Source organism: Molossus molossus, unplaced genomic scaffold (assembly GCF_014108415.1).
Source record: "Molossus molossus isolate mMolMol1 unplaced genomic scaffold, mMolMol1.p scaffold_m16_p_9, whole genome shotgun sequence".
NCBI classification, from domain to species: domain Eukaryota; kingdom Metazoa; phylum Chordata; class Mammalia; order Chiroptera; family Molossidae; genus Molossus; species Molossus molossus.
Genome location: NW_023425403.1, coordinates 100,844,610 through 101,052,651, shown reverse-complemented (window position 1 = coordinate 101,052,651; position 208,042 = coordinate 100,844,610). Strand labels below are relative to the sequence as shown.

Here is a 208,042-nt window from a genome sequence, read left to right as displayed (position 1 = left end):
TTTACCTTTCTCTTGCCAAACACTGACTCTTAAAGCCACAAGTTCTACTGTGTGCATATGTTGAATGCTGGCATTAGCCTATGATGTCAGGTTTTATGAGATGAACATTAATATGGGTGAGAAATTGTACTAGTTTTCTAAGATCCTGGGTAATGAATTCAAACAAGTAAATACAGGACTGGAACTAAATTTTTATTCCCAAAAGTAATCCATAATTGAGATGGTTGGCACTGGATAAATTTCCACAGAAATGCACAAATGTTGAGAACTTGGATACATCACTTAGAAGCTAAATGAGGCAAACCCCACTGATGACTCTGAAATGTTATCTTATTACTAAATGGATGCGTGAAATGCCAGTTTTAAGATAAATCCTTTTTTTGCAAAGGAGTCTAACGCTTTTTTCTTTTTATAGTAAATATTGTCTGAAAGAAAAGTTATAGATCTTCATTGATACCCCAAAATCTTTATTAATCCTTCTTAACTAGTTATTCTGCAAGAACTCCCTAACAATCACAAACTTTCATAAGGAGCTGGATTACAAAGAAGGTTCACATGAAAAGGCACTAATGTTTTCCATATAGAACCTATAGTCCCAAAGAAATAAATTACTATATATAAAAATTTTAATGGTTTTTAAAGAGAAATTGAAAGATCATTGTATGCTTATCAACTCAGAATTTAGAGCTACTCTTTTATAAGGAATACTACCCTAAACAAAACTCTTTTCAATCACTTCATTATAGCAGGAAGAAGAACAGACATGAAACATAACAGGAAGGTGTATTGCTCCAAAAACATTGCAGGATTGGATGACGTGGTAACCTTCACCAAACTTGGGACCCTGACACCATTCACATCTGGATGTGCTGCAATGGAAGAAACATTAAATCAATATTTAATACATTTGTTTAAAGAAAAGACATTTTGTTGATGCTGTGTAAGACTCAATGTAGCAGGAAATATGACTTTTATCATCACTGATCTTACCATCTAATTGAAAGCTAAGACATACACACATGAACAATTAAATGTTGGTAGATATGTATAAGACAGTTTTGTTTTTAAAATAAAAAAGTATAGATTCATAGTGAAAGAAAAACACTCTAAATATAAATCTCGCCCTGGCCGGTTTGGCTCAGCGGTTAGAGCGTCGGCCTGCGGTCCTGAGAGACCCGGGTTCGGTTCCCTCTAAGGCCACATACCTCGGTTGCAGTTTGTCCCCGGCCCCGGTCGGTCGTGCGGGTGGCAGCCACTCGATGTGTTCCTTTCACATCGATGTTTCTCTCTCTCCCTCTGTTCCTCTCTCTCCCTCCCACTCTATCTGAACAAAAAATGGAAAAATGTCCTCGGGTGAGGATAAAAATATATATATATATAAATCTCAATTGGGAAACAGCAATTATCCTTGGACTGTGTAATTACTGGCAATTCTAATTTTTTTACAATGTGTTTCTGTATTTTCAAAAATTTCTATAATAAATGTGTTATTTTATAATTCAAAATAAATATATTATTTTTAAAATGAAGGGTTTAACATAAGCTAGTGTAAAATTAGTGTCCATATATATTTTTAAATGTTCACAAATCATTTTTTTAAAAAAGACATCAACCCGTTAGTACATTAGCATTGGCACATTAACAGACTATTCACAGAAGAAGAAATCTGAATATCCAGAGACCACTGACAAGTAAAGCTTCTCAATTAAATTAGTAATTAGAGAATACAAAACAAAATAGCAAAGAAATATCATTTCATAATCATCAGATGGGCAAAATGCAAAATCCAGACAGTACAAAATTTGGTCAGGATGAGACAATCAGGGACTCTCACACTTTCTTGGTAGCATATAAATTGTTATGATCACTTTGGAGAGCAATTTGGCAATTTCTACACAAGTTGATGATACACATACTCCATAACCTAGAGACACTTGCAAATTTGCATAAGGAGATATGCTTTAAAATTATTATTGCTGACTTCTTAGTAATAATAAAATTGGAACCAATTCAAGTGTTCACCAGCAGGAGATATAATGAATAGATTAGAGTATTCATTCTGAGGAAAACTATACAGGAATTCATGAACTAAAGCTATATAAAATCAAAATGGATAAATGCACAAAAATGTTGAGAATAAAATACAAGTTGAAGAATGACATGTTTTGTGATATTTACATGACATTTAAAACATGAAAACTATATATTTGTGGAAGGTTTCTTCTGACAGCAACCAATTTTTAATTATTTGAAAACACCAACTGCATGTCCTAAAAGTCAATTTAATTAAATTCTGACACTAATTACCTGGAGTAAGTTCCCAACTCCACAGGGTTTTTTTGTTTTTGTTTTTGTTTTTTCTTTATCCTCACCCAAGGATATTTTTCCAGTTTTTGTTCAGATAGAGTGGGAGGGAGAGAGAGGAAGAGAGAGAGAGAGAGAAACATCGACGTGAAAGGGAAACATCGAGTGGCTGCCACCCACATGACCAACCAGGACCAGGGACAAACTGCAACTGAGGTACGGGTCCCTCGCAGAAACCAAACCCGGGTTTCTCTGGACCACAGGCCAACGTTCTAACCACTGAGCCAAACTGGCCAGGGCCCAACTCCACACATTTAAGGGATCAGTCCTACAATATTGCCTTCACTTCAGATTCAGTCTCAAGTACGGGGTCCTCAGGTTATCCACACTTGTCTCCACTTGACTACAAATTTATGGGTTCCAATGATGCCACTTCACTAAGTTTGATAATTTGTTAAAAAAATTCAGAATTCTGGAAAAGGCTGTACTTACTATTACAGTTTATTATAAAGCATACAAATGAATAGCCCAAGGAAGTGAAGGTAGAAAAGGGTTCTGAGTGTGGGAGCTGCTGTTCCAACGGCGGTACGGTGCACCAGATGTTATTGGCCAAAGTGTAAGATCTCTGAACCCTGTTGCTCAGGGTTGTTGTTTTGTTTTGTTTTTTTCCACATGATTTTTATTCTTCATTGTGTGTGTGTGTGTGTGTGTGTGTGTGTGTGTGTGTGTGTGTTGCTGACCTGCTCATGAGTCTTTTCTTTCCCCAATTTTTATTAATTTATTTTTGTTACAGATGTTTCCCCTTTTTCCCTCCTAGATACCTTCCTTCCAATCTTGGTCCCCCCCCCCCCCCCAGCATTGTTGTTTATGTCCATTGGCTACACATAAATGCATATAAGTTCTTTGGTTTATCTCATCCCTTCCCACTGCCCCCCAGCTCTGAGGTTTGTCAGTCTGAATCACACTCCTTTCTATGTCTCTGGGTCTACTTTGGTCATCAGCTTACTTTGTTCATTATATTCTACAGATAAGTGAGATCATGTGGTATTTGTCTTTCTCTGAATGGCTTGTTTTGCTTAGCATAAGGCTGTCCAGGTCCCTCCATGTCATCTCAAAGGATAAGAGATCTTTCTTTCTTAAGGCTACATAGTGCTCCACTGTATATATGGTAACACAGCTTTTTTATCCACTCATCTATTGATGAACACTTGGGCTGTTTCCAGATCTTAGCTATTGTAAATAGTGCTGCTATGAACACAGGGGTACATATATTCTTTCTGATTGGTGTTTCAGGCTTCTTAAGATATATTCCTAGAAGTGGGATCACTGGGTCAAATGGCAGTTCCATTTTTAATTTTTTGAAGAAATACCATATTGTTTTCCATAATGGCTATATCAGTCTGCATTCCACCAGCAGTGTACTAGAGTCCCCTTTTCTCCACACCCTCACCAGCACTTGTTGTTTGCTGATTTGTTGATGGCGGCCATTCTGACAGGTTTGAGGTGATACCTCATAGTCACCTTAATTTGCATCTCTCTGATGATTAGTGACGTTGAGCATTTTTTCATGCCTCTTGGCCATTTGTATGTCTTGTATTGTTGGAAACTATACTCTCCCATTACAGTGGATTTCCTTTCCATTTTGATGGTTGTATCTTTTGCTGTGCAGAAGCTTTTTAGTCTGATGTAGTCCATGTATTAAATTTTTCCTTTGTTTCTCTTGCCTTCTGCTGTGTGTCATGTCTGAAATTTTGTTTCCTACAATTTCTTCTAGGATTTTTATGGATTCACAAGTCACATTTAAGTGTTTTATCCAAATGTAAAGAGAACCCACTGTATGGGAGAACATAATTGTCAATGATACATCAGATAAGGGGTTAATTTTCAAAATATATAGAGTACTCATACAACTCAACAAAAGTACACAAAGAACCCAATTATAAAATGGGCAGAGGACCTAAGTAGACACCTCTCCAAACAGGACATACAAATGGCCAAGAGAATATGAAAAAACGCTCAATGTCACTAATTATCAGAGAGATGCAAATTAAAACAACTATGAGGTATCACCTCAAACCTGCCAGAATGGCTGCCATCAACAAATCCTCAAACCACAAGTGTTGGCGAGGGTGTGGAGAAAAGGGAACTCTAGTACACTGCTGGTGGGAATGCAGACTGGTGCAGCCACTATGGAAAACACTATGGTATAACCTCAAAAAATTAAAAATTTAACTGCCATATAATCCCACTTCTAGGAATATATCCTAAGAAGCCTGAAACACCAATCAGAAAGAATATATGTACCCCTATGCTCATAGCAGCACTATTTACAATAGCTAAGATCTGGAAACAGCCCAAGTGTTCATCAGTAGATGAGTGGATAACAAAGCTGTGATACATATACACAATGGAACACTGTGCAACTGTAAGAAAGAAAGATCTCTTATTTTTTGAGATGACATGGAGGGACCTAGAGAGTATTTTGCTAAGCAAAACAAGCCTATCTGAGAAAGACAAATACCACATAATCTCATTTATTTGTGGAATATAATGAACTAAAAAAACTGATGAACAAAATAGACCTGGAGACATAGATGTAGGATACAGACTGACAAACCTCAGAAGAGGGGCTGGGTGTGTGTGTGTGAGGAGATAAACCACAGAACTTACATGTATGTATGCATGCATAATCAGTGGACATAGACAACAAAGCTGGGGATGGGGCGAGGTGGGGAAGGAGGTAGTCAATGGGGGAAAAAGGAGAAACATCTGTAACAAAAATAAATTAATAAAAATAATTTTTAAAAAATCAATAAAAACATTTAAAAAATAAAAATAAATTTTAAAAAATGTTTTGAAATATTCAAAGTCTAAATTGAAAATGTTCTCTCAAAAAACATTTGTGGTGAATTCAAATCTCTTGGTTTCATATCTAGTTACCACACTCACTAGTTAGGTTTTAATTTTTTTGAAATTGAAATTTTTCTTTCTTATGTGCATTCAAATCAATAGCACTAACATCTCAATGCATTTAAACTGGAAACTTTGGCCCCAGCCAGCCACGTAGCTCAGTTGGTTAGAGCATTGTTCCATACACCAGTTTCAATTTCGGGTCAGGGCACATACCTAGGTTGCAGGTTTGGTCCCTGTTGGGGCATGTACAGAGGAAACCAATCGATATGTCTCTCTCATGTCAATGTCTCTCTCTCTCTCTCTCTTCCAAATCAATAAATATATCCTAGGGTGAAGATTTAAAAAATAATAATAATAAAATTGGGCACTTTGGGGTCTTGTTAGTTTTTATTGGTACATTTTTAATCACTTTTTTCCTCAAAGTTTTTTTTTTTCTTTCTTTATTGATGTTAGAGAGAGAAAGAGGAAGATAAAAACATCGATGAGAGAGAACATCAATTGGCTGCCTCCTGTATGCCCCCCAACTAAGGATTTAGCCCACAACCTGGACATGTGCCCTAACTGGAAATCGAACCAGTGTCCTCTTGGTACATGGGTCCATGCTCAACCACTGAGCCGCACTGGCCGGGTGGCTTAATCCCTTTTATATTTTCTTCAATGGTACCTGATCAGTTCAGGTTTTCTGCTTTTATTGAGTCAATATTGGTAATTTATATACTTTTGAGAAACTATTTCACCTAGGCATACAACAAATATTTATTAAATCAATAATACAAGCACTAATGATCAGTACGGCAGTAAAAATAGTTTTAGATCATTTGAAGGAAATGAGATAAATCTGAGTAGACTGAAAATGTGTGGGGTTTAAGAATCCTAGTCCTGAAATTAGGCAATGATTCTCACAATGGCCATTAATCTTGGAGTAAAAGAAGTTGCTCTATATACATCTTCTCTGTTCCTGGTCTCTAAGAAGTTAGAATAGAGTAAAGCAGGGAGGACGGGAAATGGCAGTGGAGTGAATGGAAGCTACAGAGACAATCTCCCAGGACCAAACAGAAATTACAACTAAAATAAAGACAAATCATGGAAAAAAGCAACAGAAAAGCAGCAGGAAAGGACCATATAATTATGGGACACTGAATCAATACTGGTAGGATTGTGGAAGTGAGAGAGGGTGGCAGACTGGAAGCCCACAAACAGTAGCTGTCTTAGCTGTGAGCAGAGCTGTTGGGTTCAAAGTCCCAAGCCTACTACACAGTACAGAGGGCCAGAACAGAGCACTGAATTGGCTACAGCCATTAACCGTGAGCTCCAGCAGAGGGAGGGCAGATTGGACTGGAACTGTGTGGGGACACCCGGGATTTGGAGGGCGCTCAGAGTTTTCGCAGAGTCACAGCCACAAAGGTCAGTGGCCAGCATGCTCCTTCCCAGAGCTGTAGGGAAAACCAGTAGCCCAGCCCTCAGAGGTTCAACCCCTTTTAGGTGAGGCAAAGAAATACAAATTGAGGTTCATTAACAACCAGCATCTGTACTACCCTCTGGAAATTCTCTTAAGCAGAATCCCAGTAGGCTACATTCCAAGGCCCTGAGAAACTGAGACTAATAGCCTCCAGGCAAAAAGGCTAGAGGAATAACTGAACCTTTTCTGGGCTTGCAAATCTACCCAGGAAAGTAAGACTTGACAGTGGTGTTTAACGTGGGCCCTCCCATGCTCATCCAAACCCAGTAGAGGGAGCCACAAATAGCAGAACACCAACATCCACAGGGAAAATTTGGCAGGTTCCAAAACCCTTGGAGACAATGAAAATGGTGAAACAAAGAAAAAAATCCCAAATGAAAGACCAAGAAAACTCTACTGAAGATGAGATAAATGAAATGTAGTTAAACAAGTTATCAGAGATAGAGTTCAGAGCCATGATCTTGAGGAAGTTCAACAGCATGAGTAAGGACATCAACACCATTAGTAAAGATATAAAAACATTGAAAATAAACCAATTGGAAATGAAAAGCCACCAAGAAGAAATGAAGAATGACATAGAAGAAATAAAGAACACATTGGAAGAAAAAACCAGCAAAGCAGAGGAAGCTGAGGACCGAATCAGTGAATTAGAAGACAAGATAAAAAAAAAAAAAATTAACCAATCAGAAAACAAACAAACAAACAAACAAAAACAATTAAAAAACAGGAACACAGCTTAAGAAAACAGTGGGACAACTGGAAACATAATAACATTGCATCACAGGAGTCCCCAACAAAGACGAAAATGAGCAAGGGTTAGAGAATATATTTGAAGAAATAGTGACAGAAAACTCCTAACTTGGTGAAAGAAGAAGGCATTCAAGTTGAAGAAGCACAGAGAGCCCCAAGGAAGAAGAACCCAAATAGGCCCACACCAAGACATATAATAATTAAAATGCCAAAAATTAAAGACAAAGAGAGAATCCTAAAGGAAGCAAGAGATAACCAAAAGGTGCCTACAAAGGAACCCTCATAAGGGTATCACTGACTTCTCAACAGAAACACTACAGGCCAGAAGGGAATGGCATGATGTAATCAAGGTCATGAAAAACAAGGATCTGAATCCAAGACTACTCTATCCAGCAAGGCGAGCATTCAAATTAGAAGGTCAAATAAAAAGCTTCTTAGGCAAAAAAAAAAAAAAAAAAAAAGACAAAGGAAATACATTACAACCAAACCAGCACTTCAAGAAATGTTAAAAGACTATTGTAATTAGTAGAAGAAATAGGAAGAAAAATAGAACCATATGAAACAAAAATGGCAAGAAATAAGTACATATTAATAATCACTTTAAAGGTAAATGGTTTGAATGCTCCAATAAAAGGACACAGAGTAGCTGACTGGATAAGAAAGCATGACTCACACATATGTTCTTTACGAGAGACCCACCTCTCAACAAAAGACACATATAAGTTGAAAGTGAAGGGACAGAAAAGAATCTTCCAAGCAAACAGAAAGGACAAAAAAGCTGGGGTAGCAATACTCATATCTGATAAATTAAATTTCAAAATGAAGGCCATAACTAGACACAAAGAAAGTGACTACATAATATTGAAAGGATCTATCCAACAGGAAGATATAATCTTGGTAAACATATGTGCACCCAATAGAGGAGCACCAAAATACATTAAAAATTTTCTGAAGGACTTCAAAGGAGAAATCAACAGCAATACAATCATAGCAGGGGACTTCAACACCCCGCTGACATCACTGGATAGATCATCTAGACAAAAAATTAGCAAGGAAACACAAACACTAAATGAAGCACTAGAGCAAATAGATTTAATATATATCTACAGAGAATTACATCGCCAAACTGCAGAATTCACATTCTTCTCAAGTGCACATGGGACATTCTCAAAAATAGGCCAAATGCTAGGGCACAAACTAAGTCCCTAAAAGTTCAAGAAGATTGAAATCATATCAAGCATCTTCTCAGATCACAATGGCATGTACCTAGAAATCAATTGCAAGAAGAACATGCAAAGACATTTGAACATATGGAGGCTAAAGAGCATGTTATTGAACAATGAATGGGTTACTATGGAGATAAAGGAAGAAATTAAAAACTTCCTGGAAACCAATGAAAATGAAGACACAACAACACAAAATCTATGGGATGCAGTGAAAGCAGTTCTGAGAGGGAAGTTCATAGCACTACAGGCCTAACTCAAGAAACAAGAAAAATTTCTGATTGACTACCTAACCACACAACTTAAAGAACTTGACAGCAAACAAAAAGAAAACCCCAGAGCAAGTAGAAAGATGGAAATAGTAAATATCAGAGCAGAAATAAGTGACATGGAGAACAAAAACAATTAAAAAGACCAATGAAACAAAGAGCTGGTTATTTGAAAAGATAAAGAAGATTGATGGACCCTTAGCTAGACTCACCAAGCAACAAAGAGAGAAACCCAAATACACAAAATTAGAAATGAAAGAGGAGAAAGAATAACTGACAAAACACAGAAATACAAAGAATTGTTAACAAATATTGTGAACAATTATATGGCCAAAAAATGGACAATCTAAGCGAAATGGACAAATTTCTAGAAACACATAGTCTCCCAAAACTAAACCAGAAAGACATAGAAAACTTGAACAGACCAATAACAACTAAGGAAATTGAAGATGTAATCAAGACTCTCCCACCAAAATAAAAGCCCAGGCCCAGAAAACTTCACTGGGGAGTTTTACCGAGCGTTCAAAGAAGAACTAACACTTATTCTCCTCATACTAGTCCTAAAAATTCAAGAAGGAGGAAGACTTTCAAACTAGTTTTATGAGGCCAGCATAATTCTAATTTCAAAACCAGAAAAAGACACTACAAAGAAGAAAAACTACAGGCCAATATACTTGATGAACATAGATGCCGAAAACCTGAACAAAATACTAGCAAATCGGGTCAAGCAATACATCAATGAAATCATTCATTATGACCAAGTGGGATTCATCCCAGGGATGCAAGTCTGGTTCAATATTTAAAAATCAATAAATGTAATATACCACATAAACAAAATGAAAGATAAAAATCATATGATCGTATCAATAGAGGCTGAAAAAGCATTAGACAAAATCCAGCACCCATTTCTGGTAAACACGCTCAGCAATTTGGGAATAGAAAGATCATATCTTGACATAATGAAGGCCATATATGAAAAGCCTATAACCAACATCATACTCAATGAACAAAAACTAAAAGCATTTCCCTTAAGGACAAGAAAAAGACAAGGATGCCCACATTCGCCACTCTTATTTAACATAGTACTGGAAGTCTTAGCCACAGCAATCAGACAGGAAGAAAAAATAAAAGGGATCCAAACTGGAAAGGAGGAAGTGAAACTGTCATTATTAGCAGATGACATGATACTATACATAGAAAATCCTAAAGACTCCATCAAAAATCTACTAAACTTAATAAATGAATTTGGCAAAGTAGCAGGATACAAAATTAACGTCAAGAAATTGATGGCATTCTTATACACCAATGATGAATTCACAGAAAGGAAAAGTAAAAAAAGAAAAAAAAAAACAATTCCATTTACCACTCCAGCAAAAAAAATTGAGATATCTAGGAATAAACTTAACCAAAGAAGTAAAGTACCTATTTGCAGAAAACCACAGGTCATTGAAAACAGAAACAGAGGAAGATATATAAAAATGAAAGCACATATCTTGTTCATGGATTGGAAGAATTAACATCATTAAAATGTCCATACTACCCAAAGCAATCTATAGATTCAATGCAATCCCTATCAAAATACCAACGACATATTTTACAGAAGTAGAACAAATACTTCAAAAGGTCATATGGAACCAAAAAAGACCCCCAATAGCCACAGCAATCTTGAAAAAGAAGAATGAAGTAGGCAGGATCACAGGACCAGATATAAGGTTATACTACAAAGCCACTGTAATCAAAACAGCCTGGTAATGGCAGAAGAACAGGCACATAGATCAATGAAATAGAACAGAGAATCCAGAAATTGACCCAAAACACTGCTCATTTAATATTAGACAAAGGTGGCAAGAGCATACAGTGGAGTAAGGACAGCCTCTTTAATAAATGGTGTTGGGAAAATTGGACAGCTACATGTAAAAAATGAAACTAGACCATCAACTTATACCATACACAAGAATAAACTCAAAACAGATAAAAGACTTAAATGTGACTCGTGAATTCATAAAAATCCTAGAAGAAAATGTAGGCAACAAAATTTCAGATATCATATGCAGCAGAATTTTCACTGATACATCACCTAAGGCAACAGAAACAAAGGAAAAAATGAACACATGGGACTACATGAAACTCAAAGCTTCTGCACAGCAAAAGAAACAACCATCAAAATGGAAAGGGAACCCACAGTATGGGGGAGCATAATTGCCAGTGATACGTCAGATAAGGGGTTAATTTCCAAAATATATAGAGTGCTTATACAACTCAACAAAAGGAGGATAAAGAACCCAATTCAAAAATGGGCAGAGGAACTAAATAAACACCTCTCCAAAAAGAACATGGAAATGGCCAAGAGACATATAAAGAAATGCTCAATGTCATTAATCAACAGATGCAAATTAAATCAATAATGAGGTATTGCCTCACACCTGTCAGAATGGCAGCCATCAACAAATCATCAAAAAACAAATGTTGGCAAGAGTGTGGAGAGAAGGGGACTCTAGTACACTGCTAGTGGGAATGTAGTCTCGTGCAGCCTCTATGGAAAATAATATGGTGTTACCTCAAAAAATTAAGAATTGAACTGCCATTTGACCCAGTGATCCCACTTCCAGGAATATACCCTAAGAAGCCTGAAACACTGATCAGAAAGAATATATGTACCCCTATATTCATAACAGCACTATTTGCAACAGCTAAAATCTGGAAACAGCTCGAGTGTCCACCAGTAGACAAGTGGATAACAAAGCTGTGTACATATACACAATAGTATACTATGTAGGTGTAAGAAAGAAAGATCTCGCCCTGGCCAGTTTGGTTCAGCGGTTAGAGCGTCGGCCTGTGGTCCTGAGAGACCCGGGTTCGGTTCCCGCTAAGGGCACGTACCTCGGTTGCAGTTTGTCCCCAGCCCTGGTCGGTTGTGCGGGTGGCAGCCACTCAATGTGTTCCTTTCACATCGATGTTTCTCTCTCTCTCTTTGTTCCTCTCTCACCCTCCCACTCTACCTGAACAAAAAATGGAAAAATGTCCTCGGGTGAGGATAAAAAAAAAAAAGAAAGAAAGATCTCTTATTTTTTGAGACAACATGGAGGGACCTGGAGTAGTATCATAAGTGAAACAAGCCAAGCAGAGAAAGGCAAATATCACATGACCTCACTTATTTGTAGAATATAATGAACACAACAGTCTGAAGAACAGGGTAGTCCCAGATATGTAGAAGTGGGGTACAGACTGACAATCCCCAGGAGAGTGGGTCAGGGGGGAGAGATAAACTACAGAACTTATATGCATGTATGCATAACCAATGGACATGGATAACAAAGCTGGGGACAGGGCGAGAAGGGAGGGGGAGAAGGGTGTCAATGGGGGAAAAAGGAGAAACATCTGTAACAAAAATAAATAATTAAATTTAAAAAAATGAATAGAGTAAAGCATTTTCTTGGATAGTGCATAGTGTGCCTGAGAGTAATTAATCTTTTTTTTAAGAATACACTTTATGTCTGTAGTGATTCATAGAAAAGATTTATACTACAACTGTGTAGTTATTGCCAGCTACACCTTAGCAATCTGTATCTCACATTAGATTTAAGTTATAACTTTGGACTGTTAGGAGATGGGCTGAATTCAGACTATTTTATTATGCTGAAGAGCCAGAAGGAGCAATTTAAAGAATTGTGTGTAGTCCGGCCGGTGTGGCTTGGTACATGGAGCATCCTCCCATGGACTATTCCCAGTCAGGGCACATGCTGGGCTAGATCCCCAGTAGGATGTGTGCAGGAGGCAGCCGATTGATGTTTGTCTCTCACATTGATGTTTCTCTCTCTCTCTCCCTTCCTCTCTCTCTAAAATAATCAATAAAAACATATTTTAAAAATACTGGTCTTTCAAAAAGAAAAAGAATCGTGTGCATGTTTTGATATGTGGTATGTGATGTGAAGTGTGTGTGTGTGTGTGTTCATAGTAAAATTATTATGTGAGCCTGTAATAAAGAACATTTTGAATGCTTAAAAGTGCATTTTGGTTAAATGAGTTTCAGAATTTTCTTACCAGTTTAGTAACATTTGAATTTCCACTGGGATCACATCATAATATGTATGTAGATTATTTTTTAAAAAGAACAAAGAAGTAAGTTGAACAAGACGCTGTGGACTATTCAAAGAATTCTCTTTCCAAAGACAAGGATGAGTGAAAGTATTTTCAAATAGGATTTTTTTCAGGTTAAGCTTCAAAATTCCAGATGGAAAAGATGTCAGGTCATTCCCATCAACAACCAATTTTTTAAGTGATCTGCAAATAGAAAAAAATATTCTTTAAAAGGCTCTTATGCAATTTATAATACTGAAGTAAAATTCTGTCCAAATTTTCCTTAAAATTAGTATAAAACTTTATAATGATAAAATGTAGGTGTTTTAAGTACTTCCTTAGAATCAAGAAAGTTATCTTAAAAAGCAATTGAACCAATATATTATGCTGCAAAAAAAAATCCATTTGTGTGAATAGTAGAATTACGCTTGTATTTTGGGTCTTTGCAATATGCAACATACTACACAAAAAGAATTAATAATCACAAACAAAGTAAGATGAATGAATGTTGTATTACATAAAATATAATTTATGATACAAAGAATTTATTTTCATAGACAAATTGAACTTCAACACATATTTTTCACTTAAACGCAATCAAAAAAGTGAAATTAACATTATCAAAATGTATTGTGTGCTACGTTGTGTTTTGACTTTTTATCACCTCTTGGTTTTTACTGTATCAATTGCTTCAGAAAACCCTTCATCTTTTATCCAAAGGGACCGAACATCACTGATTTTCTCATTTTTTAGCTACTTACAAATGATTTCTACAGTGACTTATCTCCTTTCTAACTAGTGCTGGAAACTGTCAGAAAAGTATCTGTTCATGAAGGATATATAAAAATCAAAGCAAAAGCTGGTCCAACTTCTGAAATGTATTAGGAGTGAAGACATTAATATAACCAGTTTAGATTAAAAAAAAAAAAGACTTTAGGTGATAAGCAGCTAGAGGCCTATCATTCTCATTTGCAGTCTAGTTTCACATCTCTTATACACACAATTTAAGTTCTTTAATTATGATTCCTGCTGATAATGGTCAAAGACATTATTTAAGACAATGAGGCTAAGAAGATGGTACCTCAGCTAGCTTCATCCCTCCATCACAGTTTGACTACTGTACTTCTCACTGTCTAGACAGGGTGAGTCAGACCCTAGCTCTGTTTTGGTCCCAGAGGAGGGACTGGCATGGTCATTTTTCCTCTATAGCAAACACAACCTTGGGGTCAAAAGCAGAGTCCTATGGACAATCAGAATAAGTATGGTACGCTCTAAGGAAATGCCACCGAGAATCCCCAGAACAACCATGAGTGAGGCTGTCTTTCCTGTGTTGGTTTATCTTAGAGGTTCCACCAATATGGGTACACCATTTCTCTCGATGAGTTTTGGGGATGTTCAGTAGGCTAACTAGTTTTAAGGTTAACCTGGGTAGCATAGAAAACTCCTCCTGCTCTACCACTAACACTCAGTGCTCTGAATGGTCCTCTGAGACTGCTATCAACCTAAGCAGAAGACAGAGCAACCAGAAGAGGAAAACAAAACAAAACACACAAAATCATTTACCTAAGGCAAGCACTTCTATATTTATCTCTCTGTGGAGACAGATAAGAAGTTGGGGCAGGAGAAACAATAAGATTGAAATATACATACACATACATATATCTACACACATACAGATATTCTTGAATCAAAATACATTATTTTTAAAACTAAAAAAATTAGGTGGACAAACTGAAGAAGAAAATGGTATTCATAGAGATCTGAGTTAGAGGCAAAGAAAAAGTAGAAAAAAATAACTGAAACATAGCAAAAACATTTTAAAAAATAATAATGAAAAAAATGTAGGTATCATGGAAGATAGAGCCAGGTGATCTAAAATAAAATAGATGTTTCAAGAAAAGAAAATAAAACAGATGGAAGAGGAGAAGCAATAATTAAACATATTTCCTAACAAAAAAAATGTTTGACCTGGCTCATTAGAAGAGTTTACTGAATTCCAAGAAAAACAGACCTGATACCATGATTTATAGAAACATATATATAAAATACTTAGAATGGTTAGTAAGAAAGATAAAGGATTTATATGAAATGAGTCATAAATTCTTATTAAGAACATAAGACCTGAACAAATAAAAAAAATATACTATGTTTTAGGACAAAAATATTTATTATCACTATAAATGTGAATTCTTCAAAAGGTATACGTACATTCAAGGCAATTTGAATTAAAATCCCAATGTTGTATTTATGTGTTTGGGGTAAGGAGGGCCTTGGCATTATATAAAATATCTTCAAGATCATGATCTAAAGAGAATAGTTATGAGACAATTCTTGAAATCTAATCTTCCTAATAGTTATTAAAATTTATTCGAAAGTCATACTCAAAATAGTATGGTACTGACTGAGAAGGACATAGACAAAAAATTAGAGCTTAACATTAAAATTACATCGTGTATTATTAACATTTGGTGTATATCTATCTCCTTACAAAAAATCAAATAAAACTGATAAGAACTACAGGGGCACATATGAAAAAATGGACAAAAGTAGCTTGTCAGTCTATTAAGTGATCATCAGTATTATCCTTTAAATGCTTACTGAAAATGTTATGTTCCAAAAATACTGTACACAAGTCATTCAAATTATGTTTTGGTAAACTTTATGCTTCACATACATTTGATAGTTATTAAATAAATGAATTAACTAATTTTTTAAAATCAAATCATCACCAAATATACCCTTTATGGGGATATGATTTTGTGTGTTCTTACTACGTCCAAAATACCTGAGTTTCTGGATTTCTTGTGGAATAGAAGCAATACTATTGTAGGAAATATCAAGTTCCTCAAGGTGGGACAAAGAAAATAACCTTAAAAAGAAAGAGAAAATAAATTGTAAAAATTATTATTTATTTGTTATGACTAGGCATAAATAAGAATTAAATACTTGAGTAAGTAGGTAGAAGTAGAGGGAAACTAATATTTTCTAAGATCTTGCAATTTATACAGACTTTTTTATATTATAGATAGTATAATTATAAGATTATTTCCTAAAACTTACTCATCCATCCATCAACACTGGTTTGAAATATTTGGAATAAAGTACCATCTAAAAAAAGTCACCTGAGAAATTCCTAACAACATTTAGATATACATATTTTTTGGGTTGCTGTATCTATTTACTAGGGCTGAAATAACAAATTACCACAATCTGAGTGGTTTAAAACAATAGAAATGTATTCTCTCTCAGTTCATGAGGCCAGAAGTTTGAAATCAAGTTGTTGGAAGGGTTAGTTCCTTCTGGAGGCAAGAGAAAACTGTCCCTTTCTTCTCTCCTCATTTCTGGTGGCTGCCAGCAATCATTGGTGTTCCTTGGTTTGTGACAGCATAACTCCAATCTCTGCCTTTGTCTGCATATTTTCTTCTTGTAATGATTCAATTAATTTTATTTGGAGCCCACCCTAATCAATAACCTCATATTAACTTAGTTTATTACATCTGCAAAGATCCCTATTTCCTAATAAGGTCACATTCTGAGGTTCCGCATTGACATGAATTTTTGAGAGACACTATGCAACCCAGTGCAGTTGCATTACAATTTTCATAGTGAAATATCTTTGGTCTTCATTTCCATTAAGCTAAGCATGTTACAAAAAGAAGAACCAGAAAACACAAAAACTGTAATACAGAGAACCCTGTCTCTTGAGGTTTGGGAATGGCACTTGCTTCTTGAAGACTGCAATTTAAGGGCTAATTACAACATTTATCAAAATCCCTAGTAAATATTCCTGCTTTGTATATGCTGTTCTCAAATACCTTCCCATTTTCCACATAAATAAAAGATGAAAATTTACTTGCATAAATATTAACTAAAGCAATATTAGCATAATACGTCATTAACTTCCTGCTGTCTTGGTGTGACATATAATGGTCCACATGACCTGGCCCCAGACTACTTGTCCCACTCCACCACATTCACCTATGATCCAGCCTTTATTTGCTAAAATTCCCTGAATTATCCAGTTCTCACATATTTCCAAATATTAAATGCAATTGCCCCAAACCTGACTCTTCAATCAATGTCTTCATTTTTAAAGTCTTAGCTCAGATATCACCTTCTCCAAGTAACTTCCCAAATCTTCAGTCTGCATGAGCAGCCTCTTCTGTTTCTCTCTTTATGTCAGTCATAGAACTTAACACAGTGGATAATGAATGTCTCTCTTCTAAACTAGAAAGTTCTGAAGGCCAATGATTCAATTTTGCATTTTAGTATCACCAAGGTCTTGCACAGCACGTAGTACATCATAAGTGCTTAGTAAACTACCATTGAATAAAAGGAATTGTGACCCTAGTTAATTTAAAATTATTTGCTCTGAGAAATTAATGAGATTGAATAGAAAAGCAAAAGAAATGCCTCTTCAACTTAGTGGTCATCTCAGATTTCTTATCACCTCTATAAAGAAAATATTGACACCACCTGCTTTATTTTTCAATTCAAAATTATGTTATTTTATTTCCTTGCCTCAGGAAGTTTTAAAAACCATTTTGTCTTCCCTTATCACTTCAGGACTGGCAAACTAGTGTGTCCAGGGTTTCACCACTGATGATAATTCCTGTTAACTGTGATAGAAATTATAGGCAGCATTGAGAAGCTTATTAAGAAACCACATGCCCTGGCCAGTTTGGCTCAGTGGTTAGAGCATCGGCCTGCGGTCCAGAGAGACCCGGATTCAGTTCCCGCTGGGGGCGCATGCCTCGGTTGCAGTTTGTCCCCGGCCCTGGTTGGTCTTGTGGGTGGCAGCCGCTCGATGTGTCCCTTTCACGTCGATGTTTCTCTCTCTCTTTTCCTCTTTCTCCCTTCCACTGTATCTGAACAAAAAATGGAAAAATGTCCTCGGGTGAGGATTAAAAAAAAAAAAGAAACCACATAAATCTACCTGCCTATTCTTGTGCAGATAGATCAATGGAACAGAACAGAGAACCCAGAAATTGACCCAAGACAATATGCTCAATTAATATTTAACAAAGGTAGCAAGAGCATACAGTCTCTTCAATAAATGGTGTTGGGAAAACTGAACAGCTGCTTGCAAAAGAATGAAACTTGAACACCAATTTACACCATACATGAGAATAAACTCAAAATGGATAAAAGACTTAAATGCAACTCCTGAATCCATAAAAATCCTAGAAGAAAATGTAGGCAGCAAAATTTCAGACATCATACCCTGCAGAATTTTCACTGATACAACACATAAGGCAGCAGAAACAAAGGAGAAAATGAACACATTAGACTACATCAAACTCAAAAGCTTCTGCACAGCAAAAGAAACAACCATCAAAATGAAAAGGGATCCCACTATATGGGAGACCATAATCGCCAATGATGCATCAGATAAGAAGTTAATTTCCAAAATATATAGAGTGCTCATACAACTCAACTAAAGGAAAACAAAGAACCCAATTTAAAAATGGGCAGAGGACCTAAATAGACACCTCTTCAAAAAGGACATGCAAATAGCCAAGAGACATATGAAGAAATGCTCAACATCACTAATCATCAGAGAGGTGCAAATTAAACCAACTATGAGGTATCACCTCACACCTGTCAGAATGGTCACCATCAAGAAATCATCAAACAACAAGTGTTAGTGAGGGTGTGAAGAGAAGGGGACTCTAGCACACTGCTGTTAAGAATGCAGCCACTATGGAAAACACTATGGTGTTACCTCAAAAAGTTAAAAATTGAAATGCCAGGACTTCCGGTCAAGATGGCGGCGTAGGTAAACGCGGTATCGCGTCCTCCCACAACCACATCAAAGTTACAACTAAACTACAGAACAACCATCATTCAAAACCGCCTGAAATCAAGCTGAATGGAAGTCCTACAACTATTAAATTAAAGCCGCAGCCACATCCAGACTGGTAGGAGGGGCGGCGATGCAAGGGGCGGCGGCGAGACGGCTGGTCCCACACCCACGTGTGGCGGATAAAAATCAGGAGGCTCCCTCAGCTGGGAAGGTCCTTCCTGAGGACTGAGGGGTCCCCGTCCCACACCAGGTGCCCCGCTCAGGGTTCCAGTGCCAGGAAGAGAAGTCCCCATAACTCTGGCTGGAAAAACCAGCGGGAACTGAGGCTCAGGGAAGCTGAAGCAGCTGGAGCCCCAGGCAGCTGCCTAAAGGGCCCGCGCACGGACTTATCGGACTCTCTCCCTCTAAGCTTGGAGGGGAGGCAGCTCGAGGGGCGCCAGAGACATACAGGGAAGAACGGAGCTGTTTGGCACTGGAGTGAGGGCTGGAGAGGGGGCTTTCTCGGGGACAAACGTGCTGTAAGAGGCCTTTGTTCCTTTGGTGAGCCCTTCCCGGGGGCGGAAGACAGTCACCATATCTGGGACTCCAGCAACCTGGCTCACACTGGTGACTCCCTGCCCTGGTGACTCCCTGAGGCCCCGCCCCGCCCCACCCAACTTTCAGGCCCACCCAAGCTGTTGCCACTTGCTTAACCATAGGATTGGCCTGTCTTGGATCCTGATTCAGGTTTTTCCTAAATTCTTTCAAACGAGCAGCATCTGGTCTCAGTGAGCCCCTTACCTCTCATTAAGTAATACACAGAAACAAACACAGGGAGGCAGCCAAAATGAGGAGACAAAGAAACAGGTCCCAAATGAAAGAACAGAACAAAACCCCAAGAAAAGAACTAAGCAAAATGGAGACAAGCAACCTAACAGATACTGAGTTCAAAATACTGCTTATAAGGATGCTCAATGAACTTAGTGAGAACCTCAGTGAACTTAGGGAGGGCCTCAAGAGCATAAAAAAGGACCAGTTAGAAATCATGGATACACAGTTAGAATTGAAGGAGGCATTAACTGAAATAAAGAATAATTTACACAGCTTCAATAATAGAGTACGTAAATCCAAGGAGCAAACCATTGATTTGGAATATAAGGAAGCAAAAAATGCCCAATCAGAACAGCAAAAAGAAAAAAGAATCCAAAAAAATGAGGATAGTGTAAGGCGCCTCTGGGACAACTTCAAGCGTGCCAACATTTGCATCTTGGGGGTGCCCGAAGGAGAAGAGCGAGAACAAGAAATAGAAAGCCTGTTTGAAACAATAATGGCAAAAAACTTTCCTAACTTGGTGAAGGAAACAGACATACAAGTCCAGGAAGCACAGAGAGTCCCAAACAAGATGAACCCCAAGAGGCCCATACCAAGACACATCATCATCAAAATGCAAAAGGTTCAAGACAAAGAGAGAATCTTAAAAGCAGCAAAAGAAAGGCAGCTAGTTACCTACAAGGGAGTTCCTATAAGGCTGTCAGCTGATTTCTCAAAAGAAACTTTGCAGGCCAGAAGGGAGTGGCAAGAAATATTCAGAGTGATGAAAAGCAAGAACCTACAACCAAGATTACTCTATCCTGCAAAGCTGTCATTTAGAATTTTTTTTTTTTTTTTTTTATCCTCACCGAGGACAGTTTTTGTTCAGGCAGAGTGGGAGGGAGAGCGAGGAAGAGAGAGAGAGAGAGAAACATCGACGTGAAAGGGACACATCGAGTGGCTGCCACCCGCACAACCAACCAGGGCCAGGGACAAACTGCAACCAAGGCACATGCCCTTAGCGGGAATCGAACCCGGGTCTCTCGGGACCGCAGGCTGATGCTCTAACCGCTGAGCCAAACCGGCCAGGGCTGTCATTTAGAACTGATGGACATATAAAAACTTTCCCAGACCAGAAAAAGTTAAAGGAGTTCATCACTACCAAACCGTTATTATATGAAATGATGAAGGGTCTTTTTGAAGAAAAAGATAAAATGTATGAACAAACAAAATGGCAATGAATGCATATCTATCAACAATGGAATCTACAAACAAAATGAACAGGAAGAACAGAAACATTCTCATAGATACAGAGAACATTTTGTTGGTTGCCAGTTGTGAGGGGGGTTAGGGGAATGGGTGAAAAAGGTCAAGGGATTAAGAAGAACAAATTCATTGCTAGACTGACAAACCTCAAAGGGAAAGGGGTTGGGGGGTGGGGGAATAAACCAAAGAACTTATATGCATAACCAATGGACACAGACAATAGTGTGGGAAAAGGTGGAAGGGGGGCGGGAGTGGGGAGGAGGGGGTCAATTGGGGAAAAATGTGGAACATCTGTAATACATTTTACATCCAACAATAAAGATTTTAAAAATAATAATAATAATAAAAAATAAAAATACACCCTTTTCCAAGGAAAAAAAAATTGAAATGCCATTTGACCCAGTGATTCCACTTCTAGGAATATACCCTAAGAAGCCTGAAACACCAATCAAAGAATATATTTACCTCTATGTTCATAGCAGCACTATTTACAATAGTTAAGATCTGGAAACAACTCAAGTGTCCATCAGTAGACGAGTGGATAAAATGCTGTGGTACATATACACAATGGAATACTATGCAGCTGTAAGAAAAAAAGATCTCTTATCCTTTGAGATGACATGGAGGGACCTGGAGAGTATTATGCCAAGTGAAACAAGCCAAGCAGAGAAAGACAAATGTCACATGATCTCACTTATTTGTGGATTATAATTTGTGGAACTAAACCAACTGCTGAACAAAATTGACCCAGAGACACAGAGGTAGGCTATGCACTGACAAACCTCAGAAGAGGGGGTGTTGCAGTGGGAGAGATAAACCACAGAACTTATATGCATGTATGCATGAACAATGGACATAGAGAACAAAGCTGGCAATGGGGTGGATGGATGGGAAGAAGGGTGTCAATGGGGGAAAAAGAAGAAACATCTGTAGCAAAAACAAATTAATAAAAATAATTTAAGTCCTGGCTGGTTTGGCTCACTGGTTGGAGCGTCGGCCTGTGGACCAGAGAGACCTGGGTTCAGTTCCTGCTAGGAACATGTACCAAAAACTAAATAAATAAAACAAAATTAAAAAATGATAAAAAAGCCCTGGCCGGTTTGGTTCAGCGGTTAGAGTGTCGGCCTGCGGTCCTGAGAGACCAGGGTTCGGTTCCCGCTAAGGGCGCGTACCTCGGTTGCAGTTTGTCCCCGGCCCTGGTTGGTTGTGCGGGTGGCAGCCACTCGATGTGTTCCTTTCACATCGATGTTTCTCTCTCTCTCTCTGTTCCTCTCTCTCCCTCCCACTCTACCTGAACAAAAAATGGAAAAATGTCCTCGGGTGAGGATAAAAAAAAAAAAAAAAGATAAAAAAAAGAAACTACATAGGTTCTTGAGTTGAAATTTATGTCATATACATATGATTTTAGAGTAAATATCTGTTAGATATTCAAATCTATGTCAATGTTTAGGATGTGCAGACTATTTTACATTTATTTTATTGCTTTGTTCATCAGCATATCACTAAGCAATGAGCTATTTAAACTAGAACCCTACTGATGACTTGGAAGATTAGGCCAGCATTAATAATTGCATTAACATTAATCTCTACCACAGCACTCTATCATTTATTAAGAGCTTACTATATGTTTATAGTAGTTTAAATTATCATTCACTGCATCACTGAAAGATTGTTATTATTTTTAACAGATAAAAAAATGGAAGCTGCAAGAGGTCAAGTCACTTACCAAGTTAGTATGAAATTAAATGTAACTATCTTTTCAGATATATGAATACAAAGTAATTAATCTCTCTTCAATCAGTAGCAATATAAAAAAATACATGTATGCATTAGCAGAATTAGCTAATACTACAGGGTTTTCATGTGTGTTGTTAGAGTCTTTGTTCTTAATAGCTTGTCCTTTCTAGAATGCTTGCTAATTTTATCAAATAAAATAAGGCAAAGATTTGATTTTGTTAAAGTAGCTATTTTCTATGTCATTTTTATCCTGCCATACACTGACAAAAAGATAAAGATACATTTTTTTTTAAACCTTTGTGACAGTATGTTTTTATAACCTCAGGAATTGAGTCTAAAAAATTGTTTTTGCAGCAAATAGCATTTGTTCAAGAAATATGTGCTTTGCTCTGGTCACTAAAGGGGTGATGACATCACCAAAAAGTGTGTCTTATCTTTCTACTAATTTTTTCTTTCCTTCCTTTTTTTTTTCTTTCCATCTCAAAATTTTTCAGGGAAAAAAGAAAGGTTTTGGGTTTTTAAATGATTTATCTTTATTTTACAAAATAATTCAGAGGCAAATTAAAGAGTTTTTTATGTTTATAAAATTCCAAACATAACATGGAAGAGTTGACTCTACCTTTACAGAGGTATCATAAAGGGCATAACTGCAAGGGGCTAGCTAGACGAGAACCCAGTTCTTCTGCCTCTGGACCCTGGCCTTTCCCATCTCGTGCTGTTTCACACTGTATGCCCTAAACAGGTCAAAGCAAAATATCAGAAGAAAAAATTTAGCCTTCAGGCAATTTTTGCTTTAACCAAATAGATTTTCTCTCCTATTTACCTTTATTTGGCCTATGTTGAAACAATCAACTGTTACATAATTTCAAACATAGTGGATATTTTATTTTAGAAATTTAGATCAAGGGGGGAAATCCGTGAAAATAACTAAAATAATTTATAAGATTATATTTGATTTTTCAATACTCTTGCAAACAGGTGCAGTTTTTCTAAACTTTCAGATAGAAATGGAAGTTCAGAGTGGGTCAGTAATTATGCTAAGTAAAATAAGCCAATCAGAAAAAGACAAATATCACATAATCTCACTTATTTGCAGAATATAATGAACAAAATAAGCTGATGAACAAAATAGACCCAAAGACATGGAAGTTGGTAACAGATTGACAAACCTCAGAGGGAAGGAGGTTGTGAGGGTCCGGGGGAGAAAAGAGATAAACCAAAGAACTTATATGCATATATGCATAATCAATGGACATAGACAACAGTACGGTGAAGGGGATAGGGTGGAGGGGGTCAATGGGGGAAAAAGTAGAAACATGTGTAAAAATAAAATTAATTTTTAAAAAAATGTATCAGTAACTTGCCAAAATTTGTAACATCTAAGATGTAGAGTTTGCCTCAGAAAGTACCTTACTTTTTCTACTAGGTCATTTTGCATATCACAAAACTAAAAAGATCTAGTCAGAAATGGAAACAGTGAAAGAAATCCATCATATTTTTAGAAAAACTTTGAGAAGTTTCCAAAATAATATATCTTGAGAGAACATATATATTTTAAATATGAACACCATAGAAAAACTTTCAACTAAGAATGAGAAAAATAAGAAAAGACTATCTTTAAAATACAATGCTTAACCAATAAAATAAGAAACCATTTTTTTCTGTTGGATAAATCTTGAAAAAAGTATATATCCTTAATTAACACAACAGTCTGAGGAACGGGTTAGTCCCAGAGACGTGGAAGTGGGGTACAGACTGACAATCCCCTGAAGGGGGGGGGGAGAGATAAACCACAAAATTTATATGCATGTATGTATGAACAATGGACATGGACAGCAAAGCTGGGGACAGGATGGGGAGGGTGGGGAAGGGGGGAATCAGTGGGGAGAAAAGGAGAAACATCTGTAACAAAAATAAATAAATAAATTTTTTAAAAATTAGTTTAAATTCTAACACTATGATTTCAAACAAACGAGGTAAACAATTATTTTATTTTAAAAAATACTGCTGAATTTTTATTTATTTATTTTATACATATGCATATATATATATATATATATATATATATATATATGCTACATTTATATACTGCTAACCTCCTTTTGTTCAAATGTCCCTTTTTCAATAAGGTCCACCCTAACTACTTCTTTAAAATTGCACTCTCATACCTCTTTTCTCTTTTAATTTTTACTTTTTGTATTATTTATTACAATCTAACATACTATGTAATTTATTTATTTTATATATATGTATATATTATTTATTGACTATCTCCCTTATAAGAATCCCCCAAACAGTAGAAATCTTTGACTGATTTTGTATTAGTTCTCTGTTGCTGCCACAACAAATTGCAACACAAACTTAGTGGTTTAAAATGACACACTGATATCTTAAAGTTCTGTAGGTTGGAGGTCTGGTGTGGGTCTCACCTACTAAAATTAAGGCATCAGCAGGGCTGCATTCCCTCTGTTGACTCTAGGGATTATCTGTTTCCTTGATCATTCAGGTTGTTGGCAGGAATTCAGCTTCTTCTGGCTGTAGAACTGATGGCCCTGATTTCTTGCTGGCTGTAGCTGAAGGCCATTCTTAGGTTCTACAAACTGCCACACTCCTTGACTCATAGACATGTTCCTCCATTTAAAAATCAGCAGTAGCAAGTCACATCCTCATGTTGCATCTCTCTGATTCATGCTTCTGCTTTGTCTTCCATTTTTTAAGAACTCATCTAATTAGGTTGGGCCCACCCAGATACTAGGGCAATCTCCCTACTTTACGTCCACTTTACTGGAAAACTTAATTTCATCTCCAACCCTAATTACTTTTGCCATGTAATGTAACATATTCATATGTTCCAGAGATCTTTAGGAGCCATTATTCTGCCTATGACAGTCCCCTCTCTGGCTACTAACAATTTACATCCCTCCCACATGAAAAATACACTAACCCATCCCAAGTTCCCCAAAGGTCCCATCCCATTACAGCATCAATTCAAAGTCCAGCATCTCATCTAAATCTGAACAGTTCCAAATCTTGTCATCTAAATCACTATTGGTAATGCTCCAGGTATAACTCATCTATCGGCACAGACTTTCTTCACTTAGAGGTCTGTGAAACTCACAAAAAAGCTATCTGCTCCTAAAATATAATGGTGAGGTTAGGGTAAAAGTTACAGACGTTTAGTTTCAAAAGGGATAAAATGAGAGGTAAAAAGGAGTATCAATCCTAAAGCAATTTGAAATCTAGCTGGATAAACTGCATTAGCTCCAGGCTGGGAGTAATCATCTGCAGTTCACACTTCTGCTCTCTGGTTTCAAGTTTCTGCCCTCCTAGCTCTTGGCTCTGCCCTCTGGGATTACAGGTGCACCTTCCGAATAGGTGGCCTCATATTCATAGGTTTCTGACTTTACCTTCTCAGTCAGGCCCCCCAAACACACTTTTTCATGAAAGTTAGCACATATTTGGTTAAAGTTAGCACACATTTGTTTTACCAGCCTGATTTCTGCCCATAAAAGTTTGAGAGTCTGTCAGTCTTTTTTAATTTTCTATACTCTTTGTCCTTTTGAATCAAAGCTTGCAGTGTTTCTGTTGGTATAAAAATGTCAAGAACCTTGTGAGTCTTCCATATATGTCATGCAAATGCATTCATTAAGATATAAGGCTTGTCCCAGATAACCCCATCTCTATTTTTGGCTTTTGCTGAAATAGGTTAGGCCATAGGATACTAGTCATGATTTAAAAAATGATGGAATACTGATACATACAACATGGATAAATCTCAAAAAAATTATATTGAGTTAAAGATGGCAGATGCACAAAAAAACTGTTTGTTGTATGAATGAATGTATATGCTTTTAAAGAATAGGCAAAACAAGTTTATAGTATTAGAAGTCTGGAGACTGACTGGAAATGTCTCTGAGGGAACTCTCTGTGTAATACCTTGTTTTGGGTGACGGTTACCTGTGTGTATACATTTGTTATGTCCGATAGCGCCAGGCAAAGTGCTCGACCATTGTCTCGCTTGCTCAGCCTTGCCTCCCACCCTGAACGGCCTGCCTCCAGCTTGTAGATTAACTCCCATCTTGCTCTTATCGATTCACATTCCAGAGGCTCCATGCATAGCCCCCGCAGGGCCAAACCCTAAGGGACAAATTCCAGCTACAACAGGCAGATATAAAAGACACAAGCCCCTACATTGAGCGCGGCTTCTCGGACTCCTGTCCCCTGAGTCGGTGAACCCGCCCGGAGTGCACCCAATAAGGCCTGATCCCTGTTTATTCGGCTGATTGGCTCTCCAGTCTCTTCTCTGTTTTATTCAGCGGCACCCCTGATTCCTTACATCTGGTGCCGAAACCCGGGAGAAGGGTTTTGTGACCCGGCCCAGCCTTTTTGGTCGGGATGAGAGTCCCCCTCCTCTCCCTGCGCCGCCACCCGTCTTCTGGATTTGGAATCTCCCTGGACCCAGCACCGACTTCGGAGCCAGGCTCCTAAACCATAAGTCGTTTCACTCTTTCTCTGGGGTTTTTGGAGCCAGTCTCCAAAACCGTTTTGCTTTTTTCTGGGGTTTTGATCTGCCGTCCGGGGCTCGGGTCTCCCGTCCAAACCTTTGCCAAGTCGGGACGCCCCTGCCTCTCCGCCCGAGTTCCAGGAACTCCCGGTCTGAAGCTGCTTCTAGGGACGCCTGAGGCTTCTTCACAACCACCCTGTCCATCCAGGACAGACATCTGTCCGGGGACGAGCATTCAAAAGGGACGCCTTTCAGATGTCCGCTCTCCCGACACTCAAAGCCCCTCTAATCTGTCACCATGGGCAATTCCGAATCCAGACTCAACCATAAGACCCCCCTCGGGTGTCTCCTCGAAAATTTTTTCAAATTGGGATATTCTGAGTCTACACAAGGCACCGGAAAAGATTCTGAAGTCCCTTATATTCAGGCTTTGTTGGGTACACTACCCCCCCCAGATAATCCCCTCAGTTCCCCTGTCACTGCCCACACCCGGTCCCACACACCCACGGGGCCACTGTCCTTGCCTCCCACTTCATCTCCCAGTCCGCCCCTGATATCAGAAAGAAGCTCAAGAAGGTTGAGGAGGGCCCTGAAACTCCCATCCAAGACCTGGTAAAAATGGCCTTTAAGGTTTTTAATGCCCCAGAGGAGACGGCTGAAGCAGCCCGCCAGGCGAGGCTCCAGCAGAAGGTAACCCTCCAAACCCAGGCTCTGGTAGCTGCCCTACGGCCGGCAGGGGACCCGAAAAGACACCAGGCCCCAAAAGGGGGACCTCGCTCGCCTCCAGGCGCCTGTTTCAAATGCGGCAAGGAAGGCCACTGGGCCAAAGCCTGCCCACAGCCCAGGCCACCTACCAAGCCCTGCCCCCAATGCAAACAAATGGGACACTGGAAGTCAGACTGCCCGACCCTGGCTCAATCCTCAGCACCTCAATGCGGGGGAAATGAGACCCAGGATTTCCCAGCATTGGAGCTACTAGGGCTCATGGACGACTGAGGCGGCCCTGGTTCTGTGACTCCAGTCACCCTCGCCGAGCCCAGGGTCAAGCTCCAGGTAGCGGGTAAGTCTATTTCCTTCTTAATAGACATGGGGCTACCTACTCTGTCCTCCCCTCCCATTCGGGCCTCACTTTTCCTTCCCAGGTCTCGGTTATGGGAATTGATGGGCTCCCTACAACCTCCAAACGAACGGCTCTACTTAACTGCATCTTCGAAGGCCACCCGTTCTCCCATTCCTTTTTAGTAATGCCTGCCTGCCCAGTTCCACTCTTGGGGAGAGATATCTTATCTAAACTTCATACTACCATCTCTTTCCTCCCCCAGCAGCCTCATCTAATAGCTTTACTCCCTGGCCCTACCCAGGCTACGGCCTCAGCTTCCGCGGTCCAGCTCTTACCGGCAGTCTACCCTGGGGTCTGGGACATAAACACCCCCTCAGTTGCCTCACATCACGCCCCCATCCTTATCAAATTAAAAAAAACCATCATCTTACCCCAATCGTCCCCAATTTCCCATCTCTCAGGCCTCATTCCTACCAACTCCCCCTGTATTTCCCCATTCTGCCTGTTAAGAAACCCTCAGGGCAGTACCACCTTGCCCAAGACCTTCACATAATTAATTCAGCGGTCATACCCATCTCCCCTGTAGTCCCAAACCCCTACACCCTCCTTTCTCATATTCCACCCCCATACTACTCATTTCTTGGTTCTTGACCTAAAGGATGCTTTCTTTACCATCCCGCTACATCCTGATTCCTATTTTCTCTTTACTTTCACCTGGGAAGATCTGGTCTCTAATATTTCCCAACAGTTAACATGGACTGTCCTCCCTCAAGGATTCCGAGACAGTCCGCACCTCTTTGGTCAGGCTCTTGCTCAGGACTTAAGGGAATGTGATCTGTCCCCATCCACTCTTCTCCAATATGTAGACGATCTTCTCATCTGCTCCCCCTCTGAAGGAGATAATATTTCAGCCACCACCGCTCTCCTCAATTTTCTTTACACCAAGGGTTACCGGGTGTCTGCACAGAAAGCCCAGATTGCGACTCCCTCCGTGACCTATCTAGGGCTCCTTGTCACTCCGACACACTGGGCAATCACCTCCGACAGGTTGCAGGCCCTTAGGGACTTACAACCCCCAACCTCGGCAATGGAAATTCAGTCCTTTCTTGGGCTTATGGGGGTCTTCAGGCACTGGATCCCCAATTTTTGCCCTCCTAGCCAGACCACTCTACCAGGCAGCCAGAGACACCCCCGAGGGAGCCCTGACCTCCCCTAAGGAGGTCTGCCGGGCTTTCCAGACCTTCCTTGAGGCTTTGTGCTCTGCCTCAGCTCTTGCTCTCTCCAATCCCCAACAACCTTTTCTCCTCTATACAGATAAAAAACATCACTTAGCCATAGGGGTCCTGGTTCAGCCACTCGGCCCCACCCTGGTCCCTGTTGCTTACCTCTCAAAGCAGCTGGACCCCACTGTTTGTGGATGGCAGCCTTGCCTCCGGGCCCTTGCAGCAGCGGCAGAACTCACCACGGAGGCTCTGAAGATCAACCTACAACAGCCTCTCCAGGTTTTCTACCCCCACCGCCTTACCGACCTCCTCTCGCATCAGGCCCTGGCCCACCTTGGGCCCTCTAGACTTCAATTATACCATCTCCTCTTTATAGAAAACCCTTCAATCTCTCTTTCAAGCTGTGGCTCCCTCAACCCAGCAACCCTTCTGCCTGCCTCAGACCAGCAAGTCCCCACACACTCCTGCTTAGAAATCCTGGAACATCATCAGTCTCCGCGGCCTGACCTGGCTGACCATCCCTTGCCTAACGCCCACCACACTCTCTATATTGATGGCAGCTCCATCCTGGACCCCTCTAGGACCAGACAGGCAGCCTATGCTGTAGTTACTGACTCTAATGTCATTGAAGCCCGACAGCTCCCCACGGGGACCACCTCACAACAGGCTGAACTGATTTCTTAAACCCGTGCTCTCATATGGGCTAAAGATAAAATAGTCAACATCTACACTGATTCCAAATATTCCTTTCTGATCGCACATTCCCACTGTATGGTCTGGAAAGAACGAGGCTTTCTCACCACCAAAGGCACCCTGGTCCTAAGTGGAAAACTCATCGAAAAACTCATCCGAGCCATCCAGCTCCCCCTGCAGGTAGCTGTTATTCACTGCCGGGGCCACCAGACTTCTAACTCTCCTGTAGCTAAGGGAAATGCTTTCGCTAATAAAACGGCCGGATCCACCCATCGTCTGCGGCAGGTTCCTGCTATCTGTTTTCTTTCAGGCTCCTATACTCCCCAATACTCAGCCACAGAATTAAAGTCTCTCCAGTTTTCTCCTGGGGTCCACTTCAAGGATGGATGGGCCTTTCAAGACAACCTCCTAATTCTTCCAGACACCCAAAGACTGAAAATACTGTCGGAGATCCACAAGTCTCTCCACATAGGCCCCGACGCCCTTCACCGATTCTTATCCCCAATCCTCCACCCTGACAAACTCCGGCCGGCTATTCAGGCCGCACATGCCTCATGTTCTGTCTGTTCCAGGTCCAACAGCCAAGGAGCTTGCCATGTGCGCAGGCCCCTACACCAAATACGGGGTCACCTGCCAAGACAAGACTGGCAGATAGACTTCACTCATATGCCTAAACACAAACAACTAAAATATCTTTTAACCATGGTTGATACTTTTTCAGGTTGGATCGAGGCCCTCCCAACCGCCTCAGAGACTGCAGAAACCGTAGCCACTCACCTACTGAAAGACATCATCCCTCGCTTTGGGCTGCCAATCTCCATATAATCAGACAACGGGCCAGCTTTCATCTCCAAGGTCACTGAAGCAGTCTCGGTCTCTCTTGGCATCAAATGCAAATCGATCGGCCTATTCCCCCAGTCCTCGGGTAAGGTTGAGCGGGCCAACGGCCTCATCAAGGAACATCTGACCAAACTCAGCCTGGAACTTCGACAGTCCTGGCCTGACCTGCTACCCCTGGCCCTTACCTGTCTTCGAGCCACGCCTCAGGGACCCTCTCACCGCATTCCTTTTGAACTTCTATATGGAAGACCTTTCCTCCTTCCTACTCCGTCTATAGACTCCCCACCCCCTCTGGCCTCATACCTGCCCTACCTCTCCTTCCTTCATTCCCTCCTCTGAAAACATGCTAACCGTACCCTTCCTAAACCTGGACCTGACCTGGGATCAGAGCTCTCCCAACCCCTTTCACCCAGAGACCGGGTACTAATCAAGACCCTCTCTCCCCGACCCCTACACCCTAAATGGGAGGGATCATACACCGTGGTTCTGACTACTCCCTCTGCAGTTAAGGGGTTGGGGATCTCCGCCTGGATCTCCATCTCTCTAGGATAAAGAAAGCCCCGATACCAGAAGAGCAACCAGTCCCGGAGCCTCGCTTCACCTGCACTCCATTAGGGCCGACCAAAATCAAAACATACAAGACGCCCTAATTGGATCATCCAATAAGTCATTATGATTCTGCTATACATCTTTCTGACTCTGGCCTCACCCCTGGTTGCCCACTCATTCTTGCCGCCTTCTCTCTTTCGCTTCTGGAATCCTCCCATCTGTTCCGTACCCTGAATTTGACCCAACACCTCCTCTATAAGGCCAACTCCACATTTGCGCCTGACTGTTGGGTCTGCCTGTCCCTGTCCTCCTCAGCCTACTCTGCCATATGTGTGGGTCCACCACCTATATGTGTCTCCCCACTAACTGGACCGGCACCTGCACCTTGGTATATCTCACCCCCAACATCAATATAGTCCCCCAGGATGCCTCCCTGCCTGTTCCCAACGTCACCCTGATTAAGAGCACAACACATTCGGGAAAGGTGAGATCAATCTTGGAGTACCTGGTTCGAATCCAACTGGGCACACTGGGTTTTGCCGCTTATGGGTCCCCTAACTCTCCTTTTTCTAGCCCTAGCCTTCGGACCCTGTCTCCTGCGACTGCTCTCCTTTCTACTACAAAACCGACTGAAGGCCTTCACCAGCCAGACGGTGCACGAGATCATGATGCTAAGCCATTATCAACCTCTCGCCAGATCCTCAGGCCCGGATCATGCCGACATCGGCCCCCCTCCCCTAATGCCGCCCCTGTCCAGCATGAAGTAGCCAGAAAGACACCTGTGCCCCTTTGTCATTATCACAGAGTCGGGAATGTCCAATAGCCTGGGGACTGGCGCCAGGCAAAGTGCTCGACCATTGTCTCGCTTGCTCAGCCTTGCCTCCCACCCTGAATGGCCTGCCTCGAGCTTGTAGATTAACTCCCATCTTGCTGTTATCGATTCACATTCCAGAGGCTCCATGCATAGCCCCTGCAGGGCCAAACCCTAAGGGACAAATTCCAGCTACAACAGGCAGATATAAAAGACACAAGCCCCTACATTGCGCGCGGCTTCTCGGACTCCTGTCCCCTGAGTCGGTGAACCCGCCCGGAGTGTACCCAATAAGGCCTGATCCCTATTTATTCGGCTGATTGGCTCTCCAGTCTCTTCTCTGTTTTTTTCAGCGGTGCCTCCGATTCCTTACAGAATACTGATACATACAACATGGATAAATCTCAAAAATATTATATTGAGTTAAAGATGGCAGATGCACAAAAAAACTGTTTGTTGTATGAATAAATGTATATGCTTTTAAAGAATAGGCAAAACAAGTTTATAGTATTAGAAGTCTGGAGACTGACTGGAAATGTCTCTGAGGGAACTCTCTGTAATACCTTGTTTTGGATGACGGTTACCTGTGTGTATACATTTGTTAAACTCTTTGAATCAACTAACTAAGATTGGGGCATTTTATTTTATGTAAGTTATACCTCAGACATTTTTTTAGAAAGAAGAAATATAGGAGGAAAGAGGGGGAAAAAACAAAAACCCAGGTGCTAGTAACTATGTTTTAAAAATTAAATTGTGGGAGAAAAAAAAATGGTGGCAGAGTGAATGGAGCTACATACACCATCTCCCAGGACCAAACTGGATTTACAATGAAAATAAAGACAAATCATCAGGAAGGAGCAACCCAAAGCAGCCTGGAGGACCACATAACCAGGGACACTGACTCAATCTTGATAGGCTTGCGAGGACGCGAGAGGGGGCTGGGAGCCCACGGTCCAAAGCGGCCTGGGCTGGGACCAGCGAAATTGGCTGGGACCAGGGGGCTCAGCAGGAAGCTGCTGCCACCTTGGCTGGTGCTAAGCCCTTGGCTGGTGCCGGACAGACTCGGCCGGGATGAGGGGACTCAGCGGGAAGCTGCTGCCACCTCAGCTGTGACCGCGGCTAAGTCCTGTGAACTCAGCTGAGTGCTACCCCTCGGCTAGTGCTGTGGACTCAGCCGCCCTTAGCTGGGAGCAGCGCCATCAGGTTAAAAGTCCCAGGTGGCTCCACGACGCAGAGTCTGGATAGAGGCTAAATTGGCAGCAGCCACTCACCTTGGGCTCCAGCAGAGGGAAGGCAGACTGGGCTGGAACTGTGTGGGGACACTCGGGATTTGGAGGGTGCTCAGAGCTTTAGCAGAGTGCAGACATGCAGGACTGTGGTCATCTTACTCAGTCCCAGGGCCCTAGGGAGAGGCAGCGGCCCCTCCCTCGGAGATTCAACCCCACCTGCCATCCATTGAAATGCTAATTGAGGCCCATTAACAACCAGTATCTGCCCTACCCTTGGGAAATCCTCTTACACTGAGAACCTGAGGGAGTTTTTCAGGCAACTCAGAAACAAAGGTTCTTCAGGTGACCTCTAATAATAGACTCCAGGCAAAAAAAAAAAAAAAAAAAAAAAAGCTAGAGGAAAGTTAAGACTTGACAGTGGTGGTTAAAGTGGGTCCTCCCTGCCTTATCCAAACCCAGGAGAGGGAGCCACAAACAGCAGAACACAAATGCCCACAGGGAAAATTTGGCAGACTCCAAAGCCCAGTGTAATAGCCAAAATGGTAAAAAGCAGAAACAAAAACCAAATGAAAGAACAAGAGACCTCTACCACAGATGAGATAAATGAGGTGCAGTTAAGCAAGTTAACAGAACTAGAATTCAAAGCCATGATGTTGAGGAAGCTCAACAGCATGTGTAAGGACATGAGCACCATGAGTAAAGACATAGAAATGTTGAAAATCAACCAGGTGGAAATTAAAAATGACATATCAGAGATGAAAAACACATTGGAAGGTCTAAAAAGCCGAGTCGAGGAAGCTGAGGACCAGATCAGTGAATTAGAAGACAGGGTAGAAAAAATCAACCAATCAGAACACCAAAAGGAAAAAATGATTGAAAAACAGGAAGACAGATAAGAAGAACTGTGGGACAACTGGAAACGTAATAATATTCGCATCATAGGAATCCCTGAAGAAAAAGAAAATAAGCAACGGTTAGAGAATATATTCAAAGAAATAGTGACAGAAAACTTTCCTAATTTGGTGAGAGAAGGAGGCATTCAAGTTCAAGAAGCACAGAGAGCCCCAAGTAAGAAGAACCCAAACAGGCCCACACCAAGACACATAGTAATCAAACTGCCAAAAATTAAAAACAAAGAGAAAATCCTAAAAGCAGCAAGAGATAAGCAACAGGTTACCTCCAAAGAAAACCCCATAAGGCTCTCAGCTGACTTCTCAAAAGAAATACTACAGGCCAGAAGGGAATGGCATGAAGTAATCAAGGTCATGAAAAAAAGGATCTGAATCCAAGACTACTCTACACAGCAAGCCTATTATTCAAAATGAAAGGTCAAATAAAGAGCTTTCCAGACAAAAAAAAAAAAAAAAAAAAGGCTAAGGGAATACATTAACACCAAACCAGCACTGCAAGAAATGTTAAAAGGACTGCTGTAATTACCAGGAGAAATGGGAAGAAAAATAGAACCACACTAAACAAAAATGGCAATAAATAAGTACATATCAATAATGACCTTAAATGTAAATGGATTGAATGCTCCCATGAAAAGACACAGAGTAGCTGATTGGATAAGAAAGCAGGACTCATCTATATGTTACTTACAAGAGACACACCTCACAACAAAAGACTCATAGATTGAAAGTGAAGGGATAGAAACAAATCTTCCAAGCAAACGGAAAAGAAAGAAAAGCTGGGGTAGCAATACTCATATCTGATAAAATAGACTTCAAAATGAAGGCCATAACTAGAGATAAAGAAGACCACTACATAATATTGAAAGAATCTATCCAACAGGAAGATATAACATTGATAAACATATATGCACCCAATATAGGAGGACCAAAATATATTTAAAAACTTCTGGAGGACTTCAAAGGAAAAATCGATAGCAATACAATCATAGCAGGGGACTTCAACACCCCGCTGACAACACTGGATAGATCCTCTAGACAAAAAATTACCAAGGAAATAGAGATTCTAAATGAAACACTAGACCAAATGGATTTAATAGATATCTACAGAGAATTACACCCCAAAACTACAGAATTCACATTCTTCTCAAGTGCACATGGGACATTCTCAAAGATAGACCACATGTTAGGACACAAACTAAGTCTCTACAAGTTCAAGAAGACTGAAATCATATCAAGCATCTTCTCAGATCACAATGGCATGAAATTAGAAATCAATTGCAAGAAGAACATACAAAATCATTTGAACACATGAAAGCTAAATAGCATGTTATTAAACAATGAATGGGTCACCGAGGAGATCAAGAAAGAAATCGAAAACTTCCTGGAAACCAATAAAAATGAAGACACAACAACACAAAATCTATGGGATGCAGCGAAAGCAGTTCTGAGAGGGAAGTTCATAGCACTACAGGCCTACCTCAAAAAACAAGAAAAATCTCTAATAGACTATCTAACCTCACAAATTAAAGAACTAGAGAACACACAAAAAGAAAACCCCAGAGCAAGTAGAAGGAAGGAAATAGTAAAGATCAGAGCAGAAATAAACGACATAGAGACCAAAAAAAAAAAAACAAAAAACAAATCAAAGGATCAATGAAACAAAGAGCTGGCTTTTCGCAAAGATAAACAAGATTGATGGACACTTAGCTAGACTCACCAAGAAACAGAGAGAGAGAACCCAAATACACAAAATCAAAAATGAAAGAGGAGAAGTAACAACTGACATCACAGAAATACAAATGATCGTTAACAACTGCTATGAACAATTATATGGCAACAAATTCGACAATCTAAGCAAATGGACAAATTTCTAGAAACACACAGTCTCCGAAAAATGGACCAGGAAGAGATAGAAAACGTGAACAGACCAATAACAACAGAAAACATTGAAGATGTAATCAAGACTCTCCCCGCAAACAAAAACCCAGGCCAAGACGGCTTCACGGGGGAGTTTTACCGAACATTCAAAGAAGAATTAACACCCATTCTCCTCAAACTATTTCAAAAAATTCAAAAGAAGAAAGACTTCCAAATTCCTTTTATGAAACCAGCATAATTCTAATTCCAAAACCAGAAAAAGACACTACAAAGAAAGAAAACTACAGGCCAATATCCCTGATGAACATAGACACCAAAATCCTGAACAAAATACTAGCAAATCGGCTCCAGCAATACTCCAAAAAAAAATTATCCACCATGACCAAGTGGGATTCATCCTAGGGATGCAAGGCTGGTACAATATTCGCAAATCCATAAATGTGATACACCACATAAATAAAATGAAGAATAAAAACCACATGATCATATCAATAGATGCTGAAAAAGCCTTCGACAAAATCCAGCATCCATTTCTGATAAAAACGCTCAGCAGTGTGGGAATAGAGGGATCATATCTAGACATAATAAAGGCCATATATGAAAGACCTACAGCCAACATCATACTCAATGGGCAAAAACTAAAAGCATTTCCCTTAAGAACAGGTACAAGGCAAGGATGCCCACTTTCACCACTCTTATTTAACATAGTACTGGAAGTCTTCGCCACAGCAAACAGACAGGAAGAAAAAATAAAAAGGATCCAAACTGGAAAGGAGGAAGTGAAACTGTCATTATTCGCAGATGACATGATACTATACATAGAAAACCTCAAAGACTCCATCAAAAATTTGCTAGACTTAATAAATGAATTTGGCAAAGTAGCAGTATACAAAATTAACGTCAAAAAATTGATGGCATTCTTATACACCAGGGATGAACTCACAGAAAGAGAAACTAAGAAAACAGTCCCATTTACCATTGCGGCAAAAAAATTAAGTTACCTAGGAATAAACTTAACCAAAGAAACAAAGGACCTATTCGCAGAATAGGTCATTGGAAAAAGAAATAGAGGAAGATATGAAAAAGTGGAAGCACATACCCTGTTCATGGATTGGGAGTATTAACATCATTAAAATGTCCATATTACCCAAAGCAATCTATAGATTCAATGCAATCCCCATCAAAATATCAATGGCATACTTCACAGAATTAGAACAAGTACTTCAAAATTTCATATGGAACCAAAAAAGACCTCAAATAGCCACAGCAATCTTGAAAAGGATGAACAAAGTTGGAGGGATAACATTACCAGATTTCAGGTTATACTACAAAGCCACCGTAATCAAAACAGCCTGGTACTGGCACAGGATCAGGCATATAGACCAGTGGAACAGAACAGAGAACCCAGAAATGGATCAAAGGCAATATGCTCAATTAATATTTGACAAAGGAGGCAAGAGCATACAGTGGAGTAAGGACAGCCTCTTTAATAAATGGTGCTGGGAAAAATTGGATATCTACATGCAGAAAAGTGAAACTAGACATAAACTTACACCCTACACAAGAATAAACTCAATATGGATAAAAGTCTTAAATGTGACTCATGAATCCATAAAAATCCTAGAAGACACTGTAAGCAACAAAATTTCAGACATCATACGCAGCAGAATTTTCACTGATACATCACCTAAGGCAATAGAAACAAAGGAGAAAATGAACACATGGGACTACATCAAATTCAAAAGCTTCTCCACAGCGAAAGATACAATCATCAAAACGGAAAGGCTACCGTTTTCGGAGAGCATAATTGCCAAAGATATATCAGATAAGGGGTTAATTTCCAATATATATAGAGTGTTCATACAACTCCACAAAAGGAAGACAAAGAACCCAATTAAAAAAATGGGCAGAGGAATTAAATAGACACCTCTCCAAACAGGACATTCAAATGGCTAAGAGACATATGAAGAAATGCTCAATGTCACTAATCATCAGAGAGATGCAAATTAAAACAACAATGAGGTATCACCTCATACCTGTCAAAATGGCTGCCATCAACAAATCATCAAATGACAAGTGTTGGCAAGGGTGTGGAGAAAAGGGGACTCTAGTACACTGCTGGTGGGAATGCAGACTGGTGCAGCCACTATGGAAAACAATATGGTGTTACCTCAAAAAATTAAAAATTGGAGTTCCATTTGACCCAGTGATCCCACTTCTAGGAATATACCCTAAGAAGCCTGAAAATCAATCAGAAAGAATATATGTACCCCCATGTTTGTAGCAGCACTATTTATAATAGCTAAGATCTGGAAACAGCCCAAGTTTCCATCAGTAGATGAATGAATAAAAAAGCTGTGGTACATATACAGAATAGATTTCTATGCAGCTGTAAGAAAGAAAGATCTCTTGTCCTTTGAGACTACATGGAGCGACCTGGAGAATATCATCCTGAGTGAGGCAAGCCAAATAGAGAAGGACAAGTATCATATGATCTCACTTATTTGTGGAATATAATGAGCATAACAGTCTGAGGAATGGGGTAGTCCCAGAGACATGGAGGTGGGGTATAGACTGACAATCCCCAGAAGAGGGGATGATGGGGGAGAGATAAACCACAGAACTTATATGCATCTATGCATGAACAGTGGACATGGACAACAAACTGGGGACAGGGCGGGGAGGGAGAGAAGGGAGGAATCAGTAGGGGAAAAAGGAGAAACATCTGTAACAAAAATTAATTAATAAAAAAAATTAAAATTAAATTGTGGTAAAATATATACAACATAAAATTTGTCATTGTAATCATTTCTAAGTGCACCACTTAATGGCATTACTTATAATAACAATATTATGCAACCACTATTCATTTCTAGAAATTTTCCATAATTCCAGACAGGAATTCTTTACTCATTAAACAGTGACTCCCCAGTTTCTACTCTCTCCCCTATCTAAACTCCTAGTAACCTCTATTCAATTTTTTGTCTCTGTGAATTTGCCTATTCTAGGTACTTCATATAAATGGGATTATACAGTATTTGTCCTTTTGTGTCTGAATTATTCTACTTAGCATAAAGTTTTCAAAGATCATTTATGTTGTAGTATGTACCAAAATTTAATTCCTTTTTAAAAATGAAGAATAATCTATTGTATGTATGGATCACATTTTGTTTATACATTAATCTGTTAATGTACATTGGGATTGTTACTACCTTTTGTGAACAAAACAATAAGTTTTTCCATTTTTCTATTAATGAACATTTGAATTGTTTCCTGTTTCAAGTTGTTGGGATAAAACTACTATTGACATTCTCACAGAAGGTTTTTTACTGAGGCTAACATCTAAAATCTACCTTCTCTCTCTTATACATGAGTGACTGAGGGTTGCTAAAGAAAATCACACATTAACACAGAGTGGAACCACTATAAACTCATGCTTTTTTAGTCTCAACTAAGCCCACATCACTGTCTATCAAACTTTCATTTGTTGTGTGCTTTATTTTCTTTGGCATTCCTTTCAATATCAATACCGAATCATCATACTGTCTTAAAGCCTTTGTCAATCTTCACTTTTCTTATTCTCAGAGATTATTTTAAGTCATTTCAGAGTAATCTCTCTAAAATAACACATAGCAGGAGCTAAGTGAATCTTTGTTGACTTAATAAATTTTTTATTTTCTTACCCATATATATTCATATTTTCCACTTTTAGGAGATGAGGATTAATCTTCCTGTTCTAGGCCAACATCTCCTTCTGTGCCCATGACCCTTTTCTCTCTTAACTCCCATAAAATTGTGCACCATCAGGCAAACTCTATTCCCTGCTGTTTCCTTTCCATCATCTTGTAAATATACCCTAATATTAATAAACATTTTTCCATAAAAAACAAATAACAGCCACAATTTTTTTTCTAAGATTCTATGTTATTTTTAGCTTTCCTCTCATCTCTCTCTCCCCTATTACATTTAGTTTTCTCCAAAGAGTGTTCTTCACACTCTGTTACCAATTTCACTTCTCCCATTCCATCTCAACCCACCTTAATCTGGCTTTTGTTCCTACCATTTCACTGAAACTGCTCTCAGCTTTAATATTCTGGAGATTTTCCATTGTATTTGACACTGCTGGTTATCCTTAGTTTTTGAAATAATTCACTTTCTTGGCTTGTATGATGCATCTGGTTCACTTTATGCAATTCGAACATTTTTTCCATACCTTTTATAATTTCTCTTTCTCTTTCCATACCTGAAACATTGGCGTTTCTCCACAAATATCTCCTCAGAAGATTGCTCTACACATTGTCCATTTTCAAGTATTATATGCTGATAGCTCAAAATCTTTATCTCCAGCAGAAAACTCAACTATGAGTTTAATATGCCTAAGTCTAGCTTTGTGATCAGCACCACAACTCAAAACCATCATGTTAATTTAAGACTGATTTTATTATTTCTCTTTCTTCAAACCTTCTCAGCTTTAATCTTGTCACTCTCCGGCTTAAAACTTAGCAATGGCTTCTCATTTTACTTTCACCTGTGGCCACACTCTAATCTCATTATATCCTACCAGTGGTTCTCAACCTGTGGGTCGCAACCACTTTGGGGGTGGAACAATCCTTTCACAGGGGTCTCCTAAGACATAACGATAGCAAAATTACAGTTATGAAGTAGTAACAAAAATAATTTTATGGTTAGGGGTCACCACAACATGAGGAACTGTATTAAAGTGTCACGGCATCAGGAAGGTTGAGAACCACTGTGCCATGATGGCTTTCTGTCAGCCTTTGAAGAGACTAGCCTCTTACTTGCTTCACGTAATTATTCCCACTGCATGAAATATTCATTATCCTTGGCCTGGACTTGCAAGTTTCTGTTTAAAGACCATTTCTTCAAACGAGTCTTTCTTAGTGACTCAATTTATTTATGTCAATCCAGACATTATTTATTTATTTATAAATTATTGAATTTATTGGGGTGACATTGGTTAATTAAATTATATAGGTTTCAGCTGTACAATTCTATAATACATCATCTATATATTGTATTGTGTTCACCATCCCAAGTCAAGTCTCCTTCTATCAGCATTTCTGCCCCTTTTACCTCTTTTACTTACTTCCTTTCTGGTAATCACCATACTGTTGTCTGTGGCTATAAGTTTTATTTGTTTGTTTGTTTTTGGCTTAGTCCCTTCACCTTTTTCACCCAGCTGTCAGTCTGTTCTCTGTATCTATGAATCTGTTTTTATTTTGTTTATTAGTTTATTTCATTCATTAGATTCCACATATAAATAAAATAATATGGTATTTGTCTTTCTCTGACTGTTTTATTTCACTTAGCCTAATACTCTTCAAGTCCACTCATATAGTTGCAAAAGGTAAGATCTCCTTCTTTATTACAGCCAAGTAGTATTACATTGTGTAAATGTACACAGCTTTTTTATCCATTCATCCACTGAAGAACCCTTTGGCTGCTTCCAAATCTTGGCTCATATAAATAGCACTGCAATAAACATAGTGGTGCATATGTTCTTTCAAAGTAGTGTTTTGGGCTTCATCGAATATATTCCCAGAAGTGGAAATGCTGGGTCATTAGGCAGTTACATTTTTAATTTTTTTGAGACAACTTTGTACTGCTTTCCTGAATGGCCATGCCACTCTGCATTCCTACCAACAGTATATGAGGGCTCCCTTTTCTCCACAACCTTGCCAATACTTATTATTTGTTGATTTATTGATGGTAGCCATTCTGAGAAATGTAAGGTGATACCTCACAGTGGTCTTCATTCTCATTTCTCTGATAATTAGTGATGTTCTTTTTATGTCTCTTTGGAGAGTGTCTATTCAGATCCTTTGCCCAATTTTTAATTAGATTATTTTCTTTAACTATGTGTGTTGAGTTTTATAAATTTTGGATATTAACCCCTTATCAGATGTATCATTGGTGAATATGTTCTCCCATTCAGTGGGTTGTCTTTCATTATTTTTTCTTTATTGATTTTTAGAGAGAGGAAGGGAAAGGGAGAGGAAGATAGAAAAATCAATGAGAGAGAACATGGATTGGCCACCTCCTGCATGCTCCCCACTGGAGATAGGGCTCACAACCTGGGCATATGCCTTGACTGGGAATCAAACCAGCGAACTCTTGGATCAACACTCAACTACTAAGCCACACCAATTGGGCAGTGGGTTGTCTTTTTATTTTGTTGATGGTTTCTTTTGCTATTGAATCTTTTTAGTTTGATGTAGTCTCATTTTTTTATTTACTTTTTATTTCCTTGCCCAATGAGATATATCAGAAAAAATATTGCTATGAGAAATGTCCAAATCTTTTCTGCCTGTGCTCTTCTAAGACTTTTTTATGGTTTCAAGTCTAACATTTAAGTATTTCATCCATTTTGACTTTACTTTTGTGTATGTAATAAGTAGGTGGTCTAGTTTCATTTCCTTGCACATATCAGTTCAACTTTTCCAACACCATTTATTGAAGAAACTGTCTTTCCCCACTGTATGTTCTTGCCTCTTTTGTCAAATATCAATTGACCCTACTGATGTGGTTTATTTGTGGGCTCTCTATCCTGTTTCATTAATCTCTATGTCTGTTTTTATGCCAGTACTATGTTGTTTTGATTACTATGACCTTGTAGTATAGTTTGATATCAGGTAGTATGATTTCTCCCACTTTGTTCTTCATTCTCAAGTTGTTGTATCTCTTCAGGGTCTTTGGTGGTTTTATATAAATTTTTTAAATATTTGTGCTAGTTCTGTGAAATGTGCCATTGGTATCTTGAAAAGAACTGAGTTGAATCTACAGATTGCTTTGGGTAGTGTGGACATTTTTTCTTTAATCCTCACCTGAGGATATTTTTCCATTTATCATCAGACAGAGTGGGGCGGGGGGAGAGAAGAGAGAGAAACATCGATGTGAAAAAGACACATTGACTGATTGACTCTTGTATGACCTGACCAGGGCCTGGGATGAACCCCAACAAAGGTACATGCCCTTGAACCCATGACTCATTGGTCACAGGCCAATGCTCTAACCATTGATCCAAACCAGCTAGGGTTATATGGACATTTTAATGATATTTATTCCTCCTATCCATGAACAAGAATATGTTTCCATTTATTTGTATCTTCTTCGATTTCTTTTTTTAGTGCAGCGGTTCTCAACCTGTGGGTTGCGGCCCCTAGCAAAATTAAAGTTATGAAGTAGTAACAAAAATAATTTTATGGTTAGGGGTCACCACAACATGAGTAACTGTATTAAAGGGTCGCAGCTTTAGGAAGGTTGAAAACCACTGTTTTTAGTGTCTTATAATATTATGAGTATGAATCTTTTACATCCTTAGTCAAATTTATTCCTGAGTATTTTATTTATCTATTTTTTTGATGCAATGGTAAATGAGATTATTTTCTTAGTTTTCTTTTCTTGGTATGCTATTTTTATTTTCTTTTTTTAAAATTAATTAATTAATTTATTTTTGTTACAGATGTTTCTCGTTTTCCCCCCACTGATTCACCCCTCCTCCTCCCTCCCTGCCCTGTCCCCAGCTTTGTTGTCCATGTCCATTGTTCATGCATACATGCATATAAGTTCTGTGGTTTATCTCTCCCCCACCACCCCCTCTCCTGGAGATTCTCAGTCTGTACCCCACTTCCATGTCTCTGGAACTAGCCCATTCCTCAGATAGTTATGTTCATTATATTCCACAAATAAGTGAGATCATATGAAACTTGTCTTTCTCTGTTTGGCTTGTTTCACTTAGGATGATACTTTCCAGGTCCCTCCATGTTGTCTCAAAGGAAAAAAGATCATTCTTTCTTACAGCTGCATAGTACTCCATTGTGTATATGTACCACTGCTTTTTTATCCACTCATCTACTGTGCATATTTGGGCTGTTTCCAGATCTTAGCTATTGTAAATAGAGCTGCTACAGACATGGGGGTACATATATTCTTTCTGATTGATGTTTCAGGCTTCTTAGGGTATATTCCTAGAAGTGGGATCACTGGGTCAAATGGAACTTCAATTTTTAATTTTTTGAGGTAACATCATATTGTTTTCCATAGTGGCTGCACCAGTGTGCATTCCCACCAGCAGTGTACTAGAGTCCCCTTTTCTCCACACCCTCGCCAACACTAGTTGTTTGATGATTTGTTGATGGTGGCCACTCTGACAGGTGTGAGGTGATACCTCATTGTTGTTTTAATTTGCATCTCTCTGATGATTAGTGACATTGAACATTTCTTCATATGTCTCTTAGCCATTTGTATGTCCTGTTTGGAGAGGTGTCTATTTAGTTCCTCTGCCCATTTTTTAATTGGGTTCTTTGTCTTCCTTTTGTTGAGTTGCATGAGTAGTCTATATATATATTGGAAATTAACCCCTTATCTGATATATCTTTGGCAATTATGCTCTCCCATTCAGTGGGTTGCCTTTCCATTTTGATGATTGTATCTTTCGCTGTGCAGAAGCTTTTGAGTTTGATGTAATCCCATGTGTTCATTTTCTCCTTTGTTTCTGTTGCCTTAGGTAATGTATCAATGAAAATTCTACTGAAATTTTGTTGCCTACAATTTCTTCTAGGCTTTTTATGGATTCATGAATCACATTTCAGCCTTTTATCCATTTTGAGTTTATTCTTGTGTATGGTGCAAGTTGAACGTCTAGTTTCATTTTTTTTTTTTTTTTTTGCATGTAGCTGTCCAATTTTTCCAACACCATTTATTAAAGAGGCTGTCTTTACTCCACTGTATGCTCTTGCCACCTTTGTTAAATGTTAATTAAGCATAATGTCTTGGGTCCATTTCTGGGTTCTCTGTTTTGTTCCATTGGTCTATATGCCTGTTCTTGTGCCATACCAGGCTGTTTTGATTACAGTCGTTTTGTAGTATAACCTGAAATCTGGTAATGGGATCCCTCCAACTTTGTTCTTCTTTTTCAAGATAACTGTGGCTATTCGAGGTCTTTTTCAGTTCCATATGAACTTTTGAAATATTTGTTCTAGTTCTGTGACATATGTTGTTGGTATTTTGATGGGGATTGCATTGAATCTATATATTGCTTTGGGTGATATGAACATTTTAATGATGTTGATTCTTCCAATCCATGAACAAGGTATGTTCTTCCACTTTTTTTATATCTTCCTCTATTAGTTTTCCTTTCTGATAGCTTGTTATTGGTGTATAAAAATGTAACTGATTCTGGATTTTTATTTGGTAACCTGCTACTTTACTGAATTCATTTATTAGTTCTCATAGTATTTTGGTAGAATCTGTAGGGTTCCCTATTTTTAGTATCATATCATCTGAAAATAATGACAATTTTTCTTCTTCCTTTCCAGTTTGGATGCTTTTTATTTTATATTCTTGTCTGATTGCTGTGGATAGGACTTCCACTACTATGCTGAATAAGAGTTATGAAAATGGACATCCCTATGCTGATCCTGATTGTAAGAAAAAGAATTGTAGCTTTTGCCCATTGAGTATGATGTTGGCTGTGGGTTTGTCATATATGGCCTTTATTATGTTGAAGTTTGCTCCCTTTATTCCCAGTTCTGACTTTTTTTTTTATCATATATTGGTGCTGTATTTTATCAAATGCTTTTTCTTCATCTATTGATATGATTATGTGGTTTTTATCCTTCATTTTGTTTATATGGTGTATCACATTTATTGATTTGCATATATTGTACCAACCTTGCATCTCTGTAATAAATCCCACTTTATCATAATGTATGCTCTTTTTAATGTATTGCTGGATTCAGTTTATTAATATTTTGTTGAGGATTTTAGCATCTTTGTTCATCAGGGATATTGATCTATAATTTTCTTTCTTTGTCCTGTCTTTATCTGGTTTTGGAATCAGGATAATGCTGGCCTTGTAAAATAAGTCTGGGAGTCTTCCCTCTTCTTGTATTTTTTTGAATAGTTTGAGAAGGATAGGTGTTAGTTCTTCTTTAAATGTTTGGTAAAATTCACCAATTATTACTGCTTCAATTTCATAAATTATAATTTGTCTATTCAGACTCTCTGATCTTTCCTGATTTAGTTTTGGAAGATTGTATGTTTCTAAAAATTTATCCATTTTGTCCAGATTGTCCAATTTGTTGGCATACAGTTGTTTATAATGCTTTCTTACAATTATTTATATTTCTGTGGTGTCAGTTGTCACTTCTCCTCTTTTATTTCTGATTTTATTTATTTGGGTCCTGTGTCTTTTTTTCTTGAGTCTGGTTAAAAGATTGTCAATTTTGTTTATCTTTTCAAAGAACTAGCACTTGGTTTCACTGATCTTTTGTATTTTTTCCCCCAGACTTATTTATTTATTTATTTCTGCTCTTATATTTAATACTTCCATTCTTCTACTCATCTTTTTGTTTTGTTTGTTGTTGTTTTTCCTAGTACCTCCAAGTGTCAAGTTAGATTTTTTGATATTTTTCTTGAGATAGGCCTATAGTACTATGAATTTGCTTTTAGGACTGTTCCTGCTTGTGTCTCATAGTTTTGAATTGTTGTGTTCTTATGTTCATTTGTGTCAAGGTATCTTTGATTTCTTCCTTGATCTCATGTTAACCCCTACACTGTTTAGTACCATGTTGTTTAACCTCCATGTTTCTGTGTTTTTGTATTTTATTTTTTAAATGATTGATTTCATACAGTTATTTTCAGAGATTTCAATCTTCTTAAAAATTGAGGTGATGTGATTGTTTGATGTGATTTCAATCTTCTTAGATTTATTGAGAGTTGTTTTGTGTCTAAACATGTCATCTATTCTAGAAAATGTTCCATGTGCACTTGAAAAGAATGTGTGTTCTGTTGCTTTGGGGTCAAATGCTCTGAAAATATCAATTAAATCCATCTGACATCATGTGTTATTTAAGGTTGCTGTTTCCTTGTTTAATTCCTATTCAAAAGATCTATCCATTGATGTCAATGGGGTATTCAAAGCCCCTACTATGACTGTACTGCTGTCGATCTCTCTGGTTATGTCTGTCAAGGGATGCTGTACATATTTAGGTACTTTTATGTTGGGTGAATAAATATTTATAAGGGTTATATCCTCTTGTTGGATTGCTTCCTTTATCAATATATAGTATCCTTCTTTGTTTCTTTGTATGGCCTTTGTTTTAAAGTTTATTTTGTCAGATATGTCTATTGCTACCCTATATTTTTAAAAAGTATTTTCTTTTGCATGAAATATCTTTTTTACTTTCTACTTTCTTTTAGTCTGTGTGTATCTTTTGTTCTAAGGTAGGTCTCTTATAGACAGCATATATATGGGTCTTGTTTTTCTTTATTGTGTGTGTGTGTGTGTGTGTGTATGTATGTATATATATACTTATATATATTTAAGCCATTTACATTAAAGATTCCCAGTGTGGCTCATTTGGTTTAGTATCATCCCATACATCAAAAGGTCATCAGTTTGATCCTAGTCAGAGCACATACCAGAGTTTCGGGTTTCGCCCCAGTAGGAGGAGTGCAGGAGGCAGCCAGTTAATGTTTTACTCTCTCATTGATGTTTCTATCTTCCTCTTTCTTCCTGTTTCTAAAATCAATAAAAATTTAAAAAAAATGATAAAATAAATAAACAAAATTCATTTTTGGTAGATACTTATTTATTGCCATCCTATTCTTTTAACTATGTTTCTCTCTCCTCCTCCTCCTCCTCCTTCTCCTCCTTCTTTTTCTTCTTCTAAGGCCCTTTAACATTTCTTGTAAAACTTGTTTTAACAAACTCCTTTGGCTTTTTCTTGTCTTGGAAGCTTTTTATTTCTCCTTCAACTTTAAATGACAGCTTTGCTAGGTAAAGTCATCTTGGTTGTGGGTTCTTGCTTTTCATCACTTTGAATATTTCATGCAATCTCTCTGTCCTGAAATGTTTTCATTGAGAAAACAGCTGTCAGTCTTATGAGAGCTCTTTTGTAGGTAAATGTCATTCTCTTGCTGCATCTAAGATTCTCTCTTTGTCTTTAATTTTTGCCATTTTAATTACAATGTGTCTTAGTATAAGCCTCATTGGGTTCATCTTGTTTGGGACTCTGTGTTTTCTGGACTTATGTGTCTTTTACCTTCACAGGGTCAGGAAAGTTTTTGGTCATTGTTTTTTCAAATAGGTTCTCAATCCCTTGCTCCCTGTCTTCTCCTTCAAGTACCCCTATGATGCGGATGTTGTTATGCTTTGTTTTGTTCCAAAGGTCCCAGAGACAATCCTCATTTTTTAAAATTTCCTTTTCTTTTTGTTGCTCTGATTGTTTTTTCTACATTATCTCCCAAATCACTGATTTAATTTTCTGCTTTATTCAAACTGCTTATTTCTTCTAGTGTATTCTTCATTTCTGTTTTTTTTTTAAACTTATTTTTATTGTTGAACTTATTACCGATGCCTTTTCTTTTTTTCTCGCTTGATTTCTCCTCTTCACCCTCAACCTACTCGAGCCTTCTTCACACTATTGTCAGTATGTATTGGTTATACATATATGCATATAAGTTCTTTGGTTTTATCTTCCGGTCCAACCTACCCACTTCCCTTTGAGGTTCGTCAGTCTGACAACCAATTTGTAGTTTTTAATCCCTTAATCTTTTTCACCCAACTCTCCTCCCATTTGGCAACCAACAAAAAGTTCTCTGTATCTATGGGTTTCTTTTTCTTCTGTATGCTCATTTTGTTTGTATGTTTAATTGTTGATAGATATGTATTTATTGCAATTTTATTGTTCATTTTTTTAAACTTCTTCTTCAAGAAGACCCTTCAACATTTCATATAATACTGGTTTGGTGGTGATGAACTCCTTCAGTTTTTTCTTGTCTGGGAAACTCTTTATATGGTCATCAATTCTAAATGATAGCTTTGCAGGATAGAGTAATCTTGGTAGTAAGTCCTTGCTTTTCATCACTTTCAATATTTCTCACCACTCCCTCTGGCCTGCAGTTTCTTTTGAGAATCAGCTGACAGCCTTATGGGAACTCCTTTGTAGGTAACTAACTGCTTTTCTCTTGCTACTTTTAATATTCTTTCTTTTCTTTAGCCTATTTCATTTTTTTTTTTTTTTTTTTTTTTTTTTTGGTGTAGACCTCTTTGGGTTCATCTTGCTTGGAACTTTCTGTGATTCCTGGACTTGTATGTCTATTTTCTTTACCAAGTTAGGGAACTTTTTTGTCATTATTTTTTTTTAAATAGGTTTTCAATTTCTTGTTCTCTCTCTTCTCCTTCTGGCACTCCCATGATGTGAATGTTGGTATGTTTAAAGTTGTCTCACAGGCTCCTTATACTATCCTCATTTTTTTTTAAATTATTTTTTCTTTCTGTTCTTCTGATTGGGTGGTGTTTGCATCCTTATATTCCAAATCAATGGCTTGCTTCTTGGCTTCATCTAATCTAGTATTAATTCCCTGTAAATTATTCTTTATTTCAGTTAGTGCATCTTTTATTTCTGACTTGTCCTTTATTATACTCTTGAGGTCCTCACTAAGTTCCTTGACATTCTTATAAAATTCCTTGAAATTCTCACTAAGTTCACTGAGTGTCCTTATAAGCAGTGTTTTGGACTCTGCATCTGTTAGATTGCTTATCTCATATTGTTTAGTTCTTTTCCTGAAGTTTTGTTCTATTGTTTCACTTGGGACATGTTTCTTTGTCTCCTCATTTGGTTGCCTCCCTGTGTTTGTTTCTATGTATTAGGTAGAGTTTCTATGTCTCTTAGGCTTTTTAGGAAGGCTTGTTGTAGTAGGAGTCTTATAGGGTTCAGTGGCACATCCTCCCTGCTCAACCACTTGGGCCCTCAAAGTGTACCCCTCATGTGGATTTTACATCCTTCTGTTGTAATTGAATCTTGATTGCTGTTGGCACATCAATGGGAGGGTTTTACTCAGGCTGATCAGCTACAAGGACTGGCTGTGCCCACTAACCTCTGACCATTGACTACCCTGAATAATTAGCTATGCAGGGACCCACCACACAGAGGAAGATTTACTTCAGTAGGACTCTGGTACCCACTGAGTTGATTCCTTGAGTGTGTCACTTGTGGAGGTGGTTGGGTGGTGGTGCTTCACAGTGTTCTGAAGCTGTCCTCTGGGTGTGCTGGCTCTGGGGCAAGGTCAGCCACTGGCTGTATTCTACCCAGGGCCACCAGGCATAAGCTACAAAGCAATTTGCTGATAGCTGATTCTTGTGCTGGGCTAGAAGGTGCCCAGGCAATGCCAAGCTGTGAACCAAGGCTGGCTGCTTCTTATGCCAGGCCTGGGACCACTTAGTGAGAGGTATGGGGTGTGCTGTGGCCAGATGCTTCTTGTTTGAGAGACTTTAGGAAAATCTGAAGCAGGAGCAAAAAAGGCCAATTTTATGGTAAAGCCACTGGAAACATCTTGGGGGGCCCAAAATTTGGGTGGAGCAGGGCCTCAAGGAATCACCAGGGTGGGGCAAACAGTGTGAGCCAGGTTTCTGGAGCCCTAGGTATGATTCCCATCTGGTGGCCTTGTGGAGAAAGGGCTTACCAAGGGAACAAAGGCCTCCACCAGCACATCTGTCCAAGAGAAAACTGCCTCTCCAGCTCTTGCCTTGATGCCAAACAAGTCAGTTCTTTCCTGTATGTCTTTGGCACCTTTCAGGTTGCCTCTCCTCTGCACTAGAGCTCAGAGGGAGCAGGTCTGAATAAGCCCTTTTAGAGGAACTGCCTGGGGCTCCAGAAACCTCTGCCTTCCTCAGCCTCAATTACCTCTGGTTTTTACAGGCAGAAGTTATGGGGACTTCTCTTCCTGGCACTGGAACCCTAAGCTGGGTACCTGGTGTGGGATGGGGATCCCTCGCTCACAGGGAGGACCTTCACAGCCAAGGTATCTCTCCTGATTTTTATCCACCGTGCGTGTGTGTAGAACCATCCTGTCCACATCTCTGCCCCTACTACCAGTCTCGATGTGACTTCTTCTTTAATTTTGTGGTTGTAGGACTTCTTTTTAGCTCGATTTCAGGCAGTTCTGAAGAATGTTTGCTCTGTAGTTTAGTGGTAATTTTGATGTCCTGGCCTGGTCTTTTTCACGGTTTCTATGTCCTTTTTTATGCTGTGTGGTTCTCACTAAGTTCCTTGAGCATCCTTATAACCATAGTTTTGAACTCTATATCTGATAATTTGCTTGCCTTTATTTCATTTTGCATTTTTTCTAGAGATTTCTCCTGTTCTGTCATTTGGGGAGAGTCTTTTTTAAATATATTTTTAAGATAGAGAGGAAGGGAGCAGGAGAGAGAGATAGAAATATCAATGAGAAGGAAAAGCATTGTTTGACTGCCTCCTGCATGCCTCATATTGGGGACTGAGCCCTAAATCCAGGCATGTGACCTGACTGGGAATTGAGTCAGTGACCTCTTGGTGCATGAGATGACACTCAATCCACTGAGACATACCAGCCAGGCATTTGGGGCATGTTTTATTGTCTCCCCATTTTGGCTGCCTCTTTGTGTTTATTTCTATGTATTAGGTAGATTTGCTGTGACTTTCTGTCTCAGAAGGGTGGCCTTATGTAGTAGATGTCCTGTAGGACCCAGTGGCATAGTCTCCTTGATCACCTAAGCTGGGTGCTACAGACATGTTCCTTGTGTAAGTTATGTGGGCCCTCCTGTTGTAATTGAGACTTGATTGCTATTGGTCTATTCATGCATGGGCTCAACATCCAGGCTGACTGACTGTGAGAATCAACCCTGACTATAGTGCATGAGCTGCTATGCAGGTGTTGACCACATATAGTGGAATTTTCCTCAGCAGGGGCAGGTGCCTGCTGAGGTCTCCCTTTGTATATGGCCCTTATGAAAGTAAATGGATCCTGCTTTGATAATGTCTGAAGATGGCCTCTACGTGTTTTGGTTTTGGGGTCTCTCAGGAGGTCCTCTGGGGCAGGTCAATGTCAGACACTGCCTGTGACAAGTCCTGGACAACCTGTTTAAAGCTACAAAGCAATTCATAGTTTGTGGCTGCCTCTGCTGGACCTGGGTGTGCACAAGAAGGATCAAGCTGTGCACCAAAGCCAGCTTTTTACAAGCTTGGGTCCTGGGAAAGGTCAGCAAAAGTCCTAAGTTTCCTCCAGGATCTACCTCCACCTGCCTCTGTCTGCTGGCTGACTGTTAGGCTCAGTCACTGAAAAAACCTTTGGCAATACTCGAGTTGCATTATGTAGGTTCTCAGTGAGTCAAAATGTAGGGGTGGGTGGTGTTCACCAGATTGATATAGGTTCAATCTTGATGCCAGTGCTGAGTCTAGGGCCGTTCAGCAAATATCTAAGGGTATACCAAGTCTAGCTGCCACCACTGGTTATTCACACATTTTTATTGTGGGAAGGGTGTCAGGAAGTTGTCAGAGTGAGGTTAGCAGAGTTTATCAGGCCCAAACAGACCAAGATTTGGCTGTATGAAGGGAAGACTCTGCCCCGGTTGGGCGTGCGAGGGCAAAAATGACCCCTGTCCTAGGGTTAAAAGACTCAGTTTGCCCTAGATTCAGCCCAGAGGCCAATGGCAGCAGGACTGGGCTGCCAGGAGTGGGATGGTGGGGATACTGGATCGCCAGTGATGGGGAGGTGCTTGCTGGTCAGGCTTAGGGGAAGGTAGGGAGAGTGGCCCCTGTCCGGGAGCCACACCACTCTCTCTGTCCTGAAATCTGCCTAGACCTCAGCAGAGTGGAGCTATCAGGAATCAGGAGGGTGGGGCTGCCAGGACCCTAACAACTGGGGTTAGTGGAACTCCCATGAAGGGGAGGTGCCAGTCAGGTTCATGGGAAAGTGAGGGGAAAGGCTCATCCTCCAAAGCCACACAACTCAGTCACTGACTTCTCCTACATCTGCCTAGATCTCTACACTTCAGCCCAGGCAGCTGACTCTTCAGCAGGGTACAAGCTTCACAGGGTGAGGTGGCAGGGAGTCCAGAGAGTGCAGCTATTGCATTTCCTTGGGCTGATGCCACATGGAGGGAGTGTTTCACCTAAGAAAGATAAAATCAGTGGTGTGGGAGAAGAACTAAGCTGAAGGATCCTGGTGGCTGTCCCTTTAGCTCTCTCTCCAGAGCCACAATCTCCAGTCTCTCCTCACACAACTCTAGTCTGTTCTTCCCTCTATCCAGAACCCAGTATGAGAAGCTGCTAATGATATTTTGTGCATTGGCCTTTTAAGAGAGTGCCTGTGCCTCTAGTAGACTACCACCTCTCCCTGGTGGACAGAATTCCTGCTGATTTTCATAGCCAGATGCTATATGGGCTCTTCTTCCCAGCTCTGTTCTGGGCTGAGAACTTTGACTTGAGGTTGAGACCCCACGTTTCTCAGTGGGAACCCTTGTAATTGAGATATCTCTCCAGAATCTCAACTATTTCCCATGGGAGCAGGGCCAGCCCTTTTTGCACCTCTGCCTTCCTACCAGCCTCAATATGATTTCTTCTGTAAATCCTTGGTTATAAGACTTCTGTCCAGCTAGTCTTCAGCTGGTTATTCATGTTGATTTTTCTAATTTAGTTGTAATTTTTGTTTGCTCCAGGGACTCCTCCATCTACTCCCTGCCATCTTGGATCCACTTCTGACATCTTTCTTGTTGATCTCTTCATTCATAGCTCTTAAGATGTTTTATATTTATATATTTATTGTGGTGTTTTTTAAACATTCTCATGTCTTTTCCTGGAGTCTAAGTTCCATAAGAGAAAGAATAATGCCCCTTTCATTTATCAATTTAAACCCAAATCTTAGCACAAAACCTAGTATTACGTAACTGCTCAATGAAAATATATGCACATGATTAAATCATTTCACCGTAATAAAAATCGTGGAGTAACCTTGACTTATTTTTTTTACTTTGTTCCATTCCCAACACCCCGAGGGGTGGGAAATGTTTGATCCATGGTCTCAGGTCTGGTTCATATAAAGCCCACAAACTCAGTATCAGCTAACATCACACACCTCACCAAATTAGCCTGACCAAATATAGCAGGCTAATTTTTAAGTTGATAATTTTGTATGGCCTGCAAATATCCAAATGGCCCTTGGCAGCTCTATGTCTATTGATTAGACACTCTATGTTTATGTCTAATCAATACCAGATCTTGCAAATTTTACCTCGATTTGTTAACAATTTATTCCTTATTCTCCTTGTTATCATTGCCCTAGAAGTGCTTTTTACCTCTTGCTTGGATTATTGTGATAGTCTTCCAGTGGGATACCTTCTATTCTGCTTCATCACTTCACATGTATCCTCTACATTGCCACCAGCATGAGCTAAAATGTGGATCTGAATCTACCACTCCTCTTTGAGAAACCCCTTAACAGATCCTATCTGCCTAGAAGCATAAAATACAAATTCTTTGCCTTAGCTCACAAGGCCCCCAGACAACCTAGTCCCTACCTACTTCATGACTCTCATTTTTTACCACTTGGCCTCGCTTTCTAAGCTTCCAAACCAGCAAATGGCTTCTAATCCCCACCCCATGTTATATATGCTGATTCACATCTCTTTTATTTGTACTTGTTACTTTTATTTAAAAAGAAATGCTCAACATCACTAATCATCAGAGAGATGCAAATTAAAACAACAATGAGGTATCACCTCACACCTGTCAGAATGACCGCCATCAACAAATCATCAAACAACAAGTATTGGCGAGGGTGTGGAGAAAAGGGGACTCTAGTACACTGCTGGTGGGAATGCACACTGGTGCAGCCACTATGGAAAACACTGTGGTGTTACCTCAAAATATTAAAAATTGAACTTCCATTTGACCCAGTGATCCCACTTCTAGGAATATACCTTAAGAAGCTTGAAACACCAACCAGAAAGATTATATGTACCTTCATTTTTATAGCAGCACTATTTATAATAGCTGAAATCTGGAAACAGTCCAAGTGTCCATCAGTAGATGAATGGATAAAAAGCAGTGGTACATATACACAATGGAGTACTATGCAGCTGTAAGAAAGAAAGCTCTCTTATCCTTTGAGATGACATGGAGGGACCTGGAAAGTATCATCCTAAGTGAAACAAGCCAAACAGAGAAATACAAGTACCATATGATCTCACTTATTTGTGGAATATAATGAACATAACAGTCTGAGGAATGGGGTAGTCCCAGAGACGTGGAAGTGGGGTAGAGACTGACAATCCCCAGAAGAGGAGGCGGTGGGGGAGAGATAAACCACAGAACCTATATGCATGTATGCATGAACAATGGACATGGACAACAAAGCTAGAGACAGGGCAGGGAGGGAAGGGAAAGGGGGAATCAGTGGGGAGAAAAGGAGAGATATCTGTAACAAAAATAAATTAATTAATTAAAAAAAACAAAAAACTATCCACCCCATAATCAGTCATACTATCTCTGCTCTTTATCATATTACCTTGGCTAAGTCATACTCAGTTACATTTGATCAAATATCATCTCTTCCAGGGAGCCATTTCTGACTCTCCAATTAGGGTTACATACAACTGTTTGAAATTTTATAATGTGTATCGGCATTATTTTACTTTACATAATACTCTCTAGGTCCTTCAATGCTGTCACAAATGGTAAGATTTCATTCTTTTTTATGGCTGAGTAATATTCCATTGTATATATGTAGCACAACTTTTTATTCACTTGTCTGTTGATGAGTACTTGGGTTGCTTCTATAGCTTGGTTATTGTAAATAACACTGCATTGAACATAGAAGTGCATATGTTCTTCTGAATTACTGTTTTGGGTTTCTTAGGATAAATTCCCAGAAGTGGAATCACTGGATCATAAGGCAGATTCATTTTTTTATTTTTTGAGGAAACTACATACTGTTTTCCATAGTGACTGCACCAATGTGCATTCCCACCAACAGTGCACAATGCTTCCCTTTTCTCCATATCATTACCAATACTGGTCATTTGTGAATTTATTGATGATAGTCATTCTGACAGGTGTGAGGGCTCCTTAAAACTTTTGTTTATTACTAATAATTCAAACTAATTTGTTTAATCTTTAAACAATGAACAATGTTGACTATGTAGTAATGATCAAGTTTTAGTTGTTTTAGGCATTTTTACATTTTGTTTAAATGAGTTATGGTTATTTAAAATATGTAATTATGATTATAGATTATCCTGTATTAATCTGTTTAGATGCATATACGTACATATGTATATATGTGTGTGTGTGTATGTACATATGTAGGTGTGTGTATAAATAAATACACACACAGAAACATAGTCGTCTCTCGCCACTTTGCACTCCGACTTTTGCCGGTTCACTCTATCGTGTTTTTTTTTCAAATATAATAGAAGTGTGAAGTAGCGAGGGATGACTGTATATAAATGAATCCTACTCCATGGAAATTTATTTATTGCGGTAGAGTCTGTAGCTGATTAACTGTGGTAAACGAGGGCTGACTGTAATTTATAGATAGGTGTACACACAGATTAGTATACACATATATTTCTTAGCTCTGTACACTGAGAGTGTCTATAAACTATGTCATCCCAATAGCAGTGGGTCCATTCAATACTTAGATACTGGTTTTCAAATACGATTATTCAGTAATGGCCATGTGGTACAGTTGATTAGAATATCCAAAAGATTGTGTGCCAAAAGATTTCAGGTTTGATTCCTGGACAGGGCACATACCCAGGTTGTGGGTTTGATCCCCTGCTGTGTGCATGCCGGAGGCAACCAATCAATGTTTCTCTCTTACATTGATGTTTCTCTCTGCCTTCCTCAAAATCAATGAAAACATATTCTTGGGTGTGGATTACAAAGAAAGGGAAGAAAACAGCATTTCCTTAGAAAAATTGCTGATTCTAGTATCAAGGCAGGGAAGATACAATTTATGTTACTGTGGAAAAATATAAATGACTCAAACAGAAATAAAATTCCCATAATGCAATTATCTTACTTCCTTTGTGTTTATTCTTTCTTTTTAAATGTATTATTTATAATGCGTGACTTGTATATGTACATTTTTATACAGAACTATTATAATATTTTACCTACCATTTTATTCTTCTAAATAATTATATAGTTTTAAGTATTATGAATGTAGAACTTGTTAGATTGTTACTTATAAACATTGCTGAATGAAGAAATTTATTAATAAATTTTGATGCACTTCCTTAATTACTATAGAAATCTTTTTTTAAGAAATGTTGTTCAACTATTTAAGAGTCCAATCCCTTTGTCTTTAACCCACATTCAATTTGTTAAACATTTACTGGAGGAGGTATCTTGCTTTGGCATTTGGTAAAGGTTTTGATTAAAATTTTTATTAGTAATTAAATAATTACCAGTTCATATGGGGGAGGTGGAAAGCCATCTCTTTTAAACCCAAATATCAACATTCCTGTTAGAGTTTAAAGGATCTTAGATATCATAAAGACTAATTTCTTAGTTTCATAGATTAGGAAATTGAGGCCATGAATGGATAATTGCTATCTGTATGAATTATTTTTAACACAATAATGAAAAATAAGTCTGCTTATTTAAAAAAAAATAAAAATTATTAAATAGCTTAAAAGTTGCTAGCTACTTTCAAAAGGGGAGTTCATTCTTTTCTAAATCCTAAATTCTTTATTGTCTATGTTTATAATCTTAAATTATCAACCTTACCCAGGAGGAAGAGTCATAATCAAATTAAAGGAAATGTTGAAAACTCGAAGGAACTTAAGTTGTTGAATTTCAGAAGGGATTTCATTGATAGGATTATTTCTCAGGATCAGTATTTCTAAATATTTAAGACAAAATATCTGAGGAACAGAAAAGAGAAACAAACATGACTAGAATAATATAGTATGCAAATTCCTGTTTGTTACATTCTATAATCCTATATAAATCTGTATAGTAACATTGCTTGTCTGTATTACATATATCAAATAACTTTGGAAAACCTTCAAAATAACTGACCAGCAAAATATGCATGATATGTAAAATAGTGATATACACATATCCCTTGTTGCAGCAATGGTTCTTTTCTAAATGGGAAAGTAATCCTGTTTAATCAATCCATGGTTTTAAAGAGGAAATTATGCAAAGAAGAAGAGAAAAAAAAGCTACCTGCAGAACCAGAAATATAAATGGAATTAACCTTAGTAATCAATGAGGTGTCAGATATCATAACCAGATTGTTTCATTCTCATATCATAGTAATTTCATATGTACTGATTTTTCATATGAAATTTAAAAATAGAATAAACTATTTAAATATATGATCTTTGCTTGACTAATATATTTCTTGCTCTCTGGTGAATCATAATAAGGTCTTTTTATCTTCTCTCTCTTTAATGCCTTTTCCTTTTTTTATTCTTAAAGTATTACAGATGTTCCCTTTCCTCCTGCATTGACCCCCTCCTTTCCATTCCCACCCGTCCTGCTGTCCTGCTTTCCCCAACCTAATGTACATGTCCATTGACTGTGTATACATGCACGTAAGTTCCTTGATTTATCTCTTCCCACCACTCCTACACCCCATCCATCTGTTCCCTACTTGCACAATTCTGGATTTCTTCTGGTCAACATCTTATTTTGTTCATTATATTCCACAAATAAGTGAGATCTTGTCTTTCTTTGACTGGATTACTTTACTTAGCACAATACTCTCCAGGTCCCTCTATGTTGTCTAAAAGGGTAAGAAATCTCTCTTTCTTACATCTGCATAGTATTCCCTTGTGTAAATGTACCACTACATTTTTATCCACTCATCTACTGATGGACACTTGGGCTGTTTCCAGATCTTAGCTATTGTAAATAGGGCTGCTATGAGCATAGGGGTGCATATATTATTCCTGATTGATGTTTCAGTCTTCTTAGGATATATCCCAAGAAGTGGGATCACTGGACCAAATGGCAGTACCATTTTTAATTTTTTGAGGAAACGCTATATTGTTTTCCATAGTGCCTGCCAGTCTGCATTCTGCCAGCAGTGTACTACAGTACTCTTTTTTTCCACATCCTCACCAGCACTTGTTGTTTGAGGATTTATTGATGACCACCATTCTAGCAGATATGAGGTGATATCTTCTAGTTCTTTTAATTTGCATCTCTCATGATAAGAGATATTGAGCATTGTTTCATATGTCTCTGGGCCATTTCTATGTCCAGTTTGGAGAAGTGTTTATTCAGGCCCTCTGCCTATTTATAATTGGATTGTTTAATCTTCCTTTTTTTGAGTTGTTTGAGTGCTCTATATATTTTGGATATTAACCCCTGATCTGATGTATCATTGGCAAATGTGTTCCCCCAGAGAGTAGGTTCCCTCTTCAATTTGATGCTGCTTTCTTTTGCCATGCAGAAGCTTGTTAGCTTGATGTAGTTCATGTATTAATTTTTTTTTCTTTGCTTCTCTTGCCCTAGGCGATGTATCGGTGAAAATTCCACTATTTAGGATGTGTGAGATTTTTCTGCCTGCACTTTCTTCTAGGATTTAAAAAAAACATTTTTTTTTTTTTTTTTTTTATCCTCACTTGAGGACATTTTTGCTTTCATCTTGAAATAGAGAGGAAGGGAGACAGAGAGAAACATCCATATGAGAGAGACATACCGAGTGATTGATTCCCACACAACCCCAACTGGGGCCGAGGACAAAAAAAAAAAAGTCCTCTGGTGAGGATGAAAAAAAATATATTACTACTGAAGTATTTCCTTTTTTTTTAGAACCATTCAAATTTTCTATTTTTTCAAGAGTTCATTCTTGTGTCTTTCTTAAGTGTGTGTTCATTTTATCAAAGTGATCCATTTGGTTGGTTTACAGTTATCTGTAGTATTCTCTTTAATTTTTTTTTATTTCTATGAATTTGGTAGTAATGTCCCCTTGATCAGTCCATTTAAGATTAGTCAATTTTGTTGATGTTTTCAAGTATCAACTCTTGGTTGTGTTGATTTTTTTCTCTATTGTTTTTCTATTCTTAATTTCACTAATTTTTGTACTAATTTTAGTATTCACTTTTTATTTTTTTAAGGTTTAGTTTGCTCTTTTTTTATGCTGGTTTAAGAGGGAAGATTAGGTTATTGATTTTTCTTTTTAAATAGAGGTATTTATAGATAAGAGGTTAATTTCCAATATATAGAGAGTGCTCATACAACTAACAAAAGGAAGACAAAGAACCCAATTAAAAAATGGGCAGAGGAACTAAATAGACACCTCTCCAAACAGGACATACAAATGGCTAAGAAACATATGAAGAAATGCTCAATGTCACTAATCATCAGAGAGATGCAAATTAAAACAACAATGAGGTATCACCTCATACCTGTCAGAATGGCCGCCATCAACAAATCATCAAACAAGTGTTGGCGAGGGTGTGGAGAAAAGGGGACTCTAGTGCACTGCTGGGGGGAATGAAGAAGGTGCAGCCACTATGGAAAATACTATGGTGTTATCTCCAAAAATTAAAAATTGAAGTTCCATTTGACCCAGTGATCCCACTTCTAGGAATATACCCTAAGAAGCCTGAAACACCAATCAGAAAGAATATATGTACCCCATGTTCATAGCAGCACTATTTACAATAGTTAAGATCTGGAAACAGCCCAAATGTCCATCAGTAGATGAATGGATAAAAAGCAGTGGTACATATACACAATGGAGTACTATGCAGCTGTAAGAAAGAAAGCTCTCTTATCCTTTGAGATGACATGGAGGGACCAGGAAAGTATTATCCTAAGTGAAACAAGCCAAACAGAGAAAGACAAGTATCATATGATCTCACTTATTTGTAGAATATAATGAACATAACATTCTGAGGAATGGGGTAGTCCCAGAGACATGGAAGTGGGGTAGAGACTGACAATCCCCAGAAGAGGGAGTGGTGGGGGAGAGATAAACCACAGAACTTATACGCATGTATGCATGAACAATGGACATGGACAACAAAGCTGGGACAGGGCAGTGAGGGAGGAAGAGGGGGGAATCAGTGAGGAAAAAGGAGAGATATCTGTAACAAAAATAAATAAAATAATTTTAAATAAATATAGGTATTTATAGCTATATATTTCCCTCTGAGCACTGGTGTAAAGTCATCTTATAAATTTTGGCATGTTGTCTTTTCCTTTTCATTCATCTTAAAGTATTTTCTAATTTCTCTTTTGATGTTTTTTTTATTGAATTACTGGTTATTTAAGAATGTGTTACTTGATCTTCATATATTTTCAAATTTCTTTCAGTTATTGATTTTTAATTACATTCAACTGTGGCCAAAAATATACTTTCTGTGATTTTCAATTGTTTTAAGTGTGTTGAGACTTACTTTGCAGCCTAACATATGGTCTACCCTAGAAAATATTTTATGTAAATTTGTGAATTATGCATTCTGCTTCTGTTGGTTGAAGTGTCCAATAGATGTGTATTAGGTCCAAATGATTTTCTATTTCTTTGTTGATCTTCTGCTTATTTGTTCTATGTATTATTGAATGTGTGGTATTAAAGTTTATAACTATTAATGTTGAAATTCTATTTTTTCCCTTTAATACTTTTAGTTTTTATATTCTGAGGACATATATATGTATATGTGTAAGTATGTATGTATGTATGTATGTATGTATGTGTGTATATATGCATATATAATTATATTATCCTTATAGATTGACAAAATATCCCTCTGCATCTCTAGTAACTTTTTTTTTATGGGTAATATGTCTATTTATTCCAATTCTGCTTTACAATTGGTATTTCTTTCTGTTTTTTAAATTAATTTATTTATTTTTGTTACAGATATTTCTCCTTTTTCCCCCACTGATCCCCCCTCCTTATCCCTCCCCACCCTGTCCCCACCTTTGTTGTACATGTCCATTGTTCATACATACATGATATAAGTTTGGTGGTTTATCTCTACCCCCCACCCTTTCTTCTGCGGATTATCAGTCTGTACCCCACTTCCATGTCTCTGGGACTACCCCATTCCTCAGAATGTTATGTTCATTATATTTCACAAATAAGTGAGATCATATACTTGTCTTTCTCTGTTTGGCTTGTTTCACTTAGGATAATACTTTCCAGGCCCCTCCATGTCATCTCATAGGATAAGAGATCTTCCTTTCTTACAGCTGCATAGTACTCCATTGTGTATATGTACCACTGCTTTCTATCCATTCATCTAGTGATGGACATTTGGGCTGTTTCCAGATCTTAACTATTGTAAATAGTGCTGCTATGAACGTGGGGGTACATATATTCTTTCTGATTGGTGTTTCAGGCTTCTTAGGGTATATTCCTAGAAGTGAGATCACTGGGTCAAATGCAAGTCCAATTTTTAATTTTTTGAGGTAACACCATATGGTTTCCCATAGTGGCTGTACCAGTCTGCATTCCCACCAGCAGTGTACTAGAGTCCCTTTATCTCCACACCCTTGCCAACACTTGTTGTTTGATGATTTGTTGATGGTGGCCATTCTAACAAGTGTGAGGTGATACCTTATAGTTGTTTTAATTTGCATCTCTCTGATGATTAGTGATGTTGAGCATTTCTTCATATGTCTCTTAGCCATTTGTATGTCCTGTTTGGAGAGATGTCTATTTTGCTCCTCTGCCCATTTTTTAATTGGGTTCTTTGTCCTCCTTTTGTTGAGTTCTATGAGCACTCTATATATTAACTGCTTATCTGATATATCATTGGCAATTAGGCTGTCCCATACAGTGGGTTGCCTTTCCATTTTGATGATTGTATCTTTCGCTGTGCAGAAGTTTTTTGTTTGATGTACTCCCATGTGTTTATTTTCTTCTTTGTTTCTGTTGCCTTAGGTGATGTATCAGTGAAAATTCTGCTCCGTATAATGTCTGAAATTTTGTTGCCTACATTTTGTTCTAGGATTTTTATGGATTCCCAAGTCACATGTTAGTCTTTTATCCATTTTGAGTTTATTCTTGTGTATGGTGTAAGTTGATGGTCTAGTTTCATTTTTTTTTTGCATGTAGCTGTCCAATTTTCCCAACACCATTTATTACAAAGGCTGTCTTTACTCCACTGTATGCTCTTGCTTCCTTTGTCAAATATTAATTGAGCATATTGTCTTGGGTCTATTTCCAGGTTCCCTGTTCTGTTCCACTGGTTTATATGTTTGTTCCTGTGCCAGTACCAGGCTGTTTTGATTACAGTGGTTTTGTAGTATAACCTGAAATCTGGTAATGTGATCCCTCCACCTTTGTTCTTCTTTTTCAAGATTGCTGTGGCTATTCGAGATCTTTTTTGGTTTCATATGAACTTTTGAAGTATTTGTTCTAGTTCTGTGAAGTATGTCACTGGTATTTTGATAGGGATTGCATTGAAGCTATAGATTGCTTTGTGTAGTATGGACATTTTAATGATGTTGATTCTTCCAACCCATGAACAAGGTATGTGCTTCCATTTATTTATTTATTTATTTATTTATTTATTTATTTATTTATTGAATTTTTATTTATTTTTTTGTTACAGATATTTTACCTTTTTACCCCATTGGCACCCCCCACCCGACCCCCCCTTCACCCTGTCCCCAGCTTAGTTGTCCATGTCCATTGGTCATGCATACATGCATATGAATTCTGTGGTTTATCTCTTCCCACCCCCCCACCCTGCATCCCCTCTTCTGAGGGATGTCAGTCTGTGCCCTACTTCCATGTGTTTGGGTCTACTGTATTCCTCAGACTGTTATGTTCATCATATTCCGTATATAAGTGAGATCATGTGGTATTTGTCTTTTTCTGCTTGGCTTCTTTCACTTAGGATAATACTTTTCAGGTCCCTCCATGTCGTCTCAAAGGATAAGAGATCTTTCTTTCTTACTGCTGCATAGTACTCCATTGTGTATATGTACCACAGCTTTTTTATCCATTCGTCTACTGGTGGACACTTGGGCTGTTTCCAGATCTTAGCTATTGTAAAAAGTGCTGCTATGAATATGGGGGTACATATATTCTTCCTGATTGGTGTTTCAGGCTTCTTAGGATATATTCGCAGCAGTGGGATCACTGGGTCAAATGGAAGTTCAATTTTTAATTGTTTGAGGTAGCACCATATTGTTTTCCATAGCGACTGCACCAGTCTGCATTCCCACCAGCAGTGTATTAGAGTCCCCTTTTCTCCACACCCTCGCCAACACTTGTTGTTTGATGATTTGTTGATGGCGGCCATTCTGACAAGTGTGAGGTGATACCTCATTGTTGTTTTAATTTGCATCTCTCTGATGATTAGTGATGTTGAGCATTTCTTCATATGTCTCTTGGCCATTTGTATGCCCTGTTTGGAGAGGTGTCTATTCAGGTCCTCTGCCCATTTTTTAATTGGGTTCTTTGTCTTCCTTTTGTGGAGTTGTATGAGCACTCTATATATATTGGAAATTAACCCCTTATCTGATACATCATTGGCAATGATGTTCTCCCATACAGTGGGTTGCCTTTCCATTTTGATGATTGTTTCTTTTGCTGTGCAGAAGCTTTTTAGTTTGATGTAGTCCCATGTGTTCATTTTCTCCTTTATTTCTGTTGCCTTAGGTGATGTATCAGTGAAAATTCTGCTCCGTATGATGTCCGAAATTTTGTTGCCTACATTTTCTTCTAGAATTTTTATGGATTCACGGGTCACATTTAATTCTTTTATCCATTTTGAGTTTATTTTTGTGTATGGTGTAAGTTAATGGTCTAGTTTCATTTTTTTGCATGTGGCTGTCCAATTTTCCCAACACCATTTATTAAAGAGGCTGTCTTTACTCCACTGTATGCTCTTGCCACCTTTGTCAAATATTAATTGAGCGTATTGCCTTGGGTCCATTTCTGGGTTTTCAGTTCTGTTCCACTGGTCTATATGCCTGTTCTTGTGCCAGTACCAGGCTGTTTTGGTTACGGTTGCTTTATAGTATAACCTGATATCTGGTATTGTGATCCCACCTACTTTGTTCTTCTTTTTCAAGATTGCTGTGGCTATTCGGGGTCTTTTTTGGTTCCATATGAACTTTTGAAGTATTTGTTCTAGCTCTGTGAAATATGTCGTTGGTATTTTGATGGGGATTGCATTGAATCTATAGATTGCTCTGGGTAGTATGGACATTTTAATTATGTTAATTCTTCCAATCCATGAACAGGGTATGTGCTTCCCCTTTTTTATATCTTCCTCTATTTCTTTTTTCAATGACTTGTGGTTTTCTGCAAATAGGTCCTTTACTTCTTTGGTTAAGTTTATTCCTAGGTATCGTAATTTTTTTGGCGCGATGGTAAATGGGATTGTTTTTTCAGTTTCTCTTTCTGTGAGTTCATCATTGATGTACAAGAATGCTGTCGATTTCTTCACGTTAATTTTGTATCCTGCTACTTTGCCAAATTCATTTATTAAGTCTAATAGATTTTTGATGGAGTCTTTAGGGTTTTCTATATACAATATCATGTCATCTGCAAATAATGACAGTTTCACTTCCTCCTTTCCAATTTGGATCCCTTTTATTTTTTCTTCATGTCTGATTGCTGTGGCTAAGACTTCCAGTACAATGTTAAAGAAGAGTGGCGAAAGTGGACATCCCTGTCTTGTTCCTGTTCTTAATGGAAATTTTTTTAGTTTCTGTCCATTGAGTATGATGTTGGCTGTAGGTCTTTCATATATGGCCTTTATTATGTCGAGATATGATCCCTCTATTCCTACATTGCTGAGCGTTTTTATCAGAAATGGATGCTGGATTTTGTCGAATGCTTTTTCAGCATCTATTGATATGATCATGTGGTTTTTATTCTTCATTTTGTTTATGTGGTGTATCACGTTTATTGATTTGCGAATATTGTACCAGCCTTGCATCCCTGGAATGAATCCCACTTGGTCATGGTGAATAATTTTTTTGATGTATTTCTGGATCCGATTTGCTAATATTTTGTTCAGGATTTTGGCGTCTATGTTCATCAGGGATGCTTCCACTTTTTTATATCTTCCTCTATTTCTTTTTTCAATGACCTGTAGTTTTCTGCAAATAGGTCCTTTATATTTATGGTCAAGTTTATTCCTAGTTATCTTAATTTTTTGCTATGATAATAAATGGGATTGTTTTTTTAGTTTCCCTCTCTGTGAGTTCATCATTGGTTTAAAGAATGCCATCGAGCCCTGGCCGGTTTGGCTCAGCGGTTAGAGCGTCGGCCTGCGGTCCTGAGAGACCTGGGTTCGGTTCCCGCTAAGGGCATGTGCCTCGGTTGCAGTTTGTCCCCGGCTCTGGTCAGTCTTGAGGGTGGCAGCCACTCGATGTGTCCCTTCACGTCGATGTTTCTCTCTCTCTCTCTGTTCCTCTCTCTCCCTCCTACTCTACCTGAACAAAAAATGGAAAAATGTCCTCGGGTGAGGATAAAAAAAAAAAAAAAAAAAAGAATGCCATCGATTTCTTGAACATTAATTTTGTATCCTGCTACTTGGCCACATTCATTTATTAAGTCTAGTAAATTTTTGATGGAGTCTTTGGGGTTTTCTACATATATTATCATGTCATCTGAAAATAATGTCCTTTTTACTTCTTCCTTTACATTTGGAACCATTTCATTTTTTTCTCCTGTCTGATTGCTGTGGCTAAGACTTCCAATACTATGTTAAATAAGAGTGGTGAAAGTGGGCATTCTTGCTGTATTCCTGTTTTAGGGGAAATGCTTTTAATTTCTCCCCATTGAGTATGATGTTGGCTGTAGGTCTTTTATATATCACCTTTATTATGTTGAGATATGATACCTCTATTCCCACATTGCTGAGCATTTTTAACAGAAATGGATGCTGGATTTTGTCAAATACTTTTTCATCATCTATTGATATGATCATGTGATTTTTATCTTTCATTTGGTTTATGTGGTGTATCATGTTTATTGATTTGAGAATATTGTACCAGCCTTGCATTCCTGGGATGAATCCCACTTGGTCATGGTGAATAATTTTTTTGATGTATTGCTGGATTCAATTTGCTAGTATTTTGTTCAGGATTTTGGCATCTAAGTTCATCAAGGATATTAGCATGCAGTTTTCTTTGTTTGTAATGTCTTTTTCTGGTTTTGGAATTAGAGTTATGCTGGCCTCATAAAACAAGTTTGGAAATCTTCCTTCTTCTTAAATTTCTGAAAAAGTTTGAGAATGGGTATTAGTTCTTCTTCGAATGTTCGGTAAAATTTCCCGGTGAAGCCATCTGGGCCTGGGCTTTTGTTTGCTGTAAGAGTCTTGATTACATCTTCAATTTCTTTTGTTGTTATTGGTCTGTTCAAGTTTTCTATCTCTTTCTGGTTTAGTTTTGGAAGAGTGTTGTTTGTAGAAATTGGTCCATTTCACTTAGATTATGGAATTTGTTGCCGTATAATTGTTTATAATATTTGTTAACAATTCGTTGTATTTCTGTGGTGTCAGTTATTATGTCTCCTCTTTCATTTCTGATTTTCTGTACTTGTGTTCTCTCTCTTTGTTTCTTGGTGAGTCTAGCTAAGGGTCCATCAATCTTGTTTATCCCTTCAAATAACCAGCTCTTTGTTTTATTGGTCCTTTGAATTGTTTTTGTTCTCCATGTCATTTATGTCTGCTCTGATCGTTACTATTTTCTTTCTTCTACTTGCTCTGGGGTGTTCTTTATGTGTGCTTTAGTTCTTTTAAGTTGTGAGGTTAAATAGTCTATTATAAATCTTTCTTGTTTCTTGAGGTAGGCCTGTAGTGCTATGAACCTCCCTCTCAGAATTGCTTCTGCTGCATCCCATAGATTTTGTTTTGTTGTGTGTTCATTTTCATTGGTTTCCAGATAGTTTTTTATTTTTTTCCTTGATCTCCATGGTAACCAATTCACTGTCAATGACATACTATTTAGCCTCCATGTTTTCAAATTTCTTTGCATGTTTTTGTTGCAGTTGATTTCTAGTTGCATGCCATTGTGATCTGAGAAGATACTTGATATGATTTCAATCTTTGTGAACTTGTAGAGACTTAGTTTGTGCCCTAACATGTGGTCTATCTTTGAGAATGTTCCACGTGCACTTGAGAAGAATGTGAATTCTGAAGTTTTGGGATGTAATTTCCTGTAAATATCTATTAAATTCATTTGATCTAGCGCTTCATTTAGAGTATGTGTTTCCTTGTTAATTTTTTGTCTAGAAGATCTATCCAGTGATGTCAGCGGGGTGTTGAAGTCCCCGGTTATGATTGTATTACTGTCTATTTCCTCTTTGAAGTCCTCCAAAAGATTTTTAATATATGTTGGTGTTCTTATATTGGGTGCATATATGTTTATTAAGGTTATATCTTCCTGTTGGATAGATCTTTTCAATATTTTGTAGTGACCTTCTTTGTCTCTTGTTATGGTCTTCATTTTGAAATTTACTTTATCAGATATGAGTATTGCTACCCCAGCTTTTTTTTTTTTTTTCTTTTCTGTTTGATTGAAAGATTTTTTCCATCCCTTCACTTTCAACCTATGTGAGTCTTTTATTGTGAGGCGGGTCTTTGTAAACAACATATCTGTGAGTCATGCTTTCTTATCCAGTAAGCTACTTTGTGTCTTTTTATCAGAGCATTCAAACCACTCACATTTAAGGTGTTAATTGATATGTATTTATTTATTTCTGTTTTTGTTTAGTGTAGTTATATTTTTCTTCCTATTTCTTCTACTAAATGCAGCAGTCTTTTTAGTATATCTTGCAGTGCTGGTTTGTTGTTAATATTTTCCCTTAGCCTTCTTTTTGTGTGTCTGGGAAGCTTTTTATTTGACCTTCTATTTTGAATGATAGCCTTGCTGAATAGAGTAGTCTTGGATTCAGATCCTTGTTTTTCATGACCTTTATTACCTCATGCCACTCCCTTCTGGCTTGTAGTGTTTCTGTTGAGAAGTCAGCTGAGAGCCTTATGGGGTTTCCTTTGTAGGTAATGTGTTGTTTATTACTTGCTGCCTTTAGGATTCTCTCTTTGTCTTTAATTTTTGACATTTTAATTACTATGTGGGTTGCTGTGGGCCTGTTTGAGTCCTTCTTACTTGGGGCTCTCTGTACTTCTTAAACTTTACTGCCTTCTTCCTTCACCAAGTTAGGAAAGTTTTATGTCACTATTTGTTCAAATATATTTTCTAACCATTGCTGATTTTCTTCCTCTTTGGGGATTTCTATGAAGCAAATGTTATTACGTTTCCAGGTGTCCCACAGTTCTCTTAAGCTATCTTCCTGATTTTTAATCTTTTTGTTTTGTTTTGTTTTGGTTTTCTGATTGGTTGTTTTTTTCTACCCTGTCTTCGAATTCACTGATCCAGTCCTCAGCTTCCTCTTCTCTGCTGGTGGTTAGTCCTTCCAATGTGTTCTTTTTGCTGCTCTGTCATTCTTCATTTCCACTTAGTTGGTTTTCAATGTCCCTATATCCATACTCATGGTGCTGATGTCCTTACTCATGCTATTGAGCTTCCTCAAGATCATGGCTCTGAACTGTACCTCTGATTATTTGCTTAGCTGCATTTCACTGATCTCCTCTTTGATAGAGTTCTCTTGTTCTTTCATTTGGGATATGTTTCTGCGTTTCACCATTTTGGCTATCTCAGTGTGTTTTGGAGCCTGCCAAATTTCCCTGTGGGAGTTGGTGTTCTGCTGCTTGTGTCTCCCTCTACTGGGTTCGGATGAGCCTGGTGCGGCCCACGTTAAACGCCACTGTCAAGTCTTACTTTTCTGGGTAGATTTGCAAGCCCAGGAAAGGTTTAGTTATTCTCTAGCTTTTTCCTGGTGGCTATTAGTTTCCGTTACTCAGTGCCTTGGAATGTAGCTCTGGTGTTCTGCATAAGTGGATTTTCAGAGGTTAGGATAGATACTGGTTGTTTATGAGCCTTATTTTGCATTTATTTGCCTCACCTGGGAAAGGCTGAATCTCTGAATAGGGGGGCTGCTGCTTTTCCTCACAGCTCTGAGAAGGAGCACACTGGCTACTATCCTTTTTGGCTGCAACTCAGCAAAAGCTCTGAGTGCCCTTCATATCCTGGGTTTCCCCACAGAGTTCTAGCCCAGTCTGCACTCCCTCTGCCATAGCCTCTAAGTGAGTGGCTGTGGCCATTTTAGTCCTCTGTTCTGGCTCTCTGGGCTGTGGAGTGGGCTTGGTCTTCATTCCCCAAGGGTGCTGTTCACAGCTAAGACTGCTGTTGTCCCTGGGCTCCCAGCCTGCCACCCTCTTGTGCCTCTGCATATCCTACCAGTGTCCCTGGTTATATGGTCCTGTCCTGCTGCTTTTCTGTTACTTTTTTTCTGAGGATTTGTCTTTATTTTCGTTGTAATTCCCATTTGGTCCTGGGAGGTTGTCTGCATGGCTTCTATTCACTCTGCCTTCTTTTTCACATCCTCTAAGCCTATCTTTTGTGCAGCTGGGTCACATAGTCCTTTCTGGTGCCCCCACACCATGAAGGTCCTGCAGGTAACTGGATCACACAATCCCTCTAGGGACCTGGCTCTATGCCTATGTTATGGGTTGCTGGGTCACACAGGCCTCTCTGGTGCTTCAGCACCCAGCACGTCCTGTGGGAAACTGGATGGCACAGTCCCTGCTGGGTTTTCAGGGCTCTCTGGTGCTTCAGCACCCCATGTGTAGCTAGATCACGCAGTCCCTGCTGGATCACACAAGCTTCTCTGGTGGTTCATCACCCCGTAGGTCCTGAGGAAACTGCAGTCCCTGCTGGGTCACATGGGTATCTTTGGTGCTTCAGCACTTCTCAGGTCCCGTGTGTAATTGGATGGCACAGTCCCTGCTGGGTTGCACAGGCCTCTCTGGTGCTTCAGCACTTCACAGGTCCCGTGTGTAATTGGATGGCACAGTCCCTGCTGGTTCACAAGTGTAATTGGATGGCACAGTTCCTGCTGGGTCGCAGGGGCCTCTCTGGTGTTTCAGCACCCTGCAGGACCCACAGGTACCTGGATTGCACAGTCCCTGCTTGGTGGCACAGTCCTCTCTGGTGCCCCTGCACCCTGCAGTTCTTGTGGGCGAGCAGCTGGATTGTACCAGTTTCTCTTGGCCTAGGGCTTCCCAATGCACTTGTGAGCTACTGGACTGCACAGGCCTCTGTGGAGCCCCAGGTACCACTGCTGGTGGCTGAGGAGTGCTGCTGCCCTATGGGGCTCAACTCCTGCTCAGCTTTTGGTGTAGTTTTTGGGGATGGATCTCATCTGCTGGTCTGTGCTTCTGTTGCCTGGGAATGGTTGTCTGCTCCCCAGCCTCAGTTGCTGGGGGTATTTCTAGACTCTGATTGGGTTGCTACTATGAGGGATGGTGCTGGGCTTCGGGCTGTCTGCGGCTTCCATGATTGGTACCTTGGGAGCTCCACTACTGTGCACCTGTTTGTGTTGACACAGAGTGTCCACTGGTCTGATGGTGCCAGGTGCGCTGGTGGGCTCAGGTTGCTGGGCCCTAGCTTCTCCCACTGCCTCCTCCCAGGGAAGACCTGGGATCTTCCAAAATGGTGGGACCTCCCCACGGTGCAGGGAGAAGTGCCCTGAAGGGCTGCTTACTGTGGTAGTCGGCTGGTCCCGTCCACAGCACAGGAACCTTCTGCTCCGTGTCTCTGCACTGCTCAGGTTTGGTCATCCACCTTCATGTCCACTCACACTCTCTCACATACTCGCTCACTCTCTCACACACTCACCCTCCCTCTGGTCCTGCCCGCCCCCATCTTCTAAGATAGCACTTTTTTTTTTGTTTTAAAATCTATTTTGTCTGATATTAGTGTAATCACTCCAGCTTTCTCATGGTTGCTGTTTGCCTTTTTACCTTTGCACTCTTTGTACTTTTTGGTCTTAAATGTATTTTCTATAGACAGCATGTCATTAAAGCTTGAGTTTATATTCATCCTGACATTCTGTATCTTTGGATTGTTTGATATATTCACATTTAATGTTTTTATTGACATGCTGGATTTACATCACCTAACTTGAGTACATATAGTTTTCTATATGTTATATTCTATTTGTTCTTTCTTTACTGCCTTCATTTGCATCAACTGAATGTTTGCTATTATAATATTTTAATTACTTAAATTATTTTTTATTTCTTGTTAATCCTCACCCAAGGATATTTTTCCATTGATTTTTATTTTTTTGAGAGAGTGGAAGGGAGAAAGGGAGAGAGAGAAACATCAATGTTGGGGACACACATTGATTGGTTGCCTTCCACACAACCTAAACCAGGGTTGTGAGTTGAACCTGCAACCCAGGTATGTGTCCTTGACAGGAATCAAACCCATGACCCTTTCGTCTGTGGGCCGATGCTCTAACCACTTAGCAAAACTGGCCAGAGCACTTTAATGATTTTTTTCACCATACTCTTTTGAGTTATTTTCTTAGCAACTGTTTTAGGGTTTGTAATATACATTTTAACTTATCAGAATCTACTTCAGATTTATACTAACTTAATTCCACTAATATATGGAAATGTTACTAAATAGTTCTATTCTCTATTCCTTTTCTAGTTGTTATACGTACTATATCCATTTATGTTACAGACTTCAAAATACATTATTTTTTTTTTCTTAATTGATTTTAGAGAGAGAGAAGAAGGAAGAGGAAGAGAGAGAGATAGAAACATTGATGAGAGAGAATATTGATTGGCACTGCCTGCATGCCCCCACTGGGGATTTGGCCCACAACCTGGGCATGTGCCCTGACTGGGAGTTAAACCAGCAACCTCTTGGTGCATGGGTCGAAGCTCAACCACTGAGCTACAGTGGCCGGGCACATTATTATTTTATAAATGCTCAGTTATTCTTTTTTTTTTTATCCTCACCTGAGGACATTTTTTGTTCAGGTAGAGTGGAGAGTGGGAGGGAGAGAGAGGAACAGAGAGAGACAGAGAAACATCGACGTGAAAGGGACACATCGAGTGGCTGCCACCCACACGACCAACCAGGGCCGGGGACAAACCGCAACCAAGGTATGTGCTCCTAGTGGGAACCAAACCTGGGTTTCTTGGGACTGCAGGCCGATGCTCTAACTGTTGAGATAAACTGGACAGGGCTCAGTTATTCTTAAATACTTATGCAGAACTGATTTCAGAGTTTAGGAATGCACCAGAATCGTGAAATAATGGTCTCATCTTGGAGGGCTTAAATAACAAAACCTCAAGAAAGATTACTATCTTTTAAAAGAGCTATAGAAAATAATAAGAACCAGATAGTAGATAAAGTGTGATCAGAGACAATAACATGAGAAAACACCCAAGTGCATTTATATAGAGGTAGAGGGAGAACAGTCTGGAACCATTACTATTATCAACATAGAGGACAGACACTGTCCTTAAAAGGTTAGTTTAGTTAATGAGACATAGAAACAACTATTAAGTGATGAAAGTGAGCCAAATTACCTATACAGAAGGGAGGAAAAAACAAAAACAAAACTTATTAATTGGTCTGCAGAAAGATCCAAGAAAAATGCCCTAAGTTTAGATGTTAGACATTGCATACTCAAAAATAAAAAAGGAACATTTAGAAAACTGTTTAAAAAATGTTTAAATTGCTGAATGCTTCTTTGGCTTGTATTTGTCAAATCCTCACCCAAGAACATTTGTTTTTCCATTTATCTCCAGACAGTGGGAGGGAGGGAGGGAGGGAGGGAGAGAAACATCAATGTCACATCGACTGGTTGTCTCCCACACAACCCTGACCAGGGCTGGGAACTGAACTACAACCGAGGTACGTGCCCTTGAATGGGAATCAAACCTGGGACTCTTTGGTCTGTGGGCTGATGCCCACAGAACAAAACTGGCCAAGGCTTCTTTGGCTAATATTTGAGGATCATTATTTAGTCCTACAACTGATGCATTTTCCATATTCTCATCTTTTTGTTTGCAATTCTGAACCACCTGAAATTCTTTTTTTGTTTGTTGAACATTGTTCTCTTTGACACATTATCAAAACAAACCCTTTGGTTTAATCATACAGGATAATGTTGGAAAATATAAATAATTTAGAGATTTTTATGAAATGTATTATTTTTTCTTTTGTTACAAAATTATCCCTAACAGTTTCTAAAGACATGGTCACAGCTGCCTGAAGCATGTCTTCCTCACTCATATCATCATCGAGATCACTGTCAAGTGCTTCTGGATCTGTGTTTGGTGTTTCATATGGGTGTGAAAGTTGTCCTGGTGGATCCTGCTGCTGAGGCTGCTGCTGCTGTTTTCAAAGTAAGCATCTCTTCTCTTCTATAGCTGTTCTGATGTGAAATGGGTACTTGATGTCCATGGAATATCTTGAAGTAGTGCTTGAATTACCTTGCATACTGAGCTGAATAGATAACCCTGTGGAGATCTTCATCATCCATGTCAATCTGTTGGCAACTTAGTGCCAGAGCCCACTGCAAACCACTCTCATTTTCATCAAACATTCCTGACTCATCATTCGCTTCTAAGACTCATTTCAGATCGGTTTTCTGGATTCTGTCCTTTTAGTTGTACTAATTCTTCTCCAGCAAATTTTGGTCATTGTATCTGTTGGACCCTGATCATCTGCAGGAGTTGGTCAATTTCACCATCTGGCATATCACCCTTTACAACAAATATAGAATAACCTCCTGTTGTAATTGAGCCAAGAAAAGTGCAAGGTATGTATCTGACATTAATTCTGGACCCGACAAGAGAGACTTCAAGTTGAACCACTGTTTTTCTAACTTTCTAAACTGTAAACAAATCTTTTATAATTGCATATAAATGATCTTTTATTTATGGGATTGATCGTGAGCCTCTGATATGCTGGACTGTTAAACAGGATTAGTTGTAAACCCCAAACTTTCAAGGCATTCTCATAACTTGAATAGAGGAAAAACTGCTATCATCCATTTTTCCAGAAGGCTGCTGTAAAAATGTGCATTAGTTTTCACTAATAACTCTTACTTCTGCCATTGTCCCCTCTTCTTCATCTAGCTGACATGCAATAGAAGATAATTCAATAGGGCTAAAATATTCTCCTTGCAATAGATTATTCAAGCAACGTTGAAGACAATGTGAGCCTTCTTGTTTCTCATGAAAGATCAATGACACATTATTATAATTAATTATTTCTGTTTATGTGTTTTAGAGAATCTGAGATTTAAAAAAGAGACCAAGTATATATTTATAGGGTTTGTTATATTAACCTCCTTGTTTACCATGTCTGCTTCTACCTTTTTTGTCTAAAACTATTTTAATAGACTCTGTCTTCTGTGTGAGTCTACAATCTTGGGTTTTCCATGAAACTTGTAACAATATCAGTCACTACATTTATGCCAGCCTCTGGTCTTTTATTGATTGCATTTACACTATACTGATAACTAAGTATCACTAGCCAATTCCCAGCACAGCCTTTCCAAGCCTGGATATTACCATCTTGTTTGTAATATTTTATCTATAGCTACATAACAGATCTGTATGACAAGTTCTATTGATTTGTATCATTTTAAAAAGTGGGCACTTTAACATAAAAAAAAAGACCCCTATATTTCTTGGAAATTCTTGCCTATTTGTCCTAATCAAATTTATAAAACAGTTGTTATGTATTAGGAAAAAAAGTAATTCTCCTAGTGAAAATAAAAATATAATACTACAGAGAAATTATGAAAAATATGTTTCTAATACTATATATTTGAAATAGAAAAGAAGTCAATTTGCTACAAATCAATTCACTAAAAGTCAATATTCTGGAAGTCAATTCACAGAACAACAAATCATCCAGTGACCAATGAAGAATTGGACAAAAACACAGAAAACAATCTGTCTTAATTACTCATAATGACCCATTTATTTAAAATGACAAAGAATTAGCTCATTCCCATATGTGAATTATTCTACATATGTTTTGTTATGCAGAGTATCCTATCTTATTACCTGATCACTAAACTTTGTTTTTAAAAGATCTGATTACAAGGTTGCAGGTTTGATCCCCAGTCAGGGCACATACAAGAATCAACCAATGAATGCATAAGTAAGCGGAACAACAAATTGATTTCTCTCTCTCTCTCTCTCTCTCTCTCTCTCTCTCTGTGTGTGTGTGTGTCTCTCCCTTTCTATCAAAAATCAATCAATAAATAATTTTAAAAGTAAAAAATAAAAGGTCTAATTAACACATGAATAGCTTTAATTTAAGTTTTATTCAAACTTAGAAGAACTAAATTATTTTATATACATTGTACAATTATGAGAACATATTTGAGAGCCTGACTATAGTATAGTCTTTGTGGATTATATCATGGGACTTCTTAAGAAAGATGTACTGTGCTTTTCATACTTCTGAAAATAAGCATTTTGGAATGCAACCCAAAATATATTTACTTTATAGTAACTCCAAGGTATCATGTGTCTATTTTTTATTATAATTATTATTTATAACACAAATTATTTCAGTATATACATAATAAACATAGACTTACTTCTGTGGGAAAGGAACTGATATCATTAAATGATAAGTTAAGATATATCAATTGGGAAGCCAAAGATGTTAGGTCTGGACAATTCAGGATAAAAAAGCCCTAAAAGAAAGTGACAAGAGATAAGAGGTTAATCATTAAAATGCACAAAATGTTTTATACAAGATATTTTAAGATTCACATATTCTGAGTCACACTGATGGACACAATGCACTAATGAATCTAGACTCATCTTCCATTCATTCATTTAGACTGTCATGACCCCCTACCATAGCACCGACCAATCAGTAGAGACCATGACCCTGAAAGGACACACCTGGAAAGCTAATGAATATTCTGTTGAGACTCTCCCCTGGGATCTCCCCTAAAATTCTTGCCTTTAGAAAACAGATAAAACCTCTTAAGGCAAAGGACCCAGCTCGCTGGAGCTCTCTCTCTCTCTCTCTCCTTCTCTCTCTCTCTCTCTCTCTCTCTCTCTCTCTCTCTCTCTCTCTCTCATCTCTCATTTCCATGTCTTTCCCCACTTCTTTTCTCAGGCACATAGATTTGCTTTCCTTTCTCCTAAGCTCTAAAGGTTCCCAGGAGAGTTAAAACCAAAGGGAGCAGCTCATCCTGGGCTAAGCCCCTGAACTGTTTCTCTTTTTTTTTAAATCCTCACCCAAGGACACTTTTGCATTCATCTTCAGATAGAGTGAGAGGGAGAGAGGGAGGGAGGGGGAGAGAGAGAGAGAGAGAGAGAGAGAGAGAGAGAGAGAGAGAGAGAAACGTTGATGTCACAGAGACATATCCACTGGCTGCCACCCATATGACCCCAACCAGGCAGGCGGGGGACAAACAACAACTGAGGTATGTGCCCTTAGTGAGAACCGAACCCGGGTCTCTCTGGACCAAGGACCGACGCTCTGTTGAGCCAAACTGGCCAGGGCCCCTGAACTGTCTTTAGTGGCCTTTCTTTTGCCTCTGTAACTTGTTTCCTGATTCCACATAGTCTAGTAGGCTCACTTTTTTCTGCCTCTGTAACTTTCTTTCAAAAGGGCCAAGACAATCACACCTAGGCTCAACTCTTCCTCATGTTTCCAAAGAGCCAAGGCAGCTCCAACTAGGTTCTCTCTTGTGGCTATGATCTTGTCTCTTGTATCTTAAGTCATTCTTTTGTTTCATTGTCTTTAGCTTTAATAAATGTAATCTCAAAATCACCTGGACTCCTCCATATTGTGAAATCTTTCCTGCACGAAACCAAGAACTGAGAGTTCACATCACTGCCAACACTTATATTTCTGTTATTTTTGTATTAATCTGACATCTATATAAGATTTCTTGCTTAAATATACAAATTTCTTAAAGAGGAAATCTTATGTCTTATTATAGCCTAAATGTTCTGTCCCCCCAGATTCATACATTGAAATACTTATTCCCAGTGTGATGTTTCATAGAGGTGAGGCCTTTGGGAGATAAACTAGGGTTAGATGAGGTCTTAATGGTGGATCCCTGATGAAGGGTGGAGCCCTTGTAGGAATAGAAGGGGACCAGAGCTCTGTCTCTCTCCCTCAGTTGTATACTCATAATTCATTTATTTGATCAAAGAGTCCTTTTCTGACTAACCTATCATAAATAACAACCTCTCAAACAACTGTTCCATTGATGCCTCCTTGACCCTCCACTTGCTTTATTTTTTATAGTTCTTATTACCATGGGACAGGCTGTGTATAATTATGTACTGTATGATCTCACCCTACTAAAGTATAAGCTCCATGAAATAGACTTTTTTGTTAAAATTTTTTTTCTTTATTGATTTTAGAGAGAGAGGAAGGGGGAGAAAGAGAATGAGAGAGAAAGAGAGAGAGAGAACATTGATTGGCTACCTCCTGCATGCCCCCCACAACCTGGACATGTGCCCTGACTGGAAATTGAACTGGCAACCTCTTGGTGCATGGATTGGTGCTCATCCACCAAGCCACACTGGCCGGGCATGAAATAAACTTTTGTTTTGTTTTATTTTGCACACTGGTACATAGTGAGATACATAGTTTACTCTGACATTGTGGGTTCCTAATAAATATTAGCTGAATGAGTGAATGTCTAGGAACTTCATTTTGCCTCATGGAATCCCAGGGACCTTGAGCATGGATATAATATTAGGGCTGCCTACCCCAGATACCCTGGATTTCTCTTTTACTATTTCATCATAAAATCTGTTTGCTGTGGTTATCATAGGAGGGATGTGAAGAACTAAATAATAACATAAAGACTTTTTAAGTAAATACTTTTGAAATAGTAAAATATAGTGATTAATAAGGAGTTGGAAATATTTATTGAAGGCACTATTATAATAGAGCTGACTTTTATGACCAACATTTTACTTGATCTATGAGGGGAAACTTCTCAGAAGAAAAAAAGAGGTGCAGATGGGGTGAGAAGCAGCCTGGTACATTACGGGCAGGTATGGGGGGCTTCAATTATTGGTTTGAAAATGAGGAGGCTAGAAGAGAGGCTGAGGTGGAAGTCAAGGTTTTTATCCAGAGGACAGAAGATAACAAAAAAAAATACTTTAATCTTCAAGTTCAAATCATCTTCAGATTAAATTAAGTTTGGGTTTACTGGTATGTATAAAAGATAATAGGTGAAAATAAGAGATCCATTCATTCTTTTGCACAATTTAATAGAAAGGATGTGAAAGAAGAAGTGCATATCATGGTGATTTATTAATAGAGTGAGGGTTTGTGAAGAAACTGGCTCAGCCTGGAGGCAGGGACCCTCATCCTGTCATGCTGACTGCTAAGAGGACATCTTAAGATTCAACTCCCATTCATATTTGCCCAAATCAGGGGGTTATAGGGAAGGTAACAAGACTAGAGGTGAGGGATATGAGACTAAAATAGCTTTATTTGTTTTTGAACTTCAATGCTGTGGTAATCATAAAAAGGATGTGAAGAACTAAATAGTAATGGGAAAGCTTTCTCAATTTTTTGAATTGCTCTAGTCACCTTTAAGCACTTATGTACTTAGTCTGCATTATATTAATCAGTACAATTGTTTTGTGTAAATTTTTATTTATATAAAATCTGATTCTTTAATAAGCCCCTGAGGTAGGTTAGAAATTATGACCTTTGATTCTTTTACATCACCCTACAGACTCCAGGATCCTACTCTGGAGTTTAATATTTTTTTTTAAATTATTTTTATTAACTTATTTTTATTACAGATGTTTCTCCTTTTCCCCTATTGACACCCTTTATTCCCTGCCCCCTACCCCATCTCCCACTTTGTTGTCTATGTCCATTGGTTATTCATACATGCAAATAAATTCTGTGGTTCATCTCTCTCCACACCCACCCGCTTTTCTGAGTTATGTCAGTCTATACCCTACTTCTATGTCTCTGGGTCTATTTTGTTCAGTTTGTTTTGTTCATTATATTCCAAAAATAAGTGAGATTATATGATATTTGTCTCTCTGCTTGGCTTGTTTCACTTAGCATAATACTCTCCAGGTCTCTCCATGTCATTTCAAAGGATAAGAGATTTTTCTTTCTTACAGCTGCATAGTATTTCATTGTGTACATGTACCACAGCTTTTTTTCCCCCACTTATCTACTGATAGACACTTGGGCTGTTTCCAGATCTTAGCAATTGTAAATAGTGCTGCTATGAACATAGGGGTACATATATTCTTTCTGATTGGTGTTTCAGGCTTCTTAGGGTATATTCCTAGAAGTGGGATCACTGGATCAAATAGTAATTCAACTTTTAATTTTTTGAGGTAACACCATATTGTTTGCCATACTGGCTGCACCAGTCTGCATTCCCACCAGCAGTATACTAGAGTCCCCTTTTCTCCATAACCTCCCAGAACTTGTTTGATGATTTGTTGATGGCAGCCATACTGACAGGTTGTTTTAATTTGCACCTCTCTGATGATTAGTGACATTGAGTATTTTTTCAGGTCTCTTGGCCATTTGTACATCCTGTTTGGAGAGGTGTTTACTTAGGTCCTCTGCCCATTTTTTAATTGGGTTCTTTGTATTTTTTTTTTTGTTGTTGAGTTGTATGAGTACTCTATATATTTTGGAAATTAACCCCTTATCTTATGCATCATTGGCAATTATGATGTCCCATATAGTGAGTTCTCTTTCCATTTTGATGGTTGTTTCTTTAGCTGTGCAGAAGCTTTTTAGTTTGATGTAGTCCATGTGTTCATTTTTTCCTTTGTTTCTCTTGCCTTAGGCATTGTATCAGTGAAAATTTTGCTGCGTATGTCTGAAATCTTGTTGCCTACATTTTCTTCTAGGATTTTTATAGATTCACCGGTCACATTTAAGTCTTTTATTTGTTTTGAGTTTATTCTTGTGTAGAATTTAAGTCGCTGGTCTAGCTTTTTTTTTTTTTTTTGGCATGTAGCTGTCTAATTTTCCCATCATTTATTGAAGAAGCTGCCTTGACTCCACTGTATGGTCTTGCCACCTTTGTCAAATAGTAATTGAGCATAATGACTTGGGTCCATTTCTTGGTTCTCTGTTCTGTTCCATTGATTTATCTGCCTTTTCTTGTGCCAGTACCAGGCTGTTTTTATTAGAGTGGCTTTGTAGTATAACCTGATATCTGGTATTCTGATCCCTCCTATTTTGTTCTTCTTTTTCAAGATTGCTGTGGCTATTCAGGGTCTTTTTTGGTTCCATATGAACTTTTGGAGTATTTGTTCTAGTTCTGTGAAGTATGTCATTGGTATTTTGATGGGGATTGCATTGAATCTATAGATTGCTTTGGGTAGTATGGACAATGTTAATTCTTCCAATCCATGAACATGCTATATGCTTCCACTTTTTTATATCTTCCTCTATTTCTCTTTTCAATGACCTGTAGTTTTCTGTGAAGAGGTCCTTTACTTCTTTGGTTAAGTTTATTTCTAGGTATATTAATTTGTTTGCTATGATAATAAATGGGATTGTTTTTTTAGTTTCTCTTTCTGTGAGTTCATTGTTGGTGTATAAGAATGCTGTCAATTTCTTGATGTTAATTTTGTATCCTCCTAGCTTGCCAAATTCATTTATTAAGTCCAGTAGATTTTTGATGGAGTCTTTAGGGTTTTCTATGTATAATATCATGTCATCTGCAAATAATGACAGTTTCACTTTCCCCTTTTCCATTTGGATCCCTTTTATTTTTTCTTCCTATCTAATTGCTGTGGCTAAGACTTTCAGTACTATGTTAAATAAGAGTGGTTATAGTGGGCATCCCTGTCTTATTCCTATTTTTAAGGGAAATGCTTTTAGTATTTTCCCCATTGAGTATGATGTTGGCTTTAGGTTTTTCATATATGTCCTTTATTATGTTGAGATATAATCCCTCTATTCCCACATTGCTGAGCATTTTTATCAGAAATGGGTGCTGGATTTTGTTGAATGCATTTTCAGCATCGATTGATAAGATCATATGGTTTTTATCTTTCATTTTGTTTATGTGGTGTATCACAGTTATTGATTTGCAAATATTGTACCAGCCTTGCATCCCTGGGATGAATCCCACTTGATCATGATGAATAATTTTTTGTGTGTATTGCTGGATCAAATTGCTAATATATTATGAAGGATTTTGGCATCTGTGTTCATCAAGGATATTGGACTGTAGTTTTCTTTCTTGTAGTGTCTTTATCCAGTTTTGGAATTAGGATTATGCTGGCCTCATAAAATGAGTTTGGATGTCTTCCATATTCACGGATTTTTTGAAATAGTTTGAGGAGAATCGGTATTACATCTTCTTTGAATGTTTGGCATAACTCCCTTGGTAAGCCATATGGGCGTGGGCTTTTGTTTGCTGGGAGTTTCTTAATTACATATTAAATTTCCTTTGCTGTTATTGGTCTGTTCAAGTTTTATATCTCTTTCTGGTTCAGTTTTGGGAGATTGTGTGTTTCACAAATAGACAAATTTGTCTATTTCTCCTGGATTGTCCACTTTGTTGGAGTATAATTGTTCACAGTATGTTTCGATGATCCTTTGTATTTCTTTGGTGTCAGTTGTTACTTCTCTTCTGTTTCTGAATTTGTTTATTTCTTGGTGAGTCTTGCTAAAGGTTTATCAATCTTGTTATCTTCTCAAAGAACCAGCTCTTCATTTCATTGATGTTTTAAATTGGTTTTGTTTTAGTCTCTATGTTGTTTATTTCTGCTCTGATCTTCACTATTTATTCCCTTCTACTTGCTCTGGGTTTTTATTTTTGTTTACTTTCTAGTTATTTAAGTTGCAGGGTTAGGAAGTCAATTAGAAATTTTTCTTGTTTCTTGAGGTAGGACTGTAGTGCTATGAACTTCCCTTTCAGGATTGCTCTCACTGTGTACCATAGATTTTGTGGTGTTGTGAGTTTGTTTTCATTGGTTTCTAGGAAGTTTTTAATTTCTTCCTTGATCTTGTTGGTAACCCATTTGCTGTTTAATAACATGCTATTTAGTCTTTAAGTGTTTGAATGTTATTGTGTGTTTTTGTTGTAGTTGAGTTCTAGTTTCATGCCATTGTGATTTAAGAAGATGCTTGATATAATTTCAATCTTCTTGAATTTGTAGAGATGTACTTTGTGTCCTAACATGTGGTTTATCTTTGAGAATGTCCCGTGTGCACTTGAGAAGAATGTATATTCTGCAGCTTTGGGGTAAAATGTTCAGTAAATATCAATTAAATCCAGCTGATCTAGTTAGTCACTTAAGGACTCTATGTCCTTGTTGATTTTTTGTTTAGAAGATCTATCCAGTATGTCAGTGGGATGTTAATGTCACCCACTATGATTGTCTTGCTATTAATCTCTCCATTGAAGTCCTCCAGAAGTATTTAAATATATTTTGGTGCTCCCATATTTGGTGCATATGTTTACCAGAGCTATATTTTCTTGTTGGATTGATTCTTTGAATATTATGTAGTGACCTTCTTTGTCTCTTATTACGGCCATCATTTTGAAGTCTATCTTGTCAGATATGAGTATTGCTACCCCAGCTTTTTTTTTCATTTCCATTTGCTTGGAAAAGTTTTTTTCATCCCTTCACTTTCATCCTGTGTGAGTCTTTTGTTGTGAGGTGGGTCTCTTGTAGAGAGCATATCAATGGGTCATGTTTTCTTATCTAATCAGCTACTCTGTATTTTGGTTGGAGCATTTAAGTCCTTTACATTTAAGGTAATTATTTTTTTAATTAATTAATTTATTTTTGTTACAGATGTTTCTCCTTTCCCTCCACTGATTTCCTCCTCTCCCTCCCTCCCTGCCCTGTCCCCAGCTTTGTTGTCCATGTCCATTGTTCGTGCATACATGCATATAAGTTCTGATAGTTATTAGTTGCCATTTTTGTTTTATGCCTGTGTTCCTCTCTGTTTCTTCTTCTTCTTACAACAGTCCCTTCAGCATTTCTTGCAGTGCTAGTTTGGTGGTGGTGAATTCCTTTGTTTTGTTTTTGTTTTTTGTTTTTTGTTTTTTTTTTAATGTGTAAAAGTCTTTATTTCTTCTTCAATTTTGAATAATAGCCTTGCTAGATAGAGTAGTCTTGGATTCAGACCCTTGCCTTTCATTACTTTGTTAACTTCATGCCTCTCCCTTCTGGCCTACAGTGTTTTCATTGAGAAATCAGTTGACAGTCTAATGGGAGTTCCCTTGTATGTAACTTTCTGTCTCTCTTCTGCTTCCTTTTAGATTCTTTCTTTGTCTTTAATGTTTGCCATTTTAATTGTGATGTGTCTAGCTGTGGGTTTTTTTGGGTTCATCTTGCTTGGGACTCTCTGTGTAACTTTTTCCTTCACCAGTTTAGAGAAGTTTTCCGTTATTATGTCTTCAAACAGGTTCTCTATCTTTTTTTCTGATTCTCCTCCTTCTGGTACCCCTATGATATGAATGTTGTTACACTTTGTATTGTCCCAAAGCTCCCTTAAACTCTCCACCTGTTTTTAAATTTTTTTCCCCATTTGCTGCTCTATTTGGGTGTTTTTTTATACTTTGTCTTATAACTCACTGATTTGGTCTTCAGCTTCTTCTAATCTACTATTGAATAATTGTAAGGTATTTTTAATATCAACAATGTCATTCTTTATTTCCTCTTGATTTCTATTCATAGCTTCTACCTCCTTTTTAAAACTGATGTAGTTCCCACTGAGCTCTCTATAATTCTCATTAAGTTGTTTGTAGTTCTAACTGAATTGTTTGAGCACCCTTAAAATCATTGTTTTGAATTCTTTATCTGACAAATTGCTTTCTTCCATTTATGTAGTTCCTTTTCTGGTGATTCCTCCTTTTCTTTAATTGGGGTGTCTTTGTTTCCCCATTTTAGCTATCTGGTAGGTTTAGACCTTGTGAGGGATGCTGAGATGCGTAGCTTGGTTAGTGTGTATCAAATAAGGCTGCTGTGCCTCCCAGACTGTTCTGGTATATGGCATCTCTTGTCTGCTGTTACTGATCTGTCCTGGTAGGTGCTGCTGCTGGATTGCATGGGCCCCACTAGAGTCATGGGCCTCACCAGTGCCACAGGCAGCTGTATTATATAGGCCCCACTGGAGCCACACTCCTTGCCAGTGCTGCAGGCTGCTGTATTGTACAGGCCCTACTGGAGCCCTGGTCCCCATTGGTACAACAGAAAACTGTATTGCACAAGACCCCCTGAAGTCATGGGTCCCACTGGTGCCACAGTCAGCTGTATAGTGCAGGCCACACTGGAGCGCTGGGTCCCGCCATTCACAGCTGGGGAGCGCTGGGGCTCAGCTCCTGCTCAGCCTCTGCTGATGCTTTTGGGGATGGGTCTCAGCTGCTGATTTGTGCTGCTGCCACCTGGGGATGGACGTCTGCTCCAGAGCCTCTGTTGCTGGGGGTGTGACTTGGCTCTGATCAGGTTGCTGCTGTGGGGGATGGTGCTGGGCCCCCAGTCACTTGCCACTTCTGCAGGAGGCACCTTGACAATGCTGCTACTGTGCACTGGTCTGTGTTGACACAACAGGGTTCACTGGTGCGATGGTGCCAGGCACACTGGTGAGATGGTGCCAGGTGCACTGGTGAGCTCAGATCGCTGGGCCCTAGCTGCTCCCACTGCTTCCTTCCAAAAAAGACCAGGGATCTTCCAAAATGGCAAGGCCTCCTGGCTATGCAGGGAGAAGCACCCTGATGAGCCAGCCACTTACTGTGGTAGCTGGCTGCTCCCTGTCCAGAGCACAAGAATCTTCTGACCCTCATTTCTACACTGCTCGAGGTTGCTCGTCCACACTCATGTCAACTCACACTCACTCACTCTCTTGCATACTCATCCTTCCTCTGGTTCTGCCCACCGCCATCTTCTATCTCCTTAATTAGATTTTTTTTAGATGCAAGACTGTCTGATATTTTATTTTTTGTCCTTGTTTCAGCAAGTTGTGTTTTTCAGAGTGTTTCCATTTTGTTGGAGTTGTTGCATTTATCAGAAAAAAAGTTCTTGATATTTTATTGTTTTCCATTTTAATGTCTGTAGGAAATGCATTGACTTTCCCTTTTTTAAAATTGAATTTGGTATCTAGAGTTTTCATTCTTTTTTCATTAATCAATTATATTCTAGATTTAACAATTTTTTAAATCTTTTTAAAGAACCAAGTTTTGACTTCATTGATTCTTTTCTGTTGTTCGTACATTTTCTAGTTTTTCGATTTTCATTCTTATTTCCATTTCCCTACTTATTTCTTTTTTTAATTTAATTTGTTTCTTTTTTTCTGCCATTGTTTTTTATGTTTAATAAAAGTTTTTGAACCAAACTGGTGATGTGCTGGGAAGGAAGATCTCAAATTCTCTTTTTTTCTGCCTTCTTAAGATGTAAGTATAGATTACTGATGTTTATATCCATTTAAATATATAAATTTTATCTGTTTCTTACAAATTCTGATATCTTGTATCTTTTCTCAGTTTAAAATATTTCTAATTTCCTTTGTATTTTTTTTTATTTTATTATTAGTGTGTTGTTTAATTTCCAAATAGTTAATGCCTTCCTAGGTATCTTGCTGTTTTGGGCTTCTATTTTAATTCTGTTGTGGACAATGAACTAATTCTTTAATATGTTAAACTTTTGAAATTTTCTGATACATGTCTTATAGCCCAAAATATATTCCATTTTCAGACTGTTCCATGTGCACCTAACACAGGCAATTCTGCAGTTGTTGGGTGTAGTGTTTCTTAAATATTAACTAGGTCAGATTTGTTGACTGAGTTATTTCGGATTTCTATGTTTTTATTGAGTTCTTTTTAAATACTTACGCATTAATTCTGTGTCTCTAATCTCCAGCTATGATTGTGAATTGGTCTATTTCTTACTTATTTCTCTCAATTTTTACTATATGAAATTTGAGGTATTTTTTAAAGATAATTAATTTATTTTTGTTACAGATGTTTCTCCTTTTCACCCACTGATACCTGCACCCCCTCTCTCCCTGCCCTGTCCCCAGCTTTGTTGTCCATGTCCATTGTTCAAACATACAAGCATATAAGTTCTGTGGTTTATCTATCCTACCACCCCCTCTTCTGGGGGTTATCAGCTGTGCCCCACTTCCACATCTCTGGGACTACCCCATTCCTCAGACAGTTATGTTCACTATATTCCACAAATAAGTGAGATCATGTGATATTTGTCTTTCTGTGCTTGGCTTGTTTAACTTAGGATAATACTCTCCAGATCCCTCCATGTCATTTCAAAGGAAAAGAGATCTTTCTTTCTTACAGGTGCATAGTACTCCATTGTGTACATGTACCACAGCTTTCTTACCCATTCATCTACTGATGTACATTTGGGCTGTTTCCAGATCGTAGCTATTGTAAATAGTGCTGCTACAAACATGGGGGTACACATATTCTTTCTGATTGGTGTTTCAGGCTTCTTAGGGTATATCCCTAGAAGTGAGATCACTGGGTCAAATGGAAGTTCAATTTTTAATTTTTGAAGTAACAGCATATTGTTTTCCATAGTGGCCGCACCAGTCTGCATTCCCACCAGCACTGTACTAGTGTCCCCTTTTCTACACACCCTCACCAACACTTGTTGTTTGATGATTTGTTGATGGTGGCCATTCTGACAGGTGTGAGGTGATACCTCATTGTTGTTTTAATTTACATCTCTCTGATAATTAGTGATGTTGAGCATTTCTTCATATGTCTCTTAGCCATTTGTATGTCCTTTTTGAAGAGGTGTCTATTTAGTTTCTCTGCCCACTTTTTTAATTGGGTTCTTAGTCCTCCTTTTATTGAGTTGTACGAGCACTCTCTATATATTGGAAATTAACCCCTTATCTGATATATCATTGGCAATGATGCTCTCACATACAGTGGGTTGCCTTTCCATTTTGATGATTGTATCACTTGCTCTGCAGAAGCTTTTGAGTTTTATGTAGTCCCATGTTTTATTTTTTCCTTTGTTTCTGTTGCCTTAGGTTAGGTATCAGTGAAAATTCTGCTGCGTATGATATCTGAAATAGTGTTGCATACATTTCCTTCTAGAATTTTTATGGATTCATGAATCACATTTAAGTCTTTTATCCATTTTGAGTTTATTCTTTTATATGGTATAAGTTGATAACCTAGTTTCATTTTTTTTGCATGTAGCTGTCCAATATTCCCAACACCATTTATGAAAGAGGCTGTCTTTACTCCACTGCATGCTCTTGCCACCTTTGTAAAATATTAATTGAGCATATTCCCTTGGGTCCATTTATGGGTTCTCTGTTCTGGTCCATTGGTCTATATGCCTGTTCTTGTGACAGTACCAGGTCGTTTTGATTACAGTGACTTGTAGTATAACCTGACATCTGGTAATGTGATCCCTCCTACTTTGTTCTTCTTCTGCAAAATTGCTGTGGTTATTTGAGGTCTTTTTTGGTTTTATATTAACTTTTAAGTATTTGTTCTAGTTCTGTGAAATATGTCATTGGTATTTGGATGGGGATTGCATTGAATCTATAGATTGCTTGGGTAGAATGGACATTTTAGTTATGTTGATTCTTCCAGTCCATAAACAAGGTATGTGCTTCCACATTTTTATATCTTTCTCTATTAGTTTTTTCAATGACCTGTGGTTTTCAGCGAATAGGTCCATTATTTCTTTGGTTAATTTTATTCCTAGGTATCTTAATTTTTTTGCTATGATATAAATGGGATTGTTTTTATAGTTTCTCTTTCTGTGAGTTCATCATTGGTGATAAGAATGCCATCTATTTTTTTATGTTAATTTTGTATCCTGCTACTTTGCCAAATTCATTTATTAAGTCTAGTAAATTGTTTATGGCATCTTTGGGGATTTCTACATATAGTATTAAGTCATCTGCAAATAATGACAGTTTTGCTTCCTCCTTTCCAATTTGGATCCTTTTATTTTTTTCTTCCTTTCTGATTGCTGTGCTTAAGACTTAGAATACTATGTTAAATAAGAGTGGTGAAAATGGGCTTTCTTCTCTTGTTTCTGTTCTTAAGAGAAAAGCTTTTAATTTTTGCCCATTGAGTATGATGTTGGCTGTAGGTCTTTCATATATGGTCTTTATTATGTCGAGATATGATCCCTCTATTCCCACATTGCTGAGTGTTTCTATCAGAAATGGGTGCTGGATTTTGTTGAATGCTTTTTCAGCATCTATTGATATGATCATATGATTTTTATCTTTCATTTTGTTTATGCGGTGTGTTACAGTTATTGATTTGCGTATATGTACCAGCTTTGCATCCCTGAGATGAATCCCACTTATCATGGTGAATAATTTTTTTAATGAATTGCTGGATCCAATTTACTAGCATTTTGTTCAGGATTTTGGCATCTAAGTTCATCAGGGATACTGGCTTGTAGTTTTCTTTCTTTGTAGTGTCTTTTTCTGGTTTTGGAATTAGAATTATGCTGGCCTCATAAAACAAGCTTGGGGTTTGGAAAATGGCATCGGAGTGAATGGAAGCTACACAGACCATCTCCCAGGACCAAACTGGAATTACAATGAAAATAAAGACAAATCATCAGGAAAGACAACTGAAAAGCAGCTTGTAGGACCATATAATCAGGGACACTGATTCAATCCTGGTAGGCTTGCGAAGACGCGAGAGGGGACCGGGAACCCATGGTCCTCAGCGGCCTGGGCTGGGACCTGCGGCGGCCTCGGCCGGGACCTGTGCCCTCGGCTGGGACCTCTGGCCCCACCTGGGACTTGTGGCAGCCTTGGCTGGACCTGGGGCCTTGGCTGGAACCTGCGGCAGCCTCAGCTGGGACCTGTGGCCTCATTTGGGACCTGCGGCAGCCTTGGCTGGGACCTGCGGCCTCAGCTAGGGCCTGAACCCTCGGATGGGAGCTGCGCCCTCTCCTGGGACTTGCGGAGGCCCCAGCTGGGACCTGTGGCGGCCTTGACTGGGACCTGCACGCTCATCTGGGACCTGCGCCCTGGCTGGGACCTGTGGCGGCCTCGGCTGGGACCTGTGACCTCGGCTGGGACCTGCAACCTCAGCTGGGAGCGGCGCCCTCGGGTTAAAGTCCCTAATGGCTCCACAGCACAGAGCCAGGACAGGGGCTAAATTAGCAGCAGCCACTCACCTTGGGCTCCAGCTGAGGGAGGGCAGACTGGACTGAAACTGTGTGGGGACACTCGGGATTTGGAGGACACTCAGAGCCTTTGCTGAGTTGCAGCCATGAAGGATGGTGGTCATCTTACTCCCTTCCAGGCCCCTGGGGAGAGGCGGTAGCCCCTCCCTCAGAGATTCAACCCCACCCAGTAGCCATTGAAATGTTAATTGAGGCCCATTAACAACCAGCATCTGCCCCACCCTTGGGAAATCCTCTTACACTTAGCACCTGAGGGACATTTTCATTCAACTCAGAAACCAAAGTTCATCAGGTGACCGCTACTGATAGCATCCAGGCAAAAAAGCTAGAAGATAACTACCATTCCCTGGGCTAGCAACACTAACCAGGAAAGTAGGAATTGACAGTGGTGTTTAAAGTGGATCCCCCCTGCCTCATCCAAACCTAGGAAAGGGAGTCAGAAACAGCAGAACACCAACACCCACAGGGAAAATTTGGCAGGCTCCAAAGCCCACTCTGATAGCCAAAAGGGTGAAAAACAGAAAGAAAAGCCAAATCAAAAAACAAGAGATATCTACCAAAGATGAGATAAATGAGATGCAGTTAAGCAAGTTAACAGACTAGAATCAGAGCCATGATCTTGAGGAAGCTCAACAGGAAGTGTAAGAACATGAGCACCATGAGTAAAGACATAGAAATGTTGAAAATCGACGAATTGGAAATTAAAAACCACCAAGAAGAAATAAAGAATGACATATCAGAAATAAAAAAACACATTGGAAAGTCTAAATAGCAGAGTAGAGGAAGCTGAGGACCAGATAAGTGAATAAGAAGATAGGGTAAAAAAAATCAACCAATCAGAAAACCAAAATGAAAAAATAATTACAAAACAAGAAAACAGCTTAAGAGTACTGTGGGACAACTGGAAACATAATAACATTTGCATCATAGGAGTCCCCAAAGAAGAAGAAAATGAGCAAGGGTTAGAAAACATATCTGAAAAAATTGTGACAGAAAACTCCCCTAATTTGGTGAAGGAGGAAGGCGTTCAAGTTCAAGAACCACAGAGAGCCACAAGTAAGAAGAAATCAAACAAGCCCATACCAAGACACATAGTAATCAAAGTGCCAAAAATTAAAAACAAAGAGAGAATCCTAACAGCAGCAAGAGATAAGCAACAGGTTACCTACAAAGGAAACCCCATAAGGCTCTCAACAGAAACACTACAGGCCAGAAGGGAATGGCATAAGGTAATCAAGGTCGTGAAAAACAAGGATCTGAATCCAAGACTGCTATACCCAGCAAAGCTATCATTCAAAATAGAAGGTCAAATAAAGAGCTTCCCAGAGGGGAAAAAAAAAAAAAAAGGCTAAGGGAATACATTAGCACCAACCCAGCACTGCAAGAAATGTTAAAAGGACTGCTGTAATTAACAGGAGAAATAGGAATAAAAATAGAACCACACTAAACAAAAATGGCAATAAATAAGTGCATATCAATAATCACCTTAAATGTAAATGGATTGAATGCTCCCATAAGAAGACACAGAGTAGCTGATTGGATAAGAAAGCAGGACTCATGTATATGTTGTTTACAAGAGACCCACCTCACAACAAAAGACTCACATAGATTGAAAGTGAAGGGATGGAAAAAAATCTTCCAAGCAAAGGGAAAGGAAAAAAAAAAAAACCTGGGGTAGCAATACTCATACCTGATAAAATAGATGTTAAAATGAAGGCCATAACTAGAGACAAAGAAGGCCACTACATAATATTGAAAGAATCTATCCAACAGAAAGATATAACCTTGATAAACATATATGCACCCAATATAGGAGGACCAAAATATATTAAGAATTTTCTGGAGGACTTCAAAGGAGAAAAGGATAGCAATACCATCATAGCAGGGGACTTCAACACCCCGCTCACATCACTGGATAGATCCTATAGACAAAGAATTAGCAAGGAAACAGAGACTCTAAATGAAGCACTAGACTAAATGAATTTAATTGATATCTACAGAGAATTACACCCCAAAACTACAGAATTCCATTCTTCTCAGTGCACATGGGACAGTCTCAAAGATAGACCACATGTTAGGGCACAAACTAAGTCTCTACAAGATCAAGATGACTGAAGTCACATCAAGCATCTTCTCAGATCACAATGGCATGAAACTAGAAATTAATAGCAAGAAGAACATACAAAGACATTTAAACACATGGAGCTAAATAGCATTAAACAATGAATGGGTCACCGAGGAGATCAAGGAAGAAATCAAAAACTTCCTGGAAACCAATAAAAATGAAGACACAATGACACAAAATCTATGTGATGCAGCGAAAGCAGTTCTGAGAGGGAAGTTCATAGCACTACAGGCCTACCTCAAAAAACAAGAAAAATCTCTAATAGACTATCTAACCTCACAACTTAAAGAACTAGAGAGCAAACAAAAAGAAAACCCCTGAGCAAGTAGAAGGAAGGAAATAGAAAAGATCAGAGCAGAAATAAATGACATAGAGACCAAAAAAAACAATTCAGAGGATCAATAAAACAAAGAGCTGGTTTTTCAAAAATATAAACAAGATTGATAGACAAAGAAACAAAGAGAGAGAACCCAAATACACAAAATCAGAAATGAAACAGAAGAACAACTGACACCACAGAAATACAAAAGATCATTGAACAATTATATGGCAACAAATTTGACAATCTAAGTGAAATGGACAAATTTCTAGAAACACATAGTCTCCCAAAACTGGACCAGGAAGAGATAGAAAACATGAACAGACCAATAACAACAGAAGAAATTGAAGATGTAACCAAGACTCTCCCAGCAAACAAAAGCCCAGGCCTGGATGGCTTCACGGAGGAGTTTTACCAAACATTCAAAGAAGAACTAATACCCATTCTCCTCAAACTATTTCAAAAAATTCAAGAAGAAGGAAGACTTCCAAACGCGTTTTATGAAGCCAGCATAATTCTAATTCCAAAACCAGAAAAAGACACTATAAGGAAAGAAAACTACAGGCCAATGTCCCTGATGAACATAGATGCCAAAATCCTAAACAAAATATAGCAAATTGGATCCAGCAATACACCAAAAAAATTATCCACCATGACCAACTGGGATTCATCCCAGGGATGCAAGGCTGGTACAATATTTGCAAATCCATAAATGTGATACGCCACATAAATAAAATGAAGAATAAAAACCACATGATCATATCAATAGATGCTGAAAAAGCCTTTGACAAAATCCAGCATCCATTTCTGATAAAAACTCTCAGCAATGTGGGAATAGGGGGATCATATCTAGACATAATAAAGACCATATATGAAAGACCTATAGCCAACATCATACTCAATGGGAAAAAACTAATAGCATTTGCCTTAAGAACAGGAACAAGGCAAGGATGCCCACTTTCACCACTCTTATTTAACATAGTACTGGAAGTCTTAGCCACAGCAATCAGACAGGAAAAATAAAATAAAAGGGATCCAAATTGGAAAGGAGGAAGTGAAAGTGTCATTATTTGCACATGACAAGATAGTATACATAGAAAACCCCAAAAGGAGTCTTTGGGGTTTTCTATGTATACTATCTTGTCATGTGCAAAGACTCCTTCAAAAATATACAAAACATAATAAATGAATTTGGCCAAGTACCAGTATACAAAATTAATGTCAAGAAATCGACAGCAGTCTTATACACCAATGATGAACTCACAGTAAGAGAAACTAAGAAAACAATCCCATTTACCATTGTTGCAAAAAAATTGAGATACCTAGGAATAAATGTAATTAAAGAAAGAACCTATTTTCAAAAAACTACAGGTCACTGAAAAAAGAAATAGAGGAAGATATAAAAAAGTGGAGGCACATACCTTGTTAATGGATTGGAAGAATTAACATTAAAATGTCCATACTACCCAAAGCAATCTATAGATCCAATGCAATCCCCATCAAAATACTAATGATATAATTCACAGAACTGAAATCTGGTAATGTGATTCCACCTACTTTGTCCTTCTTTTTCAAGATTGTTGTGGCTATTCGGGGTCTTTTTTGGTTCCATATTAACTTTTGAAGTATTTATTCTACTTCTGTGAAATATGTCGTGGGTATTTTGATGAGGATTGCATTGAATCTATAGATTGTTTTGGGTAATATGAACATTTTAATGATTTTAATTCCTCAATTCATGAACAAGGTATGTGCTTCCACTTTTTTATATCTTCCTCTATTTCTTTTTTCAATGACCTGTAGTTTTCTGCAAATAGGTCCTTTACTTCTTTGGTTAAGTTCATTACTAGGTATCTTAATTTTTTTTTGCTGTGATGGTAAATGGAATTGTTTTTTCACTTTCTCTTTCTGTGAGTTCATCATTGGAACAGAATAAAGAACCCAGAAATTGACCCAAGATACTATTCTCAATTAATATTTGACAAAGTTGGCAAGAACATACAATGGAGAAAAGACAGCCCCTTTAATAAATGGTGTTGGGAAAATTAAACAGGTACATGCAAAAAATGAATCTTAGACCATTAACTTACATCATACACAAAAATCAACTCAAAATGGATAAAAGACTTAAATGTGGCCCATGAATCCATAAAAATTCTAGAAGAAAATGTAGGCAACAAAATTTCGGACATCATATGCAGCAGAATTTTCACTGATATGTTACCTAAGGCAACAGAAACAAAGGAGAAAATGAACACATGGGAGTACATCAAACTCAAAGGCTTCCCACAGCAAAAGAAACAACCATTAAAATGGAAAGATAACCATTTTATGGAGAGAACATCATTGGGAGAACATCATTGCCAATGATATATCAGATAAGGGGTTAATTTCCAAAATATATAGAGTACTCATACAACTCAACAAAAGGAAGACAAAGAACCCAATTAAAATTAGGCAGAAGAGCTGAATAGACACCTCTCCAAACAGGAAATACAAATGGCCAAGAGACATATGAAGAAATGCTCAACATCACTAATCATCAGAGAGATGCAAATTAAAACAACAATGAGGTATCTCCTCACACCTGTCAGAGTGGCCACCATCAACAAATCATCAAACAACAAGTGTTGGCGAAGGTGTGGAGAAAAGAGGACTCTAGTACACTGCTGGTGGGAATGCAGACCGGTGCAGCCACTATGGAAAACAATATGGTGTTACCTCAAAAATTTAAAAATTGAACTTCCATTTGACCCAGTATTCCCACTTCTAGGAATATACCCTAAAGAGCCTGAAACACCAGTCAGAAAGAATATATGTACCCCCATGAATTTATTTTTGGTTCCTTTTTGTAATTTATATCTCTTTATTAATAATGTCTGGTCACACATTAGTCTTCTGGTTCTCTCTAGTTTCTGTTCATGATTTTCTCTATTTATTTCAGCATATTTTAAAAATTTATTTTTAGAGAGAGATATAGTCATTTTAGAGCAAAACACTGATCGGCCATCTCCTACATGCCTTCCTACCAGGGACTGAGCCTGAAAACCAGAGCAGCAGCCTTTTCGTGCATAGGGTTATACCCAACCAACTGAGCCACCCTGGCCGAGGCTCTTTATTAGCATATTTAAGACAGTTGATTTAAAATGTTTTTCTAGTAAATTCAGTGTCTGTGCTTCCTTGGAGACAGTTTTTGTTCACTTGTTCTGTGAATGAGCCATATTTATTTATTTTTGCATGTTCTACAATTTTTTTTGAAACTGGACACTTTGAATATTATAATATAGCAATTATAAAAATCAGGTTCTTCCCTCTTTTCGGGGTTTGTTTTTGTTGCTTGTTGTGGTCTGTAGCTGTTGGCTTGTCTAGTGATTTTTCTAAACTTTTTTTTTTTTAAGTCTAAATCCTTTTATATGTGTTCTCTTTGAAATACTTCTCCTTTAGCTTGTGGTAAGTTAGTGTTTTGACAGAGATTTCTTTGTACACAAAGGGAGAAAACAACACTCTATCAGATTATTTCAGATTAGCTCTATGCAAGGACATCCCTTCAGTGCTTACAGAGGCCATTTACAACTCTGCCTTAGCCTTTACATCCCAGTTATGCTGCACCTAGAGATCAACAAAGCTAAAAGTTTAGGATATTCTCAGGTCTTTTTTAAGTATGCATCCTCCCCTGGGCATATCCATGATTTTCAAAATTTACCAGTATATATAGGCACTTTTGAATGTTCTGATTTTCAAAAAAAAAACAAAAAAAAACCTCTCCTTGCTACTTTTCCTATTTTCGCCATTTTTAACAAGTTTGAACTCATTTCAAAATAAAATTCAGCATAGAAGATAATAGATTTTGAGGCCAAAGAGTTCTAGGTTCAACCCCAAGCTTTGCCATTAGCTTGCTGTGTGGTATTGTGCAGGTTACTTTCACTGAGCTTCAGGGCTCTCTTCTGTAAAATGAATATTGTTACCTACTTTGCTAAATTGTAAGGTTGTTGTTTTTGGTTGAATTATAAGTTTTAGGAATAATATTTGCTTTGCACATATTGATTGCTTAATAAATGGTAACTATTATTACTGTTATTCCTTATACTGAACTTGCGTTCAGTGAAAAGCTACCCTTAATGCTAGAGTTGGCCAAAGGGCAAAGATTGTTGATAACTTAAAAATATGATAATTCTGAATCTCACATTTTGAAACCAGTTTTTTTTTTTTATTTTAAAGCACTATAATTGTTTTGGATGTGAGTATTTTTAAAAACTGGAATGAAGGCAAACTGGGACAGACAGGTTTAGAGATGCGATTTTAATGTGCTCCTGGAAAATCTCTATTGCAATAAGAAAGATACTTTTAATATTATGAAAACTAACCTAAGTTAGGAAACCTAAAGCAAATATAATTGATGATACAATAAAAACTTGCCATTAAAATATCAAGCATACCTTAAGATTAAGAGCATTTCTTCCATGTATTTGACAGTTTACCACAGCCAGGTTGGCCATGGCTGCTATTGTTTCATATTTTGTTACATCAATAATATTAAAACCTTCACCACGTATAACGTTTGTCATTGCTTCATCTTGTTTTCTAGATTTAATATGACCTAAAAAAAAAAACAATACATGAAACAAATGTGTTACCACTTACAGCGAAATTTGAAAGAACTTACACTGGTGAATGGAGATAAAATGAAATCTGAACAAAAGAGACTATTGAATACATGAAACTTTCTTTTGCATAAACTTAATGATAACCATACACACAAAAATATCTATAACTGAAACACCTGACATGAGAAAAAAGGAAATGGAGTAAAACATTATAGAAGACCATCAAACTAAAACAGAAGGAAACACAAGGGAAAAGAAACAATGGAGACACAGCAATACCAGAGGACAAAGATAAAATGAAAGTACTCATATATCAGTAATCACCCTCAATGGATTGAATTTACTAGTTAAAATACACAAAGTAGAATCAAAAACTAAAACCCAGCTATATGCTGCCTTCATGAGATACATCTTAGCTACAAAGACAAATAAATAACAAAGTGAAAGGGTAGAAAATGATACTCCATTAAAATGGCATCCAGGGAAAAGCAGGTGTGGCCATACTTATATCTGATAAAATATATTTCAAGATAAAATGGTAATAAGAGACAAAGATAGACATTTTATAATGATAAAGAGGATAATATATCAAGATGAAGTAAAACTACTCAATATATATGCAACCAACCTGGGAACACTAAACTATATAAAGCAACTACTAATAGAACGAAAAGGAGAAACTAACAAAAGTACAATTATTGTAGGGGACCTACATACCCCATTTACAGCTATACATAGATCATACAAACATAAAATCAATAAGGAAATATCAATCTTAAATAATACATTAGACCTAGTGAACATAATTGATATTACAGAGCTCTTTATCTCAGAACACCAAAAAGATATTCTTTTCTAGTGCACATGGAACATTCTCAAGGTCAGAGTATATGTTAGGACACAAAGCTAGCCTCAACAAATTTCAGAAGATTGAAGTCATACTAAGCATATACTCTGACAAGAATGCTTTGAAATTGGAAATCAACTGCAAAACAAAAGTGGAAAAACACACAAATAGATGGAGAATAAACAACGTGCTACTAAATGGTGGTTGGGTCAAAAAAGAAATGAAGGAAGCAATAACAAGATACCTAGAGACAGATTAGAATGATAATATGACATATCAAAATTTGGGAGATATCATTACAGGCCTACCTAAAAAAAAATAAAATAAAAATACTATAAATAACCTGTGGAAAGTAGTATGAAGTTACCTCAAAAAATTAAAAATGGAACTTCCTTATGATTCAGAGATTCTAATTCTGGGAATTTATCCAATGAAACCCAAAACACTAATTCAAAAGAATATATGCACCTTGATGTTCATTGCAGCATTATTTTCAAAAGCCAACATGTGGAAGCAGTCGAGGAATGGGCAAGACAGCAATGGAACATTTACACACAGGAATACTTCTTGGCCATAAAAAAGGAAGAAAATTTTACCCTTTGTGACAACATGAATGGACCTGGAGAATGTTATGAAATAAGCCATCAGAGAAAGACAAGTACCATATAATTTCACTCATATGTGGAATTTAATGAACAAACTAGACTAACAAATAGAGACAGATTCATAGATAGAGACCAGGCAGACATGTCTGATGGGGGTGGAGATTTGGGGGGTGGAGGGATTGAGCAAAAAAGAAAAAAAAGAGAGAAACATCTCATTGACACAGACAATGGTGTGGTGATTGCGGCAGGAGGAAGGAGGTGGAAGAGGTTATGGGGGGGGGTAAATGGTGATGGAAAATAAAATAATAATAAAAATTTAAATAAATCACCAAACATTTTAACTTAAATACCTAGAAAAAGAAGATTGCAAACTCAAAAGTCTGCAGAATGAAAGAAATAATAAAATTAGAGCATAATTAAATGACAAAAGAGAACAAAAAGACAATAGAAAAAAATTAATGGAATAAATAGTTGGTCCTTTGAACAAATTATTGAAATTGACAAGCCTCTGGATAGACCCACTAAGGACAAAAAAGATTCAAACAAAATCATAAATGAAAGAGAAGTTACAATGGATCCCACAGAAATACAAAGGACTATACAAGAATACTATGTAAGTCTATATACCACCAAATCAAGAGCCTAAAAGAAATGGACAAGTTCTTAGAAATGTATAACCATCCTAGACTGAATCATGAAGAACTGGAAAAACTAAATAGACCAATCAACAGTGAAAAAATTGAACAGTAATCAAAAACCTCCCAAAAAGTAAAAGTCCGGGGCCTGATGGCTTCATTAGTGAATTCTACCAAACATTCAAAGGAGATTTGATACTTATTATTCTCAAACTCTTCCAAAAAAATTGAAAAGATGCAACACTTTCCAACTTATTTAATGTGGCCAACATTATCCCGATACCAAAACCTGGCAGACAACACACAAAAAAGAAAATTACAGACAAATATCTCTAATAACTATAGATATAACAATCCCAAACAAAATACTAGCAAATCAAATACAACAATATATTAAAAAGATAATGTATCATGGTCAAAGGGGAGGGGCAGGGTCCATTCCAAGGACACAAGAAAGGCTCAACATATGCAAATCAATCAATGTGCTATACAACATTAATAAAATAGAGGATAAAATCATATGACCAATGGATACAAAAATAAGCATTTGACAAGATACAACATCCATTTATGATTAAAGTGCTAAATAGAGTGGGTATAGAAGGAATGTACCTCAATATAATATAGGCCATATTTGATAAACCTTCAACTAATATCATATTCAATGTGAATAACTGAAAGCTTTTTCTCTAAGATAAGGTAGAAGTAAAAGTGTCACTTTTTGTTGATGGCATGATTCTTTATACAGAAAACCCTAAAGACTTGACCCAAAGCTACTAGAAACAAATAAACAAAGACAGTAAAGTTGCAGGATACAAAAATCAATGCATTCCTATGTAGTAACAACAAAATTTCAAAAAAAGAAATAAAAAAAAATTCCTTTTGCAATTGCAACAAAAAGATTAAAATACACCTAGCAATGAACTTAAAAGGTTGTGAAGGATCTCTATCCTGAAAACTACAAGTCATTACTGAAAGAAAATGAGGAATAAACAAAGAAATATAAAGACATTTGAGTGCATGAATTGGAAGAATCAACATAGTTATACTGGCCATATTACCCAAAGCAATATGCAGATTTAATGTAATCCCCATGAAAATCCCATGGACATTTCTCAAAGAAATAGAATTTAAAAATCATCAGATTTCAATGGAATCACAAAAGACCCCAAATAGCCAAAGCAATCATGAGGGGGAAAAAAAGAGAAATATAGAATTATCACACTCCCTAACTTCAAATTATACTACAAATTTACAATAATCAAAACAGTATGTTATTGTCAGGAAAACAGGTACACACAGACCAGCTGAACAGAACTGAGAGCCCAGAAATAAACCCACATGTATGTAGACTACTGATTGTTGCCAAAAAGCCAAAAACATACAATGGAGAAACAAAAGTTTATTAAATGAATGGTGCTGAGACAATTGGAAATTCATATGCAAAAGGATGAACCTAGATTGCTGTTTGACCCCATACACCAAAATTAACTCAAAAATGGATCAAAGATCTAAATTCAAGACCTGAAACAATTATATACATAGAAAACACAAGTATTAAACTTACAGATCTTGGTCTCAGAGAAGATTTTATGAATTTGACCCCAAAAGCAAGGGAAGTAAAAACAAAAATAAATGAATGGGACTATATCAAATTTAAAAATTCTACACAGCACAAATAAAAAATCCATAAACAACAACAAAAAAATCAACAAGACAGACAGCCAACAGAATGTGAGAACATAATTGTAAACAATACATCCAGTAAGGGGCTAATATCCAAAATATATAGTGAACTTATTCAACTAAACAGCAAAAAATAAGTAATTCAATTAAAAATGGGCAGAGGACCTGAACACAAAAATGGTCAAGAGATATATAAAAAGATGTTTAGAATTCAGATTCCAACATGGGCAGGCAGAATCAGAATGAGGGTGAGAGTGTAAGTGGGTGAGCATGTATGTGAGAAAGCGTGTGTGAGAAAGTGTGTGTGGGTGAGCAGTTGCTGTTTGGTGGGGGAACTCAGGGTGAGCTGCTTGGGCATTCCAGTGGAGGGAGCTGCCAGCAGAAGTGCACTCCCTGGCTGGGTGCTTCTTCCCTCTCAGGATCAGAGAGAGCACCATTTTGGAGGGTCCTACACATGAGAAGGTGGCAGGGAATAGTAGAGACCCAGCACCCTGAGGCCACAGATAGACATGTCCAGTCCCACCTCCTCTCTCCAGCAGCAGAGGGTCCTGCCACCCTCATGGGACCCACCAGCAGCAGCAAGCTACCAGTCCCATTGCATCCATGAGCTGCCGACACCACAAAGCCCCACCACAGCAGACAGCCACTGTTTCACTGCCCCCATTACAGTAAAGAGGTGACAACCCCGCTGCCATCACTGAGAGCCACTAGTGCCCCCAGACAACTGTATGGAATCTGAGCATGCGTGACCTGCCACAAACTAATTCCCCTGGACAAAACAACCTGCTCTCATGACCTGGTCCACCCTACCTGGCCCTGAACCACAGGATTGATAAAATGTTGAGACAAAAAAGACCCCCAAATGATAGAAAAGGAGGAATCACCAGAAAAGGAACTAAATAAAATGAAGGCAAGCAATTTATCAGACAAAGAATTCAAATTAATGGTTATAAGGGTATTCAAACAACTTAGTGAGAATTATAAACAGCTCAATGAGAATTATAAAGAACCCAGTAGAAACTACATTAGCAGGGAACAAAAAAAGAGGTAGAAATCATGAATAAAAATCAAATAGAAATCGCCCAGCAGGTGTGGCTCAGTGGTTGAGTGTCAACCCATGCACTAAGAGGTTGCCAGTTTGATTCCTGGTCAGGGCACATGCCCAGGTTGTGAGCCTGATCCCCAGTAGGGGGCATGCAGGAGGTGGCCAATCAGTGTTCTCTCCCATCAATGTTTTAATCACTCCCTCTCCCTTCCTCTGTCTCTAATAGAGCAATAAAGAAAAAAAAATTTAAGTCAAGTAGAAATGAAGAATGACAGCTGATTAAAAAAAAATACCTTGGAAGAATTCAATAGTAGATCAGAAGAAACTAAAGATCAAATTAGTGAGTTAGAACACAAGGTAGAAAAAAAACATGCAATTAGAAAAGCAAATGGAAAAAAATATATTTAAAAATCATAAGGAAAGTTTAAGAGAGCTTTGGAACAATACAAAACATAACAAAATTCACATCATAGGGGTATCAGAAGGAAAAGAAGTGGACAAAGGAATAGAGAACCTGTTTTAAGAAGTAACTACAGAGAGACATCTATCCCCAGGCAACAGAAGCATAAACCAGCAGCTGAGACCTATCCCCAAAAACTACAACAAACGCTGAGCAGGAGCTGAGCCCCATGGGGCAGCAGCACTCGCCAGCCTTCAGCAGCGAGACCTGGGGCTCCACGGAGGCCTGTGCGGTCCAGTAGCTCACAAGAGCAGTGGGAAGCCGGAGCCTGAGAGAGACTGGTGCAATCCAGCAGCCCTCCCGTGGGACCAGCAGGGTGCAGGGGCACCAGAGAGGCTTGTGCAACCCAGCATGGACTGTACCATCCAATTACCTGTGGGACCTACCCCTGTAGGTCCTGCAGTACCAGAAAGGCCTCTGTGACCCAGCAGGGACTGCTCAATCTAGTTACCCACAGGGCCTGCGGGGTGCTGAAGCACCAGAGATGCCTGTGCAACCCAGCAGCCCATAACATAGGCATAGAGCCTGGTCCCCAAAGGGACTGTGCTATCCAGTTACCCCTGGACCTGCAGGGTTTTGGGGCACCAGGAAGGCCTTTGCAACTCAGCTGCAACAAGATAGGCATAGAGGATGTGAAAAATGGAGGCACAGTTAATAGAAGCTACACAGAATATATCCCAGGACCAAATGGGAATTACAATTAAAATAAAGACACATCCTTGAAAAAAAGCAGGATATGACCATATAACCAGGGACACTGGTAGGATATCCAGAGGTGCAGAAGGGTGGTGGGCTGGGAGCCCAGAGACAATAGTAGTCTTAGCTGTGAGCAGCACCCTTGGGGAATAAAGACCAAGCCCACTCCACAGAGCAGAGGGCCAGGACCGAGCGCTAAAATAGCTACAGCCACTCACCTGGGGGCTATGGCTGAAGGAGGGCAAACTAGCCTGGAACTCTGTGGGGACACCAGGTATTTGGAGAGCACTCAGAGTTTTTGCTGAGTTGCGGCCACAAAGGATGGTGGACAGTGTGCTCCTTCCCAGAGCTGTGGGGGAAAGCAGCAGCCCCCCCCCCCCCTTCGGATATTGAGCCTTTCCCAGGAGAGGCAAAGAAATAAAAATTGAAGCTCATCAATAACTGGCATCTATCCCACCCTCTGGAAATCCTCTTCTGCAGAACACCAGGGGCTACATTCCAAGGCACTGAGTAACTGAGGCTAATAGCCACCAGGAAAAAGCTAGCGGATAACTGAACTATTCCTGGGCTTGCAAATCTACCCAGGAAAGTAAGACTTGACAGTGGTGTTTAACATGCAACCACCCAGGCTCATCCAAACATGAAGGAGCCACAAACAGCAGAACACCAACACCCACAGGGAAAATTTGGCAAGCCCCAAAACCTACTGAGATAGCCAAAATGGTGAAACAAAGAAACAAATCCCTAATGAAAGACCAAGAAAACACTATTGAAGAGGAGTTAAATGAAATGCAGCTAAGCAAATTATCAGAGGTAGAGTTTAGAGCCATGATCTTGAGGAAGCTCAACAGCATGAGTAAGGGCATCAGCACCATGGGTAAAGATATAGAAACATTGAAAACCAACTAAGTGGAAATGAAGAATGACATAGCAGAAATTAAGAACACATTGGAAGAACTAACCAGCAGAGTAGAGGAAGCTAAGGATTGGATAAATGAATTAGAAGACAGAGTAGAAAAAATCAACCAATCAGAAAACCAAAAGGAAAAACCCCCTCAAAAACAGGAATAAAGCATAAGAGAACTGAGGGACACCAGGAAATGTAATAGCATTTGCATCATAGGAGACCCAAAAATGAAGACAATGGGCAAGGGTTAGAGAATATATTTAAGAAACAGTGACAGAAAACTTCCTAACTTGGTAAAGGAAGAATATATTCAAGTTCAAGAAGCACAGAGAGCACCAAGTGAGAAGAACCCAAACAAGCCCACACCAAGACACATAGTAATTAAAATGCCAAAAATTAAAGACAAAGAGAGAATCCTAAAGGCAGCAAGAGATAAGCATCAGGTTACCCACAAAGGAAACCCCAAAAGACTCTCAGCTGACTTCTCAACAGAAACACGACATGCCCAAAGGGAGTGGCATGAGGTCATCAAGGTCAGGAAAAATGAGGATCTGAATCCAAGACTACTCTATCCAGCAAGGCTATCATTCAAAATGGAAGGTCAAATAAAAAGCTTCATAGACAAAAAAAAAAGGCTAAGGGAATATATTAACACCAAATCAGCACTGCAAGATATGCTAAAAGGACTGCTGTAATTAGTAGAAGAAATAGGAAGAAAAATAGAACCACACTAAACAAAAATGGCAATAAATAAGTACATATCAATTATCACCTTAAATGTGAATGGTTTGAATGCTCGGATAAAAAGACACAGAGTAGCTGACTGGATAAGAAATCCTGACTCATCTATGTTGTTTACAAGAGACCCACCTCACAACAAAAGGTGTACATAGGTTGAAAGTGAAAGGATGGAAAAAATCTTTCAAGCAAGTGGAAAGAAAAAAAAAAGCTGGGGTGGCAATACTCATATCTGATAAAGTAGATTTCAAAATGAAGACCGTAACTAGAGACAAAGAAGGCCACTACATAATATCAAAAGCATCTATCCAACAGGAAGATATAATACATGAACTCAATATAGGAACAATAAAATATATTAAAAATCTTCTAGAGGACTTTAAAGGAGAAATCAACAGAAATACAACTGTAGCAGGGGACTTCAACACCCAGCTGGCATCACTGGATTGATCATCTAGACAAACATTTAACAAGGAAACACAGATTCTAAATGAAGTGTTAGATCAAATGGATTTAATAGATATCTACAGAGAATTACACCCCAAAACTGCAGAATTCACATTCTTCTCATGTGCACATGGAACATTCTCAAAGAAAGACCGCATATTAGGGCACAAACTAAGTCTCTACAAGTTTAAGAAGATTGAAATCATATCAAGCATGTTCTCAGATCACAATGGCATGCAACTAGAAATCAACTGCAACAAGAACATGCAAAGACATTTGAAAACATGGAGGTTACATAGCATGTTATTGAATAATGAATGAGTTACCATGGAGATCAAGAAAGATATAAAAAAAAACTTCCTGGAAACCAATAAAAATGAACACACAGCAACACAAAATGGATGGGATGCAGCAAAAGTAGTTCTGAGAGGGAAGTTCATAGCACTACAAGCCTACCTGAAGAAGCAAGACAAATTTCCAATAGACTATCTAACCTCACAACTTAAAGAACTAGAGAGCAAACAAAAAGAAAACCACAGAGCAAGTAGAAGGAAGGAAATAGTAAAGATCAGAGCAGAAATAAATGACTTCAAGACCTAAAAAAGCAATTCAAAGGATCAATAACACAAAGAGCTAGTTCTTTGAAAAGATAAAAAGATTAATGGACCCTTAGGTAGACTCACTAAGAAACAAAGAGAGAGAACCCAAAGACACAAAGTCAGAAATGAAAGAGGAGAAATAATAACTGGCACCACAGAAATACAAAGGATCATTAACATATATTATGAACAATTATATGGCAACAAATTCGACAATGTAAGCGAAATGGACAAATCTCTAGAAACACAGTCTCCCAAAACTGAACCAAGAAGAGACTGGAGCAGACCAATAACATCAAAAGATATTGAAGATGTAATCAAGACTCTCCCAGTAAACAAAAGCCCAGGCATGGACGACTTCATGGGGGAATTTTACCGAACATTCAAAGAAGAACTAATACCCATTCTCCTCAAATTATTCCAAAAAATTCAAGAAGAAGGAAGTCTTCCAAACTCGTTTTATGAGGCCAGCATAATTCTAATTCCAAAACCAGAAAAAGACACTACAAAGAAAGAAAACTACAGACCCATATCCCTGATGAACATAGATGCCAAAAATCCTGAACAAAATACTAGCAAATCGAATCCAGCAATACATCAAAAAATTATTCACCATGACCAAGTGGGATTCATACCAGGGATGCAAGTCTGGTACAATATTCACAAATCAATAGCTGTGATATACCACATAAACAAAATGAAAGATAAAAATCATATGATCATATCAATAGATGCTGAAAAAGCAGTCGACAATATCCAGCACCCATTTCTGATAAAAACGCTCAGCAATGTGGGAATAGAAGGATCATATTTCGACATAATAAAGGCCATATATGAAAAGCCTACAGCCAACATCATACTCTATGGGCAAAAATTAAAAGCATTTCCCTTACCAACAATAACAAGACAAGGTTGCCCACTTACGCCACTCTTATTTAACATAGCAGTGAAAGTCTTAGACACAGCAACCAGACAGGAAGAAATAATAAAAGGGATCCAAATTGGAAAGGAGAAAGTGAAACTGTCATTATTCGCAGATGGCATGATACTATACGTAGAAAACCCCAGACTCCATTAACAATTTACTAGACTTAATAAATGAATTTGGCAAAGTAGCAAGATACAAAATTAACATAAAAAAATCCACGGCATTCTTATACATCAACGATGAACTCACAGAAAGAGAAACTATAAAAAAAAACCCCATTTATATCCTAGCAAAAAAATTTAGATACCTAGGATAAAGATAGTCTCTGTAATAAATGGTGTTGGAAAAATTGGACAGCTACATGCAAAAAAAATGAAACCAGACCATCAACTTACACCATACACAAGAAGAAACTCAAAATGGATAAAAGACTTTAATTTGACTTATGAATCCATAAAATTCTAAAAGAAAATATAGGCAACAAAATTTCAGACATCATATGCAGCTGAATTTTCACTGATACATCACCGAAGGCAACAAATACAAAGGAGAAAATAAACACATGGGAGTCATCAAACTCAAAAGCTTCTTCACAGCAAAAGAAACAATAATCAAAATGGAAAGGCAACCCACAGTATAGGAGAGCATAATTGCCAATGATATATCTGATAAGGGGTTGATTTCCAATATATATAGAGTGCTCACACAACTCAGAGGGAAAACAAAGAACTCAATTAAAAAATGGGGAGAGGAACTAAATAGACACCTCTTCAAACTAGACATACAAATGGCTAAGAGACATATGAAGAAATGCTCAACATCACTAATCATCAGAGAGATGCAAATTAAAAGAACAATGAGGTATCACCTCACACCTGTCAGAATGGCCACCATCAACAAGTCATCAAACAACAAGCGTTGGCAAGGGTGTGGAGAAAAGGGGATCTAGTACACTGCTGGTGGGAATGCAGACTGGTGCAGCCACTATAGAAAACCATATGGTGTTACCTCAAAAATTAAAAATTGGACTTCCATTTGACCCAGTGATCCCACTTCTAGGAATATACACTAAGAAGCCTGAAACACCAATCTGAAAGTATATATGTACCCCCATGTTTATAACAGCACTATTTACAATAACTAAGATCTGGAAACAACCCAAATGTCCATCCGTAGATGAATGGATAAAAAAGCAGTGGTACATATGCACAATGGAGTACTATGCAGCTGTCAGAAAGAAAGATCTCTTATCCTTTGAGACAACATGGAGGGACCTGGAAAGTATCATCCTAAGTGAAATAAGCCAAACAGAGAAAGACAAGTATCATATGTTCTCACTTATTTGTGGAATATAATGAACATAACAGTCTGAGGAATGGGGTAGTCCCAGAGACGTGGAAGTGGGGTACCGACTGACAATCCTCTGAAGAGGGAGTGGTGGGGGAGAGATAAACCACAGAACCTATATGCATGTATGCATGAACAATGGACATGGACAAGAAAGCTGGGGTCAGGGAGGGGTGAATCAGTTCAGGAAAAGGAGAAACTTCACCCTGGCCGGTTTGGCTCAGTGTTTAGAGTGTTGGCCTGAGGTCCAAAGAGACTGGGTTCCATTCCCGCTAAGGGCATGTACCTCAGTTGCAGTTTGTCCCTGGCCCTGGTTGGTCGTTTCAGTGCAGCCACTCGATGTGTCCCTTTCATGTCGATGTTTCTCTCTCTCTCTCTCTCTCTCTCTCTCTCTCTCTCTCTCTCCCACTCTATCTGAGCAAAAAAATGGAAAAATGTACTCAGGTGAGGAAAAAAAGAAAAGGAGAATCATCTGTAACAAAAATAAATTAATTAATTAATATTTTTTAAAAAAGTATCAACAGATAACTTCCCTAACCTGCAAGGAAAAAGTTACATAAGTCTTGGAAACACAGAGAGTCCCTAGCAAGATGAACCCAAAAAGACCCACACCAAAACATATCATATTTAAAATGGCAAACATTAAAAACAAAGAAAGATTCTTAAAGGTAGCAAGAGAGAGACAGAAAGTTACCTACAAAGAAGTACTCATTAGAATGTCTGCTGATTTCTCAATAGAAAAACTGTAGACCAGAAGTGAGTAGCATGAAGTATACAAAGTAATGAAAAGCAATGGACTGCATCCAAGACTATTCTATCCAGCAAGGCTATCATTCACAATTGAAGGTGTAATAAAGAGCTTCATAGACCAAAAAAGGCTAAAGGACTTTATTATCACCAAACCACCAATACAAGAAATGCTAAAAGAACTGCTTTAATACAAAGAAGAAATCTATAGAGAGAAGAACACAGGCATAAAGAATAAAAATGGCAACAAATAAGTACCTATCAATAATAACCTTAAATATAAATGCATTAAATGATCCAATCAAAAGATATATAGTAGCTGAATGGATAAGACAACATGACCCATATATATGCTGTCTACAAGAGACCCACCTCAGAACAAAAAAGTCACACAGAATGAAAGTCAAGGGGCAGAAAAAAATGTCCATGCAAATGGAAATAAAAAGGAGGCTGGGGTAGCAATACTTATATCTGACAAAATAGATTTCAAAATGGAGGCCATAACAAGAGATGATAAAGACCACTTTGTAATACTAAATGGATTGATACAACAAGAGGTTATAACCCTCGTAAACATACATGCACCCAATATAGGAGCATCAAAATATATATATTTATCCTCACCCGAGCACATTTTTCCATTTTTTGTTCAGGTAGAGTGGGAGGGAGAGAGAGGAACAGAGAGAGAGAGAGAGAGAAACATCGATGTGAAAGGAACACATCGAGTGGCTTCCACCCGCACGACCGACCAGGGCCGGGGACAAACTGCAACCGAGGTATGTGCCCTTAGCGGGAACAGAACCTGGGTCTCTCTAGACCGCAGGCCAATGCTCTAACCGCTGAGCCAAACCGGCCAGGGCACCAAAATATATTTTAAAAATCTTCTGGAGGACTTTAAGGGAGATATTGACAGCAATACAATCAGAGTAGGGGACTTTAGAACCCCACTGACATCACTGGACAGATCTTCTAGACAAAAAATTAACAAGAAAACAAGAAAGCTCTAAATGAAACACTAGATCAAATTTATTTAATTGACATTTACAGGACATTTCACTCCAAAACTGCAGAATATACATTTTTCTAAAGTGCACATGGGACATTCTCAAAGATAGGACACAAACTAAGTCTCTATAAGTTCTCTACGTGTTCAGACAAAAACTAAGACTCTACAAGTTCAAGAAGACTAAAATTATTCTAAGCATCTTCTCAGATCACAATGGCATAAAACTAGAAATCAACAACATTAAAAACACTCAAAAATATTCAAATACATAAAAATCAAATAGCATGTTATTAAACTATAAATGGGTTACCAAGGAAGAAATGAAAAGTTTTTAAAAAATAAGTGAAGATGAACATACAACCCAAAATCTTTGGGACACAGGAAAAGCAGTCCAGATAAGGATGTTCACAGCACTACAGACCTACAAGAAAAATCTCTAATAAACAATCTAGCCCTATTACTTGAGGAATTAAAAAGAGAAAAACAAGAAAAGCCCAGAGTAAACAGAAGGAAGGAAATAAAGATCAGAGCAGAAATAAATGAGTTAAAGACCAAAATAAATACAAAAGATCAATGAAACCAAGAGTTGATTTTTTGAAAAGATAAACAAGGTTGATGGGACTTCAGCCAAACTCCCCAAGAAATAAAATGAGAGGACCCAAAATAATAAAATCAGAAACAAAACAGGTGAAGTAACAACTGATAGCACCGAATACAGAGGATTTAAGAAAATGCTAAGAACAACTATATGCCAATGAGCAGGACAACCTAGGCTAAATGGACAAATGCCTAGAATCATACAATCCTCCAAAACTCAACCAGGAAGATTTAGAAAACCTGAACAGACCAATAATAACTTATAAAATTAAAGCAGTTAAAAAAACAAAAAACCTCCCAGCAAACAAAAGCCCTGGTCTGGGTGGCTTTACAGGAGATTTTTACCAAACATTTAAAGAAGAGCTAATACCTATTCTCTTGAAACTATTCCAAAAACTCTAAGAGGAAGAAACATTTCCAAGGTCTTTTTACAAGGCCGGCATTATCCTAATTCCAAAGCCAGGTAAAGATATTATAAAGAAAGAGAATTACAGGCCAATATCCCTGATGTACATAGATGCCAAAATCCTCAACAAAATATTAGCAAATAAAACCCAGAAATATATTAAAAAGATCATAAACCATGACCAAGTGAAATTAATTCCAGGGATGCAAGGCTGGTACAATATTCACAAATCAATAAATGAGATACATCACATAAACTGAAAGATAAAATTACATGATTATATCAATAAATACAGAAAAAGCATTCAACAAAACCCAGCACCCATTTTTTATTATAAACTGTCAGCAAAGTGGGAATAGAGGAATCAGAACTCAACATAATAAAGGTCATATATGAAAAACTTACAGGCAACATCATACTCAATGGGCAAAAACTAAAAGTGTTTTCCTTCAAAACAGAAACAAGACAGATGTCTGCTTTCACCACTCTTATTCAACATAGTACTGGAAGTCCTAGCCATAGCAGTCAGACAAGAAGAACTAAAAGGCATCCAAATTTGAAAGGAAGAAGTAAAACTGTCATTATTTGCAGATGACATGATACTGTATATAGAGAACCCTAAAGAGTCCACCAAGCCCTGGCCAGTTTGGCTTAGCGGTTAGAGTGTCGGCCTGCGGTCCTGAGAGACCTGGGTTTGGTTCCTGCTAAGGGCATGTACCTTGGTTGCAGTTTTTCCCCGGCCCTGGTTGGGTCATGCTGAGGGCAGCCACTCGATGTGTCCCTGGTTGGGTCATGCTGAGGGCAGCCACTCGATGTGTCCCTTTCATGTCGATGTTTCTCTCTCTTCCTCTCTCTCCCTCCCACTCTATCTGAACAAAAAACGGAAAAATGTCCTCAGGTGAGGATAAAAAAATTTTTTTTAAAAAAGAGTCCACCAAAAAACTAATAGGACTGATAAATAAATTTACTAAAGTAGTAGAATACAAAATATATATCCAGAAATTGGTTGCATTATATATAGCAATAATGAGGTATCAAAAGGAGAAACTAAGAAAACAACCACATTCACAATTGCTTTAAAAAAATACCTAGGTATAAATTTAACCAAGAATGTAAAAACCCTGTACTCAAAAATTATAAGACACTAAAGAAAGAAATTGAAGATTGAGAATAAGTGGAAACATATACCATATTTATGGATAGGAAAATTAACATCATTAAAACATTAATACTACCCAAAGCAATCTATAGATTCAATACAATTCCTATCAGGATATCAATGGCATATTTCACAGAACTAGAACAAATATTCCAAAAGTTTATATCAAACCACAAAAGACCCTGAATAGCATCAGTGATCTTGAGAAAAAATAACAAAGTTCAAGTAATCACACTACCTGATATCAAACAATGCTATAAGGGCCATACTAATTAAACCTGCATAGTAGTGGCATAAAAACAGACATATAGGTCAATGGAACAGAATAGAGGACCAGATATAAACCATGCCTTTAGAGTCAATTATATTTGCCAAAGGAGGCAAGAACATACAGTGGGGTAAAGAGAGTCTATTCAATAAATGGTATTGCGAATATGGCACAGATACATGCAAAAAATATAACCAGGATGCCTTCTTACACCATGCACAAGAGTCAAATTAAAATGGATGAACGAGTTAAATGTTAGACTCAAAACCATAAAAATCCTAGAAGAAAACAGAAAGTAGAATCTTGATTTCTCATAGTGATATTTTTATCTGGAATATCTCCTCTAGTAAGGAAAACAAAAAAATAAACTAATGGTACTACCCCAAACTAAAATTTTTGCACAGCAAAATCAAAAGTCAACCCACTGGATGGGTGAACATATTCACCAATGATACATATGATAACATACAAAATTTATAAAGAACGTATGAAACTGAACATCAGAAAAACAAACAATCAAGTTTAAAAAATGGGCAAAGGTCTTGAACGGATACTTCTCTAAAGAGTACATACAGAAAGCCCATAAATATTTGAAAAGATGCTCAAGGTCACTAATCATCAGAGAAATGAAAATTAAAATCACAATGAGATATCACCTCACACCTATTAAAATGGCTATCATCAGCCCTGGCCAGAGATTCCCGGGTTCGGTTCCTGCTCAGGGCATGTACCTTGGTTGCAGTTTGTCCCTGGCCCTGGTTGGGGTCGTGTGGGTGGCAACCACTTGATGTGTCTCTCTCACGTCAATGTTTCTCTCTCTCTCTCCCTCCCGCTCTATCTGAGGATAAATGCAAAAATGTCCTTGGGTGAGGATTAAAAAGAAATGACTATCATCAATAAATCAACAAAAACAAGTGTTGGCAAGGATGTAGAGAAATGGAACCCTCGTGTACTGTTGGTGGGAATGCAGATTGATGCAGCCAGTGTGGAAAATAGTATGGAGTTTTCTCAAAAAATTAAAAATGGCACTGCCTTAAGACCCAGTGATTCTACTTCTGGGAATATATCCACAAAACCCAAAGCACTGATTCAAAAGACTATATGTACCCCTATGTTCATTGCAGTGTTAACTACAATAGTCAAGTGCCCATCAATATATGAGTGTATTAAAAAGCAGTGGTACATTTACACAATGGAATACTACTCAGCTGTAAAAAAGAAGAAAATCTTATTCTTTGTGATGGCATGGATAGACCTGGAGAGCATTATACTAAGTGAAATAAACCAGTCAAAAAAAGAAAAGTACTCCCCTGGCTGGTTTTCTCAGCGGTTAGAGCATTGGCCTGCAGTCTAGAGAGATCCGGGTTCAGTTCCCACTAAGGGCACGTTCCTCGGTTGCAATTTGTCCTCAGCCCTGCTTGGGTCTTGCGGGTGGCAGCCACTCGATGTGTTCCTTTCACGTCGATGTTTCTCTCTCTCTTTCTTCCTCTCTCCCTCCTGCTCTATATTAACAAAAAATGAAAAAAAATGTCCTCAGGTGAGGATAAAAAAAGAAAGAAAGAAAAGTACCATATAATTTCACTCATATGTGGCATCTAATGAACAAAATGAACTAACAAGCAAAATATGACAGACTCATAGATAGAGAGCAGGCTGACAGCTGTGGGGGGAGGAGTCTGAGTGTGGTGGGGTAAGGGATTGAGCAAAAAAGAAAAGAGAGAGAGAAAAAGCTCATGAAGGAGGACAACAGTGTGTTAATTGCCAGGGGTGGGACATAAGGGGAGGTGGATTAGGGTATAGGGGGATAAAAGGTGATGGATGAAGACCTGTCTTGAGGTGCTAAACACACAATACAGTGCACAGATGATGTGTTGTAGAATGAAGTATAGATTATATCTACTCATATTTACTGTACTAGAAAATTAAAACAAAATTTTAAAATATTAATTCACTAAAAATACTATGCAACTGGAAGAAAGATCTTTTACCCTTTGAGATGACATGGAAGGACCTGAAGAGTATTATGCTAAGCGAAAGAAGCCAATCAGAGAAAGACACGTATCACATGACCTCATCTATATGTGGAATATCATGAACAAAATAACCTGATTAGCAAAATAGATCCAGAGACATGGAAGTAGGGAACAGACTGACAAACCTCAGAGGGAAGGGAGTTGGGGGGAGAGAGATAATTAAATGTATATGTATAACCAATGGACACAGACAACAGTGTGATGAAGGAGTTGGGGGGGGGCAAGAACAGGGAGGAAGGTGTCAATGGGGAAAAAAGAAGGGACATCTATAACACTAACAATAAAGGGAAACTTAAAAAGAAAAGGGAAGATGCTTAACTTATTAGCTATAAAGTAAATTCAAATCTAAACCACAATGAGGTACCACCACACACGTATTATAATAGCTACTATCAACACTAGAGATAACAAGTGTTGCAGATAACAAGATGTGGAGAAGAAAGAACCCTCATACATTGCTGGTGAGAATGTACAGGTGCGATGAAAAACAGTGTAAAGGTTCTTCAAAGAAATTAAGGTTTGAGCTACCATATGACCTAGCAACCCTCTTTCTGGATACCCACCCCACAAATTGAAAACATTGTGTGATGATACATGGACCCCTTTGTTCAGTGCAGCATTATTCATGGTAACAAATATGTGGGAACAACCTAAATGTGCTTAGATGGATTATTAGATAAAGAAGATTTGGTACATATAAATCATGAAATACTATCAGCCATAAGATGAAATATTGCCATTTGAGACAACATAAATGAATACTGAGAGTATCATGCTAAGTGAAATAAGTCAGATAAAAAAGGCCAAAAATCATGTGATTTAACTCATATGTGATATATATAACATAAAGCAACAAATAAAACAAATAACTGGGGAAAAAAAGTCACTGACACAAAAAATATTTTGGTGGTTACTAGATGGAAAGGGGGTAGAGGGAAGTTAAAGGGGGTGAAGGAGGACAAACATATGGTGATGGGAGGAGACTACACTTTGGGTTATGTGCACACAGTGCAATATACAGATAATGTATTATAGCAGCGGTTCTCAACCTGTGGGTCGCGACCCCCTTTCACAGGGGTCACCTAAGACATAACAGTAGCAAAATTATAGTTATAAAGTAGCAACAAAAATAATTTTATGGTTGGGGGTCACCACAACATGAGAAACTGTATTAAAGGGTCATGGCATTAGGAAGGTTAATTATAGTATTATACACTTGAAACTTACATAATCATATTAATCACTGTCACTTCAATAAATGTAATAAATAAATAAACAAACCAACAGACAAATGTTCTGTTTTCTAAAACAGAAAAAAAAAGGCCTGTCCAAGTATACACCCAAGTGTGGCAAGAAAATATTTTGAAATTGTATTAAATACTTTTTACATTCCCAGCCATTCTTGCTGCATTACTTGTAGCAACATATTTTAAAATCTTGGTAATTTTTATACTATTACTTCAATGAGAGGTAATAATGTATACTAGGAAAAAAAATGTTCAGTATTTAATTTCTAAAATAGGCCCATGTGCCTTTTTTAGATCAATAGGTGTGAAAGTTAACCACAGAATAAAGAAGGATGCTGTATGACATGACATCGAGGTTCCTTGTTTTAGGATAGGAAATGGAGCAAGAATTAAAGAAGAATGAGTTAAGATATAATTCTGTGGTGTGCTCCCAGATCACCTACCCTCATGGTCTAAGCTCAAGCATTTTTTAACCCTCTCCTGAAGATATTTTTCCATTTATCTTCAGATAGAGTGTGAGGGAGAGACAGAGAGAAACATCGATGTGAGAGAGACACACCAACTGGTTGCCTCCCACATGACCCCGACTAGGGTGGGAACTGAACCATAACTGAGGCATGTGCCCTTAACCTAAATCAAACCTGCAACTCCTTGGTCTGCGGGCCAACAGTCTAAACCACTAAGCCAAACCAGCCAGGGCTCAAGCATTTTGAATGCAAAGGAGTAAGATTAGGTGAGGAGGTGGTTAGACATTTCCTGATAGATCTCTGGAGAATCTGAGGGCCCTTAAATTCACTGAAACTTTTCAAAGAGGGGACTACTGGAGTGGAATAAACTTAATACATCAGAGATGGCAGCATGACTGATTTAGACTTTTGACATGGAACAGACTAGCAGTTAATTTATGTCACAGATGGTGCTAACCAGAAACAGTGAGCCCGGAAATGTACATTATTGCTATATTTGAAAGTTGCTAAGAGAATAAATCTTAAAAGTTCTCATCACAAGAAAAAAATTAAAACTATGTGAAGTGATGGGTGTTAACTAAACTGATTGTGGTCATTACAAAGGGTGGGGAAAAAGTAGGTTTATAGTTGTGAGCACATGAAACAGAGTTTATTCTTGTATTTTTAGTTATTAATTATTGTATTATTTTTTCATAGGAACTGTAAACCAATTTTTGCCCCAGCCTCTGTGTGTGTGTGTATAAATGAATTTTTGCCCCAGCTTGGGTGTATGTATAAAAACTATGTTGTACACCTTAAATTTATAGTGTTATATGTCAATTTATACCTCAGTAAAACTGGAGGAAAAACAAAAGTTCTATGATTTAAGTGTTCCATATATAATCTATTAAACACATCCATTGAGTCATTTTATTATTTCTTTGTTCTAGAATTTTATATGACTTATTTTTAAAACAAAATTCTAGTTCTTTGGGAAAATTCTCCAACTTAAAAAAAATTTTCTTGAATATAGTAATCATAGTTATTTTTAAATCCTTGTTTGAAAAATTCAATATTTGAATCTATGGCCTGTTTCTATTGCTTGGTTTTTCTATTGGTTTTTCAGATACTTTATCCTGTTTCTAAGGTGCCTTGTGAATTTTTAATTTAATGTTGACATTGCAGATAAAAATTTAAAGGGACTGGATAATGCTCTCTCTCTATACCAAGTGTTAGGTTTTCTTTGATTAGGCAGAATGTATCACTTTGATTTATCAATAATTGGTTTTGAACTTTATTAGGAGTAATCTATTTTCATTTTGTCCTTTCTCCTAGAATATCATTCTTAATCCTGAGACATGGGTTCTCTCAGTCTTCAGATGAATGCCCAGGGTGTTTACAAAGGCCCCTTCACTTTGGCAGAGCTTGAACATCAATAACTGTCTCCTGTGCAACTTTGAAAATCTATGCTCAGTTTTTTAGCATCTCAGCTGATGTTTTCAGCTGTGTTTCTTTTATTGACCTGCACGTGCACAACTTAAACATCAGCCAACACCCTTAAAGGAGTTTGTACGTAGATATTTGCATTCAATTGTCTCCTCTCTGAGGTTTTGCCCCTCAAGTCCCAGCTATTTTAGCAATCCTAAAGTCTGATTGCTTATCTCCTCAATCCGGTAATACTGCCACTTTCTACTTGTGCTCTTTTCTCCAAACTGATAAATGTCCTTCTGCAAAAAGCCAAGGTAAATGTACAATTAACTCATATGCTTCCCTTATTTCAAGGATCATAGTCACTCTAGCCTTCTCTGTAATGGTTAATCTCCAGTACCTTCAAAAGATACACGTATATTTGGGGAAGTTTCAAGATGTGATTTTGGTGACAGGGCTTGTCTAATACAAGCTATTCAATCTTGTACTGAACCAGAAGTCACTGGATTATTTAAAATATGTATCTGTTAATTTTAGTACCTGGAACTCCTGTAGGTATGTTTCTACTGCTTGCTGTTTGTTCCTGTTAGTTTTCATTTATTTTCTCTTTCTCTTTGTGTAATTGTTAATTGTTTACTTAACACATTATCTGTGTAAAGAATTTATAGTTCTATAATGAAGTTAAAACAGTAACTAGCACATGGCAAGTAGCTAACTCTCATTATTGCTTGTCTATCTGCCCCACCCAGATTAAGAATACTTCAGCTTTTATGTTCCCAACATCAGTAGAAAGTTTGGTTTATAGTCAATACTTAAAAAATTGTTGCTGAATAAACAGCTTAAGGAACTAAACATGAGGTGAAACATATGTATGTATCATACATATATACACAAACACAAAATCATCAATACTTTTATAGAGAGATAATATGACCTACAGTATATAAAAGAATGACATCAACTCAGCATTTACCTTCAGATGGGGTTGGCATGCCTTGCTTTGGAACACTTTCTGAATTTTCATTTTCTGTTATCTGAGTTTCTAGAAAAAAAGAAAAAAGGTGGAACAACCTTTGGATATTTGTAAAAATTCATGTTGAGGTTGTAATGATTTCATTATAATTGTTCATCTTTTAATTAATTGTAATTATTCATGATAATCTGCCTAGTAGCATTGACAGTCTACTTCTAGAGTTCATCTAGATTACCTTCTGAATAATTGTTCATTCTCACTGTTCATTTATATTATATTTTCTGAACTCCCTTACCTGGTTCCTACCACCACCATTTGGGTGGAGCACCAAGTTTGAGCTTAGCAGACCTGCAAGGTTAGACTTCTGGAACTGCATTCTGGCCCATACATTAAATGCATAGGTAAAGAGCAATCATCACACTCTACAAATGGGAGAGCACCATTTGCTTGCATGACTTTCTCTTCCCTTTTCTCTACTTGACCCCAATATTATGGACCATGTTCAGAATGGATGTACCTATTACAGACTGTCTTTGGGGTTTTCTTGGTAAAACTGGTGCTGGTAGTAAAGCAGTACCAGAAAAATGACTAATACTTAGCAGCGTCATCATATTTTGTTGTAAGTGGTCAGACTTTTTTTTTGCTGGAACAGGCATAATTCTTGGAATAGCACTTGGCGTTGTTGTACTTAAATCTATCAGAGGATGCTTAAAAGTATAGGCCGTGCAACACTCAGGGCTAACTTCTTTGAGTTTGGGACTGATAACTGGGGAAGGGGCATGTGAAGGTTTGGAGAACTCTGAGGAGAGAATCAGAATGCCTTTCAGTGGGTCATCAACAGAAATTGTTTTTATTTCCAATGGCTCTTCCTTTGGTTTTCTTGATCTTTCCATTTGTTTTCTTTCTTTCCCAAAAATTCGCCTGGAAGCTGAAGGCCAACTGGGAAAAATTATGGAACCAGCAGCAGTCTCTGGAATGCTCCAATAAACATTCTTAGAAGATCTGTAAGGTGTTAACATAGCAGCCACTCTTCTTTGTACTTGATAATGGAGAGATATATTCTGGATGTTGACAGAGGTTTGCAATTGCTTTCTTGAAACAACATCAGGAAAACTCGTTTTATTTCCTCCAATTAAAGTGATTTCATCTTGAGCAAACTTCTCATGTGGTGGCTCAATTTTATCAGTCTTGGCTAAAACTGAAAAAGAAAAATAGCACCATTAGATTATATTCATTTAAGTGTCAGGGACAAACCTATAATATCTTAGTAGTGAAAACTTTTATTTACTCACCCCTCTCTCAGTTTCTAAAATTATTTCTGTAGTATATATTCACTTAGCTATAAGGACTTTTGTTTAACTAAGATAAAGTTTGAACAAATAATTGGAGAAGTGAAGAGGATAAACTGTATTAGATTTATGAGGATAGGAAGCTTAATCTTGAAAAAAATAGAATTGACAAAGAAAAGAGTAGATTATAAAAGAGATGTTTAAGCAGTTGCCAATAAAACTTTGGCAATATGAATGAATAAAATAATTTTGATGAATGTTTACTCTTCATCATCATCTCTTCCTTATTTGAAACTCTTTGAGCAAAGATTACATTTCTTTTCAGTGCCAGATGTCATACCAATGTGTCTTTTGAACATGATAACATTCTGATATAGGGTACACAGTACCATAAGTTCATATAGGTTACACAGAAAGTATTCTTTTCTCTCTTAGGTCCAGAAATACACTGAGCCCACATTTTTAGGAATCTCACTACATCAAATATGTTTTTTCTTTCCTATGTGACAGAATGTTAAATGACATTTGTTTTCTATTTTCTCAGTTGAATATAATAAATGATGAGGACCTCTACATTCTAAATGGGGAGATAATAGATTCATAAGGTATTACTTGCCAAGAGATGGCCCAAGCAAGTCTAGTTCTCACCTACCTGTTGAATATACATAAGAGATGGCTAGAGCTTGATCTGGGTTCAGAGAAAGGATTTCTTCTGATTAGTGCTATTGGATTGCTGTGTGTTTCCTTGATCTCTCTCTCCCCGTGGTGGGTGGAGGAAGAAAATTCCCTCCCACCACTGTAATCCACGTGAGGGGGAATTATCAGAAAACCATTTATAGAAAACAGGAGTATGTGCCACAAGGAGAGAATAACATCTCACCATTCTCCTACCCACCTCTCCTACTGATATCTATAGATATCTACAGAATGACAAAAATGTATAGGCTCACTCAGTGTTGTGTCCAAACTGGAATAAGGCAAGGTGATCTTTGAAATTACTTGGCCTGTATTTCCTGGCATTTCAGGAGTGTGCAGAGATTGGTATGTGATTCTCACCTTAATTCTTAACTCCTTAACTCTTTGTGTTTCCTAGTCCCACCTATTGAGGATCCAGAAACTATGACTTGGGAAGTAAAAGAACAAGGTAGAAGAACTTCATGCTTCTATTTGCCTTGGCTTTGTCTAACAACAAAAGTATATTATTTTTTTGACTTGTATATATCCCATCCATCAAGGCAGACCTAATCTGAACTGGGAGAATGAGCAGGTTGCATTACATACTAGATGAAAGTATTGATTTAGATTGGACTAATTGCTTATTATCTGAAAATGAGAAAAGGCAAATAGATGAAAGTGAACAGGAAAGCCCTGGGAGAGGGCTGTGTGCTATGTGAGTTCCAAAGGCAGCAACAGGAGAAGAATATTTGCTTTCTGCTTATATAGAACTAATCAAAGTGAGCTCATTAAATGAAATGATTTCACCACTATCTTCAAATTTATTTTTTCTCCCTCCAATATTAAAAACACAATACTTAGCAAAAACCTCAATAGACTCTAGAACTTCTTCCAACCACCACAATTCCACCACATTTGTCCTCTTCAATGGCAAACGGAAGTAGTTTACACTCATTAGTTTGACTTCCTCTCCTCTCATCTCTGTTGTTTGTTGTTTCACTTTATTTATTACGTAAATTTTTACTAAGTGAGTAGACTTTATTTTTAAAAAGTTTTATATATATATAAAAGCTGATCAAGGTAGTATAGTTATCATACATCCCCTTTTATTGCACATGTTTCATCAATTAACATCTGTCATCAATGTGGTACACTTATTACAGTTAATGAATCAATGTTGATGCATGATTAAAGTCCATATTTTACATAAAGTGTTCACTCTTTTTGTTGTACAGCTCTATAGGTCTTGAGAAATACATAATGTTATGCCTCCACCATTACAATATAAGACAAAATAATTTCACCACCTTAAAAGTCCTCAGTGCTTTATCTAGTCATCCTTATCCTGTCCCCTCTCCCCAAATCTCTGGCAACCACTGATTTTTATTGTCTCCATAGTTTTGCCCTACCAGAATTCCATTTGGTTGGAATCCTACAGTATGTAACCTTTTCAACTGGTTTCTTTTAATTTGCAATATAAAATTAAATTTCCTCTGTGTCTGTATATGGCATGATAGCTCATTTTCTCTTATCTCTAAATAAAATTACATTATGTGAATGTATCTAAAGATATGGCAAAACAAGGCCAACTCTCATGGACAGTTTGTTTATCCATTTAGCTATTGAATTGCTTCCAGTTTGGAGCTTTTTGTGTGGACATAAGCTTTCATCTTAATTGAGTAAAGATCTATGAGTTCAATTGCTGGACTGTATGGTAAGAGTATGTTTGGCTTTGTACAAAACTACCAAACTGCCTTCAAAAGTGATTGTACCACTTTGCATTTCTCCCCAGCAATGAATGAAAGTTCTTCTTGCTCCTCTCAAGTATCTGGTGTGGTCAGTGTTTTGGATTTTACCTATTCTATTTGGTCTGCAGTGGTATCTTATTGCTGTTTTAATGTACAATTTCCTAATGACATATGATGTTGAGCATTATTTCATTTGCTTATTTGGCCTCTGTATATCTTTTTTGGTAAGGTGTTTGTTCAGATCTTTAGCCCACTTTTTGATTGGGTTGTTTTCTTATTGTTGAATTTAAGTTTCTTTATTTGAATACAAGTCCTTTATCAGATATTTATTCTTCAAATACATTCTCTTAGAACATTGTTTGTCTTCTTATTGTTTTAACAATATCTTTCTCAGAAAAATTTTAATAAAGTCTAACATCAATTTTTTCTTTCATGGACTGTTTTTCTGGTATCATATCTAAAAGTCATTGTCAAACCCAGTGTCACTCTAGATTTTTCCTATGTTATATTCTAGAAGTTTTGTAATTTTGCATAGTACATTTAGGTTTATGATTCCTTTGTGTTAATTTTTGTGAAAGTGTAAGGTCTGGTCTAGGTTTGTTTTTGTTTTTTTGAAGATGAATGCCCACTTAACTTGTTTCAGTATCATTCATTGAAAAAAACTATACTTTATCCATTTAATTGTCTTCGATCTTTTTCAAAGATCAGTTGTCTATATTTGTATGTGTCTATTTTTTGGCTTTGTATTCTCATCCACTGATCCATTTGTCTGTTCTTTTTCCAATATAATACTGCCTTGATTTCTGTAGTTGTATTACTATAAAGTCTTCCCACTTCCTTTATTTACTTCAGTGTTGTATTGGCTATTCTAGGTCTTATGCTCCTATATGTAAACTTTGGAATATTTTTGTCAAAGTACACAAAGTAACTTTCTGTTATTTTCACCAGGATTGTATTGAATCTATAAATCAAGTTTAGAAAAACACCTTAATATTGAGTCTACCTTTTCATGAACATGGAATATCTTTTCATTACTTTTATATCTTCTTTTATTTATTTTTTATCACAGTGTTTAAGATTTTCTCATATAAATCCTGCACATATACAGAGTGGAAGTAGGTTTACAGTTGTGAGTTTGCAAAACACAGAGATTATTCTTGTATTATTATTTATTATTATATTAGTTTCCATATGAACAATTGTAAACTTACTTTTGTTCCATCTTGTATTGTTAGATTCATGCCTAAATAAATTGTAGTGTGTTTAATACTAATGTAAATTGTAGTGTTCTAAATTTCAAATTCTTGTTGTTGGTATATAGGAAAGCAATTTTTATATATTAATCTTATACCCTATAACATTGTTTGAATTGCTTATTATTTTCAGGAGTTCTTTTGCTGATTCTTTGAGATTATCTACATAGAACAAAAAACAACAGTCTATTTCTTTCTTTTTAACCTGTACACCTTTTATTTTATTTTCTTCTCTCATTGAATTAGCTAGTACTTTCTAGTACAGTTGTTGAATAGCATTGGTAAGAGAAGACATCCTTTCCATAATCCTGATTTTAGGGGAAAAGCACCTGGTTTCTGTAGGATTTGGGGGAGATGTTCCTTACTAAATTGAGAAAGTTCTCCTCCATTCCTAGTTTGCTGAATTTCTTCATGAATACATATTAGATTTTAACAGATGCTTTCTCTGCATCTATTGATAATGTGATTTTTCTTTTCTAGCCTATCAATGTGATGAATTACATTAATTAATTTTTGAATACTGAACCAGTTTTGCATATCTAGAATAAATCCCACTTGGTTGTAGTGTATAGTTATTTTTATGCATTGTTGGATTCAAAAGGCTAATATTTTGTGGAAGATTTTTGCATCTATGTTAATGAGAGATATGGGTCTATAGTTGTTTTCTTCTTGTAATGTTTTTGTTTGCTTCTGGTATCAGGATATGCTATCCTCATAGAATTGTTTAGAAAGTATTCCCTCTACTTCTATCTTCTGGAAGACATTGTAAAGAATTTATATAATTTCTTCTTTAAATGTTTGGTAAAATTCATCAGTGATTCTATCTGAACTTGTTAATTTCTATTTTGGAAGGTTATTAATTACTAATTTTCTTTCTTTAAAAGATATAAGCCTAGCTATTATAATAGATAATTTATAAAAATAAAAATTATTTATACTAGATTATCTATTTCTCCTTGTGTGAGCTTTGGTAGTTTATGTCTTTCAAAGAATTTGTCCATGTCATCTAAATTGCCAAATGTATGGACCTAGAGTTGTTCATAGTATTCTTTCATTTTCTTTTTAATGTCCATGGAATCAGAAGTTGTGAACCCTATTTCATTTCTGGTATTAGTAATTTGTTTTCTCTCTCTCTCTGTTTTCTTGACTAGCTGGATTAGAGTTTTATTATTTTACTAATCTTTTTATAGAACTAGCTTTTAGTTTTATTGATTTTCTTTTCAATTGATTTTTCTGTTTTTTTTCCTTTAATTTTCATTGAACTCTCCTCTAATTTTTATTATTTCTTTTCTTCTGCTTGCTCTAGGTTTATGTTGTTCTTCTTTTTAGAGTATTTCATTTAGATCAATCTTCTTTTCCTAATATATGCATTCAATGCTATACATAACCTTTAAGCCCTGTTTTTGCTGCATGTCATAAATTTTAGGTTGTTTTATTTTCATTCAGTTCAAAACATTAAAAAATATTCTTGTGACTTCTTGGACTCATTTGTTATTTAAGTGAGTTGTTTAATCTCCAAATATTTTTGCCTTTCCAGACATCTTGTTAATGATTTTTAGTTTAATTCCATTGTGTTCTGAGAGCAAATATTATATGATTTCTGCTCTTTTATAACTCAGATTGTGGTCTGTCTTGGTGAGTATCCCATGTGAGTTTGAGAAGAATGCATTTTCTTCTGCTAAATGAAGTATTCTATAAATGGCAAATGGACCCAGTTGATTGATGGTGCTCTTCAGTTCAACTATATCCTTACTGGTTTTCTGTCTGCTGGATCTCTCAATTACTGAGAGAGGGTGTGGATGTCTACAACTATAATAATGGAATTCTCTATTCACCTTACAGTTCTAGCAGCGTTGGTTTTTTTTGGGGGGGGGTTGCATTTATCTTCAGATAGAGTGGGAAGGAGAGAGGGAGGAAGAGAGAGAGAGAAATATCAATGTGAGAGAAACACATGGAGTGGTCGCTACCCACACGACCCCAACCAGGGTGGGGACAAACCGCAACTGAGGTATGTGCCTTAGCAGGAACCAAATGGTCGGCGGGCCAACGCTCTAACCGCTGAGCCAAACTGGCCAGAGCAGTTCAAGCAATTTTTGACTCAAATATTTTCACTCTCTCTTTTAGGTGCATATAAATTAAGGATTGTTATGTCTTCTTGGATAATTGATCCGTTTATCATTAAGTATTGCCCCTGTTTATTCCTAATAATTTTTCTTGTTTTCAAGTATCAACTCTAGTTTTCTTTTGATAAGTGTTAGTATGGTATATCTTTCTCTATCCTTTTACTTTTAATCTATCAGTGTTTTTATATTTATTGTAAGTTTCTTGTAGACAACATATAAGTGGGTCTTGTTTTTGTATCTATTCTGACCATTTTTGTCTTTTAACTGGTGGACTTAGACCATTCACATTTTAATGAATTGTTGACATTCTTGGCTTAATAGCTGCTACATTTGTAAAGATTTCATTCATTGTAGTTGTTTTGCTTCTTCTTTTTTTTAATCTTCCTTATTTTTTTTGCCTTTTCTGGTTTTGATTGAACATTTTATGATTCAGTTTTCTCCTTCAGTTCCTCAGATTTTCTCCTCTCTTAGCATATCAATTATACTTCTTTTAAAATATTCTAACATTGTGCTATTATTTCAGAACTTATTTTCTGAATCAAAAAATTCAGTAATATTTTAAAACTTCAATTTTGTCTTAAAATACTACAGAATTATCATGGATTGGTAATCATTCTCTTGAGCTTTTTTTATACATTTTTTTTAACATTCTTAAGTGGTTGCCCTAGAGTTTATTGGTGATGAATTTTTTTGTTTGTTTTGTTTTGTTACCACAAGATTCCTTTTGCAATATACATTTATAACAAATCCAAGTCCACTTTCAAATAACACTATCCTACTTAATGAGTATTGCAGATATTTTTTAACAGATTATTCTCAATTGCTCTCTCCCAATTCTTAAAACATTGTTATAATTCATTTCATATATTCTTATGTTAAAATCACCCAATACATTGTTGCTCTTATTGCTTAGAACCAACAGTTAACAATGAGATCAAGTAAGAATTTTAAAAAGTAAAAGTTTTTATTTTCCTTTACTTAGTCCTTATCTGAAGTGCTGCCTTTTTTTTAGGTAGATGTGAGTTTCTGACCTATGTTATTTTCTGTCTCAATGTGAGTGTGTGTGTGTGTGTGTGTGTGCGCGCTGAAACTTGGGATGGAACTTACTTTCTTTTAATATAAAAAGAATTTATTTTAAACATTTTTTTGCAAGATAGGTCTACTGGCAACAAAGTCTCACAGCTTTTGTTTGTCTAAGAAGGTCTTCATTTCTCCTTAATTTTTCAAGGATTATTTCACTGTTTACAGATTCCAGTTTGGAGGAGTTTTTTCTTTCAACACTAAATATTTCACTCTATTCTTTTCCTGCTTGCATAGTTTCTGACAAGGAATCCAATGTAATTCTTATCCTTTTTTCTCTGTAGGTAGGTATTCACCACTGCCACCCCCAGCTTCTTTTAAGATTTTTTTCTTTGTGCCCTGGTCGGTTTTGCTCAGCAGTTAGAGCGTCGGCCTGTGGTCCAGAGAGATCTGGGTTTGGTTCCCGCTAAGGGCGTGTACCTCAGTTGCAGTTTGTTCCCGGCCCTGGTTGGTTGTGCGAGTGGCAGCCACTCGATGTGTCCCTTTCACGTCGATGTTTCTCTCTCTCTGTTCCTCTCTCTCCCTCCCACTCTATCTGAACAAAAAATGGAAAAATGTCCTCAGGTAAGGATAAAAAAAAAAAAAAAGATTTTTTTCTTTGTCTTTAGTTTTCTGTGGTTTGAATGTAATATACATAAGTGTCCATTGTTTTGTTTTGTTATTTATCCTGGTAGTTGTTCCCTGAGCTTTCTAAATCTGGAGTTTGGTCTGTCATTAATTTTGGAATATTCTCAGCCATTATTACTTAGAATATTTCTTTTGTTCTCTTCACTTTTTTATCTCCTCTGGTATTGTCATTATACATATGTTATACCTTTTGTAACTTTCCTATAGGCCTTGAGTATTCTGCTTTTTTCTGTTTGTTTTTTCATTCTTTTTATTTTTTGCATTTCAAAACATTTGAGAATTTTTAATTGGTCTATCTGCAAGCTCACAGATTTTTTCCTCAGTCACATCCAAGCTACAGATGAGCCCATCAAAGGCATGCCTCTTTTGTTTTCCACCATGAGAATCACTGAAGAAGTAAGCTATTGTTCTGACAGCTTTGTGTACTATCATCATTTGGTTTAGAGCAGAGACAGCATTGAAAATCAGTGATCTAATTAAGTTCTGCTGTTTCAGAATAGAAAGATGAGATCCATTGATTAAATGGCTTCCTAAAGCCATACATCACAATAGTTTTGGAACTAAGATCAAGATTCATATCCCTGGACACCCATTCTAGGGCATTTTATATCATTCCAGGTTACTGCCAGTCAGTAAATAATTGTGGGCCAAGTGAGAAGTATTACAAGTACTATAACATTTAGAACTATAGAGTGGTTTTATAAAGTATATTCACACAGGTTACTGCACTTTATCCTTCTTTCATAGTTGTGATTAAAAAAAAAAACAAACAGATTTTCCTTTCTGGTTTTCACTGCCATCATCCCAGTCTACATCAACCTAAATTTCCCCTTGATTTTTTGACATAGCATCATAGTGTTTCCAGCAAATTAATGACAATTAAGATTTCTTAGTTTGGTTAAAAAAAAATCTGTATGAACTAGATCCATTTGTTCTAACCTTGCTATGTGATGACTTATTACTTTCCCCTGAGAACCCTTAGGTACTCCAATTATTACTGACAATTACAAAGGCCACACTGCCCATTTATAACTTTATTTATTATGATGATCAAATTATATAGTATATCTTCTCTTACAAACCAATTTAAATATTTTTCTTCTTTCAAAATTTACTTTAAACTTTATGAAATCCATCATTTGTTTGTATTAATACAACCCAAACTTACTGTTATTGTTAATTCAACAAACATTTAACACCTACCATGTGCCATGGTGCTAATGGTATAATCACACAGAACTAATCTTAATACAATCAAAGATTTCACAATTTAGTATAGAAGCCAGGCAGGTAAACAGTTATACTAGAGAATGATAAGTGCTCAATAGAGGTAACTATGGGATACTGTGGAAGCAAAAATGAAGGCACTCTGACGAGGTAAAGAAGAAAGTGGTACTTAGAAAAATCTTCCCAGTGAAAATCATGTCTTCTCAATTTCATACTTCCTTATCTTTTCATACATTTCCCCATACTTGTTTTTTATTTCTGGTATGTTAAATTTCTACATTCCCAATGGATTCTTCTTGGCTACCAACAACTACATAGTTCTCCTCTATAAACATATTTCATTCTACTTTTACTAATTCCTCAAGTCTTAGTTCAAGTTCCATTCCTGCACCAGTGCTTTCTCACATCTATGAACTACTACTATCTGTACTATTAATTGGACATTAATTCTATGCTGCTTTGTACTGATATTTAAGGTTCTTATTTCATGTGCATCTCATCTTTAATACTTAATTAATGGTCTTGAAAGGTCCTGAAAGGCATGGACTAGATTAATTCCCTATGATATTCAGCATTGTATGCAAATTATAGATATTTATTTCAAAGTCTTATTTGTGTTTGAATATTCATTTTTATAAATTACATTTTGGTTATTTTATATATTAATTCACTGATACAAAAAATATTGTGCAAGAGCATTCTGCCAAGATCTTTTGGAGACATAGGATTAATAATAGTCAAGATCATAGAATCTTCAAGGTTCCAAAAACAGAAGAGCCACTCCACACTGAAAACAGTTATTCTGTCCAAGATGTCAATAGTGTGGAACTCCATACTAGAGCATAAATTTCAATAAAAACATGCACGGAAAAACTACAACAATAGAACTGGTGGTGTTACTATTACAGAACATTTTGTAAATGTGGAAAATTATAGAAATGTAGAAATAACAATGTAGAAATGATATAACAAAAGTTGGTAGGAAAGTGAGAGAGGAAATTGGTGTTTGTATAGATGTGTTGACTTAAACATCTTTAATAGCCATGGATCAAAAGGTAATAATTGAACATTGTAATCAAGTTATAGACTAAGCATATTTTAAAAGTATAAATTGACGATGGTGGCAGGCAGGAACAGAGTGAGGGGGAGTGTGTGAGAGCGTGAGCGAGTGTGAGAGAGAGGGTGAGTGGACCTAAGTGTGGACAAGCAACCTCGAGCAGAGCAGAAACGTGGGGCAGAGGGTTTCAGTACTGTGGACAGGGAACAGCCGGCTACTGTGTAAGCAGCTTGTCAGAGTGCTTCTCCCTGTGCACCAAAAGGCCCCACCATTTTGGAAGATCCCTGATCTCTGGGAGGAGGCAGCAGGGAGTGGCTGAGGCAGAGCGACCTAAGTCCACCAGTGCACCTTGCACCATTGGACCAGTGGACCACACTGTTGACACTGCGTCCACACAGATCAGCGCACAGGAGCAGTGCTATTAAGGTACCTGCTCAAGAAAGCAGCAACCAGCAAGAGCCAAACACCAACCCCCACAACAGCAGCATGATCAAAGCAAAGCAACATGCCCAGTAGCAGTAGTGCCAGCTTGGGAGACCAGCACCTTCCCCCACAGTAGCAGTGACTGAGCAGGAGTGGAGCCCCACCCCCAACAGCAGCTAAAGCTCAGGAGCCAAGACACACCGCCAGCAGCAGAGTCTGGGGAGCAAACATCCATCCCCAGGCAGCAGCAGCACAGATTAGCAGCTGAGGCCCATCCCCAGAAGCGTCAACAAAGGCTGTTCAGGAGCAGTGCACCAGCCCAAGCAGCAGCAAGCCTTGGGCAGCTGAGACACGCCCCTGACACTGCAACAGTAGATTTGGAGTGGAGCTCCTCCTGCAGCAGAAGCAAAGTCCCGGAAGCTGAGCATCCTCAGCCTCCAACAGCAGCAGAGGATTGGGAGCTGAGAGCACCCCCTGGTAATAGCAGCAGCAGTAGCAGCACAAACCAGGAACTGACACTCACTCGCAGCAGCATTCAACAGTGACTGATAAGAAGCTGAGCCCCACCAGATAGCAGTGCACCCCGCAGCACACCAGATGGACCCACACACTCCAGTAGGGCACCAGTGGTTCTCACACACCCCTTCAGTGCCTACCATGACAGACTAATTCCAGCCACTAGTTGTCAATCTTCTAGGACCCACAACAGATAAGAGGTGCCAGACACTAAAACAGTCTGGAAGACACAGCAGCCTTATTTGATCCACACTGACCAGCCTACACATCCCAAAATCCCTCACCAGGTTTAGAACTACCAGATTGCTAAAATGGTGAGACAAATAAACAACACCCAAATGGAAGAAAAGGAGGAATCACCAGAACAAAAACTACATGAAATAAAAACAAGCAATTTGTCAGATAAAGAATTCAAAGAAATTATTTTAAGGGTGTTTAAACAATTTAGTGAGAACCAAAAGCAACTTAATAAAAACTATAAAGAGCTCAGTGGAAACTACATCAGCATAAAGAGGTAGAAACTATGAATAAATATCAAATGGAAATAAACAATGACATAGTTGATAAGAAGAATACTTCAGAAGATCCCAATAGTAGATTAGAAGAAGTTGAAGATCGAATCACTGAGTTAGGAGACAAGGTAGAAAAAAAAACACCCAAATAGAGCAGCAAATGGGGGGGGGGGATATAAAAGAGGAGGAAAGTTTAAGGGAGCTTTGGGATAATACAAAACATAAAAACATTAGAATTATAGGGGTATGAGAAGGAGAAGAATCAGAGAGAGGAACAGAGAACCTGTTTGAAGAAATAATGACAGAAAACTTCCCTAATTTGCTGAGGGAAAAACTCACACAAGTCCAGGAAACACAGAGTCCCAAACAAGATGAACCCAAAAATACCTACAACTAGAAACATCACAATCAAAATGGCAAACATTAAAGACAAAGAAAGAATCTTAAAGGAAGCAAGAGAGAGACAGAAAGTTACCTACAAGGGAGCTCCTATTAGAGTGTCAGCTGATTTCTCAATAGAAATGCTGCAGGCCAGAAGGGAGTGGCATGAAGTATACAAAGTAATGAATGCAAGGCAAGGGTCTGAATCCAAGACTAGTCTATCCAGTAAGGCTATCATTCAAAATTGAAGGAGAAATAAAGAGCTTCACAGATAAAAAAAAAAAAAAAAAAAAAAAAAGCTGTAGGAATTTACCACCACCAAACCAGCACTGCAAGAAATGCTGAGAAGACTATTATAAGAAGAAGAAAGAGAGAGAGACACACACACAGAAAGAGAGAGAGAGAGAGAGAAGAAGAAGAAGAAGAAGAAGAAGAAGAACAACAACAACAACAACAACAACAACACAGGCATAAAATTTAAATGGCAACTAATAACTATCTATCAATAATTACCTTAAATGTAAATGGCTTAAAAGCTCTAATCAAAAGACATAGGGTAGCTGATTAGATAAGAGAACATGACCCTTATATATGCTGACTACAAGAGACCTACCTCATAACAAAAGACTCACACAGGGTAAAAAGTGAAGGGATGAAAAAAATTATTCCAAGCAAATGGAAATGGAAAAAAAAGCTGGTATAGAAAAATTCATATCTGACAAGATAGACTTCAAAACGAGGGCCATAATAAGAGACAGAGAAGGTCACTACATAATATTAAAAGGATCAATCCAACAAGAGGATATAACCCTGGTAAACATATATGCACCTAATACAGGAGCACCAAAATATACTTTAAAACTTCTGGAGGACTTCAAGGAAGAGATAAATAGCAATACAATCATAGTAGGTGACTTTAACATGCCACTGACACCACATGATAGATCTTCTAGACAAAAAAAATTAACATGGACATAGAGTCCTTATAAGATGAACTAGATCAGTTGGACTTCATTGATATTTACAGAACATTTCACCCCAAAGCTGCAGAATATACATTCCTCTCAAGTGCACATGGGACATTCTTAAAGATAGACTACATGTTAGGACACAAAGCAAGTCTCTACAAATTCAAGAAGACTGAAATCATATCAAGCATCTTCTCAGATCACAATGGCATGAATCTTACACACAATAACATTCAACCACTTGGAGGCTAAGTAGTATGTTATTAAACAACAAATGGGTTACTAAGGAGATCAAGAAAGAAATTAAAAACTTCCTGGAAACCAATGAAAATGAACACACAACACCACAGAATCTATGGGACACAAAGAAAGCAGTCCTGAGAGGAAAGTTCATTGCACTACAGGCCTACTCAAGACACAACAAAAATTCCTAATTGACTTTCAAACCCTACAACCTAAAGAACTAGAAAGCAAACAAAAAAGAAAAAACAGAGCTAGTAGGAGGAAGAATATAGTAAAGGTGAGAGCAGAAATAAATGACATAGAGACCAAGAAAACAATTCAAAACATCAATGAAATAAAAGTTGGTTTTCGGAAAAGATAAACAAGTTTGATGGACCTTTAGACCTTTAGCCAGACACACCAAAAAACAAAAAGAAAAAAACCAAATAAACAAAATCAGAAATAAAAGAGGAAAAGTAACAACTGACACTACAGAAATACAAAGGATCATCAAATCATACTATGAACAATTATACACCAAAAAGTTGGACAATCTAGGAGAAATGGACAAATTTCTAGAAACACACATCCTCCCAAAACTGAACCAGGAAGAAATAAAAAACTTGAACAGACCAGTAACAACAAAGAAAATTGAAGATGTAATTTAAAAACTCCCAGCAAACAAAAGCCCAGGCCCGGATGACTTTATGAGGGAGTTTTACCGAACATTCAAAGATCTAATACCCATTCTCCTCAAACTATTCCAAGAATCCTAGAAGACAAAACACTTCCGATCTCATTTTATGAGGCCAGCATAATCCTAATTCCAAAACCGAATAAAGACACTACAAAGAAAGAAAACTACAGGCCAATATCCTTGATGAACACAGATGCCAAAATCTTTAACAAAATATTAGCAAATTGGATCTAGCAACACATCAAAAAAAAATTATTTATCATGATCAAGTGGGATTCATCCCAGAGATGCAAGGATGGTACAATATTAGCAAATCAATAAATGTAATGCACAACATAAACAAAAGGAAAGATAAAAACCATAAGATCTTATCAATAGATGCTGAAAAAGCATTCGACAAAACCCAACACCCATTTCTGATAAAAATGCTCAGCAATCTGGGAATAGAGGGATCATATCTCAACATAATAAAAGCCATATATGAAAAACCTAAAGCCAACATCATACTCAATGGGCAAAAACTAAAAGCATTCCCCTTAAGAACAAGAACAAGACAGGAATGCCCACTTTCACCACTCTTATTCAACATAGTACTGAAAGTCTTAGCCACAGTAATTAGATATGAATAAAAAATAAAAGGAGTCCAAATTGGAAAGGAGGAAGTGAAACTGTCATTATTTGCAGATGGCATGATATTGTACACCGAAAACCCTAAGGACTCTATCAAAATTCTACTAGAGTTAATAAATGAATTTGGCAAAGTAAAGGATACAAAATTAACATAAAGAAATTGATGGCATTCTTCTACACCAATGATGAACTCACAGAAAAAGAAACTTAAAAAACAATCACAGCAAAAAATTTAAGATATCTAGGAGTAAACTTAACCAAAGAAGTAAAGGACCTCTTCAGAGAAAACTACAGGTCATTCAAAAAAAGAAATAGAGGAAGATATAAAAAAAGTGGAAGCACATACCTTGTTCATAAATTGGAAGAATTAACATCATTAAAGTGTCCATACTACCCAAGGAATCTGTTGATTCAATGCAATCCCCACCAAAATAAGAATGACATAGTTCACAGAACCAGAACAAACACTCCAAAAGTTTATATGGAACCAAGAAAAGACCACGCATAACCACAGCAATCTTGAAAAAGAAGAACAAAGTAGGAGGAATCACATTACCAGATATCAGGTTATACTACAAAGCCACTGTAATCAAAACAGCCTGGTAGTGGTACAAGAACAGGCATATAGATCAATGGAACAGAACAGAAAACCCAGATATTGACCCAAGAATATATGCCCAATTAATATTTGACAAAGGTGGTAAGAGCATACAGTGAAGTCAAGACAGTCTCTTCAATAAATGGTGTTGGGAAAATTGGACAGCTACTTGCAAAAAAATGAAGCTAGACCACCAATTTACACCATACACAAGAATAAACTCAAAATGAATAGACTTAAATGTAACTTGTGAATCCATAAAAATTCTAGAAGAAACTGTAGGCAACAAAATTTCGCACAACATAAGCACCAGAATTTTCAATGATACCACACCTAAAGCGAAAGAAACAAAAGCAAATATAAACACATGGAACTACATCAAACTCAAAAGCTTCTTCACAGCAAAAGAAACAATCATCAAAATGGAAAGGGAACCCATCATATGGAAGAGCATAATCTCCAATGATACATCAGGTAAGTGGTTAATTTCCAAAACATATAGAGTGTCCATACAACTCAACAAAAGGAAGACAAAGAACCCAATTAAAAAATGGGCAGAGAAGCTAAATAGACACCTCTCCAAATAGGACATACACATGGCCAAGAGACATATAAATAAATGCTCAACATCATTAATCATCAGAGAGATGCAAATTAAAATAACAATGAGGTATCACTTGTCAGAATGGCTGTCATCAACAAATCATCATACAAGAAGTGTTGGTGAGGGTGTGGAGAAAAGGGGACTTTAGGACACTACTGGTGGGAGTGCAGACTGATGTAGCCACTATGGAAAACATTATGGTGTTACCTCAAAAAATTAAAAATGAAATTGCCTTTTGACCCAGTGATCCCACTTCTAGGAATATACCCTAAGAAGCCTGAAACACTCATCTGAAAGAATATATGTACTCTACTGTTCATAGCAGCACTATTTACAATAGCTAATATCTGGAAACAACCCAAGTGTCCATCAGTAGATGAGTGGATAATAAAGCTTTGGTACATGTACACAATGGAATACTATGCAGCTGTAAGAAAGAAAGATGTCTCATCATTTGAGATGACATGGAGGGACCTGAAGAGTATTATGCTAAGCAAAACAAGCCACACAGAGAAAGACAAATATCACATGGTCTCACTTATTTGTGGAATATAATAAACTAAACAAACTGATGAACAAAACTGATCCAGAGACATAGAGGTAGGCTACAGACTGACACACCCCAGAATAAGGGGATTTAGGAGGGAAGAGATAAACCACAGAACTTATATGCATGTATGCATGAACAATGGACATAGACAACAAAGCTGGGGAAGAGGCCAGGGAGATGGGGATAAAAGGAGAAAGATCTGTAACAAAAACAAATTAATAAAAATAATTTAAGAAATAATAATAATAACCTTAAATGTAAATAAATGGTTTAAATGTTTCAATCAAAGGCATAGAGTAGCTGATTGGATAAGAAAACATGACCCATACATATGCTGCCTACAAGAGACCAACCTCAGAACAAAAGACTCACATAGGATAAAAGTGAATAGATGAAAAAAAATTTTTCCAGGCAAATAGACATGAAAAAAAAAAAAGTGGTGTTGCGATACTCATATCTGATAAGATACACTCTAAAACGAGGAACATAATGAGAGATAAAGAAGGTCACTAAATACTACATAATATGAAAACAACAACAACAACAACAATACAACAAGAGGATATAACCCCGGTGAGCACCAAAATAAATTTAAAAACTTCTGGAGGACTTCAAGGGAGAGATCAATAGCAATACAATCATAGTGGGTAACTTTAACTCCCACTGACACCACTGGAAAGATCCTCCAGACAAAAAATTAACAAGGAAACAGAGTTCTTAAATGATGAGCTAGATCAGCTAGACTTAATTGCTATTTACAGAACATTTCACCTCAAATCTGCAGAATATACATTCCTCTCAAGTGCACATGGGACATTCTTGAAGATTCACCACAGGTTAGGACACAAAGTAAATCTCTACAAATTCAAGAAGATTGAAATCATATCAAGCATGTTTTCAGATCACTATGGCATGAAACTAGAAATCAATTACAATAAAAACACTCAAAGACATTCAAACATATGGAGGCTAAATAGCCTGAATGGGTTACCAATGAAATCAAAAAAGAAATAAAAAACTTCCTGGAAACTAATGATAGTGAACACATAACAATACAAAATCTATGAGATAGAGCAAAAGCAGTCCTGAGAGAGAAGTTCATAGCAATACAGGTCTACAGCAAGAAAGAAGAAAATTTTCTAATAAATTATCTAATTCAACAACTTAAAGATTTAGAAAGAGAACAAAAAGAAAAACCCAGAGTTAGTAGAAGGAAGGAAATAATAAAAAATCATAGCAGAAATAAATGACATAGAGACTAAAAAAATATATATATAAAGGATCAGCAAAACCAAGAGCTGGTTCTTTGAAAAGACAAACAAGATTGATCAACCTTTAGCCAAACTCACCAAGAAACAAAGAGAGAGAACCCAAATTAATAAAATCAGAAATGAAATAGGTCAAGTAACATCAGACACCACAGAAATACAAAGGATTTTAAGAAAATACTATGAATAATTATATGCCAACAAATTTGACAACTTAGGCAAAATGAAACAATTCTTAGAATCATATATTATTCCAAAACTTAATTAGGAAGAGTCAGAAAACCTAAATAGACCAATAATAATTAAGGAAATAGAAAAAATAATCAATAAAATCCCAGCAAACAAAAGCCCTGGTCCAGACGACAGCACAGGGGATTTTTACCAAACATTGAAAGAAGAACTATAACCTATTCTCAAACTATTCCAAAAAATTCAAGAGGAAGGAAAACTTCCAGGCTCTTTTTATGAGGCCAGCATAATTTGAATCCCAAAACCAGATAAAGATACTTTAAAGAAAGAAAATCTCAGGCCAATATCACAGATAAATATAGGTGCCAAAATCCTCAACAAAATCTTAGCAAATTGAACCCAGCAATATATTTTAAAAATTACATACCATGACCAAGTGGGATTTATCCCAGGGATTCAAGGCTGGTACGATATTTATAAATCAAAAATGTGATATACCACATAAACAAAATGAAAGATAAAATTCATGTGATCATATAAATAAACACTGAAAAAGCACTTGACAAAATCCAGCATCCATTTTTGATAAAAACTCTCAGCAAAATTTGAATAGAAGGATCATATCTTAACATAATAAAGGCCATATATGTAAAACCTAAAGCCAACATCATACTCAATGGGAGAAAACTAAAAGCATTTCCCTTGAGAAATAAAACAAGACAGGAATGTCCACTTTTACCAGTCTTATTTAACATAGTACTGGAAGTCTTAGCCACAGCAATCAGACAAGAATAAAAAATAAAAGGCATCCAAATGGAAAGGAGAAAGTGAGACTGTCATTACTTGCAGATGACATGATATTGTACATAGAAAACCCTAAAGACTCTATACTAGATTTAATAAATGAATTCAGCAAGATACAAATTTAACATCTGAAATCATTGGTATTTTTATACACCAATAATGAACATTCAGAACACTCAGAAAGAGAAACTCAAAAAACAATCCCACTTACCACTGCAAGAAAAAAATTAAGATTCCTAGGAATAAACTTAACCAAAAAAGTAAAGGACCTATTCACAAAAAACTAAGGACATTGACAAAACAAATAGACGAAGATATAAAAAAGTGGAAGCATATACCATGTTCATGGATTGGAAAAAATAACATCATTAAAATGTCTGTACTACCCAAAGCAATCTATAGATTTAATGCAATCCCCACTAAAATACCAATGACATATTTCATGGAACTAGAACAAACACTCCAAAAGTTTATATGGAGCCAAAAAGACCCCAAATAGCCATAGCAATCTTGAAAAAGAAGAATAAAGTAGGAGGAACCACAATACTGGATATCAGATTATATACAAAGCCACTGTAATCAAAACAGCCTGGTACTGGCACAGGAACAGGCATATAGATCAATGGAACAGAACAGAGAACCCAGAAATTGACCCAAGACATTATGCTCAATCAATGTTTGACAAAGGTGGCAAGAGCATACAATGGAGTAAAGACAGCCTCTTTAACAAATGGTGTTGAAAAAATTGGACAGCTACATGCAAAAAAAATGAAACTAGACCACAAACTTATACCATACACAAGAATAAACTCAAAATGGATAAAAGACTTAAATGTAAGCCATGAAACAATAAAAATCCAAGAAAGAAATGGTGGGCAGCAAAATCTCAGACATCATTCATAGCAGAATGTTTACTGAAACATTGCCTAGGGCAAGAGAAACAAAGGAAAAAATTTTAAAATGGGACTATATCAAACTAAAAAGCTTCAGCATGGCAAAAGAAACCAGCATCAAAATGAAAAGGGAACCCACTCTTTGGGAGAACATATTTGTAGACGATACATAGGATAAGGGATTAATATCCAAAATATATAAAGTACTCATACAGCTCAACAAAAGGAAGACATAAAATCCCATTAGAAATGAGCAGAGCCCTGGCCAGTTTGGCTCAGCGGTAGAGCGTCGGCCTGCGGTCCAGAGAGACCCGGGTTCGGTTCCCGCTAAGGGCATGTACCTCGGTTGCAGTTTGTCCCCGGCCCTGGTTGGTCGTGCGGGTGGCAGCCACTCGATGTGTCCCTTTCACGTCGATGTTTCTCTCTCTCTCTTCCTCTCTCTCTCTCTCCCTCCCCACTCTATCTGAACAAAAAATGGAAAAATGTCCTCGGGTGAGGATTTAAAAAAAAAAAAAAAAAAAAAAAAAAAGAAATGAGCAGAGCACCCTGGCTACTTTAACTCAGTGGTTAGAGTATCGACCCATGGACCATCAAAGGGTAGCGCGTTTGATTCTGATCAAGGGCATGTACCTCAGTTGCAGTTTGGTCCCCAACCCTGGTCAAAGTCATGTGGGAGGCAACCAATTAATGTGTCTCTCTCATGTCAATGTTTCTCTCTCCCTCTCTGGCTCTCGCAACCTCCCCCATCCCACTCTATCTGAAGAAAAAATATTTGGGCTTACAAAAAAAAAGGAGCAGAGGACCTGAATAGACACTACTCCAAGCAGAATATACAAATGGCCCAGAGACATATGAAAAAATGCTCAACTTTACTAATCATCAGAGAGATTCAAATTAAAATGACTATGAGATATCACCTCACACTTGCCAGATTGGTGACTATCAACAAATGTTCAAACAAGTGCTGGTGAAGATATCGAGAAAAGGGTACTCTAGCACACTGCTGGTGGGAATGCAGACTGGTGCAGCCACTATGGAAAACAATATGATGTTCCTCAAAAAATTAAAAATGGAATTGCCATTTGACTCAGTGATCCCACTTCTTGGGATATATCCTAAGAAGGCTGAAACACCAATCAGGAAGATTTTATTCACCACTATGTTCAGAGCAGTGTTATTTACAATAGCTAAGATGTGGAAACAGCTCAAGTGCCCATTAGTAGATGAGTGGATAAAAAAGCTGTGGTACATTTACACAATGGAATACTAAGCAGCTATAAGAAGAAAGATCTCTTCTCCTTTGAGAGGACATGGAGGTACCTGGAGAGTATTATGCTTAGTGAAATAAGCCAATCAGAGAAAGACAAATATCACATGATCTCACTTATTTATGGAACATCATGAACAAATCAAGTTGATGATCAAAATAGATCCAGAGACATGAAAGTAGGGAACAGACTGACAAAACTCAGAGGGATGGGGGGTGAGAGGGGTGGGAAGAGATAAACCAAATAACTTATTTCCATATATGCATAACCAATGGACACAGATATATGGGGAAGGCAGGAGGGGGTGGAGTTTGGAGGAGGGGTGTCAATGGGGGAAAAATCGGGGAACATCTGTAATACTCTCAACAATAAAGAAAAAAATAAATAAACAAAATAAAAGTATAAATTGACACTAAAATAATGCAATCAACTAAAATCAGGTAGTAGAACAGAGGTGAGGAACGTCTGGCCCGCGAGCCATATGAGGCCCGCAAAATCAATACCAGCTAACATCACACGCCTCACCAAATTAACCTGACCAAATAGAGCAGGATATGTTTTAAGTTGATAATTTTGTATAGTCTGAGAATTATATTATAAATATCCAAACGGCCCTTGGCAGAAAAAAGTTTCCCCACCCCTGTGTAGTGGAAACCAAAATATGGGAAAGACAAGGACATATGCTAATTTTATCAAGTCAATATATACCATATACAGAAAAAGTGGAATAAGGGTATTATATAAAGTTGTAGTCATAAAAGTGGTTCATATTTACTTTATAGCATTTATCACAGGGCAACTTTACATTTATATATAGAATTATTTGATCCCACCACAGAGTAACTAATGAAGAGGACTGGCAGGGCCTATTCTGTTCACTATAACCCCATTTCCTAGTCCTGTGCTCATAAATGGTCAAGTCATGTTATTTGTGGCCAATCTGTTCTATAAAGTGTCAGCAAACACTGAATTATCCAACACTGAGCCATGGCTTCTAGGGAAAACAGGGTTGGACTTCTGCAAGCCTCTGGTTTCAGCATTAACAACAACTAATCAATAACTAACCTTGTTTTATATGTTTCTACTTTAAAGACACCTTATTTAACATATATTGTTTATTCATTAACATTGAACTCATGGCTAACAACACTGTAACTCATGCCTGAAGCAAGCTCATCTAACATATTTTTTCTCTGTAAGGCACACCACAGCCTTTTTGTGCTAAAGAAGACTTAGCACTTCAGCATTGTGCTTGTGGGACATTTTAGATAGCAAAATCAATGAAAAGCACAAATATTTTAAAAGATGGCACTAAATAGATGGGGAAAGGATAGTTGTTTACAGTATGAGAGCTGAAATAAGAAGGCAGAATATATTCTGTTCAACCTCAGCTGGGAACATATGTGTTTTCACTGCCCTGAGCATATCCAGAATGACTGAGTGTTCCCATATATATACCATATATATCCCTCTCCTGCACACAGTTTCACCTATTATAAAAGGAGTGAGAAGGAGCTCTAAATGCTACTCTGCAGCATTCTTCAGGATATAGTGTTGAGTTAAAAAAGACCAACCCTGGCCGGTTTGGCTCTGCGGTTGGAGCATCGGCCTGCGGATCAGAGAGTCCCGGGTTCAGTTCCCCTCTGGTCCTGGGTTCAGTTCCCTTGGAGCACGTACCAAAAAAAGAACAAATACAGAAAAGTACTGATTCAAAAATTACAAACAAATTTTTAGCAGTTAGGTAAATTCATACCCACAGAATCCACAAAAAATGAGAATCAACTGTAGTTGTAGAATTAAATTGGATGCTATCATCTTACAACAAACATCTGTCAGTTACTGGTTATTAGTGTCTTTTAATTATTGTGATTCTGAGCTGTGCAGGTTGATAATTTTCTATGAAAAATAGTTAATAACATATCTGATTAATATACACACCTGTATGGACTTTCTTCTTATATAAAGGCAGCTTAGGGAACTTTGGAGGTAAAGGTCTTCGAAGAAGTTTTGGGTGGTTTTGCATTTCAATTAATAATAAGCACTGTTTTCACAGTTATTAGTTGAGAATTGAAAAGCTCAGGATATGTTTGAATTGTTGAAAAATAGTTCATTCAAATCTAGATTACATCTTAATGAAAATTATTCTGTGTGAATACTATACTGAATCCAAGCAGAATTCCTATAAAAGAAAAAGAGGGTAAGAAAATAATTCTTTAAAACATCTATTGAGAATCTAGGTAAAATTTAGGTTTATAATTAATACAGAATTTTATAACACACATGCTATTACCAAACATTATAAAATTTCCCATGTTAGCAGAAAGTTCAATCTGCCAGTGCTCTTTCAGCTAGTAAATACAGAACAGTACAAATTATACCCATTTTTTTCTCTACCTCCAAAACTTCTCACTTTATAAATTTGGAAAAAGGTTTTGGTTAAAAGATGAGAAAGTCACCCCTCCATGATAGCCTCTGAAAATCCACATATCTGAGTTGTTTTCTTTTTGTAATAATGACTTATTTTAAATTTCAACTACTAATATTGAGCCACAACTATTTAATCCGAAAATAAAATGGTCTTCGGTGTAATGAGATTTTCCAGGATTTCTGTCCCAATTAGTAGTATTTAGAAATGATGCCAGTAGACCCAAAAAATGTGCTCTTAGTTTTCAGGGCAACATCAAGGTGCCTAGTACATCACTATTCTGTTGACAGTCTAGGAAACGCTTTGGAGCTGCAAAAATGGGCCGTTTTATCCCCAGTAGATAACTGTGAAGCGCTCAAGACAGGATCCCTGGTAGTATTTCCCTCTTGATGACGGTTATTTTCCCTCCGTATTATCCGAAGAGGTGCTCGGAAACACTGGACTCCTACTATCCTTTAGCCGCGCAATCTGCCGCTTCTCAAAACAACCGAATTTTCCTCTTTTTAACTATCTTCTTTTCCTCGGAATTTAGGCAGCAAGATATTGGCCAAGTGAGGTGGCGGGTCCTCCGGCCGGATGCAGTCGGAAAAGAGAGCACCCTGGCCACCCTCACCGACCCGGTGCAGTCAGAAGCCGGGGAGACTGGCCCTAGCAACCGGAAGCCCATACACCCACCCTGCCGCGCAGGCGCTGAGAGCAGGCAGGTCCGGACGGGAAGGGCGGGGCGGGGTGGGGCGGGGCGCGTGCGGGCGGAGCCCTGCGGAGCCGGCCCCGCCCCAAAGTACGGCGCTTGGTGCCCAGTCGCCTTTTCTCAGCCTAGGTGTGTCTGCCGGGGAGGCTGCGGGCGATGAGGCTGGAGGAGAAGCCCGCTCCACATGCACCTGCTGTATGGAACCCCGTGGTGACAACCGTTATTACTATTTTATTCTTAATGACAGTGACCGATGTTATTTATCTACTTTTATCGATTACTCCATGTTTAACTCAGGTGTCTAGGATCTGAGCCGGCTTTCCTTATTTATTTATTTAATATGTTTTTATTAATTTCTTTAGAGGGAGAGATAGAAACAATATAACAGAAATATCCATCGGCTGCCTCCTGCACACCTCACACTGGGGATAGAGACTGGGGATAGAGCCGGCAACCCAGGCATGTGCCCTGACCAGAATCGAACCAGCGACCTCTTGGTGAATCGGACAACAACGCTCAATCCACTGAGCTACACATCCGGAGCTGGGCCTGCAGGCTTTAATGCTGCATACTCTGAGTAGCCCTCCCGTTGCTGATTTTGCAGTGCCCGGGAAGAGCCAACATTAAGTTTTTTTTCTCTTCCTTTAATACAAACTCTTTTGCCTTCTGATATTTTAAAATTCCTAAATGAAAAGAAATTGTCTAGGAATAGGTGAATTAGGGATCCAAGGGGGACTTGAAAAGAAACTATTTCTCATAGTCACAGTCATTTGTTTTGTGACTTGTCTCTTCTGTCATGATGTTGATGAACCTGTACTATATACAAGTACAGTGATCACTACATCGTGTGTGTTGCATGTGTGTGCATGCTTCTCTGGAGATTTGAGGGACAAAGACTGAGAAAGAACTAATTAGGTAGATGTGTACTCAACCCAGAAAGTAAAGTAGATGGAGCTTCCTTCCAGTCTTTAAAAAAAAACAAAAACTCAAAAGTGTTGAGTCTTTAGTAACAAGTGTTGAAAGATGAGACTTCTGTATAGATTTGGGGATCTTTCAATATTTACTTCCTAACCAAGTCTTCCTTTCTCTCCTTTAGAGCAAGCATATATTTTAAAACAGTCAATGAAGAAGTAAAAAAGTATTTTATCAAACTCTGGGAAATATTATGACCTTGTTTTTCTTTAGAATATTAGCATATGGTTTCCTTGAAAGATTACAGTGTTCCAAGTAGACTGCCTCCTCAGATTATACATTTATTCCACTTTGCCTGTGCCTATTTCATAGATTGATTAGCTTTTCAGAAAAATAAGAAAGTTGACAGTAGGCAAGTCTGATTACTAGGTTTTGTCTCAAGTAATATTTGTTGTGCATATTTTGTAAGTGTGAAAAATGTTTATATTTTAAGCATAAAAATGTGTATGTTCCAATATATAAATGGAGTCAGTTTCCTATGCTCTTAATTTCTTAGTGAGAAAGAACAACTGGGATTGCTTTACTGACCAATGCTTGGCCCTTGAAACTTATGTTTAGTATTGTACAGTCAAAATCAAGGCAAATGTGCTTATTAGTTGCTTTTTAAAAATACTTTGTGACACATGGAATCAGGCATCGGGCTTTATTCCCTGCAGATTTCTTCTAGCAAGTACCAGGTACAACCTAGGGCTCTTTAATATGTAACCTCCTTAGGTGTGGATATTTTGTCTTCTACCACTTCTATTAGCACCATTTAGGCAAATGATATGGTTATGAAAATCCCTGGCTTGGTGTGTTTTATATATGTATATGTCAGTTGTTCTAAAATATCTTTCATGCTTTATCAATGGAAATGATGTACAAGTGAAAATTGGATTTGGAAGGCACAAATACATTCAATATGGATTGTTTTATTATTTTAATTTATTTTTTATTATTTTTAAAAATATTACCTCAGTTTTCTTTTATTCCTTTTTAAAAATCAAAATCATGTCTTTTAAAATAATATAGTTCTCTCTCTGATTTTAAGGAGCTACTTTACCTGATGTGCATTATAGCCTATTTATTTGTCCCATTAGCGTTGCAAGTTGGCAGAATCACGTAATCTTGTCAAACTGAATCACAACATTCATTCTTTAGCAGAATGTATTAAGGAGGCCAGGGTAATAGTGAGCGCCAAGGATATATTTTCTGCGGTTTTGTTTTTATTATGTTGCTAAAATGAGATAAAAAGCCTTATGCAAAAGCATCCTTAGGCCCCCCACAAGTAATGCTATTGATACTCCTAAATAATGGGGAATACTTGGGGGAATCTCAGATGTTGAAAGTACACAGCTCTGTTGGGACCATGTAGAAATTGTTGCTAGAAATTTTCACTATTTTCCATATACCTTTCCTCTCATTTATCTGTTTATTTTAAAATAGAACAGAGATTTACTAAGCCATTTGGTCAGTGTAGATTTAATCTAAATTTCGTATTATGGAAATAGCTGGAGTAGTTTGTGTTTTTATACTAATATTTGTTTATAGGCGTTCTTTTTAAAAAATGAATAGGGGGGCGGCAGATGGGAGGGTCGCGTCCTGAGCCAGGTCTGCAGCCAGAGGCCGCCACATCCTTCAAGAGAGTCTATTGTTCCACAGCTTGAGCAGGTGGCCCCGCAGCCAGTCACCTCCCAGGCCTATGCCAGCCGCCTAGGTTTCCTCAGTTCTTCTAGGTTCGGCCTGCTCCCTCCGCCTCGCCCCATGCCCGCCATCCGGAAACTGTCAGATAAACGGCAAGAAATTCTATTTTACCTTAGTGATGAATCACCAGAAGATTTAATGAGAGATCACCCACAACAGCAAACAGGCCTGTTATTCCGTGTGACCAGGGGTGGGTTGGGGTAGGGGGATGGGGTATCATCTGTGTTACAAAGGGAGCTGTTGGTGCTACCATTGGTGGTGTGGCTTGGATTGGTGTGGTGGAAAGAGTCTGTAGGTAACCAAAACAATTGTTGCAACTGTGTCTTCCATGGGACTAGGGTTGGTGAAAGAGCGAATGTCTACTGCGGTTAGAAGTGTTCTAGCTGTTGGGTTGGCTGTTGTAAACAAAGTGCCCTTAACAGGAATGAAGAAAGACAAATCTGACTAAAGCATGGAGGTAACGCTTGCTCGCCACAGCATTATGATGCCATGGCATTGAATTGCTAAACTGTAGACTACAACTAAGTCAACTGTTTTGGACGTTTATCTACTAAACTGCTGTGCTGAAAGTATTGATGACTGGCTTTCTCTACAAAAGAAGAGGCCAACACTAGCACAGTGTATGAAGAAGGCTTTTCATACTTAAATATGAGCTTTTTATTTGGTAAAATGTTACACTTACTCAGTTGTGACTGAACATACGATATATCTGAATATTTACGATAAGTCTTTTAGTTTAACTAAAAATGTGAAAGTTGAGATGAGTAGCTGATCTTTACATTTCATAGGTCCATGTGTACAATGTGCCAGGGAACTCGGCTGCCCCATAAAAAGGGAACCTTGAACTATATAAACTATAATTTTGATGTGCCTAATAGTTTCAGATGTCTTCGTTTTTTTAATAGTCATAGTTGTTTAGGCCAAGAGGCATTCTTTTCTTATTTAAGCTGGTAAAAGTAACAGGATTTAAAGAAATGTATTTATTTATTTTTTAATTCTTACCCAAGGATATGTTTTTTTATTGACTTGAGAAACATCTATGTGAGAGAGAAACATGGATTAGTTGCCTCCTGTATGTGCCCTGTCCAGGGACCCAACCCACAACCCAGGTATGTTTCCTGACCTGGAATGGAACCCACAGTCTTTTGGTGTACAGGAAGGACACTCCAATCAACTGAACTGCCCAACCAGGGCAGGATTTAGAGAAATTTAAAAGAAAAGATAAATGGTTTTATGATCGGGACTGTTAACCATCTTTTGTTACTTAAGCATTACATTAATTTAATCATCAGAGCCTTACAAAAGAAAACATCTTTTCTAATACCATAAATATGTGCAGTTCTTAGAATTATATATGGATTCTCTTAAAAGTTATTTGTGAAATTAGTTTTCCCTCTTAAGAATCTCAGGAGTCGCCCTGGCCAGTTTGGCTCAGCGGTTAGAGCGTCGGTCTGCGGTCTAGAGAGACCCGGGTTCAGTTCCCGCTAAGGGCATGTACCTCGGTTGCAGTTTGTCCCTGGCCCTGGTTGGTCGTGTGGGTGGCAGCCACTCGAGGTGTCCCTTTCGCATCGATGTTTCTCCCTCTCTCTCTCTTCCTCTCTCTCCCTCCCACTCTACCTGAACAAAAAATGGAAAAATGTCCTCGGGTGAGGATTAAAAAAAAAAAGAATCTCAGGAGTTACCCAGCTGGTGTGGCTCAGTGGTTGAACATCGACTAAGAGATCACCGGTTCCCTGGTCAGGACACATGCGCAGGTTGTGGGCTGGATCCCAAGCGGGGGGCATGCAGGAGGCAGCCAATTGATGTTCTCTCTCATCAGTGTTTCTATCTCACTCTCCCTCTCCCTTCCTTTTTCTCTAAAAATTAATAATAATAAAAAAGTATCTCAGGAGTCGTGGGGTAAAGGCATTTCTTGTTCTCAGCAGATAAGATAGTGTTTGTTAACTTTTTGTTAATTGTTAGCACTTATAACCAAATGTTATGCTTCAGCCTGGGTTCAAGCTCCATTGTCCACACACCTCACAGTGCCTAAGGAACATTTCTGTGCTGGTCAGAAGCTATGTTGAAAGAGTTTCAGATTAAGGAGAAATAAATAAATAATTTTAAGTTCTTAAAACTTACCTAGAACATCCAAGATATAAAAAGAATTCTTCACACCTATGTTACCTCTAGGATGGCTTAAATTATTAGCGGTACTCCTTTTTTAAAAACATAGTAAAAGTACCACAAATATGTGGGGACTGACTTTTAAATTGAAATAGGCTCCATAGATTAGTTTTGAATGATACACACACACACACACACACACACACACACACACACGGCATTCCTCTTAACTAAGGGTTATAATCCAAGCCTGAAAAAAATCTTAGTTTTCTTTATACTTAAGTCTGGAAATTTGTCTCCATTCTGCAGCTTTTTTTTTTTTCCCTCCCGAGGGAGGGGAGGAAAGGTATGATGCTTTGGAGTAAGTAAAATAGCATCCCTGAGAACTTAAAACAGATCACTCCAGCACCCAAGGTTTAAATGTCTGTAAATGACTAAGAGTTTTGTCATTAATAATGTATATTAACAAATGGATAAGAACATAACTTTTACTAGCAGGGATTTTAAACAAATCTACAAAAGTTCTTGAACCTTTCTATAGTATACAAAACTGATATGTCATTAAGGAGTTCAATTATTCAGAAATTAAATGGCTGTTAATTTCATGCTGTATTATTTAAGATATACCTGTTGGTATATTGGGTCAGATGTCATAATTAGCAAAGGGTTATTTTTTTAATCTAAAATTAATAGATGACACAAATAATGATCTAAATAGTGGTAGTGGAGAATTTGATTCCTGCTATTTGAAAGTAATTGTTTTGTTGCTAGTTTATATTTCTAATTTATCTTCTCTTGTTACATAGTCATAGACTCTGCTGTGATTTGTACCTGAATTTCTAAATATAGACTTTAGTTTACTGTAAAAACTAGTAAAAAATGAATAGTTCTTTTTTAGTATACATGGGATAAACTGAGTGTTCACGGTAACCCGGACACTAAAATGCCTTTGAAAAGAGGTATTTATTTGGTTTGAATTTGCCTGATTATGTAATAATGTATCCTGGGAAATGCTTTACTTTCACCAGCATAAAGGCTTAAATGTTTGCATTTCTTTTGTGTATTTTCATTCTGCTGCATAAAGTTTTATATTTTCCTAAAAGTTAATAAGGATTATTTGAAGAAGCTGCTTTTCTTTGTACCTCTTACATCTCACTGCAAAGAGAAATACTTTGTTTATGTTTTTAATTATATTTTAGGAAGATATTTAGTTATTTCTTTTTGTCTCGGGATGATAGTTATTTCCTTTGCTTTAAACTAGAGAGTGATCCTGGAATTCCTTTAAAAAAAAATTCCTAATAAGGAAATGTCATACAACCTGCATCATAGATTAGAAAAACATACCAAAACTAAAACCTTCCAAACATTATGAAAGAACAAATGCCAATCTGTTTTCAAAAGCATATTCATAAATTCCGTTATTTATTTCAGAATGATTTTATGGGAAACCTACTATGCATAGGGTACTTTGCTAGGTACTAAACTGAAAAGTTTATTAAAACAACTTATAGCCCTGACTGGCTTGGCTCAGCAGTTGGAGCATCAGCCCGAACCAGAGAGTCCCAGGTTCGGTTTCTGATAAGGGCATGTACCTTGGTTGCAGTTTTTCCCCAGCCCCCCTTGGGGTCATGTGAGTGGCAACCACCAGATGTGTCTCTCTCACACTGATGTTTCTCTCTCTCTCTCTTACTCCCTCACTCCCTCTTGCTCTGTCTGAGGATAAATGCAAAAGTATCCTCGGGTAAGAATAAAAAAACAAAAACAAAAACAAAAAAAAAACAACTTACAAAGACTAATTTAAAGCTTTATAATTTTAGACATTGAAGTGAAATTTTAAATCATTTTTAAAGGCTTTTATCTATGATTGTAACTGACGTTTTTTTTGTTTGTTTTGTGTTTTATTGTTGACAGTATTACAGATGTCTCCCATTTCTCCCTTTTTACCTCCCTCCACCCAAATCCACCTCAGGCCTTCCCCATACTATTGTCTGTGTCCATGGGTTATGCATATATGCATATATGTTCTTTGGTTAATCTCTTCCGGCTCCCTCCCACTACTCACCACACCCCACTCTCACACTGAGATCTGTTACTCTGTTCCATGCATCCATACTTCTGGATCTATTTTGTTAGTCAGTTTATTTTGTTTGTTAGATTCCACATATATGTGAGATCATGTGATATTTGTCTTTCTCTAACTGGCTTGTTTCAATTAGCACAATAATCTCCAGGTCCATCCATGCTGTCTCAAAGATTAAGAGTTTCTTCTTTTTAACAGCTACATAGTATTCCATTGTGTAAATGTACCGCAGCTTTTTTTTTCCTTTACTGATTTTAAAGAGAGAGGAAGGGAGAGAGAGAGAGAGATAGAAGCATCAATGAGAGAGAACATCTATTGGCCACCTCCTGCATACCTCCCACTGGGGATTTGGTCCACAACCCGGGCATGTGCCCTGACTGAGAATCGAACTGGCAACCTCTTGGTACATGGGTTGACGCTCAACCACTGAGCCACATTAGCTGGGCTACCACAGCTTTTTTTTTTTTTTTTTTATCCTCACCCGAGGACACCTTTTCATTCTCTATTCAGATAGAGCAGGAGGGAGAGAAAGAGAAACATCAATGTGAAAGAGACACATCGAGCGGCTGCCACCCGCACGACCAACCAGGGCCGGGGACAAACTGCAACCGAGGTACATGCCCTTAGCGGGAACTGAACCCCGGTCTCTCCGGACCGCAGGCCGACGCTCTAACCACTGAGCAAACCGGCCAGGGCTACCACAGCTTTTTTATCCATTCATCTTCTGTTGGGCATTTGGGATGTTTCCAGGTCTTAGCTGTTATAAATAGCACTGCTATGAATATGGGGGTGCATATATTCTTTCTGATTGGTGTTTCAGGATTCTTAGGATATATTGCTAGAAGTGGGGTTGATGGGTCAAATGGCAATTCCATTTTTAATTTTTGAGGAATCTCCATACTGTTTTCCACAGTGGTTGTACCATTCTGCATTCCCATCAGCAGTGTACTAGAGTCCCCTTTTCTCCACATCCTTGTCAGCACTTGCTGTTTGTTGATTTGTTGATGATAGCTAGTCTGTCAGATGTGAGGTGATACCTCACTGTAGTTTTAATTTGCATCTCTTTGATGATTAGTGATGTTGAGCATTTTTTCATGTGTCTGTTGTCTATCAGTATGTCCTCTTTGGAGAAGCACCTATTCATGTCCTTTGCCCATTTTTTAATTGAATTGCTTGTCTTCCTGATGTTGAGGTGTATGCATTTTTTATATATTTTGGAAATTAACCCCTAAACAGTTGTATCATTGGTGAATATATTTTCCCAAACAGTAAGTTTCCTTTTTATTTTGTTGATGGCTTTTTTGTTGCTGAGCAGAAGCATTTTAATTTGATGTAGTCCCATTTGATCATTTTTTCCTTTGTTTCCCTTGCCCTAGGCCAGGGGTTGGGAACCTTTTTTCTGCCAGCTGCCATTTGGATATTTATAACGTGATTCACAGGCCATACAAAATTATCAACTGAAAAATTATTGTGCTATATTTGGTCAGCATTTAATTAACTCACCCCTAATGTGATGGCTGGAACTGCTTCTCTTTGGTGAGGCCTTTGGCACTAACTGGTATTGATGATGTTGCTACTTGAAATTGCTTTTCCAGGTTTGCGTTGGTCAGTCTGGAGTGCAGTCGACTCTTTGCAATGGTAAGTTTTGAAAAGAACTGCCCGCAGCAGTAAGTTGTTCTGAACACAGATGCATATTTCAATGCCTGTCTCCTCAAAGTTCATCCTTGCTTATGTAACTTTTCTAGAACTCAAGCAGTGGGAGGTGGCTGTACCTAGCTTTCAGCTCATCATTGCTTTGATTTTGTGTGGTAGGTTATCATGCACATCAGCTGGTTCCACATTGAATGATATAGTAAAGATGTTCAATTCCATTTGTTTACTTTTCATGTCCTTGAATCTTTCATTCAATGCCTCAATTAGTTTTGCACATTCACCAGCATATTCAAGGGTCATTGAAGGCTTTTGTCCATCCAGAGTGGGGAAATGCACCAAGTTATTCCTTTTGAGTTGCATGTTCAACAGCCTTAATTTAGCTTCAAATGACATCATGTTTGAAAGCAGAGAGCTGAGAAGCTGGTTGGGGCCCTGCAGCTTGATGTTCACCTCTGAGAGGTACTCGATCCTGTTCATGTGAATGCTACATCACACAGCCACTTGCTAACATTGAGTTCCCTGACAGGTTTTCTCTTCATCTCCATGAACTGCTTGACTTCATCACCCAGTTTGTAAAACCTCATGAGCCATGTTCCGGTGACTCAGTCACTGACTTCACAGTGATATACAAGATCATCGTACTCAGAGACAAGATCATTCAGTAACTTCTTAAACTTGCAGCTGTTAAACCCTCTGCCTTTGACAAAATTTGTTCATGACACTACTGTTGACATCACATTGTTGAGCTGCAATGACTGTGCACAGAGACTTTCTTGGTGTCTGATGCAGTGCTATATAATTAAATTACTTGGATCAAGACTGAGACAATTCAGCTCTTTTTTGACAAATGCAATCGACATTTTTTGTGAGCCAACATGGTTGGAGCTCCATCTGTAATAGGCCAATTAACTTTTCAAATATTAGCTCAAGTTTTGTCATTGATAAAACAAGTCCTCTCAAATAAGTCCTCACCTCTCATAGTGCCATGCATGGTTTCCAGTGACAGCAGTTCTTGCATGTCAAACTCTCAGTTATCCCATGAACAAAAATAGCCAGTTAGGCAATATTTGTTATGTCTGTTGTCTCTCACAAGCCAGAGAGAAAAATTGGAAATTTCCCATTGAATCCTTCAGTTTTTTTTCAATATCTTGAGCTAAGCTAGTAATCCAGTCTGAGACAGTTCTGAGAGACAAACTAACCCTCTGAAACAATTTTACTTTGGTGCTAACAACTCCACAGCAGCCACCACACTCTTTCACAGACTCTCCCTCCCTCTACATGAGGCTCAGCTTCTTTGGGGTTAGCTCACTTACTACATCACTCGTCTAAGTAACGTTGTCTCTGTCACAACGAGGCTTAGTGAAAGTGGCATGTTGTGATTCCAAACTCCGCTGAAGAGCATTAATTTTATCCAGATGTGTTTGGCCTCCCAATTCATTGAGTTTCTCATGTTTGAGCTGTAATGATGCTCCAGATTGGCTTTTTTCATTACTGCTAACACATCTCCACAAACTAGGCACACAGGTTTGCCTTTTACTTCAACAATAAAAAATAACCATTTGTCCATTTCTCTTAGAAAGATTGACACTCTGCGTCAAATTTCTTTTCTTTGTAGTCACCATTTGTAGGATGTCATGCCACTTAAGTTTTAATAACTATCCAGTGTGTGTCACCAGTGATGCGACTATTTTGCTTTGATTGCTGTTCTATTCCTGTATCTGATATTTGGAACATATCCAACATTTGTTTCATAAACAGTTGAGGTCTTTTCTGTGTACTCTAATTTTCTTAATCTTCCTCTGAGATTCAGCTTTTGTGAGGATTATTGATTGTGGATGTGTAGCTAAAGGTTGGAATGGAGTTATCTGTGTTGACAAAGTTGACAACATTTTCATTAATCATCGGAAGCTAGGTCATCAACCGTCTCAAGGAATTATCTCATTGCATCTCGTCTCATTATCACCAGATAGCTTTAGTTTTGCCACAGTGTGTTAACACTTTTACAACATGTATACTCCCAGCCTGCATGGCACTGACTGTCCTCTGAGTCACCACAATACAGGCAGATGGGCCATGGGCAGCCAACCAGAAGCATATATGTCTGTCCTGTCATGTACTTGTATGCGTCCTGTCTATCCCATAGTGGATCTTCCTTGCTTATCCCTCAAAATGTACTTTATTATTATGATTCACATAATATAAATTTATGTTGCTATGAAAAAAGCTCCTAGATTAATGGAATTTCAAGTACCTCCTGTAGTTGCTTTGGCAGGGCCAGACCAAATGATTTCACAGGCCTGATATGGCCCATAGACCAGACATTTCCCACCCCTACTCTAGACAGTGTATCAGTGAAAATACTGCTTCATGAGATGTCTGAGATTTTATTGCCTATGTTTTCTTCTAGGAAATTCATGACTTACATTTAAGTCTTTTATGCATTTTGAGTATGATATAAGTTGGTGGTCTAGTTTCATTTTTGCATGTACCTGTCCAATATTCCCAACATCATTTATTGAAGAGATTCTTTGCTACATTGTATGCTCTTACCTCCTTTGTCAAATATTAACCATACTGGTGTGAGTGGTTTCTGGGGTCTTGGTTCCTTTACATTGGTCAATTTACCTCTTCTTGTGTCAGTACCATGCTGTTTTGGTTACAATGGCTTTGTAGTATTGTTTGATATCTGGTATTGTGATCCCTCCAACTCTGTTTTTCTTTCTCAAGATTACTGTGGCTATTCAGAGTTTTTGTTTGTTTGCTTGTTTGTTTTGGTTCCATATACATTTTTTTGAATATTTGTTCTAGATCTGTGAAATATGCTATTGGTATTTTAATAGAGAGTGTACTGAATGTGTAGATTTCTTTAGGTAGTATGGATATATTTAATGATGTTAAATATTCCAATCCATGGACACAATACATGCTTCCACTTTTTTGTATCTTCCTCTATCTCTTTTTTCAATGTTCTATAGTTTTCTAAGTACAAGTATTTTAACTCCTTTAGTTAAGTGTATTCCCAGGTATCTTAATTCTTTTTGATGCAATGGTAAATGAGATTTTTTTAAGTTTCCCTTTCTGAGAGTTCATTATTGGTGTATAAAAATGCCATCAATTTTTGGATGTTAATTTTGTATCCTGCTATTTTGCCAAATTTATTTATTAATTCTAGCAGGTTTTTGGTGGAGTCTTTAGGGTTTTCTATGTACAGCATTATCTGTGAATAATTACAGTTTTACTTCCTCCTTTCCCATTTGGATTCCTTTTATTTCTTCTTTTTGTCTTATTGCTGTCTTGTCTTGGCTAGGACTTCCAATACTATGTTGAGTAAGAGTGGTAAAAGTGGACATCTTGTCTTGTTCCTGATATTAAAGGAAATGCTCTTAGTTTTTGTCCATTGAGTATGATGTTGGCTCTAGGTTGGTCATATATAGCATTTATTATGTTGAGGTATGATCCCTGTATTCTCACTTTTCTGAGTTTTTATCATAAATGGGTGCTGGATTTTGTCAAATGCTTTTTCTGCATTTATTAATATGATCACATTATTTTTAACCTTAATTTTTTTTTTAATGTGGTGGATTGCATTTATTGATTTGTGAATATTGAACCATCCTTGCATCCCTAGAATAAATCACACTTGGTCATGTTGCATGATCTTTTTAATGTGATGCTTGATCCTATTTGCTAATATTTTGTTGAGAATTTTAGCATCTATGTTCTTCAGGTTTATGGGCCTGTACTTTTCTTTGTTTGTTGTATCTTTATCTGGTTTTGGAATTAGTATAATGCTGGCCTCAATAAAAGAGCTTGGAAGTCTGCTCCTCTTGAACATTTTTGAACAGTTTGAGAGTATAGGTGTTAATTCTCTTTAAATGTTTGGTAAAACTCCCCTCTGGAGCCATCCAGTCCAGGGCTTTTGTTTACTGGAAGGTGTGTGTGTGTGTGTGTGTGTGTGTGTGTGTGTGTGTGTGTGTGTGTTTGTGTGTGTGTTTTAATGCTTTCAATTTCATCAGTTGTTATCAACCTGTTCAGGTTTTCTGATTCTCACTGATTGAGTTTTGGCAGATTGTATATTTCTATGAATTTGTTCATTTCACCCAGGTTGTCCAGTTTGTTTCCATATAGATGTCCAAAGTATTTTCTTACAGTTCTTTGTATTTCTGTGGTGTCAGTTGTTATTTTACCTCTTTCATTTCTGATTTTATTTATTTGGGACCTCTCTCTTTCTTCATAAATCTGGCTGAAGGTTTGTCATTCTTGTTTATCTTTTCAAAGAACCAGCTCTTGGTTTCAAGGATCTTTGTATTATAATTATTTTTTAGTCTCTTTGTCATTTATTTCCACTCTGATCTTTTTTATTTTATCTTTACTCTTCTTTTAATATGATTTTATTGATTATTCTTTATTATTTTTTTTACCTTGGCTTTTTATTTTTTATTTATTTCTTTTTTAATTTTATTTTTGTTACAGATGTTTCTCATTTCTTACCCCCATTGACACCCACCTCCCCACACCCATCCCCGGGTTTTTGTCCATGTCCATTGGTTATACATACACGCATATAAGTTCTGTGGTTTATTGCTTCCCACCCCCCATAACCCCCTCTTCTCAGGGTTGTCAGTCTGTACCCTACTTCCGTGTTTCTGGGTCTGTCCTATTCCTCAGATTGTTCTATATATTATATGCCATATATAAGGGAGATCATGTGGTATTTGTTTTTTTCTCATTGGCTTGTTTCGGTTAGGATAATACTTTCCAGGTCCATCCATGTCGTTTCAAAGGATAAGAGAACTTTCTTTCTTACAGCTGCATAGTACTCCATTGTGTATATGTACCACTCCTTTTTTATCCATTCATTTACTGATGGACACTTGGGCTGTTTCCAGATCTTAGCTATTGTAAATAGTGCTGCTATGAACATGGGGGTACATATATTCTTTCTGATTGGTGTTTCAGGCTTCTTAGGGTATATTTCTAGAAGAGAAATCACTGGGTCAAATGGAAGTTCAATTTTTAATTTTATGAGGTAACACTATATTGTTTTCCATAGTGGCTGCACCAGTCCAAATTTACACCAGCAATGCACTAGAGTCCCCTTTTCTTCACACCCTCGCCAACACTTGATGTTTGATGATTTGTTGATGGAGGCCATTGTAACAGGTGTGAGGTGATACCTCGTTTGCTGTTTTGAATTGCATCTCTCTGATGATTAGTGATGTTGAGCATTTCTTCATATGTCTCTTAGTCATTTGTATGTCCTGTTTGGAGAGGTGTCTATTTAGTTCTTCTGCCCATTTTTTAATTGGGTTCTTTGTCTTCCTTTGGTGGAGTTGTATGAGTACTCTATATATTTTGGAAATTAACCCCTTATCTGATGTATCATTGGCAATGATGTTCACCCATACAGTAGGTTGCCTTTCCATTTTGATGATTGTGTCGTTTACTGTGCAGAAGCTTTTGAGTTTGATATAGCCCCATGTGTTCATTTTTTCTTTTGTTTCCATTGCCTTAGGTGATGTATCAATGAAAATTCTGCTGTGTATGATGTCCAAAATTTTGTTGCCTATATTTTCTTCTAGAATTTTTATGGATTCATGGGTCACATATAAGTCTTTTATCCATTTTGAGTTTAATTTTGTGTATGGTGTAAGTTGATGGTCTAGTTTTATTTTTTTTTTCATGTATCTGTCCAATTTTTCCAACACCATTCATTAAAGAGGCTGTCTTTACTCCACTGTATGCTCTTGCCACCTTTGTCAAATATTAATTGAGCATATTGCCTTGGGTCCATTTCTGGGTTCTCTGTTCTGTTCCACTGGTCTATATGCCTGTTCTTGTTCCAGTACCAGGCTGTTTTGATTACAGTCGCTTTGTAGTATAACCTGATATCTGGTATTGTGATCCCACCTACTTTGCCCTTCTTTTTTAAGATTGATGTGGCTATTCGGGTTCTTTTTGGTTCCATATGAACTTTTGAAGTACTTGATCTAGTTCTGTGAAGTATGGTGTTGGAATTTTGATGGTGATTGCATTGAATCTATAGATTGTTTTGGGTAATATGAACTCTTTAATTATGTTAATTCTTGCAGTCCATGAACAAGGTATGTGCTTCCACTTTTTTATATCTTCCTCTATTTCTTTTTTCAATGTCCTGTAGTTTTCTGAAAATAGGTCCTTTACTTTGGTTAATTTTATTCCTAGGTATCTTAATTTTTTTTGCCACAATGATAATTGAATTGTTTTTTCAGTTTCTCTTTCTGTGAGTTCGTCATTGGTGTATAAGAATACCGTCCATTTCTTGATGTTATTTTGTATCCTGCTACTTTGCCAAATTCATTTAAGTCTAGTAGATTTTTGATGGAGTCTGTAGGGTTTTCTATGTATAATATCATGTCATCTGCAAATAATGACAGTTTCACTTCCTCCTTTCCAATTTGGATCCCTTTTATTTTTTCTTCCTGTCTGATTGCTGTGGCTAAGACTTCCAGTACAATGTTAAATAAGAGAGGCAAAAGTGGACATCCCTGTCTTGTTCCTGTTCTTAAGGGAAATTCTTTTAGTTTCTGCACAATGAGTATGATGTTGGCTGTAGGTCTTTCATATATGGCATTTATTATGTTGAGATATGATCCCTCTATTCCCACCTTGCTGAGCATTTTAATCAGAAATGGATGCTGGATTTTGTCGAATGCTTCTTCAGCGTCTATTGATATGATTATGTGGTTTTTATTCTTCATTTTGTTTATGTGGTGTATCACATTTATTGATTTGCGAATATTGTACCAGACTTGCATCTCTAGGATGAATCCCATTTTGTCATGGAGAATAATTTTTTTGATGTATTGCTAAATCTGATTTGCTAATATTTTGTTCAGGATTTTGGCGTCTATTTGCATCAGGGATATTGTCCTGTAGTTCTCAATTTCTTTGTAGTATCTTTTCATGATTTTGGAATTAGAATTATGCTAGCCTCATAAAACGTGTTTGGAAGTCTTCCTTCTTCTGGAATTTTTTGAAATAGTTTGAGGAGAATGGGTGTTAGTTATTTCATGAGTGTTTGGTAAAACTCCCCCTTGAAACCATGTTGGCCTGGGCTTTTGTTTGCTGGGAGAATCTTGATTACCTCTTCAATTTCCTTAGTTGTTATTGGTCTGTTCAAGTTTTCTATCTCTTGCAGGTCCAGTATTGGGAGACTATTTGTTTCTAGAAAATGTCCATTTCGCTTAGATTGTCGAATTTGTTGCCATATAATTGTTCATAGTAGCTGTTAACAATCTTTTGTATTTCTGTGGTGACAGTTGTTACTTCTCCTCTTTCATTTCTGATTTTGTATATTTGGGTTATCTCTCTTTGTTTCTTGGTTAGTCTAGCTAAGGTTTCATCAATCTTGTTTATCTTTTTGAAAAACCAGCTCTTTTTTTCATTGATCCTTTGAATTGATTTTTGTTCTCTATGTCGTTTATTTCTGCTCTGATCTTTACTATTTCCTTCTTTCAACTTGCTCTGGGTTTTTTGTTTGTTTGTTTGTTTGCTTGCTTTCTAATTCCTTATGTTGTGAGGATAGACAGTCAATTAGAAATTTTTCTTGTTTCTTGAGGTAAGCTTGTAGTGCTATGAACTTCCCTCTCAGAACTTCTTTTGCTGCATCCCATAGATTTTGTGTTGTTGTGTGTTTATTTTCATTGGTTCCCAGGAATTTTTAAATTTCTTTCTCCATCTCCTCGGTAATGCATTTATTGTTTAATAACATGTTATTTAGCCTCCATGTGTTGAAATGTCTTTGCATGTTCTTGTTGCAATTGATTTCTAGTTTCATGCCATTGTGATCTGAGAAGATGCTTGATATAATTTCAATCTTCTTGAATTTGTAGAGATTTAGTTTGTGGTTTATCTTTGAGAATGTGCACTTGAGAGGAATTTGAATTCTGTAGTTTTGGGGTGTAATTCTCTGTAGATATCTATTAAATTCATGTGGTCTCTGTTCCTTGCTAATTTTTTGTCTAGAGGATCTATCCAGTGGTGTCAACGGGGTGTTGAAGTCTCCTGCTAGGATTGTATTGCTGTCGATTTCTCCTTTGATATCCTCCAGAAAAATTTTAATATATTTTGTTGCTCCTATATTAGGTACATGTATGTTTATCAAGGTTATATCTTCCTGTTGGATAGATCCTTTCAATATTATGTAGTGGCCTTCTTTGTCTCTAGTTATGGTCTTCATTTTGAAATCTATTTTATCAGATATGAGTATTGCTACCCCAGTTTTTTTTTTTTTTTTTTTTTGCTTTCCATTTGCTTGGAAAAATTTTTTCCATCCCTTCACTTTCAACCTATGTGAGTCTTTTGTTGTGAGGTGGGTCTCTTGCAAACAACATATAGATGAGTCCTGCTTTCTTATCCAATCAGCTACTCTGTGTCTTTTTATCAGAGCATTCAGTCCATTTACATTAAAGTGGTTATTGATATGTACTTATTTATTGCCATTTTTGTTTAGTTTGGTTATATTTTTCTTCCTATTTCTTCTACTAATTACAGCAGTCCTTTTAACATTTCTTGCAGTGCTGGTTTGGTGCTAATGTATTCCCTTAGCCTTTTTGTCTGGGAAGCTCTTTATTTGACCTTCTATTTTGAATGATAGCCTTGCTGGGTAGAGTAGTCTTGGATTCAGATCCTTGTTTTTCATGACCTTGATTATTTAATGCCATTCCCTTCTGGCCTGTAGTGTTTCTTGTGAGAAGTCTGCTGAGAGCCTTATGGGGTTTCCTTTGTAGGTAACCTGTTTCTTATCTCTTGCTGCTTTTAGGATTCTCTCTTTGTCTTTAATTTTTGAAATTTTGAGTACTATGTGTCTTGGTGTGGGCCTGTTTGGGTTCTTCTTACTTGGGGCTCTCTGTGCTTCTTGAACTTGAATGCCTTTTTCCTTCACCAAATTAGGGAAGTTTTCTTTCACTATTTCTTTGAATATATTCTTTAACTCTTGCTCATTTTCTTCTTCTTCGGGGATTCCTATGGTGTGAATATTATTACGTTTCCAGTTGTCCCACAGTTCTCTTAACCTGTCTTCCTGGTTTTTAATCATTTTTTCCTTTTGGTTTTCTGACTGGTTGATTTTTTTCTACAATGTCTACTAATTCACTGAACCAGTTCTCAGCTTCCTCTACTCTGCTCTTTAGACCTTCCAATGTGTTATTTATTTCTGATATGTCACTCTTGATCTCTTCTTGGTGGTTTTTAATTTCCAATTGGTTTATTTTCAGCATCTCTATATCCTTACTCATGCTGTTGAGCTTCCTCAAGATCATGGCTCTGAGTTCTAGCTCTGTTAACTTGCCTAACTGTTCCACATTGATATCATGTTTGGTGGAGGTGTCTTGTTCTTTCATTTGTCTTTTGTTTCTGTGTTTCACCAGTTTGGCTATCACAGTGTGTTTGGAGCCTGCCAAGTTTTCACTGTGGGTATTGGTGTTCTGCTGTTTGTGGCTCCCTCTCCTGGGTTTAGATGAGAGAAGGAGGACCCACATTAAACACCACTGTCAAGTCTTACTTTTTTGGTTAGAGTTGCTAGCCCAGGAATGGTACTGTTATCCTCTACCTTTTTGCCTGGAGGCTAGCAGTGCAGGTCTCTTGAAGAGTTTTGGGTTGTTAGTTGATTTAAAAAGTCCCTTAGATACTCAGTGTAGGGGGATTTCCCGAGGGTGGGGCAGATGCTGGTTGTTAGTAAGCCTCAATTTGCATTTTAATGGCCCACAGGGTGGGGTTGAATCTCGGGAGGGCTGCTGCTTCTCCCCAGAGCCCGGGGAAGGAGCAATATGGCCACTGTTCTCTGTGGCTGCAACTCAGCAAAAGCTCTGAACACCCTCCAAATCCTGAGCATCCCCACACAGTTCCAGTCCAGTCTGCCCTCCCTCTGCCGGAGCCCAAGGTGAGTGGTTGTGGCTATTTTAGCCTCTATCCCGGCTCTGTGCTGTGGGGCCTCTTGGGACTTTAACCCGAGGGCACTGCTCACAGCTAAGGCCACTGTTGAGCTGCCGACCATGAACTCCCAGCCCCCATCTCGTGCCTTCGCAATCCTACCAGGATCGAGTCAGTGTCCCTAGTTATATGTTCCTCACAAGCTGCTTTTCTGTTGCTTTTTCCTGTTGATTTGTCTGTATTTTAGTTGTAATTCCAGTTTGGTCCTGGGCGAAGGTCTGTGTAGCTTCCATTCACTCCACTGCCTTTTTGGAACCCCCTCCACTCTGATCTTTATTGTTTCCTTCCTTCAGCTTACTGGACTCTTCTTGTTATTCTCATCTTAATTATTTTAGTGGTAGTTTTATATTGTTTATTTGAACTTTTTCTTGCTTCTTGATTTGGCCTTAAAACTATGAATTCCCTCTCAGTACTACTTTTGCTTTGTCCCATAGATTCTGAGTTATGTGTTCTTGTTAATTTGTTTTCAGGAAGTTTCTGATTTCTGCCCTGATTTCATTGGTAATCCATTTATTGTTTAATAACAAGCTATTTAGTCTCCATGTGTTTGAAGATTTTTGAGGTTTTTTTTATTATTATTATTGTAGTTGATTTTCAGTTTCATACCATTGTGTCTGAGAAAATATTTTATGTGATTTCAATCTCCTTTAACTTGTAGATACTTTTTTTGTGTCCTAACGTGTGGTTTATCTTTGGGAATTATTTATGTGCATTTAAAAAGAATGTATATTCTACTGCTTTGGGGTGAAATATTCTGTAGATATCAATTAAATCCATGTGATCTGGTATGTTATTTAAGGCCACTGTTTTCTTGTTGATTTTTTTGTCATGGAGACCTATCCAATGATGTCAGTGGGCTGTGTAAGCCCCATATTTTGTTTGTATTGTTATCAATCTCTCCCTTAAAGTCTTCCAAGGGTATTTTTTATGTACGTAGTTATTCCTATATTGGGGACATATATGTTTGCTAGGGTTATATCCTTTTGTTGAAATGATTCTTTTAGTTATTATGTAGTGTCCTTCCTTGTCTCTTGTTATGGCCTTTGTTTTAAAGTCTATTTTGTCAGATATGAGTATTGCTACCACTGCTTTTGTTTTATTTCTATTTGTATGGAATACTTTTTTCTATTTCTTCACTTTTAATCTCTGTAAATCTCTTGTTCTGAGATGGATCTCTTATAGACAATATATATATGGATTGTATTTTGTTATCAATTCAGCTTCCCTATAGGTCTTTTGGTTGGAGCCTTTTGTTCATTTACATTTAGGGTTATTATTGATAGGTATTTATATATTGCCATTATTTTTCTTTTTACCTATGTTTCTATCTCTCTCAATTTGTTCTTCTTCTTAAAGCACTCCTTTGAACATGTCTTGCAATGCTAGTTTGGTGGTTACATACTCCTTTAGCCTTTGGTCTGGGAAGCTCTTTATTTTACCTTCAATTTTAAATGACTGCCTTTGTGGTTGGAGTAGTATTGGATTCAGGTCCTTGCTTTTCCTTACTTTGAACACTTTATGTCAACCACTTCTGGACTGAAGGGTTTCTGTTTAGAAATCAGCTAACATTGTAGTAGGTACTCCATTGTAGGTAACTTTCTGTCTCTTGCTACCTTTAAGATTCTTTCTTTGTCTTTAACATTTGTCATTTTAATTGTGATATATCTTGGAGTGGGTCTCTTTGGATTCATCTTGATTAGCACTCTCTTTGATTCCTAAACTTCTGTGACTTTTTTCTTCATCAGATTATAGAAGTTTTCTGTCATTATTTCTTTAAACAGTTTCTCTATTCCTTACTTTATTCTCCTTCTGGTATTCCCAAGATGAAGATGTTCCATTTCATGTTGGCCCAAAGTTCCCTTAAACTATCTTCTGCTTTTTAATTCTTTTTTTATTTTTGCTGCTCTAATTGGGTGTTTTCTTCTACTTTGTCTTTCAAATTGCTGATTTGATCTTCTGCCTCATTTATTCTACTTTTGAGTTTTTTCCAGTATGCTCTTGATGTCATATGTGTCCTTCTTCACTTGTGACTGGATCTTGTACATGATTTCTATTTTTTTGTTCCGTGCCATGGTAGTTCCCACTAAGTTCTTTGTAATTCTCACTAAGTTTCTGAGCATATTATTATGACCATTATTTTTGAACTCTATATCTTACCACCATTTTCTTGAACTCTTTTCTTGGTATGTGCTCCTTTTTTTTCATTTGGGGATTGTTTCTTTATCTCCAAAATTTTTGCTGTCCTTTTGTGTATCTTTCTATGTATAAGATCAAACTGCTATGACTCCCAGTATTCATGGGTGACCTTATGTAATAAGTGTTCTGTGGGACCCATTGGAGAAGTCTCTTTGATATACTAAGCTGGATGCTCTAGGAATGTCTTTTGTGTGGGTTATTTGGGCTCTCCTATTGTAATTAGTTCTTAATTGTTGTTGTCCATTTCATGTGTGGATCCCCTCTCAGGCTGGCTGACAGTGAGGCTTACTCCTAACCGCATCAAGCAAGCTGTTGTGATGGTGCAGACAGAACAAAATAAAACAAAATGAGAAAAAATCAAAAACATACAAAAGAGCCCTACAACAACAACAAAAGTAACTGCAAAAGAAAAGACAATTAGGAAAGAGAAAAAAGATGAATAATAAGATAAAATTTAAAAATACAAGAAAAAAAGGAGAAGAAAGGGGAATATGAAAGGACAGAAGGGAAGGAAAGATCATAATAAAGAACAGGGGAAGGAAAATGGTATGGAAAGAAAAGAGGAAGAAAAAGATGATGAAAAGGAAAAAAAAGGTGAAAGAAGAAAGACAAAAATTAAGAAACAGAAAAAAGGAGAGAAAACAGAAGAAAGGATAAAAAATAGAGTAAGAAATGGAAAGAAAAAAATTTGAGATATGAAAGAAAAAAGAGAGACAAAAATAATAACAAAGCAATAAAGAAGATACAATGGGACCTCAGTTCTCCAACTTAATTTGTTCCAAAGGTGGTTCAAGAATTGATTTGTGGATTCATCCCAGGGATGCAAGTTTGTTACAATATTCGCAAATCAACAAATGTGATACACCACATAAATAAAATGAAAGATAAAAATCATATGATTATCAATAGATGCTGAAAAAGCATTCAACAAAATCCAGCACCCATTTCTGATAAAAACGCTCAGAAATCTGGGAATAGAGGGATCATATCTTGTAATAATAAAGGCCATATATGAAAGACCTACAGCCAACATCATATTCAAAGGGTAAAAACTAAAAGAATTTACTTTAAGAACAGGAACAGGACAGGGATGCCCACTTTTGTCACTCTTATTTAACATTGTACTGGAAGTCTTAGCCACAGCAATCAGACAGGAAAAAAAATAAAAGGGATCGAAATTGAAAAGAAGGAAGTGAAACTGTCATTATTTGCAGATGACATGATACTATACGTAGAAAACCCCAAAGACTCCATCAGAAATTTACTAGACTTAATAAATGAATTTGGCAAAGTAGCAGGATACAAAATTAACATAAGGAAATTTATGGCATTGTTATACACCAATGATGAACTCACAGAAGGAGAAATTAAGAAAACAATCCCATTTACCATCAAGGCAAAAAAATGGAAGATACCTAAGAATAAACTTAAGCAAAGAAATAAAGGATCTATTCGCAGAAAACTACATGTCATTGGAAAAAGAAATAGAGGAAGATATAAAAAAGTGGAAGCACATACCCTGTTCATGGATTGGGAGAATTAACATCATTAAAAAGTCCATATTACCCAAAACAATTTATAGATTCAATGCAATTCCCATCAAAATACCAACAACATATTTCACAGAACTAGAACAAATACTTTAAAAGTTCATACGGAACCAAAAAAAGACTTCGAATAGCCACAGCAATCTAAAAAAAGAAGAACAAAGTTGGAAGGATCACATTATCAGATTCCCGGTTATACTCCAAAGCCATTGTAATTATAACAGCCTGGTACTGGCAGAAGAACAGGCAGATAGATCAATGGAACAGAACAGAGAACCCAGAAATGTACCCAAGACAATATGCCTAATTAATATTTGACAAAGGTGGCAAGAACATACAGTGGAGTAAAGAGAGCGTCTTTAATAAATGGTGCTGGGAAAATTGGACAGCTACATGCAAAAAAATGAAACTAGACCATCAACTTACACCATGCAGAAGATAAACTCAAAATGGATAAAAGACTTAAATGTGACTCAGAAATTTATAAAAATCCTAAAAGAAAATGTAGCAACAAAATTTCAGACATCATACACAGCAGAATTTTCACTGATACATCACCTAAGGCAACAGAAACAAAGGAAAAAAATGAACACATGAGACTACATCAAACTCAAAAGCTTCTGCACAGCAAAAGAAACAACCACCAAAATGGAAAGGCAACCCATTGTATGGGAGAGCATAATTGCCAATGATACATCAGATAAGGGGTTAATTTCCAATATATATAGAGTACTCATACAACTCAACAAAAGGAAGACAAAGAACCCAATTAAAAAATGGGCAGAGGAGCTAAATAGACACCTCTCCAAACAGGACATACAAATGGCTGAGACATATGAAGAAATGTTCAACATCACTAATCATCAGAGAGATGCAAATTAAAACAACAATGAGGTATCACCTCATACCTGTCAGAATGGCCACCATCAACAAGTCATCAAACAACAAGTGTTGGCGAGAGTGTGGAGAAAAGGGGACTCTAGTACACTGCTGGTGTGAATTTGGACTGGTGCAGCCACTATGGAAAACAATATAGTGTTACCTCACTATAAAAAATTAAAAATTGAACTTCCATTTGACCCAGTGATCCCACTTCTAGGAATGTACCCTGAGAAGCCTTAAACACCAATCAGAAAGAATATATGTACCCCTATGTTCATAGCAACACTATTTACAATTGTTAAGATCTGGAAACAGCCCAAATGTCCACCAGTAGACGAATGAATAAAAAAGCATTGGTACATATACACAATGGAGTACTATACAGGTGTAAGAAAGAAAGAAAGATCTCTTATCCTTTGAGACAACATGGAGGGACCTGGAAAGTATTATCCTAAGCGAAACAAGCCTAACAGAGAAAGACAAGTATCATATGATCTCACTTATTTGTGGAATATAATGAGCATAACAGTCTGAGGAATAGGGTAGTCCCAGAGATGTGGAAGTGGGGTACAGACTGACAATCCCCAGAAGAGGGGTTGGGGAGGGTGGGGAGATAAACCACAGAACTTATATTCATGTATGCATGAACAATGGACATGGACAACAAAGGTGGAGACAGGGCGGGGAGGTGGGGAGGTGGGAATCAGTGGGGAAAAAAGGACAAACATCTGTAACAAAAATAAATAAATTAACTAATAATAATAAACAAAAAAGATTAACAGACACTTTTCTTCCAGGTACTTCATAGTAGTACCTATCTGAAGTAGAAGTGGCTGACTTTTGATGGGGTCAGCATGGAAGAGGAGGTCACACAGCTCTAATCCTAGATAAAATCAAAATTCTGTATCCTGAAGCAGTAAACTGCTCTGAATAGTGGTTTTTATACAGTTTGTTTTAAAACAATAGGTACATTTCTTTAATGTTTGATAATGAAATTTATATTCGAATTGTCCTTACTGAGTCACTTCAAGATACCTCCATCCTCAGTTTCCAAAGGAAGATCCAAGAGAACACTTGGGATTGTTGTCTTCAGTTTATCAACTTAAATAGATAACAAAATTGAATTGGCACTAGGGGCTAATCTCTGTGAACTTCAGTTTTCTCACCTTTAATGCTCTTTCAATATTTAGGCTCAATGGTTCTGTTACTAATTTCCATTCATGAACTATTATTGATCAGTTAGCCATAAGTAACTGACTATGTTTATATTTTTTTCACATATACTAGTCTTGTGGTAAAACTATCTATAAATTTATTTGATTTTCTAGTACTAGACTGGATAATTTTATTTGCCATTAAATAATATCTTAAGCTTTGGTGGAGTGAAGCACTTGATTTTAATATTCCTGTGATTTCATGAGCAAACCATGTGTATGCTTTATGGATTTTGATCAGCTCCTCCTCCAACCTTCATATTTTTAATTATGAGTTTTAATTACAAAGAAATTAATGCTTATTGGGAAAAAGTAATACAGAAGTGTGGAAAGTAAATATTAACAGAAAGTAAATATTTTATTCTCTATCTTCTACTCAATCCTAAATGGCTTGGGATGAAACATTCCAAAACTATATATACATATAATTATTATATAGTTTTAAGTAAAGTAATTATATTATCTAATTATTTAGTGACTTAATTTTTTCTACTTGACATTTTATCTGAAACATCCTATGGGAAAGTATTTATAGATCCCCCTTATTCTTTTTAATTCCAGCCTTTGGTTTCACAGACTCAGAATCTTGCTTTTTCAGTCTGTCCACATATTGTAAAAAAAATACTGAACTAGGGGCCATGAAATTGGTACATGTTAATTATAGAAAAATCAATTATACAGATAAAAAAGAGAAGAAAAACTTTATATAGAGATAATTATTGCTAATATTTTGATATTGTATATATTAAAAGCATTTTATATACATGTAAATAGTATACACATGTACACATGTATGTATTTTAATTAAAATATGTTTTATTGCCATTTTATAACCTCATTATTCCTCTCAAATATATAAGAAATTTTTTTTATGTGGCATAAGCATTTTAAAGCTTTTTGATAAAATAGTACCTATTTTCATTCTAGAAATCCTGATTTAAGCTCCTACCAGCTGTGTGTAAGAGTGTTTATTTCCTTTTATTTTAATTGATCCTGGGAATTAATCACTTTTTAATCACTACTCTGATAGGTAGAAAATAGCATCTTATTTTAATTAGTATTTGATGATTAATGAGCCTAAACATTTTTTCTCTGTTTATTACTGAATATATTCTATTATAAATGATTTATTCTACTCTCTTGCCTTTTTTATATTGTAGTATTTATTGTTCTCCCTACTGATTATTAAGGGATGCTTGAGTATTACAGATACCTAACATACCCAGTCTGCCTACCTAGGCTTTTTTTTAGATGAGATATAAAGTGGTTACATATTTGGGCCCTGAAGCCAAACAGACATGGTTTGAGTCCTGGCTGTACTATTTACTAGTTGTATGACTTTGGTCAAGTTACTTAACCTTTTAAGCCTTAATGTCCACATCTGTACAACTGGGACATTAATATCACCTACCCTATATTGAGTTGTGGACATTAAATAAGAATGTCCTCAGAGAACTTGAACACAGTGCCTGGAATATGGACGATGCTTAATAAATGTCAACTATTATTTTTCTCAATGACAATTCAGAACCTAATTGTGTAAAGGAAATGCCACACTCATGCCTATCATTATTATATTTTGTTGCTAAATTATACTAAAACAGAACTTGTACCTTTCTAAATATATATATCTCAATCATATAAATAGTCATAAAGCTATTTTACCTTTAATCACATGTAGTTTGTGATCTAGAAATGCCAGATAAAATATATAGCTGAGATGAACAGAAATGAAAATTCTAGGTATTAGAAATAAAAAAGATTAATGTCAGTGAAAGAAAGTTGAGGTGAAGCCACAGTAGTCCGCAGTGGTATCTAGTTTGGCATGGTCTTTTCGTGCCAAGCACTGGGCTTGTACCACCTACATAGGAAATGAAGATGAACTCTCCAGTCTGCAGCAGCCGGAGAACTGAAACAAAACAGCCTGCAGAATGCCACGAGCTCAAAACTGAAACCTTTTCTCTAAAACAGAAAATCCACAGCCTGGCAAGTTAAGTGTTATAAAAGTTGATTAAAAGGCTGGGCAAACAATATGTTAATATTGGACAAAGTAGATTTTCATGGACTCATTTTTTAAGGATATACAAAGAAATGATTCATCAAGATGATATGCCAACATAAGAAGACAATTTCTAACAACATAATTTCTAAATTCACGACAATAATTTACAAAATTGCAAGAAGGTATTTTTGATAAATCCACTTCTAAAATAGGGATTATTTATTTATTTATTTATTTATTTATTTATTTATTTTGGTTCGTACCCCTAGCAGGAACCAAACCCAGGACTCTCTGGTCCACGGGCCGATGCTCCAACCACTGAGCCAACCGGCCAGGGCTAAAATAGGGATTTTTCAAAAACACACACCTCTTAGAAATCAAAAGATTGAACAAACAAAAGATTTCTAAGGATATGAAAGGTTTGATAACCCATTTAATAAGCTTGATCTAATAGACATATATAGATACCTGTATCCAGTAAAGAACCCACATTCTCCTCAGTACACAAGAAATACTTATCAAGATTGGTATGTGCTTGCCCATAAAGAAAATCTCAGCAAATTCTTTGTTTTTGTTTTTGTTTTTTTCCTCCTCACCTGAGGACATTTTTCCATTTTTTGTTCAGGTAGAGTGGGAGGGAGAGAGAGAGAGAGAAACATCGATGTGAAAGGAACACATCGAGTGGCTGCCACCCGCAGGACCAACCAGGGCTGGGGACAAACTGCAACCGAGGTATGTGCCCTTAGCGGGAACTGAACCCGGGTCTCTTTGGACCGCAGGCCAATGCTCTAACTGCTGAGCCAAACCGGCCAGGGCTTTCTTGTTTTTTTTCGTGTTTTTTTTTTTTGTTTTTTTGTTTTTTTTAAATTCTAAAAGGAGATTTAGTAGGTGCCTTAGTCCATTCTGGCTGCTATAACAAAAGTACTATAGACTGGGTACCTAATAAACAAATGTTTATTTCTCACAGTTCTGGAGGCTGGAATGTCTAAGATCAATCAAGGCACCTAGAGATTCTGTGTCTGGTGAGGGCCCATTTTTCTATTCGAGAAATGGCTACCTTCTTGCGGTGTCCTCACATGGCGGAAGGGGTGAAGGATCTCTCTTGGGGTCTCATTATAAGGGTGCTAATTCTATTCATGGGGGTTTCACTCTCATGACCTAATCACTTCCCAAGTGCCCCACCTCCACATACCATCATGTTGGAGGTTAGGTTTCAACATACAAATTTCAAGGGGACACAAACATTCAGTCTGTGGCAGCAGGTATCCTAGTTTGACTAGAGAAGTTGGGTAGGTAGGCAGCAAATATAAGTATTGGAAGAACTTTTTACTCCTTTGTATTGAATTTATTAAGATGACATTGGTTAATAAAATTATATAGGTTGCAGGTATACAATTCTATAATACATCATCTGTATATTGTATTCACCATCTCAAGTCAAGTCTCCTTCCATCACCGTTTAGTCTCCCCTTACCTTCTTCCACCTCCCCCGACTCCTCTTTCCTTCTGGTAATCACCATACTGTTGCATGTGTCTATGAATTTTGCTTTTTTTGTTTTTTGTTTCTTAATCCCTTCACCTTTATCACCCAGCCCCACAACCCACTCTCCCCTCTGACAATTGTCAGTCTTTTCTCTATCTATGAGTCTGTTTCTATTTTGTTTGTTAGTGTATTTTGTTAATTAGATTCCAGAGATGAGTGATATCATAGGTACTTGTCTTTCTCTGACTGGCTTATTTCACTTGGCATAATGTTCTCAAGGTCCATCCATGCTGCGTAAGATTTTCTTTTTTCTTTTTTTTACAGTTGGGTAGTATTCCATTGTGTAAATGTACCACAACTTTTTTATACACTCATCTACTGATGGGCACTTTGGCAGCTCCCAAATCTGGTCTATTGTAAGTAATGCTGCAATGAACATAGGGGTGCATATATTCTTTCAAATTAGTGTTTTGGATTTCTTCAGATAAATTTCCAGAAGTGGAATTGCTGGATCATAAGACAGTTCAATTTTAAATGTTTTGAGGTAACTCCATACTGCTTTCCACAGTGGCTGCACCAATCTGCATTCCCACCAGCAGTGCCCGAGGGTTCCCTTTTCTCCACATCCTCACCAACACTTGTTTGTTGATTTATTGATGTTAGCCTTTCTGCAGGTGTGAAGTGATATCTCATTGTGCTTTTAATTTGCATTTATCTGATGATTAGTGACATTATCTTCTCATATGTTTATTGGCCATATCTATGACCTCTTTGGAGAAGTGTCTATTCAGGTCCTTTGCCTATTTTTTAATTGGATTGTTTGTTTTTTTGGTGTTGCACTTTATAAGTTATTTACAAATTTTGGATGTTAATCAGATTGTCATTGGTTAATATATTCTGGGAAGGACTTAAATTTGTCAACATTTTGACTAGCAGCAAAGAGCCACTGAAAGTTTTGGAGCTGGACATGTACAAGATCTACATGAAGAGATGAATGTGGATTTCAGCCCAAGCTACTCCCTTAATTTTCAAAGGCTAATGAGAAATGAACCAGCTCCAAATAAATCATGAGTTTGTGCAAAGTGAAGTCCAAATGATGTCACTAGACCCTGCAGTAGTTCAAAGAAAGCAAAGTGGGAGTATTGAGCTACTGCTGAACATAGTAGATACATGAGCAATGAAAACAGGAGCTCTGTGCCATAGGGAATCTGCATGGTGCTAACAGGACAAAGGGTAATTAATTTCCAGAAAATCACCACTAGTCTCATTAAAATATTTAACTTGATTTTGTTGTTATTGTTTTGATTTAATTTAAATTCAACTTTTAAGCTAATTTTGGATTTACTTATAGTTAGGATCTAACTGCATTACCCAAGTTTTATGTTTGCTGATGCAATAAAACTAAAGATGACTCTGGAAGCCTGGGATCATTTTTCCAGATATTTATTCATGTTAGAGAAATTGTGGTCTAGTTCATGCCCTTGATTTTACACTTAAGCATGGAAAGATGACTAATAATAATAGTAACTATAATAAAAAAAATATTAAATATGAATACTAGCACATTTGGTGCAATGCTGTGTATTAGTCATTATGTTAAGCACTCCTTATGTCTCTTCCTCGTGTGTGCCTTGCATCTGTGTTAGATTGTGAGTGCTATTTACTTTTCCTATTTTGATGAAGAAACAGGCTTAGAAGGATTAAGCTTGTTCAAAGTGACAAAGACCATACACCCAGGAACCAGGTTTGAAACCCAAGCCTTTGTAACCCCGGAGCATGTATGTTTGACCACCTTGCTATACTGGCTTGATCTGGCCACACAAGTTGAAACTCAGCCACATTTAGATCCAAGATGTCTTGATTTGTGGCCTAGTATATTCTTCATCTCACCTTAAGCCTCCATTTCTTTGAGAGTATATAGCTAAAGCCACAGAGTAGTTCAAGCTCCTATGTCATAAAAATGTTTGATTAGGCATATCTACTATATCAGAAGTTCAGAATATTAAATCATATTTTCACTTTCATTTGGGAAAAACTTTGACTCCTTATGGAGTCTGTGGAATGTTTTAATTAGATATTTGAAACATTTAAAAAGATTTTTTTCTCTATTACCTGTAGCACACAGGTTTTAGACCAGATATGGGTCCAATAAGTTGGATGGATGAATGAAAATTAGAACCCCATTTTTTCTAGTGAACAAGTTAGATTTGAGAAGACTAGTTTCAAGTACATTTGTATCTAAGTTTATAGGGACAAAAGTAGATTTAAGAAGTGTTTCCTGGTATTGACAATTATACTATAATTATATAAGGTGTAGAAATTTGGGGAATTAGGATGAAGGGCAGATGGGGATTCTTTGATCTATTTTTGCACCTTTTTTTGTAATTCTGAAATTATTTCAAAATGAAAAGTTAAATAATTAAAAGAAAAATATATTTTTAAAATATAGCCTTGAACGTTGCTCAGTCACCATGCTATATATACACATATGCCCCTAAAGCATTCACTCTTCTAAACTGCCAGACAGCTGTTTTATACACTCTTCTTTCTGTGCAGCTCTTCCCGAGCTCCTTCCCCAAACTCATTCATTGTGAAAATGGATGCAATCAGAAGATTTTTTTTGCAGGCTCACCCCCAGCCCCTGTGACCATTTACTCGGCTTTCTCTCCTTTCTTTGTGGATGAGTTGTCCAGCTCCTTGCCAATGCCAAGACCTGCAGTTATTTATTAGAGCTCATCCTCTCCTATCTATTTAACATTGCTTCAACAATGTTCCCTCTGACTCCTGCACTGTATATATATTTTTCTTTTTCTCTGCTGGATAATTCCTGGAAGCATAAAAGCATACTGTTATTTCTCTTGCCTTAAAACAAAACAAAGCCACTCCTGAGCTCACTTCCCCCTTGAACCAGCTTCTGCAACATCTCTTTTCTTCCCTTTACAATATATTTTTTAAAAATTTGTTTATAGTTGCTGTCTCTAGTTTCTTCCCTCCCATTCTTTTGGAAAACCACTCCTAAGGGACTTTTGCCACACTTCTTCACCACCTTCTCCTACATAATTACCAATGACCTCCATGTTTCCGTATCTGGTGGTCAGTTAGTTCTCTATTCTCAACTTATATGACCATCAGCAGCTTCTCAGAGGTTGATTCCTCTTCCCAACTTGAAATTTATCTTCATCAGGCCTCTAAGTCATCATAATTATCTACATCTTTATCTTCAACTGCTCTGAGAGTTCCTTCATAGTACTTCATTAGTGCCTCTTCATTTCCCTAATCTGTTATGTTGGCGTGCCCCAAAGCTCAGAGCTTGGATCTCTTCTATTTTTTATTCATATTCACAGTCTAGGTGATCTCATAAAAACTCTGAGATTTACATACATCAATATGCTGATGACTTCAAATTTAAATATACAGTGTGGATCTATAGATTCTATATCCAACTGCTTAATTAATATCACCTCATTGGATCCTAATAGGCATCACATATCTAACATTGAACTCTTGATATTCTTTATCCCCAAGTCTGTTCTTTATTTAGTCTTCTCCCATAAGATAATGACAGCTCCATCCTTCTAGTGGCTCTGGCCAAAGGCCCTGGATTAACTCTGCTTTCTTATAGGCCACAAGGAATCTGTCAGCAAATTCTTTTAACTCTATTTTCAAAATATACACAGAATCTGACTACTTCTTGTCATCTCCTCTGCTAAGACCTTAGTCCAAGGCACCACTGACTCTCACCTGGATTATTGCAACAGTCTCCCACCTGGTCAGACTGCACCTGGCTTTGATCTTCTTTGGTTTAATCATGACACAGTAGTCAAATCCTGTGTAAACTCTTTGATTAATCTGCCCTGCCAGCAATGACTTCCTATCCCACTTATTGTAAAGCCTACCATGTGATCAGGCCTCTCTGACCTCATCTGCTGCTTGGTTTTTGCCACATCACATTAGCCTTGAAAATGTCAGATGCACCTTTTTCTCAAGGTCTTTGCACTTGTTCCTTCTGCCCGAAATTTTCATAGCCCATATATCTGCTGGGCTTGCACCACTTCCACTCCCTCACTGTCAGCCTGCACCTCCCTTATGTTTCTACTCAAGAAAGTATCACTTTCTCGGTAAGGCTTTTCCTGGTACCCCTATTTAGAATTTCAATTCCACATTTCTGTTTACCATCACCCCCAAAAGATGCACACATACTATATACACAGATTTCTATTCCCCTTTTCTGACTTAGTTTTCTTCTCCCTAAGAGTTATCACTAATATATTGTTAGTTTTGTTTTTGTGTTTTGTTTGTTTTGGTTTTTTTACTTTTCTTATATATTATTTGTTTTTCTCAACTGTAATATAAACTTCATTAGGTCAAGAACTTTTGTTTGATGCATTAACTATTTTATTCCAGTGCCTCTGCTGGTACCTGGCACATAGCAAGTGCTCAATAAATATTTGTTGAATGAATGAATCTGCAATGGAATCCCAGAAAAACTTTGGTGAAATAGGCGTTGAACCAATGAAATCATCCATTCTTTACAACAACTTTAAGTAGCAATTCATCATGATATGTTAATTACATAAATTCCTAGCTTTTTTGTGAATTAACATTAGGCATCTAATATCTAGCATATCAAATATTTTCCCCTAGTTTTTAGCTGATGATGACAGTGATGATGTTAATTGCATAAGTCAAGCTGTTGCAACATTTTGCATGGTTTATTAACCGTTCTTATTATTAAACTAGAAATCCCATATGTAATATTATTTTCTCACCATTTTTAAGTTTTTAAATAATCTCTTTTTATTTCCTCTTCTTTAGTTGGAGTCTTTCAACATTCTTCAGTTTTTGCACTGATTGCCTGTGAGAAGGTTAATAATCAATGACTTCCATGTTTCTGTATAAACACAGAAAACTTGCTGTAGACCAAAAGTTGTAAGTTTTTGACCTCTCAATGAATCAGTTACAGATGAAGCAACATGACATTCAGTTTTTTTAAATTATTTGCCAATATATAAAAAAATCAGATGACTTCACATGAATGTCCAGATTTCTGGTTTCTCTTAAACAATCAAATCTGCATTCCTTCTGCTTCTACTTTTAGACAAGACATATATTTTCCAGCATGTGATAGTTCCTGCCACTTACACTTGGCCCATTTCACTGAGTTTAGTTCCCTGCCTGGTCCTTGTAGGTATTTGAGATGGACTCAAAACATAGGAAGGAAAATGGCTTAGAGATTTAAACAACCCTCTATGCCCACTTATGCCACCTACTAGGACTGGCAGACTTATTCCCGAAGCATTGTTTTCTATCTCTGAACACTTATAAAATAAAAGTTTATAAATTCAGTAGCTTCAGTAAATCCACTAAGTAGTTTTAGAGAGTCCATACTTCATTCATTCTGGTGCATGTTTCTTTTTTGATTCTTAATTTTTTTAAAAAGTTTTTATTTGTTTATCTTTTATTTAACCACATTTTCTCTTGCTTTAAGTAAAAAAGAGCATGCCCGGTGTGGCTTAGTGGTTGAGCATCAACCCATGCACTAAGAGGTCACCAGTTCGATTCCCGGTCAGTGTACATGCCCAGGTTGTGGGCCTGATCCCCAGTGGGGGTTGTGCAGGAGGTGGCCAGTCGATGTTCTCTCTCATCAATGTTTTTATCTCTCTCTCTCCCCCTCCCTTCCTCTCTCTAAAATCAATAAAGAAAAATTAAAAACAAAAGAAAGAAAGCAATGAGAAGGGAGATGAGGTGACAAAGGCTTCTTCTCCCTCCCTTTTCTCATTCTTCTGACTGAAGTTCATAAAGGACTAGGAGCCCTTCGTAAGATGAAACCCTCACTGTGTAGAAGACTGATAGGCCCCTCTGGAGTGACAATAGGAAGCATTCAATTGCTCAGGTTAAACTGTGTGACCACTTGGGCATATATTTATTACATTTTCTGGCTACCATATAATTCATCTAAAAGAATACCTCCATTTACTGGTTAACAAGTACTCAGTCTTCATCTATAAAAAGTATATAGTCAAAGGAAAATGGGAAATATCACTGAGGTTCAATCTTGATTACTTTGGAATGGAAGCAAAGAGGCAGGATGAAATTGTCATGGGCTGGCCTGTGAACTGCACAAGAACAGAGAATGTGTCTGTCTTATGCACTGCTCTAGTCCCATGTCTGGATGAGTGCCTTGAGGAAAGTAGGATAAATGAGTAAAATAGTGAATGAATTTGGATGTTGTGATCATTCTAGGATGTTGTGGTCATACTATTTTGCTGGTTGAAGCTATCTTACACATTGATGTTTATGTTTCTATTATTAATATTGTCTGGTTAAAGAAACTTCATTTTTAGCCATGATTTTCTTTCCCTAAATATGATTATTCTCAAAGTGGATAGAATTTTAAGTGCACATGCCTTCTCCTTTATTGATACTTATACTTTAGTTGGCACAGAAAAATGGGAGTAAAATATATTCCTTTATTATAAAAAATAATTTAAAATTTAATATATTATCTAAATATATTATCTAAATATTATCTTAAAAAAATTTAATATATTATCTAAATATCAATACATGTCAAAAATTTAATTAAACTGGCCTTGGTTCTTGATTTTTCTCTTAATTTTAGATGTCAGTCTTTGACCTTCTGCTCATTTGCTTCTAAGTGCTTTCTTTTAAAGTTGATTCCAATAGCTTGATTTCTCACATGCTGATGCTGCTCAATTCTGTGTCTTCTGCCTTGACCCAGCACACAGCTCCAGTTCCACAGTTTGCACTGTGCACAGGCCAGCTCTCCTGAGTCTTTTCAGTGTTGCTTCAATCTCATTGTGTCCAGGATTTCATCTTTGTCTTCCCTAAATGCCATGTTTCAATCCAGGGCATCATTCTTCCCTGAATTCCTTAAGTGATTAACCTCAGTCATCCTTGAGTCATCTTTCTCATTTATCCTCTATAAAGTCAACCTCTGGACTATCTCTTATGTTTCTTTCTTCTATTGCTTGTTGCCCATCCCAGGCCCAGCAGTTATTGCCTCATACTTCATCAACAGCATGTTTTCCTAACCCTCTTGTTTTCAGTCATTTCCCACTCCATCCCATTTCTCTGCCAGCAGACTAATCTTAAAATAATCTATTTCATTGTTTTAGTCTCTACTGCATAAGGTCCCTATGATTATCTTTACCTGTGTCTGTTTTGTGTCTTCCTTGGCATTACATTGTACACAATAAATGCTTGTTTAATAAATGAGTGCTTGAAATAAGGAAGCTGTTTCATATGAGTGCACCGAAGCTAGACTGGCTATCCTTTGGCTTAGTATGCAGAGACTCGGCAGCTGATTCATATCTCTATTTTAAAAATGGAGAACTTGACCAGAAATATTTTCATATTGCAGCTGCAGATAAACAGTAAAAACAAAAACTTTTCATCCAGGCTTCAGTTTTCTTAAAATAGAGTAAATGCCACCTCCATCATGGGCTTGCTGCAAATATTAAATGTGATGTGTTAAGGCACCCACATGGTATACAAGTAGATGCAAATAAATTCTAGTTGAATCTTAATAAGTAATTTGAACTGACATAATGAAATATTTAGGTACTTTATGTAAATCACAATTTATAAATTCACATTCAATAAAATTTGTCATTAGGACCATTGTGTTAAGTGTGTTAGCATATATTACCTCATTTATCCTTCCAAGTGGCATTTTCTGCGATTTACGTATAAATTCAGCAGGGGAAAGTGAAAATCCCTTATACAAAATCCATTCACTTATGCTGGAATCAAGATTTGTCTCTAAGAGTTCTAATTTTGGATCTTTTGCATTTCCCATGTAGCAACCTCCTCAAATATTTTTCTAATTAGTTTTTTAAATGTATTTTTAGGTTTGCATTCCTAAAGGCTCATGCCTTTCTCTTTTAACATTTGATTCACACTCTTTGTCATTTATTGTTTTCTGTATGTTTATTTTAAAATATTTGTTTTTGTATTTTTATTCTTGGAGGTTGAGAGCATCTCATACATTGTCTCAGCAGCATGCCTTTTTACAAAAGTTGAGGAAATATTGTATTTTCAGCATGGGAAGTTGCAGGTATATGGCATACATTCACTTCTGCCTGTATCTATTTTAGTGACTATTAGTACAAATGGATTATAAAATGTCAGTGAATATCTAGGGAGTTGTTATAAACTAAAGGTACAAAAATTCTCTACTTTTGAAATGGTCATAGCCTGCATAGTGTGCTGAATTCAACTTTTTAATACTTAAAAATATTGCAGAGATAATATTTTTAAGTACTTGACATTTTATGAAAATAAAGTTTGCAACTGTGAATGGCCCTCTTCTTTTTATCTACCTGGCAATAATAGCTATAACTAGCTTTGGCCACATTGTTATTAAAAAAGGATAGTAAAATTAGTATTAAACAGGTATCAAGTCAGTCTTTATATTGTAGCAGTTTATATAAAATCTCTGGAAGACCTATCATTCTTAGAGAGTGAATTTTAGATGTATTTTTAAAATATATAATTACTTTTGCTTTTTGGTTTAACTTTTAAATGCCATATTGTTTATAGAATCAATTTTTCTTCTCAACTAATTAAATAGTTATTGAACTTGAACTATGAGCAATGGAGCATGTTAGGTGCTAGGAGAGGGTGCAATTCCTGTACTTCAAAAACTAACATTTCATTTGGGAGGAGTATATAACATCCCCATGCTGTTTATATATGCTGGTTCCTACGAAATGACCTTCATCACTCTCTTTCCTTTCTTTTGCTGGGTCCCCACTTTTTGAAGCTCATTTATATATCTTCTAAGATGCTTTCCTATCCACAGCCCCATTCCCAAGTCATTGGTACCTTGGGACTAGTGTTCATCACAGGGTATTGTAATTGTTAGTATGTTTGGTAACCTCCCAGACTATGAACTCCTTGAGCATATGTCTATTAGTTTTGTTTCCTGAGGGCCTGGCACATGAAATATTTAGGTATGTTATATGTATTTCCTAATAAGAAATTGATGAATGTATAAAGGTGCTACAAACACATACAATTATATAGTCATAGAGATGAACTGAAAAAGAAAGGTGGCATGCAATAAATGTCAAGAATTACATAAACAAGTACTATGGGTTTTATGAGAAGAAAAGTTGGATTGGTGATCAAGGAAGGATTCTGTTATTTTTTATTATTAAATTTATGGAGGTAACATTGGTTAATAACATTATATAAATTTTAGGTATGCAACATTATAATTTGATATGTGTATAATCTATTGCATGCTTACAACCCAAAGTCTAATTTTCTTTCATTACCATATATACTCCTTTTACTAAATTCACCCTCCCCCCATCACTTTCCTCTCTGGTAATCATCATTCTGTTATCCGTATCAATGAGTTTGGTTTGTTTTGTTAGTTTTTTACTTCTTTGCTTTATATTCTACATATGAGTAAAATCATTCCATTTTTGTCCTTTTCTGTCTCACTTATTTTACTTAGTACTGTATGTCAAGATTCATCTTTGTAGTCCATTATTTTAATATATATATAATAATCAGCCAATAAGGATTAAATATTGCCATTTTCAATATAGATACCACATCTTCTTTATCTATTCATCCATCAGTGGATACTTAGGTTGTTTCCAGGTCCTGGCTATTGTAAATAGTGCTGCAATAAACACAGGGGTACATATATCTTTATAAATTATTTTGATAATTTTTGGGTAAATATCCAGAAGAAAAATTGCTGGATCACATGATAGTTCTAGTCTTAATTTTTAAGTAACCTCCATACTGTTTCCATAATGGCTGCATTGATTTACAATCCCACCAACAGTACACAAAGGGTTCCCTTTTCTCCACATCCTCTCCAGCATTTGTTATTTCTTGTCTGTTTGTTAATAGCCATTCTACCACATGTGAGGTGATATTCACTGTGGTTTTATTTAAACTAAAACTTTGTTTATTTTTTTATTACACTTACATAAAATATTATATTAGTTTCAGGTGTACAACATAGTGATCAGACATTTATATAACTTAACAAAGTGATCATCTCAATAAACCTAGTACCCATTTGACATACACATAGTTATTACAATATTATTGACTATATTCCCCATGCTGTACTCTACATCTCCATGACTTTTTTTACAACTAGTAATTTTCACATCTTAATTTCCTCCTCTTCACCCACTCACCCTCTAGAATCCCTTCAATCTGGCAGATATCAGTTTGTTTTCTGCATCTATGAGTTTGTTTCTGTTTTGTTTTTTAGATTACACATATAAGTGAAATCATATGGTGTTTGTCTTTCTCTGTTTGAGCTATTTCAATTAGCATAATACCTTCCAAGTTTCACCATGTTGTTACACATGGCAAGATTATATTCCTTTATGGCCAAGCAATATTCCATTGTGTATATGTACCACTTCTTCATCTGCTCATCTCTTGGTGTACATTGAGCTTGACTTCATATTGTGGCAACTGCAAACAATGCTACAGTGAACACAGATATGCACATGCCTTTTCAAATTACTGTTTTGGGTTTCTTTGGCTAAACACCTAGAAGTGGAATTGCTGGTCCTTCTTTGTTTCATTTTATAGCATTTTTATTTTGGTTATAGTAATTGTTTCAAAGTCTCTTTTGTCTGATATAAGTATTGTTACCTCTGCTTTTAAAATTTCTATTTGCGAGGAAAAAAAATGGCGGTGGAGTGAATGGAGCTACACAGACCATCTCCCAGGACCAAACTGGATTCACAACAAAAATAAAGGCAAATCTTCAGGAAGGGGCAACCGAAAGACACATAACCAGGGACACCGACTCAATCCTGGTAGGCTTGCGAGGACGCAAGAGGGGGCCGGGAGCCCAAGATATGAAGCGGCCTGGGCAGGGTCCAGGGGACTCTGCGGTGGAAAGTTGCTGCTACTGACTCCGCTGAGACCCCGCCTGAGTCCTGCGAACTCTGCTGCCTGCCAAGCCCTCGGCTGGAGCCGCACGGGCTGGCACGGACTGGCTCCGACCAGGGGACTCGGTGGGACGCTGCTACCCAGGCTGACTCCTGCGAACTCTGTGTGCTAAGCCCTCGGCTGGTGCCGCACAGAATCACGGGGACCAGGGGACTCTGCTGGAAGGTGCTGCCAACCCGGCAGTGTCCCGCTACCGCGGCTCAGTCCTGGGGCTTCTGCTGAGTGCAAAACCCTCTGCTGGTGCCACAGCCATGGCCGCCCTTGGCTGGAAGCAGCGCTCTCAGGTTAAAAGTCCCATGCTGCTCCACGACGCAGACTCTAGACAGAGGCTAAATTGGCAGCAGCCACTCACCTTGGGCTTCAGCAGAGGGAGGGCAGACTGGACTGGAACTGTGTGGGGACACTCGGGTTTTGGAGGGTGCTAAGAGCTTTCGCTGAGTGCAGCCACGCAGGACTGTGGTCATTTTACTCCTTCCCAGGGCCCTGGGGAGAGGCGAGGTGGAGGCCCCTCCCTCAGGGATTCAATCCCACCTGGTGGCCATTGACATGCTAATTGAGGCCCATTAACAACCAGCAGCTGCCGCAAACTCGGGAAATCCTCTTACACTGAGCACCTGAGGGAGTTTTTCAGGCAACTCAGAAACCAAGGGTCTTCAGGTGACCTCTACTAATAGCCTCCAGGCAAAAAAAAAAAAAAAAAAAGCTAGAGGATAACTACCATTCCCTGGGCTAGCAACACTAACCAGAAAAGCTAAGACTTGAAGGTGGTGTTTAAAGTGGGTCCTCCCTGGCTCATCCAAACCCAGGAGAGGGAACCACAAACAGCAGAACACCAACACCCACAGGGAAAATTTGGCAGACTCCAAAGCCCACTGTGATAACCAAAATGGTGAAAAACAGAAACAAAAGCCAAATGAAAGAACATGAGACCTCTACGGAAGATGAGATAAATGAGGTGCAGTTAAGCAAGTTAACAGAACTAGAATTTAGAGCCATGATGTTGAGGAAGCTCAACAGCATGTGTAAGGATATGAGCACCATGAGTAAAGACATAGAAATGTTGAAAATCAACCAGTTGGAAATTAAAAACCAACAGGAAGAAATGAAGAATGACATATCAGAAATGAAAAACACATTGGAAGGTCTAAAAACCAGAGTAGGGGAAGCTGAGGACCAGATCAGTGAATTAGAAGACAGGCTAGAAAAAATCAACCAATCAGAAAACCAAAAGGAAAAAACGATTAAAATACAGGAAGACAGCTTAAGAGAACTGTGGGACAACTGGAAACGGAATAATATTCGCATCATAGGAGTCCCTGAAGAAGAAGAAAATAAGCAAGGGTTAGAGAATATATTCAAAGAAATAGTGACCGAAAACTTCCCTAATTTGGTGAAGTAAGGAGGCATTCAAGTTCAAGAAGCACAGAGAGCCCAAGTAAGAAGAACCCAAACAGGCCCACACCAAGACACATAATAATCAAACTGCCAAAAATTAAAGACAAACAGGGAATCCTAAAAGCAGCAAGAGATAAGCAACAGGTTACCTACAAAGGAAACCCCATAAGGCTCTCAGCTGACTTCTCACAAGAAACACTACAGGCCAGAAGGGAATGGCATGAAGTAATCAAGGTCATGAAAAACAAGGATCTGAATCCAAGACTACTCTACCCAGCAAGGCTGTCATTCAAAATAGAAGGTCAAATAAAGAGCTTCCCAGACAAAAAGGCTAAGGGAATACATTAGCACCAAACGAGCACTGCAAGAAATGTTAAAAGGACTGCTGTAATTACCAGGAGAAATGGGAAGAAAAATAGAACCACACTAAACAAAAATGGCAATAAATAAGTACATAGCAATAATCACCTTAAATGTAAATGGACTGAATGCTCCCATAAAAAGGCACAGTGTAGCTAATAGGATAAGAAAGCATGACTCATCTATATGTTGTTTACAAGAGACCCACCTCACAACAAAACACTCACATAGATTGAAAGTGAAGAGACGGAAAAAAATCTTCCAGGCAAACGGAAAAGAAAAAAAAGTTGGGGTAGCAATACTCATATCTGATAAAATAGATTTCAGAATGAAGGCCATAATTAGAGACAAAGAAGGCCACTACATAATATTGAAAGGATCTATCCAACAGGAAGATATAACCTTGATAAACATATATGCACCCAATATAGGAGCACCAAAATATATTTAAAAACTTCTGGAGGACTTCAAAGGAGAAATCGATAGCAATACAATCATAGCAGGGGACTTCAACACCCCGCTGACATCGCTGGATAGATCCTCTAGACAAAAAATTAGCAAGGAAACAGAGATTCTAAATGAAGCACTAGACCAAATGGATTTAATAGATATCTACAGAGAACTACACCCCAAAACTACAGAGTTCACATTCTTCTCAAGTGCACACGGGACATTCTCAAAGACAGACCACATGGTAGGGCACAAACTAAGTCTCTACAAGTTCAAGAAGATTGAAATTATATCAAGCATCTTCTCAGATCACAATGGCATGAAACTAGAAATCAATTGCAAGAAGAACATACAAAGTCATTTGGACACATGGAAGCTAAATAGCATGTTATTAAACAATGAATGGGTCACCGAGGAGATCAAGGAAGAAATCAAAAACTTCCGGGAAACCAATGAAAATGAAGACACAACAACACAAAATCTATGGGATGCAGCGAAAGCAGTTCTGAGAGGGAAGTTCATAGCACTACAGGCCTACCTCAAAAAACAAGAAAAATATCTAATAGATTGTCTAACCTCACAACTTAAAGAACTAGAGAGCAAACGAAAAGAAAACCCCAGAGCAAGTAGAAGGAAGGAAATAGTAAAGATCAGAGCAGAAATAAATGACATAGAGACCAAAAAAACAATTCAAAGAATCAATAAAACAAAGAGCTGGTTTTTCGATAAACAAGATAAACAAGATTGATGGACCCTTAGCTAGACTCACCAGGAAACAAAGAGAGAGAACCCAAATACACAGAATCAGAAATGATAGAGGAGAAATAACAATTGACACCACAGAAATACAATAGATCGTTAACAACTACTATGAATAACTATATGACAACGAATTCGACAATCTAAGCGAAATGGACAAATTTCTAGAAACACATAGTCTCCCAAAACTAGATCAGGAAGAGATAGAAAACGTGAACAGACCAATAACAGCAGAAGAAATTGAAGATGTAATCAAGACTCTCCCAGCAAACAAAAGCCCAGGCCCGGACGGCTTCACGGGGGAGTTTTACCGAACATTCAAAGAAGAACTAATACCCATTCTCCTCAAACTATTTCAAAAAATTCCAGAAGAAGGAAGACTTCCAAACTCGTTTTATGAAGCCAGCATAATTCTAATTCCAAAACCAGAAAAAGACACAACAAAGAAAGAAAACTACAGGCCAATATCCCTGATGAATATAGATGCCAAAATCCTGAACAAAATACTAGCAAATCGGATCCAGCAATACACCAAAAAAATTATCCACCATGACCAAGTGGGATTCATCCCAGGGATGCAAGGCTGGTACAATAATCGCAAATCCATAAATGTGATACACCACACTGAAAGATAAAAATCATACGATCATATCAATAGACACTGTAAAAGCATTTGACAAAATCCAGCACACATTTCTGATAAAAACGCTCAGCAATGTGGGTATAGAGGGATCATATCTCGACATAATAAAGGCCATATATGAAAGACCTACAGCCAACATCATACTCAATGGGCAAAAACTGAAAGCATTTCCCTTAAGAACAGGAACAAGGCAAGGATGCCCACTTGCACCACTCCTATTTAACGTAGTACTGGAAGTCTTAGCCACAGCAATCAGACAGGAAGAAAAAATAAAAGGGATCCAAATTGGAAAGGAGGAAGTAAAACTGTCATTATTCTCAGATGACATGATACTATACATAGAAAACCCCAAAGACTCCATTAAAAGTTCACTAGACTTAATAAATTAATTTGGCAAAGTAGCAGGATACAAAGTTAATGTCAAGAAATCGATGGCATTCTTATACACCAATGATGAACTCACAAAAAGAGAAACTAAGCAAAAAATCCCATTTACCATTGCGGCAAAAAAATTAAGATACCTAGGAATAAACTTAACCAAAGAAATAAAAGACCTATTCGCAGAAAACTACAGGTCATTGAAAAAAGAAATAGAGGAAGATATAAAAAGTGGAAGCACATACCCTGTTCATGGATTGGGAGAATTAACATCATTAAAATGTCCATATTACCCAAAGCAATCTATAGATTCAACGCAATCCCCATCAAAATACCAACGGCATACTTTACAGAACTAGAATAAATACTTCAAAAGTTCATATGGAACCAAAAATGACCCCGAATAGCCACAGCAATCTTGAAAAAGAAGGACAAAGTAGGTGGGATCACAATACCAGATATCAGGTTATACTACAAAGCCACGGTAATCAAAACACCCTGGTACTGGCGCAAGAACAGGCATATAGACCAGTGGAACAGAACAAAGAATCCAGAAATGGACCCAAGGCAATATGCTCAATTAATATTTTATTGACAAAGGTGGCAAGGGTATACAGTGGAGTAAAGACAGCCTCTTTAATAAATGGTGCTGGGAAAATTGGACAGTTGCTTGGAGAAAAATGTAACTATACCATCAACTTACATGAGAATAAACTCAAAATGGATAAAAGACTTAAATGTGACTCATGAATCCATAAAAAACCTATAAGAGACTGTAGGCAACACAATTTCAGACATCATATACAGCAGAATTTTTAATGACACATCACCTAAGGCAATAGAAACAAAGGAGAAAATGAACACATGGGACTACATCAAACTCAAAAGCTTCTGCACAGCGAAAGATATAATCATCATAACGGAAAGGCTACCCACTGTATGGGAGAGCATAATTGCCAATGATATATCAGATAAGGGGTTAATTTTCAATACATATAGAGTGCTCATACAACTCCACAAAAGGAAGACAAAGAATCCAATTAAAAAATGGGCAGAGGAACGAAATAGACACCTCTCCAAATAGGACATACAAATGGCTAAGAAACATATGAAGAAATGCTCATCATCACTAATCATCAGAGAGATGCAAATAAAAACAACAATGAGGTATCACCTCACACCTGTCAGAATGGCCACCATCAACAAATCATCAAACAACAAGTGTTGGCGAGGGTGTGGAGAAAAGGGGACTCTAGTACACTGCTGGTGGGAATGCAGACTGGTGCAGCCACTATGGAAAACAATATGGTGTTACCTCAAAAAATTAAAAATTGAACTTCCATTTGACCCAGTGATCCCACTTTTAGGAATATACACTAAGAAGCCTAAAACATCAATCAGAAACAATATAAGTACCCCCATGTTTGTAGCAGCACTATTTACAATAGCTAAGATCTGGAAACAGCCAAAGTGTCCATCAGTAGAAGAATGGATAAAAAAGCTGTGGTACATATACACAAAGGAGTACTATGCAGCTGTAAGAAAGAAAGATCTCTTATCCTTTGAGACTACATGGAGGGACCTGGAAAGTATCATCCTAAGTGAAACAAGCCAAATAGAGAAAGAGAAGTTTCATATGATCTCACTTATTTGTGGAATATAATGAACATAACAGTCTGAGGAAGGGGGTAGTCCCAGAGACGCGGAAGTGGGATACAGACTGACAATCCCCTAAACAGGGGGGTGGTGGGGAAGAGATCAACCACAGAACTTATATCCATGTATGCATGAACAGTGGACATGGACAACAAACTGGGGAAAGGGCAGGGAGAGATGGGGAGGGGGGCATCACTGGGGGAAAAAGGAGACAAATCTGGGACTTCCGGTCAAGATGGCGGCGTAGGTAAACGCGGTATCGCGTCCTCCCACAACCACATCAAAGTTACAACTAAACTACAGCACAACCATCATTCAAAACCGCCTGATATCAAGCTGAATGGAAGTCGTACAATTATGGAAGTAAAAAAAAAGCAGCTACATCCAGACTGGTAGGAGGGGCGGCGGCGCGAGTGGCGGCAGCGGTGGCGCGACGGGCTGGTCCTACACCCAAGCGTGGCAGATAAAAATCAGGAGGCTCCCGCGGCTGGGAAGGTCCTTCCTGAGGACTGAGGGGTCCCCGTCCCACACCAGGTGCCCTGTTCAGTGTTCCAGTGCCAGGAAGAGAAGTCCCCATAACTTCTGGCTGGAAAAACCAGCGGGAACTGAGGCTCAGGGAGGCTTAAGCAGCTGGAGCCCCAGACAGCTCCCTAAAGGGCCCTCGCACGGACTTATCGGACTCTCTCCCTCTAAGCTCGGAGGGGAGGCAGCTCGAGGGGCACCAGAGACACACAGGGAAGAACTGAGCTGTTTGGCACTGGAGCGAGGGCTGGAGAGGGGGTTTCCTCGGGGACAAACGTGCTGTAAGAGGCCTTTGTTCCTTTGGTGAGCCCTTCCCGGGGGCGGCAGACAGAAGCCATATCTGGGACTCCAGCAACCTGGCTCACACTGGTAGCCCAGCCCTGCTGACTCCCTGAGGCCTCGCCCCGCCCCACACAGCTTTCAAGCCCACCCAAGCTGTTGCCACTTGCTTAACTACAGGATTGGCCGGTCTTGGATCCTGCTTCAGGTTTTCCTAAATTCTTTCAAACGAGCAGCATCGGGTCTCTGCGAGCCCCATACCTCTCATTAAGTAATACACAGAAACAAACACAGGGGGGCAGCCAAAATGAGGAGACAAAGAAACAGGTCCCAAATGAAAGAACAGAACAAAACCCCTATAAAAGAACTAAGTGAAAGGGAGATAAGCAACCTAACAGATACTGAGTTCAAAATACTGCTCATAAGGGTGCTCAATGAACTTAGTGAGAACCTCAGTGAACTTAGGGAAGGCCTCAAGAGCATAAAAAAGGACCAGTTAGAAATCATGGATACACAGTTAGAATTGAAGGAGGCATTAACTAAAATAAAGAATAATTTACACAGCTTCATAATAGAGTATGTAAATCCAAGGAGCAAACCATCGATTTGGAATATAAGGAAGCAAAAAATCCCCAATCAGAACAGCAAAAATAAAAAAGAATCCAAAGAAATGAGGATAGTGTAAGGAGCCTCTGGGACAACTTCAAGCGTGCCAACATTCGCATCTTGGGGGTGCCGGAAGGAGAAGAGAGAGAACAAGAAATCGAAAACCTGTTTGAAACAATAATGGCAGAACACTTTCCTAACTTGGTGAAGGAAACAGACATACAAGTCCAGGAAGCACAGAGAGTCCCAAACAAGATGAACCCCAAGAGGCCCACACCAAGACACATCATCATCAAAATGCAAAAGGTTCAAGACAAAGAGAGAATCTTTTTTGTTGTTGTTGTTCAGGTAGAGTCGGGGGGGGGGGGCAGCGGAACAGAGAGAGAGAGAGAAACATCGATGTGAAAGGGACACATCGAGTGGCTGCCACCCGCTCAACTGACCAGGGCCGGGGACAAACTGCAACCGAGGTACATGCCCTTAGCGGGAACCGAACCAGGGTCTCTCAGGACCGCAGGCTGATGCTCTAACCGCTTAGCCAACCGGCCAGGGCCAAAGAGAGAATCTTAAAAGCAGCAAGAGAAAGGCAGCTCGTTACCTACAAGGGAGTACCCATTAGGCTGTCAGCTGATTTCTCAAAAGAAATTTTACAGGCCAGAAGGGAGTGGCAAGAAATATTCAGAGTGATGAAAACCAAGAACCTACAACCAAAATTACTGTATCCTGCAAAGCTGTTATTTAGAATCGATGGACATATAAAAACTTTCCCAGACAAGAAAAAGTTAAAGGAGTTCATCACTACCAAACCGTTATTATATGAAATGATGAAGGGTCTTTTTGAAGAAAAAGATAAAATGTATGAACAAAGAAAATGGCAATGAATACATTTCTATCAATAATGGAATCTACAAACAAAATGAACAGGAAGAACAGGAACATTCTCATAGATACAGAGAACATTTTGTTGGTTGCCAGTTGGGAAGGGGGTTGGGGGAATGGGTGAAAAAGGTGAAGGGATTAAGAAGCACAAATGCATTGCTAGACTGACAAACCTCAAAGGGAAAGGGGTTGGGGGGGTGGGAAGAAATAAACCAAAGAACTTATATGCATAACCAATGGACACGGACAATAGTGTGGGAAAAGGAGGGAGGGGGGCGGGAGTGGGGAGGAGGGGGTCAATGGGGGAAAAATGTGGAACATCTGTAACACATTTTACATCCAATAATAAAGATTAAAAAAAAAAAAGGAGAAACATCTGTAACAAAAATTAATAAATAAATAAATTAATTAATAAATAAATAAATAAATAAATAAATAAATAAATAAATAAATAAAAAGTTTGTTGAGAAAAAAAAAAAAGAAATCAAAAGACAGCCCTGGTAGGTTTTGCTGAGATGTTAGAGCGTGGGCCTGCGAACCTGAGAGTTCCAGGTTTGGCTCCCACCAAGGGCATGTGCTTCGGTTGCAGTTTGTCCCCAGCCTCAGTTGGGGTTATGTGGGTAGTGGCCACTCGATGGGTCTCTCTGGCATTGATGGTTCTTTCTTTCTCTCTTCCTCCCTTTTTCCCACTCAATCTATCTGAAGATGAAAGCAAAAATGTTCTCAGGTGAGGATAAAATAAAAAAATCAAAACACAGATATAGAGTTTCCCAGATAAGAAAAAGCTAAAGGAGTTCATCCCAACCAAACCAGAATTATAAGAATTGATAAAGGGTCTTCCTTCTGTAAAAAAAGAAGAAGAAGAAGAAAAAGATGAAAAATATAAATAATAATATACCAATAATTAAATACTTATCAACAGTTACTTTATTATTTTAAATAATTAATTAATTAATTATTGTTACAGATGTTTCTCCTTTTCCCCACTGATCCCACCCCCGCCCTGTCCCCAGCTTTATTGTCCATGTGCATTGTTCATGCATACATGCATACAAGTTCTGTGTTTATCTCTCCCCCATCACACTCTCTTCTGGGGATTGTTAGTCTGTACCCCACTTCCTTACCTCTGGGATTACCCCATTCCTCAGACTGTTATATTCATTATATTCCACAAATAAGGGAGAACTTATGATACCTGTCTTCATCTGTTTGGCTTGTTTCACTTAGGATAATTGTTTCTAGGTGCCTCCATGTCATCTCAAATGATAAAAGATCTTTCTTTCTTACAGCTGCATAGTACTCCTTTGTGTATATGTACCACTGCTTTTTTATCCATTCATCTACTGATGGACACTTGGTCTGTTTCCAGATATTAGCTATTGTAAATAGTGCTGCTATGAACATGGGGGTACCTATGTTCTTTCTAATTGAAGTTTCAGGCTTCTTAGGGTATATTGCTAGAAGGGGGAGTACAGGGTCAAATGGCAGTTCAATGTTTAATTTTATGAGGTAACACCATATTGTTGTCCATAATGGCTGTACCAGTCTGCATTCCCACCAGCAGTGTACTAGAGTCCCCTTTTCTCCACACCCTCACCAACACTTATTGTTTGATAATTTATTGATGGTGGCCATTCTGACAGGTGTGAGGTAAAACCTCATTGTTGTTTTAATTTGCATTTCAATGATGATTAGTGATGTTGAGCATTTCTTCATATGTCTCTTAGCCATTTGTATGTCCTGTTTGAAGAGGTGTTTATTTAGATGCTCTGTCCATTTCTTAATTGGGTTCTTTGTCTTCCTTTTATTGAGTTGTATGCGCACTCTCTATATATTGGAAATTAACCCCTAATCTGATATATCATTGGCAATTATACTCTCCCATAGGGTGAATTGCCTTTCCATTTTGATGATTGTATCTTTTGCTGTGAAGAAGCTTTTGAGTTTGATGTAGTCCCATGTGTTCATTTTCTCCTTTGTTTCTATTGCCTTAGGTGATGTGTCATTAAAAATTCTGCTGTATATGATGTCTGAAATTGTGTTGCCTACAGTCTCTTATAGGTTTTTTATGGATTCATGAGTCACATTTAAGTCTTTTATCCATTTTGAGTTTATTCTCATGTAAGTTGATGGTATAGTTACATTTTTCTCCAAGCAACTGTCCAATTTTCCCAGCACCATTTATTAAAGAGGCTGTCTTTACTCCACTGTATACCCTTGCCACCTTTGTCAATAAAATATTAATTGAGCATATTGCCTTGGGTCCATTTCTGGATTCTTTGTTCTGTTCCACTGGTCTATATGCCTGTTCTTGCGCCAGTACCAGGGTGTTTTGATTACCGTGGCTTTGTAGTATAACCTGATATCTGGTATTGTGATCCCACCTACTTTGTCCTTCTTTTTCAAGATTGCTGTGGCTATTCGGGGTCATTTTTGGTTCCATATGAACTTTTGAAGTATTTATTCTAGTTCTGTAAAGTATGCCGTTGGTATTTTGATGGGGATTGCGTTGAATCTATAGATTGCTTTGGGTAATATGGACATTTTAATGATGTTAATTCTCCCAATCCATGAACAGGGTATGTGCTTCCACTTTTTTATATCTTCCTCTATTTCTTTTTCCAATGACCTGTAGTTTTCTGCGAATAGGTCTTTTATTTCTTTGGTTAAGTTTATTCCTAGGTATCTTAATTTTTTTGCCGCTATGGTAAATGGGATTTTTTGCTTAGTTTCTCTTTTTGTGAGTTCATCATTGGTGTATAAGAATGCCATCGATTTCTTGACATTAACTTTGTATCCTGCTACTTTGCCAAATTAATTTATTAAGTCTAGTGAACTTTTAATGGAGTCTTTGGGGTTTTCTATGTATAGTATCATGTCATCTGAGAATAATGACAGTTTTACTTCCTCCTTTCCAATTTGGATCCCTTTTATTTTTTCTTCCTGTCTGATTGCTGTGGCTAAGACTTCCAGTACTACGTTAAATAGGAGTGGTGAAAGTGGGCATCCTTGCCTTGTTCCTGTTCTTAAGGGAAATGCTTTCAGTTTTTGCCCATTGAGTATGATGTTGGCTGTAGGTCTTTCATATATGGCCTTTATTATGTCGAGATATGATCCCTCTATACCCACATTGCTGAGCGTTTTTATCAGAAATGTGTGCTGGATTTTGTCAAATGCTTTTACAGTGTCTATTGATATGATCGTATGATTTTTATCTTTCAGTGTGGTGTATCACATTTATGGATTTGCGAATATTGTACCAGCCTTGCATCCCTGGGATGAATCCCACTTGGTCATGGTGGATAATTTTTTTGGTGTATTGCTGGATCCGATTTGCTAGTATTTTGTTCAGGATTTTGGCATCTATATTCATCAGGGATATTGGCCTGTAGTTTTCTTTCTTTGTTGTGTCTTTTTCTGGTTTTGGAATTAGAATTATGCTGGCTTCATAAAACGAGTTTGGAAGTCTTCCTTCTTCTGGAATTTTTTGAAATAGTTTGAGGAGAATGGGTATTAGTTCTTCTTTGAATGTTCGGTAAAACTCCCCCGTGAAGCCGTCCGGGCCTGGGCTTTTGTTTGCTGGGAGAGTCTTGATTACATCTTCAATTTCTTCTGTTGTTATTGGTCTGTTCACGTTTTCTATCTCTTCCTGATCTAGTTTTGGGAGACTATGTGTTTCTAGAAATTTGTCCATTTTGCACAGATTGTCGAATTTGTTGCCATATAGTTGTTCATAGTAGTTGTCAACGATCTTTTGTATTTCTGTGGTGTCAGTTGTTATTTCTCCTCTTTCATTTCTGATTCTGTGTATTTGGGTTCTCTCTCTTTGTTTCCTGGTGAGTCTAGCTAAGGGTCCATCAATCTTGTTTATCTTTTCGAAAAACCAGCTCTTTGTTTTATTGATTCTTTGAATTGTTTTTTTGGTCTCTATGTCATTTATTTCTGCTCTGATCTTTACTATTTCCTTCCTTCTACTTGCTCTGGGGTTTTCTTTTCGTTTGCTCTCTAGTTCTTTAAGTTGTGAGGTTAGACAATCTATTAGATATTTTTCTTGTTTTTTGAGGTAGGCCTGTAGTGCTATGAACTTCCCTCTCAGAACTGCTTTCGCTGCATCCCATAGATTTTGTGTTGTTGTGTCTTCATTTTCATTGGTTTCCCGGAAGTTTTTGATTTCTTCCTTGATCTCCTCGGTGACCCATTCATTGTATAATAACATGCTATTTAGCTTCCATGTGTCTAAATGACTTTGTATGTTCTTCTTGCAATTGATTTCTAGTTTCATGCCATTGTGATCTGAGAAGATGCTTGATATAATTTCAATCTTCTTGAACTTGTAGAGACTTAGTTTGTGCCCTAACATGTGGTCTATCTTTGAGAATGTCCCGTGTGCACTTGAGAAGAATGTGAATTCTGTAGTTTTTGGGTGTAGTTCTCTGTAGATATCTATTAAATCCATTTGGTCTAGTGCTTCATTTAGAATCTCTGTTTCCTTGCTAATTTTTTGTCTAGAGGATCTATCCAGCGATGTCAGCAGGGTGTTGAAGTCCCCTGCTATGATTGTATTGCTATCGATTTCTCCTTTGAAGTCCTCCAGAAGTTTTTAAATATATTTTGGTGCTCCTATATTGGGTGCATATATGTTTATCAAGGTTATATCTTCCTGTTGGATAGATCCTTTCAATATTATGTAGTGGCCTTCTTTGTCTCTAATTATGGCCTTCATTCTGAAATCTATTTTATCAGATATGAGTATTGCTACCCCAACTTTTTTTTCTTTTCCGTTTGCCTGGAAGATTTTTTCCCGTCTCTTCACTTTCAATCTATGTGAGTGTTTTGTTGTGAGGTGGGTCTCTTGTAAACAACATATAGATGAGTCATGCTTTCTTATCCTATTAGCTACACTGTGTCTTTTTATGGGAGCATTCAGTCCATTTACATTTAAGGTGATTATTGATATGTACTTATTTATTGTCATTTTTGTTTAGTGTGGTTCTATTTTTATTCTCATTTCTCCTGGTAATTACAGCAGTCCTTTTAACATTTCTTGCAGTGCTCGTTTGGTGCTAATGTATTCCCTTAGCCTTTTTGTCTGGGAAGCTCTTTATTTGACCTTCTAATTTGAATGATAGCCTTGCTGGGTAGAGTAGTCTTGGATTCAGATCCTTGTTTTTCATGACCTTGATTACTTCATGCCATTCCCTTCTGGCCTGTAGTGTTTCTTGTGAGAAGTCAGCTGAGAGCCTTATGGGGTTTCCTTTGTAGGTAACCTGTTGCTTATCTCTTGCTGCTTTTAGGATTCTCTGTTTGTCTTTAATTTTTGGCAGTTTGATTATTATGTGTCTTGGTGTGGGCCTGTTTGGGTTCTTCTTACTTGGGGCTCTCTGTGCTTCTTGAACTTGAATGCCTCCTTACTTCACCAAATTAGGGAAGTTTTCGGTCACTATTTCTTTGAATATATTCTCTAACCCTTGCTTATTTTCTTCTTCTTCAGGGACTCCTATGATGCGAATATTATTCCGTTTCCAGTTGTCCCACAGTTCTCTTAAGCTGTCTTCCTGTTTTTTAATCGTTTTTTTCCTTTTGGTTTTCTGATTGGTTGATTTTTTCTAGCCTGTCTTCTAATTCACTGATCTGGTCCTCAGCTTCCCCTACTCTGGTTTTTAGACCTTCCAATGTGTTTTTCATTTCTGATATGTCATTCTTCATTTCTTCCTGTTGGTTTTTAATTTCCAACTGGTTGATTTTCAACATTTCTATGTCTTTACTCATGGTGCTCATATCCTTACACATGCTGTTGAGCTTCCTCAACATCATGGCTCTAAATTCTAGTTCTGTTAACTTGCTTAACTGCACCTCATTTATCTCATCTTCCGTAGAGGTCTCATGTTCTTTCATTTGGCTTTTGTTTCTGTTTTTCACCATTTTGGTTATCACAGTGGGCTTTGGAGTCTGCCAAATTTTCCCTGTGGGTGTTGGTGTTCTGCTGTTTGTGGTTCCCTCTCCTGGGTTTGGATGAGCCAGGGAGGACCCACTTTAAACACCACCTTCAAGTCTTAGCTTTTCTGGTTAGTGTTGCTAGCCCAGGGAATGGTAGTTATCCTCTAGCTTTTTTTTTTTTTTTTTTTTTTTGCCTGGAGGCTATTAGTAGAGGTCACCTGAAGACCCTTGGTTTCTGAGTTGCCTGAAAAACTCCCTCAGGTGCTCAGTGTAAGAGGATTTCCCGAGGTTGCGGCAGCTGCTGGTTGTTAATGGGCCTCAATTAGCATGTCAATGGCCACCAGGTGGGATTGAATCCCTGAGGGAGGGGCCTCCACCTCGCCTCTCCCCAGGGCCCTGGGAAGGAGTAAAATGACCACAGTCCTGCGTGGCTGCACTCGGCGAAAGCTCTTAGCACCCTCCAAAACCCGAGTGTCCCCACACAGTTCCAGTCCAGTCTGCCCTCCCTCTGCTGAAGCCCAAGGTGAGTGGCTGCTGCCAATTTAGCCTCTGTCTAGAGTCTGCGTCGTGGAGCAGCATAGGACTTTTAACCTGAGAGCGCTGCTTCCAGCCAAGGGCGGCCATGGCTGTGGCACCAGCAGAGGGTTTTGCACTCAGCAGAAGCCCCAGGACTGAGCCGCGGTAGCGGGACACTGCCGGGTTGGCAGCACCTTCCAGCAGAGTCCCCTGGTCCCCGTGATTCTGTGCGGCACCAGCCGAGGGCTTAGCACACAGAGTTCGCAGGAGTCAGCCTGGGTAGCAGCGTCCCACCGAGTCCCCTGGTCGGAGCCAGTCCGTGCCAGCCCGTGCGGCACCAGCTGAGGGCTTGGCAGGCAGCAGAGTTCGCAGGACTCAGGCGGGGTCCCAGTGGAGGCTTTAGCAGCAAGTTCCTGCTGCCGAGTTCCCTGGCCCAGCGATTCCGTGCATTACCATCCAAGGGCTTGGGAGGCAACAGAGTTTGCAGGACTCAGTTGGGGTCTCAGCAGAGACTTTAGCAGCATCTTCCCACCATCGTGTTCCCTGGCCCCAGCGAGTCCCAGGGGCACCAGCCAAGGGCTTGGCAGGCAGCAGAGTTCGCAGGACTCAGGCAGGGGTCTCAGCAGAGGCATTAGCAGCAACTTCCCACCTCCAAGTTTCCCAGTCCCCGCCCAGGCCGCTACGGACTGTGGGCTCCCGCCCCCCCCTGGCATCCTCGCAAGCCTACCAGGATTGAGTTGGTGTCCCTGGTTATGTGGTCCTCCAAGGTGTCTTTCTGTTGCCCCTTCCTGAACATTTGCCTTTATTTTCATTGTGAATCCAGTTTGGTCCTGTGAGATGGTCTGTGTAGCTCCATTCACTCCGCTGCCATTTTTTCTTCTCTCTTTCTTTTGATTTCAACTGATAGCAGAGCTGAGTAGAATAATAATCGTTGTAGGTCCTTGGTTTTCATCACTTTGAGTATTTTGTGCTAATTCCTTATGGCATGCAAAGTTTCGGTTGAGAAATCAGCTTACCATCTTATGGGAGTTCCTTTGTAGAAAACTAACTACTTTTCTTCTGCTGTTTTCAAGATTTTCTCTTTGTCTTTGACCTTTGGCATTTTAATCCTAAAGTGTCTTGGAGCGACCACCTTGGATTTATCTTGTTTGGCATTCTGCACTTCCTGAGCTTGTATGTCTATTTCCTTTGCCAGGTAAGGGGCCATTTCTGTCATTACTACTTCAAATAGGTTTTTAATTTCTTAATCTCTTTCTTCTCTTTCTAGTACCTTTATGATGCAAATGTTGGTCAATTGATATTTATCCAGAGAATTCTTAAACTATCCTCATTTTTTAAATTATGCTTTCTTTTTGCTTTCTGATTAGGTGTTTACTGCTACCTTGTCTTTCTTTTATTATTATTATTATTATTTTTATTAATTAATTTATTTTTGTTACAATTGTTTCTCCTTTTTCCTCAATGGATTCCCCTACCTCTCCCTCCCCACCCTGTCCCCAGCTTTGTTGTCCATGTCCATTGTTCGTGCACACATGCACATAAGTACTGTGGTTTATCTCTCCCCCACCACCCCCTCTTCTGGGGACTGTCAGTCTGTACACCACTTCCACATCTCTGGGACTACCCTATTCCTCAGACTATTATGTTCATTATAGTCCACAAAGAAGGGAGATCATATGATACCTGTCTTTCTCTGTTTGGCTTGTTTGCTTAGGATAATATTTTCCAGGTCCCTCCATGTCGTCTCGAAAGAGATCTTTCTTTCTTACAGCTGCATAGTACTCCATTGTGTATATGTACCACTGCTTTTTTATCCATTCATCTACTGAAGGACATTAGGGCTGTTTTCAGATCGTAGCTATTGTAAATAGTGCTGCTATGAACATAGGGGTACATATATTCTTTCTGATTGGTGTTTCAGGCTTCTTAGGATATATTTCTAGAAGTGGGATTACTAGGTCATTGGCAGTTCAGTTTTTAATTTTTTTGAGGTAATACCATATTGTTGTCCATAATGGCTGCACCATTATGCAGTCTGTATTCCCACCAGCAGTGTACTAGAGTCCCCTTTTCTCCACACCCTCACCAACACTTGTTGTTTGATGATTTGTTGATGGTGGCCATTCTGACAGGTGTGAGGTGATACCTCATTGTTGTTTTAATTTGCATCTCTCTGATGATTAGTGATGTTGAGCATTTCTTCATATGTCTCTTAGCCATTTGTATGTCCTGTTTGAAGAGGTGTTTATTTAGATCCTCTGCCCAGTTTTTAATTGGGTTCTTTGTCTTCCTTTTATTGAGTTGTATGTGCACTCTCTATATAGTGGAAATTAACCCCTAATCTGATATATCATTGGCAATTATGCTCTCCCATAGGGTGAATTGCCTTTCCATTTTGATGATTGTATATTTTGCTGTGAAGAAGCTTCTGAGTTTGATGTAGTCCCATTTGTTCATTTTTCTCCTTTGTTTCTATTGCCTTAGGTGATATATCAGTGAAAATTCTGCTGCATATGATGTCTGAAATTTTGTTGCTTATATTTTCTTCTAGGATTTGTATGGATTCATGAGTCACATTTAAGTCTTTTATTCATTTTATGTTTATTCTTGTGTATGCTGTAAGTTGATGGCCTAGTTTCATTTTTTTTTTAATGTAGCTGTCCAATTTTCCCAACACCATTTATTAAAGAAGCTGTCTTTACTCCACTGTATGCTCTTGCCACCTTTGTGAAATATTAATTGAGCATATTGCCTTGGGTCCATTTCTGGGTTCTCTGTTCTGTTCCACTAGTCCATGCGCCTGTTCTTGGGCCAGTACCAGGCTGTTTTGATTAGAGTGGCTTTTGAGTTTAACCTGAAATCTGGTAATGTGATCCCTCCAACTTTATTCTTCTTTTTCAAGATTGCTGTGGCTATTTGAGTTCTTTTTTGGTTCCTTATGAACATTTGGAGTGTTTGTTCTAGTTCTGTGAAGTATGTTGTTGGTATTCTGATGGGGAATGCACTGAATCTATAGATTGCTTTTGGTAATATGAACATTTTAATGATTTTAATTCTTCCAATCCATGAACAAGGTATGTGCTTCCACTTGTTTATATATCTTCCTCTATTTCCTTTTTCAATGACGTGTAGTTTTCTGCTAATAGGTTCTTTTTTTTTTTTGCATAAGTTTATTCCTAAGTATCTTCATTTTTTTGCCGTGATGGTAAATGGGATTATTTTTTTAGTTTCTCTTTTTGTGAGTTCATCATTGGTGGATAAGAATGCCATTGATTTTTTGATGTTAATTTTGTATCCTGCTACTTTGCCGAATTCATTTATTAAGTCAAGTAAATTTTTGATGGAGTCTTTGGGGTTTTTTAAATATAGTATCATGTCATTTGCAAATAATGACAATTTCACTTCCTTCTTTCCCATTTGGATTCCTTTTATTTATTTTTTTGTCTGATTGCTGTGGCTAATAATTCCAGTACTATGTTAAATAAGAGTGGCAAATGTGGGCATTCTTGTCTTCTTCCTGTTTTTAAGGGAAATGCTTGCAGTTTTTGCCCATTGAGTATGATGTTGCCTCTAGGTCTTTCATATAGGCCTTTATTATGTTGAGATATGATCCCTTTATTCCCATCCCACATTGCTGAGCATTTTTATCAGAAATGGATGCTGGATTTTGTCAAAGGCTTTTTCAGCATCTATTGACATGATCATGTGGTTTTTATTCTTCATATTATTTATGTGATGTATCACATTTATTGATTTGCAAATATTGTACTAGCCTTGCATTCCTGAGATGAATCCCACTTGGCCATGGTGAATAATTTTTTTGATGTATTGCTGTATCCGATTTGCTAGTATTTTGTTCAGGATTCTGGTGTATATTTTCGTCAGGAATATTGGCCTGTAGTTTTCTTTTTTTGTAGTGTCTTTTACTGATTTTGGAATTAGAATTATGCTGGCTTCATAAAATGAGTTTGGATGTCTTCCTTCTTCTGGAAATTTTTGAAATAGTTTGAGGAGAATGGGTGTTAGTTATTTCATGATTGTTCAGTAAAATTCCCCCTTGAAGCCATCCGGGCCTGGGCTTTTGTTTGCTAGGAGAGTCTTGATTATATCTTCAATTTCCTTAGTTGTTATTGGTCTGTTCAAGTTTTTTTTCTTTTCCTGGTCCAGTTTTGGGAGACTATTTATTTCTAGAGATTTGTCCATTTCGCTTAGATTGTCGAATTTGTTGCGATATAATTGTTCATAGTAGTTGTTAACAATCATCTGTATTTCTGTGGTATCAGTTGTTACTTCTCTTTCATTTCTGATTTTGTGTGTTTAGATTCTCTCTCTTTGTTTCTTGGTGAGTCTAGCTAAGGGTCCATCAATCTTGTTTATCTTTTCGAAAAACCAGCTCTTTGTTTCATTGATATTTTGAATTGTTTTTTTGTTGTCTATGGCCTTTATTTCTGCTCTGATCTTTACTATTTCCTTCCTTCTACTTGCTCTGTGGTTTTCTTTTTGTCTGCTTTCTAGTTCTTTAAGTTGTGAGGTTAGTTTATTAGAAATTTTCCTCTTTCTTGATGTAGACCTGTCTATGAACTTTCCTCTCAGAACTGTTTTTGCGGCATCCCATACATTTTGTGTTGTTGTGTGTTCATTTTCATTGGTTTCCAGGAAGTTTTCAATTTCTTCCTTAATCTCCTCGGTGACTCATTAATTGTTTAATTACATGCTATTTAGCCTCCGTGTTTTCAAATGTCTTTGCATGTTCTTGTTGCAATTGATTTCTAGTTTTATGCCATTGTGATCTGAGAAGTTGCTTGATATGATATCAATCTTCTCAAAGTTATGGAGACTTAGTTTGTTTCCTAACATGTGGTCCATCTCTGAGGATGTCTCATGTGCACTTGAGAAGAGTATGAATTCTGTAGTTTTGGGGGTGTAATTCTTTGTAGATATCTATTAAATCCATTAGGTCTAGTGCTTCATTTAGAGTCTGTATTTCCTTACTAATTTTTTGTCTAGAGGATCTATCCAGTGATATCAGCAGGGTGTTGAAATCCCCTGCTATGATTGTATTGCTATTGATTTCTCCTTTGAAATCTTTCAGAAGTTTTTAAATATATTTTGGTGCTCCTATATTGGGTGCATATATGTTTATCAAGGTTATATCTTCCTGTTGGATAGATACTTTCAGTATTATGTAGTGGCCTTCTTTGTCTCTAGTGATAACCTTCATGTGAAATCTATTTTATCAGATATGAGTATTGCTATCCTAGCTTTTTTTCCTTTCCATTTGCTTGGAAGATTATTTTCCATCCCTTCACTTTCAACCTATGTGAGTCTTTTGTTTTGAGGTGGGTCTCTTGTAAACAACATATAGATGAGTCATGCTTCCTTATCCAATCAACTACTCTGTGTCTTTTTATCCAAGCATTTGATCTATTTACATTTAAGGTGATTATTGATATGAATTTATTTCTTGCCATTTTTGTTTAGTGTGTTTCTATTTTCTTCCTCTTTCTCCTGCTAATTACCGCAGTCTTTTTAACATTTCTTGCAGTGCTGCTTTAGTGCTCATGTATTCCCTTAGCCTATTTTTTCTGGGAAGCTCTTTATTAGACCTTCAATTTTGAATGACAGCCTTGGTGGATAGAGTAGTCTTGGATTCAGATCCTTGTTTTTCATGACCTTGCTACTTAATGCTATTCCCTTCTGGCCTGTAGTGTTTCTGCTGAGAAGTCAGCTGAGAGCCTTATGGGGGTTCCTTTGTAGGTAACCTGTAGCTTATCTCTTGCTGCTTTTAGGATTCTCTCTTTGTCTTTAATTTTGGCAGTTTGATTATTATGTGTCTTGGTGTGGGCCTGTTTGGTTTCTTCTTACTTGGGGCTCTCTGTGCTTCTTGAACTTTAATTCCTTCTTCATTCACCAAATTAGGGAAGTTTTTTGTCACTATTTCTTTAAATATATTCTCTAACCCTTGCTCATTTTCTTCTTCCTCGGGTACTTCTATCATTACATTTCCAGTTGTCCCACAGTTCTCTTAAGCTGTCTTTCTGTTTTGTTTCGTTTTTTATCCTCACCCAAGGACATTGTTTCACATTTAGTTCAGATATAGTGGGAGGGGGAGAGAGAGAGAAAGAAACATTGACGTGAAAGGGACATATTGAGTGGTTTCCACCCATAGGACACAACCAGGGCTGGGGACAAACTGCAACCAAGGTACGTGCCCTTAGTGAGAACCAAACACAGGTCTCTCCGGACCACAGGTCGACACTCTTACCTCTGAGCCAAACCAGCCAGGGCTGTCTTCCTGTTTTTTAATTGTTTAGTTTTTGTTTTTTTGTTTTTGTTTTTTCTGATTGGTTGATTTTTTTACTCTGTCTTCTAATTCACTGATGTGGTCTTCCGCTTTCTGTACTCTGCTGTTTAGACCTTCCAATGTGTTCTTTATTTCTGGTATGTCATTCATTTCTTGGTAGTTTTTAATTTCCAACTGGTTGATTTTCAACATTTCTATGTCTTTACCTATGGTGCTCATGTCCTTACACATGCTGTTGAGCTTCCTCAAGATCATGGCTCTGAATTCCAGTTCTGTTAACTTGCTTAATTGCACCTCATTTATCTCATCTTCGGTAGAGGTCTCTTGTTCTTTCATTTGCCATTTGTTTCTTTGTTTCACCATTTTTGCTATCTCAGTGGGCTTTGGAGCCTGACAAATTTTCCCTGTGGTTGTTGGTCTTCTTCTGTTTGTGGCACCCTCTACTTGGTTTTGATGAGCATGGGAGGACCCACTTTAAACACCACTGTCAAGTCTTACCCTCCCAGGCAGAGTTGCAAGCCCAGGAATAATTCAGTTAATCTCTAGCTTTTACCTGGAGGCTATTAGTCGCAGTTACTTGAAGAGCCTTGACTCTCAGTTGAATGAAAGACTCCCTCAGGTGTTCAGTGTAAGGGGATTTCCCAAGCGTGGGGCAGATGCTGGTTGTTAATGAGGTTCAATTTGCTTTTCAGTGGCCACCGGTGGAGGGGGGTTGAATCTCCACCGGAAAGGCCACTGCCTCTCCCCGGAGCACTGGGAAGGAGTAAGATGACCACTGTCCTGCGTGGCTACAACTCAGCAAAAGCCCTGAGCGCCCTCCAAATCCTGAATGTGTCCACACATTTCCAGTCCAGTCTGCCCTCCCTCTGCCGGAGCCCAAGGTGAGTCGCTGTGGCTCTTTTAGCGTGTATTCCGGCTCTGCCCTGTGGAGATGTTGGGAGTGTAACCCTGAGGGTGCTGCTCACAGCTAAGACTGCTGCTATCTGTGGGCTCCCAGCCCCCCTCTTGTGCCTCTACAATCCTACCGGGATTGAGTCAGTGTCCTTGGTTATATGTTCCTCCAAGCTGCTTTTCTGTTGCTTTTTCCTGATGATTTGCCTTTATTTTCATTGTAATTCCAGTTTGATCCTGGGAGATGGTCTGTGTAGCTTCCATACACTCTGCTGCCATTTTGGAAGTCTCACTACCTTGTCTTTCAAATCATTGCTTTGATCCTCTGCTTCATCTAATATACCTTTGATTCTCTCTATTGCAGTAGTTCTCAACCAACCTTCCTAATGCCGCGACCCTTTAATATAGTTCCTCATGTTGTATGTGGGTGTATCTGCAAGTCGGCGGACCTGCCTGGAGATGGATAGAGGAGTGTGTCTGGTTCCTTAGACCATCAGAAATATGTGTTTTTCGATGGTCTTAGGCGATCTCTGTGAAAGGGTTGTTCAACTCCCAAGGGGTCATGACCAACAGGTTGAGAACCGCTGCTGTATTTTATTCTTTATTATAATCATTGTGTTCTTCATTTCTGACTGGTTCTTCTTTTTGTTGTTGTTTTCTATCTTTTAATGTTCTCATTTATTTTTTTAAAGTTCTTACTGAGTTCAACCACTTTTACCTTAAGTTCATTGAGCATCTTTTAAAAAATTTTTTTTCTTTATTGACTTTAGAAAGAAAATAAGGGAGAGGAAGAGAGAGAAAGAAACATTGATGAGAGAGAACATTGTCTGGCTGCCTCCTGCATGCTCCCCACAGGGGATTTGGCCCACAACCTGGGCATCTTTTCTGACTGGGAATCAATCCAGTGACTTCCTGATGCATGGGTTGATGCTCAGCCAGTGAGCCACACCAGCCAGGCTCATTGAGTATCTTCTTTAACCAGTGTTTTGAACTCTGCATGCTGGTAGATTGCTTGTCTGCATTTTGCTTAGTTCTTTTTGTAGAATTTTGTTCTGCTCCTTCATTTAGGACATGTTTTTTGTTTTCTCTCTACCTCCCTGTGTTTGTATATATTGGATAGAGTTGCTACATCTCCCAGTTTGGGCAGAGTGGCTTTATGTAGTAGGTGTTCTTTGGGGCCTAGTCATGTAGTCTCCCTGATTACCTGACTTGAGTGCTCCAGGAGTGTCCCTTGTGTAGGTTTTTTGTGCCCTCCTGTTTTAGTCGAGCTTTGATTGTTGTCGTCATGACAATGGGAAGGATTGATCCTCAGGTTGATTGGCTGTGAAGACTGGCCATGACCACAGCAGAGGAACTTTAGTGCATGGGCTGACCTCACAGAGCAGGATTTGCTTTAGAGGGCTCCGGTACCTGCCAGTCCACCCTTTGTGTGTGTGGTTTGTGAAGGTGGTTGTGTGGTGCTCTGATGTGGCCTGAAGCTCATCACCAGGTATGTTGGTTCTGGGGCTTTTGGGGAGGGGCTTTGGTGCTGGCCAAAGTCAGCCACTGCCTGTGCCTGGCCCAGGGCCACCTGGTATGAGGTACAAAGTGATGCGCAGATGATTGCTGCTTGTGCTGGTCTTGGAGGTGCCTGGGAGGGACTAAGTAAGCTGTGAACTGAGGCTGGCTGTCACTAATACTAGACTTGGAACCATTTGACTATTGGTATATGGCATGCCAAGGCCAGATGTTGCTTGTTTCAAGTTTGTGAGCCTTTGAGAGATTTTAGGAAAGTGTCAACCTGAGCAGAGATAGGCCGTTTTATGAAATTGCCACTGGAAATGGCTTGGGTGGGCCAGAAATTTGGGGTGGGGTGGAGTCTCATGGAATCACCAGGGTGGGGCAAACAGTGTTATCCAGGTTGATGGAGACTCAGACTTGGTGTCAGCCTGCATGTGCAAGCTGGGTGCAGGGAGGGCTCAGCATAGGAACAATGGATTCTGCCAGCACTTCAGTTCGGGAGAAAGCTGCCCTTTTAACCCTCATCTGAAGGCAGACAATTCAGTTTTCCTTGTATGTACCTGGTGCTTTTCAGGCTGGTGCCCAGTGCTGGAGCTCAGAGTGACTTAGTCCTTCAGTGAACAAATTCATGTGTAAGCTCTTTAAGGGGAATGCCTGTGACTTAAGCCTTCCTCTGTCTCACTCAGACACAATCCCACTGGTTTTCTTACTTTCTTTCTTTTTATTATCCTCACCCGAGGATATTTTTTCATTTTTTGTACAGATAGAATGGGAGGGAGAGAGAGGAAGGGAGAGAGAGTGAGAAACATTGACGTGAAGGGACACATCGAGTGGCTGCCACCCGCACAACCAACCAGGGCCGGGGACAAACTGCAACCGAAGTACGTGCCCTTAACGGGAACCGAACCCGGGTCCCTCGGACCGCAGGCCGACCCTCTAACCGCTGAGCCAAACTGGCCAGGGCTCCCCACTGGTTTTCACAGCCAGAATTTATCAGGACTTCTCCTTCCAGGCACTGGGATCCTGGCCTGTGGAACCTGGTGTGAGGCTAGGAGCCTTCATGGTGGTGTTTTGTTTGTTTGTTTGTTTTTAATTGTTTTTCTTTACTGATATTAGAGAGGAAGAGAGAGATAGAAACATCGATGAGAGAGAACATTGATTGGCCACCTCCTGCATGCCCCCCACTGGGGATTTGGCCCACAACCTTGGAATGTGCCCTGACCAGGAATCAAACCAGTGACCTCTCAACCACTGAGCCACACCAGCCGGGCCTTCATTGTGGTTTTGATTTGCTTCCCTAAAAACTAGTAATGTTTTGGGGTTTTTTTTTGTTTTGTTTTTGGTTACTCCTTATCCAAGGATATTTTTAAATTAATTTCTAGATAGAGTGGAAGGGAGGGAGGGAGGGAAAGCGAGAGGGAAGGGAGGGAGGAAGGGAGGGAGGAGGGAGGGAGGGAGGAGATAGAGAGAGAGAGAGAGAGAGAGAGAGAGAGAGAAATATTGATGATGTGAGAGAGACACATTGATACATCAATTTCGATGCATTGATTGGTTGCCTCCTGCACGACCCTGATCGGGGCTGGGGATTGAACCTGCACCCCAGGTATGTGCCCTTGAATAGAATCAAACTTGTGACCCTTCAGTTTTCAGGCTGATGCTAACCACCAAGCCAAACGGGCCAGGGCTAAAAACTAGTAATGTTAAGAATCTTTTCATATGTCTTTTGGGCATATATATGTCTTTCTTAAAAAATTAGTCATAGGAAAGAAGCACATGCTACAAAATTGATGAACCCTGGAAACGTTATGCTAAGTGAAATAGTCAGCCACAAACACTACATATTGTATGATTCTATTTATATAAAATGCCCTAAATAGGCTAATCTATAGAGACATAAAATGGATTAGTGGTTGTTTAGGGCTGAGAGGTATTGGGGGAAATGGGAATGCTAGCTAGATGATATGGGATTTCTTTTGGGGGTTATGAAAATGTTCTAAATTGATTACGGTAACGATTGCACAACTCTGTGAATACCTAGAAACTGTCAAATTGAATACTTGGGTGAACTGTATGATATGTGAATTACATCACAATAAATCTATTATATTAAAATTAAAAAAAAATCTATTCAGATCCTTTGTCCAATTTTTAATTGGATGTTTGCTTTTCCTTGTTCAGTTGTATGAGTTCTTTATATATTTTGAATATTAACCCCCTATTGGAAGTATCATTTGCAAAAATCTTCTTCCATTCAGTTGGTTGCCTTTTTGTTGTGTGGATACCATAGTTTCCTTTGCTGTGCAAAAGCTTTTTTTTTTCTTTTTGAGTCAATTGACAAAAACACCTCTGTGACCAATGTCCACAAGCCTAGTGCCTATGTTTTTCTTTTTTCTATTTTATTTTATTTAAATTTTTAAATCTAATTGGCTTTTTTAATGATTCGTGAATTGAGCAGCATCCCATCTAACAAAGAGAAGGGAGCTCCTCTTTTTGTCTGTTATTTTTTCAGGTCTTACATTCTAGTCTTTAATCTATTTTGAGGTAATTTTTATGTATGGTGTAAGATAGTGGTATAATTTCATTCTTTTATATAGGGCCGTCCAGTTTTTTTGTTTTTTTTTTTTTCAGTTACATTTGACATTCAGTATTATTTTGTATTAGTTTCAGGTGTACAGCATATTATTTGGACAATCATATACTTTACAAAGTGTCCCCTTGATATTTCCATTACCCACCTGCACTATGCATAATTATTATAATATTATTGACTATATTCTCTATGTTGTGCTTTTTTAACATCCTCATGGCTTTTTGTGACTACTAATTTGTACTTTTTGATCCTTTTACCTTCTCATATCCAATTTCCCAACTCCTCTCCCCTCTGGCAATCCATCAGTCTTTTTTCTGTGTCCTCTGAGTCTGTTTCAGTTTGTTTGTTCACTTACTTTGCTCTTTAGATTCCACATATAAGTGAAGTCATATATTTGTCTTTATCTGACTTATTTTACCAACATATGCCCTCTAGTCCAAAAATGCTGTTGAAAATGGTAAGATTCATGTCTTTTTTTTTTTTCTTTTCTTTATCCTCACCTGAGG

General features: G+C 37.8%; 1 protein-coding gene and 2 pseudogenes across 1 annotated transcript; 1 reads left to right on the top strand and 2 right to left on the bottom strand.

Moving 5' to 3' along the window:
• Positions 1-655: 655 nt before the first annotated feature.
• Positions 656-128,406, bottom strand: LRRC63 (leucine rich repeat containing 63). Its single transcript, XM_036249811.1, is given in 9 exon segments — positions 656-869; positions 12,960-13,199; positions 15,781-15,864; positions 57,870-58,006; positions 76,564-76,662; positions 96,981-97,141; positions 118,399-118,467; positions 118,916-119,596; positions 128,397-128,406. Coding segments are annotated over 9 exon segments (1,695 nt in total).
• LOC118622976 lies at positions 73,499-76,437 on the bottom strand (annotated as a pseudogene).
• A 17,428-nt stretch (positions 128,407-145,834) lies between the features above and the next one.
• On the top strand, positions 145,835-146,229 carry LOC118623063 (annotated as a pseudogene).
• The last annotated feature ends 61,813 nt before the right edge of the window (positions 146,230-208,042 follow it).